Below are 288,358 nucleotides of genomic sequence, written 5' to 3'. Positions count from 1 at the left end.
ACTTCATTATGTGAGATGCATTGTGCCAGAGAGAGCTGGGTCTGAGTTTAAATGCATGCGTGCAGGGGAGAAGAGAGGATGAGGACTGGGGGGGAGGCACTTTGGGGCAGGGTCTTCAAAGAGATCAAATCAGCATTTCTTTGTGTTCAATTTCCGTTGATTTTCAAAGACCGCTCTACTGTCAGACTCATGATGGGAGATAAAGATCAAAATCGATGTAGGAGAACCAGAAATACAGACTTTTTTTACACCACACATTTTTTCTTGTCATAATCTTACACCTACGTTACCTTAGGTGCAACTTGACTCACTGTGTGAGATTTGAGTATGCTAACAGGGGACAATATAGCCTACAGCCTGCACCAGGGATGAGGAGCAGGCAGCACAGTGAGCTCACTTCATTCTAACTTCACACTTATTCAGACTGAAGCAGCACTGACTCAAGACTCAAGGTACCTCACATTTATCAGACTTCACACAAATGCCGCTGGAGACACTGAAGTCTTCATGTGACTTCTTCACACACACACGCAGTAGTGCTCCCCAACACCTGGAAGCACATCATTCTGATCCTTTTACCTGAGGTTGATAGTGCCATTCTAAATATCCTTCATGTTTTATGACAAGTATGTCATTAGCAGTTTGTACTACAAAATACTATGTTCAGTAACTGCTTCACTTTACACTACATTTCAGCTTAAATTAGGAAAATATTATATTTATGCCTACATAGCCACACATTAATGCTACAGTATAGAACTTTTAAAAACATAATTTTGTAGCAGAAAATAACTGAGGCCTGAATAAATGTGGAGAAAAGGACTTTGGGAGAAATCCTCTTTCATAAACTTAGGCTTAAGCAGTCACAAGTTTATCAAAGTGAATTTCTCCCAAAATTATCTTTAGATCCACACTTGATTGTATTTTTGCACAGTGGAAGACTATGGATGTTGCCATCACCTCCATTGTAAGGACTTCAAGAAGCAGCCTCTCTCTTTTTACGGACTAATTGCAGTAAATAAAGCCTCTTTCCGTGTTCCTATGGACACCTGACTGACACCTGACTTGAAATCTTCAAGCCTAGTCTAGTTATCCATGAGATAATGATACCATTCAGGTATTGCCAGACGGAAAATAAGCAAAGTCGAAGTCAGGCAGACAATGCAATCACATGCACACACACATTTAAACACACACACTCACTTTTGTCCAGCCATTCTTCATGATGATTGAAACTCTGAAAATAAATAAAAATTAGCTTAGTGCTTAAACCAAGTGTGATTGCACAATGATGACTCAAGTCAATTTAGTTTTAAATTGGGTCATTTCAACTTCTCAAGTTAGCAACTGAATTATCCAATGTTGGCATCTGAAACCAAACTAACAAGGTAAGAAACTGTGTCTGTGCTGAACATCTCTTTGAGATCTCAGGAGCCTCTAAATGACGTTACTATTAGCTGCTGTCATTTCCTGAGAGGCCAACAATTAGTCCGTGCCAGCGGGCTAGTCGTGCTAATGGCTTCAGTGTGAAAGATGTGAGAGCGTTGGTACCAGCGGCAGAGGAAGGCCAGTGGGTTCCTGGAAAAGAGCCACTCCTCTCTCTGGCTTAATTGCCATAGAGTAGGGTTTATGGAGTGGCAGGAGGGACCGGTGCCCTGTGAGAGGTTTTGTTAAGCTGGCCCTGGTTTATCTTGCTACCGACCCCCCCCTCAGGGCCAGAAGAGGTGGGCTGCAAAATGGACACCAGATGGAAAAAGCCTAACAGAGAAGAAGAGCAGGGGGAGGAGTGGGTTGAGCATGGAGCATGGTGGGTGACTTGGCTGGCTCCACAATCTTGTTTTCATTTGATTTGGGCATGTGTCAGAGTAATACTGAAGATGACTGTGTAGATATGACAATATGAATACAGTGTTGAAAACGTCCTGCTCAGCAACTGAGACACTTTTCTGAAGTTTTAGGAAAAATAGTTAAAGTTGAATTTCCCCAAACTTTCAGGTACAGATTTTCCAAAATATAAAGTAAAAGACAAAAAATAGATTTTGGCACTCGTGATGCACCTGCTGTGTTATTCTAACCAATTTCCTTGGCCTGCCCAGTGATGGCACAGTTAACCAAGCAAGACAAGCACTGTGCATTTGCATTACAGAGACCGCGGTGAAAATAAATGGATGGGGACTAAATTGAGAGGGAAAGGCTGACAGTGGGTCAGTCTTGTTGTGCTGTCTGTTAATCATTCCCCAAGCCCCTCTGGCTTCAATAAAGCAGAATAAAAGAATATAAAAGAACAATTTGGGCTGCCCCAGCTGTGAATAACCAACCCATCACGCCACACAATAGCCCAGTCACGCTTGCTGTAATTCAGCTTGTGATCTCAGACACGCCTCTCTCTTGCCACATCTTTGTTAAAGTCGTCCGTCAGCCATATCATTTTCCTCTCTCCACCCCTCCTGCATTGCCAGATGGTTAAAATCCATAATTTACCACCCTCCACCCAAAAAAAAAAAAAAAAAAAAAAATCCCCTCATGGACCCCTGCTTCTCCATCTCACTATGCTTTGACATTGCTCTCACTCTGGCTCATTACTGGCCAATAGTGGCCCACCCTCTTGGCTAATTAAGCTCAGCTTTGTCGAGCCGCAGTGCAATAGCTCAGCGAGCAAGGAGGAGGTCTCAGCACCTGGGGAGTCTACCTGTTACAGTGCCTGGCTTCAGCATTGTGTGTCTGTTTAACTCACTAAAATGTATTTTATTCCTGTCAGGATGAAAAAGCTGAAAACTGGTCAGCCCTCCCTCAAAAGTGATTTTATTTTTACATTCTGTGTTTAAAAGGATCATTGCAGCACAAACTATTACATAAAGAAAACTGGGAAAAAATGAAAATAAATGAAGTAAACCACTAAGTAGAGGATTAGAATGAAATGAGATTTTCATGAGACTTTAGATTCAACCATGTTGCGAAAAATGACTGCAAAGATGGACAAATCTGTCCAGGTGAGATCTAAGCTGTGACTGGTGCTCGTCATTGATTTTCTCCCAGAATGTGTGGCCTCTTTGAAGACTCCTGTCCGCCGTGCACACTACTGTGGGAAAGCAATCAAGCTCCAAAGTTTTCTCCTCCTTCAATTTCTCAGGCTGACCGATAACTCATCTGTTTGGGCACCAATCAATACGATGCAGACCTCTTCACACTTGCACCGCATTATTTTTCTCTCTTCTACACTGATTGGAATGAACTCCTGTGTTTGGAAGGTCCACGCGCTGATTGTGAGAATGTGAACCAGCCTCTTCGGATGGCGAGTCACATCAGAGCGTCGCCGCAGAGAGACACAAAGGGTCAGTCTCTAAGAAGCACTTGAAAATGTCAGCGCCGCACAGCAGGGCTGGAGGGGTCTGACCTGAGGGAGCAGACGTGGTCCAGGGGCTCACCAAAATTACCACTTTCAGTTTAGGGGAGGTGGGGCCAGTTATAATATTAATGAATATTTAAATGAGTGCTTTGCATTTATCTCCATTCATCTGAAAATAAAATAGAATGAGAATAAGAACAGATTAAAATTTTTATGAAAAGGTATGTAGAGGGGAATTCATGAGATGCAAATGTCTGAGGGTAAATGACAGGTCCATCTTTTCCTACTTAACATCCGTGGGGTTGTGGCTAATTGTGCTTTTGTTGTGCAATTACCCAGAGTTTGCTCAGGGTTTAGCTAGTCAGGATGTGGGGTGCGCCTAGTGCTTTGTTTAACTTCCTCCCCTTGTGGCCCCGAATCTAACTTAGGCCCCTGGAGATCGGATAATCCCCTGACTAAAGCATATTGGCTCTGTCACTCCCAGTTACTCTGCCTGCTGGATGATGGCAGACAAAAAGAACCAGATAGGTGTAGATGACACGCGTTCGTAAAAGGAGGACAGTTGTGCAGGTTTCAGCCATGAAAGTGGGAAGTCCACACGCTTTGAAGCTTGCTTTGAAGTTATGAGGCAATTGGAGGAAATGAGGAATGGGCCACAGGGTTTCCTGGAGAGCAGGTTTGTGAGAGGCATGATTGGACACAGCGCCCCAGAGGGAGACTGCAGCCATTTTGCTCAGCAGGCCTGTCCTTCTGGCCTGCACACTAAATGTATAGGACAGAAATGCCAATTATGACACTTTGGCATATGGGCAGTAGCGAGCACCCAGCTGTAATGATGGACCCTGCCAACTGCTCGCCGGTCTAGGTCAGTGGCACATGATATTTATTGCCAAAAATAAAATAAAAAAACATCACCAATTACTGCCACCTCTTTTAATAATGGTGGTTGTGGATGTAACAGTGCAGGAGACGAAGTCATACACCTGCAGCCTGGTTGGGAAGCTGGCTGGCTGCTTGCCTGACTTTAGACCTCCTCTATCCAGCAGGGAGAGAGGGGCAGGGGATGCATCTGGCTGTCCCAGCTCCAAGGTCCCCGAGGGGGCAAACTGCAGCAGCAGACCACAGCAGTGCACACCACCAAACCCCAGGCACAGATGTTCCACCCTGGTAGCACGCTGTGTCTAGTGGCACATTGCTACCTTTCTGCTGCCCATCTGACAGCAGTTGCTCTCAGCGCTCACGTCTCGCTGCTCAGGACAAGTCAGACATTAACCACACTTCATCTCAGCTGACACTCATCCAGAGGAATAAGACTCAGCCTGTCATTACACTGACGGGCAGAGCAACTGATGTGACGATGTGATGCTGCTGCAACGAGAGCAGAGTTTTCTTTGGGCATGACACACAGACATGGGGCCACGTAACTTGTAACAGTTGCTCCTGGACAAGACGTGAAGCTCCTCAGGCAATAGCACACAGCTTATTCTGAAGACGTTTGTAGTTTTTAGAAAGAAGTGTTCTGGAGGAAAAAACAACGAGCTTCATGAAACATGCATGGGGTGGAGTGTTGGTTCTAATTCAACTTTAATGAATCTAAAATAGTCATAGCTTTAGCATGATATGATCCAGCTCCTTCATTAGGGATGCAGCTTAAACCTTGAAATGTTAATGTCCCTGTGTGATTACATGCTTTTACAAGAGCTGATAATGAAATGTGTCTCTTATTAGCATTTAATCCATGTGGAGGTGTCCAAGTCTTTGAATACAGGAGGTGGTGGCTTAAAGGTATCAATATGTTTCTGTAAAATCTTCTCTGTGTAAGTCTGGTGCTCCTCTGAAATTGTAGAATTGTTCCATTAAAACAGTGAACTTCTGTCAGTAGATTTGATCTGAGCATCTCAGCAAATTGATAAGGAAGCAGTATATTACAATTGAACATCCTTTTGACTCTGTATGCTGTACTCTGTGATCCACTGGTTTTACCCATACTAATACTGTATTGTGAAATTGTTTAAGAACCAACAAATGAGTAAATGAATCAATCCCCAAATAAAAGCAGATATTCAAATGTACAACTCCAACCAACTTCAAGGACAAGGGAGAAAACTAATCAGGCTACTACACCAGAGAACATTATTTTCTCAACAAGTCAGGCTGACAAAAAGTTGATATTTGTGGTTTTGTGTCAAATATTGTGAGCTAGTTTGCCATGGATAGCACATGATTAATTGAAAGGGCCTAGATATGGTAAATGGTACATTGTCTGCACTTATATGCGACTGCTCGTTTTACTCGTTTAATTTGAAACCACAACGTGTTACCTGTGTGGGAATGTTAAAGCGGCTCAAACTCTAACGAGCGTCACAGTGAGACAAAGATATCCTTCCAACGGGATGCTGGCATTAATGACCCAACTGCATCCTTCTGTGCATTAACATTTGTGTGAAAGGCCAAACACTCAGTGTGACACCATTCATCCCTCTGTTTGATGGATTTGCATGAAATTTGGTTTCATGCTTCAAGCAGAGGTCCCTGCGTCCCAGACAAAAGCCGCCCAAACAAAACCAAAGGTCACCATGCAGGTACCTGCTATTCTCCATTATTGTCACACTCGGTTACAATAACACTGCTTATCAAAGAATTATTATTCAACATTGCAAACAAGTGCCATTTTAATACGATTACTGTTATTCTATTATGTTGCAGCATGCCAGAACTGTGGCTGCCTGCACATGTGAATGAAAAAAGAAATACCTTATCTGAAGAGGTGGCATTTCATGTTTTAATGCTAACATAGCAAACCCGATATTCCCTAAGACACACAGTGGTCACGATGGTAGATTAGATGTTTGAAGAGAGTCATTATAGAGAATTATGAGCGGCTGAGGAGCGAAACCGGGGAGCATGCAATCATTCACACGTCTTCGTAGTAGCACTTCACTACTGCCTCACTATGGCTTTTTTTATGACAGAAATAAAAACGGCTGTTCGGTGTCGAACATAACTGCAACAACATTATCATCACATGCTAGTTATGGTTTAAATGTTTCTTCCATCAGGTGAAGCCTGGGCTGTGGCTGTTACTGGATCATTTGAAGGACAGCACTGACTTGTGCATTATCTATACCCGTGTGTGTGTGTGTGTGTGTGTGTTTCCTGTAGAACACTGAACTCTTCTCATGCTGTGTAACCTGACTGTAAATGGGGAGACTGTGGAGCAAGGTGTTCCTTTCTTAGACTGTTAATCACCCTGCTATAGGAAGCTGGCTGTGGAGGTGGAAAGTCTGCTCTTGAGGACATTGATTGAGGAATTACAGTGAGTGTGAGAGTTTCTGAAGAAGCGCAGGGCTTCCTAAGTGCTGCGGTCATGCTGTTTTAGACACAGACAGAAACTGCTCTCCCATACTAGACATGCAATGCCTCCACATCTTCTCAGCACTTTAAAGCACCACCCATGTCAAATAGCTGGAACAGAGTAACAAGATAAAACGACTCCCACACACAGCCACCCTGTCATCAGATATCGATCTTACACACCTTCCTCTCCACCGTGCCCATATTGTACTTCCATTAGCGCCATATGGCTGTAGCTGGCACAGATACCAATAGAAGGACAAATGGAAGACCAAATGAAAAGACCCCAGAACTACGGCATGGAAGGGGGTTGTCACGGCAACTTTGTTGGCTCCCATTGTCACAGTGATGGAGCAGGAAGACAGAGTCCCGATGGGGGGACGGGCATCGTTAATAGGAGTCACACTGTGGCTGTCAGTGGGGCGTCCGGGGCGCCACATGCGACCATATTGCCATGACCACACGTGCATGTCAGAGATGATATGTAGACTACGCATTATGGGTATAGCGTGCTTGAGCATGATTGAAGGCATGTGGGTCAATTTCTTTCATGCATATGCACACACACATACATGTGAGCATGCACACACTTACGCAGTCTCCTAAGTTTACAGAAGGTTGACAGAATCCTTTACAGCAGCCCTGCAGTCACAGCAGTTTACTCCAGCTTCTGATCCATTACAGCAATTTCCCTCCTAAATGTGCAAACTCAGTGTTATGACTTTGACACCGCACAACATAATAGATGTAAAATACATTTGCTCATAAGACAAAGCTGTTCTGCAAAATTGGAAAAGTTGTAGTATGTGTGTGACAGCAGTTTTCATGCACCTTCCTCAGCTGACTGCTGCTTGCTTGTCTTTGTTTTTCTATTTTTATATGTATCTGTAACTACATACAGTGTAGCACCAAGGGTGCAAAAATTTCTCCCCTGCATACTGAGTGCTGCATGTGGAATGAATGACAATGAATTCCACCTTGAATGCGGAGTTTAAAAACCTTGTACTCTATATATTTCTGCAAGTTATCATGTTATTTTTGTAGTTACTTGCAGCGTTATCAAGATGATTTCTGCCACAAAAATAAACCCAACCTACACTTCCCCAAGCAGCAGTGAGACTAATGATGCAACCGGGAGAGTGTGGAACACTTTTCATGGAGATATTCTCAAGCATTGTATAGTGAGAAGGTGTGATGGTGAGAAAACAAACACAGTGACAAATGACGCAGCGGGAGTTTGCCTTGTCCCACGTCTGTTTGTCCAACACATACTGTATGCGTGCATATATGTATGGTTAAGACAGTGACAGTAAGTCTTTTGTCCCTTTTGTCCACGCGCCGATTCAAAGCCTCCTGGGATGATTATTAATCTAATAATTAAACATTTATTGCCAACAGCACCTGCTCTCTCTATCTCCTCCGGACCCCCGGGACCCCACCGCAGAGAGAGATTGGGAGAAAGAGAGAGAGAGTGAGAGAGAGAGTGGAGAGTGGAGAGCAGGAGAAGGAGGGAGGGACACAGGAGGAGCTAGAGGGAGGGGTTGGAGAGAGGAGAGCAGCAAATCCGAAGGGGTCATCATCACATTGCTGGATTCTTTCACACTGGCGAGAGGCAGTGTTTTTTTGTGTGGTGGCAGACAGCGTGTGAAGTTATGTGATCCCAGAACAAAAGAAACAAGGAGGAAGGAACAATCCGATGCTGGGAAGGAGCAGAAAGGAATCACAGTGAGGGCCCCCCCCCCCCCTCCCCACCCAACTCCCTCTGACATCAACACGCAATAAATCCAGAAAGCTCGGTTTCTTTTAGTCCACTTTTCCTTCAAGATTTCTCCTTTTCCCTTCAAGTTCTTCAGGACATTTTGACGTGCTCGAACTCATCTTTGGATCAAAAACACTCCATAACTGTTCTGAACACCAAGCGAGGAGACGAGGAGCACCCAGTGACAGACTCCCACATTTTTTTGAGGACACACAGTGAGTGAGAGGCAGTGAGACCTGCGGCAGGAGGGGGGCGTGGAGTGCCGGTCCCTCTGTGTGGCAAGATGCTGCGTTATCTGCTCAAGACCCTGCTGCAGATGAACCTGTTCACCGACACCATCCGAAACCCGTCCAATGGCACCGACCCGTTCTTCAACGCCTCGCTGCCCTCCTTCAACAGCTCCCTGCTGGACTGGGGAAACTTCACCGGCTTCAACGGTAAGAGTGTGGAATTCGCTTTGGCGTCCTCTCCTCCTTCCTCCCCTCTTTAACCCCCTTTCCACCCACATTGGCTCGGCTTTTTCCTTTTTATAATGTTCAGTCAGAGAGAATAAAAGGCTCGTTCTTGAAAAAGACTGGAAACACTTACAAGGATCTGTCTTTTGTGATGATAATGTTGAACTGTAGGAGGGAGTGGAAGAGAGAAAGTAACTGTCATGAGTAAATCTGATGTAAAGTGAGCAGATATGAAGCAGTATGCTGCTTAGAATTTGAATCATCATGCCAAATGTAACATCTGCTGCTCTCAGACCAGATGTAACCTGCATACTGAGAATCTAAAAAACTTCTGATGGCACTTAGTGACGACTATGTGAAGCTGATTATAGGATAAAGCTCCAGGAAACAGCTTCCTGCTTTTCAAATTAAGACACATAAATGAAATAAGTGATCTTAATCAGATCTCCCTGGACTCTGGTGAATCAAGCACAACACTGAAGCGATACTCGCCTCAGTCTTAGTCCTCGTGAAGATTTCTGTCACAAAACAGTCCCCGCGCTGATCAGCGTAACGCGCCGGGATCACACGCTTGTCAGAGTGTTTTGTGGAGTGTGAGTAAAATGTCACAGAGAGCGTGTATTAACCAGTAACACAGTCTATCTTGCAGAAGCGCGAGCGGCAGCCTGTTCATTCTGTTAAATGAAGCTGTCTGCTGTCAGGCAGGACAGACCCCGAGCTGTCACATCTCCTTAACTTTTGCCACAGGGATCCTCTCTTTCCTTCTGCTTCAGCGGTGAAGCTCGGTCTAACAGCACCGGTCGCTGTTTGGCTCCAGGAGGAATTCACAGAGAACTCGTTTTGTTATGGATGTGGAAGGAATATGTTTGTGTGTGTGTGAGTGTGTGTGTGTGTGCACAGGCTTATTAACATTGTGTAATGAGATGTTCCTGCTGTGCATTGTTGTATGTACATGTAACTAAGTGTGAGTTTGCATGTATGTACTGGAGAGGTAAGGCAGCAGATCACCTTGATGTCTCCTATAATGAGCCCCCCAGCTTTGTCTCCATGTCAGCGCATACCAATGAAAACTGCAGTCAGCTACATCTACACACACACATACACACACACACACACACACACACAGCATTGTCAGGTGTGATAGGTGTCATATTAGGCATATTCAAAATGCTGGTTTAGAAGAGAAACACTTTCTCTCCTCCTCTCTTTCTATATCACTTTCTCTCGCCTCCTTTTTCTTTCATCCCTTCCTGCTTCTGGTTTCCAAAATATGCAGCTGCTTCCCAGCTTGTGTCCATCGACTGATGGTTAAGAGCCAGTGAGGTGGTTCCAGTGTGCCCTCTTTGTGGGTGTGTGTGTGTGTGTGTATGTAGGTAATTGGTGTGTATTTTGCCACAGAGGGGAGTGAGGTTTGCCTTTTGATGAGTGGACACAGGCGATAATGTCACAGACACCCACCCCCCCCCCCCCCCCGTTCCTCCTTCCCTCCCTTTCTGTCCTGAGAACCAGTTTGAAGCAGTGTGGCGCTGGCTGTATCAATAATACTGACTTTATAGCTTCTCTTCCGTCATCCTCACACTTCTATTTCTTGCTCTCTTTTCATCTCGCTCTCATTCACAGACTCTAATGGAGTGTAGATTGAGCGTGTTCGCTCTTAGGATCTATAGCAGGCCCGATGAGAGACTGAGCATGAGAGGCGGGGAGGAACAATGAATCTATTGAGAGGAATCTATCTGGTGCAGAGCAGCACCGACTGATGGACAGATGTGGCTCATGTGCATCAGGCTTCATATTCAGTGGCATCTGACCATGGAGTTTCAGGGAGTCGGGGGGGAAGAAACTGTTCTACTAATCAGTGATCAGTGAAAACTATTCAAGGTTTGTTCTTTGGAAACTAGAGTGAATAGATATAAATTGACCACACAGAGAGAATGAAAAGGGCTTTACTGATATCTACATTTCCACCTGGAGACAAAATCAATATCTCTGTTTCACTCATCTTTGCCCCAATCTGGATTTATACCCCTCTTATTGTGAAGTTTCTGCCATAATAGAGATGTATTTCACCAGACCTCATGTGCTGATTCATTAGTAGGGGGGTTGCTCGGGGGCTGCTGGTCAAACCGTGGGTATCCAGGCGAGAAGCTCAATAGCAAGGCAGTGGGCGGACAGCTTGTGTGGGTCGACCTGGAGCTCCAAGGGAGGCTCAATGGGAAAATCAATAGAGTCCGATAACCAATTTGGGAAATAATGGACAATTCAGTCAAACACAGCTCTATAGTGGACTGCTGGGGTCCGGCAAGTTTCTCTATTAGTTCTTTCACTCGTTCACTCTCTTTGTTCCTTTATCACACCTTCTCTGTTATGTACCGACTGTTTCTTTAGGGACTATTATCTCACAATTGATGCGCAGTGGCCGGCTATCGCTTGATCTTACCTGACAGTCAAGTTATAATGCTTCAAATTAAAGGACATGCTATTGGTCTGTATTAAATATGCCTCTATTACTATATCTTTAACATACCTGTCTTGTCAAAAACTAAACGTCCGCCCAGCTTTAATTTCACCACTAGACACTGATTGAGAATCAGTTATAGAGGAAGCAGGAGTACGCAAAGTCAACATGCAAGGAAAAGTGAAAGCACATGCCTCACTCGATACTCCACTGCAAGTAAAAGTAGAACTTCAACGGCATGGAGTATTGAACTTAATCATAATGATATCATACTGTACTGTAAATATTCAGGTGTTTGTTTTTCAAAGATGAAAATTATGGCAAAAATTTTAGTAAAGTATATTAAAAAACAAGAAAAGTGATCTGTTCACTGTAAAATATAACTTTTAATTCTTATTTTAATTCTTAAGACATATTCATTTTCTGTAAGAGATCATAGAATCTCTTCTTTGGTCTAAGTGTCAGGATAACTGCTCTTTAGGGAATGGGTGCACTTGCCAAAAACAGAGCTTCAGAGGAGAGGTTGGGCTTATGAATCAATATGAAAAATTGTAATACAAGTGGATGGGAGTCATACTGCAAAGAGAAGCTTAGGTGAAGTTCCTTCCTTTTTCATGCTGCCATAAAGATAGAAGTCGTCATTAGGGTGACTGCTGTGTAATCAATAAGGCTTCAGTTCAGGTCCTACTTTATGATTATGGAAAGGCACAGTGTTTTTTTATTTCGCATCACAAGTTCATCACTGTAGCTGACAAAAACGTTGAAAACTTTATGATACCTTTATGCCCAAGTTGTGTGCATGTGTGTTAACCTTTGTGACTGTCTTTGCTACTATGGGTTTTATAATCTGCCTCAGTAGTGAGGACGTTTTGTGAACGTGAGTCTTTTGATACAGCTTCAAAGGACTGTTTGAGGATTAACATTCGGTTTTAGGGTTAAAGTTTGTATTATATTTAAGACAGGGTTTGGGAAAGGTTTGGGCATTAATTTTTAGTTTTGATGGTTGAAGTTAAGGAAAAAGGCTGGGGAATGCAATATAGCAATAGGTGTCCTCACAAAGATAGAAGTACGATGTCTGATCCTCTGTACACGTACATATCTTTGCATTTATGCAGCTGGTGAAAGGATGGCTTGCTGTGTAATCGTATGTGTGGTGAATGTATTGTAATTTATGGGTGCTAATGCAGTCAATCGTCCCTTTATGGAGGTCAAATGTTCTCCCCTTTGCTCTGTTCGCCATTAATCTGTCAGGGAGTCATTAATGCTGCATGTGTGTATGTGTGCATGTGCATATTTTCTAACTAATTACTTCTAAATATTTCAATATGCAAATCCCTTAAAAGTATAGTCCCCCTTCACAACACCCGTAACTGATTTATTTGTGCAGAAGCAGAGCTGTCTGCAGAATCTTTATCAGTGTGAATCAGCATTTCAGACAATAAAACTTATCCATTTGCACACTGCCAGAGACACAGTGAATTCAAAAAGAGAGTCTTAGAACTACAGAAGTAAAGCCCCCAGCATGGTGCCCCGAGGTCCCACCAGGAGCTCTGACAGGAAGCCTAAACTTCCTTTAGCAGGGCACTCAGTGCTGGCTGTTTGGTGCTTATGGTGCTGTCAGTCTGTAGAGGGCCCTAGATATATAGATATAGATATATGAAATAAAGTATAGTTTAAAAAAAAGGGCAATTAGAGTTTGCATTGCTTCCCACTAAAACCAACACATTCTTGCATCTGTATTCCTCATATATTCACTGGCTACCAGATATTCATTATTAATAGATTTCTGGGGGAGTATTTTGGAAGCCAGTCATCTTTATTCATAGCATGAGCCAAGTGCGCGAACCAGCAGTCGTGTCCCCTTAAACTCACCTGAACCTGCTGTTGCCAAAAGCTAAACTATTAGCCAACATGGCCGTGGCCCCTCTCAGCAACCCACAACACATTCAACTTAAGACGTGGATGCACTAAAGTGCTGAGAAGCACACAATTCAAAGTCACCAGGAATGCAGACACAAACCCTGCTTTACCTCTGGACCTCTCACTTCCTGTCAGAGCTGGTTTCAAGCTCCAGCGTGATGTCTGGATCATTAAATGTGACCTTTCTCGGAGAGCTGGTGCTGATTCTGGCAGCGCGGCCGCGGCTGGGACTTTGTAGTGGGCTAGAAAGGGAATGTGTGATGACTGGGGAGGGCTCAGTAGCGGCTGGCCACACATGCCATGATGGAGACTAGGAGGTGGAAGGATTTGAACCCCCCGCACTGATGGCATCCAGCCAAGACAAACTCATTATTCTGCTCGGGGAGGATCAGGACTTTTCACACACAAGCCTGGCAGTGCACTCTCCCATGACACCCATTGGACCCATTTTTGTTACAGTTGCTGATCATCTAGTCCACATTTATAACTCTAATTGAAGAATCAACTTGTACATGCACTTTTTATGACTGTGACTTTGATCCATGATGATTCAGTGACGCAGCAAGTCTTCGTATATGCAGCGAAAATAAAGAAGCCCTGAAGAAGTAAAAGAAAAGGAAAAAAGTCGATAGAATCATACATTAAACATACATATCCCTACATGAAGTTTGGCAGAGCTGAAAGCAAAGTGCTGACCTGTTGATTTGATGAAGTCACAGTGACGTCTGAGCACCAGTTCATCAGTGTTACAGTGCTCCGGTTGAATGTAAAATAAATTCTACAATAATAAATTAAAAGTATTTATTTGCATGAGAAATGCCAGTGAAACAACATTATGCATCTAATATGTAATAAAATAGAAATAATGACTATTCATAGCTTCAAATAGCCAAAGCAATAAATAACACCTGGTTTTAAAAACATGCTGCCAGAGACGTTGTTTGCCCCATTTTAATTGGACTTCAAACGTACAGGTAATATCATTTTATGCTTTTAGCTTAGTATTAGTTCAAGTTAGACCCGCACGACAAAAAGAAAATAAAAAAGTATGTTTCTCCAAACTATCCCTCACGTTCCCAGTCAAACAAAGAAATGACATCATTGTGTTCTCACTCAAGCCTTTCAGGAAATGGTCTCTCTCCTCTCCTGTTCTACACTCCTGTCGCTCCATCATCTATCTTGTATTGCTTCATCCTCCCTCTATCTCATGCTGTATTTTTCTTCTCTGACTGTCTGCCTCATTTTAATTTAGTTCCAGTTCACTCTGATTTCTCAGCCTGTTGCGTAAACAGCATTATGAATACATAAGTCTTATCATGAATACACAACCAAAAGGAAAAAGAAAATAAAACTAGAGCCTTTTGTGTTTGGAGCTTTGTCCATGTATATGTGGATGACACCACCTTGTTAATAAGGGATCTGAGTGTTCCTCTCCATTTGTTCGCCACCCCTTCACCTTATCCCTGCATCTGTCCCTCCCTCCTGTCTTTGCCACTAACAAACCTGCTCGGTCTCGTCCAGCATAACATGAATAATATGAGGCAGTGCATGTCTGGTCGCCTCAGCCGTTCAGCTGGGAACCTAAATACTATCACATCATCATAGTTTCTGATCATTTAGCACAGATACACTTTGGATTGAAACACCATTCAGCATCAACCAGATTCAGCATTAGAAACAGTTGTGTTTGTTCTTAAAACTAATTATATTAACTGTTCAGACAGATGTGTTCCATGCTTAGACCTGTGTTTTATGCAGTAATATTCAGAATAATACACACAACAGGGTGGGAATGGAAATTAGGCAGCATCTGCGTCAAAGATGAGCACTGAAGAGGAGAGGAGAGAGAGCGAAGGGCAAGAGATGCTACTTCGTAAGCAGGAGATAATGCAACATATGTTAATAGAATCTTGGACAACTTCCTCCATCAGGACAAGGATTTCTCCAGGTGGTGAGCACGGGCAGATTGGATGCTGAAGAAGACATGAGACAGAAGTCAGATTTGCTCATACAGGGGCCAGGGATTAGTGTGATGTATTTGAGGGTAAAAAAGAAAACGCATGAATCAAGGATGATGATAGCTGTGCAGAATTATAATTATCAGTGTGGCTCGTTTCATTTCCAGACTGTTTGTGGGAGCAGGACTCGTGATAACCCACAGAGATAAGAGCATTATAAAGCAGTTCTGTTCCTGCAGTGGGCATGCATCTGAGAGTGGATTGTGTCCTATTCTTTTTTGAAATATTAATCAGTTTCCACAAATATCATTCTTGGTTTTTGATGTCATGAGAGACACAGTGTGTACATGGAAAGCTTGCTATGTAGCACTAAATATAAAGTACAGCTGAAGGCAGCGTTCTGCTGGTAATAAACCAACGTGCTGACCTGTTGATCTGATGGTGACGAAGATGAAAACGTACATTTCACTTTAAATTAGAAATCTCCGGGTGGCACAAGAGGCAACAAGGGATTAACTACATTTGTAGAGTTCATCCTCTGGGGACCAGGAATGTATGTGCAAAATTTCATGGCAGCCAAGGGAACAGCTGTTGATTTGTCCTTTTGCAACCCCCTCAGCTATGGCGCTAACGCGGATAACAATGTTTCTGCTGCTAAGTGACGTAATCCTTTTTCTTCTATAGTACCACTGTTCACACAACACTGACATCTTTACTTATTAGCTGTGCTTTATTTAGCTGCTGTCTAGATGGCCCTGGTAAATTTATGATGTTTCTCCAAACACTTTTTTTACTTTATTTCTATTAACGATCACCAAGAGCCTGAAAAATCTTTCTTTATCATTTTAAACATCAATAAGCAAAACAAATTAAGATGCTGAAGATGAAGATGTTAAATGTTTAAATGAGTGTTAATTGTCTAACACTGCTGTAAATACACAAGAGAAAAAAAACAGCACATTGGCATCAATCCATGGCTCCATAAATCATCCACACTTTCTACTCTCAACAACTCCCGCTCCAGTATATTACAGAGGCCGGCAGCACTGTTCATCTGGGAGCTCTCGTACAAAGTGAGGTCAATCAAAATGAAGGGTTAAGTGTGCTGATAACTCAGGGGTCACCAAGAAAGGTCGTAACCCTTAACCCGTTTACAAACCCCTCACATCATTTTAACTGAGGGAGCTTTGTGGATATATGGAGAGTTATAACACAGCCCTTTTGTTCAGTACATCTGCCCTGCACCATTGTTATTCCAATCACTGCAATTAGTTATGAGTAGGCGTCAGCAGTGTCCTCTCAACAGCACATCAATGCATTAAAGGTAGACACAATGCAGTTTGAGTTGGATACGTGGAAACGTACATTTAAAAAAGTAGTGATGTACTTGATATAAAGTGCATGTCGTATCTAAAATTGCTTGCCTGAAGTCAGATGTTGCATCATGATTATGCACTAATATCTACATTTGTATGCGTGGCATTTTTCTCGTACAAAGAATGGGGTTTGGCTGGTATCGGAGATAAAATACACTGCTGGGTGAAATCACAGCAGCGGTGGATTCAAGGTAGGAAGCGCTTTTTTTTTTTTCCTGTAAATATAAATTGATTCTAGCATCCGGGTGAAATGAAAGGACTGGTGGAGTAGAAGTGATGCTAGAATAAGGCGACTTACTTATTCTATGTGTTGCACCAAATGCATAAAAATATACACATGCATGGCACACTTCAACACATCAGTGTCAATATACAAATATGCACATCCGTTTAAGTGTGACAAATATCGCCTTCACTAACCCTCATGCACTTTTACACACAAACTAATATATATCTCCAAAATCCATTTCACATCACAATTCCTCTGCCAATTACCTCCTGAATCCACTGGGTGGGACAGACAGCCCAGCAGTGTCAATCCAATTGGTCATGCATGCCCATGAATATAAATATATAAGGACAGTGTGAAGAGTGTTGATTATGGCGGCTTTGTGTCATATACCATAACATGCTTTCCTTCTGTTGTGCAGGATGTCGCCTGCATTCTTACTGTCGCTGAATATGCACAGACATGAGTGTAACGCGCATTTAATTTGCCATAAATAATTGAAATATTCAGAAAAGTTTGTGTTGCAAGCTCCTTTGCTGGACAAACTCTCTACTTTTTGTTAGGACAGTGTGAGGTCACTCCTGCTGAGCTCACACAGGGGGGAAATATAAAAAGCATGGCCGTCCACAAGACTCTGATTTATGAGATATGTGTTTGCATTTGTAAGGTCAAAACCGATATGAGTCTGCTGGAAACTGCCAAATTGCTCAGATTAATGAGATTTTTTTTCCCTTTTAGACTGTTTCCTGTTCATTTATTGCTTTTTTCCCCCTCTTTGCATCTAACTGTAGACTCTTGTCTTTGCAAAATCTCCATTGGAAATGAGAGTTCAATGGGATGAATAAATCTAAATTAAAAAGCCTAAATTAATTAAACCCATAAGCATGGCTGCTCTCTAATAGTTGTTGTACCCCTTAAAAAGAATCAATAAATGGAGTCATCCCATGCTGAATGAATACAAAACTGATTTTCAGTGCGCTAGAGCAATAACTCACCCATGCGAAGATTTGTTCATTATTATTTGATGCATGATCTGTGTTCAGGATTCAATGTATTCGTCATGCCACATGCCAATATTGATTCATTAGCTAAGACTGTATGTAAATTTGTGTCTATGCCTGCGTCTAGAGGATACTACCGATGGGCTGTAGCTGCAACAATCACTAGGCAATTACTAAGTAAACTCTGATTAATCAATACAGTCAGTCTGTGACCTACCCTGACACCGCTTCACCCACACTCGTCCGCACACAGACACACACGCTCACAGGCAAACAAAAGCCCACATGTGAATTAACTTGGGAGAATATTCACTTCTCCTCTTTGTCCATTTGCTCTCCTCCATCTGTCTCCAAATGACTAACACGGAGCGACTGAAGTCAACTTTTAATTGCCATCACATAAATGTAATTATGTGCACAGAGTAGTGTTTGCAGAAAAATTCTAATTCTGACATTTATTATAATGTTGCCTGCGTAAAGCCAAGTCACAATCAGTCAATCATACCTGAAAGACTGACTACCGGTAATTAAAGCAGCCTCAAAGTGTAAATGAAATGGCACTTTGGTTAGATTTTATTATTATATTATCAAGCACCAAAATATATTTGACAAAAGAAGATAATACAACTGTTGTCTTGTTGCTGTCTGTAGCAGAAAATCAGATGAATTTAACAGAAGCACATTAGTACATTAGTAGTCAAATTGTGTTTGACTCCCATCTAAAGACCACTAACACTAACATCATTCAATTTGACTTAATACTATTCATTACATTTTCCCCAAGTTGCTTCTGCACTGGTCACAGTGTCATTACTTAAGTCATTTAAGAAATGTGACTAAAGTAAATCTAAGTACAATATCAAGGAGTATACACGGACAGGTCTAGAATAAATGGGCGAGAGGGGGCACACACTCACTGAAGGGTGGCACATTTTAATAATATATAATATAGTATAATAAATACATTATATATTTAATATAATAAATAAATCTAAAAGTAATGTGAAAGTGTTCAGTGTTCAAATTCTCAGTGTGGCATCCAGGTGCAATGATCCCTTTGGAAAGCTGGTTCAGTGTTGTGCAGGTTAGAGTAAAGAAGACATTAGTTTTCATAGTTTGGATTTTATATTATTATATCTCCTTCTCCATCTCTATCTATTATATCTCATGTGAAATCCAATTTAGCTCTTGTGCACTGGAATGGATGCAGAGTGAGTCAAAGGTGGAAAGCCAGGAGGATGAAGAGGAAAAGATAAAAGTGGAGCGTTACAGAGGATGGAGACAGTGTGGAGTGCTCTTCAACAATGATGCCGGGTTGTATTTTACAGGAAGGGTCAGTAAACACGCACGCACAGAGAAGCAGATCACAGAAGAAAAGATATGTGGAGGGGGGGGGGGTAATGTTGGAGCTGCGATGTTGGGCGACATTGTGGATTGATACCACGTAGCAAATTTTCTCAAGGAGCAGAAACCACAATGACTCCAATTTCAAACAGCAAGATTACACTTCTCTGAGGCAAGAGCGGAGAATTTTAACAGGAAACTAAACACGGGCATGTAAGGGGGTGTAACATGGAGCAGTTTCAACCCTGCCAGTAGCTGTTATTGGAAATATTTCATCTTAAAACTCCTTTAAAGCATTCTGCGTAATCCCTGAGAAGCAATTCAGACCACTGAACAACTTTCTATTCAGCATACATTCATCTGGCTTTGTTGAACGTTGCTATTTCTTTATGGAGGTGATAGCGACACGTTCCTCCATCATAATCATGTGCACAGTAACATCCAGCATCTTGTTTCCTGATTTATATCGCTGTGGTTACACAGCTATATGCAAACAACGACAATTTAAAGAAGTGATGAAAACAATACCACTGATTTCAACAGTCAAAATATGCTCAAGCAGGAAGTTCAAACTGGATGGGCCTGGACCAGAAAAGCCCAGTGACCTGGAGCTCCATTATGATACTGAACAGGAGCAGATAATCTCCAACCGAAGGTTAAAGGAGTTCTAATGGATCTGAGTCCGTTAGGCTTCACCTGGGGCTGGACAAGAACCTCTGGTGGCCCGTTCAGACGAAGCTGAACAGAGGACAGACAGATAAACAGAAGCAGGATGAAAGACTGCAACCAGAGGACCACGAGGGGCCGAGACAGAGTGACGACCTGCACAGAGACTGAACGCTGCAGAGGGTGTAGGGGGGGACACGGGGGCAACGAGGGAGCCTGACATTCTCAGGCACTTTAATAAATGTATTAAGATTGGCAGCTCCACTCGCCGTTCACCGGCTTGATTACCATAAAGCTATTTATTAGGCTGATTTCCCAGGCTGAGAGCAACAGAGAGCGGGGAAGGTAACGGAGGGGGTCGACGCCAAGGGGGGAAGACTGGCAGAAGGTTAAGGGCAAGTCACCATGGAAACAGAGAGGTAGGTAGGGTACGGGGGGGGGGGGTGATGAGTGGGAATACTGGATGTCCATTTACAGGTGGAGGAGAGACACAGAGCGCGAGGTTAGAGGTGAGAGACGAGCGTCAGGTTGTTCTGTGCACACTCTGCAGCCACTGTGGAGAATTTCCATAATAAAATCCAGCGCCTGGGTTCATGAAAGTTAAATATGCTGCCACTCTTACAGGTGGGCAGCAGAGCTCCAACCCCCCCCGCCCCCGCCCCTGTCCACCATTCGTGCGCTCATTTCACATGCAATTAGTCTCATTACGGCAGCTTAACATGCACACAGTCGCAGTTCTAATCTATGTACACCCCCTCATATGCATGAGCACTTCACGCAGACCTTCATTAGCACTAATCAGGGTCTTGCTGCTGCCCACAGCGGGGGCCACAGACACCTCTTTGAGTGCCGGCTCGTCCACGCTGCTCTCATACTGCTGGCGTTATGCAGAGGCAAAAACAGCACACACAAGTGTGTGTGTCAGTGTGTGTGTGTGTGTGACAGACTTCAGTCATTCAGGGTGGAGCGTTACAGTAACATGTTGTTGAGCAAACGTGAAGGGCTGAAGAGCAGCAGAAAAGCTTTTCTGTCACCAGACGTTGCACTAATTACTGCGATGTAACGTCCATATAAGGTCCTTTTAAGGCAGCAGCTGATAGAAACGGTGTCCCCGTGAAATTCTGATCTCACATGAACATTAAATCAGCTGCTAGTGAGCGAGGTCAGGTGGGCGTTCTGCTCATGAGCACGGCGTTATCACCTCCTGCTGCATACGTAAACCACGCACCATTACACCCCCATTAGACAAATTCTACACTCTCACTCACTCCCGTATCTCCTCAATGCACAGATTGAACCGTCGTTTGATTACTTCTTTGTTCTGGTGCCACTTTAAATGCTGGATAGTTAATATACCTGCTGACTCCAGCTTTATAACTCAGCTATATGGTTTTATGGATAATAAGATGAATGAATGGTGCAAAAAAGATATTAAAAAGCAAAGTTAATAAGTAATATAATGAGCACAATAAATAAAACATGAAATACAGGAGCAGAGTTATGAAATGACTTGATTCAGCAACACATGCTGTTTGTTAGTAAACCTCCCAGCATAATGGCTTATAATAGGTAAATAATGGTGTTATCTATATTATATTTCTATAAGTCTGACAGCTTTTTATCAAATTAATTATTAATTATTAAGCTTAAACATCCAGCTATATGTCAACAGGTAGGTTATTATGTTTGCAATTGTCTTTCCACGGGTCCTGTCAGGCTCCCTGCTGCTACAGTTGTTAGTTCAGCACCCTGAATACATAACATAATACTCCACATAGCAGTCATTTACACGATGAAGGATGAAGTCACTGCAGTAACATGCAGTATCCAGGACGTGTGAGGCCTTCCACAATACAGCATGCATCAATCAAAGTGGCTTAAAGCTACTCACACACTTGAGTGTGATCATGGCCACTGCCTACACGTTACTTTAAGATCTAAAAGAGCATTAATGACTCAGATGTGTAGATAAATAGTTGATTCAAATCCAAATATCTAAAGACTGTCTTCTTAAGAGCATCAACGGCTCACAACATCTCCTCTATGAACTCTGTCTGTGATTGTAGATTTATTCAGCAACACAGGTGAGAGCAGCTGGTTGGTGCGAGGCTGACCTCACTGGTTTGAGGATGTCCGTACAGACGTCCTGACAGGGGGTGACATCATCTGACCTTGTTCCTTTGTTCACTTTGACACTAAGGAATGAGCAGCACAGTGGAGGGTGCAGGTGTGCAGAAAGAAGCAGGCGCTGTACGAGGTGTGAGTCAGCGCAGCGTGATGTCATCGCTGAAGCCGGACCTCTGGCTTCGGTTTGTCTAAGAACAAAGGAAGCTGAGCAGGTGGCAGCCGTTTGCTCCACTTTCCTGTCCATAGTTCCAGAGTTTATTCCTGATTTGACTCAGTTATTGGCAGAAAAATAAAGCATTTTTTCACTAGCTGTGATGCATATCAAATGATTTTTAGTGTGAATTTACATCAAACAAACAGAATAAACTGATCCATGACAGGACCCCTGAGGGCAAGAGATGAAGCTTCAGTGAATCCAAACCAAACACGAAGCGAATTGCCAAAAAAAGGCAGAAAACAAACAAGGAAAACATCATTTTTAATAGGCAGCCTTCGTTTATTTGTTCTTTTTTTAATGAATCAATCATCATATTGTTTCCCTCAGCTGCTCGGCTTCACTTCTTTTTTTTACCACAATACAGAATCAGACAAACGTCTTCTTCTTCATGATGACATCAGGACGTCAGGAGCATGTGTTGCTGCTACGAGAACGAAAATAAAGATTAAAAACGTGTAGTGAAGAGAGGAGAGGAGCAGGGAGTCACGTCGTGATCTCTCCGGAGCACCTCCTCCAGGGGGGAAGCACAATTAGGATGTGTGCCTCAGCTTTTGTGCCACCAATTAGCAGCCACCTCTCTACCTGGTGAGCAGGACGATCAGCAGAGGCCTCTCCGTCCCTCGGCGTGCCCTTCCACACTCTACACTCTCCCTTCTCTTTCTCTCTCTGTCTCTGTTCATCCAGCTCTTTTAGCTCAGTGGAGCTTTGCAATTGAAAGTCAAAAACAAGCCCCCGCACATGAAGGCAAATGCCAGGGGCAAAGGGCATCTCCGACAGAGCTTCATCAAAGAGGAGGAGCACTGGTCTGATTCTGGGGAGATGCCACAGTTGGTTGGTGCAACCCACAGGCTGTCTAACGTGGATGTTGACTGTCAGATGAAGTCGAAGCCAAGACCAAAGAAATCATGTAACTTAGCAGAATTACAGGATCCTGCTAACCATACGTGCAAGAGTGCCCCCCAGTGGATCACAGGTCAAGACAAGTCGCGACACTCTTCACTCTCAACAAGACAACAACAAAAAAAGTCATTGATTTATTGAGATAAATTAATTTTGCTCAGTCTCAAACTGCGTGTGCTCTATTCTTCCCCTTCTGTAAAGGATAAGTTCACTGTCATAGATTAAAACACCCGAGGAGGTTACACAGAAACTGATTTGTCATGCTCAGTGGAAGTGATGATTGTTGATCTGTGCAACTAGACACGCTGCTTTTACTTTCATGTAGACACATATCATCATCCTATGCCCAATAACAAAAGGTAAATAGGGAGGATAGCTTTTAGATATTAGGTGAGAAACAGACTTGAAATCATGATTTCCACACAATGCTTCTGTTTTTCAGGGAGACGTTCTACGTTAGAGCGTTCATGAGAGGTCAGTATGTGGATCTATGGTTCCCTCTAGTGGCCTGATGGACAAAGCTCAGCCTCCTCAGAGAGGCTATGAAACCCACGAGTTAGTCAGAGAGGATTCAGTCACTCATCATTCATCACATCTTTGCTCCAACTTATTCATCTGTGCAGTTATTTAATAATTAGTTCTCATTTTTAAAATCTTAATCCTGCTCATTGTACCTGATGAGATTTCTTACACCTTAATTTATGTGCACAGACTGAGCACAGGGGAAAAAGGTCCCATAAGAATTCCCTTGGGAATATCACCCTTCCAGACCCTTCTCTCCCTGCAATAACTGAATTAAACACCAGATGGCAGCAACACATCAAAACCTGTGTCCGGATGATGCTGCATGGTTCACAGCTGCTCTGGACCATAAAAGATCACAGTATACCAAGTATTACACATGAGAGATCGGGCATTACCAGCTGATCACAGGAGCCACAGACGTGCTGCCAGTCTAAAATGACGAATGCTTTCAAACAAACCCAGCGGCTACACGTCATAAATCAGCTGGTGGGGATGGGATGGAAAAACAAATGGTCAGCATCTGTAGACTGGAGGAACATTCATAGTTCTCGTTAACGTCAGACAAAATAAAACTTCATTCACTGCTCACTAAAACAAACACACGTGTGATTCTTAAGATTTAGGTGTAAAGTAAGAGAAGATGAAGATGACATGATGACATCAAGTACGTTCTGTTGAGTGGTTCCATTTTCTTTCTACTACATACTTTAATTTCACTCCTTCTGAGGAAAATATTGTACTGTATTGTACTATTGTACTTTTACTCCACATATTTTTTCATTTACTTATTACATTGCTTATTTACATTTAAAACGTTTCTTTTTCAGAATCAAATGAATCAATTCATTTTACAAATTAATACATAATACAAATTACAATATAAGTCAACAAGACTTTATTGAAGCCTAGTGTGAAATTAACAAGCTGCCCAGTTGTACAAATATTTCTTATTTATTTTTACTTAATATTTTTATGCTGTGGAAATGTTGTTATTAAAAATAATGATTGAATCATCTAGTCACAGTTCAGACAGCGTGAATGTGTTGTGCTTACTTTTGACCACCTGAGGGTGACAGAGCTCTTCGATGGTCTGATCGTTGCACCCTGTAGTAGATCTTCAGTCTACGACCTGTGAGTGACTGGTAAAAGCTGCAGTTTAGCTGTTTGACCTCAGGTTTACCTGCTGTAACTTCTCATCTTGTCTTATTATGTGAACCTGTGTCTGTTCTTCACAGCATGTCTCTCTGCTCATCACGTGTTAATTCCTCATTAATATCCCGCTGGTTTGGTTGGGTTTTGTTGGTCGGCTGTGACAGGTGAGGGGGCGTCACCGGTCTGGAGATGCCCCCCCACCCTGTTGACATACCTCCATCCATCACTCTCTCTGTGGCACGCCGGCACGCCCCCTCTCCATCTCTTATGGATATGTGCGTTTGAGTGGGTGGGCCCACTGTCCTGTCCCTGTGGAGATCTGAAGCTACACATGTATATGTATGTCCCAAGAACACTGTTGTGTGCAAAGTGAAGGATGAATTTGAAAAAAAAAAAAACTCAAACTCAGTCTCAGAGAGGCTCATGACCTGCCGCAGAGCTGCTTTCTAACTAAAGACTAAAAAGAGGGGAGGCACCATATGTTCACATGTCAGCTGAATTCCCAAGATTTACAGCGAGCTGAACAATACTAGCATCTCCAGAAACAGGCGGGAAAACCAGCAGCTGCGTGTTTTAATTGATGGCGCGGTGCTGTCTCGACATCTCAACGCGTTCTGACGCCGTGCAGATGTTTCTCTCTTTTCTGGAGAACTTTTCTTAGGGGAAGGGGTCCAGGTGGGAGGGGGGGGGGGGGGGGGGACGCGGGAAGTAGAGGCAAGGTGGCAGCTCGTTGGCTTCGCAGGAGCCCGCGTGAGCTTTGTTTTGGTAATGTGGGGCCGAGGAGCTCAGATGTGCAGGTAATTGCTGAAGGTGAGCAGCATCTGGCTTCAATGAGCACCTCGGGGAGACTGGGTGAAATCCAGATGCACCCCCCCTTGCCCCCCCTTCCTCAACCTCACTTAATCAATTAACTCCACCAACTCTCTCCTTGTGTTGTTTCCCTCTTTCGCCGTCCTCCAGCTCTCGCTCTCTGCTCTCGCGAGCCGTGAGACCCCCCCACCACCACCACCACCACCACCACCGCACCACCCATTGATTCTCCTCTGGCATTGATGTGAAGTATGTGTGTGTGTATGGGCGTGCACCTGGCTCCAGCGTGGGTGTGTGCACTGTGTGCACGTGTTCAGGTTGAGTGAATGGATTCGATGCTGCTCTCCAGCTCAGATGATCAGAACCCTGAGAGAGTCTTTAGAGCCCGACGTGCTGTGCTCTTATTTTCTTATTTTCTTATTATAACTGCGTTCCATTTTAAATACGAGCTTCCCAGAAACACTTGAAAAGAGCTGCTGGAGCCAAAACACAGTCTAATTCCATATCTCCTCCTGTTTTAATTAGAATAATGGCCGTTTTGAGCCCAGACAGGGATTCTTCCCTGTACAGTTTACCAGGATATTAAAAATTCCTCTCTACTGTTCGATGAAATAAAGAACATCTGATGCCTATCTTTCGCAGTGCACCAGCAACAACACAGTGTGTGAGTCAAGGCGCACTCTATGCACAGCTCACACCTCAGCTTTTTATGTCCTCTGCTGCAAAAAGGAGCTTGTCCTTGTGTATTTGCAGCCAGTCAACCACTGATGGATTAAAGAAGACATGGCCTGAACAAGGAAAGAACCCCCCCCCTCCACTACCCTCCCTCTGCTTGGCTAGTTGGGGGTATCAAGACAAGAAACCAAAAGCCTAAAATTCATTTTCCCCCTTTATTCCCACAATCCTCATCACAATCTTGTCTAAGAGGCGATCGATGCCCAGGCGATATTGTTCTGATACATGCCGCTGCCAATCGGGTGTGATTTATGTCTGCTGGGCTGTGGACATGCTGCATGTGCTTGTCCTCCTGCCAGACTTCCTCACAAGAAAGAATAGAGGGATTCGAGAATCAATTTAAAATGCAGATAGTTTTCTACCAGTGTAGGCTTGTGATCGATAGAGAAGGGATCTAAATCTGATGCTAACACACCCGCAGGTATTGTTTAGTGTTAGCCATGCAGTCCTCTTTCTTAAACTCCTCGGGGCGTCTCGGCACGCTCAGCGATTCAGGGCTTATTTTTCTCTCTGCAGAAGGAAACACTCTCCTGAATTCACTCTCCTCAGTCAACAACAAGGTTGTGAAAGTAAATAGATGCTGCAGAGCTGTGATGCTGCTGAGGAAGTTAAGTGTGTGAACCTTTTGGAATCTCATGGTTTTCTGCATTAATTTGTCATAAAATGTGATCTGATCTTCAACTTCAAGTCAAAAGTATTAACAAATATGAAGAATGTATATGATACACTGGGGAATTCATCTTCCTTAGAATAATCTCCACCTTTACCAGCAGGAGCATAAAAGATGTAAACACATAAATGCAGAAGTTATTATAATGAAATAACCTCATAATATTGTGCATGAGGAGTACTTTAGGTACCTTGAACCTTGAGGTTTCTACTTTTATCCATGTAAGACTTACATCTTAGCATCTCTACTCTTGAGTATAAAAATCTGATTTATTGATGGTGCAATTACTAGATGAAGATTATGTTTAAAATGTCCAATAAAATCAATGCAGAGCAGCTGCATGGCCAGAGGGGGGAGGGGGGACAGGCCACCACCAAAATCTGCCTGTCCCCCCACCCAGATTCAAAATGAGACAATTGCTTGGTTTATGATTAGAAGTGAAAGGAGAATCTTCAGTTGCAAATAGTTACAAATTAATAAAATAATGTAGGTTTAAGGTGTTTTCAGCTGAAATATTACTCCTCTGGACACAGCACACTTTCAATGGAAACCTAAATGAAAGCCTAACTCTGATGTGCCACTAATGGCTGCCAAATAAAACTCATTTAGTGCTGCAGGTCTGAACAACTCCAGAACAACAGAAAGCTGAACAGTGATTTCCTGGAGGTTGCTGTGGACATTTGGTTAATGTGGAGCGGAAGTCGTCAGCATGTGGATCCACATAGCTGTAAGTACAGTGGCGCAGGTTCTGTTTTCATCCAGTGGTAACATGTTGTTACATACTGGAATATGCAAAAATCCCCCTGCTCTGTAATCTGATTACATCCAGCTGGACTCCAAAATCTATATAACGCACAGTTGAACAATCTATTGTAAGCTGATTTACAAAGACTGTCATTTGCAGAATGCAATTATCACATAGAACCATCATCAGCCTTTGTGGAAATCACTAAAAGCTCATTAATGTTCCAGCTGAATTGTAAATCTATTTATCATCGTCTCTTCGGGCAGGTTTTTTGGTGATTACTTGATTGGCGTTTTTTGATATATCCGCAACAAATTGGACTTTTGTTTTGGGTAATTGGATTATTCCAGTTGTCAGTTTCTACATCTGACTGTTACATCATTATTTCCCACGGCCAGAAATGTGTGTAGACAGTGGTGTTGCTGTCAAACATCTCTCCTATCCCCTGTGTTCTTACATATACACAGTGTATAGATAAATACACTGTAGACATAGCACCAGTGGACCCATCAGTGTCTACTGGTAAAAATAATGTTGACAGAGATCTCTGCTGACTAAACGATTCAGGTCTGTGTCCCGTTGTCATGATCAGCCTCTCTCACATCCAGTACAGGTTGGTTAATAGGATCCTGTTGCACGTTTATCCAGATTCGATGTGGAATAACTTTTTGATTCAATCCATGTTGTTCAGTTCACTTTTAATAGATTAGTTTGTGATTTATGAAACTGGACTATATACATACGCACATTTCAGCACAGACATCAGTGAGTAAATGCACCACTGACACTGAGCATTGATTGTGCTCAGCTCAGTATTTAACAGTGCTGCTAATCCAAACTGCCCTCAAACCCCTTAGTGATATTTTTGTGCTTGTATATGATTTTTACTAGAATGTAATGTAAGGTGAATCACAGCTGACCCGGCAGCTCAGTTTAAAGCCCACTTGTTTCAACCGGACTCTACATTTAAAATTCCACCAGTTCATCTTGAGTTCTCGCTGCTGATGGACTCGTGTGAGGTTCTTCCAGTGACCTGAGCAGATGTTCTGCAGAGGATACAGGATGCAGGAAGAGTTACAGCGGCCCAGAGATATTTTAAGCCTCCTCCTCCACATCTGTGCATCCTTTGCTGCTTCCTGCCCTCCCTATCACCAAACAGGATGTCCCCAGTTTTAGCCACTGTTTTCATCCAGGCTGCTAATTTTACTCCTGCTGCGGTTATTTTTACTCCAAATACAGTTACAAGTTCTGTAGGAAACCTTTCACCTGTGTCCTGCAGCCTGGCAGCCTGATAATTGATGCCACCTCTTCTGACCACTCCTAACCAGCTCTTTTGAAAAGTATTAAATTCCATAATAGATCATCTTCCTACCACGGAGGCGGTATGTAGGGGTTGCACAGATAAATCAATACAACAAAGTGGACTGTGCAGGGAGGGGAGACAGTAGGCTGAAATATTAACCAAGCGCCACAGGAACACAAGCCAAAGCCTATGAAATAGAGAATCCATTATGGGCAAGGCTGGAATTGGATTCAGTTAAAAGGAGGGAGGAAGGGGCGGGTGCAGGTGGGGGCGGGAGGGGTGGGGTGATGCCCGTTCACTAGTTTTATTGAGAACTCATTGCACGGCAAAATTGAGAAGCCATTGGTATCGATCAGCAGCTAAACAGAAAGCAGAATGTGGCTTTGAAACAGGCTGCGTTCACTACAGTTATTTTTCTCTGTTTCCCTCAGGCGTTGGATAAAAGACACACTCACTCACACACTCTCTCTTTTTCTTTTCCTGGTTTATACAGTATATCTTTCCTTTGAATCTCCTTCACCTCACCATGCTGTAAACTTATTTTTACATCTGCTGTTGCTGACGTTCACTTTCTTCCCTGCACAGACTTTTTTCCTTCTCATCCTCTTCTTCGAGCTTCAGCCACATTTCAGTTCTCACTCTACTTGCTCACGGTGTCTGAAATCCACATTTGCATGACAAGAAGCAAGAAACCTTATAAAGGGAATTTTAAGAGGGTACAGCATCATTTAGGAGGGGCTTTGTGTGGGTCTCGCTCCACTCTAGATAGTTCCTCAGTGCTTTTTGTGCGGTTAGGAGATATTCGAGGTATATGAAGTTGTTTTGCTTCAGTTGTTTGGCTTAAATGGTTTGTGACTGAACAATGCTTAATCCTAATGAAGCGTTTTACCAAATAGAAAACTGGACAAAGAAATCAGAGAAGTCAGTCACAATGAGGAAAATAAGCAACCTTCAGTGAGTGCAGACGCGTTCAGTGTCCGACAGCATGTCCATTGCACCATTTCAGCTAATATCCCCGTTCTCTCCTCTGTCCTTGTCCTCATCCCCCATTTCCATCCCCCCGTCTTTGTCCCTCTCCAACCCACGCAGCCCCCTCGCCCCGATAATGACTTTGGAAATCCCCAGCCACAGGTAGAGAGCACCCGAATGCAGCCCGAGTTATAAAGTTAGATTGCACGCACGCCGAGATGGAAGGTGAGGGAGAAGCAGAGCGAGACAGAGATGAGATAAGATGAGATGTCGCTGGTCTCATTCACAGGAGGATGATTGTAGGGGAGTGTTGTTGCTGAGGTCAGCCCTCTGGATTTACACCCGTACAATGCTAACGCTGCAGTACAGCAGGATTTGTGACTGCACTCCTGAAATTCATTTTCTCCTCGTGTGTCTGCAAGCCTGCATGTGGACGTGGACCCAGGTTTACCTGGTGCAATTTACAGACTCTTCCTCTTAGGATGTGTCCCAGTACACATCCACATGGTCAGCTGCTGGTATCACCTGTCTAACCCAATATGAATGATGATGATTATTATCCCTTTAAGATGGTCAACAGAACAGAAGACGTGCAGATAATCTGAAATATTTACATTTCAAAAATGACAGATTCTGAAGTTTCAATCTCACTGATGGCAACAATGACATGACAGTTGTCCACACGGCTCATGGAGGACAATGCAGGATCATCCACAGTGAAGGAGCGCTTCTCATCCCCACAGACCTCATTGAACCGTTATTAAAAAAGTTCGTTTCCGATAAATCATTGGAGATTATTAAAAATACGACAGCGGTGAAGGGAGAAAGTTTCTATTTGTGCTGCTAATATAAGAGTCGCAGCGCGCCGCAGATAAAGAATGAAAATTTAAAGCCACATTCAGCCTCCAGCTACAGTTTGATGGAAACTTAATGACCATCCCCAACATTAGCCCAGCAGTGTGTACTGTGTAATTTATTCTTCATCTTGGACACACATCCAGTGTGTGGCTGTGACTTCCCTGAATCCCACTTATTTGAAATGGTCCTTGTGGTTCCTGGTTTGGATCGACGGCCGCCTGCTGTGCCAGCTGTGGTGTTTGCTGTGAACCAAGTTGAGAGGGAGAACAAAGGGATGAAAGGTCCCAGCAACTGGTCCAGTTTGAACTGCAGGCTGTGTGTGTGTGTGCGCGCACATACTGCCAGTGATTGATGTGATTCCGATTCAGTGGAATAATTTTCCTCCCATGTTTTCACAAATCTGTGGCTTTATATTGAGGTATTAAGAACTCTGCGTGCCAACAATAGCACAGCCCCCCCCCCCCCCCCCCCCCCTCGCACACACTCCATTTACCTACAGCGTGTGCTGGTCTTTGAGCCAGACTTCTCGGGGTTTGACACAGAAACAAGGATTCAGTGGACAGGAAGAATTGCGTGCTCAGAATCCAACCGAGGGGATCACTGCTGACGCACAGGAACACCGAGCTGTCCACATGAGTGCTCGGAAGGAGAGTGGATTTCTAAAGACGACGTTTAAATTCAAGGAAATTCAAGACCACAGATGAACACAGACGCTGCTGTTTGTCTGTACAATATCTGCTTGTAGCAACTACAGCGGTGTTAATAATGGTTCTGGTTATGCTTAGGACTCTTTGAGAACGCTGACATGATCTCTGCAGCTCCCACTTCCTTCAGATCATTGCTCTCCACACCAGAACTTGACCATCGTGGTTCACTCCCACCGCGCTCATCATTCTCTGCGTGTAACAGTCTCTAAAGATAAAGCTCAGCAAGTGAGCAACTGCATCAACAGTGTGCTGGGAAACGTCTCACATCGACTTAAAGGCCAGTTTGTGTTCACTAACCAGTTTCCATTGCCCCCAGGTGACATCCAGACTCATAATGTTTTTATTTTAATAGTATGTCATGTGACCAAAAGGGTTTTAGCAGCCTTTGAAGAACAACATTTCCCATGAGCCCTAGGTGTTGACTGGCTAAATTCAACAGAAGAGACGAGTCCATTAACAATAATAATAATATTTAATAATGATATACTTTATTGATGCCCTTAGGGAAAATTTTCTTTTTCAGCTAGAGCAGACAACTGTGCTACTGTAGGAGGAACGAGGAATCGAACCACTGACACTGGGAGTCTATGGGTCGCAACATGTTCGGACATGGGATAACAGGGTTAGTAGAGCATTTTTAGGCATTAGACATCACAGCTTCAGTGCTTGGATGATGGCTTTAATGGATATGGATAAAACTACTCTGCCACCCTTTTTTATTTCCATGGATCAGCAGCGTTTCAGAAGTTTAAACTACATCTTTGATTAACTATCTTGAAATCACAACGGTTTTCACATTTTACCCGTCAGTGCTGCAGTGGTTGACCATTTGTCAATTTGTATTTGTGACAGCGAGATGTAGTAGTATTACTTATTAGGCTATGTGGACATGATGAGTGTGGTCAGACACAGAGATCATCACGAATATCTAAGTGAATGCTTTTTCCACTTGTTGACTGCAGGGGATAAATAGGTTGTATTCTGACTTAAGGTACTGTAGGTCTAATCAGTGGATAGGGATTTTTATACATACACAGACTAATAATTGCCATCTTAGAGTAGAGCACAGTGCCCTGCTGCACGTCAAGTGGTAGAAGAGAGCTTCACACCTGAACCTAAACCAGTGCTTGTAACCTCTCAGCCAGGCTTCTCCTCCTCCTCTAATATTTAATAAAACCACAATCCTTCCTCAGCCTTAATTGAAGTGCTTTTGGTGGCGAAACACGACTGTATTCCCTCATCATGGACTTCAGTTTCTCTAAACACAGCTGAAGTGAGATACGATGAGGAGGACAGCTCAGAGAAAACTTAATATGAAGATGAGCGCACGTGCTCCGGTCCCCCATCGCACGGTAACAGATGATACAGTGCATGCAGAACAACGCGGCACGCGCTGCATCTGAATGACAATGCTCAGGCCATGTGTTGGTCCATCTGGCCACACAGCCCCGTGCTCTGATTTCTTTAAACTAAATGATAGCCCTCATCTGACAAGGCAGGACATGCTCTGTATGCAAACAGGGGCCACCCTCTCCACTCTCTTTTCTTCTGTGCTGTCTGGGCCCCCAGACATAGCAGGGCGGAGGTCACCTTACTTTCAGCGCCATTCATTCATGATCTCATTTTGTTTCGACTTAATCAAAGTAAAACTGGCAGTAAATCATTTTCTATCCCACATCTTTATTTAACCTTTTCATTTTGCGAGCGTTTCATGGTTCAAGTGTGATTCTCTGTGATCTCCGTGGTTTGTAGCCGTGTTAAAACCCTGGAACCACGCGCGAGCAATGAGAGGCATCGTCTTTTGCTGCTGAAGATGCGGCGAGATTGGATAGGAAGTTAATGGAACCACAGTGTGTCAGTGTCGTCTCCGCAGCATCGCGCAGGTCAAACGAGATGCAGTATTTAAAATAGTCTTTTAATAACGTGAGCCTATCTGCATGACATCCAGTTCCATAGTTATCAGATAATGAATTGCAGGAACCGCAGAAGGGCCGTGCCGCGGAGGCTTATTGTTCCGACAGTGAAGTGGTTATCATGATGACCTTTTACCATTAACATGACACAGTAACGCACTGCATGTCACACACTGTAGGACTCATAATAATGTTTCATGTTGTCAGACTGCCAGTACTGAGAACTCCTCTAGAGGGGGGGATCCACACCTGAGCCAGCTGTAGTCTCCTGTAGTACAGAAGATTCCTTAAGTCTATTATTATGATGACAATGACTTTGGGGTGACTCGCTTGTTGAGTCTTGGGACTCCTAAGAATTCCTACAGTACTTTATAGGCTCATCGCCTGTGACGCTGTAGGTGCTTCTCCTACACCCAATAACCCATCGTCTTCCTAACTAAATGTATTTATGCAGCTTTTGCACACAAACGCCAAACGACATTTAAATGAGAGGTCGATGTACAACTATACTTGCCTGATGCTGATTCTGATCACCTGCTCTCTTAACGTGTGAGAACTGATGGATTGTGCAGTATGTGATCACACAGATCGACCTCTCTTTGAGACAATCAATCAAAATCTCTCTTGCTGTCATCTGCCCACATCCTGTCACCCTCGTTGTCTGCGTCTCCTCCACTCAGAGGTTGCATCCCAGTGTGAAAGTAAAGTGAATGACGTGATGGATGGTGGCTACAGAGTTTGTGGCTTGTTGTCTCAACAAATGCACCCTACACTATTCTATTACCTCCCCTTGTCATTGCTATTAGCCAACCAGGTGCCAGGTGGTCTAAAAAGGACAAAAGTCAGGCTGGTGCATAGACAACATGGCTACGTGTGGACAACCAAACAATTGAGATTTATAGGTTGAGGGATGAGAGCAGCAGTGAAGTGGAGATTAGATAATTACAGTACAGTGGCAGATGCATTTGATCCTGTCTGGGGTTTTATGTTGCTCTAATCTAGTGTTTCATGATTGACTTGTTTTCTCTGCCTGTATGGATCGAGCCAGCTGAGCCAGGATCGATCCTGATGTTCATAGTTATATCAGATTGGCAGAGCTGAGGCTCAGACAAACTGCTAATGATAGAAATGCAGCAACATAATGGTAAATTCTAAGAGAAGTCAGAACTAACCACACACACACACACACACACACACACACACACCAGAAATTAAATCTATTTCTATATGTAACAGGTTAAGGTGCAGGCCAATGGAGAGAGGCTCAATTTAAAACATCACACTGAACAAAATCATTGTGTAAGAGCTCGCTCATTCCACACGGCGCCATTATGTGGGCAATTCTTTTACAGGCTCAAGACAGTTAGAGGTTCCATTCTGTTATTTCCGTTATCTTCATGTCTGCTTGGAGAAAAACGGGGAATGGCTCCTGCCCGGCTATCACGAGTTGACAATCAGAGCCGCATTGAATCGAAATGAGCCACAGTGCCACGCGGCCGTAAATACAGACACCGGGCTGCCTGCAGGCTTTGATTGGGGCTCGTTGGAAGGAGTTAATGCCTTTTTGCACATGATGGCCAAAGCAGAGGTAGGTGAGGAAAGGTCAGCGCTTTTTTTTGGCGGCAGCTCATCAGCTGGCCCCTGCAAGAATACACACACACACACACACACACACACATAGAGACACACACACACACATAGAGACACATAGAGACACATAGAGACACACAGTGCACAAACAGCAAACATAAGCAGAATAAAATGTGTTCAAACACTGTTACCTATCTATTATTGACTGTTGAGATTTGGACTCATGGTATTCATCAGATTTGGCTGAGCTTTGATGTTTTATACATTCTGAGGCTGAATGTTTCTGTTATTTTAGGTACGTTAAGGAAAAAAAGAGTGCAGACTGTTTGATTGGCTCCAGTTTTTACTCATTCAAGATAAATGTACTGACCAATAAAGCAAATGTAGATTAAAAAAACAGACATAAAGCAACACCAAATAAAGCATATTGTCAGAAAAGCCAGCAATTGTGTTACATTTGCTGTTTAAATTAAATTTGTATGCACACAGTGCTACCTAACTACATCTCTATGTAATATTGCAAAAGTTAAGTAACAATTTTCAATTCAAATGAAAGCGTTGATAAGTGCTCCACAGAAGACAGACTCACTTGTTGGATCTGCAGTCACCAGGTAACGGCTAATTTGTTATACATGAAAAGCCACTTGTATTAAGCCACCCTCTGCAGCAGCAGCGGCTAAATTGGCCAATTACGTTAATGGAAGGCCATCTCTTTGTTCACAGCGGCCATATTGGCGGCAGGAGAGGTGATGACGGTTGTCAGGTTTTTTGGGGGGGTTCTGCTTCGACAGATTGCCCAAACTTGAAAAAGGCCTTTGCCAGCCACATGGCAGGCAGGAGCAGGTCAGCTGCTTGTGGCTTGTTTATTGAAGTTGCCTTCAGTAAGCAACGTTCCCCACCAACGTTCAGTAAGCAGGTTCAAAACAGGTTGATAAGCACTAACGTCCTTGCAGTTAGGCACACTAATGAAGCAGTCCGTCCTTATTTCGATCAGAGCGCCACACTCTGGCACAGCGGGATCACATACGCTGCTCATGAGGTTTTTTTTTCAGGAAACTGTGCTCCCGCTGTCATTTCTACTTCCTGTCATTGTTTCTTAGCAACCATCCCTCATCTTGTCAATCAATATTACTTTCTTTACTGTTCTTATGAAATATTCTTTTACTCACCCCTTCCTAGTGCAACACTACATTTCTTCATGGTTAACTTTACAATGGTGACAAATTGAAGAAACACTACAGTGCCAGTACGACCAGAGACACACACACACACACACACACATAGCAATTTTATTGATATCTGTGTTAGAAGGAGGCCTCCATTATGCTTCAGACAGGTCTAGGCTTGGGCTAAATTACGGTTTGTGTGTTTGAAGTGGTCTGGCAGCGACGGCAATTCGGAAGGGATGCTGGGGGTTTGGATGGAGTGCAAAATGTCACCGAAGCAGCTGGAGAAGGCTAATGAAGATGGCAGGGGTTACTATCTCCATCAATGCATCTCTGGCCTGACTCAGGCAAAACTGGAGGAACTCATCTGGAATTAAAAAACAGCAGCGTTCTCTAGGTCGATATCTCACCTTCCTCCTCTATGTTTATTTTTCCACCTCCATTTCTTCCAGCCCACTTTTCGTTGCAGGCTTAAAGACCATTTCCTGCTGTCTGGTGCGTCCCTGTTTGTGTCCAAAAAAGAGTATTTTGCAGATATTAACATGGTAATGATTGGAAAAGGGGGCTCCACAGGTATCTGACCACTGGTTTTTAGCCACGCTCAAGAGGAAGCAAATGAAAAGCCTCCTGCTGTGCCTTGAAGTGAAGAACAGTGTACGTGAGGCTCTGCTGTAAGTTCTATAGGTCAGAGAGAGAGAGAGAGAGCAACAGGATCTATCTGTCAAGCCTGTCTCTTTTAAATCACATTTATACAGTCTATTAGTACATGTTTTCCCCATCATTGCTGAGGTAACAACAATAATGCTGGATTATGTTATGGCCAAGCTTCTAATGAAGGATAAAATGCTACATTGATAGTTGATAGTAGATGTGCAACACAAGAGGCAGTGTAGAGCCACGAAACCAGTGTATTCACTACACCACAGGTAGCCACAATAAAGAGGAAAAACAAGCCACAAGCCATAGTCACCACAGGCAAAACACCAAACTTGAAACTCAAAGCATCCTGCAGAATGAAGTACTGCTGCTTAGAGACAGTCCCAGACTCACTAAGGAGCTGGTCATACTTGGATTTAACATGCATGTGTGAACAAGGTTGCAGGAAAAACACATGAAAACAAAGGCTGGAGTCAGGACAGAGGTGCTGATGACAGGAATAAGCCAGCAGTGAGCAGGTCAAGGTGGGCAGCTTCAATACAACGGAGGTACGGAATCAATAAGAAACAGGCAGGTCTGTGGTTTGGTGTCTCGTGCTAATGTGGATGTTTCTTTATTCAACTAGACCAGGATCTTTACTTAAACATAACCAAATGGGTGATAATCTAAACCAAAGTGGAGGAAGACAGGAGGAAAACAAATGTCAGCATATTCTCATTTTGGTTGGGGTAGCTTCATATTTTCAGGTCTACAATACCCATAGTATCGACATGCACTTTTAATACATAATTTAGTGTAATCATTTCTCCTGCCCATATTTAATGAGGTAGTTAACTTCCAAAGTCTTCTCACTTCCCTCTTTGTCCTCCCACACAGTCTTTTCTTGCTGTAATGAAGGAAGAGAAGCACAAAGAGGTCATTTCACACTAAAACACTGTGTTTGGAAAATCTCCCACCTGATTCAGACGACAGCAGCTCTATCTTAGCTTTGGCTGAGATTTCCGATGTGTTATTGCGTGACTACTATGGATTTTGTCTTCTCCACTTGCATATGAATCACATTAGGACAAGATTCGTTTTTCACTAGAGCTTTTCTATAACTGTCTTACTGTGCTGTACTTTTAAGTACAGTGGTACTGAATGTATATAACTTTGCATCTCGTCTGACTTTTACAGACCTGATTAAAAACAATATTCATTTATTGAGTTCAACTCTGTCTCATTTTGCTGGCAACTTGTAGATCATCCCTCCATTCAGCCTCATTTCCATGCACATCCACAGTACATAGCATATGGCAGAACATAATTGCCAACATTCACTATTTGACCTATACATACATTCTGGCATTTTGATTCTGATTGCTACATGAGAGCTACAACTGTAATGAGCATGTACTACAAAGGCAGCACGTGGAATCGGTGAATTAGATGACAGGGTGGAACGTGTCGCACGGGCTGAATGTGGCAAAAAATAGAAAGAAACGTACCACTTCAAGTTCCCTTGCAATCTGCCACCCTTCATTAAGTGTCTGAATAAAGAAATTACAATTCCAGAGTAGCTTCACCATTCTCGATGATTTATAATTGGCAAGTGTACCAACGGGCCACATGTCACAACTGTTCTTCCAGCTCTTATTGATTTAATATCATCTCAGCAATCCATGCACAACCGCTGTGAAGTCCAGGCTTTTTAGTTTTATGGCTATCGCTGCATAGACTACAGAAATCCAATTAAGGCAATGAAATCAAATCAAGGCGGCTACATCTGGATATGCTAATTTTTAACTGGCTGCCTGCTAAATTTAATTATTTCCCAAAGGTCATTTTTTTACATGCATGTAGCATGTTAGCGTACATTTCTCCGGTGGCTCCCTGAGGACATCTTTGTGGGGTGTAATTTGGCAAAGCTATGGTTTTTTATTGGCAAAATTTCAATTAAATACAATTACAACCTGTTTTTGGTAATTGAATGACACAAATGGCAGCTCTGTGTATGTCAGAGTGTGGTCCCACATATGCTAGAGTTTTGCATCTGCTGATACGCATGAAGATGACGTGCTATGAAAAGACAAATACAGAACTGCAGCCAAATTTCCACATGATAATTGACATATATCAGCAAGTTGTTTGTTTCAGGTGTGCATAAAGTCTACTAAAAGTGTGGGGATCATTGACATTATGGGGCATTTTATGTAGAATTTTAAATAATTAAATTGAATGAATAAAAATAATGAGTTTAATCCATTTTGAAAAAAGTTAGTAACATAACCAAATGTGGAAAAAGTTCAGCACTGAACACTCTCTGGATGTACTGTAGCTGCCTGAATTTTGCACGCTCAGCAATATTCAAAAACCGGATAAAGTCCAAAATCTTATGCAGCTTTATTCACACTTAAAAAAGAACACTTAAAGAACAAAAACTAGAGTTGGAGCTTTTTTTTTTCATGCAACTTTACCTTCAAGGACTTCTACCTGATGCTGCTTTAAACCTCATCTGTCAGTTGCTTTGGATAAAAGCTTTTCCCAAATCACTAAATGTTATAGCAAAAGTAAAATCACCAAAATAACAAAAGCATGTCTGTATCCTGGTCAGGTCTCTGCAACTTGAGGACTTCTGTAGGCCTCAGTCACATTTCATCCTGCTACTGGGGAGACAGACAGACTGTGGACAGGAGAGGAGAAGGCTCTAAAAGAATGAAAGATTACTGCCTTCCCTCTTGGTTGCTGGCCTTACAAGGTCATCCGCTCACTTTTCATTGTAGGAAAACAGCCTGACGGCTAAGGCAATTGAAGCTGAAGAGATTTCTACCGTGTCCTCACACAAATTAAACGAAGAAAGCCGGGACTCTTTGTTGCGTGACCTCGCCACGCATTGTTACCTGCCGGGGGGACAAAGCAAGGGGAAGGAAATGGACGCGGAGTGAAAGAAGCAAAGAGAGATTTGCTTGTGAGACAGAGAGCTTTGCCTTCATTTATTGCTTGTGTGGTCGCGACATTGCTGTCAGACATGGGCGCCGCGTAAAGAGATGTGAGGTGTGTGTAAAGAAGGGAGCGAGGCATTCTGGGCGTCCGGATGTTTTATGTGAGTCGTCTCCCTCGTGTTGAAGGACAGACACAATCAATAGAAGCAATCAATGTTGCATGAAGGCTGGAAGGAAGACAGTTCCCGAGGTCCCCCTATTTTTGTCTGCTACACAGTACAGTAATGTATCTCAGCCGGTGGTGTCTCTGTACACAGACAACTGTTCTTCATTCATCTGCAGCTGCTGCTTTTCTGTGAGGAAGCTTGCATTTGCCTTCATATCCAACTACAACCATTTGCTTTCATCTCTCTCCCACAATGCCTTTCTTCTTCCATGCCTGTGTGCACTGAAAGATACCCCAAACCCAGCTGATTACAGCACAGGAAACATCACCTACTGTTGTGCTGCTTGCTGAGCTTGTTACCTTAGCATGCAGGTAACAAAAAGACAGATATTGCTGCTCTGTTTGTACTCACGGTTTAGCTACTTATGGAATACAAATCAGAATTTAGAAATAAAACTATATTAGAATAAATTTAAATCTGCTCAGTTCACATCAAGGGACATGCAAAGATGCTGTTTACACTTTCAAAGTGTCACCTTATTACTTCATTACTTCCCTGTTAGTGGTCTTCCTTGTACGAAATGTCTTTATCTGTTTATGATCAGCATAATTCCAGCTTAAGCTGCAAACACAACACACGTCATGTTTGACAAAGACTACCGTGAAGAAGAATTCCAACAGAGGGGGCTCCATGTGCTCCTAAAAGATCAGATATTGCAGCACGGGCTGAGATGGAATGAAGAAACTGCAACTGTCTCTGGTGAGCAAGAATTGTGTAAAAGTGCTGCTTTGTGCACAGTTTGCAGCCATAGTCCTACGTCTGCAGCATTCCCTTACGGATGGGCGAATTCATACTACCATCAGTTACTGGCAATAACATGCTAATAAATATGTTAACCAATTTCAACACGTTTGACAGCTGAGTAGCTGTAGATTAGTAAAACCTAACCACTGGTTTCCTTTAATAGTTTTCAAGAATATTTTGGTATCAATGTGGATCAAAGCTGTGCGCAGCCCATTTTGACCTGTGGTCTCATTTTCCACCTAATTTACCCAACTATCCACCTAAGTATCACGCTGACTTGCAAACAAACAAATGGAACCAAAAACATAATCGCCCCCGGACGACGGAAGAAAATCAGAAACTGGGGATTCTGAGGCGACTGTGAATGACATGTGCTTCTCCACCAACAGCACCACGCTGAGTCGCCATAAAACAATACCTGATGAGTGTTTCAGTCTACATCTCTTCACGGTGAGACAAACGTGAGACTCCAGTAAACAAGCACTCCCATCAGTGTGGTTCCAGCTTTCTTTTATTAATATTCTCAACCAGTTTAATTTGTCCCATTAATGTAAAATGAGTTTTAGTGTGTGTGCACACGAGAGCTGGTGTGTAAACACTCCACAATTAATAAGACACACCAACACAGAGATGAGCTGTAAGCAGCAGGGACTGACGTGAGGAGACGGATGAATTTAGACATAAAGAAAAACTTAACAGCAGACCGCTGCCTTGAATGAGGAGCCTCATTTCAAGGTTCAGAAACGAAGCTGCAGCTAGGACCATCGTCTGTGTGTGAAACATTATTCTAATCTAATATAGGATTGGGCACCTTTGCTCATCAGATTTAATAATTCACAAGTTGAGACTTTGAAATCTGTAATGGACCACAACATTGATTTCGATCAAAAGATGAAAGAGGGATCTCTCTGTAGAAAAAGCACTGCACTGTTTTGAGCCCTATTACATTTGGCACACAAAGAAACATCCTGCTTTGACTGGATAGAATAATCAACGACTTCCAGCGACGACATCCGTAAAAAAATGAGCTTTTGAGTGTCTGCCGCCGTCGCTACAGTGTGTTTCCGCGAGCGGGGAATTGAAGTGCAGATTGAGTTCATTTGGGCGAAATGAGTCATTTGAAGACAAACAGCAGCGAAAAACAAAGCTCTTGACATCACGTGAGGTGACGACTGTAACTAGTTTGCTGTCACGTCCTCGGCCTTTGATTTCGCCGCGCTCTCCAGCTTTCCACGTTTCCAGAGGACTGATACTCAAAAGCTTACTTTGCCTCCCACGTAATTTACACAGTTTTTTAAAAACCCCCAGCGTTCCAACCACTTCAGGCAACATGGATGGATGGAGGCAGCGTGGGGAAGAGCTCTGCGAGGTGGCTCCCCGATGCTGCTGCAGAGCGTTTTGCAGAGCTATATTAAATAGAGTGTACAGACTGCTTGATGAGCTTAACGTCTCTGTGCTGTCTCAACAATGAGCCACCCCCCCCATACTGTACTTGGCATGTTTTCTCTGACATTTGTTTGGATCCTGTCAATTATCTGGCATTTCTTCCTAACACTGCAACAATATTGGCTGAAAAGGGATTTGTTTGGTGACAGACACTAAAATTAGGAGACAAAGTCCCTTTCTGTTATATATGACAGCAGGAATTGAGTTTTCTCTGAGCTGCGCCCGATGAGATCAAAAGACATTTGAATTTCCTCAAAGGGAGGAATTCATGTGTATAGATAGAAAAAAGGCTTTTAAGCTGGGTGCATAAAGAATCATTTTGCTTGTGTGGTTTGATATTGATTAGAAACAAGCAACGCTGGGAGATTGCAGTGTGAGCCTTCAAAGACGTGTTTTTTAGGAAAACAGCCCCAGAGACACTGGGCTACTCATGCGTGTGTTAGAACTGGCTGACAAGCAAATTGAAAGTGGGAGAACTGCATTATCTGGCTTGTTGAAGGCATATACATGGGAATATCCATGAAGCTGTGTTAGCGGTTCATGCAATTAGACATTATTTTATTATATTATTATTATATTTTATACTCATTTCTCAAACAGGCCTAAACCTCAGAAATAAAGTATGCAATCATCACAACTGCAAACACTGCAGAGCAGGAGCCAGTCAGGATGTCGTCAAGGTCACTTCACAAGGGTGAACGTTTGCTGACGCAAGGGGTGAACAGGGGTAGTCAGGCTGAAAGGTTACTCTTTACCCACCTGAACACTCAGTTTACCTCCAATCCTGTTTCTGATTTATCATCACTGCAGCAGCTCCATGCTTCACATCGCTTCAATGCACAGCAGCCAGCGAGAATCTCCTGGAGCTCTCATAACAAACTGTTTTTTATAGGTGCCATCTCTGTTGACCAGTGGTTTACATGATGCAGATGCCTGATTTTGCACATAATGGTGGATGCTGTGATCATCAATAGGGCCTAACAGTTAGCAGAAGGATGCAAATGATCATTCAAGAAGCATTCTTACAGATTCCTATGCATTTATGAGTTAAGTGACTTAAGTATAGATGTAATATGGAACTTGGCTTGTGCTGTCTCACTGATCAGCACTGCTGGCAGGGCTGTTATTTTGTTTCTAAATGTTTTTGAGCAAATGATTATTCTACTTTGGACCCCTCCTCTTAATCTAGATTTGATTTACTTTATTGATCCTCATGAGGAAATTGTTGTTTGGCCAGCTGCACATTGATGATGCTACTACAGGGTTCCATTGAGTGTCCAAGGACACGTTGACATTGTGTCCAGGAGGTAACGTTGAATATGACATTTGGTATGAGATTCAGACTGAGATATGGAGAAAAGCTTACTGAAGATAAAACATCGTCAGGAGAAAATGATTCTAGGTTAAACTATGTGCTCAGTAAAGAGCGTGCATTGCTTCAGAGTCGCTGACTGCTGACTTTAAACCACAGGTGCACGTATGCTGTTGTCGAGTGCTGTTACTTTAAATCCACTCATTCTAATGTGCGGCGCTTTGGATGAAAGCATCCACCGCTTAGCATTTATTATGTTCATGCTAGCAGCGAGACAACACACATGAAACACTGGCAACAAAGAGGAAGATGCGGAGGTGTTGGGGAAAAAAAAAAAAAGATAATTGCACCCTTTAATTGAATTCCTGGAGCATTGAACTGCTCAAAATGGAATCAGATCACCCTCAGCCTGTGTCTGTGCCCCCGTCTTTAAAGTAGAGAGATCTGAGGTCTTGTGTAGTAAATTCAGATCCACACCTCCATCTTATTTCTGTCTCTCAGTTTCTTTCCAATCCACGGCAGAGCAACAAGTCACACTGCCTCTTCACACTCCTGTCTCTCTTTGTTTTTCCTCCTCCTTTCCTTTCTCCCTTTCCCCTGGTGTTTCCTCCACACCCCCTTCTCTCTCCTTCCTCCTCAGCTCGGGCCTAATTAGCGAGATTCCTCTCTGATCAATGGATCCTCCTCATGGGAGCTCAAGAAGCAACAGCTCAGAATGACAGCACTGTTTCGTGTATGTGTGTGTGTGTATGTGTGTGTGTGCACGCAGAGGGAGGTGTCAAAGGGTTATGTATTGTGTCAGGTCAGCAAACAGATTCTGTATGCACGCTCACACATCTTTATTCCTGGCAAATACTGTACAGTGATACAGCTCTACTCTTGAGTATACATGCACGTGCAGCATCTTTGACACAAGAGCTCTGCATCCCTTCGCCACCAGTGTCACATTGGTTTGTTATGCACACATGTGCTGACGGTGCAGTACATTCTGCCCTAATGTAATTTACCAGTGATTGCATTTAGTAGGAATTATGCTTATCGAACTTCATAGAGCATCTAGAGGAGAGAGCACTACATGATAACTCCAGACAAAGGAAGACAAATCTGCAAATACATTTTTATTTTAAGTAGGCATGATTTGTGCTTCAAATGCATTCTTGCATCTCAGAACCAGAGCCAAACAAAGCCTGCCAGTCTGACTATTTCCATAATTAAAAATACATTTTTGCTAATTTCCCTTTTGAAAGTTGACGAGGGACAGACTCTGCCTCAAGGTCACTGCAGAGGCAGTGTATTAAAATTTAATCGCAGTCGTACACAGATTTCAAGTGAGCAGCGCGGGGGAATTAGGCAGCCAAAGAAAATCATAAAAGGGAGACTGCATCTAATGAGTCAGGAGTGAATGATGGGGACGTGTTTTTGTGCCACTCATGTGAGAGCAGAGGGCCTAGGGCCGCGGCGCCCCATCTGGGGCTCCGAATATGACAATTACACTGAGCACTGTGGCCACAGGCACATTCCCTCTGCTGCTGTCAAAGAATGCGTGTGTGTGTGTGTGTGTGTTTTGTACGTGTGTGTCTCTTGTCCTCGTATTTTCATATAAAAAAAAAATCCCTCCCTAATCTTGCTGGAAAACAACAGCCAATTAAAGTAACTGCAATCTGTATGCACACGCCTGAGCCGGTCTATCCAGGGAGCCCGGTGAAAGCACACAGGTTCAGTTTGCAGCGTGAGTGCTGTTTAGGCTGTGAGTAAGCATTAGCGACGAGCGAGCGCTGGGGGAGTGAAGCAACGTTAAAAGAAACTAGCCACTGTACACGCGGCCTCCAGAGAGCTCCAATCCCAGACGACTCATTAGCTATTCTGAGAGTTGAATAAATTCAGCCCCCACTCAATTAGCGAGAGTTACACATGTCCTACTGTATATTTAGTTAGTTTGCATCAATTTTTCCAATTAGACCACTGAATATCATGCAGGCCTATTGCAGGTTTGGACAGTTATTATCTTGTTGCTCGTGAGCAGACACGCCTTCACCTGATCAAACAGTGACGGGCTTCCATTCCACTTGTAATCCAGTGATTATCATCGCGTGTACTGCGAAGGTTTATCCACTCTTATCTCCATCGCGCGAATCATTGGTGCACCCTGCTTGTCCTCGTGTGATTGTGTGCTGTTGCCTCGGCGCCCTGGCGTCTTTAGGCTGATTACTGCAATGCCTGAAGGGACTACACCATTGTTTATGTTATTTATGAGCTTCATTTAATTGGGCTGAGAGCAGCGACACTTAGTCAGACGTGTGCTCCTGATGGCTTAAGCACAGAACTCTGCCAGCACTGCAGGCTATGCTGAGCATGAGGCTGCAATTAATGGAGTTTACTGCAGTAAGTTGCAGGTGAAGTAGAAGCATGATGTGACAGTTCACGAGGGCCAGATGACTCTCACACAGATATTTTACAGTAGCTTATTTTATTAGGCCATTGCCTAGTAAATCAATTGCTCATTACCTTAGCCGGATGATTGCATGTGTGGATGTCTCTATTAAAGAAAGGGTCATGCACAAGGCTAGGAACGTGCCCTGAATCAATTCCAACGAATGAATAAATACCAGTTCATTTAGACATTCTATCAGAGCCTCGTCTCATTGCACATTCTTGCCTTGTCCTGGAACACAGGGGAAATTAATATTATAAAGCTGCTGAAGTCCCGACCGTGAAAGTAATATTTATAGTAACTAAAAGAACTTATTGACATCTTCAAATAGGTATAAAATAATTCTCATATAATTAGGGGTCCTCATTTTATGAACAACATTAGGGCTGGCGTCCATCAACAAATCCATTGGTTGATCGATAGATTATTAAATGTTAACAGTTTTGATTGTGGATTAAATCATTTATCAAACAAATACTCCCTCATTCTCTTGATTCAGCTTCTGCAGCGTGAGGTATTGGACAGTTTGACATTTAAAGGAGCACAACATCCTTGTTGAGATGTAGCAGTTTTATTCGGTCTAATCATCTGGTGTCTCCCAAATCATGACTTTAGTTATATGTTGGTGACCACACAGTAACAACCATTGTCAGAGGAGCTGATAGCGTATTATTGGTGGCACATTGATACTAAAGTGATTAATAGCAACTGATTTCTCTAGATCACCTTGTCAAACTACCTGCAGTCTTGTATCATTGCCTATCATCGCCCATCCTGTCTATGACTTGGCTGACCATTTCCATTACATCTGCATGTGAGATCTTCTTGTTAGTTAGTATCTATTAAACTGATGAATGTTTTTCTGAGTCAGTTGCATTGTTGGTTGTTTCTAAAGGTCAAACTTTCTCTGCATCTGCTGCTTCCCCCAGTTTTATGGAGCATTGTGGTGACTTTCAGTTTATTGTGTAGTGTCCGACAGCAGCCTCACTCGTAGCATTGACCTTGGCATCAGGTAGTTGTTTTCAGTGGCCAAGCTTTTAAAACCCATTGTTTACTACCTGCTCAGCACCTAACAGCCGACACAAGAAGGCATGCCTTATTTTTTATTTGCTTTCTGCAAATGAGAAATGAGTTTCTTAATTGTAGCAGATTTGCTTCTTCTCTGCTACATGATCAAACATTTTGGGACCCTTTACATTGAATCCTTAGGTGGGTGGAGACCCCAACATGTGGATCTGGGGCTTCACAAGCATTTAATTCCACTAACACTATCAGTTCCAGTATTAGAAAATCAGCCCACTGTTTGCAAACTGAAATGTCACATTCAGCACCGATGTATAGTGTAGGTTTGGATATCAAAACGGAGCCCAGCTCAGGAGACACAGCCGCCTGTTTCCTAATGAGTTGCTGGCAGGATGAGCCCAGCTTCGCCTGTCCGGAAAGAAAACACTAGCACATAATTGGCTCATTTCATTTCATAGGCACTGCGAATTAATGAGCTGACCGCCACAATATCACAGGTCAGGCCTGCAGAAACTGATGATGCCCAGCAAAAATAATTAGCAGTGGGAGCTGTTGTGTCATTCACACGACTGTGAATGACAGTTGTGCTGCATCATAAGTAAGCTGAAGTTCTTTCTGCTGCCTGAGGCACCAAATATTTGTACAAGTTTTGAAGTTAACACTTTGAGTATTTTTTTCTCCCAGTTACTTGAAGAAAATTTAATATTTCACGCCATTGTGCAGATCAACACTGGCGTTACTGTGAGTATGAAATGGCTTGTGACGGGCACTGGGCAGCTGGTGCTGTGCAGTAAACTGACTTCAGCTTGAACTGCACGGGGTCAAAGACTGTTAGAATCTTTCACCCTTGCAAGTCCCCACGGCAACGTGTTTCTATACCTTTTTGTAAGTCATTTTCAGCCACTGGATCGTCTGCAGACCAGCACAGCGAGTTACCATCAATTCACAGTGTCCATCAGCGTATTGGCTGGCGAGTTGTCAAAAGGCTGAAATCCTCCGTTTGAAAGCAGATTCAAAACATATTTTCTAAGACTACTTCTCTTCACACACAGCAACATGCAGGGAGAATATTTCTCCATCTATCCATGTTGCGCCTGCACCAGGTCAGCTTTTCATACTCCTACTACTCTGTTTCCACGCGGAGGGAAACAGCTCTCAAGATGCATCTCGAGCACACAAACAATGACGATTTATTTGTACTTGTTTGCGCCCACGCAACTTGGCCTCTGTGCAGCTAATGCTCTCATGACTTGATCGCTGCCATTTTCTTCCCATCCTGCTACAGTGAGATGTGGAAACAATAACGAGGCCTGCATTCAGTGCACGGTGGCATTGAAAACCTTGTCTTACTTTGGCTTACCCAATGCTTATCTTACATTCCACTGAATTTCTAAGAGCATTCATTTGTCTGTAGATGTACGTACTGTCTGTTGACACTGATCTTACCTATAGGTAGTAGAGATGCATTCTGACGCTTAGGATTTAATATGTGACGCTGTAAGTTTTACTTAACTTTTGGTCAATCTTGTAATCAGAAAACCCCCTCATTATGAAGCAGTTTGAGGGGATGCATGAGAATTAGATGAGATGTAATTGGAGAGTTCTCATCAGAATTCTTATCTCATTGTACATATGTCTGTCCTTCTCTGAATTTGTTTTCCTAAAGTAATCTGCTTGCTGCATTCCACTACCTTAAAAGTCCAATTTATGTGACCTACCATGTACATTTCATTAGCAAAGTTCTGCCCCATTAATGTTAACTAGATTAAATTGGGAATTAAATGTATAGGAGGTAGTGGCAGAACCTTGCAACACCCAGACTCGCTTATTTAGAGCTCTGAGCAGGCGTTTTAATTAAACTGTGACCTAGTTGTGTTTAGAATTATAAATAAGCTAAATTAAACTTTAATTTAAGCTTTATGAATGTGCGTTACTGTGGAAAGATGCAAAACGTGTGTCTTCTGCAGTGCTGAACTTCGTCTGCCCTCCAGAACACAGGCTGAATGTGTAGACGCCGTCATGACCATAGCCACTGGACTCAGGAAGAGGTAATGGAGTGGAAGTGATGTGCAACAACAGTTGCGTGAACAGCTGTAAGCATGATTCATATCAGTTGTTGGGTTTATTGAGGCCACTTCCGACACTCCACACAGCGGTTCACCTCCGTGGACTCAGACCTTTGCTCTTTAGCCTGTCCACCTGCTTTAAGCACAGTCAAAACAGGTGTGCAGACCATTTCCCCTCCAACAAGCTATTACTCACTGTCTGATAAACAACTGCAAATAGGTCATTACCTGCATTAGCTCTTTGTAGACTCCTGTCTTGACATGTGCGGCTGACTCTATGTGAGTGCTATGTGCCATTTAGTCAGAATATCAAGCATTCTCTTTATTATATAGGCAAATGAAAAAACACAATATACCCTGTTTTAATTAAGTTGTGCAATTGTGGTGCTGACTGAGGAACATCAGTGGCAGCTTACTACCTTTTTGTCACTACTTTCTGCCCTTCACATCACCAGTTTGGATTATAGGAGCATCAGACTGGCTGTTTTCCATCAAAAACACAGACAAACAGCAAGACAAAACATGTGACCCACCTCCCATGGGGACGATATTAGATGACGCCTTCAACACTCATTGTTACAATTAATGCGTTAAACCTCCCAACCCCTCATTTTCCCCCCAAATATAACCATTATTCACCCCTCATGGCCCAACCTTGCATGAGATTCGGTGATAGCCCTCATTCAACCCAAACTTCAGGCCAGCTGACTCCCTCAGAGTAATGGGCAGGGGGGCTATTGTTTTGTGATCAGTCAGAGAGCCACAGCACTTGACTGGGTCTGCCTTGGGAGTCACTGTCGCCGGTGTATTGTACGCTGCACATTCTCCCTGGGGTCACGCCGTGTCCCTGGTCATGCTGGAGATGTCATAAATAAAGAGAGACAGTGAAGAGAGAAAGAGAACAATGAATCGCCCTTTCCCCTGCTTTCAGCTCTGTCTCTCCTCCACATCAGCCATGGGGGACATTGTAAATCACAGGAGCAGGGGTGGGGAGAAATCTGAGCCAGGGCAAGGGAGTAAGGCAAGCAGACATTAAAGTGGGAACCTGGCTCTCTGGAAGCCCGGTCGTTCCTGTCATCATTATGGAGCATGGGAGACAAAGGCAGGAAGAGCTCAGGATGAAGCTTCCCAATGGAGGGAGGGAAGGAGAGGGGGACACACTCTCTCAGACAGACTCTGTATTTAATGAAAAAAGCAAACACGCGTGTAGTCCCTCTCATACCTTATGAGTCATTCGCACACTTGTGCAGGCCATAAATCCAGGTAGGTTAGGTTTAGCTCTGACAGCACTGCCACCGAGGGACAAAGCTAATCCAGCAATGATTTTCAGCGAACAAGAGATTTTGATTTCTACCCCATCAGGGAGGGGAGAAAGCTGAAATCATCGGCAGAGGGCTTTCTTCGAGGGCAATGCTGCCTAGCCTACAGCCAAGCAATGTCCTTGCATTCACAGGCATAAAGACGTCTCTGACAATAGTGAGGGAAAAAAAGGATTGCTGTTGGAGATAAAAGCGGCTGAAGAGAGGTGGTGATGAAAAGGATAAGGAAGTGTGTATGTGTGTCGGTGGTGGTGGTGGCCTCTTTGTGTTGCATCTTTCACATTGCCATACCAACAAGCAATTCCTGTTACGAATGGCGATATACGATATATTTATATGCAATCAATGAGTAAAAACACACAGTTGTAAATATTTAATGATCACGATCGGGATTTTTACATGATATATATTTGACCTCTGCAGGGGGTCACTAATAAAAACCAATAAAAAAAGACAGAAGGAAAAGGAAAATTAGAACAAATACACAATCAATACGCGCTAAAGGTTTCACATCAAAACATAACCTCACAAACGACCCCGAATCATTCCAGCCTGGCTGATATATGTCCTCCATTCTGTACTGTTTACCAATGCTGTCAAGATAGGTTACATCAGTTCTACCCCTCTCTCCCTGACATTGATCACTGTCCCTCTGGGCCCAGGTATCTCTCACTCTCAGAGGTAACTAAGCCTTGTGGAATGTTTTGTGCCTTGACCCCTGCAAGGATTTGGACTCGGCTGTTATGTATCATCTCACATTTTCCCCTTGAGGTAGTGGGGCTTAAGTCTGACAGCCTATGAAGAAGGTTGACGAGGAAAGTCAGTGCCACTTCTCACTGGACTCTTTACATTTGCACACCAGACACAGGGAGAAGAGTTTGTAGAAGAGCGCCGAGAGACATGAAATTGAGTGTGTGTAAAAAGAGAAAGCTCCTTGAGGGACCTTAAGGGCTTTTTCAGACTGGAGCTGTAGAGGAGCTTTCTTGAGGCGAAACTGTTCTCCTGTACAAAACAACCCCATAAGTCATCTGAGCAAGGAGCTTATTATGACCCAAAGCTACTTTGTATTATTTGGTGGCCTTTGGCTGTTGTAATTATGCTAAACTATCTCCCAAAATATGTTTTGACTAACCAGGAGGCGGATAGTTAGGGTGGATGGCAGGTGTTGTGCACCAGGTGTTGTGCACCTGCCATCCAACCAGATTTTTATGTGTGGTTAAGGTTAAGGACTGTCCACTCTGCAGGCCATATATACCAGCAGCAAAAACAACCAACAAAGAGAGCTGCCATTGTGTTGTATGTAACCAAAGTGGTGCTAACTAAGCAAAGGCCTGCTGCCATGGGGGCAATGTGGGCATGGACAAACTACATATATGGCTGTTTAGGTTGAATGACTTGTTAGAGTGTCCAAATGCAGGGAGAAATGAATTATGTAGTCATTAAGGTTGGCAGATGTTTTTTTTCAGCACTGGTGTTTGTTCATTTTAGATTTTGGATTTGCTGGGTGAAGGTGGACAAAGCTTAAGGTTTTTCAGGTTTCATTACAGCTAATTAGATAACAGCACTTTCTTGATTCGTTAAAGTCCAGCTCTCCACAGGTTGTACTTCAGCTGAAGGAGAACGTGATGCAATTGACAGAGACAAAAACAAAACAAAACAAAATGAAGCACAACAAAATATACGGTTTATAGGTAATTGATTGCTCACGGTTCATGGATACTCCACATTTCGTCCCTGTGCACTTGCTATGCCAGACCATGAGAAGAAAATTGTGTTTTTCTGTACTTGCACAGAAATCATGTGCTAACTTCTGCATGGATCGATTGATTTGTTCTTTTACTTTTACTACAATCATGAACACATATCATGCAAAATTATATATATATATATATATATATATATTATTATCTTGGGTAAGATGGTGCTGCTTCTTCCCTGACTGATACCAGATAATAATGATTTTATTTTAGCCTTGACGTTACAATATGCGCTGTGGTTTCATGGAGTCAAAACAAAGCTTAAAGTGACTGTCAAACTTGATACCCTCACCCCAACAGTGTGAAAGCTATTATTTCTAATGACTTTGCACTTTAGTGAAATGGATTGTGCTGAAACTTTAATGTATGGAACAAAGCCAACCTGGGCAAAACTGATACTCCACAACCACTACTACTAGATGATTTCTTCCATCAGTTAGGAATATATTTTATATTCGACACCAATAGGACTAGCTATTTGTCTTTTAGTATGAAATAGGGGTCTACAAGATGTGCTATTATACTGTTTTTCTGTATACTGTTTTTCTTTCCCTGACTTGTAGAGCCACTGCTAGGTGATCCCTTTTGAAGGCAGGAGAGGCGCATAGGAAAAAAAACATCTTTAAATGTGAAAAGTAGTTAGATAATAAGCAGGTAATGGCCTTATGTCCCACTTCTCTATAACCTCTTTAACGTAGAGATCCTGTTATGTTGCCATTAGTTGACCCTTTCTTATAACAACCTTGCTTATTTACACGAAGCCCAACAAAGCCAGCAAAATACCACCACTGTTGTTTGGCTTGAAGGAAATTTAGTCAGAGTAAGAGCTAAGACCACCAACAACTGCTGCAAACTGAGACTGCTGAAGTGAGTTGATGTACCATCCTCATTACAGCTCTGCTTAATGAATTTTACCTCTCTATATTCCACACTGGTCCTCTTCAAATTTAAGGCCTTCTATTATTTGCCTGTGGAGTCTGGCATCGGTACAATGCAAAGTTGTCTGCTTTTTACCAATTTGATGTGATATTGTATGCACTGCCCGTATCTCCCTATTTATTGCCATTGCCTATTAAAATGAGAACATCTCTGCTGAGAGTGTACTTTTGGTTTATTAGATCCATTTTCAAAACTAACAAATGAGTTGGCGCTGTAAATTCATAGCGTAATTACTTTCCCCTTCCAATTTGCCAGACACAACAGCTCTGTCCTGCAAATAAAATGGGCTATTTTGCATGAAACACAGCTGAAGTAATAACAGAATATTAGCTTGCCCCCTCTCTGCATGAGCCCAGTGAGAAGGGGTCGAATTTGATGCGGGCGACAAAGCTTCTAGCATTTTGTGTTTGCAGCGAATGCATGAAATGTCGCATTTGTCTGATCCTTGTATGTGTGTGATAATTGCTCCCTGGAAATGGGTATGATGAAACAAGGGCATGAAACAGTGAATCATATCAGGCTGCAATCTCCTTTCTGACTTCAATCTCACAGATGGAATCTCATCACATCTGGAGAAAGTGAGTAAGCTTGCTGCAGGTCCCTTGATGGGAAGACATTTGCATCCTAAATGACAAAGCTTTAGGTGAATAAACTCGGTGCATGTTGCATATGCAAATGAAATTAAACTTTCCTTCAGTTGTAAAATCTGTGCATGTTCACTGATCAGTAGCTTTTCTTTCCCTCTTGCCAGTGGCGTTGAATGTATTCTTACTGAAAATAATGCATCTCGGGCAGGGCAACTAACTGCTAGGCTTGAATGGCTCCTGTCACAAGCCATAATTGCTTGTATGAAAGGCCAAGGCTGCCTGTTAACACCAGGTGAAAGCACGAATGGAGCTGGAGGAGCTTGTCTGTGGAGCAGAGACAATTTTGTTCTGGCTCTCCGGCAGCTCCGTGTGAGAGTGTGCGCGTTTGTGTGTGTGTGTTGGAGGGAAGGTTGTAATTGCTGCCGCCACCCCTCCTCCCCTAGAGCCCCGGTGCAGACTGGGAGAATTGGAAGAGTCATTTCATCTCGGAGGAAACGAACGGCTGGGAGCTCTGTGGGGTGAGGAAGTAGAGGAGGCAAAATTACAGAGCAGCATGGTGTGGCAGTCAGTTGTATTCACTGACCTGCCGTTCTTCTCAAGCTTCGAGTGGTGTCAGAAGAAGAAGGTGCACATCTTCTGCCAGTAACTACAGAGGGTGCATTCAGTGTCCTGTCATCTTGTACAATATCATGTAATCCAATACAACAGTCAAGTAATAAATATCACTTTTAGGAGGACTGCATTGTCCAGAAATGGGACAGTGACAATTTTGTCACAGTTTATATCTACTCTGTGTGTGTTAGAATAACAACTACAACTTGTGGTCCAGGAAAATTAGAAGTCACGCACTGCTGTGGTAGCTACTGTGTGGTAGTTTAGACTCAGTTGGAGATATTTCACCCAATGCTTTATATTGTAGATCTTACCCTGTTATGTATTACTTAAATAGAGTCCTCTGAATTGTTTGTAGGGAGCCAGGCCAGTAACATGACAGAGGGTGCCAACAAATAAGCAAGCAGCTCCAGCAAGACAGCCCTGGGTCATCTAGCTGGAATGTTGAACTAGTGTACTAGACTGCACTTGACACACTGGATTGTAGCCAACCAGTCTATTTTAAATAACGTACCCCCATCAATCCAGCTCCGCTGTTTTAACAGTTTAAATTCCAGAGGTGGTCGAAGTACACAAATTCACTAATCAAGTAAAAGTATATCCCTTAAATACTCCACTACAAAGAGATTTACTGCTTCAGTTCTTTGTTCTTGTTGAAGTACTGAGTACTCTAAACATGAGGGGGGCATTTTTTCATTTGGTGGAGTAAAGGTCTTAGAAAGACTTGTGGTCACTGACTTTCAGTGGAGGGAGTTGTCTTCTGATGAGTGCTAGTGCGTCATATTTCATCAACAAACGGCTTGTTTAAAAGAAGCTCATGTAAAGAGCCATCTGTGTTATTATGGCCATTACTGTTACCAAACTCAACCCAAGTGGCCAGTTAGGGGAAACTGCAATGCACCACATTCCAGGGTACTCTGAAGCTTCTCTGGTACATTTCCAATAAAAACACATTTAGGATTCCTTCATGTCCTCATCATCCAGCAAACTCCAAAAGACAGCCAAGTCGTAAAGAGCAGAATTGTGTTCAGATATCCAAAATAACCATTTTATTGCCCGTTTCACTCCTCTATCATAACCAGTTTCATTACTGGCAACCCACTCAACTGCAGTCTGTAGGGAGAGATCGGTAGAGCTCGCGGTGTGTGTGCCAAGCCTAATCCCCACTCATTACAAAATACAATCAGCATATGAGACCAGTTGAATGGTTAAACCCCCGTAGATAGACAAGAGGTTAATGTCGCCTTTGACACTCCAATCTGCCCTTCTCATCACGACGTGTGGTGGCAAACAGACGGGGACGCTCCAGCCCACTCTGTCTTCATACGCCCATATCAATTGGTAGATTTGCAGAGAGCGTTGGGAGGGTGGAGGGGGGTCGCCTCGATTCACAGCCCCCAAAATTAATAGAGGGGCCCCCTCATCATGAGGAAAAGGGAGAGACAAAAAGGTCTCGGTGAGGACGGGGCAGCCACAGAGGTGGATTCTTAGATAATGAGAAGAGAGGAGAGCGTGTGAAGGAAAGAGAAATGTGATGAGAAGTGTGACAGCCGGTCTGAATGCAGCCCTGCTGGACTGGTCAGATCAGTTCCTACTTGTTCCGTGGGACCGAATCCAAGCTCAGAGAGGCCAGCAAAAAGAAACAGGAAATTAGTCGCCCCCTTAATCGTAGCCCTCCTTTAACCACCCCCCCCTCACCAAATCCTCCCCTCTTTTTCTCCCCTATCTCCATCCCTCAGGGAGGTTGGGTAACAGCCAGTCTCATTGAAAGGCAGATCAATAAAGAGATATATTGTCATCTCTGTGCGCCACCCTCTTAATCAATTAATCTATAATAGAATCCATTCAGTGGAACGTCTTAAAGAGCCCGGCCTCCCATTACCAGCTATGGGTCAAAGAAAAAAAGGTGCAGACTTATAGGGATCTCATTACTAGTAATGGAGGGGGAAACTGGAATAGATTCAAATTGCTGCCTATAGGTACAGGTGATGTACATAAAATGGCGTTTCACGGAAACTGTACTTACTTAAGTTTCCACCAAGAACAGGTCAAGACCACAAGCAATAGTCCTAATGAATAATTATCCGTGCTCTGCTGCTAGATCATCAGATATAGGGACAAATGCATTGGCCTCGAACTGCACAGTATGCTGCTGATTCTATCTTCATGCACTGTTATTTTCTGCTTCAAGCTTTGGTTAAGAGCTTGCAGAGGCTATAACAACATAATAAACGTTCTATCATTGTCAGCCATGCAGGGGCTGAACAAACAGCGTCTGAGGTGTAAATCGGAGCTCAAGGTTGATCCAGCTGAAAGCTATATATCGTTAGTCATTTGCACATTTTATTGAGGGCACTTAATAAATGGAATCATGGAAAGCTAATCTTTGGCATCGACAGCCGTGGGTTCACACACTCTCTGGAACTTTTTCCCCTCCCTTATCAGCTCTAATTGTAAACATGCAAAATTACCTCCTGAATACTCCCAACACTATCAGAGGAGCCAGCAATGTTGTTCATAGATCTTATGGGTGATTTATAGCCAGGAAGGAAGTGTTTGTGGTATGTTGGTCACTTCTTTGTGGGAAGAGCTCTGTCACTTTGCAACGACTAAAGAATCTGGTTCATTTTCCTCAAGTGAACAAGACGGCCATTGTTGAATTAAAGTGTAGTGAGGATTATATTTCCTTTGTATACCATAAATTTACAATCAGGGTCGCTCTGCTGATGTATATTTAGCAATATTTTTGCGCTATGCCCTGTCATTTCAGCAACTCAGCCGTGTCTTTTAATGAATTCCTGCAAGGTCACATATTGTTCAGTGTTCAGAGATGAGGAGGCGAATCACACCTTTAAGCAGCTCTGAAAAAGAAATTGCTGTTGGACAGTTCATGAATTATGGAGCTACATGTTTTCCATATGCGTGCTGCTAAAAGGAAAAGGATCAGGTAAAGTGAAATACATTTTTTCCAATAATTAATCTTATTTTCTGAGCTGCTGGAGGCTTCTTCTGAGCACCTTCTGTTTTGAAAACACATTCTAAAAAATTCACAGGTGCTCAACATGAATTTTTCTTTAAACAATGGTGCTAAAGGGAGTGGATGGAGCAGAGAGGATGTGGGTGGCACCCCCACTCCCAGCCAGTCATTCACACCTTGCCCCTTCTAGATCAGCCACTGCTGCAACATGACAACACAGTATGGTTTCTGCATAAGGACCACTACACATCAAAATGTCGATGCAGTGAGATGTGTGTAATAACTCCAAACGCCTTTGTGAGCTGCTCTTTTGATCTCCTTGGCAACTGAAGTTTGAAATTTTTGCAGGGGAAAAAGTGGACACGCGATATTGCGCTCCCTTTTTATGAAGCCATTTAATCAACTCCAAACAGTGTGGAATAATGAATTGCTTATAGATGCAGTGTCGCCTCTGCCAAAAGAAATAAGTGATCCAGAGTTCATACATCATAGTCTCAGTTCACTTTAAGTCATTAGTTGATTTATGAACTGGACGACTATGCAAAAACACGAGTTGTGCTGAAAATGATGATGAATTTGTCTTAATTTAAATGGCTTATTTGTGTTAAATTTCAGCTATTGCAGTGAGTCTGTGAAATAACAGTGGTTCAAAGGATACATTGTTAAGCATTCAAAAGCATTAAAGCTTCACATTCTCTGATGTAGGATAGGTGAGCTTGATTTGTCATTTGGAAATTCCATCCTTTAATTTCAAATATTATTATGTATAAAAGATGAATCCTGGGCTAATGTAATGAAAAATCCCTGGTCACCCGAACCTTTCCCGTTAATTAGACTCTGTAGAGTTTTTTCCCCATGCTGCCAGGAAATGTTTTAATGTTGGCATTTCCCAAAAGCTGACTCTAAAGGCCTTGCAATACATTCAACTGAACTGAAGAAATCACCTCATAAAACAAAGCTTTTGTGTGTGCGGAGGGGGAATAATTCTATGATCTATGGCTCAGCTGCAAGAGTGCAGCACAGCACCAAACCACACTGATGGGCTGTCGTTGTAATTCAGTACCTAATGTGGATAATTAGTCTAAATTCATGGAGTGCTTGATTCCACTGACAGCTCCGCCAAATGTTTGACGAAGGCCCCAAAGTAGCAGCATCCGTCACAGGCGAACGGAAATGCATTTAGTGGAGGGCCTCATCATGTTTTATTCAATCACAGAACGATGCTCAATTAATCAGTTTCTGCAATTAAATTAAACATGTACATGCATAAAACATGAAAGCAATATCAGGGGTGTTTAAGCGCTGCTTGATGCTCAGTTCCACGGTTAACCCAAAAAACGGAGGATTTCTTTTCAACCCTCTGCAACAGGCTCTGTAACTTTACTGATGTAGCATGATTTCCCTTTCACCTAATGCTGTCAGTGGTGTGTAAATTTCACCTTGGTATTCACTGCTTGATGCATACCACCATCCAATGCATTTCTATAAATGTCAAGAGCTGTGTGTTTACTAGGTCGGTCTGACCCCTAATATTTATTCAGCTCAGCAGTGCTCTACCCAATCATTCCTTATTGCTTCATTGCAGAATTGTGGCTCTTGGTATGTCAAGTCTCATTGGCTGCAGTTTGCCATATCTCCTGGCACATGTAATATTGCTTTTCACTTTCCATCAAGTGCAGGGAAAGCCTGTGCTTGGATAAACAGTGGCATTTTGCAGTGATGTGTGGGGTTTGTTTGTATCTCCTGCCTGTGTCATTTCCATTGCCTGATTTGTACACATAGCACCAAAGTCGGCATGATCAAAGGTATTTCACATGTTAGAAATTGCATTTGGATTCATACCACTAACAAAGTAATTTATGCCTCAGCTTGGAGATAAATGTTGACATTTCCACTACGCTGACTAGAGTGACTTTAATGAAGGTTGTTTCTAAATTGATTTAATCCAAGTAGGATCTGTAGGATTACAAAGAATTGTTTGATATCAGTCGTATTTTTTGGAAACTTGTTTAGCTGCAAAATAAGATGAGACATTGTAAAAATATTAATATTCACACAGCCATCTGAGTATGCATATCTATGTATGTATCTATTCAAATACAATCTTCAGAAGTCACATTTGGCATGTATGTTCCTTTGATGTACTTGCATTTTTTTTTTTAAATATATATACATATTTCTACCTGAGCAGTTTTTATAGGGGTGTCAATTAGTGGTTCCCACAGCATGTGCACTAATACTTGGTGCACTCGCCCTTTAAGAGAGTGGTCCTGGCATGGTGAAGTGAGACAGATTTAAACAGGCACACACCGGAAGTTTATAACTGTGCCTTCAACATACAATTACAGGCAGCCTGCAACATTTGTCACAACTAAAACAACAGAAAAAAAAAAAACGACCGCTGGAGATAGAACAAGAAGAAAAGAGAAATGGTGGAACAATTAGAAGAAATTCCTTAAAATGCACATTAATATAGGCGTGTAATAAATGACTCAAATGTTGGATGCTTTTAAGTGATCATTTAAATATTGAGTAACTGGTAGAACACAATATTCACGAATACTTGAATTAAATTACCTGAGCTCAATTTGAATGAATAAAAACGTCAGCAAAAGAAAGGGTTTTTTGAAATATTATGATAGTAAATAGTAAATAGTGTTACAGCCTCGCTTTAAGCCCACACTCATGTAAATGAACAGACAACATGCTATGTTAGAGGTAATAACTGTGTTATTAGACATAACTTCATATTACACAGTAAAAATGCTTTATTTAGGAGCCCCTTCGTACGCATTGGCTCGTCACCGTTTTATTTTGAAAGCTAACCGGAAGCCTTTGGCTGCACTATGGCCGCCTTCACGTCGGTGTGTCTCGGCTGCGGGACCGTGTAGTTCAGTGATGAGTCTGGAGTAAGTGGCTCGTAGTAGCGGAGCGGAGACGGCGGTCACCGTGCGGGAAGGAGGACCATAACAAAGTGGAGTTTTCCTGTCAGCGCCGTGACTTCAGGTACTTTGGCACTAGTTCACCCTCAGAGGAACCTCTTTCACTAAAGTGAAGACGGGGAGACAGACAGACAGACAGAGAGGGGGAGAGCGGGACGCACTGACCGGGCTCTGCCTGCCGCTCACGGCCGCCTCTCCTCTCACCACTCTCGGCCGCCTCTCCTCTCATCACTCTCGGCCGCCTCTCCTCTCACCACTCTCGGCCGCCTCTCCTCTCATCGCTCTCGGCCGCCTCTCCTCTCACCACTCTCGGCCGCCTCTCCTCTCATCACTCTCGGCCGCCTCTCCTCTCATCACCCGCGGGATTAGACGCACACTTTAGGAGCGTGGAAAGGGACGGAGTGACCGTGTGGATGGATGTTTGAACTTGGCACCGTGTTGTCCGGCGGCCGGGACGCTGCCCGTGGAGTTTGATGCTGTTGGCGGAGGTTCCGTCTCACGGACTGTGTGCTTGGACACGTACCGCCGAGCTGCTGCTGGACAGCCTGTCTCACTAACTGTCCGCTCTCTGAACACTGACCAGCCCCGTCCACCGATGACAAAGCCCCGCGTATGATGGAGCACCGCCCGACTGTGCTGGTCCTGCTGCTTTTATTTGCACTCACAACTTTGGCATATGGTAAGTTGAAATTGGCGTGCGGCTGCTTGTTTTGGGTTATGTTTGCACAGATGGGGCCTATGCTTCATATGAGGGGCTCCTACAACTAGGTCTCACCGACTCCCAAGGGCTCTCAAAGGGCCTCCCTCCAACCCCCAAGAAAAGAAATTCATTTTCACTCATGCAAAAGTTTCTGCTTCTCATTTTCTTTTCCTCATACATGATTTAATAGATCTTTGCAGGGAAACGTGTTCATGTCAGTAATCCTGGATGATGTCATTTAAAAGGCCACTTAAAGCTTCTGACAGCTTATGCAGCATTACTGTGTGCGTCCGGCCCATGGGATCCTGGATCCACACCAGCATCTGTTCCCCACACATATTTCTGACCTTGTTGTGATTCCAGCCGGCTCGTTTATCTCTATTATTAGGCCCATTAGGTGAAGACGTGCCCTCAGACAGATCTAACACCGCGAAGCAGGGTGCACCGTGAGTGAGGCTGTTGCATTCAGCAGGCAGAGAATCAGTGATGGGAGATAAAGATGTAGTAGAAAGTTCAGTTTCCTCGGCTTTAGCCTCCGTTACATCTCTAGATTCTTTGCTTCTGTTGTGTTATTGCATTTTAACAACGGCATATTGAGTTCTATCCACTCTGTACCTCTACTCTGGAAAATCCACCACTACTGGCACATTATCAGTCAGAGAATGACTCTCACGCTTGTAGACGGAGTCACCTCTGGGATGATGAAAACCTACATAGACTACACGCTGGATGCACAGACCCCCCTCATCAATCAGTTGTATAACTGGTGAATTGCTACCAGTAGTCTACAGGTTTTTTTTTTTTGTCAACACACCTATGTCTTTGTGTTCTGCGCAGATACACCCCCGACTGCGTTGTACAAAAGCGCTGTTTTTTTTGATGCAAGTGGGATATTATAGTTTGTGACAGCGTGGTGTGTTTGGGGCCCGGCCCTACTGCTGAGGCTCCCTTTTACAAGGCTGTAAACACTGACTATGAACCCAGAGCATATGAACTCAGCATCTGTGAAAAAGCTCCTTCAGTGACTCCAGATGCTCCTCTGGGACTACAAAGGCTGGATTAAAGCTACTTATTTTCACTTTAGCAAAACACACACTTTTAACAACAACAACAACAACGCCGACAACAAGAAGCCTGTACTGTTTTTAGCCATGTAGATTTTGTGTCGTAATTTACATTTAAATGCGCTTTTGTGTCATGTCATGACAGCCATTCAGAGGGAGATTAAAGAGATAGGAAGCTTCAAATCAATACATAAGATAAAAATGAGCATTATATGATAGGATGAGCTTAATATCATCCTGTTTGCGTGTTTCCTCTTTCCCTTTTCACATCTGAACCGTCTCTTGTGGAGCTAGATTCATGTTTCAGGCTTCTGGTTTGCAGTCTGTTTGTCCAGTAGGGCAACACTGAAGTCATCTCTGTCACCATCAGTCAACACACTGCGGTCTCTGGCAGCTATCTCCAACGACCGTCAACAGGCCATGTGTTTGCCATCCTCTTTATTAAAGCGACTGGAAGGTATCCTTGAAAACAGCTGCTTTGTTGTCTCAAGAATGTCCCCAAACAGACCAGTAACCAGATCAAACAGGCCGCACCAAACCTTGATGCCCACATTGTAATTACAGTCTGAGCATACAGCTCCATTTCCTTCAGGGAGGGGAAGTGTGGTGGGGTGTAATGTGGCTGTAATAGCACAATTACCAAAGCCTCATACTGGTCAGAGTCCTTTCTTTGGTTACTAGTGGTAATATAATAGAAGTTATTTAAGACAGGGTGTCATCTGCATACACTGGTTAATTTGACACAAGTCGGAGCTGTTGCTGTAATCCCAGCTGTTATACCCAGAGACGGTGTATTCTCTAATTATTTATATAAATCCTCACATTTAATAAGCTGCCTCTTGGACAAATAGCTGCTGATTTATTTAAGTTTTACTTTAGATGATCAAAAAAATCTCAAACCCGGTCTGTAAAGCCCTGCAAATCTCTAAACCCTAGATCTGGTTTGTTGTTTATCTCATCTACTTATTAACACATTGTGGCTGTGAATTGCTTGTAACAGTATAACTGTGGATGAGTCATAACAGCAAGGCAACACACAGTAGCTCAGGTTTGTGCTACTGGCATATTGACAACACGTCTCATTTTTTTCTGCGGAGAGAAGAAGGAGACAGAGAAAGCTTTGTAGTCAATTTTGAGAACAAACACGCACTCACTCACACTCACACACACACACAGTGAGTGTACCTTCTTCCTCCCCCACCTGCCTGCCCATCTGTTCTTTACAGATCAATTAGACCGTCAATAGCTCAACAAGCTTTGGTATGATCCATGAAAATGGGCTATATCTTCTGAAAAAAAAAATCTTTACGACACAAGCAGGATCCTAATTTACACTGACTGAGAAATAAGACTCAAAAGGCAGGAGGGCAAGGATCTAAACATCCTCTTCCTGTCATCACAGGATCAGCAAATCACAAGCTGAAGATGCTTTTTCCAGCTTTCTTTTTTTTTTTTACTTGTAATTCTTTTCGCAGCTGCTGCTCTGCTAAATTTAGAAGTAAGAAATATGTTATCATATGTGTACATTGAGCTGTAGATTTGTCACTGAGCAGCCACTCATTATGTATACCCTTGATAATAGAAAATCACAGTCCCAGATTTTCATTACACAACAGTTTGATGACAACTCATGATGCATTATTAACAAGTTATTTGTGTATTCAAGTGTAAGAAATGGGGAGGAAAAACATGCTCTGTCACTTTCCCTGTCCAAATATAATCATAGGCTGTTTTCACAGTGTATAACTCCATCTGCAAACCCAGGGTTAGAGTCTCTCTCTCTCAATGCTAATGATTAATATCACACTTTCCTGCATTTGAGGGACTCGATAAAGCACGGATGGGGCAGCATGGACGTCTCAAATGGCGCATTAACGATACTCTACTTAGCAGTGGGTGCTGACAGGAAGAGTCAACTATCCCCACTCTTTAAAGGTCTCAAGTTCGACCGCCTGAGGAGCCCGACACAATACTGCCTGAGCGCCTTGCCTCAGGGTGTAGACAGATGAATGCCCCCCCCCTTCCTCTCTAATATTAGTTCCAGTGGTTTTTCGAAGGGACGACCTATCCAATGGAGGTCGTAAGGCTGAAGCAGACGTGGAGTGAGGTGAACCACGGGCCACTGGTGTCTTGGCTTTAATGAAGTGCTAGTGAAGGCTATTTTGTGCCATGTAACAGCGTGGGATGACGCAGCTACTAATTGGACAATATAGGTGCTAGAGGTGTTTGTTTTGTGCTGTGTGCTCTATATCAAGAAACTCCAAGTGCAGGAATTTTCCTGGCTCACAGCGGCGGATGATTAAAGCATTCAAAATAAAGACATAAATAAAAGTGATGTACATACATTTTCACGCCGTGTCAAAACGTTCCCATCAAATATCTGCCAGCTTCATCTCCAGAGAGGCGTCTTCCTTTCCCTGCTTACGTCTTTTCCCCGCAAAAATGGGACACATCGGTAATGTCTTCAAAGGCGCATTTTGTGTTTGTGTAAGGAGAGATTGTGTGTGTGTCATGTTATAGTTAATATCACCCAAGGGAGCTGGTATGCACACATTTCCACAGTATACCATGTATTCAGTTTATACCGAGGTGAATTGGTGAAACATGTAGAAATAGTAATAGATGAATGTTTCACCTCACTTGAATTAAAATCCATGAACAGAGGTTTGTAAAAGTAATTAATTGCAGTTAAATAGTAAATCTCCATTTAGTAATCCAGATGTTTAACCAGATGGGTTTCCCCTTCCACACAGTATAAACTTACAGAACATCATAAGTAGTAATACAGCTAATAGAGCTATAGTGTGAGTTTGAAAGTGTTATCTGCTGTTTCTAACCTTTTGGTGTCTGGTTATGTTTTTCATTCTAGAGAGTGAAACTCTGGAAGTGAATGCAGTCATTGCCAACCAGAATAACTTACTGTACTGTAATGGAATATCCTGAGTATTTACCAGCACTGTTTTTACACGCGTTCGTATGTCTCTTCTGTGTCTGAGAGCCCATCTAACAGGAGTGTGGTTCTCATCAAGTTCCACTGGCGAGACAGTCAGTAAAATCTTGATGTTTACCCACTTTTTATTGTCCGCGGACTTTTCTGGAATGCACTTTGAAGCACGACTAAAACACTGCAGCAGCAGAGTCAAATGGAAAAGCTGTGGGAATCGGTGCACCTGTCACTGCTGTGACTTTATCTGCCAGTTGGATATATTTGTGAGAGCCAAGCACTTGAAAGCTCAGTGTGAGGAAAGAGCAAACTGATAATGGATCATTTTCAGCACCAGTGTATCAAGGTGATGCTGTGTTGGGGAGGGGTGGGGTTGACAGCCACTGTCGATGATTTAATGGCTGGGTTTGGAACTGACAGGGATAGCTCTTTTTGAAAAGTGACAGTCGCTGGGTACCTGTTATTTTGTGATGGGATTGTTGAAACACAAAAAGTGACTAGGGGATAGGAGGCAGTAAGAGTGTCTCTTTTGCTATTTGCTGTCTGTAGGAGGTCTGTTTGATGACCGGTGGGTTATGCATGATGTCCTAAAGGGAATTACTGACAATGCAATTAGAGTGCCTCTTCTACTTGTGCACTGTGTGACTCATTCACCTTACACCAAATTTCCCCATTTCTTAATTATACATAATAGCCACCTTCTTGTCCTTGAAATCTCTTCAGCAATATGCAAAGGCTGCATTCATCCACATTCGTTTTCTATAGTAATGCTGTGAGACTGATAAATAACTAATCGTTCCCTGCTGTGGTTACACATTCTGAGTGTTTCATATATGAATAAAGCTCATTCATATTATGGTATCATAATCTAGTCTCCTTACACTACCAGCAATTTGTCATCATGAAAAGCAAGATCAATGATACTTTAAAGTCAGGACAAGCACACTGTAGTGAATAACTGGGCTCAAATAGAAGGACTAAGAAGCACATCAGTTAGACAAATAATTTACTATAGGTCCTTTGAAATAGCAAGGGTGGCCTTTTGCCCTTGTGTTGACCCTTTTTTAATACAGCTTTTGTTTTTTACGCTAAACTCTAACAGGCAAGTAAAATGCTGCTTGAATGTTTTTACACAGATACCTGGTCCTGGCATTAGAGATATGACGCCTACGTCACATCCACCATAACCTGCTGTGTATTTACACCAGCAAACTGCAGGTGATGAGGTATCTTTGGCACTTTGTTAAACTTTTTTGCCACTGTGTTAAATTATTTCAGTGTACTACAAGCAATGGTGACTTTACCTGAGCAGGTCATGTTTGAGTCGCAGCTAATAGATGTTAAACAGCAGTTAATTATACTGAAATCACTGCATCGCCAAAAAGAAAGAACGATTTTTGAAGGCATGTTGTGTACAATAAATGGAATTCTACGTTGGCATAGATTCGCCACTGAAGCATAAATCAAGTTTATCACATACATCAGAAATACAGTGCACATCATTTTCCAGCAGTAATGGTGGAGGTGCTGAATATTGTTTTTTTCTTTCTAGTTTTGCTCATTGACAATTTAATTTGAAAGTCGTTATGTGTTGAGCGCAAAATTAACATTAATGATACGCTTTTGCCTTCATGTGAGCAATGTACTACAATGTAAGGCCTTGAAAGACAGTCAGTGAGACTGTTCACTATGACTACAACAAAATCACTACCTCTCATTGCGGCTTAAAAAAGGGTCAACAATGACCTCCCATGCTGGTAGCATACTTCGGACATACATACAGGACACGGTGGGGTAAAATTGCCATAATATGGGCCTGTATCTCAGGGCTACTTCAACCCAAATTATTAGTTTCTTCATGTACATGACTTCGCGTTTTTGTTAAAACCACACATCAGTCTGTGTTTTATGCTACTTTTTGGAAATTCAGATGTAGGTTGTTAACTATAATTATCCCCCAGTTACTGCAAGATTTAACAACAGATCAGCGCAGTAGTTTTTCATATATTTTTTCATAGCACCGTGATTATTTTTCTTTTTAAGTTATGGACTCATAACAGGCATTCAGGAAGACCCCTGAACCCTTTCATTTTTCCTTCAGAGTGGCATGTATGATCTATGTGGTGAGCAGATATGAATCTAACAGCTAATCTTGAAATATGCTGATGTGGGACAGGAAACCAATGGTATTCCCCTGCAGCTGTGTTAGCCCACCCGCAACCAGTTGTCCTGCAGCCCCATGAGGATTTCCTCCCTGACTTTTGGGTACCCCTAATGGACTGATCATTAGTGATAAGAATGAATCCAGTCATTAACATATGGCCTCTAATTAAAAGGTTTTCCATCTCAGTGTTTTACCTAGGCTTGCTCTCCTGTGAAGAATCAATGCTGCAGTATTTTCCCCTGTATTTCTTATTGTCACTTCTTGCTCTCATCACAGACTGAGAGTCTAGTTGCCATTTACAGTTGCTGCTATCTTGCACTTTCACGGTCTATCCAGCCTCCAAACCCCCCTCCCCCACTTGGTGGAGTCAGTGGAGAAAATCGATGCTTGTTACTGGCAGGCTACTGAAACTCAAACTGACAACTCTTGGCAAGATTTCTGATAACTTGGTTGTTGGAGTGGTTGTATTTAAATCTTCAGGACTGCTTTTTGCGAATGCTTCTCTGAGTTGCCTAGTGTTCTCTGAATGTCTTATTGTGAGAAGAGTTTGACTGTACTGTCTTCCGTCTTATTGATGCTGATAGTTTTACAGAGGCCTGAATATTCCACTGCAGAAACTTGCAGAAAGTCAAAGTAAACAGTTGAAATCTCTATGTAGAAGGATTTTTCGCTGCCCCTTCATACTGGTTTTTGTATTTGAAACTAAATCAAAGCTTAATCCCAAGACTCTCAAGCATGTTTTACCATGAGAAACATTTTTTTCTGTGTAAAACTCCTCTATTGGGCTCAACTGTTCCTGTTGGACCAGAACAGGCGCCACTGTTTGCTCTATCTTCAGAAAACTACTTCTGCCTTGTCAGCTTGCCCAACATCTAGCCAGAACTAATTTCAGCCGTTTTGCCAGCGCAAGAGGCCATGCTCCGAGGGAGTGTAAAACAGAGTTGTTAGTGTAAAGGGCTTTTAAAAAAATGTTTGGTGCAGCTGTAGGAGTTGGATCTTTTTGCTCTCAATTTCCAAGATTCCTGCTTTTTGAAGAAAAGAGCAGGAAAAATCCAGTCCCTAGTGATGAAGCTGGTGGTTGCCCAGAGGAGGAATGATAAAAACACACAGTTTCCTTTTGCAAAGTTGATCCTTGCCATTTAGAAGCTTAGCATCATCACGTGCTAAGTTAAGGAGGTTGTCTCTTTATGGCTGGCAGTCCATATTCTTATGCGAGTGCCTCATTTTGTTGTCCCCACAGGGTCAAGGAGTAGGAGGCTGCAGAGAAAGCACTCCAGCATGCCTCCTCCACCGCTGCCAATTTAACTTTGAATGCACAAAGCACATTTGCAAATCAATTCCTGTGGCTTTGGTGAAAATGGAGAGAAGGGAGGAGGCAGTAACAAAGCTGTAAAACAACAAATTCCGTAAGAGGGGAGCCAGCCTCCTAAAAAAGAATTGCAGATGAGGGAGAAATAGGAATAGAAAAGTTGTTGGATTTTCTTTTGATCGTTAACCCCCCTCCCCTCCCCCCACCTATCCCTGCTTTAAAGATTATAAAGCTCTTTCTGTTCAACAGTGGCAGGTACTTTTGTTGCTGTTGCACTAGAATTCGGGCTTGACTTTTCTTTGCCATTAATAGCTACAGTATGTCTGTTTAAGTAGAATTTGGTGTGGAGGGTGGTTATCTTAAATTTAGTGTGAAGGTTAGCTCAGCTTAGCCTTAATTTTAGTTGCTAAGCCTGAAGATGGCTTAGTTTTTAGTAGCACAACTGACCACAGAGTGATAAGGACTGCAGTGTAGGATTCTGATTTATTTTCAGGCCCTTTATGCTGAAATGAAATGCATTTGTCACCCTGTCTAGGTGGAAGACATGATGTGGCTGAAGTGCCATCCGTGTTTTATGTCCTTTTCCCTGTAGGGCTGTGGTGAACTGAATATTTTGATGCAATGTGTGATGACACATATACCTTCTGGGAGCTGGTAGTGTTAGCTCGGGGGTGGGTAGTATGCTGAATCTTCAGCTGTGAGACAGTTGGTAAGTAGGTGTGGGGATCTGTGTTGACCTCAAGATTGAGCCTTGTACAAATATCAGACTAAATGAGTACCCCTTTCTGGATTTATTGTATGAGTCATACCATCATCGGAGCATTAAACCATCTGCGTTTTGAAAATAGTGTCTGGGCAGTCTGGGAATGATACAGGGCTCGCTGCATATTTACATCCAGTGTGGCACAGGTGCAGAAAAAAGGTTTAAAAGCCTGTCACCCCAAAGGTAAATAGCTTGTCAAGTAAAATTATGTTGAAATGATCTTTTCAGCACCATCCATATTCTAAACCTACGCAGATGCAATATCAGTCTCTGCTCTCCTCTCTGCTTTTTCTTAAATTGCTTTTCTTTTTGTCTTAGCTTCAGTTTTTCCTTTTTAACGATAAGCTGTCAGTGCATGTTGTCTCCAGCAGCAGCAGGAGCATCAGCTCGAGAACATTACATGCTTGAAACAAGTTGACAGTCATTTATTTGACCTGTGACTTCTTAGCAGGGGATTATCTGTGGATAATTGAACCTGAACTATTTCCATGTCAGAAGAAGCTAATACATCATCAGGTTGTCAGTCAAAATCACTTTTAATGTACTTCTAAATTGGCGTGAACATAGAAAAAAAAAATGGTCAAGATGCATTTTTTTTCTAATTTCTCTATTTTATTGCTGTCAGACATTGAAAAGTTGGCTTCACACTCACATTTGCTTTATTTCTTTGATAACAACCTGATCCCCAAATGCAAATACAGTATATCGTCAACCCCCATTCGTATACAAGTTGAGTACTGGACAGATGCGTGTGCAAATTACTGGCTGTTGTTATGATGTTTGTGCCTTTTCAGAGGGAGTAAATCTGCTTAAGGATGAAAGTCCACTTGTGTTTGTGGTGGAATAAAGCTAGGGAGTTGGCACGTGGGGGCTGGGAAGCCACTGTAGATCCTTGGCAGTGGCCCTCTGTACTTGTTTTATATCAGCAGGACACACCGAGCCCCTTGTTCTTGTACTAGATGAGAAAAAGTTCTGCCTCAGCACTTCACCACTCTCCATTATAGAAAAGGACATTGCAGAAGGAGTTTGTGCTCCCTGTGGCTGTTTTCTTCCAGTTTCTGTCGTTCGCTCTTGTGCACTTTTGCCATACACACACAATTTCACTGTGTCAGGCTTTATTATCTCTTATCTCATTTTTTTCCCAGACTTTGAAGAAGTTTGACAGCAATTCACCATGTGTATGCATTTGTCCCAGTGTTTAAATATAATCTAAACACAGAGTCCTCCACATGAGCCTTGTTAATTTCAAGTCTGTCAGTCTGGACTCATCAGGTCGCCGAAGAAAGTTCATGCTGAGTGGAATTAATTAAAATAAATAATGTTCTGTTTTCTCTGCTGGATTAATCAGCCTGATAATTACACTATGAGTTTAAAGTGAAATTCAGATGTGTAGCATTTTGTATGTCCAACTTTCAAATTGAAGCAAGAGCCCTCCCTAATGGGTTGAAAAGAGTTAGTTACCATGAAGATAAAGATAGCTGAAAGGGATATTCATAGTGACCACTGAAACAAACTTCAAAAAAAAGATCTGGAACAATGCCTCATTGTATTAGGTTATGTTGATTTGTGATGCACCAAACCTAACACCAATTATGGCTGCTCCTAATTTGAGAGATGCTCAAGGTCTTCACTCCAAAAAGCCTAAACACAGTGAAAGTGTGGCATTCTTTAGAAAAACACTTTGTAAAACTGAAATGGCCTAAAGTTTCCACAGCAGCACAATCATAATGCACAAGCATCTAAAAGCAAAATATCATTGGGCTCTCCAAAGACAGCAGCTCCCATATCCATAACAGACAAAGTTCTGTGTGAGCATATGACTAGCATGGCAACAAACACTTTTTAGCACATTTGCAATTTGTAAGCAGTTTGTTTATGCATGGTGTAGATTTCCAATAATGTTAAACTGTAAACCCCCTGTTCAGATGAATAATAAATGCCGGTTAGTTGTAGCCCTAATAAAAAGACATCTGCAGCAAAACAGCACACTGCAAAAACATTAGTGCTGAGATATAGGTGATGGTGTGCGATTTACCAGTGAAGTGTATGTGCTAGTTCTTCAGCTCATTCTTGAATCAATGGCCCTATCAAACATGGGTTCAGGATGTGTTAGACCTCAGCCTTTGGAACACCCGTGAGACAAACTCTGAAGTCACTGAGATCAGAGAGCTGTAAAGGCCATAGTACATGATAAATGCATTCAAACCATCCAGTGATTATGGTTTCCTGACGAATTCTGTAAATGTGCATCATAAATGCAGACTGGGCTTTTAAAGTCAACAAATAACACATCACCAACACTTACTGATGAGTGGCAGTTATCAGTTCTACAAGGTACAGGAAATCACACATCAATCTTTTATGTAGTACAGCTCTCTTTTGGTATGGCAGTGTAGAGTAATTAATCTTTTCCGAGTGTTCTCATTAAACAGATTCTGCTTCTCGCAAGCTGGATTCTTACAGCATCCTTGTGGCTTCATTAGCTCACATGTAGCTTTGAGAGTTACTGCCATCCAACTGTAGTACACCATGGGCAGGAGCTAATAGGCCCTTAGAGGGCCCAGGCCTTCCTATTAGAAACCCTTCTCGAGAAGGCACGTTGTATTCTCCAGACTCCAGTCGTCAATTTAACCCGATTTGAGTTAATTTTTTCCATCCTCACCCATATTTGTTACATACATCTACCCTCACTAGCTGGGGAATACTCCTCAGCTCAGAAATTCAAATATCCTTCAGTTGTGTGGCAGCACAGTCACACTCTATCAACATGCAGATTTGTACTGTTGTGTTAATGTACAGCCTGCAGCTGCACAAAATAGCCTGAGCAAAGATCACGGTCATTACAGTGATAACAGATTCAAAAAATGTAAATGCCTCACATGTATATAAATAGTCTCAGATGTATTCCCAGTTCCATTCCTCCAACCTGAGCTGTGGGTCTGTGCGACATGACAGATTAAGGTGGCAGATCATTTCCACTTGTAGCAGACAGTAGCTGAGAGATCATTTCATCAACTTTAGATTGGATGGTTGGCATATCATCTTTTAGTGGTTTCCGCTTGGACTCGCTCATGATAATATTGAGCTCAGTCTCACACGGTGGTCTCTTCTCCTTTAAAAGCTTTTACATTTCCACATGACTTGTTCCAGCTCGGACTGTAAAATTTATGAGTCAGCTCTTAAAGTCTCTGTCCTGCTGAACTCCCACAACAAACACCCCCGTCTCCCCCAGCCAGCCAGCCAGCCAGCCAGCAAACCTGCCAGATTCAAGCTCTTAGATGAATGGTCTCTATCTACTGCTCAGAGACCTTGAGGTAGGACAGGCACTAAACATAGTAATGGCCATTTTTTCTTCCACGTGATCAGCCCTATAAAAATGTTGCTATGTAGTCATTGTTAGATAGGTGGTTGTCTATACTATTCCATAACATATCACAGAGATTAGGGATGGCACAGACACAATTAAACATCCATAGGCCAGAGATGGCACTTTGAAAGAAAGAGGTACAAAATGTTTTTTGCATATGTGCATATCTGTTCACATTCCACTGTGCTTTCAGTGCTTGAAGGTAGACAGACGCCAAGCTGCTATTCGACTCTAACTAGAAGCAACTTAAAAACCTTAATACAATTTCCTTCTATTCAGAGCATCTTATTTCTTCGTTTTTGTAAATGTAATTGCATTGAGAGCAGGGCCATCAGACAGTATTCTATATTTCCATCGGCAAATAGCACTCTAGTGTGGCTCTTAATCCCCCAAAACTGTTTGGAGGACTTGTCACTTTGAGGGCAGGAATTTTGACAGACTTTCTTATCAGGAGAGCCTGAACCTTTGCACGGTTTCTCCTTCATGGACCTGTGGAAAAAGCTATTACAGCACTCATTCTTTTGCTAGATACTCATGAAACTGTCCGCAACACTGTACCTATAGGTGTACCTGGTTTAATGTAGAGGTAGGTTATAGTTGCTAACAACACACAGCACCAAACCCCCAAACTGGCTTATATTTAATTACTATTCAAGCATAACTTGTTTAAACTTTAACTGAACAACACATTTTTACACAGGAATAGCATCACTGCAGTGAAATAAATCTAGGAAGGCAATACAAATCAGATGTACACTGCTGCAAAGTCATGAATGCTGCAGCGGCCATTGCTGGAACAAAACCTGAGAATTTGGGAGCAAACGCTGGCCAGACGCACCTCCTGTTGTCAGTCATTCAAATGCTTTCTAGGGGGAAATTTCTCCTATGGCTTGTGGTGCTTGAGTTTGTGTTATTGCTTTTCATATGTAATTGTACCACCAACATGTTGTCATTCAAATTGACTGTGGAAGAGGGAAGATAGAGGGTGGGAGGAGAAAGCAATTTCAAAGCTTTGCAGCGAACCTGTGGGAATTACCTCTCTTCCATCTCCATATGCTTCTGTCTCTGTCTTCATTTATATTCTTTCAGTCAGGCTTTTAAAAGAAAAGCTTGACTGTCAGCAGACTGCATAAACACTGACCACAAACACAGTAGACTATTCTATTGATAAGTCATTTACAGAAACTTGCACCCTGCAGGTCTATGCAAATGAACTGTCAGTTGAAAACCATATGGAAAACATGCAGTATGTAGTTTTGTGTATATGTTAAACATCTTAATAATTCAGAAGCTCAGTCAGCCTACTTTTCTGTGAGCTTCTACTGCTGGAGAAGGTTGCTTTGGTTTGATAGATGCAGAATTTAGAGCATGTAATTTCACACATCCTGTTGATTTACACTTTGAATGTAACCGTTGAGTAATTACATTACATGCTCATTTCACGCAGCCATGGTGTCAATAATAAAACTGTGTATGTGTGTGTGTGTTTTTTCTGAAGCTGTTCATGGACTCAGCTCAAGAGGTTTGGAGAGAGTGTGCTGCTGAGTATGTATTTATAAGTTGTGCCGCCCACTGGCCTCTTGTGTGCAGTGGCCAGAATGTTAAAAAATACAACTAAATAAATAAATAAGTAAGGGTGAGGAGTTTTATATTCTGGGCTCATTATAGTCCCTACCCTTTCCACACTAGTGCAAAAACAAGCTTTACATTCTAAATCATTCAGCTGTATTATGTTGTCACAGGATTTAAATATATTTTGAAGAATTAGTGACTGAGCATATGTTCCTTTGAATATCTTTAATAACTCTAAATACACAATATACATGGTTAGTATTTTGCGATTATACCCTAAAATTTCAGTCCTATTGCCAATAATGTCAATTCAAAAACTGTGGTAGCACCATCATAATAGATGGAATGATCACAAATGCCTGTTATTACCACAATCCTAAATCCTTTTTCCAATGCCTTTTCTACAGGATCTCGACCCAGGTTAGAGGATGCTCCTCCTCGAATTGTAGAGCATCCATCCGATCTCATAGTGTCCAAGGGCGAGCCAGCCACCCTCAACTGTAAGGCTGAAGGACGGCCAACCCCAATGGTGGAATGGTACAAAGATGGAGAACGTGTCGAGACCGATCGCGAGGACCCTCGATCCCACCGGATGCTCCTGCCCAGCGGCTCCCTCTTCTTCCTGCGAATTGTACACGGAAGGCGAAGCAAACCTGACGAAGGTGTCTATGTATGCGTGGCGCGCAACTACCTGGGCGAGGCGGTCAGTCGCAATGCATCATTGGAAGTGGCAAGTAAGTGTGTGGGTTTTTTTTTTTTTTTGTTTGCCATTTGGGTTTGAGTGCTCGGCTGTGCGTGGATGCAAGGATATGACTGAATCGAAGACTGGAGCTAAATACGCAGAAAACAAAATGAACAGTGTGCAGTGCAGTACAAGTCTGTGTACAGGCAGGAAGAGAAAGTGGTGATAGCCCAGTGCTTGTCCACATATCAGGTGTCAAGCATCGTGTAATGTATTATGTAGTTCTAGTAATAAGAATTGGATTAAATCATAGATAGATCCTAGGAGTAATAATGTTAGGTGTGCTATGTCAGCAAAGGAGTGCAGAGGCAGCTTCAAAGGACTATCTGGTCTCTTATCATTGCCATTGCTCGGCTGAGTAAATTTAAAATGCCACCCTTGACCTTGGTGTCAGATCTCCTGGCAGCTTGCACTGTGAGCCCCCCACCCCCTCCCCTCTTACTCACGTTCATTCTCCTGCCCAGCCTCCGACATGGCATCCTATCTTGTTGAGCTCCAGAGATCCCGGCCTCTGTCGTTTTGTGACCATGCTTCTGTGACCAGGCCTGTTAATGTAGATGGATGACAGCTAACTCCAGCAAAAAAAAAAAAAAAAAAAAAAAAAAAAAAGATAACAGTTGTCACCACTGAACAGGAAAGCTGAAACTTTCTTGCAGAGGCGGGAGGGAAGGCCAGTGTTAGTTGGCAGCTTCTCTGTAGCAGATGTTAGTTCCTTAAAATACAGCAAACTATTAGTTCGTACACAACTTATGCCTCAATTATGCTCTTCCATTATATAAATGAGCCTTGACAGATTGCTTCTAGCAGCTTTTGCAGAAACACTGCTGAAGATTTAAGCATTTCCTCAAATCCCTTCGCTCTTGCTTCTGAAACTAAAACCATCTCAGGAATTTCTTATCGCACCAGCATGAACCAGCCGGAAGTGGTAATAATTAACTCCATCCCCAGTTAAAATCTGAAACTCTACACTCCTGTCAAACACCTTTATGGCTGTGCATCCTATTTTCCTGAAAGGCTCCAGCAACCAACTTAATAATCAGACTGACTCTTGCCTGAACAGAAAACCAGCTCATGAATCATTCTCTGTCCTTTGTCCACAGCTGATATCTGTGCAGTGTGTCTGTCACCTTAACTCAAAGCATTCCTCAAGCAGCATGGAGAATTACCACTTTGCTTTTGCCCTGTTTCGGTATCAACTTCGCAAGCTGCAGGGTATTTATGATATAAGTCATGTGAGGAAACCAGGCATGTAGAATAGATGGAGGTGTTTTACAAATAGGAAAAAGCAAAGACACAGTGACGGTTGCAAGGGATATCTTACTCCCTATGAATAATCCCTAATGTTTTTGTCTGTACTTTCTTTTCACTGTGCTACTTTTGAGCCTTTTTTCAGCTCCAAAGACACTGTCTTTGCTTTTTGTATTTCATGACATTAGGATAATACCAAAACCAAGGACACATAATATTTTTGTTAACATCCTTGAGATATTTCTGGCAGCTGCAGAAAGTAACAAGAGTAGTACAGAATTTTAAGGCTCTTGGCTCTGGTGTGTTTCCGTCTGCAAGGAAATGCATCTGATCACTTCTTTAATGTTTCTATATGTGCTGTTTCTTCTCCTAATGCTGTGGTCCTTCGGGAGGTGACATTCTCTGCAGCACATGTGCAGGGACACAATCTGGTGCATAGCAGTTGCACTCACAGATAAGAGTCCCTAATCCGCAGTGGCATAGGAAAAACTACAAGTCTCCTTGTGTGTGCCTGCACACAAGCCCGCAAACACATTTTTGGAATACTGAATACGATAGACAGGAAGCGAGAGGTTGTATAGAACGGTTGCCAGTGCCAGCACCTGCCAACTTCCTTCTGCGTGGCACAAGCAGGGCCAGAAGTGAGGCCCCAGACACATAAGCCAGCCTGGAGTTGCCAGGAGTCTCAGCAAGGCATCAGAGAAGGCTCAAGATGGCACGCTGTGGTATGGTGTCACTCTGTTCCCCAGCCTGTGACTTGGAAGCACTGAGGGGCAAACTGAGATGTAGCTGCACTGTGTATTGGTGTGTATATTTGGCATCAGGATTTGAGCCAGCACAATGGGAAGAAATGGGAAGGTTCAGAAGGTGTAACCCCTCACAGTCCATCTGCTGGAGGCTGAGAGGCAGGCAGACTGATGAAGTCTACCAAGCTGCAGTACGGATTAAAAAGGAGTTCTAGCTGTCAAACATTCCTGATTTGAAATGGTTCATTTTGTAGTGTTTTATATATTTTGTGTATGCACCAAAGTGAACAGAAGCACAGATTGTCTGAAAGTAGAGATATTACTACAGATGGCTTGTCTAGACATTATCTCATGTAGAACTGAAACAGTTGATAAATGAGTTCCTAAAAGTCAAATAAATGCAACACTAGATACGCCATCATTTTAGCTGTATGTTTGAATGTGCACAGTTGTGGATTTCAGCTTTCAAGTGACACTCCACCCAAAATCTATCTTTTGAAGATCAGACATCCTGCGCCGGCTTAAAGCGTGTCTGGGAAATGTTTATAGATTCGTCACTGACAGAGAACATCTGTTCCAGTCAGCTTGGAATCAGTTTGCTGTAGTTTTATATTTCCCAGTGTTTCAGAAAGTATTGCACACAGGTCCCGCAGCATAATCAACATAAAATCATTTCTCACACTCCCCAATGCAATTGCTGTTGTCCTTAGAGTGCAGTGGTGCAACATGGACACAGGTTCTGTGCCTTGTAATAAAATTCGCTGTTTGCCAGTGGGGGATTTTGACCTGAAGGTGATGCTCGCTAGAAGATCCAAGAGTTAACCAAATTAGGAATCATTCTCCAGGGACTAGGGGTATCTGCACTGAAATTCATAGCGATCTATTTAACCCTTTCATGCATAGTGGTCATTGAAAATAATTTTATTAACATCATTGCAAGGTTTTCAAAAATTATAAAAAAAAAAGAAAAAAGATGTAGCAATATAGTAGGTTTCTTTTTGTTGGACCTACTAATACATGTAAAGTACAGTAGTGATGACAGAAAATCCTGTTGTATTGAATCTGCTTTTCTGGATAGGTACAATGATTCTTGCTCATTATTTCGCAAGTGTGTGTAGACCATTTTTCCTTTGCAAGCATTCATACGTTGACAATTAAGCACTCAATAACTCATTAGGGAAGGTTCTGCTTAGTTACCTCAGTAACAGTTAACACTTATTATTAATGAGGTTTGATGCATAAACTGTGAGAGTCTTTTCAAGCTCACAAGGTGTAACGTTACCTCAGATATGATCTAGTTGGCAGGTCAGAGAGGTTTAGGATTTTTAAATGAACATCACACAGATTTTTTTAGATAGTACTAAATATTAAATATAAGGGAGCACATTGTCGATTTGGATTCACTGTAAAAATAATTTCCTAAATTTAGGATCAGTAGAAAACTCCACTTAGGTTTTCACTTAAGTTAGTTATTATTAGTTATTTTTTATATATTATTTGTATATATATTTATATATTTTATTTACACTGGAAGTGTAGCTGTGCAATAAGCGATAAGAAATACATCTTTATAAATAATCTTTTGTGTTTTGTCAGCCCATACATTCAATTACCTTTTACGTTTTAAGAACACATCCTGCACCACTTTACTGAATGTGCAGTTTCCCACCTCAGTGCTATTCGATTTCACACAAAAAATGTATTCTAAAAATGTGGCCTACAAAGTTATGTGCCAGGACCAGAGGCCAATGTATATCAGATACACAAAAGTCAGTCAAGCACAATAAAACTAACAGGCCAGACACCCCTGGGTGGGGATTTGACATATAGAATGGCTTGCCTGAGCTCCTGCCGGTGGTTTCTTTGAATGTTTTATACCTCTGACGTTTTTATTATGCCTGCTACATTTTCACTGCCTAGCTTATGAATATTCACACAATCAGGGTGTTTTTTCCAAGGTGCTGGGGGTGGAATCAGAGGAATTTCAAATAAAACGGACGCGGGTAACAACGCAACACCAACCCCCATCTCACTTTTTCAAAGGTTGTTTAGAGGTCAAGCCTTTAAGGTTCAAGATGGCAGCTGCCCTGTGGAATTTGGAGAGTGAACAGGTGATGGGATGACACTCCTGTCTTCCTCTGCCTGTGTGTGAATTCAGTTTGTGTGTGTGTGTGTTAACACATCTGTTAAGTGTTGGTGGTGGTACTCTCAGCCAACTTTCTCACCCAAAGTAATCCTAGACGCAGTGTGGGAGAAACAGCTGAACAGTGCTGTCCAGCACCAGTTGGATCGTGCTTTCTCCTTTTGTTTCTGTCTCTTACTCTCTCTCTCTGTGCTTACATGGACTCAAGTAACCAGGTTACAGTTGGCTTTCTCAAGAAAACTGTTTCCTTAAGTGTCATGTAAATGGGAAACCTGGAGAACGCAGATTACTCTGCCATGTAATCAGCTTTCTGCAAAAGTGCATGTGCATAACAAAGGCAGCCGCCACTTGCCACTCTACTACTATCAGCTGAGAAGTGCAGGTGGATGAAATGACACAGACTTTTTGAATCAAGTCTGCCCAAAATTAAAATATAACTGAAACCACCACAAAGCCCCCCAGTAGAAATCTAAATAAGTCACTTTTATTGTGCATTACTTTAATTCATCCACTTGGTGTTGTGACTGTCTATCTCTGTGTCTCTCTGTGTTACAGTGCAGTTAGTCACTTACTTGACATATATCAAATTAAAAAAGAGACAGTGAGCGAGAACAAGAGAAAATGCAAACGGAAAGTGTCTTTTTTGTTTTTATACAGTTAAAAATGGCAGAGGAGAAATCAGGTTACTCTTTTGCTGCATTTATGCTCGGATTTCCAGTAACCAGGTTCTTGAGTGCATGTAAACGTGTTCCCCAATTACCCAAGAAACCTGGTTTCTCTCAGTAACCTGGTTACTTGAGTTCATCTGTCTCTGTCTCTCCCTTTCACACATGCACACACACCTGTTGTACTGTTTTGATCACTTGGCCCGTAGCAGAAAAATTTTATTTTAGGGTCTATGGATTTGTACATCCGGGAAATGATTTGGGGGTTTAAGAAGAGTGTTATGGTAGTTCCCCTACCCCCACTCCCACCCCACATGCAACTTTCTGCCCCTCACCCTCTGCAGACTGCATTGTTAAGCATCCCTCAAATCATTATTTGTATTTGTGCACTTTATCAGCTGTGGCAGGGAAGGGAAACATTTTGTAATGATTATTCTCTCAATATAGTATTCCTACAGTGAACAACATCATAATCAGAATTGGCATTGCTAAAACATTGACAGGCTGGAAAAAAGGGTTTCAGATTCTCACTGCACAACCACAGTAGCTTGACAATGTTTTCCACCAGCTGTCTGCAGCACTTTGTCCATTCAACCCTATCTGTCAAGACATCTAATGTCATATTTTTTAATTATCTCTTGCTTATTTTTGTTCAAATCTGCTTTTTACCATTTTAAATAAGTATCATGTAGACTTCAAAATATATGCGCCATTATACTTTATCATGCTTCTTTAATTGGATTCAACGAATGGTGCAGTAACACCATCACCGCTCATACTGAAGCCTTCAGCAGTGATTTTCTCAGCTGCTTGACAATAACAAGCTTTTCAGTGTTTGTGTGTATGCGTGTGTATGTGTCTGAGCTCTGAGGTGTGTTCATGCTTCACTAATGGGATTGCAGGTCCCTGCCTTGTGGAGGACAGAGCCGCCGGCCATTCTGGTCTTTAAAGAAGGGGATCAGATGGCCGGAGTGAGGCCATGGGCCTCTGGCTTAACCCCCTCTGTATGATCCGACCGTCTGCCAGTCAATGAACCAGACCCACCAGCCTAAACCCTCCTCCAGAAGATAGCCATGAATTAATAATACCATACTAAAGGCAAGTGTGACCAGCATTTGTGCGTGTGTATGTGCACGCGTATGTATTTGCTTTGCGTCATAAAGAGTTGGTGGAACAAAAGCAGAAGGATAGGGGGTTGAAAACAGGGGGAGCAACTGACAACAGGTGGTGTGAGGAAGAGCTTTAAACTCCCCACCCCCTATTAATGACAGTGTAGCGTAAGGCCCACAGGGGGCTGTGGAGAACAATGAAGGACTCTTGCTCCAACTATTGTGTCCAATCACGCCCCATTATCTCTTTAAGCTGCACTGCCGCTGTGCTTACTGACTCGTCTTGTTGGTTATTTCCACCTTGTGCATGTGAAGGTTCTGTATATAGCTCCAAAGTCTCAAATAAAAGTTGTGTTGAATAGATTTTTTTCTGAGTGCCAGTCAGAGAGCACAACAAGTTGATGTCAATGAAGACGAAAACCCCATTGCAAATACTAATAAAAAGGGCCTGTATTCACCCTACTATAAGGGAAAGCAGGAGATCTAGGACTGCAGAAAGAAATTAGCATTTGCTAATCATTTTTACAGAAGAGCCTTCCAAGTGTGCCTTCTCGATTGCATTGTTTGCTTGCTTTTGCCACCTTTCTTTCTCTTTATACACAGTGGTTTGTTAAGCTGAACAGACAATTAGGACCTCTCTCACCAATGGGTGGGTCAATTCAGCTGAATTGACAGAAAAGCTGTTGACGAGGGACTGACTAGTGCCAACATGGCTGGACACACCACAAAAACTAGGGCAACAGACACTGGCGAAGGCTAAACTTTGGCTTGGTGTGAGCCTAAGGCCATTTTGGGACTGCATTGTGTGTTACTGTATCGGATTGTGTTCATTTTCAGGTAGTCCTCTTCCATAGAAGAAAATATACGGCTGTGCCATCTGTTTCAAAAGCTTCTGCTCACTACTAATATTAAATACTGGAATTAAATAGATTTTTTACTGATTTTATTGTAATAATTAAACATAGAGTGTTTTTCTATTGACAATAAGCCTAGATGTGTTTTATGAATGTGACTTTTAATGACTGTGTGCTGGGTATGTTGCTTCAAGGTAGAGATTATGAAAAAGAAATGTGAGCAAGACTTTCCTTGGAAGCCTTATCAGACACACTAATACGGTGCTGCAGTTTATACCCAATTTAGGCAGAATCGTAGAATTCTGCCTAAATGGGAAAAGAATTTGCTCCTTTAGTTTAGCACTTGACAAGTAAATAATGACATGACTTAATGCTAGAAGGTATTCCACCTGTAACTTGCAATTACATGTAACCGATTGGGCATTACTACATTGCCAGATGTTGCACTACACAGAATCAAAAAGTTGAATAAACCTTGATAAACCTTTTCCTAAAACTCCTGCTGAATCACTACATCAGCCGCACTGAAATTAACGAGGGGCCTGTGTTTTTTTAATGTGCCTGCTAATGTCGGCTTAAATGCGCCTGCAGAGGGCACGAAGGGGCATCATGATAAAACTGAGTGTGGTGAAACAGCAGAGAAAGTAGAACAAACAACAACTATAATGAGATGCGACAGGGAAGTAGACTGAACATAACACGAATAATAGACAGCGACATTGACGGCAAATGACAGACGGTTGGGCATTAGCAGCACAAACATGCAAAGAGGAAAGCTTGACATGAATCCATCAATTAATCACAACACAAGAAGCAGAATACATTTCACGCATCATTCATGACAGACAGTAAGCACAAGAGGCTAACACGATCAATAAATGGTTCTCACAGATCAATCGAGCACAATCAGAGCATCATTACACATTGGATAAAAAGGAGGGGCATTAAAGCAACAAAGGGAAATGTATCTAGTTGCCAGCTTTGTTGCTAAGCAGAAAAAATAGCAGATAGATGCTACCAAGAGTTAAGATGATCTTCACTCAAATTGCTGTGGCACATTGTAGTCAAATCAGCAGAAATACTGTATTGGAAACACCATATTTGAGACTAATTCTGTTCACTAGCTGCAGGACATTTCAATTTCAATTTCAATAATTTCTGGGCAACTTTTTGTGGTAATGACAGTGGAAAACTTCGTTGTCAGGAACAAATTCTGTATTCTAGATTTTTCGAGCTCATTTCAATTATTGGATATTGTGTTAGAGTCACTTGATGAGTGAAAATGTACTATTATTATTAATAATATAATAATAATACTAGGTTGGAAACTCATTCTGGTTATTTAGCAATTCATTCCAGGAACTGGACAACTCAGTCCAGTAATTGGACATCTACTTCCTTCTGCCACCCTCAAGCTAAATTGAAGGTGTGCATTTTAAGTTAATGAAAAATATGGTGTCCGTTGTCGGAGAATCTAAACATTATTTCCAACTTTTTAACATTTATATTTGAGTGGCAAACAATGTCTCTCTTTTCCAAATCACTGAAGTTAAGTGTTAATTTAGCATTACGTTACTGACTCAAGTCTCTCTGTGCACATAAATAGAGGACTGTTCCTCTCTTGTATGTAAAAAACTACTTGCTGTTAGTAAAAACTGTACAATAGAAGTAGAGCATCTCCTTGAGAGCACGATTAACAGTTGTTGTTGGGTGCAGCTTTACTATATATGTTTCAGTATCTATCAGCACCTTGTGGTAAAAAATTGGGTTTAGGTATATTTGACCTGTCTGTAGATGGTAAATACGAGGGAAACTGCTATGGAAAAAGCTTATTGATTTGTACTTGTGTGTATTTGCACAAGATTCATTTCTCTTTTAGACACACTCCCACCTCGCCTCTAGAAAAGGTCAGCGAATGAGGGCTTAAGTCATTTAAGCGGAGCTAAATAGATTTCTGCTCCAAGATCCATCTGTTTTTGGAGTTTGTTGACAGGGTGGAAAATTGGAACTGTTGCTTTTCCCTCCCTCAATCACACTGCCAGCCCCCCTCACCACCTCCTCCTCCTCTCCTTTCAGTGCAGGGGTATGATCGGCATGGCACACCATGAGGGTGAGAAGTGTGCTGGGCACGAGGCAGGATACAGGTCTTGACCATCTGCTCCAGCTATGTGAACACATTTGTGTCCGTTTGACAGGAACAACTGCCACATGGATTTGGCTCAGGCCATAACTTGTGTTAGCGGACAGAGACTGACAGAGGTCAGCTGACACGGGCGGACTAGCTCTCCTCCAAACACAAAGATGCTGATGTCTGAGAGGCGATTCGCCTTCTTCGCGTCTCGGGCACAGCCAGGGAGCCAGGGAAAGCGGACAGTGAAACCACACACGCAGAAAATGAAAGGGTTGTGTATGAATGTGTGTGCAAACAGTAAGATACACTGCTGAAAAAATTGGCAGAGCTTACAGCATAAGGTGAGACAGCATAGAATCCTGCTCACAGTCTAGAAGGCAAGTGTCCTGATATTTCCTGCTCTATAGTTTCCTCATGTAGACTCTCATCTCCAGCAAAGACATCTGGTAGATGATTAAACAAGTAAAGGTAGCTGATACATTTGGTGATAAATCCAGACCAAATAAGATAACACTTCATTCATCAATTCATATGTCACAAGCACCACAGCCAAACCAAGGCAGCAGGGCAGCATGGCCTTGTTTGCATGTTCATTCTGCCTGTCTGGTCCACGATCAATGCAGATGACTCCTCCCAGCGGCTTTACCTAGCATTTCTCCTGCTCCACACCGCCACATCCTCTGCTCCTGGTGGTTTCAAGTCTTCTTCCTGGGATCACACCTGTATTCTGCAGGGCCCATAGCTAGTAGCTAATAGCAGGCTAGCTGTACACACACACACACACGTTGGATGGCAACAACAAAAACTCAACAAAACTAACAAAAACAACACACAAACAGAAGAGCTGCTGTAGGAGATGCTCTACTTCTCCCACCCAACAGGCGCCATTCTAAAACTCAGTGTTCAAATTATATTGGTAATGTGCACCCACAAATGTGAATTTGTATTTTTTGTGTTTATTTTGTTGCCTGTATTTTTATGCAATGATCTCATTGAACTGAACAAAGAGGTTGTGTGCAACACCCCTACGTCGCCATCATAAAATGTCTTTTGAATAGCCTTATTGTTGGAGGGGAATTCTTCAAGGTGCTTGTTGCCACCATCCCACTGCAATGGTCAATAATTAATGGGCTGCAAGTCAGTGTTTGCGGTTGGGGCATCCATTGTTTGTAGGTGGCTCTGTCCACCCTCTTCCCGTTGAGGTTGAGTTAAAGAGTGTTTCTGGCTTTCCAGATGGGAGAACTACAGTAGCCTTGTTTGGGCTGATAGGTCAGCTGAGGGCAGTATGGGGCAGGAGGACTGTGGCTTAGGGGGGTGCTTCAGTTGCTTTACAATGGGCTTCTTAGCAATTGTCAGTGACCCTTTTACCCTGCTGCTATAGCCCACACGACATCAGCCATTACTAGATTAAAGTAATCCTCTTTCAGGGGCAGACAATTCCTTTATTAGCTGACCACACACAGGATCTGAGACCACCCCTTGTATTGGTTTCTTGAGGGGTATTGTACAGACGGGGCGTGGATTTGCAGGGTTGTTGTTGCTACTCTCCTTAGCAATGCCATGCATAAATTACTTCTGTATTGGTTTTCCTTGTTTAACCCCTCACACTATTCATATTAGCCCCATCTTCTAAGAGCAGTGGAGCAGCTCTTTCTTTTCTTGGTGCTACACACCCACACCACCCCCACACCTCATGATCTATATCACATATTTGTGGACATGTAGCTTGAATTACAATGAGATTAGGTTTGTGTATGGACGTGAGTGTTTGCAAATCCCCTTCGTCCTCCTGCTACCTTCCTTCTCTCATCAAAATGCTGTTTCATCTCCTCTTCCCCTCTGTTTCTAAAGGCAGTGGCAAAGTTCCAACTAAAGCAAAAGAAATTTCCTTTAAAATCCACTCCAAAATGTCGGTGTGTTTCTGTTGGCAGATTATTTTGTTGTCAAAAGGCCATAAGCTGCGTTTGTGAGCCTGTCAATCAATCATGAACAGCTCCACCAGATAGTTTATTAAGCTTTGTGAGGAGTGGAGAACCACTCTAGATGAAGTAAATAATTGTCAAACAGTTTGTATATTTCATGAATATTTTGTAGAATGTGGAGTGGCCTTGCTCCATCTCTGTCATTTACAACATGAATGAAATGAAAAAAAAAAACACACCTGCGTCTATGCGCGCTGCCATGTTATCGCAAATAACGACAGCAACATAGTATCTGCAATAAAAGCATATTCTTATATCCACAAGTTGCAAGGCTTTGGGATGCATCTTTGCACACCCTCTAAGAAAAAAAAAAAAAAAAAAAAAAAAATATATATATATATAAATAAATATATAAATAATTTGAATTAAAGATAAGACTCACATAGTCCAATTTCATATACTATGCATCATGGTATTTATCATTACTGTTAAAAGTAACAATATTATTAGGTCATTGTTTTTTTAACTGAAATCCTCCAAGCTAAGACACATATTTCACAGTGTAATTAAGTTGATAAATCTGATGTTGACTAGCCATTGAAAAGCCATTCACCTTGACTGTACTCCATCTAGTGCATCTTTCCTCCTCAGAGGTTAAGAGCCTGCACTGTTTATTATCAATTCATATAAAGAGTCTATGTAGAGAGAAATACATCTCAAAAACAGCTTTTTAATTGTATGATATCATTGATTCGAGCCAGAGAAGTGTTTTTGTGGCTTGCCAGAAGTCAGGGTTAGCTACATGACAACATCCTTTAAATGAATGATTGTGTTGTCCAAGGGCGCTGCAGAAGGGTGGATGCTTGTGGCGTTTACCTGGGTTCTCTCTATGAAGGATGTCTCTTTTTCCTCTGGTTGGCCCTGTGGGGATCCTTCCACACTCGTGGAGGAAAATCCAACTGCCAGGGATCCACAGCGTGACTCTTAATCCCAGAGAATTACAGAGTCCACACTCTACTGAGTTTGGTCTGGTTTGTCAGGGGCGGAGGAGTCCCAATGGTATAGCAGAGATAAAACACATAGATGGAAAATTAACAGAAAAGAAACATGGACACACACACACACACACACACAAGCCAACATGCCATGCCAGGGAGGGTTTGCGGTGGATTAACCTCAAGGTTGCTGGGTGGGTGAGCACAGTCGGAACAGCGACTCTACCTCCGAATTGGGATGGGAACCTGCTGTCGAGTCACATGTAGGTGAACACTCCTCATGCCAGGAAATTGAAGGGATTTACACTCAAATAAGAAGAAGTTTCTTGTTGTTGTTGCTGTGAGTGTACAGACATGTTTGTGTTTACAGCAGGCTGACTTTTTCTATTTTCTGCAGTACCAGGTGGATGGGAGGGTTTGGGCTGGGCACTGGGTAGGGGTCTTCAATGTGAGAAGATTTTTGCCTGCCAAGTAGTACTTTAATACTGCCCCCCTCTTGACTTGAAATATGGCTATTTCAATAAAATGTCTCTGGCATGCCTCAGGCTTGTTCTGCTCTGTTTCAGTGTGTTGGGGGCTGACAGTAGGGGATCCAGCAGGAGGGTTGGAAGGTTAGCCAAGGCCTTTAATAGCTCTCTAGACACACACACCTACAGTATATGCACAATATAGTGTGATGCTCATTGCTCAAAAGTCATGCACTCCTAATAGAACATTAATCATTGCAATAGTACTGTTGATATTTCATTTTTAACTATGTGTTTCTTTATCTCAGTTTCAACTGAACTATGTGAATCAGAGAATTTTCCTGCCTCTTTTCTTTTACTATCAAAAAGTGAAATCGTTTTATGAGAAAATCTGGTGTGCAGCCCAGCATTCTTAGCAATTCTCTTTTTATTAAGCAGTTCTTCAAGACATGATATACATCTAGAGCTAAACATTCTTACCCCCATGTAAGCAGTAATTTGGTATCCCCTTTAGATAGCTGGATTGATGCTTGACGCAAAGATTCAATAGGAGTCCCACTGTTTTGATATATACCTAAGGGACGATTGTCGTCACCCAATGCCAATGAGCCAAATGACCTTGAAAGAAATAGTTACTGCTTTAAAGTCATTTTTTTATGGCAGGGTTGGTTTATTTGGTTTTAGAATTTAGGTTAGAATATTAGGTTGGGGGTTAGGGTTAGCTATAAACCAACTATGTGAATGAGAGTGGTGTGAAAATAGTAAGAAAATTCTGCCAAGTGCTGCTTTGTTTACTGTTTGTATATCTGCAGCCCCAGGTCTTCTTTTGCTTTCCCCTTTTAAATGACAAATACAGACACCTGCTGGTACAGAAAGTTATTTCCTAGTGACACTTTTCTGGCTTAAAAGAAAGTGATGCGAAGCAATGCAACATTCATTCTAAGGTGCCTCTAGATTTTTTGATTCAGGCTTGGTATTTCATGGCCCATAGTGTAGTTACAACACTTTGGACATTTTGTACGTGGTCCAGCTGCATCATGCTATAATTTATGTTTTTTATATATTCTACACAACTCACACTTGTTTATGCGCTTTTTAATGGAACATCCTCACAGTTGCTTATATTACGAAGTACTATGGGCAGATTCACTGTGAAAAAATAAAACAGTAGATAGAAGAGCCTGTGGTGTGGTGTTTATTAGCCATGTGCTTCAGTATAATACACATACACATACACAGGACTGTCCCCCCTCCACACCACCACCACAACAAGCACTTTTTTCCTGTCTGTTCCCTCCTCATCCTCCTTTACCCTAACCTGTTTCCAATCAACAGGGTGCGACAAGGCACTGTGGAGGGCCATGGTCCCAAGAATTTATGAGCACTTAAAAAGCCTGTACCTGGACAGATAACCCCATCTAATTTTTTCTGCAGCACTGAGGGTGGAGGTGTGATGGCTGTTTTTCATATTTGATAACTTAATTCAGTTTTACAGTATTTTACATGGAGTGATGCTGATAAGACATTTTAAACTATCAAAGTGTCATGTCATGTCATGGCTACTAAACTAAGTGTAATTTTCTTAGGTTTGCCTGATGATTGTGCTGTAAGAGCTTCATCTATGATAATAACAGCATTATAATCTGCTTGTAATGTATCACAGTTACCTGTGGATTTAATGTTACATTTAGCTGAGCCCAGTGGCTAATAATTGGTTTTCCCAAGGTTTGCAGTGAGAAATACCATGGCTTTTACACAATAGTAATTTGTACTGCAAGTTTTCTATCAACATCTGTTTAGGATTAATTTTGCAAATATTAATTTGGTGCTCTACCAGCTTTCAATTGTTTTTCTTTTATCGCTTGATCTTGCCACTGATATGAAAAATATATTTTTTTGAACCTCAACCTGTAAGGTCTGTTTTTTCTTTTCTTTTTTTGCAGCTAAGTATGCAAATCGTTTTCATGTTTATGTTATCATGGCTTCTTTTCAACCATCAGCCCAAGTTTGGTGGCAGGTTGGGTGGGAGGGATGATGGGTGGGGTCAGGGCAGCTGTTGTGGCTGCTAAATGGACTCAGCTGACAGGACTAAACAGCAATGAAGGTGGCCTAAATGGCTATGCCAGCTGACACACTAAGGGACAAAAGAAAGTGGAGGGAGTAAATTTGTGGGTAAAATGCTTCGGACATTGATGAAAAGTATATGTGTGTGTGTGTGCATGCGTGTGCTCGAGTGTATGTCTATGATTGTGTGTCGAAGGATGGAACAAGCTGTAGTGCTTTGGAAGAGAAGGTGAACCTTCTGGACTCATGGACAGAGTAATTGAAGTGCCCTGTGATTCCCATTCATTTAGCTCTAGTGCAGACTCAATTTTGCTATTGGCCATATGAGCATTTCTAGAGAGCTAAACCATGTTATGCCCTTACTCAACGCTGTAAAAGACTCTCAGCCAAATGACAGCACTTGGAAAAAATGGAATTACACTTTAAACTAAGTCGTTTTTTATAGTGGTAGCGTTTCAGGTCAGCCATCAGGAAGAGTTGATAAAGAAATGGTTAAGAGTCTGTGTTTGTCCATGTTTTATGACTGTGTGGACAAGCTTTTGTTGGTCCTCGCACATTCAAATGCAGGTTTGGTTTTATGGTTTAGGTTGAAATCTGACGTTGGTGTGGGTTGGGGTTAAGCATTTACTTGTGATGGGTAAGTCTGTGGCAAAGCAGACTCTTAGCTAATGTTGGATCATCAGTGAATGTCTGTCAGCCTTATTTTTGCAGTGTGTCCTGCAGAGTTGGTGCTGTTTGGACCCAATAGCCAGCCTTTCAGCTGATTCAGCATGTCAGAGGTCTTTTTCTACTTTTCTTTTTATGCCACCTCCTGCTGATAAAGAAAGTTATTTATTAGTGCCACTTTTTTGCTCAGACAAAGGTAAGTGCTCTAGTTCTTTGATTGGTATGTCATGGCAGGGACTAGTGAATGCATGTCCAATCAGCCTGTATTGGACGGAGCCAGTCATGTTGCACACAGACAGTGTTCTTCTGTATTTGCTGTTACAGCTGCTGTGTAGCATGAGTGTGTTTGTATTGGACAGAGTGAATAGGCGATTGGTGCTTAGTGGCAAAACAGACATCTGTCTCCAACTGTGAGACCCCCAACACCCCTCCAGACGGTCACCACTGAAAACACACACACACCAATATCCTGCGCAGACTGTTTCATCTTGGTGTAATCGTTGATAGGGATCCAGAGGGAGGAGGGGGGGGGGGGGTCCTCTCTGGATAATGAGAGTGGTGTATGGAAGGTGGCTTCTGATGGAGGCCTCCTGTTGGGACAGAGGGCCTGGACAGATATTGCCTTGGGGAACAAGCTACACCTATAGAGAGAACAGAGAAGTCATTTATGTGCATGTCTAACCAGGATTGATAAAGGGATAAGGAGAGTGTGTGTACTTTAGTGAAAGAGCAAGTGCAAGTGTGTTTGTATGTGTGTTTGTTCACAAGAGCAGATTGCTTCATGTTGTGACAAGATGTAAGCTGACGGATTGACAGATGACCAGCTCAATCCCCCACAACAGAGCTTGAGCCAGGAGATGCTTTTCTTGATTCTCCTCCCTTCGTCCCTCTTTGTGCTATGCCAGCCAAGGGACTATCTGTCATTCTCTCTCTGCCATCTGAATATTTATTCTTGAGGGGGTTCTCTCTCTCACACAGACACCCACACACACGCACACACACCCACAGTCCCTGTGAACATTAACAACAGCGAAGGCCATTTAATTAAAAGTGAGCATGAGCTTGCCCCAAAGGTGTTTTTTATGTCCAATTAAATGCTCAAATGGTGCCCTGATATACAGCAGGGGCCTGATTCTTTGTACGCATAGTAAATCACAGAAGTCTAGTAGTCACAAATAAATATTACTTCTATAAAATAACACCCTTGGTTTGGCTTTGAATAGATTAGCTTCTGGTGGTTTAGAATTTTTGTAATGACTCAGTGGCATTTGCAATTCGTGTATTCACTAATGTGCATCACAAATCGAAAATTGCTAGTTGGGTGTCATCTGTTTTGTTTGACTAATGCATTTGTCATTGTGTAAAGATACAGACTGACAGCAGTCTGACACAGACAGTGGAACTAAAGGCTTCAGAGACTTGACTTTGATTATTGTTATATAAGAGATAAAATCTCCCCCGTGATATATTAATTTGGTGAAATAGATTACACGGTTGTCAGATAGAGCCAAATAATGTGTAAAATGATTAAAATGCAGCTAACGCAATGAATTAAGTAATCTAATTAAGCAACTCAATTAAATTCATGCAGAAATTCTGTAAATCTTTAAAATCTGTAAAACATTGCTCAAAGCAAGAGTTTGAAAGATTTACGTTATCATAATAGCTATGACAAAATGTTATTGTCATATGATAGATATGGTCACATCGTGGTTTTAAGAAGATTAGAATAGATCACCTTTGAAGTTTAGATTTGTTTCCAGGGTTTCACTTGCAATTGCAAAGGTGTCTACTGTATATTTAAATATACAGTACACACTTGTACTATCTTCACTTGTGTGTGTGTGTGTGTTACTGTGAGTCTGTGCTAAGATGAAAGCACACTCTACAGGCCCAGTGGTGGGGATTACTCTGGCTTTGTTGAAGGGCTTTAAAGAAAGGGTCAAAGTGCATCCACTTAATATGGGCCTCCAAGGGCCTCATGGTTAATTGCTGGTGTCTAATAAACTTCTAGAGAGCTTCTTTTTGCTTGGATCTGGTGAATATAGAGGGAGAATGGGAAAGATCAGGGGCCCCTGGAGCCATAATCTCACAATGGTGTGTGACAGGTCATCACTGCAGTCCTTTAACCCTACGGCATGGTAATTCCGACCTCGGGTGCAGCAAACTGTCCTATTTCCCTCCTCAATTTGCGTGACAGGACAGGTTCCTGAACTACTTAGTCAGGCTGCTGTGAATGGCGATTGGGGAAAAAGTTGGCAGCATGTACAGATAAGGTCAGGGGTGTGGTTTGGCATATTATTCCAGGCTTGGAGGGGCCAATGGGATTTGGAGTGCCCCACATGCTCTGTGACCAAATAATTGGCCATCAGGATATGGGTCTGACTAGAGCAATAAGTGGCAATTTCATCTCTCTATGAGACACAGATAAAAAGACAGAAACATAATGGGTCAAGAGCCAACGAGGAATTGTATGGACAGGTATTTTATCAGTGCAAAGGTAAGCAAGGGCTCTGCTAGCTAACGAGGAAATGAAAAATATCCTCTTATTTCCTTAAACACAGATGTGTCTGTGTTCCATGACCTTGATTACAAACAAAGCAGGCTGATTTATCTCCTCACATACGCACCCACAATCACCCTCATTCAAAGGGGATGCTACGCTATCTTGACAGGGAGAGAAATGAGCCTTTGCTGCATACAGCCTGACACTGAGATACGATGAGTTTCCCACCAAAGCCCAGGTGTATGAGATAAAGAAATGTCCTCAGGAGCCTGAGAGGAAACCAGTTCATACGGCTGGATGGATGGACAGATATGAATGGTGTTGAAAATGGTAATGTCCCGGGCCTTTGTTGGCCCATTGGTGCTGTCATTAGTGGAGGTGTACCATTAATCAGATGAGGCAGTGACCCTCCCAAGCTGGGCTGTGACATTACAGCGACATTGTTGCAGTTTCTCACATACATGAACAAACACATGCTCCCTTATGTGCAAACCCTCCCATGTACAGAGACATAACTGCCTAGAGACTTAGACTTTTCATATAGTCATTGCATAACTGAGTAAAGTGTAGGGATATTTCTAACAGAGCTTTTAAAATGATGTAATATTTTTTGAAATCTCTAGGCAAATATCAACAAACATTGGTTTATACCACTGAAGACACAACATTGAATCAAATACATAAACAATAAGTTACCGAGATAAAACCCTTTTCTGTCAGGGTTGAATGGATTAGGATGGAAAAGGAAGACTAATAGAACAACTGCCAACTAGAAGTACGGTTACATCACATATTGCTCATATACATCACAAATGATTTCATTTCTACATAAGTGCACAGTGACTGCAGTCACAGGAGAATACAGCCAAGCACTTGGAAATGCTGCTCAATCATGTAAAAAAACATACATAAAGGGCTAATTTGCACTCCTGGTTGTGAATGTGTAAATGCTGCTGTTAACACATTTAATCTCAACCTGAAACGGGAGAAGTAATGCAAAATACATGAATCAGAAAATTAGTAATTATGGAAGAGTTGTACGGTCATAGAGTGTTTCATTTAATTGTCTTATTATTAAGTCAGTTCTATCAAGCTTCACATATTATTTAATGTTAAGACAACACTTTGAAATGTATTTTTCCCTGCGCATGACAACCATATCTGTCACTTCTGGATTCAGGGCATTTGAAAGAAGCTAGGGCTTTGACAGAGAGGTGGTATTCTTGACAGCTTTTTAGCAGCGATGTTCAAAAGTCTTTGAATAGCTGTCTGTGTAAATTAGGATGCCACTTTCTGACATGACTTGAACTTTTAAGGTGAAATAGCAGAATTCTCTTTGCTCCTCGTTGTGACAGTCTCAACAGCCCAGCACTTCTGTGCTGATCCAGGAGTGACATAAGTCAGGACATAAATTGAATGCTATTTTCTTGATAGGACTTATTGATATCATCAGTGCAATTGCTAAAATGCAAATCAGCCATGCTCACTCAACTCCCTGATGTCCAAATCTCATACCCACCCCTTGCTTTAAATGTTATTGTGTAAAATGTGATACTTTTGAAACAATTGCTGTTTACCTTTGGAAGTTTCTTTATAAATGCCTAGAAGAGATTGTGATGTCAGAGCGATTTTTGTGAAGATCCCCTTTTCAGATCCAGGGGGGAATATTCAGGCCAGAAACAACAGGAATGCCTTTGAAATCACCTTTGTACCGTAAATCCCTGAAGTGGTTAAGGACAGACTAGCCTGTCGACCTACATGGATTAGGCCTTTTCCTGGCAGACTGAAGTTGTCAGCACATCATCCTAAACTACCCAACCATCCTCCACAGCTGTAACCTGATAGGCCACAGAGCTTTACAGTCTGGAATGGGAAAGAAAAAGCACAATGCCTTGAGGTATCATTCATAAGATGTTGACTACAGAGGCATATATTTGGTGAAGAGAAATCACAAGAACACACATTTTCTGAAATATGTATACAGTGTCCTACAGTTGATATAGTTGATTTATCTATGTACTTGTTTTAGTGGTGACTTGTTTTCTTGACCACATATCGAAGTAAATTAATGCATGTGCATTTGCCAAGGGGTGTATGTATGTGTGTGTGCTGGGGGGACTGGGTCAGAAGATGAATAATTTATCTACTTTGTGTGTGTGTCAGCTTCAAGAGCCTCCATTATTGATGTGCTGTGATGCCACATGCAACACTGAGTCAATGAAGGCTTTGGGGACATCTATACCAACTTAAATTCACAGCCACAACGTAACAGCAGCAATATCCTGTCATGCATTGTGTTATTGAGGTTTGTCAATTAGTGAGAGAGCCTCCTCAGTTTTGATTGCATCTCTTTCAGAGGCCAAATGTCAGCACAAAATGAATATGAGTCCAACATGCATAGTCACATAAAATATAACATCATCCACATAGAGGTTTACAATCACTCTAACCATGTCTCTGCACCTTCTCCCTTTTCTCCAGTTCTGAGAGATGACTTCCGTCAAACACCCAGTGATGTAGTGGTAGCAGCAGGTGAGCCCGCTGTCATGGAGTGTATCCCGCCTAGAGGCCATCCTGAGCCCACCATCTCTTGGAAGAGAAACAATATCCGGGTGAATGACCGAGACGAGAGAATAACTGTAAGTTGGCTCATTCAGCTCAAATCTTGTTGTGTGCTCATAATAGCCCACACCACAATTCAAGTTATTTGCACCTTACTGAGTTTGTGCATCATTGCAATCTAGTCAGCTGTCTTTCAATTATTAAGTAAACATCCAATTATTTTATATGGACATCTACTGCCTGGTTAATTTAAATTACCACTGATGACAGTGAGACACTGAGTTTTGATTATTGATGAGGAGACTTGATTAAGAATCAGTTCCAGTTCCACTGTAGTTGATAATTGAAAAGCAACAGTGTTATTGAACATCATTGATTGTTGTTTAATTTAATCCTTGAACGGTATTCTTCAGAACAACCTTCCAGAAATAATTATAGCAGCTATTTGGAGGCATACACATATGTGCGTGTGTGTGTGTGTACTGTATGCCATCATCAAATAACAAATCACTGCGACTACGTATAAACTGAGCAGTTTAAGATGCCTCTGTGGTGATTGGCCTGGAGCTAGACCTGTGTAAGAAAAAGCAAATGGGCCATCTGTCATGATCTGCACTGAAAATGATGGAGTGCCTTCTCTCTAGACTAACATGCCTCAATATCCTGTTCCAACCTTTTTCCATTTGTCTTCTTACTTTCCCCAACCTCCACCACCAACCTTTCCTCTCCTCCTCCTCCACTTATGTTTTCTTCCATTCCCTCTTTTTCCCCTCCCTGTGCCTCTCATTTTCAGATCCGAGGAGGCAAGTTGATGATTTCCAACACGAGAAAAAGTGATGCTGGCATGTATGTGTGTGTTGGAACCAACATGGTTGGAGAGAAAGACAGTGATCCTGCTGAACTAGTGGTGTTTGGTGAGTCCTTATTACAGTGTCTCATATGGTTCACTTTATATAGTGTGTGCAATGAAATAGTCACAGAAACAGAATTTGTAAGAATCTAACATCAATAACAATGGATGAGATTCTACAGTAAACTAAACTATATGTATGTATGATAAACTATAGTAATGTTTCATCTGTTGGACTTTGTACATTAATGTGCCTAGAAGGTTTTCTACTTTTTCTGAATTTGTTTCCTGCAGGCTGCTCGTTCTTTCTTTCCTTAGTTGTGATTGGAGCAGAAGATGAATGATTCTCTCCCAAGTTGACCTTTGCTCTCTTGATCTCTTCTTTCCTCCTCTGTAAATCCCTGCTTTGGTCCCAGCAGCACCAAGTGTCCTCAAAGTGTATATTGATCCCAGGAAACAGATAAAAAAAAATGGATATTTTCTTTTTCAGTCCCACCAACCCCCTCCACCTTGCCTCCTTCCCACCACCACAACCCAGATGCTGTTCCTTGTGCACAATTGGTGCAACAGGAAATTTATACCCAGCATGTAAAACCTAATTAGTCAATTTATGGTTCATGAAAATGCATGACCGGGACCTTTTCTTTTAAAATAACTGCCATCTGTGAAACATCTGCACTAATTTCTCTAGGAAACCTGCAATTGTTAAAACTGATTATGATCGTAAGAAGAGATTCCAGTGCATATTCATGTCTCTGGATATACTCTGTCACATGTGTATTCAGTCTCCTGCCAGTGTAACCTAATGCTGTTGTGCATGTAAATCTGTCAAAGATATTATCTTCTGTTTGATATTTTGCTGATTTGATGTTATCTTTCATGGACTGTTACTTCAATAATTATTGTAATAATATAATAAGATATCTCGCTCAGCCTCAGTTGAAGCCAGATCAAATATTCAGGCTCAAAGTGAACTCTGGTGCAATGCAGTGGAGTTTTCCACCCCATGTCTAATACCACCAAAGATAGACTTTTACATCAATGGTTATATCTGAATTTAGCCCAAGTAAATTTGTCCACTCCTAAGTTACATGAAAGGTGGTGTTAAAAATTGCTGACAAGTTTATAAAGTCTAAAACTCTAATTAGTAAGTAGCGCCATAAGCAGTTTTTAATCCTTTCTCTTCATTCATTGTCGCTGTCTAATTCCAGAGAGGCCGGTGTTCACCAAACAGCCGGTGAACCAGGTGGTGCTGGCAGATGATACAGTGGACTTCTTCTGCGAGGTGCACGGAGACCCAACTCCGACTGTCCGCTGGAAGAGAGAGGAGGGGGAGTTGCCCCGGGGCAGGTAAGATGGAACAAACACTTATGTACTTGTCCAACAATACATGCTGGGTGCTATGTGTTGCTTAGCAACATACTACCTCACTAATAAGACAGCTTAGTGACCAACTGTTAGCTTGCAGTACTTGTCATTCCTCAGATAAATAATCAAAATATATTACTCATATGTCACAGCAGCTTGTGTTAGTAACAGAATAAAAAACATCTAAATACAAACATTTGTTGGCAGTTTGTGCTGAACCATGGTGATGCGTGATAGCAGTCATGATAAGATACACTGTGACTGTGTTGCTGCGAGTCACTCCCTCACTCAGTCCCTCGCAAACCTTGTGGATTTGATTCAATGAAACCTTAATGATCCATCAGGGGAAACGAGGTAAAATGTTCCCTTGTTGTCACCAGGATACAGATCAGCACAGGGACACTTGCATAGATTTTTTGTCTCCTGCCTAAAACCTTACAGGGACTCTCACTCTGTCTCCACATGGATCCATGGCCATCTGTAGTAGACACATGACTACATCTCATGTGTAGTCTATACAGACTGCTTGTTTAAAAACTCAGACTTTTTCTGGAGCTTCTGTTTTAAGGTATCATGCTTTGTGCTATATCGTGCTTGTATTTGCAGATTTGAGATCCGCAGCGACAACAGCCTGCGTCTGACACAAGTGAGAGCTGAGGATGAGGGAACGTACACCTGCGTTTCAGAGAACAGTGTGGGCAAGGCCGAGGCATCGGGTACCCTTCAAGTGCATGGTAAGACACCATCAGCTGCTGATATTTGACTTCTTATAAATATCATTTAACAAATTAAACTTCAAAGGTGGCAGTTCTGCACTGGCTCACTGGTTCACTCTTTCTCTAGAAATAAAAAATGGATTTTTAGCACTGAATACATGAGTAAATTATTTGCACAGATAGACAGTTTTGTTGAGATGCAACACAAAATGCCCACATTTCACCTACCAGCATTTAATTGTCTTTCTCTCCGACGAATTCAATTTGGTTGCTTTTGTTGAAAATCTGCCATCAAGCCATTTTTCTCTCGGTTTCCTCAGGCAGTGAAAATACAGGACTTTAAAAAGTGCCAACGGTATCACACAATGTCCAAATTGTTTATACGGGGATGATATAACTCATAAGAAGTCAGACAAATAAGTGAGCAGAGTGCCAGACAGACACTTCAGCTGCTTTTGACTCTTCGTATTATACCACTGATAACATGCTGTTAACTGAAACTATAAGAGGGGGGAAAAGTGAAAAATGGATTTTAAGCCTCGGCTCGTCATCCCTCTGGAGAGAGAGCTGAGATCAAAAAGCAGTGAAATTGCATTAGAATAAAGTCAGTCCCTTGAAAAAGAGGCACTCGGATGGGAAATCTGTCTTTTGTAATGATAAAAGGGAATATTTAAAGTTTTCTTCAGTAACAGTTGATTCTGTGAGCGGGCCCTCTGGTCTCTGCTGACACTTCTGACATGTGTCAACACATGTAGGCTTACATACTGTATCCACATGCACTGAAAAAAAAAACACACACACAGGGTATTTGTCTGCATAAGAGAAAACACACACTGTATTTACAAATCTTGCACACACATAAACATGCTTTGCTAATAGAATTTTGCAACACAATGAAGAAGTCATTCCCGGCAGCAGCTGTTAGGCAAATGGAAATTGATTGTGTGTTAGTGCATGGAGCTGCAGTATTAAGGCTAATAGAAATTACGCACACATACATGCACACACACACGCGATTGAAAACTGCAGATCAATCAGGACACAACCTCTCATCCTCACCTGTAATCCACAGTCACTCCATCACTCCTCCTGGTCTCCCACTGCTCTTATCTTTTGGGGCCACTTCATTTAAATGGCAGCCACTTTCACTTTAGTCCATTCACATTCTAATTCATGTGATTATCCGTTTTACACAAACCTGTGAGGCTGTGCCGCTCCCAAGTTTCACACTTTTTCGTTCAAATATAATCACTGTTCATCATGAGCTCATCATCTCATTCTCATTCATCTCTTACTTTATTTTTTTTTCTTTTCCACCACTCTCCTGCGTCACTCCATCGCAGTCGGCCCATCCAGTAAGTATTCCATTTCATCCCATCTTTGCATGCATTTACATTGTGCACGCGTGTGTGTGTGAGTGACTTAACACAAGTGAGAGGGAGATGAAGACTTTAAGAAGGTTGCCATGTTGGAGGGATAACCCCCACTACCACGGCTGCTTTTCTGCCAGTTTGAATAGAGGATAGCCAATTAGTATTTAAGTACCTCTGCTGGGAGTACGCTTTTGATTTTCCACAACTGCACTCCAGACATGTTTTAGCTTATCTAGGTGGAGCTTCCATTACTACAAAAGAAATGCCTTCCATTATTACCACAGAGTTTTAATTTAGCATGCAAATGAACCCACTGGGAAACTGCTTCTGTATTGTGAAAAATTAGTTTTAGTTTTGTTTTTCTTCGGCAGAAGCTAATAAACTCATCATACAACTACCGAACTGCTTAGCCATGATATCGTTTCCACAAGTATTAATGTGCTGCTGGTGATGAAATAAGAAGCTGAGTTTGAAAAGGCAGCAAAAGATCCAACTTTTGTGTTGTGAAATTGAAAAATACCAAAGCCACAGAAATGAGCCTTTTGGTTCTTCAATGCTATCTGCTACAGCATATGAGCATTTTCACTGGCATTCCTTGAAGACAAACAGGCAATTGAGAAAAAGAGGCTGCAGTTTCTCACAGGACTATTCATAGTATGTATATCTTCCATTGGTGCTTCAAAGGTCAATTTCATTGTAACAATTTTTATACATCTTTTTAGCCTTTCGGTCATTTCTCAGCATGCGTAGGCAGGCCCAATAAAGAGAGATGAAATAAGCCTTTTAAGACGTGACACACACTGGTAGTGGGCAGCTACAGTTTTCTGCCCATTAGAGAAACAGTTCTCTGAGGCAGCGGGTGGAGTAGAAATGGGCAAAACCTATGAACAGGCCAATTCCTCATTGGTCCACGTGACTTGAAATGAACCCACTTGAACTAGCCGATGCTGTTAGTGATGAATCCTAAATCCATATTTTGCACAACAAGCAAGCAATCAGGGTTTTCTGTGCTCTTTTTTGTATACCTTTATCTTAGTCGATATCAAGGAAATTCAAACAGTCTTTGTCCTTGTGTGAAGCATCAGGGAGCATACGTTATTTTTAGAGTTATTTTCTTTCAGTTAAAAGGACAATCTTGAATAAATTGGATGTGGAGGTGTGGAAGACATAATCACTGAAAGTAAATGATTAAATTCTTGGTTTGGAAAAAGAAGTTACTGTAACTGAAGTGGTTGACTGTAACTGAGCCACAGGAATCCAGCATGTTTGAAGGCCAACAGAATCCCAGCTATTTTATTTGCCTTTTATTGCTCCCACTAAAAGATCTGTGAGTAACACTCTGTCTAAAGAACATTAGGCTGGGTACTTTCTAAAAGGCTCTTTTTGTGCCAAAACAACATATAACCACACCATGCTTTATATATTGTTAACTACATTCACCTCCCTTCACATCATTTTGTATTACTTCATCTAAGAACAAGCACAGAACAGTATTGGGGAACAGCCTAATCCTAATCAAACGTCTTTTGTTCATCCAGATGAAGACGTTTACAGTCTTCAGAGTTTCCATGAAATTATTAAAATTTCCATGATTCCTCTGTGTGGAAAGACTGGACAAACAAAATGGAGTGAAAAATAAGGGGAGTATAGATTTACCCATCTTAATGTAGACATGGTCCAACAGAGTACCAAGCATGCTTGATAATGAGCAGGACATCCTGGAAAGGTGCTGAAGCAAGGGGGTGCAATTAAACTGATTACACAGCAATTGTTTCACAGCAGGGGGTCCACAGTAGCTGATGTGATGACCCCTCTCACTGGATCTAGTTTGCACTATTAGAAGCCTAATTCCCTCTTATAATGTTCCAACATAGTGTTCAGTTACCAGTGTGATTGATGGCACAGCAGTAGTCCCAGTGCAGGAGGAGTTTAGGACACAGATTATGAAGCATGCAAAATATGTCAGTGTACTGTGCTTGTTATGAGATCATTTGTTTGAGGCTTTATATCTCTATTTCCCCCCACATGTGATGGAAGTGATTGCTTTTTTTCTTCTGTGACAGACTGGCTCTTAGACTTTGATAATAACAGGAGGCATGCTAACATAATAATAATAATAATTTATTTACAATTAATTCTCAGAAAAAACATAGAAGAAGAAATAAGTAGGAATAATCTGTAAAGTGGGTAGTATAGACCATGGAGGAGAAAAGTGAAAGCCAAAGGCTGCCTGCTGCTCTGGTTTATACACACAGGGCACTGAGCCCAGGTATATTCCATCCTGCTTGATTGCAGTCCTGAGGGAGACAAAAGCAAAGAAATAGCGAGAGAGGTGGTGGTGCATTATTTGTTCCATATTTTATTGGAATTGCTTGAAAATTAAAAGTACCATGAACAGGACTTTGGACTTGATGTGCATCTTTGACTCTGCCAGCCAGCTGCGGGGCTTGAAGCAGCAGGGACAGAGAAGACATAAAACGAAGAAAATCTTTGAGGGAGTTTAGCAGACATTTTACAACAAATGAGTTAGATTCATATTTCATGTACAGACAGGAAGCAATATGACCGTACTGAGCTTTTCCTGTGACTTATTGTAATTTTTTAAAAGCTGTACCAGCCCCTCACTTCATATATTGATGTTGGATAAGTAGGTGAGAGTTCTGGGCACAAAGGTCCAAATCCAGATTCAATAAAAGCAAAGATGAATTATTATCCAGCTTTAATACATTATTCTTATTCAATAACCACCTCCTCAATCATCTTTGCAGAATGGAAACAGTCTCAGAAAAAATAGTGTGTATGTGACAGAGGGAAGGGGGAGGTGTGTGTGTGTGTTTAGGGTGGGGGGTATGAAATGAAAGGATGAAGCAGCAGTAGCAGCAGCAGCAGCGTGAGAGTGTGTTTACTCAAGCGGATGTGTGTGAAACACGCTGTCTGCATCAACGTGGGGCTGTGACAGCTGCCTGTCACATCCAGGCCCCTGAGGAACTCCTGGTGTGTGTTTGTGTGCGTGTTCTCTGGTGTGTGATAGCTTCAGTTTCGGTGCAAATCACACGTCAAATGCGCGGGCGGTGCGGGGGGGCGGGGGGTGGGTAGTAAGACGCTTTGGTTGTAAGCACTTTGTCTGCGTTTGCTGTGTGTTTGAGCAACACGGCGTGTTCATACAACAGCGGTGGAACAGATCGCACGCTGATGTGTCTGAGTGGGAGCGCAGTATGTGGTGAACAGCTGAGCAGCTGAAATGTTTGCCTGCCTTAGTTTGTTTATGAAGATGATGTTTCTCCCTAAACTGACTAAAGCTGGGATCAGCATTCCTACCGCCAGACAAGAATGTCGACACTGGAAATACCCCAGATTATGTCGTAACAAATCCAAATCCAGAGTCGTTAGGGTCAGGGAAGGATCATATTTACATCAAATTAAGTTTGTTTAAGTTGTAGGCTTCCACAACACTTTAAGTTAGGGGAAAGACTGTAGTTATAGTTATTATAAAGGTGACTATTAATGATAAGCAACTATCTCAGCATGAGGTCACTACATAACCACCTACAACACTTAGAGCTCATTATTTTCTTACATAAAAGTCCAAAATAAAATTTAATTACAGACTACATGACATCATTCCATCCTGACTCTGAACTTTGGTGCTCGTTACACAGCAGCACCTTCAGAGACCAGACTCTTCAGACTCCCCCTTCCTCAGACTGACACGTCTTATCGCAAAAGCCGTGGAAATTTAACTCTCAGGCTGTCTATTTTTGCCTCCCTCTTGGCGTGTTAGCCTCGTTATGTGTTCTCCATCTCTAGCGATATGCAGCATATAAAAGTAGTCTTTGAATTCCGATCTCAAGTGTTTCATTCTTTATTTAGACATTCTCCAGTTTACTTCCCTGACACTGCTTTCTGCAGTTGTCGCCTGATGCGCCATCACTGTCTTATAGGTTTAATACTAAACTGCAAAATACCGTGATGTTTGGATAAGCTGAGACGCTTTTTGGATTTTTAAGGGTACAAACTCTGCCATGTCTAAAAAACAGCAACCCAGAAGACTAAATATCTGTACAAGCAACCTGCTGTTTCAGTGACATGCCGGCATTGTTTGCTGATGTTTTTTCATGTATATTTTAGCTGCTCTGTTAGATTCCATCTCATGTTAGGTTGATAATGTTTCCCTGTGCCCTAAATCTAAAGCTCAGTGTCGCACCGAGTGCACCCATTATTGCTAATTATTTATTACAGCCTCAGGCGATGTGCTGGCTTGCCTCCTCAAATCAAACATTGTTATTCTCTAGACGGCTGCGTAGCGTACCAAAAACGTCATTTTAATAGCCTGAATATTCCTGGCTGTCACTGTATTTGGGTCAAAGTTGCAGCGGCTCGTCATGCAGGGGTGGGAGAGGCTGGAAATGTTCAGGTGTTGACAAGTTTATGTCGAAGGGCTTGCTTAGCATGGTGTTGTGGCACAGCGTCTTTTCTCCTGTGTGTTCATCTCGTGTGTGTGCACAAAACTGAAATGGCGTTACATAAGAACGGAGTATTACGCTGCATTTCTTTCAGATTACTGGACTTGCATCAGCCACGACAGAAAGCTTGTCTTTAAGGAGGCTGGGAAGTGAAAGGGGAGCTTCAGTGCCACTGGCCCCAAGTCATCTCTCTGGGGGGGGGGCATGTTTGCACTTTGACCTTTAGGGTTAACGGCGGACGAGATGTTTGATCCCTGGACGTTATCTTGCCCACATTGGTTAAAGACCGCTTAGCTGTGATTTCTGCTGCTGCTGACATGCGGATCCCCTCCTGCAGTGGGAAAGGGCTCGTGGTGGAAGCACTCTTCAAGACAGGAAAGAGCTGAGTAACTCCTAGGCGAGGTTTACAGTGTGGACGCAGGGCATGAAATTAGACTGGCATTCTCATGTCAGGTAACAGGGAGCAGGCAAGTCGGTGCTAGAAATGTGGCAGTCGGGAATTCTCAATCCATCGCCAGACTGGGCGCCAACATTTAACATGTTGAGAAAATGTCAGTGCTTCACAACAATCAGCTGTTGTACTAGATGTCCAGGCTGGTTTTTCTTCCACTGTCCTATTTCCAAGCTCTTTTCTTCTCATTTAAGCAGCAAGTCCAACTCTAAACCGCTTGAAATAACACAAGAGAAACAGGCCTCCTCTGAGGTTACTAATGTCAGCGGGTGTTTCTCAGAGCGTAATTGCCTTGAATGGATTGACAAATTGAAACAAAGTTATGTTGTATTTTATCCCTGGAACAGAGGAAAGTGCCCAGACTTAAAGAGACAGCATTTTCACAAATATGGACCCTATTAGTATTGGGATTGTTTTATTTTTTCCTGTACTTTGTATTTAGTACGTGTCTTTTCTTTATAACCGAATATCTTTCCATCATTGGATTTTTAAATTGGAACTCCAAACTCAATGAACTGACAATATATTGCAAGCAGAGCACATTACAGATAGATTTTTAAAGTTGCCAGCTTTTATATGTCACAACTTTACTTTCTGTTGGTGTCTTTATTCAGGATTTGCTGTCTCCAAGTTACACAGCAGAGTGGAAACTTTCCTGTTTGTTCCTTCTCTTCACTTCGACTGTGACTTCTTGCTTAGTGGTTCTGTATGAAGGTTCTCGTCCTCTTACTCTTCTAGTTTCTCTCCGTGCTAATTGAAACACAGAATGAAAGAGAAGCAGGAGATCAGGTGGGAAGACGGGAAATCAATTAGGAGTGGTGTAGGGCATCATTATGCATTCACACCCCCACCCCCACTCTGTCACATGCTCCAGAATCAATAGAAGTCACAGGAGTGACATGTAACAGGAGAGAGAGTGAGACAGCATGCTATTCCCCGCCCCACCTCCCATCTGTGTTCAAAGATATCTGATTAGACCGAGGCTCAGGATCATAAAGGTGACCCACAAACCTGAAATTAGCCTCCTCTGGGTTCTGGGCCGACCTTTTTGTTAGTCTCTACAGCCAAATATAGGAAATTCATCATCATGTACCACTGCTTAACCAATAAGCATCTGTAACAGGCGCAATCTATCATATCCAAAGGAATCAAGGTCACAGGGTATCAGTTTTGTCACTCTGGCCTGGAAGAGAAAATTAGCTCACATTGCAGGTACTGAGGAACCACAGGTATTAAACTAGAAACTTTGTGTATACATTTGTTTGCATCCCAACTTTAGAGACATGGCAACTAATTAAAATATTATAGTAATCAATAACACGTTAATGCACTTTGCCTAAGTCTGAATCATGATGTCTAAAACCTAAAGCATCATCTCCCATGAATAAAAAGCTGTGAATCACATTTCAAGTCGTGCACAAAGAATTGACTTTTTCAGCAATGAGTGGGATTTTCTCTTTTCTGAGTGACTTAATCACATAATAGTTGTCTGCTGTATACTGTGTGTAGAAATCAAAAAATCAATTAACTTGGCACAGCGTGTCACCACTAGATGGCTAGTGACTAGATGGCGTGTCACACTACCACGATGTTAAAAATGTTTCATCACGGCTAATTGGTTTGTAACCTTGAGTGAATATTTGAACATAGTTAACTGAGGCTTGAAAGCAAGTAGCAGCTGATAATAAAAGAGCATTTGTGTGATTTATCAGGAGTTATCAGCTGCTACAAGGCTGCCAACATCTCCTCACTGAACCATGTTCATTAAGTACGCTATTTGCGAAACGCTAATTCACCTGTGTTTGGAACAAAAGGCTCTGTTTATAGTTTTATTTTTGCCGTGTCCTTGAAGCTGTTACAATTAGCGATGAAAGCAGCAGGGATTTGTGCTATTGCGCTTTATGCTTACAGTCAGAAGAGGTGTGTGTGTACATGTAATTGTGTGCTTCTGAATGCATTTAAGTCTGTGTGCAAGTATGTATGTGTGTGTGTGTAAACAGAAAGGGAGAATTTAAGTGAGACAGCTGTTAGTTGTGACTCGCTGTCATCACTCTTGTCCAGTCGCTGTAGGAGCGTTCTCTGTATGCAGCACACTGACCACACAGACTGACACAAAGACTTTATTTCTGCTTCAGCCCGCTAACCTTGCATCTCTATTCTGTGTGTGCCAGTGCCCCCTCAGATTGTGGTTCGGCCGCGAGACCAGATCACAGCGCCGGGTCGCACAGTAACCTTCCTCTGTGGCACCAAAGGAAATCCTCCACCAGCCGTCTTCTGGCAAAAAGAAGGCAGCCAGGTAAGAATCGTCCTGTGACATGTATTGAATTGACAACTTCTGCCGTCTGAAGCATCCATCAGTCAGTTTGTATCTCACAGTAAAAGCATTAAAGCTCAGTGTCTGCTGAGCTTTAATATTGTTATAATATGTTATTTTACAAATGGACACAGGATTGGAAGGTGGTGATACATATTTATTTTTTGTTTCAGTTTAGCCCTTTGATTCCTGTGATACTGCATAATCTAAAGCATAAATGTAATAAAAAAAAATACAGGAAAATGAAAGCTGCTGGTGTTAATGTTGTGGCCACTCTAAAACATGCTTTTAAACGGAGCCTGCATCTCTTCTCACTGTCATGTTCTTTACTCTCATCCTCTTATCACTTTGTGCTGTAGTTCAGAGCCAGGGTGACTCACACATACACACATTCACACACCTCACTTTCCATCATCCACACAGAGTGTTATTCACCAAAGTGTGAGCCTACACAGGCCAGCGTGTCTATAGTGTGTGTGTGTGTGTGAGACAGGCGAATGTATGATAAGCGTTGCAGCCTGTTGGAATGTGCTGAAAGGCCTGATGAGAGTGCGTGGGAGCCTGTAGCGTGGCTCCCAGGTACAGATTAGAGGTGGGGGGGAGGCCTGGAGAATGTGTGTGGGAGAGGGAGAACAAGAGTGGAGGAGAGAGATAAAGAGGAGAAAGCATGGAGGAAGAGGAGGAGAGGAAGTGTGTGGGTAGCATGTCAGGAACACGTTCCCTTTCAGGAAGGATACTCTTATATCACGATGATATAGAATTTTGAAATCTAACTGCATATTAAATAAAAACCAGCAACTGTCGTGTGTAAAATAGCAATAAACCACATTTCTGTCTGAACCTGACATGAACCCGAGAGAATGGTGGCAGGACCCGACACATTCAGGTCCTCGGGTACCAACCGGTCCCGTCAGGCTCAGTTTATGCGTCTATCCCCTGAGTTCCAGTGAACAACGATAGCTAACAGGTTGATTACAGCAATTCAGCAGTGGTAGGAGAAGGTCGACAGAAGGTTATGGGTTGGAATAACATCCTGAGCCCTCAAGGAAGATGATGAAACCTTATGTTCTCACTTGGTGGAGAAAAACTGCTGAGGGTCCTCATAATGAAGATGTGATGAAATAGATTAGTTACAGACACAGCTCAACATTTGTTTTCTCTGTTGATTTTTACACTGACAACACACAGAGCACTGACAGAAAATTAGGTTCTGAACATAATCAGTTGTTGAAGTGTTTAATACAAGTCATCTGTAGCCAGATGATTTTAAAATGTTTTCTGTTGTTTTTATTTGCACATTTTTTCAGTTTGGATACACACACAGACACATACAAAGTTTTTTTAAGAAGTCAAGTTGAACTAACTTTTGGTATTTTAATGACTGACCTTAGTTCGTCTACAGCACATCTCTTAATGGTTATCCAAACAACTGTTGTCTGGCTCTCCTCAAAATAAAGACACTAAAAGCCCCAAGCTTGGATGCATGAAGAGAGAGATTTAAAGAGCTATATTTCTGAACTGATGTGCGTGGCTGCAAAATTCAAATTCTCAAGGCTGCAAGCGGAACAGCTTTTATCTGGCACTGTCATTGCTGGTTATACAATGAGCTCTGCTGAGTAAAAGCAAATAAATAAATGTCTGCATTTTCCTACTTAGGAAATAACACCCACGAACAAACTTAAATCACAATAGTGGAGTGGATAACAAATTGATTACAGCAAATGAATCAATTAATGTCTAATAATGTATAATATGAGAAACTGATCTTGAACCACATACACACAAACACATAATGTTTTTACTTCTCCAGATCTTGCTGTTTCCCATCCAGGAGCCATCTCAGTCGGGCCGTTTCTCTGTGTCGCTGAGCGGCGAGCTGACTATCGCTGATGTCCGAGTCGAAGACTCAGGCTACTACATCTGTCAGGCCATCAGCGTGGCCGGCAGCATCCTCACTAAAGCCCTGCTTGAGGTGGAGAGTGGTGAGTGTAAACACACGGACAAACAGGGAGGCAGGGTGTGGAGTTACAGACTGAGAGAGCAGTAAACAGTTTCAGTTTTATTTATGGAGATTAAATATCAACTTGGCTGTTTTAATATTTAATGTCTGCATCTTCCTGTTTGTTCTTTAGACCCAGCGTGGCTGTTGCTCAGCTTTTGGTTTCCACTGGTGCCCTGCCGGCTGGGGACTTTCATTGCATGTTGTACCCTCTGTCACTGTCTTTAAATATTTTCTGTCCTCCTCTCCACAGCTTACAGCTAATACGGACACAAATGCCAAGAGAATCATGTTTGAAACTAAAGAAAAGAAACGTTCTGGGCATTCATGGCATATGTGTGAGAAATATTTCTGCGACGACCTGATTGTGCATCACTAGATGATTTGAGATGATTGTGCATCATTAGCATTTCCCTCTGTGTATCCTCAGATTGCAGCTAGCTTTACCCACCAGTTTAATAATTAATGCTAATGAGGCTATAGAAACAATTCCCCTGCTACTTCCTCTTGTGAACCAGCTGAAGAAAAAAGCCTTGAGACAATAAGTTGTGAAATTTACACTGTGTGTTTGCTGGTAGATGAGGAAGCCTATGCTTTCCTATCTTACTGCGCCACCTTTGAACTGCGACATCTTTGAACTTTTTTCAGGCTCATATTTTTTTTTCTCACGATCTGCTGACTTAACACCCCCCCCACTCCTTGCGTGCACCCCTATGAATTCAAAAAGCCTTCAAATCTGTCTCAAATTAAAATATCCTTCCTGCAAACGAGCAAACAGCGGGAGTCTTTATCTGATGTAATCAAAAGAGACAACTGGTGATAGTTCTATGCAAATAACCCCGATGCAACATATGCTCCCCTCCCTGCATCAGTCCCATCCAGGGAGTAAACAGAGATTTGGATCAGCCCTGTCTGCTCTAAATTCTGTGTCGACTTTTCACATTTTCAGTTAGCGTCAGTTATCTGATGATATCAGAGCTTTTCAACAGCACAGAATGCAAATGTGAGTGTGCCCCGTGTCTATAGGAAAATGTTTTACACTAGGGTGAGTGAAATGTTCACTCAGTCATTGAGTGTCGAGGGCTTTGTTCACCACCACAGAGGAAGCTTTCTGCTGTTTTCACAACCATTTATGACTGTGCAGGAATTCTTTTGACTTGGCTAAACTGAGCGTAAGTCTGTGTGTTGGCAGCGTTCATACCGTGGTGTTTACATTTAGGATTCAGCCTACAGACATACAGCACAGAAATGGAGCAAAGCCATATAAGTCTATGCATTACTTGTTGGTGACTGACTGTGGAGGGCTGTGGGCGTCATGTTGGCCAAACATAATTCTACTAATTGCTTTTATTTATCAATTGCCTACATATTCAGTGCAACAAAGAGGAAAAGAAAGTAGATCACAACTACATTTCTTACAGCTGGTTGCATTTAAAACTGCACTAACTCTCGTCCTGTAAAGGTACTGGGCAGGTATGTTGTTGTAGGCACCTAGGAGCACAGTTGTTCTGTGGAGTCAGGCTGTCTCAGTGTCTGTGCATTTATGTAATCCCAGACTGACTTGTGATATTGAGATTGAGGCTCAGTAGGGGCCACACCATCTGTTGCCAGGACTTCTAGTTCTTTTCTTCGAACATAGTTCTTTATGACTTCTGCTGGATGTTTGGGTTTTTCTGCAGAACGAATTTGGCATTAATCACGTCTCCCTGATGGGACTGAGTGATGGATAACAGTCTAAGCCTTTTGCACAGAGCTGCTAAGGTAGACCAAAGACCAAAATTACTCTGGATTAGTCACTCAGAGATCTAGTGTTTGTTGGAAAGATATTTTCAAGTGTAATAAATAATACATATTCAAGCCATGTAGTCCGTTAATCTTACGTGGCTGTATCAACATATTCCTGCCTGAGGAAAATCTATGCTATCGATTTGCATGTTAAACTGAGGCAGGACCAGAGAGATATGGACCTGACAGCCTTTGGGAGTGGATGTTCTCTTCTAGTGATATTTTACATGTGACAGGACATGATGCAGTTTTTACAGGGTAATGTGAAGATTTTGCAACCTGAAGGAAAAACTGCTGTCTTCAGTGAGTTGGAAATGTGGCATTCCGCAGTGTAAGAATTATTGTGCTGGAGGGAAGATGTTTTTGGTGCTGGTCTTTTGCAATGTATCACTATATGGTACTAAATACTGTGAGAATTTAATGAACCTAATGCTAATGTAAAGAAATAATCACTTTTTTCCCCCATTTTCTCCTCTCTCCCTCCAGCACCTTCAGACCGCGTCCCTCCCATCATCCGTCAGGGACCTGCCAATCACACTTTAGCTCCAGGTTCTACTGCTCAGCTGCACTGCCACATCATGGGAAACCCAATCCCCAGCATCCAGTGGGAGAAGGACGGCCAGAGGATCCTGGGAAACGACGGTCGAATCAGCTTGATGGACAACGGCACCTTCCAAATCACCAACCTCCAGGTATTTGAATAAAAGTCTTTTGTATAATTTTGTACTGTATCTTCATAATTGTCTTTTAAATTCACACATTTCTGTGATTACCCCTTTTTATTCTATTACACCACATCCTCCAGTGAACTCATTAAAATGTTCTCATGATTCACTGTACATGTACGACTATTTACACATCAAAGGTGATACATTTCACACAGAATAAACATATTCCTCATCAGAAAACATGACAGTTTTAATTACCAGAAAAGTGTGAGCCACTTGAACAGAGGACATTTTTATGGTTGACTCAAATGATGAGTTTTTATGAGAGGAGGAGAGGTGGGGAATGTAGCACAACAGCATCACCGAGGCGTGATCGCCATGACAATGAGCATGCAAGGCCATTAGCAGTCGTTAGCGCCGTCTTGCTCCATGCTAATGAAATCCATTCTACCCAGAATTCTCTTCTGGGTATGAAGCAGCACCTGAGGTCACCGAAGCCTCAGAAAGACTCGATGAGGCCCACACATTAATTGATTGTGGGTTCTCAATGATTAACGATCGCTGAGACTTGTAATTAAATCCTTAATACATCAATGAGAGTGAGGAGTGGATGACAGAGAGAGTTAGAGTGAGAGAGAGAGAGGAGAGAATATGAAGGGGGAAGAGTCCAGGAAGGGTATTTTATGCTACTTTCTTTTAATGTGGGAATAAAAAGCAATGAGTTGACAGCTAAGAGCACCAAGTTGAAAGTGCTCATGCTTTGGAACGTATTTGAAGCTGTCTCTAAAGCTGTGATCAGATAGCTCGCTGTGATTTTATTGTTTTACAGTTAACACTAAAAACACTACAAAAAGCATTGGATTTTACAAATAACTTACTTACACTAAATTACTTTTAAACATTGTTTCTTACTGCAGTCACATTGCATTTTAGGCAGATTATTGATCCACTTTCTGTTGTTTAGTAGCTAAAACCATCCAACAAGCAAGTTCAGCAGACAAAATGTAGTTTCTGATTCAGAGCCAGTGCCTAATATCAAATCAGTGTTTAGTATTAGTTTTGTTTTACTGCAAAATGATGCATATCAGAGTAGTTGATGCCAATTGGCTAACTAAAGACTAAGGCTAACATTTGACATGTACAAGTGTTAATATTGTGTTAGGTAATTATTGTTGATCAAACATAATCTGGCTTTGTAGGCAAGTTTAGACAGTTTTATTACATCTGATGAGGAACCACAGAATCAAACTTTGTCTTTTCAACTCAAAAGAGAAGCATACAAGCTGGTGAGATGCATGATTCTCACATATTGGTTTGATTATCTTCAGTAATCTAGTGATTTCACTCAGTCTGGCTATTTCCAGTCTCGATCTCGAAACAATGCTTTAGTGTCAGTGATGCATGCAGTAGATTAATGTGTGATCTGCTATGAATTAACAGTCAAAACACAGTATGAAACACGTTGCACACAAAACACTGAGCTCAGCTTTGCTTTTGCACGATAAGAAATAAATGAAATCAGTGCTCATAAAACACATTTAACCCTGAAATAATTAGTATAAATAAGTCAATCTCATCTGGGCCCCTGGAGGGGGACAGATGGTCTGTTTGTTCCTCGTACCCTGGCAGTGGGGAAATGCCATTACCCTGGGATCTCTGCCAGACACACACTACAGCCGTTCCTCACCGGTGCCAAGACGTCCTGGACAGACGGGAAGTGCCTGTGTGTGTGTGTGTGTGTGTGTTTGTGGTGCTGGTGATGGGGGGTTAAAGAGAGGCTTGCTCTGCCATTCTGCTAAATGATTGATGTGGGTGTGGGTAAGGCCTATGTGTGGGCAAAGAAGACGGCGTAGAGACAGTTGGGAAACCGCAAACAAAGCCACATGAGTGTGAGTAGGACAACGCAGACATGGAAGAAAACAGATTACTCATGTAATCAGGTTAAAGCGGGAAATCGAGTTCATGCGCTGACTTTAAATCCCAGTGTACTTGGGTTATAGTCTGTAATCACATTTCCCTTCTGCACCTGCATCCAAAAAAGGGATCTGACATCATTAGCAACCTTCTGTGTGCGACAGTGCAGAAGGCTGGTACCCATGCTAACTGGGTAGTTAGCAGGTGGTGGGCTAATAACAGGGGAAAAATAGATGCGGCATCACTCCTTGACTGGCAGGTGATTTCTAGGAAGCACAGAGCAGAAATAGCCCCAGTGTTAAAGATGTAATCCAAGTATGATAAATAAATAAATATCCACCAATTCCCTCTTTACGTTTGGAGCCCTTCTCTCCTTCCTCTTATCTTCTCTTCCTCTAACCTCATCCATTTTTCAGTAATCTGTTCCATGCAGCACCCAGAGCTGCCCACCTTGATTAATACTCAGGTGTGCCGGCTGTTTAGGCTACTTGCCCTACATGCTGATTCCCCATCCACCGATCAAACATAAGTATGAGGGTCTTTTTACCCCCTTAGCCACCCCCACAAGTCAACATAAGGTCATGGCCCATAGAAAGAGATGGGAGTAGCCAGGGATGTCGTGTAGGCCGGAGAATCACCTGTCCCCTGTCCTGCAGGACACTCTGACAACCCACTTAGGCTTGAGTAATTCCTCTGTCAGCGTTAGCGATGAGCCGGCCCTCACATGTAGGAGAGGAGGACGGCCAAGCACTCGGCGAGGCATCGGTCATGATAGGCTGTGCTGTGCACATCCTCTGCATAATGTATAAGCTTTTCAGTGGTCTGTGCTCACAGAATAAGTGAATAAGAAGAGGCTGATGGTGTTGTATCTGCATGGAAACCGATTAACTTAAGAAGACAAAAGGCTAATTAAAATTAAAATCACACTTGTGCAAACACATGCACACAATGTCTAGCAAGACTCAGCAGGGTCAGGAGCCTTTACAGATGCAGTTAACATCAAAATGCAAACAGTTGGTGCCTTTGCCCTCACTATGTACTGTAAACAGAGCTGAAGTTTGGGCTCATGACAAAATAATCTCATTCTAATCCTACAATATGGAGTTTATATTGTAAACTACTCTCTTACTAACACGTTTCATGTGTTCTTAAGACCCAAGAAAACTTGTGAAATCAATTTCGAACCAAGCAAAACTTTAGCAAAAGCCATTATTTGTAAATGCCACAGGTTTGTGCAGATTCGTGCACTGGTATGCATGTGATGGTAGAAAACCCTCATACAAATAATAAGAAGTTCTCTTGCTCTACAACTTTTCTTTTGTTGTGTGCATTGCTGCTTTTCTTGGAGCTGGCATCCAGACCAAAAAAAGGAAGCTGTATTGGAGGGCTCGTGCTGTTTTTGCATACCAGCGGGACAATGAAATCTGATCAGATCCAGTCCCATTGTAGTGACGGATGTGTAAATTTGTGAATGTTTATCAGACAAAAATCCTGCACAGCCGGTTTTCATTTGATAAACATGGCTGTGGTTTGAAATTAATGGCTGTTTTGTTAACTCTGTGAAGCAATGGACAAGCTGTTGCCATTCTCCCTCACAAACCTCCATTATCAGTGTATCAGAGCCACTGGGCTGAATATTACTTGAATTATTTTATTCCCATTCATGTGTGCGGGTAACCAACAAGAAGTCAGCAACCTCAGGCAACATTTGAATAAAGTGGAAGCCATTTTCAGTTTTTCTTTTTTTATATATTCTTTATACATTTGTATCACGGCATTGATTCAATACAAACAGTAGAACTACAATATCAGTTGCAGCATTATTAACCACAAATCACTCGATAACTTTCCAGCGGCTTATGCCTTCTAATCCAATATTTACTGAGTGTTCATCTGGTTTTGATTCTGAGAAGAAATGGAAACTGGAACTGAAAAAGAAATTAAGAAAGAAACTTGGAGCCATGAAGCTAAATAAACATGTTTACAGGCGGCTGCTCCTGCGTGTTTTTACTACCTCAGTATCACATTGAAGGACTCCCCAGTGTAGAGAACCCCCCTCCCCAAACATCTCCCTCTGTTGTAAGCAATTTCACAGCCCGTCTATCTTTTGGCTCGCCTTCCAAAAAATTTAATAGCCAGCATTCACATGCACGCACACACACACACAGAGGCACATTTATCACACAACTCTTAATTACAACTGCTCATAGCCTGTCCAGAATGCTAAGTAGCTGTTGAGTATAAGGACTAGGCGCCTCAGAAATTTCTAGACCTCTAGCCGGTCATTAAAATTCTGTCCTTTGATCCTTCCTTTAACGGCTCCTCCTTTGCCGTGAAGGAATCAGACGAGGAACATAAAAGCCACCAGCTTGACTTCAGCTCTGACTTCAAATAAGTCCACTGAGAATTTCATTTATTAAAAAAATATGTGAGATAACGACAATTGACAAAATGTCCTAAGTAGAAGCAGTTAATTAAAGCACATGTTGTGTGGAGGCATGTATAATGAGAATGAATATCCATATTCAGTCATGTGAAATGAACAGTAATTGATTCCTGAGAGAAGCCGTTATAGTAAAGGCAGCCATATACACCTATACTCCCATGTTATTGCCTGAATTCAGCATTTTGTTAGAAAATTGTAGCTGATTTAAATTAAAATTGTTATTTCCCACTTACTGAAATACTGTAAAACCAATCTCTATGTTAAATCTATCTGCATTTCCATGACGACCCATGTGCCTTTAAAATTCACCTGTCGAAGAACCAGAAACTTCCTCTTTATGTCATTATAACTGTCTACGCTTCAGTAGTTCTGCCTCTTTTGTCAGCGTTACGTGCTGTGGATACATCTCACACGCATTTCTGTGACACCTGCGATTTTGAGATGTTGCTTTCACAGGCCCATCATGACTCTATAAGATGAAAGGCGGTGGCTCCTGATAGCATTTTGGATGCACCTTTTTTTTTTTCTAGCACAGTGGCACCAATGGGGTGCTACAAGCTGCTATGCACTGATATAAAAAGCCAATCTTACTTAGATATGAAAGTGAAAAGCATCAACCAGTCGGCAGCTTTGTGTGAATTGCAGCTCTCTGTTCTTGCCAACTTCCCTCTGCTTAGTATTCTGACCACAAACATTCTGCTTTGAGAGATATGACATTTAGTCTCAATCATTGGTAACGGGTGCATTAACATAGTAGCGCACACTTACACGCACTGAACTAATGATACACTTTTTACTGTTGCCAGGAAACGGACTCTGGGGTTTACACCTGTTTGGCTTCCAGCTCCAGTGGAGAGACAAGTTGGAGCGGAGTGCTCACAGTCAAAGGTAAATTATCTCTGTGTGATTTAAATACATGCAAATCACCATTCTATGAAGTAGATATTATTAAAATAAAAAAACAACATTCTAATTATTACTTGTGTTTCTGTTCTGTTGTAAAACTTTCACTTTCTCCATTTTAATTAACAGGAATGAAATTATCAGGTACAGGCTGAAATGTGATTGCAGATAAGAAAACAGTCCACAAAACAAGGTTGTGCGGCTTGTAATTATTTAATTTAACAGATGAAACACGTTGCACAGTCTAATTAAAGCACTTAACCCCCGCTGGTCCCGGGGCTGTTGATGGGCAAGCTGCAAATGTAACTAATATAAGTGTGTGTAAAGTTTGTGTCAGTGTGGAGCATGAGGTTAAATAAGAGCGTTCAGACATTGTGCTGTCGCTCAGTCGAAACACAGTGCTCCACGAGGTTGTGCCTTTTTTATTTTCTCCTCAACCCATCAGACACATGATATTTCAAGCTGTAGCGGTTTCATTAGTGGAGTTAAATGAAGGAGTAACGATTTAACAAGCTGCTTTGATGACACTTCAGTTTGTTATTTGACTATTAGCGCTGTAATGGTTAGTTAGCATCTAATAGTCGGCGTGAAAAGCTCAAGAGTGAAGTCAGTTAGAAGTGAGGAGCTCAGCCTGCAGCTACTGTGATGCAAACGTTGAGGAAACATTAGTAGGATTACACAGAGGACGTTATGAAATGCTGAAGGCAGACGATGCAGCGTAATTAAATGTACAGTACACCCTCCCCATCCTTATCTTGCTCGTCTCTCTTCTTTTTGCCTCCACCCTCCGTCCAGAGAGTGCCGACACGTCAGAGGCTCAGGCCACCGAGCCCTTCCAGCTGCCAGGTCCACCGCACAAACCCATAGTCACAGACGTGTCCAAGAACAGCGTCTCTCTGACCTGGCAGCCCAATGCCCATGAGGGAGGAGCCGCCGTCACCTCCTACATCATCGAGGCTTTCAGGTTAGTTGCTCAAATCAAAAGACAATGAGCACATACACATTTTCATGGTCATCAAGGACAAATTGGATTTTTTTTAGTGAGGCACCCTTCTGTCCCCTCTACATGTTAATTTTTTCTCAGTTCTGTCACAAATGTGTCTTCTCCTCCAAGCAGTCAAGGCCGTCTTCTTTTCTACTGAATCTTTAGCTTTTGACATTTTACTACAAAAGCATTGAGCCTTTTCATTTCAGGATACTCAAACAACCTTTAAACCAACCCAGACTACTGACATTTGTTCGACTGAGTGGTGCTTCTGCTTGTAATTATTACTGTTAGACCTTGGGTAGGACGACTCAATTCACAAAAAAAACAAATTACAGAGGAAAATGCACAAAACATTTAACCATTTGAACCAATTTAATTAGAATCCTTGAATAGATGACAACAAGCCAAAACATGCCAAAAACCTTGACTGTCTTTTTTTTTTTTTTTGTCCTCTGCGGCTACGCAAAAAACTCCTGAGCCTGAATGCACCTCAGCAGGAACCTTTTGGTACATGAACCATCACCTGAGAAGTTCACCTTGGATTAATTAAGGGGAGAGCAGGTTGAGCAGGGCAGGATGGGTGGCTCGGCGGATGAGAGTCCGCCTCAAGATGGAGCAGCTTCATGGGAAACGTGTCCTTCCGTTTCGATAAAGACTTGAACACCGGCAGAGCTTAATCAGATCCAGATGTAGACGTGGCCCGTGGCAGCAGCCGAGCGTTTCCCAGTAACGCAAACTGACTCTTTGTAAAGCAGCTGGGGGGGACCGTCGGGATATTTACATAAACATTTGCTTGCCTGAGGTGCTAAGGTTTATTTGTAGGAGGGAAGAGAGAGGGTTGGGGTTGTGTGTGTATGTGTAGATATGCAATAGTGTTTATTTAAACAGACAAAGGCAGACTCTCCATTCTACTGGTGAGGCTGCATTCATTTTCAACGTATTGTGTGTGAGTGTGGAGCATCTACTCCACAAAGTTACCTTGAATCTAGCAATTCGAAAAGGAACCCGGCGCACACACACACACACACACACACAAAAGATGAGTATTCATGAGACCTCTTTGGTCTAATTGTGCAGTTCAGCGCTGAAGCTGGTTTACCACAAACCCGCACACAGAAGCCTTGGGGAAAATCTAAAAGTGTCAAACAAATGGGGAGGCCTTTTAATTATTGTGCTGCCAAGGTGACAATAAATTCATAGAGAAAATGGGAAGCAGAAGAAAGAGGGAATGGGGGTGAGGAGTGGTGGGATGATTCATCTGTGGGAGTGCCACAAGGCCAAGAACGTGCCCTCATTTCCTGTTGGCAGCTGTGCCTTGTGCAAGCCTCATTACATTATTTATCAGGACAGCAAGTTGTATCTTTTGGAGGACCCTCTCTGAACTGAGCAACTTTGCCCACATCTTCTATTGTTTACTACATAAAGATTATTAGAGAAGCCAAAAATAGACTCAGCTACTGCCTGGAGATGTACTCTTGCATTGGTTAATTGTGTAGCCGCACATCAAATCAGCATTGCAAAGCACTTGTGAATTCAGTAAGAAACTGGTGCAGTCACACAGTCTTTGTACTCTTGTCTGTCAGTGGTAGAATTTAACTGATAACATCTGTGTACTCTACTGAAACACCAATTTGAGGTACCTGTACTTTCTTGTCACGGCACATTATACTACACACTGTAAATATTTGACAGCTGTGGCTACTAGTTTACAAATTAAAAACACAAAAATATGAATGAAATATGACACTATCCAACAGTATATACAGATAATGTGTTAACCATGGACAGGCCCTTCATTGCTGTGCCTACCCACTCCCAGACTTTTTGTTGCTATAAAAAGGACGACTGATGAAAGTGCTGATCCAACTACATTATCCCTCTTATAAAACTGAACAAAACCATATAAGTTTGAAACTCAGCACAAGATGAAGTAAAGAAATATGCTCATCAGCTGTAATTACCCAGTCGGACCCACATTTACAGAGCCAGGGCTATACACGACCACATGAGCCGTAGCGAAGAATGGATGGAGTAGCTGATGAAACAAGTTGATTGTAGAAAGCTGTGTGACTATTGGTTCAAGCTTTTTATCATGCAAAAAAGACAAACATTTAACGGTTCCCAATTTTCACACAAGGATTTGATTCTTATTTTCCAATTATATGTTTTCTCTTCTTTTTTGTGGCTTCATTTTGAACTCTGGTTAATGGTGATGGGTATCTCTCACACATAAAATAAAGTACTTACTTGTATACTACATATTGAAAGTGAAGAACTGGACTGTTGTTGTGACAAAAGGGATCAAATCTGTTTGATTCTTCAACTCTCCAGTGAATTGGAAAATCAAAACACTCAACTCCTCAACGTCAAAATCTTGTCAGTGTAACAGTGAGCACTCGCTGTCAAATCCCATGTAAAGCACATTGAATGTTTTGATGACACTAGTACCACGGTCATCTCGGATTAGAGATCATAATTTAACTCCAACTGATTTCTTCCTTCTATCTTTTTTACAGCCAATCAGCAGGCAGCACGTGGCAGACTGTAGCTGACATGGTCAAGATGGAAACTCACACAATCACCGGCCTTCTCCCCAACACAGTCTACCTGTTCATTGTCCGAGCCGTCAATGCTTACGGCCTGAGCGATCCGAGCCCCATCTCTGAGCCAGTCAGGACACAAGGTCAGTCTGCAAACGACTCAAATCCACCACAGTGAGTTGTATAGCGTTGGCAACAGCACTCTAAAGTGAAGTGAATGCATGTGTTTCTTTCAGATGTGAGTCCTACAGGTCAGGGTGTGGACCACAGGCAGGTGCAGCGGGAGCTGGGAGAGGTGGCTGTCCAGCTTCAAGAGCCTGTCACGCTAACGCCAGCCTCCATCAGAGTATCCTGGACTGTGAGTGGCTCAATCCTCTGTTTTATTTAGAGAAGAAGCATTAGAGGCTCCAAAGAGGAACAAATGTATTCTTTGCATCGGTCTCATAATCTCACCTCTCCCTCCTCATATCTTTTCTCCCCAATGTCGGTCTTGTTTTTTTTTTTTTTTTTTTAAGGTTGACCGCCAGTCTCAGTACATCCAGGGCTACCGTCTCTTCTACCGACCCAGTGGGACAAGCTGGCTCCTCCAGGACATCCACTCCCCTTCAGAACGCAGCACCGTCCTCACCAGCCTTCTCAAGGGAACTGAATACGAAATAAAGATCCGTCCCTATTTTGATGAATTTCAGGGCAAGGACAGTCGAACACTGCTGGTTCGAACCCCAGAAGAAGGTAATTTCTGAAACATGTGTCAGAGATGGATTCAGAAGAAAATATCTTTAAGTAAACTAGGTCAGCTCTTCTTTGACATTGTGAGGTCTTGGACATGGCTGTACATTAGCCTGTATGAATCTCAGCAATGTTATCTTATTCCGGGTTGACTTTTCTGTCCTTGAGTCGAGTTCATTTACACTGATCCCTATTTCCATTAAAGTCAGTCAAACTCAGCCTGAGGTCCTCAGAAGGTTTATATTGCCTGATCCTAACTCAAGATTAAAAACAAAGACTTGACTTTCTCTTTTTTTGCCATCAGCTACCCCAGACTTTGGATCAACTTGCCTGAGTAGCTCATTCTGGCAAAAGAAAACGATTAACTTTTTAAAGCACTGGACAAAACTTCATTTCCCTTCCTGCTCCAGCTCACTTTCATGTTCTTGACCCTTTTTCTTTTTTTGATGTCATCACATTTATTGCCTGTAGCCAGTTAGCTTCAAATGTTTTTACCTCCATTCAGTGTGCCATGTATCAGCATGAGTATGTTGATGGAAGGACTGTATGAATTCTGTCCCCTTCCTTTCTCTTACAGTCCCCAGTGCCCCGCCTCGAGCTGTTACAGTGACAACAGTGAAGCTAGGCAACAGCTCCAGCATCAGCGTCTCCTGGGAGCCTCCACCCAGTGAGATGCACAACGGCATCATCCAGGAGTACAGGGTAAATCCACCTGGGCTGGGTCGCAGCGTGTTTGAAACATAAGCGGTTGTTTTTTTGTAGAAAAGCAGCACACTCTTTACGCCAACATAGTTAAAAACTGAAAAAAATCACTATAGACACCACATATGGTGATGAGACATAGAAGCGTTGTCAAAAGTGCTCTCAGAAAAACACACTTGAGGAAAGAAAGCAGGATTTAACTCTGTATCCAAACAGGTTTGGTGTGTGGGCAGCAGCGGAGACAACCACACGCGCTACCACATCAACAAGACCGTGGATGGAAACACGTTGTCCACCGTGCTGAAAGGCCTGATGCCCAGCGTGCTCTACCAGGTGGAGGTAGCAGCAGTGACCAGCGCCGGCGTTGGCGCTCGCAGTCAACCGGTGTCGGTCCTCATGAGTAAGTCCCTAATAATAAGACATACCAAGATGCCAAGATGCATAGTTATTAAAGACAAACATTTTTTCCTACGAGAAAGTTGGTAGAGGATGATTATTTGTATATGGGTATAATAATATCTTTAGTCAAGCTAGCAGACTGGAGCAATGGATGGCATCGTTTGTTTGTAGGTCTGTCAGTCCACCACTTTTGTCCAGACAGCAGCTAGAGGATGTCATGAAACTTTGTCAGTTAGCTCCTGTAGTGCAGGACAGCCTTTTTACTGGTAATGGGTATTTTTACTGTGCATAAAGGTTTCTATTGATTGTTCACACTGCTTTTTAAAGCATTAAATATTAAATACAATGAATGGATAAAACATCAAAGAAATTATTTAAATGGTCTCTCAGTTCTTCCTTCTCATCTTCATTTGCCCTCCACCCGTTCCGGTTTCTTCCCTCCAGAGCTGCCAGCTGATCAGCCCCCGGCGCCAGGCGGCGGTGCCACCAGCAACAGCGGCGAGGAGAGCAGCGTGAGTCTGGCTGAGCAGATTACGGACGTGGTCAAGCAGCCAGCGTTCATCGCGGGCATCGGCGGAGCCTGCTGGGTCATCCTCATGGGCTTCAGCGTCTGGATCTACTGCAGGCGCAAAAAGAGGAAGGAACTGAGCCACTACACAGCCTCCTTCGCCTACACGCCAGCAGGTCAGGAAGGATTATGATGTGAAATGATTTAGTGTTTCTGACCTGAGGGTCTCTGTGTCTGCTGTCTGGAATTATACTTTGCATTGATGGTGGAAGTCATAAAAATATCCCCAAGTTGAAGATTTCTTTGAAAATGTTGGCAGTACTTTTTGGGCTTCTTCTTTTGTGTGACTACATATTGTACACAAGTTCCTATTGTAGATTACAGTGAATGTTTTAGAGTGAAAGCAACGAAAGCTAAGTAGGCCATGAAATGTAACATGCATGAGTAACCCCCCCCCACCCCGACTTTCTCTTTGTCTTCTGCAGTTGGGTTCCCTCATGGAGAAGGATCAGGACTCAACGGACGGTAAATAAATGATGTCCTACGATTATATTCTGTTTTGTGTTGGTCTTCTGTCGTCTTTTAAAACTTCCTGTCAGCAGCAGATGCATCTCGTCTACACATGCAGCTTTTTCTTTGCTGTTCTTTGTGTGTGTCCATTTGGGCAATGGTCAGTATTGTGCTGCGGCCCAATTAATGCCAGAATGTCTCCGTAGGCCTGGTGTGCTGGGAGGCAGCATGGGCAACTACCCGTGGCTGGCAGACTCTTGGCCCACCACCAACCTGGTCCACAGCGGCAAAGAGGCCGTCAACTGCTGCACCGCCAACCACGACACCGCTGAGAGATACTATAACGGTAGGATGCTGCTTAGACAGAAACGTCTGCTAGGTTTTTGGGTTGTTGTGCTGCAGCAGATTTAAATTTTAAGCTGATGCATCACTAAGTAAGTAGAGGCAGTCATCGTTAGAAAACAAAGCTAACAGTCTCGACACTCAGAAACTATGCTAACTGTAACCTCCACCCCTGTGTAGAAGCCGGTATCTCCAACTACCTGAACCAAACAGAAAAGTACAGCATGGGTGGCTCCACTGAAGGCCCCATCTACAGCACCATAGATGCCACCAGCGAAGACCTGCACAGCTACACCTACACCCAACACAACTCCACCACCCCCTACGCTTCCACCTCCATCATGCCTTTTAGCAACCAGACTCAGGTGCCGCCCCACAGCTGCGAGCAGCAGGACGACGGACATTGGATCACCCAGCCAGGTCCCTCTGGAGCTCAGTACGCTCAGCCCGACCGCTGTAATGGTGAGGAGGCACCACAAACTTCATCTTTCCTCAGTCTACAACAACAACAACATCTACACAGATGTAGATGTTGTTGCAGCTTACCAATAGGACTAGATCATTTGATTTAGGACCAGTGGAGGGGTAGGGCAAAGCCGGTAACACTACAGAGCCCTTTATAATGAGGGTCTTCATTCAGTAATTAGTTTTAAATGTATGCTAACCATACATTTAAAACTAATTACTAATACAACTTTCTTAGTTTAAGGTTGTTTAAATCAAGTTTCTACCTTTACTACACTAGAACTATAACAAAAGAAATCACAAAGCCCAAGGATTAAAAGTTTCTCCAACAATTTGTCATATTTTTCCACCCATCACCATCATCTAAAGATTGAGGTCTTTAAAGGATGCATCATTTCTAGAAATATTTCAAAAACTACCCCTTGTAATGTGTTTTGCACATAAGAGAGCACTTGAAAAACATTGGGGCTTAGCATTAGCTGTCATACCGGAAAGCTTCCAGCTAGGTCAAATGAAAAAAGCTCCTCTAGAAATCTAATTTTGCCCTACAAGCACAGCCTTATCCATATCTTTCAGCCCCGGGCGTGCTGGAATATGTGTCAAATTATACTCATGATGAATCAGCTCAACTTCAAGTGAATCATTGTTTTGCTCTCTGTGTGTTTTATAGGAAAGCCGAAGCAGAAAGCGATGGGTAAGGCTGTCAAGACCCCGTCTCTGACCTGGATGGAGGCATTACCCCCACCTCCTCCTATTGGAGAGCTGGAACAGTGTGAGCAGGACAACCAGCCCCCAGAGCAAGAAGACATGGACATGGGGTGAGTCAGACTCCCGCTCCTTCCCCTTCACTCACATCCCTGCAAATTAGTATTACACAGCTACATCATCATTTAGAACAACTGTCACCTCTAACAGGCACATTAAGTATCAAGGCCAGCGTGCTTCTTAGGCCTTTGGCTTTAACAACTCAATTATCTTGGCCTTGGTCAATAGCTTTAGTGATTTAGCTGTTTTTCCCCAACACTTTAAACACAATTAACCGTGTTCCACCTCACCAGTTGCTCTGTGCAAGCTCAGAGCAAAACTGTCATCGAGTATCACACAATTCCACCCAAGTAGAAGCTTAGCCTCTTGCAGTTTTGCCAATGGCAAGGCCCTCTAACTTGACTTGAGCCTGAAAGAGCAGCATTAATGTTCAAGTAGCCTCCTAGGTAGCTGCATTTGAAAGCGCTGGTGAGCAAACAGGCAGCCTGCAGTAATATCTTCGAAGAACACATTCACACGTGTGTCTTTGCTCTGCGCAGCTCGGATGAGGAGTGGTGTCCTCCCCTCCCAGAGAGGACCTACCTGATGGAGGGCTGCGAGGACGGGCCCTCTCCCCCGCAGAGGAACAACGCATCCTCTCCCGCCACCTCGTACAGTCACCAGTCAACTGCCACGCTCACACCGTCACCCCACGAGGAGACCCGGGCCCCCCATGACCTCCCCCGCCTCAACCAACTAGACGCACAGCAGTTGTCGCGGTATGTGAATGGTCACGGCACAAAATGTATACCGTTAATACATCCACTAGCTCATCATCCCTGACACCAAAGTTGTATCTCTTATACATATTTACTGCAGGCCTTTTTTAAGAGAATCACAAAATACGTCTTTGGCTCATGTCACATGAACAGAATAGATGTTTGGCTTCCTTATCTTGAGTAACTAGAGTAAATCATTTGCTTCTATTCTATTAAACTGACACTGCTGCAGATTTTCCCCTCTATTGTAGTTGTTAAACACTTGTCTAATCACATGGCCAGGCGTAAACATAAATCTCACTCTAAACTAGAGCTTTAGCTTCACATTCTGCTGATTTGTTTTCTCCAGTAACATGTTGCCTTTATTTCCCATAGCAGAAGGTTAGCCTGCGGTCCAGTGCCAGTTCCCCAGGCGCCGAGCCCGCCACTCGCCCAGTCCAACCCCAACCTCTCTGGCCAACAGCATCACGGCTCATCAGAGGTTGGCACGCTGCAGTGCCAAAGTCCTGCCCATCGCTGCCTCAAAAGCCAGGGGCCAGCTTTGAATGAAGACAACGGCAGCGCGACAACACCCGGTAAAGTGATTTTGTGCTCATGCGTACAAGCCTGCGTGTAACACATCATGTAGGCTGAACATACATCAAATGCTCCATGTCTGTGCAAAAACACTTTGTAATGTTTGTGGTTCTTCCTTTTTTCCCTCGTACAGTTCACACTCGCTCTTCCCCAGCAGACGCGTGCACCCCTCCCAACCAGAAATCACGAGTGAAAAAAAAAGTGTCCAAGAGTTCAGGATACAGAAGAGATATGCAAGGAGGTGAGTGGAGGGCGAGTGTGTGCAGTAGTGTTTTTATACTGTTGATGGTTTATAATAATAGCATGATACCATGACAGTGACATTGACTAGAGGACATTGTCGTGTATCAGATGTTCTCAGTAGCTGAACATGCAGCTTCACTGCAGCAGAGACCATTCATTGCTTTTTGTCAGCAAGTGAATAAACATGCGTCACGTTAATCATGTGATTGAACGTTCACCCCGATTATACACATAACTTTGACGTTTAGTTGTAGCTCGCACACTGTTTTTCCTGCAAACACCATATGTTTCACAGATACAGTGGCAGAAGTATGTGAACCTTCTGGAATTTCATGGTTTTCTGCATTTATTTGTCATCAAATGTGATCTGATCTATATCTGAGTCAAGAGTATAAATAAATACAATGTGTCTAATTAATTCCAAGGGTTCACAAATTTTTTTTTAGGTCAGAAAAAGAACATCATCAAAACATCTTTTTCTATTTTTACATAGTATATTTGCAACAAAAAGTTTCCCCGTTTTCTAAACTCACACATTCCTGATTGTTCCTCCATGTCTGTCTCTCTAGACTTGCCCCCACCTCCGGAGCCTCCCCCAGAAGAGGACAGGTTGCACAGTTCCCAGGGGTGCGTGGACGGCAACAGTGTGGCAAACGGCGCTCTGTCCTCCCTGGAGAGGAGCGAATACAGCAGCAGTAGCCACCAACGAAAAGGCTCGGGACAAAGACACGCCGACAGTAAGGCCGGGTTCTCGTGTTTCAGACGCGTGCTTGGTTTAAGGTTTGCAGAATGTAATTAAGGACAGAACGTGTGTTTAACTTCCTGTGGTATGAGATGACTGGACTGAATTTAAATAAAAGATTTGGAGTTGGTTATGGAGTTGTGTATACCATCATAACCACTGTTATAACTGCTGCTGCTGCTGCTGCACTGCAGTACGTCCTCCTCCTGTGTTACTCAGTAAAGAGTAAAATAGAATTGGCCGGTGTCTGGCTGCCACATAGTGTCTTATGCATTCATTTGTGATAATGTGCAGCTGCTGCGTAGCAAACACACACATCAAAAGTTAGTAGAAGCTAATGAAAATGGTGAAAGCTGAAAACCGCACGTCTGCATTATGTCCTTCCATTCGGAGAACAGCTACAGCTAATGACCTTCCTTAATTCCATACTTCCACAATATTAATATATTAATTAAGCATTTCAACAAATGCTTATTGTGCCATTCAATTCCCTGTCAGCACAGGAAGTGGCCGTGTTCTGCTGCATATAATGATAATGTGAATAAATAACCAGCATCATCATATTCATGAGCTACTGCTGCTACAAAGTAAGCCAGTTGAGCATAATGTCCTCAGAAATGAGGACGTGTTGCCAGCTTTCACCAGCAAACTGGTAATTAAAGCTAAAATATGCGACTTTTAGGAATCAAGCTAGGGGTAGCATTGGACTTTAGATCAAGCTCAGCCCTCCCTGCTCCTGTCCAGGTTCCACTGTGCTCTGCTACAGTATGCTGCACCCAGCCCTTTAGGTACGAGCAGCTGTAAAGTTATAACAAATAGGAAGAGAATATCTCTGCACTGCAGGCTGCTTAATGAGTTTGAGTCACAGCAACTAAAAAAATAAACCCCCACACGATTATAGTGACACTGTAGCTTTAAGAGTCAAAACTAAAACTAAATAAAACATAACACTCCATCTTCTTTCTTTCCTGCTTGCCTCGTCAGATGAAGAGATGATGCTGTATGGCAGTAAAGCCGGTTACCTCTCCAGGAGTCAGATGTCCAGTAACTGCTCGACCACAGGAAGCTCCTCATCCAGAGGCTCCACAGGGTCCCGGGGTCTCAACTCAGCCAGGAAACACGAGGTAGAATACAGTAACACTGATGAGATTAGATTTACTGTGCAGTTTAATATTAAAAATGATCTGTTGTCAAATAGTTTAATAATTAGTGCTCCTGATATTCCTGAGCATGGGAACAAAGACTTTAGCTGCCATGCAGGGGTTCATGTGCTGTCATATATTACTTACACTCCATAAAACACACAAAAACATGTTTAGTAGACGTGGGCACGTGAACAGATCTGCTACTGTACATTCCCTTGTTGCCCACACACACACACACTCGTTCTCCAGCTCATGCACAAATAGATCTACTGAGGATAGGAGTTTACAGTAAGAAACGTTCCGCGTGCAAGCACACCGCGCTCTCTGGAGCGCACTTCTGAGGCCTCGCTTCTCTGTGGGAGCGCTCCTTTAAATGCGCTCCCCGCAGACTCCCTCGCGATCGGGCCGGTGTCTCTTATGCAGAACAAGCTGTGCTGGCTGAATGGAAAGCTCTGCAGGGAGTTTGTGCTAGTGAGGCAGCACAGAGTGTTTGACATGTCCCTCAACATGACTGCAGGTAGAGATAGAGGGAGAGGTAGTAGCTGATAAGAAGCACAGAAGAGGCGCAGTTGAAGTCAGAATCGTCAGGTGCTGGATGTCAGATTAACGCATTCAACACAGCAGCCAAGTTTAAACAAGTTATAAACGAAACTTTTCAAGTATAACTAGGAAAAGTTACTGGAAATAGTGTTTATATAGTGTTTCATTTACACTAGAATGGGAAAATGAGTAACTGCAGCTACAGATAAATATAATAGTGTATAATGTACAATATTGTTCTCTGAAATGTGTTCAAGTAGAAATATGATGATACATAAAAAGTACCTTGGTATTGGTCCTAATTGCATTACGTATGATGTACTATGTTACTTTCTACCACAGTGAAGTAGCTGAGCCAACGTTTGTAGCCATGGATTTATGTGAAATGGAGAGTGCAGCAGCTTTAACGAGTTTTTTTACTGTTGTAGCCTGAAGTGTCACCATAGCAACCCAGAAATTACATTTCTATACAACTGCAGTCACAAATGTTTTTGTGGTGAATCCAGTTATGTTTTCTGCCAACATAATGACCGTATGTTCACAGTGAGCACAAATGACAAGTTACACGTGTTGATGTTTAACATATCAATTAAATGAACACAGGCTACATCCTGTCTTCATCCAGTCGATCTGTCGTGACTCCAGTCAATTTATTTTTGGCTGGGTTCAGGCATCACAGCACTGGGTTTAAATCAGGGAAAGACTGAGGCCTGGGTTAATAGACAAAAACATGTCTAAAGATGATGTTGTAGCAGACAGAGCTGACGGCCCTGTGTCAGGTCAGTCTACGCTGACCTCCACACACATCTGACATGGCAACTTAGCAGAGCACCGTAAGAAAGAGACACAGGAGCACAAAGGCTTCTTTCACTTGCCACCCCCTTCATCTCCCCTTCCCATCACACACACACACACACAGGCTCCCTTGTATCTCGTGCCTCTCAGGTCACCCCCCGTGGAGCAGTAAACCCTCCCCAAATGACCCTTACCAGCCTTTTCACGCCTTCATGGTGACATTAAAGCACGTCCGCCTTGACTATAAAGTTAGTGGTGTTTCCACAGGAAGCCTGGATTAGGATTAGGTTACCCCGTCTTCCTGTGGTGATGCTGACCACTATCTCTGACCTCTGACCCAGGCCGTCAGTCTTGGACGGGAGGTGTTGCTATGCTAAGTCTGTTACATCTGTTTTGAGGCTAAGAACACAATACTCATCTTGTGCAGATGTAGGACATCTGATACGGGTCCTGTTTGTTAAAAGCACTGTGTGACCTTTTAAAGGAAGCAAAGATAAATGAACAAGTAAAGTTTTATTACCCTCTTTATGTGTTCAGGTTCGGAATCTGCTCTTCTCTTTAGATATATCTCCACTTATAGTGGATCTGATGCTGAAATATGATGTTCAAAAATAGATCATGTGCATATTCATGAAACGACAGCTGCTTTCTTTAAAGTTTAATATGTACTTAAGAGTAAAGTCTGTGTGTAGCAGCCCCTAAACTGATCAAAGGTCTTTTTTTCTTCCTCCCAGTAAGTGGGATTGTAACAGGCAGACAGCTAAAAGCTGCACATTAAGGCTTTTAGGCTCGTTTCATATTGAATGATTCCAAGTATAAAACATTTTTCTCTCGTTTACAACATTCAAAACTGTGTAATTCACGTGTTTTTGATATGTAGCATGACAGAAACACAGCATGTAACCTGAAAGCGCTCCAGCAGGCTCCAGTGTGCGATTGCTCTGTAAGTGCTGCTTTGGGAAATAGACTGGATGTGAGATAAGTCACTACTGGGAGCCAGTACAGTAAGAGGAAAAGCCTGTACACACGACGAGCAGAGCGATGCTGACAAAACACACTGAGTCTTGACAAAAATCAACCCGCAATAATAGAACGGTCTGCTGCCGCCCGCTCTCAGCTTATTGCTTTATTATCTGATCAGTTTTCATTTTGTCTCAGTCCAGTCAAAGTCTTTATCAGCTGGACTGACTGTTCAGGATCACAGAGTCCGTGGGTTAACATATTTCCTCTGTCTTTCCAGGAAATGAGATAAGGACACTAGGGACTTGATGCCTCCATCATCCACCATCTCTCCACTGTGGACACAATGAACTGAACAAGAGGAAAAGTTTCAGGTTTCAGGAAACCAGACTCTTATCGTTGCTGTGAAAGAAAGAACAAAGAACTTTATATCATGTTTTTGGTATTACTATGATTATTTATGAGCTATCGAGTTCATTCCTCTCCCTTGATTTGTAAATACCTGTGTCTGTACTGTTCTTTTGTCGGCTCTGGATACAGGGAAAGAGACATATATTGTATTTATGAGGTTAAAAAGAAAAACTCAAATGTTAAAGAAAAAAAAAACGTCTGTTATAAAAAAAACTCATGTCTTCTTGAATGTGCCAACTTTTTTCAAACGTCTCCTTTTTGGAAAAGCATTAACTACTGTTGCACTCTCTTGTTGTGATGGCAAAACAACAGAAATTCTGAAGCACAAAGTGTGTTTTGCTGGTTGAGACAGACAGAGGGCCGGCGAGAAAAGCCAAAAACGAGCGGGTCCTCGCTCTCGGAAGGACGCCTCTGCCCGAGCGCTTCCCCCCCCGCCCCGCTGGGATCCCTGCACCTGTGTAGTCCACTAAGAATGTCACTCTTTTCTATGTTTGCTTTGGTTTCTCTGCAGCAGTTCCAGTGTGCCAGCAGACAGACAGGCTTTATGAAAGTTTGATTGTAACGTCCACCCCCGCGTCCCTGTTTGTTAATCTGAGGAACCGTTTGCTGCAGTTGTGAGATTTGCATATACTCCCAAAACAAAAAAAAAACTGTCTGTGGGCTGACTTTTTTTTGTACTCTTGTTGTTTTGTAAATGTACAATAAAATACATTTGCTGATCCGTGCTGTTGGTTCTTTGTGGACAAGCACTCAGGAAATGTACTGTACATGTAAACTGAATGCTAAAACCTAAATCAGAAACCTTTCAGAGCTGTTTATGCAGCACTCACATGCTCAAGCTGCCATTTAAAGGTTTGGAGTTACTAGGACATCGCCAAGAAACCGGAGATGTTACACAACACTAACTGGAACTGAAGGATGTGGGACACCCCAGTGTCCAACTGAGCAAGAGGACAAATACATTAGGGTGGTAGTTTGAGAAACGGACTCCCCCCACAGGTTCTCAACTGGCAGCTTCACTGAATTGTATCCGGTTTCAATGACGAAGAAAAACAAGCGACTGTGAAACTGAGTGAAGATGGAAAACAGAAACATTTTGTTTGCCAATTTAAAAAAAGATGCAACTAAACTGTAGCGGGAAGAGAGTAACCACTAAAAACAAAACTGAGAGAGGCTGCAGTGAAACTCAAAAGAAGCATGCAAAGGTTTCGTGATGTCAATGGGTCACAGGTTTGATGCAAGAGTGCAACACACACACACACACACACACACACACACACACACACTGTCCTGCTGTCCACCTGAGTCGAAGCATGCGTTGCCCTCCAGTGCTCTACAGATGACACAGACACATCAGTAGCCTTTCCATCCACAGTAGTGATCCTACTGAACATCACGTCATCTTCATCATGCAGAGGCTAGAACGTCCTGTAAGGCAGGTCCGCTGCAGTGGGACAACTGTCATCACCGGATTGTCTCCTCAGTCTCTTCACTACGATCACTAATAATGTAGAGAACATTTCTGCACATCTTCGCTCCTTATCAACCATTTGACATGAATGTTAGTGGATTAGTGAAATCTAGAATAAAAGCAGTTTATTTCATTCATTCCTGGTAAAGTAAAGGAACTTAATTTATCACTTTAACTCCAGAGAATGGATTTGACACATTAACAATACTCACTGAAATGATTTGTGGTCTATTGAGACATTTCATGTTGTATTCAAAGGGGAAATGGTTTCACTTGACACTAGAACACTAAAAAGAAATGAAGTAGCTCAGGCAGCAGGAAAAAAAAGGTGACATTTATTTAAAAAAATGTAACTTAACAGAGGCAAAAGAAAAGAACTCCCAAAGAAATGAACCCGAGAGTAAAAGCTACCACCTCCTTACTCTAGAAATGTAACTGTGAGGCATCAAGACGACATACTGAGCAGGCTCAGTATGTCGTCTATATATATATATGTGTGTGTATATATATGTGTGTGTGTGTGAGAGAGAGTTAAGAAAAGTTGGCTAAATGTTTTAAATGAGTTTGTGAAGGAGGATGCGTGATAACAGGAAGACAGTAACAGCTGTTGTTCTGTGGCCTGTGTGGATGATACTCGCCTTCCTGTGGAATTCTAAAACCAAACAAGCAGATCAGATAAGACCATCAGAAGATTTACGTCGCTGACCTTCTTCAGCGCGACCCAACACCTCTTACCCTTTCCACGCTCCCTCCCAAACCCCCCCTCAACTTCCCTCTATCCCTCCATCCCTTCTTTTCATTCTCCCTTAGCTATAAATCACCGCGCTCATTCATTAGGCCAGTGTCAGGGCCGAAACACCCACAGGGACCCAAGTGGTGTTGGTGTGTGTGTGTGTGTGTGTGTGGGGGGGGGGGGGGTGCCTGGAGGCCTGAGAGGAGCAGAAAGAGACAGAGACAGAGAAGGAGGGATGAAAAGGGAAAGCACGGTATCATTTAAAGCCCTGTTCCTCATTCCAAAATGCAACACACCAATTTCCATGTTAATTCGCCCGGTGACAGCGGAGATGGATGCTCGGGACTGTTTGGCCGATGCGATGCACACAAAGAGAAGACAAAATGGAGCCATTACGTAGGCAGCGAGGTCGGCCCGGGCTGGAGAAGGTGAGTGATTTAGTGGCGTGTAGGGTAACAAAACATGTGCGTGTTCTAAAATGATCAATGCAGTATTTCACCGTCTAATCTTTATTAACACAGACAGCGTGCTCTCTGCACAGGATACAGACAAACACAACACTGCTCAGCACAGACACTGACCGCTGGTCATCAAGAAACGCCAAACCCAAACTCTTAAAGTGGTGACTTTCAAACAACAAATACTAATGTTCACTAAAAACCTTTTTTTTTTCTCCACAGGACAAGAACGATATGCTGGAAACTCCAAATTAAACACAGTTAAACATGATGTCTCTGACCAAAAAGCAGCTGATGTGCACGACTTGTGCATGTTTAAGTGTCTCTATGTGAGTCCGACAAACCGGCGGTGAGACAGATCAGTCGTGTCATTGATCTGCAGTTCATTGAATGATCACCACTTTAGCGTGCGACACTGCCGCTGTCAATCAGTGCGACCTGTGCAAGTCGCTGCCACCTGAAACACACTGACTGCAGTGACTGGCATCGAACAAGTTATGGAATCAATAGGCAGTTTACGCACTGTGCACACTTCTCACACACGTCTGGAACAACAGACATTTGACTAACCGCTTCACCGATAACGTTGCTGTTTCTATTTTCTATTCTTTTTGTGGCTGTAACACCAGCCTGACTTCCCACAGATCAATAAAGGCCCATTGTTCTCTATCAGAAATAATTGAATTGGAAGCTAACTGTGACAGCCCATGGATTGAAACCTAACTCTAAAGGATTTAACATATAGATAGCTTCATTTAAACACAAACAAGTTGCATACATGTTATATGAAGAGACAAAAACAGTCTAGTTTCCTGACCGGGCTCGTATCGTGATGCTGGATTGACAGGTCCACAACATGCTGCTAATAATACTCCCACACTGCCGCCTATGTTTTTACATATGGTAATTATCCACTTAGTAAAACAGCAGACTGCAGGAAAATCCACGCAGTAAATCTACGTGTGTCTGTGTCTGTGCGTCTCCACGTGTGTGGTTTCAGGCCTCGACTAATGCGGGTCATCGCTTTGCTGAAATGCTATATAAAGCTGGTATTTTGGCATCGGCCAAAATATGTGATGCACAAATCCCAAGGGCAGTGTGTGTGTGTGTGTGTGTACAGTAAGTGAGACTATGTGCATATGAACCACTAAGACAAGCAGACTGACAGTGGTGCTCGGTTTATTACTGCTTAAGCCTGTGTAGTGTGTGTGGTCCAGCCTGTCAGGGAGTGTGTGTGGTGCTCGGTGGGGCTGGGGGCTTCGTGTAGAAACATATGGCCTTAAGTGAAGGAGACAGATGAAGGATAATCCCTTTCTCAGTCTAGTGTACACACACACACACACACACACACACACACACACACACACACACACACACACACGCGCTAATCCACCACTTGCTGTGCTGCACATACTGTAGAGCGTACATGTGACAGTTCAACACTTCAACACACTTTAAAACTGGATTCTTGTACTAGAAACTTATTTAGTCACGTTTTTGCTTTGACGTCAATCTCGACCGCAGGTTTGCATGAGTTGAACAATAGCTGGAAATGAGGTTGATGCTCATTTATGATTACGTTTCATTCTCTGCCCGCACCCTGAAATGGAAAAAAAAAAAAAAAAAAACCCTAAACAAAAAATACTGACAATAAATTACAGTGTTTTTCCTGCTCTAGAAATTCTGAATTACTTGTGGCTCTTGACGACCGAGCACAGAAATTCTAAATTCTCATGTGCAGCTTCTAAAATGGAACAGACTAAGCACTTCTTAGGTCAACATTCTCATTTGACCCCGACGACCCAGATACAAGACGCGGATTACTTTGAAAGAGGCCATGCTGCGACAAACACTCGAGCTGAACACAAGGTCGTTGAGGAAATCATTTTAGTCTTACTGTACATGCATCTGCTGATCTGCACTGCTTTTTTTTTTTTTCATGTAACTGAAATATAAAAGCAGCAAATTTGACAAATAATGAGCTTTTCGCTCACCAACGCCTCAAATTGACACTTTTTTTCTGTTTTTTTCGGAGACAGACACAGACGAAGGTTTAATTATTCTCTCCAGTGGGTTTGTAATTAGACGCCATTATCAGGTAGTGCAGCATTGTTTGCCTTGTTTAGCCAAGCTCGACAGATGAGCTCGAAACATCACCTTCCTGCCCTGCACAGCCATTACAAACAGCAGGGGTCAATTAAAACCCAGCCCCCAGGACGAGGAGGAACAGTGTGTTATGTAAAGACGCTGCACTTCTTCAAAGTCACTTCTCAAGTAGTTCAACACACTGCAAACGTCAAACTTGATTTGACTCAGTACACATTTTATTCCGAACTATAAAAACACATCTGTAATATCAGGTGTACAAAACATGCACATTCAGTAGAAAATGTAAATGTCTGATGCTCCTACAGGTGGTGACTTATATAAAAACATAGTATCTATTCAAACATCAATATTACTGTAAATACGTTTGTGTTAAAATTCAAAACCTAAGTTAGTTCATTGAAACGTGAATAAAAAGACTCTTTCTACTTGTGCTAGTTTGAACTACAGCATGTTGTGCTTAATGCAAACGTAGTGGGACATTTAAAAAGTGGACAGTGTGCATAAAGACAAACGATGTAAAGGAAACAGGAAGATAGATGTGAAATATGTATAAAACTCTTTAAATAACATTTGTTGAATACTGTATGATTCATATTTACATGTGATCAGTGAACTGCTCTGTACAAAAACCACTACTCTACACTGTGTTTGGTAGGAATCCACTGTTTCTTAATGGCTGCTTTCAAATGGTCTCACTTCCTGTATTTTATGTCTTTCTGGCCTTTTCTTAGCCCACTGGGTGAGAACATCCCAGGGGAAGTGTCTTGTTATCCACTTTTCTTATGAGAGAGGAAAGGATAGGGAGGGAGGGGGGGACTTCAGCAACTCTATGGAAGTCATTTAAATGCAGAATAATAACCGGACTGCCCTGAGGAGAACCAACACGCTACAACAAACAACAGCAGATGTGCATCTAGCATCACGGAGCGAGCTCCAATTAGATTTCAAATCTTCATTCACATCAGAATTATTCAGCCCTCAAACCTGTTTCTCTGCCCTCTTCTCGTCTTGCTGTTCTAACATTGCTGTGATGTGTTTCCAAACTTCTCAAAATGAGCTTTTGCTGTTTGTGTCGCCGTGCTGGCAGAGTCATCAAGTGTCAAAAGGTCTGGTGTTCCTGCCGGGATAGCGGGCCCTGTACTGAGCCTCCATTTCCTCCATCCAGGCCATGCTCCAGTCCCACGCAGGAACAGGCTCCAGCTCCCCGGGCGATTCGACTTCACTGCGGAATGATGGATACAGGGCGCTGAGAGGGGAGGCTGGAGGAGAGAAGTCTACAAACAGAGAAGGGGGACGGACACGTTGACACGCATTTTAATATGGAGCGAGTGAATTATACTGAGACACAGACCCTTTTTGCCTTTGGAGACAGAGTGAGTAAACATTTGAAGACCTCTGCGGAGCACCTTTCACGCTGATTCTCCGGGGAAAAGTACATTTTAGTAGCTTCTTTGAAGCAGCTGTCTGTCATTGAAAATAAAACTATTCTCACATGTCTGAAGCACAAGCTGTGCTATCTCACATCAGCCACTCTCTGCATTCTAAAAAAGGTACTGGCACATTTCAAAGACCTCGAATATGGAGCTGTCCGCGAATAATAATAGTTTATTTGAAGTTGCACGGTTCAAGCTATATGGAGTCCTTTCCAATTAATATGAGAGTGGGAATGGAAATATTACACTGTGCCCCAGTCTGAAACAAACCAGTCCCTGCTGCTGTCTGCACTTATCAAACTTTAATGTCAGCTATTGTGAGACTGCATTATCAGCTACAGAGAAAACACTTTAGGGGGTTTTCACACGCTGTATGGCTCGAAAAAAAAAAAAAAAAAACAGCTAAAAGTGAGAGTTTGGAAAACATAATCAAGCTGAATGGTGCCTGCAGAGGGAGAGCAGAGTGACTGATGAGGTGACACACAGGGAGCGGGTGACTCATCTGGAGGCTAAATTTGCTGAAAGGTTTTAAGTAATTGCACGGTGCCACCTTAGATATTAGACTGAATGAATGTTACTTTCTTAAAGTAACACACATGCACGGATGCTCACTGATTGAAAAGAACCTACTCGTGAAAGTACATCCACATATCTAGACAAACGTGCAGGAGAGAAGCACAAACTCCCAGACAGCACGAAGAACGTGAACATGATGAGAACCCTCTGGAGTAGCTAGTGTATGTCAGTCAGTCTGCCTGCAGGACTACCTGTTACCAGCAGGGATCTTTCATGGGTAGAGTGCCCCATCTAGTGGGGGAACATTGTAAACACAGTCAACACTTTAATCATTAATTGTAATTATCTAATGCAGGTTAAGGGTCTGAAATTAAAAAGAAGTAAATGAATTAATTCTATAATAAATAATAAGAAATAATCACATACAAATTTTGCTTCTAGATCAGTGATTTAGATGAACAACAGCTGGACCAACGTCTGCTTCACCCACTCAAACATTTCTACTGTCACCGAAATATTCTAAATTCTAGCCAGAAGCACTGCTTTGTAAATATGATCGTATCTGACTTTGCTGCTCAGTCAGCAATCAACAGCGTTTCCCCTGCACCTACCTGACAAAGAGGCTCCACTCATGGTCTCTGCTGCCACAGCCAGCAGCCGGGCAAAGTTAGTGCTGTCGGTGGTGTAACAGCTGTCCACTGAGCTGATGAGGCTGGTGCGGGCGCTGGCCAAGTTTCCGTCTGTGACTGAGCTCCAGGTGTTCCACAGTGAGCTGTCCCACTCGCTGTAGCAGGAGGAAGGTGAGCTCTGGAGGCGGGCGTGTCGCAAGCCAATTGGTGGAGCCTCGGGCTCATCAGTGTCAGGGTCATCCTCCAGCTGAGTGGAGCGTAGTGTCCCGCGCATATAGCTCAGAGGGGGGGAGAAGGAGTGGGACAGGGAAGGACGCGGCTCAGGTAGGACACTGTTGGCAGAAAGCAGGGGCATGGTCAACTAGCTGCTGTTACTATGGTCTGAACTAAACATATTCTACAGATGGTAACTATCTGTCCTAAAACAAAAACATGTTTAGATCTTTGCATTCAACATCCACCTCCACCACGGCTTCACCTGCATCTCTCCGGCTTAGGGCTGAGTTCCAAGTACTGCGTGGCCTCCTCTGCTGTCAGCGTGCCATCCTGTTCTTCATCCAGTGACTTGGAATATGCCGCAGTGGACAGGTGGCTGTAGGAGGGGAAGCTGTTGTTGTTGTTGTTGTTGCCGTTAGTGGGCCCTGGTTGCCCACGGTGGCTTGATGCAGCACACACCGACTGGAGAGAGCCCACGTCCTCTGTTAGCTTAGTGGAATGACTTGAGCTGAGGAAAAAGCAAGACATGCGTGCGTCTTATTTTTTGGCCAACATCGTATTAAATGATTCATATCTGTAAATATAAAACCAGATTTTAGCTTCTTCATCTGTGCCATAAAACGTCACTGTGACAAAAACACATTAGTGAGTCACAACACTGCACTGAGTGACATGTTACTTACTCATGAAAAAATATAGTTTGTATTTGTTTCAAAAAAGATTGAAAAAAACGTCTAAAACTACTATTCACTTCAATTTATTTAAATTTTTTTGTATAGCGCCAAATCACAACAGAAGTCATCTGAAAGGACTTTACAGTGTAAGGTTTAGTCCTTACAATTACTAGAGGAGCTGAACTTTAGCAAAGACACCCTGAAGTATCTGTGAACTGTATCAGAACAATTCTAGAGGGCTGCTGCCCTACCTTTCATTACTACCTTTCATTATTAATTTTGGATTCTGAGCTGAGGATGCATCTCCCAACTTTACTCACTCGGTTGAGAATGTGGACTGATCACTACGTTTGGAAAATTACAAAAATACAGAAAATCACAGACCTCATTGTCTAGATATGAAGCAAAACTAGCGGTTGTTTAGCTTAGATAACATAAAGACTGTCATCTCCAATAGGTCTGAAAGTAAAGGCAGAGTTTTCTGTATTCCACAACATTTTTAGAAATGTCAAAACAATACTTAAACAATGACAAAATGAAGTCCCAAAGCTAAATAAGTAAGTAACTTTAGGTTAGAGCACCGTGTAAGACAGTACTGTGAAGTAACTCAATATTTTCACAGATAGTTTTATATTTCAGTTTCATTCATTTTTTATTTTTTTCGGTTTTTGGGTTGGTGTAGTACATTTTAAAATTCTCATTGATGCAGCATATTTGGTATGTATTTCTATAGTAATATCATTCTCCCTTCCCACTTTGGAAACACAAACTAGTCTTCCATCCTGCTACTTAAGTGTAGCCATTACTTTGGCCTTTCAACAGTACAACAACATAGGCAGAGGAAGGAAGTTTAGGTCCTCTGTGATCACTAAAACACTGAGGAGCATATATAAAAGGATGTACAGCAGAAACAAAATGTGCATAATAAGTTTAGTTTGGAAAAACAGAACTAAGTGTGATTTTATAGATATTGATGTGCAGCCTCTGTTGTTATCTCAAAGGAAACAGGTGTATCCCAGCTGCACTCAATGTGTAGTGTGAGTCATACAGGATACTGCATGTGAATGGCTTGTAGAGGATGTTAACACCTGGCAGGCTTACTGGAGTAACAGTGTCTAGAAACCCGTCCATTTCCATCTGGTCACTTGAGGGTCCTAGTGCAAAGTCTGCGTAATGTCTGAATCAGCTCATGTCGGAACACAACAGGTAACAGCATTGAGTGTTCCCAGTGAGTGAGGGAGAGTTTCCTTTCAGCCAATCTACTCAGCACAACACCTGAAAGTTTAGGAATTAAAAACCAGCTGTCTGTTATTAAATTACGCTTATTTCCTTGAGGAAACCGAAGTTATAAACATAAACCCTAACCCTGATCTACTGATGCGCTGTAAACAAATACAATTGATTTCTGCAGTGTACTGTTTGTGTCACATCATTCCCCCTGCACCCCAAAATCAAATGGACTATTTCCCAGAGTGAGAACTTAAGTTTCTCCTGCTGTGTGCTGCATTATGTGTATGAGTAGGAGACCGTGCAATGTCCAGACCTGATACTCTGGATATAGTCTGTAGTGCATTTGTAAAAACGGTTTGAGTCTGAGCTGTGTGTTTATCCTACCCTTCATCTGAGGTGAGGCTGTGCGTTTCCATAGCGTTGTCTCTGGGTATCGCTGGTGGTGGGGGTAACATGTCCACTAGGTGTACTGATGCAGAGTAATGCAGCAGACGTGGACAGCCGGTAATTTTACCATACTCTGGATATCCACCTGCACAGAAATAATGACACAATTATTATTATTCCAAGTGAGCGTTATGGTACATATTAGCTTAACTTTAAATGTCAGTTAGAGTTGTTTTTATACCATGTCGGCTTGATGGTATGTGACTGAGTCTCTGTTTGTTGGCAGGAGATAAACAAGCCTGGTTTCTGATAGGCACTATGGGGACACTGTTGACTGCATGCAACTCTGAGGGTAAACAACAAACAAATTATAACACACATTATCTAACACACATCCTACATTCTCTAATAGTTAAACATTCACATGATTTCACACTACAGTGGCACTAACATTGCATTCTTGAACTATCTTCCACTATGCACCTTGCTTACTGTGGTTCTTCTCCCATGACTCTCTCAGCACACCCATTTTAGGCTGGGGGCGTATGGCCTGTTTCCATGGCAGTGCTTCATGGCTTCCAAGTGGTGAGGTCTTGGAAATGGGCTGACTGAATATCTTGATGGTCTCAGCTCCTTGCTGAAGCGGCAAACCATGGGGCATTTTAGGCTGACGCCCTGGACTGTTGAAGGTCTTAAGGCCATTACCCATTAGATCCACATAGAAAGTGCCGTAAACGCCACAGGTGTCGGTCACAATGGGGACAGCTGAGTCCAGACAGCTGGGGTCATTCTTGGATGAGATTTGGAGGCCTAAGGAAATACAGACAAGTTAAGTACAGACACTAAATCGACCTAAAGTATATTCATGAATTATGCCTATGCCAATCTGCAATCAGGACTCACTGGTGCTCCTAATCCCTGGATGCTTCTGCCCTTGGGCCCATAAGTCCTGATACTTCTGGTTGAAGGCAGGTCTCCAGCCGCCTGAGATCCATGGGGAGTCAGGAGCCACCATCCTTTAGAGGACAGCACAGATCAAGACAAAACAAACTAAAAGGTATAATTGTGCAAAAGTATTTAAGAACTTCATTATGCCTCAATATTGTCTTAAGTAAATTTAACCTGATTTTCAATACGTGTAGCTAAATGTAATCATCAGGCTTTACCTGTGTTTTATAACAAGATCTTCATTTGCCAGTCTATGCAAACCTAAGTAACAAATCAAACAAAAAACAACATGAAACACAACAAAACATGTAACAGCAGCTCTTTTGTACTTTTGACATGTTTAAGTCACTTGACATACAATATTTTCAATTACATTTCTAGTAATGAGGATCTTCTAATATAGTATAATAATAATACTTGTCACTGTTTCCATACATACCTTTCGCCCTGCAATGTCCTAGTATCGAGTGGCCTCCCTTACTGCGACGCCTAAAGAGACAGACAGCTGCAACCATCAGAATACACCACAGGAGGGCACCGATACTACCGATCAACACTGGGTCCTGAAACATGGCCAAAACCTGAGACAGATCCCGTCTTTGGGTGGCTGAGTCAGGGGGGCCACCTATCTGTGGGTCTGGGAAGCAAACAGGAAGTAGATTAAATCAGCTATGAGGTGATAATGACTTCTCTTCTTCAGTGTTCAGCTGATAACTAACTAACAGTTATATTTTCTTGAAGTGTGCTTTTGCTCACTGATAACAAATCCATGAGGATCACTGAGAGCTCCTACTCCAGCTCCGTTGATAGCTGCTATGGTGACCCAGTATCGTCTGCCTGGTTTTAGAGTGGAGATCTCGAGGTCGTGCTGACCACTGTTCACTGTCCAGTTTTGGTGCTGCTGCTCCATAGAGTCCACACACCACACCTGAGTGAAGAAACAGACTTATTAATGTCTTTTAATCAAATACTTAAATTTGGGGATATATTATAAAGAGTTCTGTTTTTTGTTTGGATAATGCAGTATGCAGCAGTGTCCACTCTGTTCAGGGGATGATACTACATGTCATTTTCAAAAGATGTCTAAAGCAGGTTATCCCAGGTTGTTACCTTGTAACCCTGGATGATCCCATTGTGGGTTTCATGAGGAGGAGGCTCCCAGCTCAGGTTGATGGTGTTATTCTGCTCATGGCTCACTGATATGGACACAGCCAGTGGAGGAGCACTGGGCACTGCACGTGGTAAAAGTTAGTGTTTACTATTTTCTCCTAAACATGGCTGTAATGTATAAATTACCATCAGACACAAAGGCTCTCAAATGAAATCATTTCTCACCTGTCTCTGGAACTCTCAGGTGTCGAGTGTTGCTCTCTCTCCCATATAAGTTGCTGCCATAGGGACGAACTTTGAACTCGTACTTGTAGCCTCTCTTTAAGGGGCCCAAATGAGTCTGGAAGCTGGGCATCGTCACCTTCTTTGCTGCCCAGTCCGAGCTGGCAGGCAGCAGAGAGCGATAAAGAACCTCAAAGCCATCGAGGTAATGAGGTTGGGCTGGGAGGGACTGCAGCTGGTCAGAGAGGAAACACACACATCACAGATTAAACACCTGAAATATTCATGCTGTCTGTGAAACTTATGAAAAATATATATATATGTATACCTTCCACTGTACTTGGGAGACGTTGGACCCAGAGGCTATGATAGTGACATTTTCCAGAGCCACTCGCAGGGCTGACAGCTCTTTGTGAAGGTCCTTCTGTATAGTGCTGGCAGCTTCTGCAAACAGAAGAGTTAGATTTCAATGTATTTTTTAAACATTTTTGAAAGGACAACTTTATTATATTATTGGTTTCACACATGCACTGACACTCTGAACTTCTCCAGACTTTACCTGTGAGCTGCATGTGTGAACCCAGGTGTAAATTCAGCAGATAACAGTCCAGAATATTCACAGTGAGTGAGGGGGTGTTTTCTTACAGCCGAGCTGCTTAGCACAACATCAGAACGTTTAAGACTGAAAAACCAGCTTTCTGTTGTTGGATAGTGCTTCTTTTCTTCAGGAAGTTATATATATATTTAGAGGGCCTGCATAATGTCTGGACCTTATCCTCCAGAGTGTCTGTCTGTGTCTGTAGTGCAAATCACTGACCAGAAAAGGTTATAAGTCAAAGTTTTTGATCTTGTTGGATAAGCAACTCCTAAGGTTTAAAAAGGATGAAGCTGTTACTCCCTAACACTGGAGGACCTGTTTGAGGTGATTCAGGCACATTGCCTTAAGGGTTCAGCCCTGTGAGACCTGAACAGGCTCTGTTCTTTCTTCCTCTTGCCTATCTGGGACGGCCGGGATAGGCTGAGATGTATGAATGGCCCTGTTGGGTTTTAGCTCCAACAATCAACGATTTGCAACTGCTTTTGACAGTGTAAATATTAACCTTAATCCAGCCTCCGTGGCAGTTTTAAGCAAAATAACCACAAACATAGAGATGAAGCCTATTTCAGCTCTAATGGATAGGGCCTGTGTGTTATGATCTAGGCTCCATTTCCTGTCCGGTGTTTTTATATGGATCACCTTTCTGTCTCCCACCTTGTTTTCATGCCTCTAGCTTCACTCAATCAGCCATGATTAGTTTCACCTGTGTTCCCCTGTCCCTACTTAAGTCCCACTCAGTTCATTGTTCCCTTGTCAGATTGTCAAGTTTTCTTGCTGCTCTCCCACCTAATCTACATTGCCTTGTTTCTCATCCTGTGTGTTTTTTGACTGTGTTTTGACCTGGTCCTGGACCTTCCCATTGCCTTAGCCCTTGTTAACCTGTGAGTTTTGCTTCTTGTTTCCATCTCCTAGTTCTCCCTCTTGGATGATCCCTGACATCCCTGTTTACCTGGCTCGTTGATCCTGGACCCTTCACCAGGATCCTGTACCATTGTCATGAATTTAGCATGAGTTTTTGCCTGACTGTTTGGCAGTGATTTTGTTTTTTTATTGTTGTTACTATTTTGGTTAACACAGTGTCCTCTTTATTCACGTTAATTGACTTTTGAGTTTTGTTTTGCACCTTTTTGCCACATGTTTTTATACCAAGCATTCTGACACGCCAACTTGGCAACCACCATTTTGTATTCCTAGACTTCAACTCTGAGTTCTCTGCTTACCTTGTCTTTTTCCTGCATCACCCTACAAATTATTCTTGTGACAAACTTTTTTTTTTTAATCTAATCATGTCTGGAATTATAATGGGTCCTCCAACACTAGAACATCAGTGTTTTCATTACAGGTCCCAGTGTGGCCACAACCATTGAGTGTCATTTCCTATTTCTCTCTTCATTTTCTGTCACTTACTGCATACACATTAAAGAAATCTAATAAACATAAAACAATAATACAGGAATAAGGCTAAGGAGGGCTGGCTTAGTTCTGGGGGTGGAGCTGGACCCTCTACATGTTATAATTAAGTGGAGGATGCTGTCCAAACTCCACTCAATCCTGGGCAATCCCTCCCACCCACTACACAGTGTGCCAGGTGGACAGAGGGGCACATTCAGCCAGAGACTGATCAATATCAAGTTCTCCACTGAGCACCCCAGGAGATCTTTTCTACCTGTGACCATCAAACTGTACAACTCCCCCTCCCTTTGTAAGGAGATGGGGAACTGACTATCATCAGTATAATTTTTTATGTTGTCATTCCAGTCGGGTGTATTATTATTGACCCATTTCATCCATCTTTAGATATTCTGTGTATGTATTGATGTTATTCTGTATTTGTGTTTGTGTGGATCTTTTTAGGTTGTGTTTTTTTCCTTTTGTCTAAATTGAGAGCAACTGTAACACGGCAAAACAATTTCTCTCTGGGAATAATAAAGTGTTTTAAATCTTAAAGACCGACAAATGGTCTTTGGTGGTAAAAATGTTTCTGCATCACTGCTTTCTCAGACTTTATCGTACCTTCAACCAGTAGCTGTGCGCTGGCAGTGACCACACCTACGTCATTGGCAGCAGTGCAGGTGTACTTCCCAGCATCCTGGGTTGTCACATAATGGATCTGGAGAGTCTGGTCAGGGTTTACAAGATACCTGTGCACACATGTTTGATTCTTAATTTTCTTACATTTCTGTTTCTCAGAAGGTGTCCACAAAAGACTGGGGTGTGTAATATATTTTTTCATTCAAGTACCTGCCATTGGGCAGTGGCCCTTGATCTCTGCTCCACACCACAGCAGGTGGAGGGTCACCTTTAGCTTGGCAGTAGAACTGGGCAGACTCCCCCATTCTCACAGACACATTTTCTGGCTTCAGCACCAACACTGGCTTGGCTACAGCAGAAGAGAAGAACCAAGTATTTTATATTATTGGTATGTGGGTGTATGCATGTCTGTACAGGGGTATTTTTAAGTTACATAAGACATAACTCAGAATATGATTGTTACAGCAGCAATAATTATGAGAATGTTGTCTCACCCAGCACAGATAGCCGAGCCGCTCTGCTCTCCCTCACTCCCACAGTGTTGCTGGCCACACACACATAGGCACCAGAGTGGTTCTTCTCCGCAGGAGCGATGAAAAGCTTCCCACTGAACTCCTACAGCACAAGCAGAGTGCAGACAGGAAGAGGAAACACATCGGATGGCTTATAGTAGCAATATACAATGCAACAACTCACTTTCATTTACTATTGACATATCATTTAAACATGTCAAGTGACTGTGTGCAAAATATTAATGATTACAGATACATTCAGCTTAGTTTCAGCAATAGGTGGAGGAGAAACGAGGAGACTCACAAAGGAATGCTACAATGTTCAAGCAGTTGGATAAAAGCAGCCAAAGACGGTGCTCTGTGTTTGGTGACAAAGTCTATTGTCAGCAAGTTACCTCTGTCTTCTCCTGAGATGCATGTCACAGTGGTCTTTGAAAGCATTCCTGTTTAAGTAACTGTAATCACATATTGTCATGTTCTACTTGATGCTCAACAGGTGTGTCTAAATCATGGCGTAACTGTATCACAAGCACTACTTGATTCAACCACCATTATTGTTTTGAAAGTGTTGTGTGTTTATCCAATGTATGTGTAACTTTTGTGAATTAAAAAAAATAAATAGTTTGGTTCGTGTATTAATTTATGGTACACTCTCCTCATGTCTACATAGATAGCTGCTATTTCTGTTCTATACGTTATACATTTTAAGCATTTTGTAATTGTGTGTGTGTTTTCCAAAATCCAGTGTGTAATATTATCACCACATTTACACAATAAAATGTATGTCTGAAAGATGTTTATAAAGGCTTACAGTGTAGTGATGGTCAGTGTTGCTGATAGGCAAGCCATCTTTCTTCCAGATGATGTTAGGTTCAGGGTGTCCCAAAGGAGGACCACAGTTTAAGACAGCCACGTCCCCCTCTGCCACCTCCACATCACTCGGCTGCACAACGAAGTCCTCCTGCAACACTACAACAACACAGATTTTGGTTTAACCTCACACAATTACAGGGTTGCCTGAAAGCAAGAGCCAGGAACACACTGAACTTTCTGAGGAATTCTGTAATAAACACTTAAGACTGCACGCTGTCAGCTGTGCAGTCTTGTTTGGACCAGTAATTCCAAATCAATACATCCTAAAACTAAAGAACTGCAGATTTATTTCTGTGACTCAGCTGTTTCTGCTCTATTTAAAATAACTGTTTCCTACAAACTCATATATATATATATATATATATATATATATATATATATATATATATATATATATATGTTACTGCACTTCCTGTTAACTTTCCTATTTCTTCTTGTCCTTTGCAGCTTTTGGTTCTGTGTCTTTTAAAGGCTCAAAAACAAGCAGCAGAGGCTGCATGTCGACAGCCTGACTCATGTAAGTAATCAGTGAGCATCACAGTTTGACCCCCCTCCTGTTCAACAAACAATGACATTGGACCCCATGTGTCTTCATCAGTTCTCTGCGTGTGTGTGTGCATATGTGTGACTGAGTGTGTGGAGGATAAAAGAGTTAGAAGGACTCAACTTTTCTCTAATCCTGTTTTCTGACACAAGTCCATTTTGTTTGGTTCAGTGGTGCCAGAGAGACTGACTTTTAACTGACTTTTAATTTCTAATATGGACTTTTTAAAAAAGGCATTCATGTAATTTGCTCATGTCTGGGAGTTTTACATCGGTGATCATAGGAGGTGGGTGCTTCTGAACCCCACACATAAAAATGAGACTACACCTCAGTACTGTCTATAAGATGAGCAGGGCTTGTTAGTGCAGCTTCATCTTAATGGATCAGGAAAGATGCCTCACTGATGTTTGGTACAATACTATAGTTAATGTTGAACAGTGCAGAGCAATGATCATTAACAGTCCTCAGAGATTAACATTCATCTCCACAGTGAAATTTCAAGTCTATCAGATTGTCTTTCTCATCCCTGAAAATGTTTAGTGGCAGAAAACATTCAGTATATAGTAAACACATACATGCCACAGTCTTACCTGCAATATACAGTGAAGCATTACGGCTGGTGGCCTTCCCCATACTGTTACTGGCCACACAGGTGTAGACTCCCTCATGTGACTGACCTCGCCTGCCGCCTCCCACACTCAAGAAGAAGAGGCTACCTTCTGACAGAACCATGGGTTGCAACTGGCCATCTGCTTTTGCCGTCTCCAGCGGTTGGCCGTTGCGCAGCCACTCGATGGTCGGCTTCGGGTTGCCATCCGTCCGGCAAGAGAGTGTCGCAGGATTGCCAACTTTCACCACAACGTCAGATGGGTGGTGGACGATGCGGGGCGCTGACTCCTCTGCCCGAACTCTGGGACCTAAATATACAAAGATGTTGAAGAGACTGCAGTAAATCAGTAAGCTGACTCGAAGAAAATAAAACTATCACCGTGTTTAGGTTCAATTTATTTTCCTTACATTCTGCCTTAAGCAAAAAAAATATTTTTTGATCACAGAAGTGCACTAAGGCATTACGTTTTGCATTGCACTATGGTTTTACTACAGATCATTTTGATAAAGTACTTGAGGAATTTGAAATTATTCTTCTCTGGATAAGAGCCTGAAATGTGGGGGAACACCCAAACAGTAGCCCTTATCACATTGCATCAACTCCTACAACTCCTCCTGTGCTACAGAACACACACAACAAACAAGTTTGAGCCCTGCTACCGACAAATAATGTCTATTTGCAGCCAGCAGACTCGGAATGCCATTGTTTGAACTTCCCATGGAGCTTGACAGTCACACTAAAGGAAACTGAGAGACTGTGATCAGTTTCCTGATAGAAAAGGAAGCTCCAGGGTCAGGAACAAAACAAAAGCAGACTGGAACTCCATCAACAGCATATCCGGAACAGAACAAAGACACTCTTTCAAGATGTATTTTAAGTGAGAAATGAGAAACATCCCATTTAAATTTAATATAATCCTAAACTGACTAAATATTTTGGATTGGGGCTTTCAAAAAATGGCTTGTACTTCTTGAGCTGGTCTTTCACTCACTATGGCCGGAAATAACTTCAAATTACAGCTAACAATAGCCTGTTTAGCCTCATTGTCATTGTGTCTCTTTACATTCTGGGCTGCAGCCAAAACATCAGTGCATGGTCAAAATTTTCACACGACTCACTCGGTTCCTAAAAGAATTTCTCAGGAGGAGCTCAAGGAAATATAACTGTTTCTAAAAGGGAAGTCCATGCAAGTAGTGCAACCACACTACACACCTGTGCTATGGGTTGGACAGGTGAAGAACCTGCTGAAGTGTCCTGTAGCAAGACACTGACACTGTGAGAGCTGAACACAAAAGAAATAGTCAAAAGATTTGATAATTAAATTCTTTTTTAAGTGGCTTTAGATCCTGGAGTGAACATTAAGTGATCCAAAGAATCCAAATGTTGACACTTTTTGAGCCAAAAATAAAATCAATAAATAAAATATTGACAATAAACCAACAGAATAATCAACAGGCAGCCTGAGAAGTAGCAGTAGTAGTGTTACTAGTAGTAGTACTGCTAATAGTAAAACCTGAGTTCACCCATTAGGGCTCGATTAAGTAACATTGAGGGGACTATGATGTGAAATATTTGCAGTAAGTAGAAATTTCAGTGTCTGCTTTAGAATTTAGGATTTCTGGTGGTGAATCATTTGAACTCGGTGGTTAATTAATTGGGAAACGTAAATAGAGCATGTTTTAACCATACTAGAGGACCACATAGTATTTAACGCGTTGTACTAGTTTAGTATTAAATAATATTAAGTTTAGTGTAATTAACATGAATAATTCGGATGCCATGTTAAAGTGTGTTTAATAAAGAAAGTGAAAAGTAACTCACCTGACAGCAGAACTCCCAGCAGCGACAACAGTAATGTTAAAAAACCACCTTTCGTTAACAGCATCATTAACTGCGACGACAACAGCAGTGTGCGGGCTAGCTAAGTTAATGAATCATTTGTATTAGGCTAACTTAGGCAGCTAAACGTTTCGGGCGCAATTTAGCCGAACTTTTCACATTTAAATCCGTGTTAAGCTACAACATTTTCCTTGATTAAAAGCCGCTTCATAGTCAGCTTCCAGCGCCAATTACGTTCTCCGCTGAGCGCACCGCTGTGACATCCAGCTTCCTGTCGGGCGGGTTTTCAAAACAACACTCATGTTCAGGAGTGGTTTACACTTTGAGAAATTCTTCGTATAGTTTTACGAATAAATCCAATCATTATACCTTTAACCTAGCGTTTTATATGACTTCCCACGCTCCATAGCTCCATATCTTACAGTTTTCCTATCAATCTGTATTTTGCAAAACCGCTATATGATTTTAATTTAAAGACTATACCGCCTACTTCCGGCAGCATTCTAGTTTTCTACAGGACACTTGACAGATACGGAGGAAAATAACATGCACAGCATTAATCTATTTATCTATCTAACTATCTATTTATCTATCTAACTATCTATCTATCTATCTACTGTATCTATCTATTTATCTATCTAACTATCTAATCTCATTCTTTACAAAGATTAAGTCTATTTTTATTTCTATGTTTATAGGACGTTGAGTGCTCTGCAGGATTGAACTCTATAACTCTGCCCCTGTTTAGTTCTTCATTTGAAACATGTTAGAGAAAAGTAACTTTCATCAGTGCAATCCTTCTTCCTACTGTTCAACTTTTTTTTATTTATTTCTGTTCTGGGGACCACAGCCAATTCATCTGATAAATATTAACAAAGTCTGCTTATACTGACTGGGTGTGGTGACTCGTTAGAATATTGTGTTTCCAGTGTAGTCAAAGCTCTATAGAAGCAGTGGAGGTGACAGTAGACCATTCATTTTAACTATCTAAACATGCTGTCCCACCTTGACAGTGTTTCCATCTGTTTCTGACGCTCTTGTAAGACAGGAAGTTCAGAATCCCCCCTTATTTCCAGACAATAGAAGGAAATTATGCATCTCTCACTCATGCAGTGACTTCACAATCAGTTGTTTGGTCTCTGTATGTCTCTGTCTAACAGCTTAGTATATTTTACACGAGCTGAACGATATAAAGGTATTTTAACTCAGCTGATTTACCATGATTATCAAAAAACACTTAATTGAACTACTACTAATTCAAAAGCAAGGATGTGGTGTACTTCTGAACCAAGTTACTTCTAAGTTCACTGCAAAGAGAGGAGCCACCCAGAAACAAGTGAACTACCACTAGTTCATTCCTTCCAATGGCTCACATAAATAAAGCATTGTTTAGCAAACTGCTCATTGTGGGGCTCAGAAAGGCCCCGGGTGAAGTGATGGATGTTTATATTGATCCAACAACTTGGGCTCGATGGCCCCGGCATCGGCCAGCTTTCAGCCGGCAACAAAAGGTTTTAGAGGGGGGATGAAGGATGAGTCCCCAACCAAACACAGCCCATGGGAATGGTGCTGGGCTGAGACGGGAACAGAGAAGGGACCTCTTTCAGGCTGCGCTACCAGAGGTCAGGAGAAGTGTTGGAATGGTCAAAGAGGGCGGAATAGAGTGAGAAAAAAAAAAAGAATGTGTCAGCTTTAGTGAGGAATGTGATAAAAAGTGACTTCTGAGTAAATTCAGAGAGAGTAACTCAGAGTGTTTTGTAGTGGAATCAACAATCACTGTCAGCATGAATGACTGCCTGAACAGAGATGTGCTCTGTGTTCTAACACGCTCGGCTCCACTGAAATAATTACACAGCAGAATGTTTATCCTCAGACGTGGCGTCGTCGCACCCCATCACGTTTGCATGTTCCCAATTCGGATTCATTTGTCGAATCTCCAGAGAATAAAACGTTATACGCACACAGGGCTGCACGTTGCTTCGTCGTTCGCAAATAAACCTTGAGGCGTGAGCGGTGTTGTGTTGTGTTAACACTTTTTCATTTTACAGCTGGAGGATGAGCGTGATTGTCACTGCAGCTTCGAGCAGATGGTGACTCTGCAGGAGGACAATTGGAATATTCTGACAAATCTTGTACATTTTTTTCTTCTATCCTTGACAACTGCACAATCCCAGTGTGATTGCTATTTAGAAAAATAGAACTTGCAATGTGTTTTTTTTTTCACCTTGAAACTTCATAATGCTTTGGAATTCATTATGAGCTGTTTAAGGATGCTGCTACACATTAAAGCTCTCTGTGAGACCTTAGAGACCCGAGCTGCAAAACACTGACAAACACAAATGATGTTCATGGTTTTGATGCCTGAACCTCAAACCAGTCATGAAAAGTAAATAGGTGCATTTATTTAACTACTATTTATACTTTTTCTACTTGACTCATTTTTACATTGCTTTGACCTAACTGCATTTCTGGGGTAAATGCTAATACTTTTACCACAGTGCATTCATGTGATAACTTAAGTTACTAGTTAATTATTAGATTCAGATTAGTAATACAATATACAGTATAATAATAACTTTATTGATGCCTGGTATGAAATTGACAAACCACTCAGCAGCATGTAAAGTTATTCAGACTCTAAACATATGATCAACAGCTCCATCATTTCCAACCACAACATAAAAATGATGAACACTGTAATGCATCAAACATTATAATCCAATAATATCATATTTATTATTGATACTTTTAATTTGCTAAATCTTATGCACTTCTACTTCTGCAACATTTTGAATGTAGTGCTATTATTACATACTGTGATAATGATACTTGGTTGATGTGAGTGCTTCTTACAGTAAAGTCACTATGTGAAATAACATATTGTTCATTGCTTTGTCTCTGAATTACAAAAGAATATTTATATCTTCATACATGTTCCATATAACATATAGACATTTTATTTGGTGTGTATATGATCATGACTCAATTTTCTGCCCATAGAAAAACTAAAAATAAATGTTTTAAAGGGGAAAGACATCATTTTACACTTACAGCACCATATTTATCATCATCAACCATATTTGGAGCTGCAGACGTGTTGGTGTACCGTAGGCACCTTTAAACATGTTAATAGATCAGCTGATGTGCAGCAGGTTGCAGCACGTCACTGATGCGTGCCTACAGTGTGAAAAGATGCATGGGCTCACCTTTTCTGCGGTGTGGCCTGCTCCTGTGAGACGTGTGATGGTTCCTGGCACCGTGGTGAGCATGCTCTTTGACCCGGATCTTTGACCTTTTGTCCTGCCCCTGCTCCTTGCTTATTTCTTGGCACCTGCACATCTGCGAGTACTCTGCCCAGGTGTAGAACCAGGTCACGCAGAAGAGCCACACTCCGAGCTGCATCTTCAGTCTGCACGTCAACGCTTCCTGAACGCAAGAGCCCCAACCCTCAGCGCAGCTCAACTGTAGCATCCATCATCTGCCAGTGTGGAGCTCTACAAACATTCAACATGTGACCTATCCTGTCTGCCACTTGTTCTTTGGAGACTTAAATAGTATGTTTTCTTCATATTCCTCAAACATGGCTGTGAGCTCCTCTTCCCTCCCTCTTTAATTTGGCTGCTCCTGCTCTTCCCATCTCCCTCCTCTTTGCGTCCTTTTTTTTTTCCTCCCGAGGTGGGAAAAGTTTAGGGGGGGGACAATGATCAAAAAAACAAGTTTCAGACCTCATGCTGAGCGAATAGTGAGGGGAAGGGGACCAAGGGGTACTGTCTTGTCCAACAACATCTGTGCCATTCATTCTGCATGGGATGAAGGGGGGAGGCAGAAAACAAGGCTCAGTTGAGGGGAGGTGGGAGGTGAAAAGAAGTTGAAATAAGGGGGAGGTTACACAGTGAGGCCTGTTTTCCCAAGTTAGATCACTTTAATTAATCAAATGTCTGCCATAAGGTTTATGCAAAATATAAAACAAAATGAAGTCAGAATTTTCAAATGCTGGAAGAACATTTATGCCCGTTGCACAGAGGACAAGTTGCAATTTTCTTTTTGTCTTAGCTCATTCTCAGAAGTAAATCATCAGACCAGAAGTTTCAGACAAAAATGAGTACAAAGGCTTCCCCTTTCTTTCTTTCACTGCTTTACTCTAATGTGACGACTCAAGCCTAGCCCTCCACCCCCCCCACCGCCCCTCTGCCCCCCCAATCACTACCCAACCTCCCACCAGTCAACTAGCCGAGCAAATTTGTAGCTGCCTGTCTTCACAGTATGAGTCTCATACATCATGTTGGCTCGCAAATAACAAGCATACAAAAAGTAGCAAGTCAACCTTGTCCGAATATTCAGATTTAATTTTAAGCACAGGCGGTTCATTGTAAACAAACAAACAAATGGGGCTCCTTAAAAGGACTGCAGATGCCTTCACCAAGTTTACTATGGACACCAAAAAATGTTACCAGGAGAACTGTATCAGACTGCAACAACACACTTTATCTTCCTAATGTAACCTAAAAAGATATTTTATATAGTATATTAAGTAATAAATGCATATGTTGCATTCCCCACTGTAATTAATGTAAGATTCACGACAATATATCATGACTAATTGTGCTCACAATATCTATACCTGCACCACATCAGTATATAACACAGTATATAACGGCTGCAAATGTTGAATCTAATCTAATGTAGGCTTCATTATCAGTTGTTTGTAGTCTATTCAAAATGCATTGCTACAGAGAGATGATTTACGCCACGAGGTGGAGGATATGCCTCTACTGGTGCTGATAATCCACCACGCAACTTTTCCACTGTTCACTGTTTGCAGCAGAGCAGCTATAAAAGCAGGTGTAACTTCAAACAATAATGGCTCTTACATATGCATTTGCTGTAGGCCTGTGCATTTACTAGATTCTGTAGCACACTATATTAGCTGTAATTTTAATCTCTGACTTTGAAATGTATACACAATATAATGTTTTCAAAACAAAAGGATAATAGAACTCATGGTACACACACAACTTTCCGCTATACTGTCTCTTATCAAGGAAGTACTAAATGTGTACTAGGGCCTATGATCACTACAAGACCTGGTACACATTTGGTTAATCTCTATGTGTGACAGTAGTGAGAACAGTAAAATCGGATGCCAGAAAAAACAACTGATATGAAAAGCACTGAAGGACAGTGCATTTAAAATAGATATTAGAATGAAGCTTGTGTTTTTGTAATTAACTTCATATGAGACAGGTTTTCAAGAATTAAAACATGTTCTGCTGAGTATCAAAGGGGTGAACATAAAAGCTCTGAGTTTTAAAAGCCTATCTTAAATCAGGATGCATGCTCTCATAAGATCTACATTAACTTTTATTTTGATTTATTAGTCTTTTAACTTTTTTTATATATTTAAAATCATGTTGTTTACTGATGCTGCGCCCTGCACAAAACGTTAATCTCTTCCAAAGTGAACAATATTTCATCATGGCTCAGCTCAGTAATGTGGTGGAGGAAAAAAAAACACAAACATACTGACTGAGGAAACACAAGGAGGGAAATTTGGTTGCACACTGATGTTAATATATCATTGATATTGCAATCAGATAAACTTAGTATCTAATATATCTTTACATGACATTGTTACTGGTTGCTGTCCCATATTACAGGTCAATCCACATGATGAAGTATTAAAACCCAGTCACAGCCCATGAAACAACTGAGCATGCTCTGAGCACCACTGTGGCCACCCATGTTCAACTATTATGACCATGGTCTTTGATCAGTGCAGCCACTGGCTTTCTAAGCCTGGCCTGTATTAAATCATGTCTTCAACAGTGTCAAAACAGAACCCCCACAGGGCAAGGCTTCAGCCCGCGATGGGGTGTCATGTCCAAGCAGCAGAGGGCTATTGGGGGGCAACCTGACCTCTAATCTGGGTCTTCGTCATCCCTCTGAGAGGCAGAGCTTTGGGGTAAATCCTTCCTGAGAGAGAGGTAAGACGCCAAGACAACATCAGAATCTCACTTTGGGGATTTTGCCCTCCTAGTGTGTTGCAATGATAACTTCTCCTGGTTATATACAAATGTGCATAATAGAACACAGTCAGGCAGCGGTGAGAAAAAAAACCCTTTATCGCTCTATTGACAAGTCCCCAGTTCATCTCCATGTTCTGTCACTAACTCTTGCACAGTTTAGTGAAATACCCACTTGTTAGCCAACAAATCTACTCCAGAGGAAGGTAATTTAACATCTTCACATAGGCCCGCTATGTGAAGATGTTAAATTACCTTCCTCGTTGTAGTTTTACCCCTTGGAGCACTCATCTAGTTTTATTTACCAAACTTTTTGAAAGGACGGCAAACATTGCCATCTGCTTGATTTAACACAAATTGAATCACATTCTTTTAGGATAAGTGCACCAACTTTGCCCCAAAATCCTCAATGGATTTTCCATGTGGTGGGAGCTGGGTGGGGCGGTGACGGTATCCATATCACAAACGGAGGGCAAGATGACTGAGTATGTGAACGGCGAGCCAGAAGTTCTGCTTGACTGCACCTAAATGCAGAATCTACCAGAGAGGAGCACACCCCATCCCCTCCGCAGCCTCAAAAAATCCGAGCACCCTGAGCTTTCTGCTCACACCTCTTTGCCCTTGCATTGCTCACTCTTTCTCTGTCTCTCCCGCCCCCATCTCTTTATATGCCCAGCTGGCTGCGCCACAAAGACTCCCGGCTCTCAGTTCCAAATGATCCTCAAACCCCCACATGCTTTGTTCTACTCATTTTCCCACTCCCCAGAGACAGAGTTTAGCAGCAAAAATAAAAATGAAGAAAAGGATAGAGGGGGAGAGAAGGATGGGACAGGGGCGAGAGAGAAAGATTAAAAAGGTGAGGCAGTGTGAGAACGAAAGAGTAAGCCAAGGACTACTGTCACATCTTCTAGATCTAGACTTCAGGGAATGCAAAGACCTTGAGTTTTCAGACTTCGAGACAGAGAGGGGTTGGTATAAACATCTTTTGTGCGTGGTGACCTTGAAATATAAATTGCAGCATAATGTTCTCAAAAAGGCCGTTTTCATGATGAATCCATGTAAAAAAAAAAACAACAACAACAAAACAGTCTGCGTTGAAAGAAAAGTGATTCTTTGCCAGGTCAACCCTCGTCTTCACTTTCACTGCTCTCACAGCCACTCGATTCTCAGCGCCACTTTTCAGTGGGGGCTAAGATCATGTTTTGCGGTAATCATGCGGTCAATTACAGGCAGCAAGTCCCTCCAGGTTGAAAGGTTTCATATCCCCTAACCCACCCTGTTGAAATCCCCCCCAGTTCCCCAGCTTGTGTGAAATCATGCAGTGGATTGTTGTGCAGAAAAAGGACCACAGTATGGAGATGTGGGCTGGAACTAATAGGATTGGTTTTGATTCATTAGATTCTCTTTCATCGTCCTGGTTGGAATTCCACTCCATGTCTCCTCGGGCTTCTCACTTTTAAAATGGAGGTGGGAGGGGGGCAAGTGTTTATAATTGGGTCTCTAGACTGCAAAAGCTCATTACTCTCTATGGAATCATCTGCTTATTTATACCCCATGGAATCAGCATCAGAGGCATGTGAATGTTGCATGTGTTTGTCAAAATAGGGCCAACATAGAGCTTGATATGATTCAATGGTTGTCAAAACGTGGAATCACTAATTATTGCTATGCACAATAGCAAAACACAGGATGTAGCTTCTAAATGCCTTTTCATGAAAAGACTAACTTTTGGTTACATATATAAGGTCTGTTCCATGATGTAAACACTTGAGTTTTAGCTGCATGTTTGATTCTAATTAATCTAATTCTAACAAATCACTTTCTCAATCTTCACTTAAAAATACAACCACAATGTTTTTACAAAGTATTTCCACAAGTAAGAGGTCAGCCTTGTTTTCTTTTTAATACTATCTCACAGGTCACAAACTCATTATTGTTTTAATCTTTTTATGGAATTTATTGACAACAACAAAATAAAAAATAAATCATTGCCACATTTTAAACTTTAGGTGATTACACAGTGATCCACCTTTTTACCCAGAGTTGCTAATTACCTTAAAGACTAGAAGGAAGGTGAAATAGCCACCCTGGGTCTGTCTGAAAGTACCGGCAGCTCTAAAGCTCACATAACCTCATCTGAAAAACTACAAAGCAAAACAATTTGCTTTTATATTTACTACAAAAACAAGTAACTGTTTCAATTAGGGAGCTTTAATGGTGCTGGTAAATGGCTTTTTGTAATATTTGGACACAGCCAGGCCCGATGTTAACCTGTTTCCTATTTGTCCTTTATACTAAGCTAAGTTAGCACCTAGCTAGCTTTACATGCAGTGTACAGATCTGTGGCAGTTAACAATTAAGACAAAAGCAAAGAAAAGAAAAAACTGTCAAATGACACTATAAACCACAGCAACAGCTCCAACTTTGTCCAATACAATTAAGAGCTGAATCACAGGTGCAAAGACATCTGTTAAAACACAGTAATGCCTTAAGCAAACAGCTACATCTAAAGAAAGTTGCAAATTGTCTCAAAATGTAAAGTGGCAAGAAAAAGTATGTGAACCTTTTATTCGTATTATTCTTCTGCAGAGCAAACTCAGAAAAGTTTTGTCAGTCAAAGTAGCTGTACTCCACACCTCTATACTAATATCTTTAAGTTATGGTAACACCTGATGATGAATGACACAATATTATTATATTTTTTTTTGTGTTAAGGCACATATATTTGTTAATACCCTTCACTTAGATAAAGATCACATTTTATGACAAATTAATGTAGAAAACCCTGAAGTCCCGAAGGTTCACATACTTTTTCTTGCCACTCTAGGTTTTACAGACACTTTAAAAAGTGTTTCCATTGGTGAGATACTTCATAACACTATCTGTTCTTTCCATGACAAAGCTACTGTCATTACCTGCTGTCAAACTGAATTAAAGCAGATAAAATGTGCCATGTACCATCACTAACACCATAACGCTGTTACCTCACTTTCACAGTTCTTAAGCATGCAACATATTGTATATGGAGTAAAGTAATAAAGATAAGGCCCTTCAGTTTGACATGGATTTAATGATATAAAGTAAAAAACTGTCACTGCTGGATATCTCATATCTGCTGGTGCATAAACAGGCGCAGCCACCAAACGGTTGGCAATGTACACAACACTAGCTGTCCTGCTGTTTCACCTTATATACATTCTGCAGTCAGCTCTGTCTGCTTGCCTTACGTTGTGTACATCAGTGATGCAATTCGGGTGCCAACTCTGACCCTGGCAGCTTTAGTGTGTTCTTAAGGCCTTGGCGTAGACTGGTTCCAAGTAATGAAAGGGGAGCAGCATAAAGAATGCCACCAGAAAGACCGCGCTCACCACCGCCAGCAGCACATACCGCCCGATGAACAAAGTGTCCACTATCTGTAGAGTAAAGAAAGAATGATACTGTTCAGTGTTAGATGTTCTTCTGAATTACTTACTTCAGAGTAGTTAACAGTAGCTAGTGCAGGAAACACACAGCTATTCAGAAATTCTGCATTTCCACCTTTGGGCACTAGATGTCATGAGAGAGCTTTCATAAAGGAAAGCCTCTGTATGGATGAACAGGGCAATACTGTGACAAGAGGAACTTAATGGTGAAGTAAATGCTGGTCTTAGTTTAACATTAGTTTGAGGTATTATCAACATTTCATTTGAGACGTGTTTCCTTGTCCACTTGTTGTCTGTTTCAAGCAGCAATGTGACAATCAGAGGGAACTGAAAAAGAAGAGGCAGGGGCAAAAATATCAAATGGGATTAGATCTTAGTACTTCACTCTAATAAATAATATAAAAAGTAAAGTACTTATAAGTACATATTGTGTATACATTTGTTTGTGTATTTCTGCCATCTCTGAAAGTGTGACTTGGAGTTTATTTATCAGAAGCAGTATGATGAGAAAAGACTTGAAGCAGTACACCTGTACACACTGGACTTATCAGACTGAAATTCACACCTTCCCCAGTTAACCTAACTTGCGTACCTTTGGATTGGACTGTGGAAGACAATGAGGAGGTGTAGAAAGGCCCCATCTCTGTGCTGTTGCACTCTTCTTCATTTAGAGTTTAGACAGATAATCAGAAAGCTGTGTTGTTCCTGCCGTCTTGTCATTTTGAGGTTGAGAACCCCAGGATGTTTTGTTGTGGGATGCACGTGCATAGCAGTTGTTGTGCTGTGCAGCAGCATTTTATCAGGGCTCTGTACCACACTGTGTCGCTTCGACACATTCCACACAAACAGACACATTTACATCGACATGCTGTTCCAGCCCTAGAATTTAGTTTTAAACACATGTCAACTTGTGATAGATATTCACTTCATGTGACTAATTTAGAAGGCTGAAGCCGTGTATACTTTTATGATGCTGGAGGAGGTTATCTTCTGGATGATCTCTTAAAGGCTTGTATTAACAGGAGCCCTATTCATGCATCTCTGTTAATGTTTGAAGACACACTTGTGAAAATGTGAACTCATCCTATAAGTTAGGGCAGGTTTGGAGTTTATAACGATTTAACTAACACTTCACTGATAGCTAGTTCATTTTTAGATCATGAGTCACCGATGACTACATAAATACAAACTGTGAAAACGTCCTTAAGCCACATAATACTCCAGCCCTACCACTGACTAAAGAGAGATTTCACATGGACTCTTATGGGATTAGATTTGGTCTGTGAGAGTGCATGTGTGTGTGTAATAAATTTGCTGGTCTCTAGGTGGGGTGGGGATGATGTATGCCGTCTCTGATGGACGCATTTAACACATCTCACTTTTTAATTTGCCAATTACGCAGCAAGCAGGAACCCAAAGTGTGGGCCATGTTTTATTAATGTGCCATTGAGCGCACAGGTGGGAGCAGGCAGGCTGGCGTGGGGGGGCAGAGGACTGGGAGTGGGGGGTCTGGGACTGGCCTAATTGGCACTATGATATTTTACTTTTGTTTAACAGCAAGAGGTTAGACATTTCTACACAGTCTGCACATGCACACTTACAGCACACACACACACACACACACACACACACACACACACACACACACACACACACACACACACACACACACACACACACACACACACACAGCAAGTCACATTAGCCCTCTGCCTGTAACTACATTTTCAGGCTTTTCTATGTGTTCACTGAAAAACAGTAGACAAGAAATTATGTTGCACATGCACACTTACAGCACACACACACACACACACACACACACACACACACACACACACACACACACACACACACACACACACACACACACACACAGCAAGTCACATTAGCCCTCTGCCTGTAACTACATTTTCAGGCTTTTCTATGTGTTCACTGAAAAACAGTAGACAAGAAATTATGTTGCACATGCACACTTACAGCACACACACACACACACACACACACACACACCCACACACACACACACACACACACACACACACACACACACACACACAGCAAGTCACATTAGCCCTCTGCCTGTAACTACATTTTCAGGCTTTTCTATGTGTTCACTGAAAAACAGTAGACAAGAAATTATGTTGATGATAAATATATGATTATGAATCCACAATGTACCTTTGTTTAAATACTTTTTTGGAACATATAGTACACAGTATAACCAAGTATATCCAGATGTAATCTTTTTTCTATTTTTTTGTTTTGAATTTTATTTATTGAAGTACAAAACCAATACTTCACTATAAGTACTCCACTACAAAATACATGCTCTAAAATTTACTTTAAGTATAAAAGTAACAACACAAAACAAAACACTGCATTTTAAACACACTTGAATTTGATATGGCACATGAAGTTATAGTAATAAATAAAGAAAATTGTGTTACCTAGCAACTTGGCATAGAGCTGAAACAGTAGTTGGTAAAAAAACTGCCAGGTGATTAATACATAATCATTTATTAGTTGATTACACTGTATTATGTATTGAGAATCTGTAAAGTAACTGAAGCTGACAGTTAAATGTAGTGGAGTAAAAATCAGTGATGTAAAAGACAATGCATATTTAATTAACTATTCAACCTATTTACAGTTAGAATAACTAATAACCTGATAATTAAAATCTGATTAACAATATAAAACATAGTATAATCTTAAGATTTTACTGATCCACGATGTGAAATTCATAAGCTACTGTACACAGCATTATATTTAAGGGGTTCAAGTAAGAGCCACTGTTACCAATGGCAACATTAAAGTGAACACATTAATCAATAATTAAAATCCAATAATATCATATTCATTATAGTCAAATGAACAATTCTGTATATTTTTACCTTTACTATTTCAAGTGGTTTTCCAGATAATACTTTTGTGATTTTACTTTTGAATGCATATATTTCGAACGCAGGACTTGTTCTTTTATTATTCTACACTGCGGTAATGTGGTACTTTTATTTAAATTATCTCTGTACTTCTTACACCACTGTTAAAAATTATCCAATCCTAAATTGCTCTGAGTTGTAGTAAAAAGTAGTAGTTAAAACACCAAATTAAAAAAAAACTAGTCAAGTACAAGTAACTCAGTACTTGTATAAATAATAGACTACCAATTTAGAAAGATTTTCAACGAGAAAACATAAAATCCCTCTAGTCAAATAATAATGTACAGTATCCTACATTGAATTTTTATTTCTAGTCTCTTTTAAACACTGGAGTATTATTCTAATAGGAGCGAGTTAAATGTACTTGTCAGCCTTGTACAGAAATCCAGAAAGTCACATTCTGCTCTCTGTTGCTGGTCTGGTATCTGCCATTGCACAGAGGCTATAAAACATGAGCTGGCCAGGATGGGGTTCTGCTCTGCTATTTCTATGGGGTGGCAGCTTGCTTGGCAGATCTGGCCGGCTTATTGGCACGACCCGGAGGCAACATGGGGGAGTGTTTGTTCTGTGTTGCTGTTGGACTAAGATAAAGCAGAGCAGGCTTTTTACGACAAGCATGTACTCAGAAGCGCGCACACAATGGCACACACTATTTACAGGCCTACGGTTCTGTGAATTTGGGCTTTTATTAGAATTAAGGTTATACTTGGGAAAGGCTGTTTACGTGCACTTAACTCAAACTTATGTATGAATAAATACTTCAGCTCTAACTTACAACAGAACATGATCTGAGCTTCTCCTTTTGAGATTTTGCCCACACACACACACACACACATTTGTTTCATGTATTGTTTGTATGTTTTATATTTAATATATTATTTTATACTGTATATTAAAGAATGAATGTTACATATTTGTGATTAAAAATGTTTTTGGCAGCACAAATGATCATGAGATAACCGCTCAGCAGTTTATTCAGAGGCTGTGAATCCTTATTTTCCACTCTTTGTTTTGTACCCAAACATTTGCTGGTAATTAAAGCCAAATGGCCTCACAACAAGACTGAAAACATCCCAGGCCTGCTTTTTTCAACTGACGCGCATTACATAGTGATTATCCACCAGCCACAATTAACAGATGATAATAACACAAGTCTCTGTGTGTTTATGCAGTAAATGGTGTGAAATCATAATGAAGGAAGCTTTCTTTACTTTACTGTGGTTTATCCACTTTCTTTGTGTATTGCAATGTCAGATCATTATTTTAACACCTTACAAAAAAAAGTTGTTCACATTTCCAAAAGTAAAAATATTTCTATGCTTTTTAATAGTAAAACTTACTCATTCATCCTCTACACAGGACACTAATCATGCATTTAACTGTAATGTGCTGACAATGTAAACGGAGCCTATATGTAATTGACATAATACATAATAAATAAAGCACTTATGTTGTGACATTGTGGGATCAGTGAATGGGGCTCACCTCTATTTGTTTGAAAGGTGAAGTTGTCTCCGGGCTTCGAGGAAAAAACACCAATGCCAGAGTGATGGTGAGAGCCACAAGGAAAATGGGGATAACTCCTAACCTGGTGGGAGTAGCAGGAGGTAGAACAGTTAAAACAAAGAGGGTATTACGGCAACGGCATTCTTTGCTGTTGTTTTAACAAGGCGTTAACTTCTCAATCAAGTAAATAGCAGCATGTTTCACCTCATTTTCACTTTACTGTATCTACAAATAACAGAAGTGCACCGTGTTTGTCACTGTGCATTTTGTGCAAAAGACAGTTGGTTTCTGGTAGCAGAAGCCAATTGGTATAATTTAAGATATTTTAACTCAGGAAAGGTTGCTATTGCTAAGAACTATGATGACATAGACATAGAACGGTCTACACACCAGTTTGAGACTTTAATTGACTGTATTCCAGTTGTTAGTTTCTCTATACTTCTACATTTCCCATCCCTAAAACACACAGCTCAGATCAAAAGTGACATGTGAGCATATGTGGTGTATTACTGTGGAAGAAAAGATACCTGATGAAGCAATATTTTGCCGAAAGTAACACTAAAACTCAATACTGCCGTTCATTTAGTTGTTAGTGTTCCAGAAAATATATGGTGCGAACAACATGCAAGACAGCGTTAAAAGTGGCCGTAATTTCTAAGGAATACGGCAGTGACCAAGTCACATGAGAACAATTGCCTTGATCGGGGCTATTCGTCTATATCAACAACTATTTTCTAATCGTGTGTGACTAAGGAGTGTGTATAGCTGCTGGAGTCTCTGTTCTCACTCACTTTGCTGGTCCAGATGCTCTCAGCAGCACCAACCCAAACACGAGTGCCGCAATCCAAACAACAGCTATAACGAAAACGCCTGTACCGACCTCCAACACGGTATTTGCCATTTTCCCAAAACAAGTTAAATAGAGTTTTGTCGGCAGACAGAGCAGTTAATCAACTAGGTCAATAATATAACATTTTACGACCCACGCCCGTGACATTATTAGGCAGTACTTTAGTTAAACTAGTCAGACTGTAGCTTCAACAGCTAGCGTTAGCGGTAACTAAGCCGCCGTTGTGTGGGTACGTTAGCTGGTGCTGCTGTGCATGCGCTGGTATGCTTAAACCAACCGTCGGGTAGTTATTAGAAAATATTAAATTCATAGTTTTGTTGCCGTAGAAATGTCTCGTTGCGCCATTTATCTACCAGCTCACTGGGAGTAGCTAATTACTGCCATGGGTTAGGTTAGCCCTCTCTCTCTCTCTCTCTCGCTCTCGCATCTTGTGCTTCCTGGTAACAGCAAACTACAGCGTCATTGGATGGACGATTTGGAGACTAGCCAATCAAAATGGACGTTACTGAGAAGCATTTCGTTCTGTTTTGTTGAGCATGGAAACGTGTATTCAGCGCTACACATGTTTTTATCATCTTCTAACGAATATGATGCATTTCTTATAACCTTTTGGTCCTGTTAGGCTGCTCCAACATCATAGCTATGTCTGAACTGTTGTTAGTGTGATAGTATTAGTTTAATGTGAACCACTGACTACTGGACTGTACAGTATAAAGTTGTTAAAACCTAATGCTATATACTTGCTAATATACGAAATATTGTAGTTAGCTACAAGTAAGCTAGTTTGACTTGATCTACGTATGCAATACATACATGTAATATTTATACCTCTGCAACCTAAAGTATACAAGAGAATGACTTTTCTTGCTTTCTGTCCTCTTGCACTTATTAATGCAGACCGACAGAGGGCTGGCCTGATCTGAAATTCAAAGGTATGTGTGAGTGTGTGCTGGTGCACCGGTGGTGCCTCTGCGGGTTTACTGGAAGAAGACATGCTGCCTTTAAGGGAGCTTCGTAAGATCCAAACACCAAGTGTTCGTTAATGACTCGGATGCTGTGAAAACAGACTTTATTTATGAGATATTTAGAGCACTGACTGCAAAGAATTAAAAAGAAACATAGGTAGCACACCAACTGTGTGATAATTTTATCTGATCCTTATTAACACTAATTGAGTGGATAAAATCAGCACTGGCTAAATAAAGAAATGTCACATCTGAGATTATACTTATACTTTCATATAGGAAATTGTTGTTCTGGTGACTGATAGACTGGAAAGTTAGTATAACTGGAAAAAAAAAAAAAGAAAGCTAAAATTACCAGGGGGTTTAATGGATTTCCTTTGAACAGATTAGGCTAAACCTGAAGCGTCATCTTCTTCACAGACTGAAGTAACTGTCACAACCTTTGTCACCCAGCAGGGATGCTGTTGCCATTTCTAATCACACAAGTTAATTTTTGTTTGCTTGTCATGTTAAACAGTGTCCGTGTTCAAGCCAACATATAACATAATGGATGGCGATTGCTTGTGCCTGTGTGGGTGATTGTTGCTTATGAGTTCCTTTCGGTGTATAAACTGACAGTGTTGTGCATCTGATCAGGAACAACCAGAAAGGGTTCCATCACTTCCTGTGCTTTCAGGTGTTGCCATAACGGGAAGCCTGGACGCAAACATCCTTTCACACGCGCGCGGGCCCACGCAGGATTGTCGTATTTCCCACGGACACGGGAAGGCATCAGCAGCCCGGTGTTGGGAGAACGGGGAGCAAGAGATGGAGATGGAGGTGGGAGGGGCCTGGCACGGCTGACGTCACCGGCTGTGTGGAGGAGTATAGGCTGTGCTGTCAGCCCAGTGTCAGTCTGATGAAGATTGGCATGCAGGTAAGCTGTCATTCATTTTCAATGTCAGTGCATGGGAGCAGGGCTTTACCACTCCAGCGTCCTTTTCTCCCCTTTCCCCCCCTTCATTTCAAAAGGCAGGACATTATTCATACAGTCAGACAGCCAGCCAGCCAGGCCAGAGTGAGGGAGAGTGAGGGAGGGGGGGGGGGAGAGAGAGAGAGAGTGAGAGTGAGAGAGAGAGAGAGAGCATGAGGGAGGGGTGAAGTAGAGGAGGGGGTGAAGAAAGAGAGAGGAAAGGAGAGGAGATGCATTTTTGTGCTGGACTGAAAGACTAGTGGATTTTTTTTTTTTTCTGTTTGTTTCTTGAGCTTGATGCGTTTGGATTTATTTAAAAAAAAAAAAATGTGTCGGTAATGTTTCTAATGCATTTTGTCTGGGATGTGTTGTATTTTGCAGAGGATTCTTTTGTTAGGGGGGAAAAAAAAAAAAAAGGTTGCAATGTGAGGAAATACTAATAATTTAGTGAGCGGCTCGGTCCGAATAAGCGCAGAGCTGCAGGGGAGCTGGCGTTTTTATTTGTGCGCCTTTGTTAATTAGCGCGGAAACGCACATGGCATTGAGACTGTGAAATTAACAGTGAATATGTGATGATGTGACTCTTCCGCGTTGTGTTGTCTCCTCTTTTCGCCACTACTGCGATTCTCCTTAAGTTGTGAGGTGGGTTTAATTTGAATAAAAATAAAAAAAAAAAAAAGAAAAGATGAATAAATATATGTATGCTTTTATTTTGAATGGAAAGTTGATGTTGGTGAAAATGGATTTTCAGCGTAAAATAACTAATTGAAAGTCAATTCGGCTTTTTTTTAAATTTTCCTACAATAAATGTTCTTATGGTAGTGTCTGTGTGTGCTGTGTCTGTGGTTTGTGACACAACACAAATAAACGCAACATTTTACTAAACTGGAAAGGAAAAAGCTGGAGTTGGAAATTAAGCTTTTTTATTTTTATTATGATTAAATATGAATGTAATGGCTTTTGTGTCCATTTGCACTTCATCTACAACAGTTTTTCAAAGTAGAACTGAGTCAACTAAGTTGTTTTTTGTGCAACACTACTCTCTTGTATTTACTTCATAGAAAATTAGATTTTAAAGGTCAAACAGGAAGTTTACTCCTGTCTTCATTAAATATCTATTTTGATTCCTTGTTCAAACTGTCTGCATGTCAGTGAGGTCTAATGTTTACTCCCAGCCTGCCCGGCGCGCAGAAACTCTCTAGACCGAACACTGGCCTTCTTTGTGTGCCACTCACCGCTCTCTATTTCAGATGACTGGTTTATTCCACATTTGCTTGGATGACTGTTTCACTCGCAGGAGACGTTTGACTGGCACAAAATGCCGTTAGTGTGATTTAGTGTCGCTCTGTGTCTGTCCAACAGCTTGTCTCTTGCACTTTGCAAGCCTGCACTATTTGATTGGAATGATCTTGTCATTGAAAATGCTCAGATTTGCAGGTCGTTAGCTGTGTTTTGGCAGCTCTGCAAGTCAAACTGAGTCATATTGTCTGTTCAGTCACTGTCAAGCTCTGCTCTGAGACCCTCATATATCACGTAACTATATACAGATTTGACATTTACATTAAAAAGAAATGCTGGTTGATAAAATGTAAAGTTCAGGCAAACTTCACTGTCACTTTTGTGTCACAGTTTCATTGTGGTATTGCAAAATGAAGGCCCCCCTTTGCAGCAGAGCGCTGGGAGTACATTAGCTTCATTAAATATGCCGGAACCATTTGTTTACTAATCATCTGCTTCCCTGAGAAATCACAATGGCGATTTAGACCACTTTAGCTCCCTCCGTCAGGCACATTCGGCAGGTGCAGAGTGCTGAGCGTCAAATCCCATGAGGAGCCCTAACACGCACCCCCTCTGTGAAAGTAAATGCTTTCAAAGACACTGTTGTTGTTGTTGTCGTTACTGTGAGTCGCTGCTGAAAAACCAAAAAAAAAAAAAAAAGAAGGGTCTGTTACCTTTTACACTATTCAAATGATTGTGTACCTTTGTCAGCATGTCAAAGTGGATGATTCAGCTGGGAATAAACTACACACACACACACACGTACACAATCACATCACCCTCAGTGATGTTTGTTCTTTGTTGTCATGTACCCCACACGGCTCTACATATTGTCAGATCGGGATAATGCCAATTTAGTTTATCTCCAAAAACCCCGCTGAGATCTTAATTGATGATTTGTGTCATTGGACAAGCAGCCCCGGGGCAAATTCACTGCTGCAAAAAATACTGTGACGCTATTTGCATATTCCCGTTCCTGCTATATGGGTAAATGACATCATGAGGTGTGATGCTGTGCATTCCAGCAGCTTTTGGGGTGATAATCACAAATAAAGCGATTCAGTCACACTAAATGAAGGAAGTAAACAGAGCGAGGAAAGCATATGTTACAAACCAATTTAAGCATTTATGTATGGCCATAAAGCAATTGAGGAAATTAAACCACAAGCAAATGTCTAGTCATTTTGCTATGCCTTTGCTTCTAATTCCACTCTGCATGGTGCCACTGGAATCAATTCATCATTTTTTCAGAAGGTCTTTTTTTTTCTTCTGTTGAGGATCTTGTAAGACTAATAGGCCTGACTTTTCAGCATGTTTTTATCTTAGCATGAGATTTTGAGATATCTAATTGTTTTTAAGGGGCCTCACTTTTTTTAAAATCAGACTGGAAAATAAAAGAGAGAGGATGTTCAGAATTATTTATAAGGCCTAAATCTGCTGGGAATCCTCAGCGGAGTGCATCTAGGTTCTGTTCCGGGGCCGTGAGCAATGTGATGTAGGCTACTTTTCTCATGTTCAATAGCGCAGCGATCCTTAAGACAGTTGTGTTGTGTTGCATGTTTTGGCCCCTCTGTCTGGGCCCTTGCAGGTCATGCCTACTAAGCCTGCTTGATCCCTATTGCTCTCAAGAGGAGGCAGAGGCCTGTTTATACCGTCAGACAGCTCGGCTTAAGGACAGCCCTTGCATGCTTACCCTTGCTCATTCCACAGCCAGTGCTGCGTTGGCATGGCTCTAAGTAAGCCACCAGGGAGCGGGTGGGGTGGGGTGGTGGGGTTCGAAGAGAGATGGATTGGCTTGATTTATGCTCCAAGAGAAGCAGCAGGCAAATTTAATGATCCTCCATACTCTCAACATCACGAAGCTTTGTTTCTGGAAGGACATAGAGATGTGATTAAAATACTCGCTTTATGGGGCTGTGGCGTGGTTAACAAGTTCAGAAGCTGCAGTCAGTAGTGTCAGTGGACTAACTTTTATTTGAAATAGAACCAACCTAGAAAACTGTGTGCGGAATACATTCCAAACTATGTATCCAGGTGAGATTATGAATATGTTTAGTAACAAGCACAGAAACTTGCAGTTTGGGATAAATCCCATCTTGTACTGCTTTACTGCACAATGTGTAGTTACAGCAGCATGTTATCTCAATATTGCAGGGGCCATTTGTCATCAGAACATCCTCTGCTAAAAAAGAAAAAAGAAAAGAAAGAAAGGCTGCATGTAAAAAATCCATAGTCTCCACAATGTGAATTGGTGATTGATTAGACCTGAGCACATTTGAATCAATTGGCCTTGCAGACCTCAAACAAACTTTTAGAAATGCTCCTCTCTGCACAATTATATGAGATGTGTGCTTGAAACAGTGAATGTCACAGCATGGAAGAAGTCATACAAAGACTTTAGTCATTAGGTAATGATTTTAGCATCAGTACTCTGATTGAATTCCTTTTTTTACAGACAGAGGAAATAAAAACCCAGCGGGGACGCATTCCATAAACTAAGTCGAAGTTATGGCATAGACTGGAGGAGCCCAATACGCTTAGGTTTTTCACCAGCAGGATGAGAGAGTGTTTACTGTGGGTGAAATGTATTTCAAAGATGCATCAGTAGGCTTTTTCCTAACTCTGTCTTCAGTGTTCTTTCTAGTTTGTATAAATTGCTTTTGATTTCATTATTTTTGCACTGAAAACAATTAAAACATAGTATTTTTAGACATCTGTGCTTATTATTCAAAGATCAAGCACAAAATCAAATTAGCAGCAGCTTATTATATATTCAGAATCTAAATACATTTAAAAAGACTCTGAAGCTCATTGTGCCTTTGGTTCTTATCTCTGGTAGAATGTCGATAATCCTAATAAATGAGTAGAGCTTCACACAGAGAAATATGAAGCCTGCCAGTAAATCCTGAATTTATTATATTCGAGAGTCCCGGTAACAGCTGAGCTGGGTGAGGTTCAAAATATTTGATTTGAATTCAACAGCAGATCATAGCAGAGAAAATCCCTGCAAGCGCTGTGCGCCTGCATATTTGTGCTCCCCTCAGAAAAATGAATAAAATGCACAGGCCAGACTGGTGTCGTCGCCGTTGGAAAAAAAGAAATCTCCCACTGTGTGGTACTCTTTAAAACTTTTCAACGTGAAATGTCATCAGCGCTGCTCTTCCGCGCCCCTGCACACCTTCAGTGGCAGCAGCAGCTTTTCTGTTGCCAGCCGCAGATGTACGTTTGCGACTTGGCGCCATTAGCAAGAGCGCCGTTGCACTAACGTGTTCCTTGTTTTGCTGAAGCGTCAGCCTTACCCGCACTGCAGGTACAGTTTAGCACTAGCTGTTTTTCAGCACTGCTGTACTGCTGCCAGCAGGAAAAGTTGCTCCTCCTTTGTGAGTCACAGTATGTTTTGTTACAAAGTTTTTACAGCCAAGTACACATCAACAGAAAATGTACTAAGGTAACTTTTATCAGCATTGTGAAGTGCTTTTGCATCCCTGATTGCCAATCTTTCCTGTGTTCACATCCGTGTTAACACACAGAGGAGCTTGGGGAAATGACAGGTTAGGCACCCGAGACGCAACATGGGCAAAGTGTGCACAAGAGATGAAAAAAAATGGCCTCTTTCAAAGTGTGGTAGACGGCCTTCTAAAGTCATCCTGCTTTGATCACTTGGCACGGCAGCTCATTGAAGTCCGCTGCCGCACTTTGAATAGAAATGCAACAACGGTTAAGTTGTGACCTCCAAACGCTATTTACTGGAGCACGGTTCCATTTTTCCGAATCCTCTCCAAAGATATTATTCAAGTGTGTTGCTCTTTCTGCCACTCACATCTCATCTGAATGCTTCAGCCTATTGCACTCTAGGACACCACTGATCAGAAGGACAATATTTTCACTCAGTCTATAGCTGCTCCTTTATATTGACATTAGACTTTAACAAAAGCGGCTTTCTCTTCAAATCCATTTGTATACCTTACTGTTAATCTCTATGCGATCTTTGCAGATGCCTGATGGAACACTTGTTAGTGTGTAAGCTCTTAGGTGAAACAGTGGCTTATCAACAGACTTTGGGAAAAGCATTATGCAGTGGCAAGGACAGAATAATTTGCTCTAATGCGTTTTAGTGATCGCTCTTATTAGCTGTAAATGACTTCCTTTATGTAGTCCTGTCCCCAGCTATAAAAGTGCCAAGATTTTATGACAGCACAGGCTTCAGCTGAAGTGCATTTCATTTTCCTGGGGAAGGCTATGTCTTTTACAGGTTTCATAAGACTTGTCGCTCTGAAAATATTAAAGGAAGACTGCACTATTTCATTCCTGCATTATGTTTCATTAAAGCATTTTGATCTCCTGGAGTGATTCTGGATTCAAATGAGTTTATATCAGTGAAGAAAAGATCTAAGTGTCTCTGATGCTGTCATACAGTGTCATGAGTTAAACTGTTTAGCTGCTGTCTTAAACTTAAAATGCAGCTGATGCTACAAAATGTGAAAATATGAAGAATAACCAACTGCAGATACTGGGACAAGTGACAGCTCGTACAGCCAGTCCCATAAACCCCTTGTAGACGTGAATCTGACAGCATCTGAATGTGTGAACTTCATGTCTGAATTAGAGCTCATGTCACTTTTCTGTAAAAAGTCAGTCTTACTAGGTTTTTTATGTATCCCTTGCAACAATACAGACATTATTATCAAGCCAACAAATTCTTTTACACTTCAACTGGCCCTAAACGTTGATACCATATAGTGCTCCTTTATGCTGGTTTGTTATTATAATAACTGTTGAAAGATGGACTTGTATATTGTAGCTTTAAGCAAACTGCAGTTCCATGACTCCATTTATAGATACACCATAAATATGTTCAATGCCAGACGTCACCGTGAAACACTGTTTTTCATTTGCACTCACTTTAAAGACATACTGAATTTTCAAAATCATTGGAAATCTCCAGCTAAAACGTTTCTGCCTGTCAGTGCAATGTGCGTTGGATATGGTAAACTTTTGTTTTAGGGAGAGAACGAAAGAGTTTTACAAGTGAAGGTAATTAGCTCCGAGTGTTTCTTTGTCAGTAATGTGTGGGGGCAGTGGGTAATGTCCAAATAAAGACGTCTGGGAAAGAGTCATTTTTGTCCAATCATACAGTACCTTGATTATTCTGAACATCAGCTGTCTGTACGAGCCACGTGGAACTCGGTGATTGCTGTCTTGGCCGTATTCATCGTCCTTGATTTCTCGTCTCCTCACTCCATTACATTCAGAACATTATGCCTTTGCTGAGAGTGTAAAGCGACATGAGCACCAGTGACATTAACCTCGAGTTGGAATCTGTAGAGCACATGAAGAGCTGATAGTTGCTTTAGTGTTTTTCCTCCCATTTATATTCTTATCTGTTTTGTTTTCCGACACCTACATGAAGACATCTCTTCCAAGAAAATGTTCCCTCCTATTGTGCTGGTGTTTGGTGTGAATTAGAAAACCTGGCATTCCTGTCGAAAGTGATTTGTACTGTATTGTTTGCGAGTCTGTTTTCTGGACAACTCTGAGCTTTGTTGACTGCTCTCCGAGTATCATGTTTGGCCTGAAGCTTTAGACTCTGCAAGTAATCATGAGTCAACTGAGGCAGTCCATGGAGACTTGGACTGGTTAATGGGTGACAGTGGGTTCCGCATGAGTGTGAAGATGACGTGTATACTCCTGAGTCACTTAAATGTGGTTTTAGTTAGAGGTCAGTGAGACAGCCCTGCTTCAGAGAATGTCTGTTTATCCTCTACAAATCTTCATTTGTACCTTTTTCTTTATAGGTGCCTATATTTCCCCCCACTTAGCTGTTTATTAATTGTATTACATTTTCCTGTGCCCTTTTACCGTCTGCGGCGGCAGTGACTCAGTCATCAAGTTTGCATCTCCTCCAGAGTATCCAAGCGAAGCTGTGATACATTTCCTTCCTTCCGCTACGAGCAGAATGAGTGCCGACATATTAACCAGTTAAACTCAGTTTCCAGGCTGTCACTTCCTATCACAGAAACGGTTTATACCAAAATTCAAGGGGAAAAAAAAACTGATTACTGTGGAGTCTCTGTTTCCTGTGATTTGCGGTGGCAGGCACAAAATTTGTCAAAGAAAACAGTGCTGTGTTCAGTATAGTTTAGACAGTGTTGCTGGCTAACCGCACCACAGCTCTGACTTCAGAAGTGGTAATATTTAATGACTCTGCACCACGCGTCTCAATATGTGAGCGCTTGACTCGTTGCGCCGCTCTTCCTGTTTTGCAGCGTCTTTTCTGATTCGCTGCTGCCGGAGAGACCCCAAGGCTCCCGAGCCGTGTCGCCTTTCAAGTTATAATGTAAGCATGTCAGATTTTGTGGAGTGTGTGAAGAGGCTCCGGCACAATTATCACAACAGACACATTGCTGTAAATGAATGTAAGCAGAAAGCAGTTTATTTCCAGCAGCTGTTCCTTAGCACGTTCTGTGTTCTGTTATTGATTTATTCTCACAAATTGTCAGAAATAATGCTCTGACAAAACCCTTAAAACATGTATTTGTGTTAGTTTTAATCAAGAAAATATTCCTTAAAATCATATCAGGGTGAGCAGACATGATTTCACATGTTAATTGCAGCACTGTGAACTAAAACTGAGAGAGAGAGAAGTGACTGAACCCCCTTTTTCTAAAGCAAGACTTCTTTTCCACTACAAAGAATAATTACTTTCTTCAACTCCCGCTCCATAATTGGTTACTACTCTTTTATCTTATCTATGTGTGCATAATTATCACAGTCATCATATTAGATTATTTCATGCATAATAAATGAACTCAAACTGTGTGTGGGGTAATTAGCATGTTAGGATATGTGGCTCGATAAGAGGTTTTGCTCCCTCACAGATCGCATTGTACAAGACATTCCTGAAAAGTGAGAATTGCCTAAAGAATGGGGGCTCTCAGACTTACATTGCTATACGTTAGTCATGTAATGTATCTTGTAATGCATTTTACTTTTGATTTAGGATCCAGAGCAGACAGTAGTTTATATGCAGAAGACATAACAAGACGTAGGAACATAATGGAGACTATTGTGAAAGACAGACCAGTATGCTACTTGACTTTGGCAGATGTCTGCTGTGGAGATCGTTTCCAGTCCGAATGACAGATGTAGCATCAATTGAGTTGAGATTTCACAATAAGCAGATTGTAATGGTAGATATGTACTGTCAGTTGTCAGAGGTAGTAGGAGTACACTAACTCGATACTCATGGAAAGGTGTATCAAAAGTACTTTAAAACAAGTACTAACACTGCAAATTGTTTTTTCAAGGCATGTTCTAACATTTGCATAAGTATAATTATTACTCGATGCTGTTGAGAAGATACTGTAAATGTAAAAGTATGGCCACGATTTATTCCACATAAACCAGGTGACCAGCAAAAATCTAAAGTGTTCAGGTTGTTAAGTTTAATTTGTGAACAGATTCCAGGAGAGAACGACCTCAAAAATCAGATTCCTGAGAATCTCTTTATTTCTTTTCTTCAGTTCACAAATTAAACCCCTTATTTTTAAAACATTCAAAGTTGACACCCTTCGAGTAATTAATAAAGGGGTCAAAGCTCTGTGTCACTGTGGAGACTTGGCTGATTTTACCCTACTTTCTCTACTAAAAGCTAATTAATCTGTAACACACACATACATTTATTAGTTCATTACATATTTGCTGGCTGTAAATGAACTAAAGCTGTCAAATAAATGTGGAGTTAAATTATGATATTTCCTCCTATATATTAATTACAGTAATGTAAGTAAGTAGCTTTTACTAATGTACAGTACCTCTATTAAAAGTATACATACTGCCTCTGTGTTTTATGCATTTACAGGTTTAAAATTTCAGATGAGAAACCCAAATAAAGCATTTTATTTTGAAATGCTACAAGTAACTATGATTTGCAGAAGGATTTGAACTGTTACACTGCAGTGAAAGCAGAGCAGTCCTAATAACACTGTTTCTTGTATGAACCCACACCAGCAAGTTTACCTCTTCAAATACTGCTGCTGGATGCATTTCCCCGGTTGGAAACAGTTCAGTTGTTATTTGCTGTGTGGAGCCAATCAGGACCAAGTCCAGTTATGTTACCTTGCCTGGAGTTAATCTGAACTGCCTATAAAGGCATAGGGAGTTTTGAAAATGCAATAACTTTAAATTTTACAACCCAATTAAAGTCTGATTTCCACAGCATCTTTATTAAACACCAGTGAAAAGTGATGCATATAATTAGAAGAACTATGAACCCTAAACTTTTAATATCTTAGTTGTTTTAAACATTTGTGTATCACTGCCATAGATCTTATAATATAGTATATAGTTTGGTCAAATTGTAGAATCATGCATCAGAGACAGAGAGTTTAAAGCTCTGTGCAGCTCTCAGATGCTTGCTTTTTGTTCTTCTACACTAAATGGCAAGAACAACTTATCTGACACCAAATGTTTCAGTTGCAGTCTTTTAGTCCTGCAGCATTTTTGGCAGTGACGCCTTTTCTCTAACCTGTGCCAAAAGCCTGTGAAACACGGTGAGCTATTTTCAGCATTGAGATTTCTTATTTTTTTTCATTGAATGAGAAGGTAAAAAAAAAAAGAAAGAAACAACAGCCATTAGTTATTTTAAAAAAGATGGTAAGTGTGATTGGTTTTTAATAAAGGTCGCTGGTGCAGCACCTGTAGTCACTGCAGTGTAAGACAGAGAGGTTGTGCTGGGTTTTATGGTTTACACACGTTTTACACTTTAAAATACCTCTATTCATATAACCCATGCTTTTTTAAACTAAAAATATCAACACAATCTGAAATTGATCAAAACCCCATTTAGACTCCTCTACATACAAAAGTTTGCAGCCAGAAAGGTGACAAGTCATTTCTGAGGAATTCATAACAAAGTTTAGAGTACTTTTAATTATCTCAGAGAGAAAGAAGGAAAGAAAGAAGAAAATAATAAAAAGTGACACACGGTCATGCACCCACACACGTCTCCCACTCTTTGTGTAACTTCATAAAGGTTCCTCTCCAAAGAGTGATGGTGGCTCTGTGCTAAATGTGAGTTCTAAACAGCTGCCGAAGACGGCGTGCGGGTAAATACAGCAGCTTGGAGGTTGCGCGGTGTCATGGCTGCCGCTATGTGACGAGGCTCCTCATCGAGAGAGCAGGGGAAGCTTTCCAACTGGCCCTCCACTCAGCCGCTTTTCCTCCGGTCAAGGTCTCCTTACCCATGTGGTATGTCAGCGCCCCGTCTCCCTGCTGGCACTGCTTTGGCATTGCTGCAGTGTCAGTGTGGTGTAAATGAGAGTTGGAAATGTGATAGTGCTGATTGTGGCTCCCATTTATTTGCTTTTGGTAAGAGAACATTTTTGTAGGGTTAAACCGTCTCCTAAGGGAAGTCATGTTTGTGCCTCGAAATAAACGGAGTCTGTTTACTTTAATCCTGCACTCGAATACAAATACATGTCATCGTCTAGAACTGCATCAACTAGTAAAATGTCAAGTGGTTAGGTTAGTCTGGGTACAATATACATTTAGAAATATTTCTGTGAAGGTATGTTAGTTGGTGGCTCACATTGTCTCCAAAGTTTCTAATTGTTAAATGAAACTGTTGATCATTTCATTCCATAACATTGTTGGTTGGCAAAAGAAATAAATAAATAAAAATTGGCAGGAGAGCGCTGTGAAAAGTGGAATAGTTCAGCTGGGGATGTTTCAGTAGCAGGTGGCGATGGGAAGGATAGAAACTTTTTGAGGCACCAAGTCTGAAAAGCGCCCGAGCGACTGTATACCACTAATACTTTTTACTTTTTAAAATACTTTACTGCTGTATTTCTGGCAAGTTAGGCACACTTGTGCATTGTCGCCTGCAACTGTTGTGACATCATTGCCTCCCTTGTTGCTATTGGAGTTAGCAAGTTGGCTTAAAACCATCCTATTAACATGAAAAGTAAGAAGTTAATATACCATGCGTGCATATGTTAGGACAGCTACTGGAACGTGTAGTATTGCAGCAGAATATTTCTACACTGTGCCACTGCTAGTTTTATGCCAATGATCTGAGTTCTTCTTCCAGGATTGCGAGGTAGAGAGCTAAAGTGACCCATTGGCATGCACCACATCTACTAACTTAAAGGCCAATTTCTTAGCTTTTAATTAGACCTCATGCCAGTTAATTAGCATCCATTCATCCACTGGGATTTTGGTGTCTATGTTTTCATCTCCGTTAATTGACAAAAAGAGCAGTCGTCCTAAAACTTGTTTTTCACGTTTAATGAAATAAATAAAGGTCAACACTCTGCGAGGGTAGTGGACTGCGGACTGCTGCCTGTCAGGCTGTGAAGGAGACATGTACGATGACAAGAGAAGGATGACGTGCACCTGAATTCTTGACGCCCACTTCTTAAACAAGCAGACTTAGGTTGATTGAGAATATGTTGAGTCCTGTGTGAACTGGTATGCTGCTGTCCATCTCCGAGAGTAGTTTTTACACACGGTGGACATTTAATACATAGCAACTTAAATTGAATGCCACAACTTTTTATCATGGGAAATAGACAGAAGAGCAGACAATAGATAACATGACAGAAAATTCTCTGCAGGCTCAAACCAGAGGAATCTAATGCCTTATTGTAGGGAACTGTACACACTGAGCAAACAACTGAGGCAACCGCCTGTGAAAGAGTTAACTCTCTTCCTCTGGACTCTCACCAGGAGGGAAGAGTTTGAAAGAAGCAGAAAAAAAAACAGGGTGAGCTCACTTCAGACACTGATGGGGAATTCCTCACTGTCTGTTCTGCTTTTGGCTGTCTCTGCCAAGTCCATTGTGTTTCCATCTTCACTGCCTACCCTGTTTCATGGCCAGACGATGAAAAGCAAAAGGAAAAGAAAAGAGACGAGAAACTGCTACATCGCATTCTTACACCTAACTATAAATAATGAGACCTTAGTGGAGATGAACGGTTGTTCAAATTTCCAAAGAGGGTCATGGTGCTTTAGCTGAAGCTTTCTGTGTCTAGAAGAAGAAACAACAGCCCTTATCGCTTTAATGTTAGTAGCACCTTAAATTAGACTAAAGAAGAGGCATTGAAAAAAACAACATGTAACTAACATCTACTAAAACCATTCGTTCTTCAAATGAAAACTTCTACTATTTGAAATGTTGACTTCTCCACAGCTGTCGTTCTTAACCTTTTTCCCCCACAAATACACTACACATATCAGAAGAGCCACAGCTGGATCCTGCCTGTCATGTCAGTCATGGCAGGTAAAGAATCAGAGCTTCTGTTCTTAAGTCACAAATCCAGCGGGTCCGGCAGGACAGCCAGCCGCCCTCCTGGACCAACGCAGCGTGTTTACTCAGTAGCCAGAGAAGAGATTGTGTTTCTGCCAGAGTCTGTTTAATCTACTTCTGTTGAAACACACTTGCTGTGCACTTGGTGGATTCTACTGCAAAAATATGTCTGAGCTCATTTGGTCTAGTGCTTACATAGAACACATATGATAAAGCCAGTCCCTGTTAGCACATGCTGTGCTATGCATGTATACATATATGTATAAAATAACAGATAAAGATCACAAGAGTTTATCATTTTCTATGTTCATCACAGTTATTGAAGTAACAAATGCTTTGTGTTTGTTCTGTGCAAGTCTGCAAAGTGCAAGAGCCAAGAGTCAGAGAAGAGCGTGGGTCAGATGCAGATGAATTTTTTTTTTTTTTTTATAAATTCTTAGCTAAACAGTAACAACAGTGCAATGTTTCGACCACTCTACACACTGTATTTGTAAAATGGATAAATCCCTGTAAAGTGAGTGTAACTGAACACTCCAAACACCTCAGTACAAAACATTTTGATGTTCCTGCACCTTTATTCTTCAGATCTTCTTTTTCACATCATTAGCCTCCGTTTTGATCATCTCGTTTTACCTCTCAAGTCTACAGATGATTTTTTTTCTTCTTCTTGACACAGCTCAATTAATTAAATAGAGAAACCCAATGGTGGCACTGAGGATTGGAACTTCTTTTCCAGAAGCCCAGACTGGAGGAAATTCGACTTGTCCCTTTTTGTTTGCTCAATCCATCCTGAGTCATCATGACATGGATATTTTTAGCAGTAGATTCCTGTTTGGCTTTTCCCCCACAAGGGGCTATCATTTTCTATAAGACATGGAGGAATAATCAATGTTAAATAGCAGCTAGTATAAATAGTGTCTATTAGTGGCATAGACACAAAGTTAGAGAACCATGCTAAAAGTTAGATAGAGTGTGTGCAGCAGCTGGACGCAGTGCTCATGGTGGTGTATTTAGATATGTGTGTGTGTGTGTGTGTGAGGTGTTTTGTCTGGTGCAGCTGCCTGTATCAGCTGCATGCTCGTTAAATGTTGAGCTTAAACCCGTGGTGACGCCGCACCAGCTCTGGTTACTCCTGTGGGAATACCTGCCACTGTCATCGTGAGACCCAGATATTTCCTTGGAATTAGCCTCAGATGTTTGAAGTTCGACTGACGGGCAAAAAGTTGCAAGAACTGAGCAACTGAGAACTGATTATTATTATTATTTAATTTTATTTTAATTTATAGTTTCAATATTAGCGAGCGCTCCATAAGGAGACTTCACTTTTCCTTCACTATATCTGAGGATTCAGCTTGTGAAGCACTACCTGCGGTTCTATTGTCCCACATGTGTGAACCTCACATACAGCTGAGGTGGGTTCTTCACAGCCCTGTACAATAGTGTAACCCCCCCCACCCCATACTGTCTGATTCCTCACTGTTAAGATGGCCGAGTGACCCGATATCCTGTTTGTCAGAGGAACAGAAATCTTTGTGATTGTTGCACATCCTGCCGGTCGGTGATCTGTGCCACACACAGCTGCCGGGCATGAAGACTTATTTAGCCTCTATTGTGCTGCTTGGAAACAATCACACTCTGTGCTGAGTTAATCTTCAGTGCCAGGGAATGATTTTGAAGTGTGTGGTTGCTGGGTTGGTTGTCAGTATGCGTGGGAGATTCCTGCTAGTGTTGGGTGCGCGAGCCACTCGCATTATCATGCAAAATTAATTATTTGCCTCTTTTTTTATGTCCTCCTGAATCTCAGTGCAGTAAAAAACCTGCCTGTGTTTTATTGAAATGAAATTACGGCATAATGTCACTTTCGCTATTAGCACCTAGGGTCTGTGCATGCCAATTGATCCTGCTGTTGTCATAGCAACGTAGACCACTAAACCTCTGCACAGCTGTTGTTATGGAAGCCCTTTAACAGCTGGGAGGCTATAGCTGCAGAGGGATTGTGGGAAACGGGTCCTTTGGTTCTCCCTTCACACCTTGACCCCAAAACTCCTGCTAGCGTAAAGAGGAATATTTGGGAATCTTAAAGGTGCCCATCTGGAGTTTGCTCGCCACTCTGCAGAGCCTCCATATGATCAGAAAGAAAGTTTAGAAGTTGTGAATATTCAATCACTCCCTGTGTCTCCTCTCTCAACCTGCTTTGCCGCAAATGCGAGCAGTGAAATCAAATGAGTCAAATGAGGCCAGATTACCTCCCAGGGTTAGCCTGATGCATTGGAGCATATCCCATTATTGATATGAGCAAATGTTGTACACAGTGCAACAATAAAATAATGATTTGACAACCTGTCCAGGGAGGACTGCTCTCCGAGTCCAATGCCTTCAGCCAGATTAAAGCCAAAACGTAAATCAAGACCCAGGTCTCATGGTCTTCCTGAACAGTTTTTTCAATTGTATCTGGATTATATAATATAAATAAATAAATATATAAATATATTTCCATTATTATGTTGTTAGACTGTAGATGCTAATATAAAATATTTTATTATGCTTGTGATGTAAACTGTCAGTAGCTGGTTTGTTGTTGTTGTTTCATTTCTTACAAGTGTACATCTTTGTACACGTGTACATTTTTTTCAGAACATAAAGTCATTATATTGTATTTTTTCCAATTGTTCTCATCCCCAACTCCTCAAAATACAAAACAGAGAAAAGCAGCTAATCCTCACAAAAGCAAAATAAATCATTTATTTTCTGGGGCATTAAAAATCTGAGCTAACAGATGTAAAGAAAATATTTATTTGCATGTTGAATGGAGTAAAAAGTACAGTGTTCCCTTCTTTAAAGTAGTAGAGCTAGCTGAAACATTTTCTACATATATACAGTTTGTGTACCTGTGTACACATACAGAGTCTGTAGTGTGAGTGATAGTGGGCAGACTCAGGAATGCTAATGTTTCCTCTGTGGCTTTCATGAGGAACGCCACGGTGATTAGACCTCCAGTCCCCTGGGTGGAGCCCCTTGCTGTACCGACTCTTGCTCTGATTTACTTTGACGTCAACAGGAAGGTCATCTGGGTCCCGGAGGGGTCATGGAGAGATGGTGAATGGTGTGTGTTTTTGTGTGTGAGGCAGAGCTCTTGGTCTACGGAGACTCTCCTCTAGGATCCTAGACTGGGGCCAGAGGGATGACCAAGGCAAGGGAGGAAGGGCCCTTGGAGCTTAGGGAGGGCTTCAGGAAGGATTACTGAGAGGCTAAAATGTTTTCTTTGTGGCTGAAAGAAACCTTAGAAATGCTCTCACCCAAATCTCCCATGGTTTGAGGGGGATGTTTGGGATAGAAACTCGAGCTACATCCTCAAGAGTTCTTCATTTTCTTTTCCTTCTTTTTTCACAGTTTGCACTGTTTTACGAAAGATCCTGATAAATCCAGGTTGAACCAATGTTATAGCTGAGTTTCCTTCCAAATAAAGAATATTTATCTAATAGTGAAATCTGAAGGTAATGAAGAGAAACAAGAAGGAAAGTAATGGTTTATTGGTAATAAACAAACTACAAGATAGATCACTAAACCACAATTTTAAACTTAGTCCTTCTCCATTACACCCTGTACATTTCATATTTTCTAGCTTTCACGAATGAATGTTTCAAAATGACTGTATCAGAACATCATCAGGCAGACTTTTTGTTATCATTAAAAAAAAAAGGGTGAAAACCAAATCGCAATAACAACTTATACCCTACAATGTACAAAGAGTATACAGACACACCGAAATCACGACTGGTTCAAGATGGTGTAGGTTTGTTGTTATTTATAACATGTTAACTCTTTTTAAACATAATTTTTTTTTTGTATCTATACAAAAGACAACATTGGCATATTAAACATTTTTTATGTGATATAGGCTCTAAAGGATTGAAGATTCTGCAACGTTCTGAATGTACAGAACTTCCTGATGATTATCCAGTGAACTGCTTTTTTTGCTGCACCTTAAATGACACTTTTAACTGAGTTTTCTCAACATCTGCATGATGGTGGGATAAAATATTACCTTCTTATCAAAAAACACTTGAGCGTTTCTTGCTAAATCTCGTTTTTAACCCCCAATTGATTAGGGGCCCCTGGTAGTACCTACCTACGAGGCACACTAGCCCCCACTGAGCTGTGCAGGCCTGGTTAAATACCATCCCTTCAGAGGCTGTGTGTTGCAGCAGATTGCTGAAAGTATAGGTGGCCTGCTGTGAGGCCTGACCACACTCCCACTGTTCTGGAGGAGCTTTAAGCGAAAGATCAGGTGTCTAGCCCTGAATGCTTGATTGAACTTAAATCTTTTGCATGTGCGGCACTGTCTTTGCTGCGCCCTGCGCCTCCTTGCTCAGACATTAGCAGCCAGTCGGTTGCTCGAAGGAATGTAGGTTATACAGCTCTCTGACCTTCCTGTTTTCACCTTAGTCACTGAAATCTATAACCAGATGTAATTTAATTGCATGAATAGAGAACTGCATAAAAACTGCACATTACCTGTGAATCAAGTTGGAAAACAACAACATAACTTGGACCAAACATCCAGAAGTTGAAGCTGAAATTTAATTTGACTTGCCTAAATGTTCTTTCCTAACATTAGAGGTTGTTTTTTAAAAATCTTAAATTCTACTTAGTCACTAATTTTAGTCGTCAGCCTCAGATTTACTTCTGTCTTTATTTCCTCAGATGGACACAATAGAACATAACATGAAATTCTATTATCATGACTAAAATCTGAGTACCCCTGAGGAATGTGTTAAATTGAGTTTACCCAACTCGTTTTTTTTTTTCTGTTAGCTTAAAATGAAATTAAGTAAAATCTGTGTGTTTTGTCCACTTTCAGGCCATATTTGGCCCAAAGGGGGCTGAGTGGTTAGTATTACCATTTCACAATTTAATCATCAATAAAACTTGATTGACTACTGTGTTTTGAAGAACTTCCCTGCTGAAGGTTGGTGAAGGGTAAAATACAGTCCAGCATCTACCAAAGTTAGCAGCATTCTGTCAGACACATTGATTACTGACACTATATCTCATTACCTTCAGTTCCTAATAAACAGTATGTGATGGCTGCAGACACCACTAATTAACTTACATCCAGTCCATCCAGTCCATCCAGTCCATCCAGTCTAGCAGTCCAGATCCAGACCCAAAGAGGCATCTATCTGAACAGTGGAGATTCACATCAAATAATAAACCTTATTTTAACAAGCTTGATCATCTTGGCAGAGGTGTGAAGGTCCTTGTGTCTCTTATCCAATAGGATAAGATCTTAGATCCCCTGTTTTTGCCAGCAGGCAGAGGTAACTGGTTAAATTCAGATTAAGGCAAGGGGAAATGTACAGTAAATCTATAGTATACTGTGTCACACCTCACTTACACCAGATGTTGAGCCTCAGGATCTAACAACATGTCTATTCAAAAAGAGCAGCATGAGCTGCAGATTAGCAGAGCAACCGTAGCAGCGTCTGTGCTACAGAGGAATGTTAAACACAAATAGTCATGCAGCAAGCAAGAGAAATAGGCGGCTTGTTCTAAAGTCAGATAAGTAGACACACAATCATGCCTCTCTTCATTCTACAATGAACACAGGTGGATAGGGTGAAATTTTTTATCATTGTTTCATCATTTTGTCATTACAAAAAGAAAATACTTAAAAAAACAAACACTTATTTTATAGTACAGCAATCCCTAGTATAACTTAAAATATCATCCTTCTTGCATGTAAACATCACTAAGAAATATTCTTAATACTAGAGACATTTTTCTTTAAAATGTGTCTTAATATTAGAGAGAAATGATTATGATTACTTATATACAGTTTTTTTTTTTGCTTCTGTCATAGATACAAGTGGTTCTACCTTTACTTAAGGATTTCATACATTATTACCTTTTGTAGCTGAGAGCTGAAAATATTAGAGAGGATTATGATTGCTTGGTTTCCAGTTGATATGGTTATAAAATAAAAAATAGGAGAATTTGTGAAGAATTTAATTCAGTATTAACAAATATAATGTCCCTAAGAAAATAACACTAAAACAATTCTGATCGTTCATGTCTTTATTGAGAACAACCACTAAAACCTCATAGGGACAGTGGCAAAAGTATGCAACCCCCCAGCCTTTTGATTGGGTTGAGGTCTGGGCTCTGACTTGTCCACTCCAAATGGCAGATTTTGTTTTTCTGAAGCCATTCTGTTGGGTGTTTTGGGTCATTGTCCTGTAACATCACCCAACATCTACAGAGTTTCAGCTGACGTACAAACATTCTCACATTATCCTGAAGAATTTTTTGATGCACTTGTGAATTCACCTTCCTCCAAATCACTGCAAGCTGGCCAGGCCTTACTGCGGCAAAGCAGGCCCAAATCATGATGTTTTCTTCGTATTAGCATTCAGTTTCCAATACTACTACAAACATCTTCCACAGAGCAGAGGATGTTTTTATAATTGCCAACACAACCCACAGAAAGACCCAAATCAACATCGGATGTGTCCTTTTAACATGTTGTTTGTGTCCAACGACTCATGTATCTTGTTCCTCTGTGCCATGGAGCTCTATTGTTGTCCAAAAACTATTAAAAACACATTAATGAGTCACTGCTGTACTTTTAACGTGTTCCGTCATTACCATGAGCACACACTCAACTTTATTTTGATCAGCCTCCTGTATGTACTGTACACTGCTGTCCCCTCCTGCTGCTGGAAACTCTCTAGAACATGAAATGGGAATTTATTTACAATTAACAAGCCCCCTATTGCAAATGCAATATTACCTTAATTAAAACTACAGTTGTTCATTTTTTGTTGGGTCAGAACGTATTGAGACGGACTAATGCATGCTAGTTTGGCCTTTTTGTTGGATTTGTTGACAGTATAGTATAAGGTCAACTGATGCAGATTCTGGCAGCGTTTAATGAGTCAGGCTGCTTTTCATACCCCTGATGCTGATGCTTCTACTGCATCCCTGTGGCATTTAGTTGCTGATCTTTTGCATGCCACCATTTTTAATGTCCTTGCCAGTAATACTGACTTAATTGAGCTACATTTCTAAAACATTGTCATCTATTGACAGGCTTTGTGTGAAGTGTTGGATACTGGGCAACCGAGCAGACGACAACACTGAAAGCTGCTGCGTTGCTGTGGGCAAGCTAACTGTAAGTTTTCACTTGCCTTCTTGTAAACCAATATGATATATCTCAGTTGTTTCTGTTAATACATGTCATTAACAAAGCTGTGTGCTGTTTAAAGTATGTGTTATATGAACAGAATGTTCATTTAGTGTTGACAGACTTTCACTGACAACAGATGTGGCTGAGCTAATCTGTTATCCTCAGATGCCAGCACCACTCTGGACAATGGATTTCAAATGAAACAATCAAGATGTGCTTTAAGTATAGACTGGCAGATTTCATTTTAGAGTTTGAAACCAAAATATGGGATGAATCTAGTTGGAATTACCACATTTTTATGCTGTGGCTGGAGGCATTGTGGTTTGAGGTTGCCCATCTATTTGCAATATGTTGAAGGAATGTTCTCAAATTTGACTTGAATGTCTGCTTGGACTGGATGAACTGATTAGACTTTAGTAGTCTAAGGACAAGGTCACTGTCACTTTAACTCTGTCCCCTTCTTGTCAGCACAATATTTTAGGAATGACTGGTGGGATTTTTATTACATTTAGCACAATCGTCCACCTGGACTGAATATGACTCTGGACAGACATACATGGAAGCTGCACATTGACTGGTTGGTGGGGGTTTACAAGCACAATGTGGTAATTATACAGTATTTTATTAGTCTGTATTTGGTCAGTCGCCTCACCTGAATTCTTATAAGCTGCATTAGACTAGGACAAAATGCCCCAAAATAAACAGGAAGTGAAGACAGCTGCGGTAAAGTAGTAGTACAGAGTCTCAGCATCTGGTGATGTCTGTGGGTTCCAGACTTCATGCAGTCACTGACCTCTGTAGGATTTGCAGCCAGACTAACAGTTTGGTTATATAGATACAACAGTAGATTTTCGTTTATAATTATGTTGATTTGTCTGAATACAACTCACTAAGGTTGAGTGTCTGAGAATAAAAATGGCTGTAATGTGCTGTTTGTCCAGTATTTTTGACCAGACTACATTTTAAACACTTTAAAATTACCTGTGGTGTTGTACAGAGCCAAAATAATGAAATTAAACTGTCCAAATATATATATAAATAAAGACATAACTGTGTAAGCATGATTTGATTTCTGACATTTGCAATTTAGACCCATCCCAACAAATGTGCCTTTAGATTTTAAGTGATTTGATTGAATAAACATTTATATCCATAAGACCAGACTATGGGAAGAAAAGACCACCGACACTCAACATATGTCTGCCTGTTTTCGGTCGTATAGTTTTAAATGAAAGATAATTACAGTTCCTTTCTAATGGCACCTGCTGCAGGAGAGAGTAGAGCAGTGTACTGGTTTCTGACAAGCACTTATGTAGCTGCTCAGTGTTGCTTTGGAGTAGATGTAGGTACTATACTATATTGCTGTGATGGAGTGGGCTAATAATGTCTTTGAATGGTTTATGAATGCCCATGACTGGAACTTTAATCATTCCCACCAAAACACAGTCAGTGATTCACACGCAAAATCTACCTGATGCAGCAATGTAGCCAAGTGGGCCCCAAGTACCCATCAGTGCAGATACACAGTAGTTTTGTCAAATGAAGATTTACTGATCTGTATTCAGGTTGTACATATGTATATATGACACATGTTTTAGCTCTAAGAGTATTTGGAAGGCAACATACAGCAGCTGTAGTGTAGTTATGTCTCAATCCATGCTCTGCTTTGAAGCATTTTACTATTGAACAAAACAGTTCTGAATACAATATACAAAATGGGTTAAGTGACTCTAGAGATCACAACCAGTTCCTATTACTAAATTACAAAAAAGGTGATGCAAGGCTAAGATCATATTCAAACAAGTTATTGCTTGTAGACTTGTCTCATTGTTTGTTGTTGGTGTCTACCTTCGCCTGAGCTTTTCCTTAGACAGTGATAATAGAAATTAGGTAGAAATTGCTGTCCTGGACTATTTGAATATTACAGCCTGTCCCTGTGGTTCAGATAGAAATGAGCCAAAGGACTTTTATGTCCTCCACTCCACTATATTTCAAACTAATGTGAAGAATTAAAAAAAGTTGTGGTTGTTATGATTAAACTTTTTTCCCAAGGTGTACCTTTTAATTCTCATTACTCAAAGTTCGAGCTTGAATCATGGCTCTCTTGGTAAAACATATACTGGTATTTGAGTTAACATCATTTCTCCTACACACTAGAGGTCATCACAGCTCATTGTGGAGTGTAATAATTGAGATTTGGCCTGTAGGCTGAATCAGGCAATGTTAATTTGTTTATTTTCTGTCATTATGGGACATGGGAATGTGTTTCAGCACATCTAATAGCTGGGGTATGTATACATTTTTCTATGTAGGGCATCTTGCTGCATTTAGTGTCGGCGTTTGGGTCTGTTTCAGTAGGACTCAGTACTGGTCCAGCTATCATTGGGTAAGGTCTACCAGTCAATTTGGTCTTAACCACATTGTCACCATATTACCCAGTCTTAACCATATATTTCCTACACATATATAATGAATAGAGGCGGCTGTGATTCAGTAGGTAGAGCTGGTTGTAACTGTGGGTAAGATGCTGAACCCTAAGTTGCTCCTTGTGGGGTTCCTTGCTTGTAAGTTGCTTTGGATAAAATATCTGCCCATTGACTAAATGGAGAAAAAAAATTAAATGGTGTTGGTACATAATTTAGAGTTTTAAAGAATAGTTCATTGATGTTTTGATTTAGTTTGGTAAAAGGGTTTTTTAACAGCAAGAGCACCAACATTTTTCTTACTTTTTCTTCTGCCATTCACCTTTGTAACACTGACCCCTTCATGTAAAGTGATATTTTTGTTTTGATTTGATCTTTATTTAGTATTTGTTGTTACAATTTGTGAATTCCGCTGTATTGGGAGGGAATCACAGAAAATATAAGAGCAAGAACAATGGAGGATCTGTAGACACATAGCAGCCTGTAGTAGACTGCCAGAGGAGTACTAAGACATGGGTCTCTTTTTACACAGGCTAATCGCTGCCGGTCTCCGTTTCCTCTTAAGTGTTCCCCACTTCTGCCCTCCCTCCACCCACCCGAAACCTCCACCACGATTCCCCACGAAGGATTGTTTTACGCTTAATTTTGTTAGACTTAATGAGATTTCACTAATTAAATCTCCTCCTGGTTGGAAACCCATTCACTACCACTGCCATACATTGCCCCCCCCTTTCGCTAACAATCACCCCAGCCCATGGAGTGATTGTTTGTAGAGCCATCTTAGACAAATAAACTTTTTCAGGGCCTGTGGGTGCAGCAATGACACCCCTATAATACTCTTTGAATTTCTAATTTTGCGCCAAGGTGCTCCACTGCACATGGGATAGCCAATAGATTTCCAGATCTGATGTGGTATGTAAGAAGAGGAATTAGTTCAACTAGATGCTAAAATGGAAAAAAGTTATTAGTATCTTATTCACAGTTTTGTTGACAGGTTTGTTTGAACTTCCCCCCTAAAAAAATCCGATGTCTTGTAATGTATATTACTACAAATGTATGGTAGTACAGTAGCCAGGGCTCAAATGCAGATCTATGTGGCAGGACTTCACTGACAAAAGGCACACATGTTCCAGATTCTGGTCCCTAATAATAATCCCTGCATTAGCTGTATAGCACTGCTAAAAGGGAAGTGCTGAAGGGTGGGACTACGCAGTTCAAGCTGTGAGGCATTGGAGGTCATTGTTAACAGCAGCCGCTTGCCCTGCTATTGTGGATTGTCCTCTGGGACTCTTCCATGGACTATTGTGGGAGCCAGCCTGCCGTTTTCCTGCTTGAGCCCTGGACACCCAGTGCCAACTCCACCGCATGGTTCTTCAGCCAAAAAGTCCATTATACCCCTCACCCCCTGTCCCTCACATGCCCCTGTGTCCATTGTAGCCCAGCTCCCCCATGCTTTGAGTCATTATGCAGACACACATACACACACACACACAAACAGCCTTGGACACACCAATGCTGTGGCCCTCGGGTGGGCGAGTGGGCAGTGCGCCCCTTTCAGAGGGGAGTGCTTTCTTGATGAAGGCCCATGCTGATCAGGTTTCTGCCACCTGTCATTCAGCTTAGGAGGCAGGAAAGGGAGTAAGAGTGGTTGTGGGTGGTGGGAGTGAGGGGGCGGAGCACACTTGGCGGGGTACACAAGATGCCATGGCAATCTGGCACCAAGCCTAAAGCTCGCTGTTGTTGCACTATAACCTCCAAGACTTTTCACAAGTCTATTTAGTTTAGTTTAGGGAATGGTGAATCCCCGATTGAGTCTAATAATAAAACGATGTCTTTATATCTTCTTAAAGGTGCAGTGTGTAAGATTATGTGACATCTAGCGCTAATGCTATTGTAGCTGTCTGGTTTCATGATGTTGCCTGTGGCCGCTACTATTGCTACTGTGGAGTATTAATCTGTGATGTGATAAGGTTACTTTGATACTTACATTCTTCCTTGATTTCTTCATCATTGAAACCAATTTCAAGCTTGAATTTCAACATGACAAGGCTTATTCTAAGCTAAAGAAACTGCAACGTACTTTCAGGTGATTGCACACTGAAAGCATGAAAACATATTTAGGAAAACTTTGTCATTTCTGCAAACCGATCCCTTTAAATCTTACATGCGGCATCTTCAACATTACTCAATAATACAGTACAAGTTTTACATGAAATGCCTTTTGAGATAGTTCGGTTAAATCTATGATTACAACCTTTTGTTTTAATGATGTTTCCTTCATAATACAAATCAAGGCCAAAAAGCTCAGATTTTATTAACCTTAATTTTATTGATGCATGTCAGATTATATCTTTCCCCACTTAAACAGTATATGTCAGCTCTGTATCATTATTTTATTGACAAAGAAGCTGAAAGGGCACATAATAGATCTGTCAAGACTGCACAATCTTTAATAAGAGACAGATTTGAATCTGCACCTGGGCATGAATTTACTTCAAAATATTGATAGACAGGCTGCTCTTATACTGTATAAGTCAGGGTAATACTAGTATTTCGAGTGAGTAAATATCAAGTGTGTCAAGCCATTAAATGTTGCATAATGGCTGTGTGTGTGTATTAAAATCCTTCATGTCCACAAGAATGTATCCCTGAATTTATTATGAAAAAAAGGCTTTGCTTGTAAGAAAGAAAGGAAATAGTTGCAATGTCATTGCAACATGAAATTGGACAGGGAGACTGAAGTAGGTTTAGGCAAAACAATCAAGAAAATGGTGTGAACTCTAGCTCAGTGGCAAAGCAAATATGGATCACTACCTGATAGACTAAAGTCTCAGATAGTCTGAAAAGCACAGAAAAAGCATATGTGCTGTACAGTTAAGGGGTTCTAACAAGTAAAAATCAAGTGAAACCTCAAAAATACATGTGAAGATGCTGCCATTTCATTGGCATCGCCCATCAATCTACTAAATGTGATTAAAATCAATCTAGAAATTGTAAAGTAAATAAGTACGATGACGTGAATGAACTTCATTGTTGTTTTAGAAATTCTTATAATAAAATATGAAAGGGGTTTAACTGAAGGGACAAACATTTTCAAGACAAACACTCTGGAGTAGGAAGCTCCTTGCCGTGGTAACAAAACAATATAACCTGCTGCAATTCATCACAGGAATTAATCTCTCAAACACAGCATGTTATTACAAATGAGATACTGGTGGAATGCTGGCAGTAAAGTGTTTAGGGTCCCATTTAGCCCTGCTCATGGAGAGAAATTCATTTGCCTCTCCTCCTGAGTTAGACTAGCAGGCTTCCTCAGCTGTGATCTCTGCCCTGCCAGGCTTTTGTGCTCACTTTGCCACATCTTAGTTAATTCAAGATGCCTGGATCATCATACCTTGAACTCTTGGGAACTGAGTTCAATGATGTTGCTAGTAATATACATTTTGTTGAGAAATTCAGTATCTCCTTTAGTTATAGCATTCTCGTGGTTTATGGTTTAAAGCTGACATTTGAGATTCCTCAAAGGGCAGTAGCACGTATTGAGGAACACCTTTCGCCTCTTCTGTCTAGGTAAATATCACACCATCTTCAGCAAAGAGTTTGTCAGATTCTATCGTCTGCACTCTGGCCTCAGATTAGGACGTAATGAAATAAGTTTAGGCTCTATTCTGGCTATAGTGGAGAAAAATCTCCCTTTAATCAAGGAAAGTCGGAAGGCAAACTACTGTGGGCTGACATACTCTCTCTGACCTTTCTGTTGCACAAATTTTGGGTCACGCTTGTGCTCTTCATTATTAACTTCACTGTGTGATCCCACATTTCCCTCCATTACACTCACTACCACTATGCTTAACCATCCTCCAATCCATCCATATCCATTTCTCCCTCACCCGGGCTCTTTACCCTACCAACCCTAATTGTAATTATGTTGATTTAACTTAGACACATGCGGCTCCCCTCCCTGCCATCTGAATGGAAGCTTATTAGTTGGAATATTTTTTTTTAAATTTATTTATTCCCATTTCTCAGGGTCCCTGTCGGCATTTCCAATTACTCTTGTCGTGCGGCTGTAATTGCCTCCATGCTAATGGCCGCCAGACAATCGTGCTAAATGAGGTGAGGCCGAGAGGCTAGGAGCCCGACTTCATTAAGAGCTAATGGGATTTTATAAGGGGGACTGAAGACCCAGCTCATCAAAAAGAGGGAGATGGAAGGAAAACAAAACAGATGGAGGGGGAGAGCCAAATCACAACTTAGCCTGCTCCCTTTCCTGGCACTCTGATAAAAAAAAAAAAAAGAGGTTACTCTTCGTCTAGAAGACCGCTATCTAATTATAGAGAACGACAATACTATTGAAAGACTCTGCAGTGATAGTGTAAAAATATACACACTGATAAATGGATACGTGCTCATAATTCCACTGGCTGTCCAGCCGAACATGAAAAGCAGCTATTTTTATACACCTCAGGCTCTTGGACACTGTCTCAAGGCAACTTTTTCTTTTCTTTTTTTTTTTTTTTTTTGGCAAAGAAATTGCAATAGATGTGTATAAATTATATATTTTAGAAGTGAGTGAACAGTCCTGTCCAAGTCCTCCCACGCTTTTCACACTTCATTTAGACAGGGAGAGACTTAGATTGGCGCAAACATGGATGGATGAGATGGATGCTTGAACACAACAGGACAAAACAATAAAACATAAATCTGCGTATAGGTTAAAGGCCAATACCAGGTCATAAAAATTATTCCAAGCTGTTATTCCTGCTTCCTGATGCTGAATTCTACCAAAATTACAATGCAAATATATGTTTTGCATGTGTGTTTTATTGATAATGTGGCTTCAAGGAAACAGGAACAGAAAGAAGTGAGTGAATATAATTGGAATAGAAAAGAAAAAGTCTCTGTTCAGGCCACTAAACCAGCTCCTCACAGAAGTAATGATCCTGTACTGATCCGTCTGCCCTTGAAATGTGTTGAAAGGCAGCCATCCATCTTTGTGAAATCGTTCTGTTCCTCAATGGAATACAGTTACATTGTGCGCTCTGCAGTTGCAAGAGCAGTTGCTCTGTACTTTAATTTGCCGCGCCATCTCCAAGCTGACACACTCTGTCCGCCATTGGTTTCACCTCAACGGCCGTTTCCACTCCTGTAGATGAGGGCCCTGCCAAATTCTATTACACGCTGAATAAACCAACGTGTTCACCTATGAGCGCCAAGCATTATAGAGTTAGTGGGGGTAATGGATACTGTAAAGTGACTGTACTACCACACTTATGTTCATTCTCTGGCTTTTAGGTGTCTCCAGGTTTGTACAGGGGAGCATGGAAGAGAATCAGTCTAGGCCAGTTTTATGGGTGTCAGCTATTGGCTATCAGGGCAAATGATAGAGCTGAACAAAATCATTCATTACTACACTACATTTGAGTTCAGATATGTTCACAAATTACATATAATGCAATTTGTTTGAAAACTAAAATCGTAATATAGTGGCCCTTTAAACTATGTCTAAACATGCTTGAATTGAAACTGAAGGCCACAACTCTACTAACTGTACTGGTAATAAAATACAAGATTTCTCCAGCTTTGGTATGAGCTGCTGTCAGAGGCTCATTGAATTGAATAGCACTGTGCAGAGATGCTCACTTCTGCAGGCTTTTGAGCATAGCTCCTAAATCTAACCAGTCATAGCAGATTATTTATTTCTGCTTGACTGATAAGTTTTGGAACTGGTCATTTTATAAGACTGATACCTGAACGGCTGGTAGAGTGCAGGCAGAACAGGGAGAGGGAGAGCTGGGCAGAGTGGAGTGGATTGTGTTCAAGTGTCATGCTAGAGGTCGCTTGACTCCCTAAAGTTATATATTGTAGCTTTAAATATGCCTGTGCCCCCATTAACATAGCTGAGCTACATTAAGTTGGGTAACTCTGAGTTACTAAATAATATCTACATGATTTAAGCAGCTTATTTGCTGGTATTGAACTGAAATCATGTTGAAGTTTTCTAACTTCTTGCTAAGTACTACACTCTACAAAATGTTCCGCCTGCCTCTCCCCCCGGAGACTTTCCTGAAGAATCTACTAAGTAAGGCAGATGTATCTAATCATTTGGGCTGTCGGGTGTTCGTGTCCTCTAAAATGCCATTTCAGGCTGTGCTGACGGTGGGATGGTGGTTGTGGTTTTAAGGCTCTGGGCCTGGAAGGAACAGCTGTCCTACAGCTGCCATCTTCTGCTTGTAGAAGGGAGGGGGGTGGCTGGTGGCGGGTGGAGGGGTCGGAACAGTCTCCTGGGTCAGAGCCCTGGTATGGCAGTCTCCCTGGCAACTGGAGTTGAGACTGTAGTGGTGGTCGCGTGTGTGTGTGTGTGTGTGTGTCCCTGTGTGTACAGTATGTGTATGTGTGTGTGTGTGATTTTAGGGGGTGGGGGAGAACAATCTGGCTACTGAGATCTGGAAAACTGGGGGTCGATCCTTATTTTATCTGTATCCCTTTTCGATTCTAAGACTGGCATTGACCAAGATACTATGGGACATGGCCAAAGTGTCATTCCTTTCTCAACAACCACATTCAAACCGCACGGAGAAGATTAATATTCTGTCTCTCCCTCTTTTCCACTTACTACTCTCTAAACTCAACACAAGGGAATGTGAAGCTCCCCCGAACAGGGCAAGACGTTGAGAAAGGGTAAAAAAAAAAAAAAAAAAAAAAAAAAGAGAGAAAAGGGAAGGGGTCGGGGGGGACCAGTGAAAAGAGGAGAACGTGAGTTTAGGAAGAAAGACGAGAGAGAGCAATGGTGAGAATGAGAAAGAAGATGGGGGATAGAGAAGAGAGGACAGGGGAGGGCTCTAGAGATGGAAAAGCTGAGGGGTTGGGGGGTGGGGGTCAGGGGATGAATAGAAGAGAGAAAGTGGATATGTGGAGATACTTGGCTTTGGCCCCATCAAAATAACGGTTGTCATGCTAACTCAACCTTCCTTTCTCTCCCTCACACACACACACACACACACACACACACACACACACACACACACACACACACACACACGTACAGTTTGTTTTAAAGAATAAAATCGATTTCTTCCTTAGTACAATGTCATGTTTTGTAGTGACTTAAAAATCCATTCAAATTGCACAAACTCAACAACAACAGGTCGTTTTAAAGTTTTAATCTTTTTTTTTTTTTTAAACTTTGATTTATATCCAAGCTGCATTTGCCTACTCTTTCCAGCCAGTGTATATAGTTACAGTGGCTTGGTACAGTGGTACAGCAATTATCGTATACAGTTGATTCTCACACTTTAACTTGAAATTATTGCGCCCACCAACCTTCTGTGCAAACACATTTGATAAAACAGCCCGAGTTTGTCTTGTACTTGGTGAGAAGCTCTGCACAGCACAGTCTATTACAATAAGCTTGCAAGACAAAAGCACAGTAACAGGTGTTAGCTGTGACACATGAACAGTGTGCATTGGCTTATCAAGGTGTGAGGGAGGAGTGTGCGTTTGAATGCGCGTGCGTCTGTATTTATTGTACAGAGAAAATTGACATCATCTGCATTTAATGGGTAAGAAGTGAATTTAAATTCGCTCTCATGTGTTTTTTTTTTTTTTGTTTCGTAGCTCAGTGAGCTTGGTGAGCTATGAAACTATTTAAAAAGTTAGGCATTTAAGATCTAAATTGGCTTTATGCTCATATTAATATGCAAATGTATGCAGTGGCTAAGAGAAACACTTTTTCAAACATTCATTAACACTACATAAACCTTATTGCACCTAATGGTATTTTTAAAACGTCCATGGAATCCAATTTAAGGATAATGTGTGTAATGCTGTAATACAGTCTTATCATGAGGTTTACTAACTTAACATGAGCTTTAGAGGAATATATCAATATTCAAAACTACTACATCAAGCAAATCTTCAGTAGTTCACACTACAGTGGCTACATATTAATGATTCGCCTCAAGAAGAACTTTTTATTTGTTGACCTTTCAAAATAAAAGCTAGTAACCACTATTACACCAATGTTGCTGTGACAGACACAGATATTCCAGATATGTACACATACATGACGCATTACTTATGAGGTGTTCTTGCCTCCATCAGGCTCACATTATGTTAAGACACAAGATCTATATAGGAGGTGTAGCGTAAGCTATCTGTCAGCTTCGGCTCTGGTGAGGCATTGAGGTACAGTACAGAATGTAGATCTTCTGTGTTTTGAATGCAGTTAGACTCCATAAGTGTTTAGTGTTCAATTCAATCCAATTTTATTTGTATAGCACCAAATCACAACGGAAGTAATTGCAAGGTACAGTGTAAGCTTTAAGACCTTACAAAATACTACTATATACTGAATTATATGGAAAAACCAACAATCCCACTTGAGCAAGCACTACGTGAAAGTGGGGAGGAAAAACTCCCTTTAGAGGAAGAAACCTCCAGCAGAACTAGGCTCAGGCTGGGCGGCCATCTGCCTCGACCGGTTGGGTTGAGTGGAAAGAGGAGAGAGAAAAAAACCCAGCAGGGCCAACCTGTTGCCAGTCTGCAGGAGTGAGGGAGACAAGAGAGGAGGAAGCAAAGTTACGAGAAAGAGAAAAGACATGCACTTGAAAAGACAAGTTAATGATATGCAATGGTGGCATTTGAATTGGATAGACAAGAGGATAGGAGAGGAGAGGAAAGAAGAGTCACCTGATCCATCTCTAACTATAAGCTTTATAAAAAAGGAAAGTTTTAAGTCTAGTCTTAAATGTAGAGAGGGTGTCTGCCTTCCGAACCTGAACTGGGAGCTGGTTCCACAGGAGAGGGGCTTGATAGCTAAAGGCTCTGCCTCCCATTCTACATTTGGAAACTCTAGGAACCACAAGTAAACCTGCAGTCCGAGAACAAAGTGTTCTGTTTGGAAAATATGGAACTATGAGGTTTTTAATATATGATGGAGCTTAATTTTTAAGTTAAACTATTTTCTGGATTTTACAGGGAGCCAATGGAGAGAAGCTAACGTTGGAGAAATATGATCTCTCTTACTAATTCCAGTCAGAACTCTGGCTGCAGCATTTTGGATTAACTGGAGGCTTTTTAAGGAGTTATTAGGACATCATATTAATAGTGAATTATAGTCCAGTCTGGAAGTAACGAATGCATGGACTAGTAGTCAGCATCACTTTGAGACAGGATTTTCAAATTTGCAAATAATACCAATATTCCTCAGGTGGAAAAAGGCAGTTCTAGAGATTTCTTTTATGTATGAAGTAAAGGAGATATCCTGGTCAAAGGTAACTCCAACACCTCACAGTATTACTTGAAGTTATGTCATCTAGGGTAAGAATCTTATTAGTTAAGCTGACTGCCCTCCTCTGTGTTTGTACATGGCTCTGAAATAAAAGAGCGAATCATTTCCTTAATTTTGTCAACAGAGTTTAAGATCAATTTCAACACTGTGTGTCAAAACAAGATCAAGGGTGTGATTAAAATAGTGAGTGGGTTTCTTTACATTTTAAGTAAAGCAAATGGAGTCTAATAGTGAATTAAATGCAGTGTTGAGGCAGTTTTTATCAACATCTACATGGATGTTTAAGTCACCCACCATAAAGACTTTATCTGCACTAAGAACTAAATCAGAAAGTCTGAGAATTCAGTTAAAAACTCAGAGCTAGTGACAGGACTGGTTTTTGACTTGGACTCTAAATTATTGGTGAGTTATTGGTGAATTGTTACATCCTAGTCAATTCTACAATAACCTAACATATCAGGTGAAGCAAATTACTTTATATTCTTATAAAAATAATTAGCTGTGTCAGATGATGTTAGTAAAAAGCCACTTTAGTTGGTTTAAAGCATTTGTTATGCTGTTTGATAGCACTAATATAGCATACCTACTGTAACCTACAGTATATGAAACATCTGCAGTGAAATTATTATTATGAACATGAAGTGATTCAGTTGGGATAACTCACTTTAAAGGTATTTCATAAATTTCAAGAGAAAGGTAACAAACCTGCACAACCAAATGTATAAATGCACAATTCGCATACATTTTAAGCACTGTTGAAAGGTGAGGTTATGAATATAACACCTGTGTACAGAGCTTGAAAACATTTAGCCAAATCAATTAAATCAAATCAAACTAACCAATCATTTATTAATTATTAATAATATATGAAGTGGTAAATGAAATAACTTTACGGGTTCCTGATTCCTGCTTGTCAAATAGTTTCTGGTTTGAAATCTTTCAGTTGTGGAGCTTAAAAATGTCAGCCAGCCTGTCAGCGTGAGTGGAAAAATGAAAGACGAACAGGCAAATCTACATGTGATATGTTCTTCCTCTTAGTTACAAGTGGGCCAGCTCTGGCCGCCTGATGACAGGAAAACACCAAACATAGAAGGGCTGGACAGTGTTTCCATAGAAACAGACCTCATGCTAAAAGGTCACTGTCAGAGGTTTTCCTCAGAAAAAGGCAGGAGGATTATAGGAGGTGGGAGTCAGACAAGAACAAAAAAAAAAAAAAAAATCTGTCAGCTTATTTTATCCCTCCATTTTTATACGTTTCCTCCCCCCCCCAACGAATATTCTCAAAATTATAAAAAATGTAGGATTTAAATAGCGCAATTACATGGCTGTGGATGGTGAGAGCCCCCTCTCTTTTTTTCATATTATTATTTCTTTATTCTCTTTTGAAGTCGGGAATTGAAAAGGCAGAGTGGTCGACAGCCCGCGCGACGCCTGAGCTTTGTGTTTCAGTGCAGATACGTCGCCTGCCTGCCCCCTCAATCACTGGCAGCTCCTTTCTCTGTCCCCTCCCTCTCAAGTCATTTTAATTAAGTCAGTCTCACTGGCATGGTAGGCAAAGATAATTGGAGAGGGTTTTTGGATGCCATTTACTCTAAATGATGCCTGTTTCTTCCCATTCTCTCGCCTTTTCTCCACTCCCACAGCTTCTGCCGCCACCCCTCCCCACCCACTCCCCATCTCCTGGCAAAGAGTTACCTATCTTCCCTCTCCTTCCCTTTTTTCTCCTCTTCCATCTTATATTCAAACGTAAAATATGGATTAACCTCTTCTGTGTGGCTGAGGGGACGACTTCCTGTGAATTGCAAATTTTGGCCAACACTGCAATTTATTTGAAATGGCAAATCAGGCAAAGCAATTTACTGGAATTGAGGAGGTTCTTTGAACTTTTCTCCTTTGAAAAAAGTTTGTGTTTTCTCGTCACACAGGGAGCATCTGCTCAACATAATCTTATAGAAATGTCTGTGCTGTGCTTTAATGAGAAAGTACAATTCGGAGAAACAAGATGGGCTTTGATTCGCGACTTTATTTCTGTGAAGGAGGTGTTGGGGAATGCTTGGAATATCTTTGCGCACTGAGGAAATTGCATGTTGTCAGTGAAGTTCAGAGCTGCATTCATGTCCCCATATTACTTCCACATGCCAGAAGCTGTTACTTACATTAGGAGCACTTTATGTTTACTGATTGCTAACTAAGATACATTTCAACATCCTACATGGGCTAACAGAAGTGTGCAGCACATAAGGCGTATCAAGTACCCAAGACATGATTGATAGGCCAAACCGCACACAGAAAAAGGTGGAAGTACATATGTCCATACTGATCCTATGTTAGCAGCACCAGCACTGCTTCAGTGGTCCATGCAATATGGCAACCGTGTTAGATTTGTCAATGTGTGTGAGTGTTAAGTATGTGTGTGGGGCTCCCTCTATCAATCAGGTGTAGCTGGGCCCAACTGCTGAAAGGCGGCTACAGTGGGCCACCCATCCAGTCAGGCGCTCTGGGGAGATCCAATGTCCTTAGTGCTTTAATGCACTCCAGATGTCCCTTTAGCCATGAGAGAGCGAGAGAGCTGGAGAAAGAGGAGTGGGTGGCAGAGAGGTAGAATGTGAGGCTGGACTACCTTGAAGCAAACCTCAATCCTGCTCAGGAAGCTCTGATTTGTTGTTCGCCTCAGGGGGGTTGTTGTTAATGCACCTGCAGTTGTGCTTTTCTTTACAAAAGCTGAAGAGACTTCTTTCCCCATTTAAACCATGACAGATAGCTTTGTGTGTGTGTGTGTGTGTGTGTGTGTGGGTGCGTGTGTGTTCGTGTATTACTTGCAGTCTGCTGTGACTTTGTCTTCCTCTCTTCCTTTGAAAGAACGGCTACACGCACAATCGTTTTTTTAACAGCAAACTTCTATTTATTACTTGTCTCACTTGCTGTAGAATAAAACAACACTTGTCACTTTCTCAGCAGTATGTGCTGGATGGATTTATTTAGATAAGCTCAGGCTCAATGCACCACCTAAAGGACAAAACAAGTAGAGGCCATCAATTTAAAAATAAATACTGACCTCATGCAGCCCATCTTTTTTTACAGTCCTGTTTTAGGTTCTCTTGTCATTGTCAGCTTTAGTAAACCAATCTCAGACACGTTTGCTAAGGTAATAACCTAATAAAATGTTTTGGTTCCAAGTTAATCGCAGTGAGAACGTATATCTAGTTTAGCTGTCTTATTGTGTGATGCAGCAGGAAACTACATTAATGTTATGGTGGAAAGTTGTCTTCTCCTTGTCCTCCCTACAGCCTGATGTCCTAGATATCCTGTCCCGTCTCTTTTTCTTTCCTTTTTGTTCCACTGTGCCTCCGACCTCTTTCTCCTGCTCCAGTCTTTTTACTCTATAGATCACCACTCTATTCGTGCTCCCCACTCCACCCCTTCCACGCATGCTTCATGCCTCTCCCCATGGCATTTCAGGGGAAATTTAATATGAGTTTGTTTGGTGTTTCCAAGAATTCCATTCAGCTGCCAGCCCTCTTTGCCCCCCAACACTAAGACAAACAGTGGCTGTCCAGCCAAGAGCAGCAAACACCGTTGGTGTTGGCCTCATTATTTGGTCTTCACATTTCAGATGACTCCCGCTTCACTTCACTTTTGTTTGTTCCCTTCTCCCTGGGTTCTGAGATAGCTTTAGCTTCTACTGCACCTCCATATTTAATGTAAAAACATTGCTCTGTAATAGCTTTCTGATGCCATATTGTATCAAACTGTATATTAATTGAACTGAGACCATTTACCTATGTACACAAATATAAGTACATCATCTGTATACAAGCAGATAATGAGCTCTCACTAGATGCAAACGTTACTATAGCTATTACAAGAAAAAGAATCATAATTTGATATACTCTGCATTAGTGTGCTCTGCAAAACAGTTTAGATTCCCAGACTTCCAAATAGTAAAAAATCCAAGTGAAATATTTGTACGATGTTCAACAAAGTAACTTTTTACTTTCTAGTAATCCAGACAAAAAAATTATTTGTAGCCATATAACCTCGTTTGAAGATTTACATCAAACAGATGCTAATAAACATCAACATGAAATTTAGGCAGACCCACTAATCAAAAACAAGTGTGTAGGGGAACAGGGTGAGGGACAGCCAGACTGGTTAGATTGCTTAAGAAGGAACAATTTCATCTAAACATCTTACACCAAGAATGAGCAACAGGCACGAGACAATGTAGTCAACCTCCATCAACAAACTCTCACAGGCATTAGTTTTGCAATGGACATGTGTTTTAAGATGTTTCCAGATGTGCTCTTCTGCACAATCACAACAAAATGGCGATGCTAGTAGTAGTTAGCGAGTAGTTCAGCAGATGAAAGACACATTTTTGAGTCGGAAGACGTGCAGCACCACCACCCGCCCAGAGCTAACAGAAACCAGTGGGATGCTGGTATTACTGTCCATAGTGTGGGTAAGTCTGCTTGGAAGTGGTCTTTATGGAAGACTTGCAACCACAGAGTCATTCCTCAGATGTGGAATAAAAAGCCAAGTGACTCACTTATGAACAGAAACACAAGAACTGGCATGCAGAAAAATGGCAGCAGGTGTTCTGAACTGATGAGAAATATTTGGCTCTGTCACAAGGCAGTTAGTTTCCAAAGGGCTGAACAACAACAAGGATGAGTGTCTTCAGGCAACAGTGCAGAATGATGAAGGTTCCTTGCAGGTGTGGGGCTACATTTCCATTTGCTAATGGAATTGGGGATTTGGTCAGAATTAGAGAAGTACAGGTAGACTGTTATTGCGCAAAAGGATCATCTGCGATTCATTGAGCAGCATGACAATAAACAGTGACGTTCATCCTCAGCTTTTCATCAGGTTTCATCAGATTTGTTGTGCATTATGGACATATGTTGCTTAGTTATTTTTACTACATGATCTGATATTGATATCTGGCACAATTTACATTAGAACCCCATCCAACTACCCTGTCCTCCTCCTTACTTGAAATTTATGGTTTAATGTACTATGTTGTTGCTCTAGTGTGGTTTTATTGTACTCGGCTGACATGCCTGTGCATCTCACACCAACAAAAAGTCTCATCAGCTCTATGACACCCTGAAAATGAGAAAGGACTACATTAATATAGTCACAATGTTCAGTTTTTATACAAACACAGTGCAACATTGCTCAGTGAGATGTAGAATATTGTATTTTCCCATTATTAAAATACTTTAACAATAACAATTTTACATCAGAATTAATAATTATTAAATACCAGTTAATCAGTATAATAGTACACAAACAGTATACTGTAGCTTTTAATGTTTGCTATGACCTTAAAGAGCTTTTGCTCTAAACAAAATAACCATACCTAAACCAGCACAAGTTGGCAGATTACTCCCTACTTTGCATGCTCAAAGAGTCTGACCTGTCATTACTCTGGCTGGGCTCCTCATCGCAGACTTGTTGTACATGCCAGTCTGCTCCGTCATCCTCTGGTTCTGTCTGACCTGCAGCTAGTCTTTTGAACACAGACTTCTGCCTGTCACATCACACTAAGACTAACTCACCAACACTCTCTCCCAAACCAGAACTCTACTGACATTACAGACACCCACAAACATGCACGACCACACACACACACACACACACACACACACACACCTGCTAATCCCCTTCTCATTAATCCCCCACTACCCTCTTCAAATATTCCCTTCTGCTGAACCCATTGTGAAGGAGTATGTGTGTGTGTTTGTGTATGTGTGTGTACTGTATGTGTTTGGAGTTGTGGTGGTGGAGGGTTGTGCAACAGGACTTTCTGCAGATGCCTGGGAACATGTAAAGTGATATTTCATTTTCACATTTCCAGCATATGCACACCTTCACGGGAGTTCAGGAGAATCCAACCTCAAACATGAGCCGAACAGCTCAGAGTGATGTGCTGGCATCACACATCAGCACTGTTCAGAATTTTCTCCCCGGCTCTATCGATAATTGCAAACATGTCAGACAACCTGTTTAAACACCAGATCCACAACAAACAGAAGACATGATGATTTTCTGATACTTTATTTTTAACTGTGCAGATGTCTAATATTTTTAAACCTAAGATTTTAGGAATATAACCAAAAGCAAACACTAATGTGGGATTGCAGGCGCTGCAGATCAGTCCTACAGAAGGATATGCATAACATCTGTGGATGTTATCTTGAGTAGTGTGTTAATTTAAAAATGTTAATCCAGTCTATTATAGTTTACACTTCGTACTGTGAACACTGAATTCAATCTAGAAATTTAATTTGCGGCATCATTCCCTCAGACATGTGTACACCTGAACCCAATGACTGCCTTTCATACTGTGCATTAGCTGTGTTCCCATAGTAACATTCTATTAATACAGTAAATTCATGATTTGCATACAACGACCATGTGAAGAAGTGATTTTCTGGGTTGAGATTTCTTGCTCATGCCACTCTTGGTTTGCTTTTACACAAACATGCTGAACCTCACAAATTAAGCAATAAAGATGTTTTCGTTGACTCAATACAAACCTTACAGAAGTTGCTGCAGCTGTTGTTGAGCAAAATCTTGCACAGTGCATTGTTTCTTAGACATTATATTTATAAAACTGTTTTGCAGTACAGGATAGAATTTAAAAGACATTTTGACCATCATTTTGGGAAAATGCTTAAATGCTGTTAACAAACAAATGCCAGTTAACAAACAGCTAACTGGCAGCGTACAGTATTTCATTTCTAACATTGCAGTTAGATTTGTGCACATACTGTCCTCAAAGACAACTTTGATCAAAACTTTTTCATTTGTGCTTTTTTAACAAATAAGTGCAACAAATCTTGCACTTTTACTTGGGTACTGCATTTGTGTACTAGTACCACTGCCGCAAAGTTGGAGGATATGTTGTAAGTTAATTCACATAAATGGCAAGTCATATGCTGACATTGAAGTATCTAATCTTGCAGCACAACATCACATTTTTGTCCAGCCACTGATTTTGTTCCTTAATCACAATTGCACTTTAGTCACATATTTACTGAGAAATCTCATGCAAGCATGGCCACTGAACATAATACAAGCAGCGATTACACTTGCTGGAAAAACGTATTTGCAAAATAAAATGAAGAGTAAGGATATAAACAGAATTTCTAGCAGACAGGGTAGGACATAGAGCTTTAGCCTGATGAGCTATGGCACCACCCTTAGGCCAAACTTTACAGTCTTTATCCAAAAAATAGTGAGGATTGTGGAACAGGTAATGAGCAGCAAATAAATCGTACTGCCGTGTGCAGGCATGGTGGCGTGAAGTCAGATTAAACTAAAGAAGCTGTTTAGTGGGCATACACAAACACACGCTGATGATAAATTGCTGCCTCGAATAACCAACACCTCACCGACTAAGTTAAAAGTGTATAATTTGGATTTATTTATACCAGGACTGTATGTATTAGTGGATTCTATTTTCTTTGCAATAATTGGAAACCACACTGCAGCCTGGCCTGGATTCTTTAGGAAATCTACAGCTCTACAGCAACTAGCTTGAGGAACACCAGCTGGTGATGTGCTTACATTGTTCTCTATTTGTGTACCACTCAGTGCTTCCTTTAAAACAGTCTGCAGACTTCAGATGAAACAGTGATGTATTCTTCCACAAAAACGTCAATGCACTTCATCACATCACTTCAGCAAAATGCATTGGCATTGATGGAATAATGCCAGGGGAGAGTGAATTACTGACTCTTTTAGTTCAAATGCTGTTATCTTTGAGTTGTCAGCTACATTTTTGTTTTGTAAAGTGTTAAAATATTAATGAGCCATGCTGCATCATGCGTCATTCACTCGTTAGTCACGTGTCCTCACCACTAGGTGAAGTTGTTCTGGAGTAATGCAGATGACACTCACTCAGCGTGATAAGGCGGTATCCATTAAAAAAGGCACTTCGCAGATAGAACTGCAGATAAGCTGCATGTTTGATGTGCTGGCAAACATGACAACAACAACGGCGCAGGAAAGGACGACCTGGAGTGTTGGGCATGGGGGGGGGGGGAGGGGGGGTTTGGGGTAGTGATGGAAAGAGAAACAGAGCAAAGTGTCTGGAAAGGATTCAGCGGGGAAACTCTTGTAGATTACATTTCCTCTCTGTGAGCTCGGCCGTTCCAATTTCAGCCTGAATTTTTCTACCTTCAGTGTTCTGATGGTTATCAGCTTAGCAGAGGAAATGCTTCTCCTTTGTGTGTGTGTGTGTGTGTGTGTGTGTGTGTGTGTGTGTGTGTGTGTGTGTGTGTGTGTGTGTGTGTGTGTGTGTGTGTGTGTGTGTGTGTGTGTGTGCGTGTGTCGGAAGATGCAGAAAGTGGGCCCAGCACCACCTTTCAACATCAAAATGACTTAGGTGCTACTTTTGTGGTTGGTTGAACACAGCTGAATGGATCACAAGACTACATGCTTACATGTACATATCTCACACTAAAACTCTGGCAAATCTGTCTGACAGAGAAAAGAGGGTGACTTCACTTCTTTTTTGGGCTGCTAATCTTCACGTTAAACATGTTTGATTTCAGTTCATCCTGTTAATTAGGGCATAATTAAAATGGAAGTGTACAACCCAAATGTGTTGATGAAGATGTGAAGGAGAGCTACTCGGTCATCTCCTATAATCAGCACTCCTACAGCATTTAGTCCAACCTACACACAGTTCTAAGCTCATTGGTTCTTAGAAAAAACTGGCATGAATATCCAATTTCTTTTTTGCACTGTTGGTCAGTTGGTCCAGACTGAAACTCTTGGATACATTACACAAAACATAAAGCAGTTCCAACTAGTGCTCCAGCCTTCTAGGTCATTTGTCACTACCCTCCCATATGACCCATGTGAGCTCTCACATATGGAGGTAGGCGTCTGTTGAAAGTGCAGTTGCAAGTGCAGGTTGGCGTCGGGCACCAAAATGGGTGCTGCCGTCTCATGCAGTGGCACCAGAATGGTTGACCAGTGCATCCACCTTCCCGACACATGTTCAGGGGTTTAAATAGGTGGCCGCGTAGTGTTCATTGCAGCCAGTACACAGAGCACGTAAGCACACAGATGCAGATGTAGCTGTAGATGGTGTACGTGAAATTGACTCGATAGAAACTGCAGTGCCAGTGTTCATTCTACTAACTGCACATTTTACTCAGTGCACCAGTTTGGTGGTTGATGAGTTTTTGGACAACACTGGAGCTCCATGGTACATTGGAATAGCCTTATTAGCATCTGTTCACTGTTGGCTTTGGTCTTTTCATTGGATTTTTCTTTGTCAAGGAAAGAGATTACCAGACGTAGCTCTTCAGATCCACATTCTACTGAACCTTGTTTCATCCTTGGTTCTCTGAGCCTTTTGCACCATACAGAAGCTGTTGCAGTGCTATTTTTGTTTGGTGAAGGGGAGCGCAATGTTGGCACACTCCACCCACCCCATCCACCCTCCTCTTCCCAGGAGCATGTGCCTGTATGTGTTTGTGCTTGTGTGTGTGTGTGTGTGTGTGTGTGTGTTTGTTTTAGGAAATGATGCAGCACCAGTTTGTATAAATTTATCTTCGACAGAGCTGAAGCAAAAATAAGTTCTCTGAAGCAGGTCTGACAATCATTTGGTCGCCATGCACCATGTTTGCCATGTGTCTGCTGTACCGTGGGCTATACTGTATGTACCAGAGCATGTCCATGTTCTTATTCCTTTTTTTTTTTTTATGCAGGATGACTGTAAAGTGTGCTGCAGCCTACTGGGAGGGGACAAACCTCCATGCTGGCATATTTAAACTGTAGCCAATACTTCTGGTTACTAGTTTCACATAAATGAGGGCTCACTCTGATGTTTTGGCACTGCTAAAATGCTAATTTCTTTGATTGTTGTGTCACATCGTTCACTATAATCAATCAGAAACCACTCTTTCATGAATATGCATTGATTAGATTTTTGGGCCTAAACTCCAGTCCAGTATTGTTATGTATGCAAACACATCTTCAGTTGCTCTGCTGTCTGTCATAAATGATCCAGTCCAAGCTACACATTTAATTTGAATTTCTACTGAAGAGAAAATATTTAAAAGCTGTATGAAAATGAAAACAGTTCAAAATGAAGCACATTTTGGTGGATCTGATCATTTTAGATCACACTTTGCCTTTTAACTGGAAAAGCATCACTAGCGTAGAGACACGAATACTTTTTCAAGGTTTCCATATGTACCAAGTAAACAAAAAGTTTAGAAATCAGGCACCTCTTGATACAGATGATTAAAGAGGGTACATTAATTTACCTGCAGTCTGGGTAGTCTTTTCATCTTGGTCTTATATGTTTAGCCTCTTCAAAAAAAAAAAAAGAAGAAGAAGAAGAAGAAGAAGAAAAAAAACCCTCATTATAATAAGGGCTTTTAGCTATGCTAATAAGGTTATTTGCATGCAAACCTCCTGTCCTTGGGGAATTACAAAAATCTTCCACTGTACTGTAGTCTTACTACTATCCATTTTTACTTGAGACTTTAATTTTTTAAAGCAGGAAGGAAGACAATCAAACCGGAATGTGTAATATCCAAACAAACATTTGCATAAATACAAAGAAAACAAGAATTGCAGTCAGATTGGAGCGCTGACGCCATTGTCAGCAGTTAGAAAGAAAGCAGTGAATCTTGCAAATTGCCATACCCGAGGGAAATCCTCGTGTCTTCATTACTGCTGTGGGGCATATTTGAATATGTGAAGGACATTCATTAAGAAGTTCAGTAGGAAAGAATAAACTGGAAAGGTTATACATTTACATTCAAGTATAAAATGTCATTGGAAATTGATAAGAACAAGTCAGAGGAACCTTTGGAATGAAAAGAGGAAAATTCTGGAATGAAGGAGATTTTTGTCAACAGTGATGATGTTGTTTTATTACAGTATGAAATACCTAGGTACAAATGTATCCCAGTTTATTTTTGCTAAGCTCCTGAATGGTGAATTTAACTTGATAAAGACAAATCAAGAACACTGCAATTTGTTTGTAACTGACTCTAGCTTGTGATCACTTAATTAACTGGTTCCTGTTCAGTGGTCAATGCAGTAATCAAGATTCGTGAGTAGCAGTGACACAAGATTTGAATAGGTAAATGTATTATATTGCATGCTTTCTGCTTTTTTGGAATGACCACCAAGCCACGTGAACACCCCCACTGTTATTATACCAACAGAGCACGTTACTCTCTATCACCAGCTGCAATATTTGCAATAAGGTAACACTGAGCAACTTGTAGCACACTGTAGAGATATGAAACCACATACAAATCTCTCCACTTTGACCCCTTGAGATAAGATCATTTAAACAATGGCCTACATAAGTCAAACACACCTACAACTTTTACTGAGATCTCACTGAACCCTGAACTAACAATGTCCACGACAAGGTTCCAGTGTCCTTCACCCAGCTTCAGATCTGCGCCTTATTCTATCTCTTGTGCGAGGATGAGTCCAATCAACAAGAGCAGATGAATAAATGATACTGGTGTGAATTGTAAAGTGTGTGCTGGTGAGAAGCACAGTATTGCGAAGCCGGATGGAGGGAGGGCTGCTGGCTCAGGTTAATGAGGTGGTCTGGGAGTGTGGACTGGGTCCTGACTGTAATATGTGTGGAGCTCTTTTTAGCCTAGGGGGTGGATTTGTAGCCCTATAAGACCACTGGTGAGACTGTCTTCGCCTCCGGCTGTGTATGCACTCATGCATTTAAGTGGGGGCACAGATGTTTGTTTTCTTGTGCGTTGGGGCTGAGGACAGTGTGCGCGTTATGTTGCCTTCAGGATGACACTGGTTGAAGCTTTTCTGCTACCGTGTTCAGTGTTGGCATTTGTGCATTAATGTACAGTACCTGCTTGTGTTTGCATGGATGCCCGTTCCTGAATGTGTGTGTGAATGGGGGGCGGGGGAAATGTTTGCACCCTGTTATGCGTTTTCTGATTTCTGCGTTGAGTCCGACCACAAATGTGTACACATCCACCCGCGTCCACCCCCCTCTCCTGCCCCAATCTTATTACCATTCCACCCTTCCCTCCACCATTTTCCTCAACGCCATCAAGGCCTCGCCTCCTGGTGTTTGCATTGTAAATCAGTCCTGACAATAAGGCGATGATTAGATCCTACTCATATTCAAAAACACCTGATTTATTTATTCATCTTTCCCTCTTGCAGGGCATCAAGATGCATAATATTTGACCAAGGTGACATACCCACTTCTAAATGTTATTCATTGCACCAGCAGGTCAAGCTCTTTACCAACAAACTCAAACAGAACATAGTAAATGAGATTTTGATGGCAGGAGAAGCAAATAACAGAACGTCCACAGAAAGGAAGTTCTGATTCTTTTTCCCCTTCATGCATGGACGTACAAAAAAAATGTACAGCTTTTGGAGTGTGGATTTGAATTTACTGTAAATACTGTTACTTTTTCATTAATCTGCGCAAGATATTATAAATGCCCAGGACTTTAGGACTGAGAAGTGGATCCAGTTGATCAGTAATTTTTTACTTGGAAAAAAATATTTAAATCGTTTTAACAAGTAATTCAGTGTAAAGCAAATGGTTGGTCGTGGATGGGATTTTGACTTGGCTTCTACTGGTTTGTTGAAAATATAATGCTTTGAGAAGAGCTTGGTTGGTACTTGTTAAATATTCAACAATAGGGCGATGATTAAATCCTGTTTCTAGTAGACACAATATGTTTCTCTACTCATCCAAGTAGAATCTTCAGTCTGAGGAAAGGTAGTACCTTAAATTTATCCTCCAAGGTGCATTCGCTCTTCATCTGACCCAAATATGCTTGTTGAGTGGACAACAGATTAGATGCAAGTAAGGGTGTGAGGGTTATTGGGATCTAATGGACACAACTCCTGCAACACTTGCAATGATCCAAAAATGGGTTACTCTATCTGTGCTGGGTCATGTTGTCTCCTGTTTTTCTTAGGTGCTGTTGCCTAATGTTAGGTTTAGTGGTTTCAGTGAAACCATAACAAGATCAAATAAAAGATGAAACTGAAAGACCTGGAAACTACTTGAGCATGTCCCAGATCTTAAACACTTGACATGGGTCAGTGGATGGTAATGTCAGTTGTTGTTTGGTTCTGTTTGTTTGTTGATCTACCACTTGTCCAGACTAAAAAAACAGCTACAGGGTGGACTCATCATTGATGCAACAGATTTGTTCATTGCACCTGAAAAACCATGGTTGGATAGAGGTTTCTGGCAGAGGGCCTTGAGAGGTCAAGGAGCCTTTCGGCCAGAATAAAAGCAACAGACCTTAGTGAAAAAAAAAGCTAAATGCCAACACACGCACACGAGAGAGAAAAAAGGAGGCAAAAATGACTTAAAACCAGACACAAAATTACTACAGATAAGGCTGTAACATGGTTTGCAGGTGGGGAGCCCAGGGGCCCATTTTCTCATAACCTGTCCATGTGCATAATTATTAATTGTAATAAATAATTGTAGATAATTCTACAAGAGGGAGGACAGTGACATGTTTTTTCACCAGACGTCTGCTTTTAATGATCTAGGTACATTGAAAGAATTGTTCTGCATGATGCTGCTGACTGTGTTTGAGTCACAAGGATCCGGTTTGGCTTGTAGCAAGAAGCATTTCACATTTAATCAAAATTCAACAATGTACATTGAATTCTACCCCAAACCAAAGCAAACAAGAAGAAAAATCCTTTTGACATGGTCGAAGTGTGGCGACCAGAGGTAGTGATCACATCATATGTGACCAGATATGGAGTTTCATTTCATTGCTGGTGGTAAAACTGCTGCTATGCGCCGCTCACTAACCTTAAAGCAGAGGCCAGAGCCTGAGAATTGTTGGAAAATTGAATGCTGAATAGAAGCGCTTCTTCCTGCACAGAATCCGATTAAAGAGTACGAGTGCCTCCAATCCACATTTTCAAACCCCTTTGATGTTTGTTGGAATAATTTTATGCCTACTTCTCATTTTCTATTTTATGCTTGCTTTTGAATTTTGATTGCGACTACAGGCACTTTTCAATTGATATGCATTATGAACACTGTAATAATTCAAAGGCCTTTGTTGAGGAACAAACATGTCATTTGTCCCCAAAATGAATTTTATGACTTATTGTGTAACTGTGTACCTTTGGTGAGTTCAGTGAAAGCGGTTGCGAGACAGTTATTGTCTCATTTTTCAAGAGGAGATTTGTATTTTTCATTCTATTTTTAACGTGTACAATGCCTTGTTTGTTGGTGTTTTTGCAGGGTTCTTGCCTGTAGATTCATGCTACATCTGCCGTGGTTTGTCGTGTGTTTGTGGCTCGTGTTACATGTCTATGTATGTTTATGTATGGATGCGCGATTGCCTGCTCGAATTTGGCGTTTGTTGGCTCGTTCCTTCGAGGGACAGCAAAACTTAAGAGGCTGCCTAAAATACTGTGCAGTAATTGGAATTGCTTTATCTCCAGTCTCATCAATTAATGTGCAATTTTCCATTTAATCACTAACACGCTCGCTGCATTTGCAATTAAAATGAGGACTGATAACAGAGGAGATGCCTTTCAGCTGATACCAGTTGGAATGAGAGCAGAAACCAGAAGACGCAATCAGTACACAAATGACTTGCAGAGACATGCACATGGCACACAAACAAGTGTGAACACACATAGTGCAAACAATCATGCTCATACAGTACAGTGCTGGACCGAATACACGCGTGCACACATGCACAGCACAGCCTGATAAAACATGCAGATTTTCTGCTAAAACCCTAAATTAGAAATTAAACCAGCATTTAACATCAGAGTGTTGGCAGCGGCGGCGGTGGGTTCAGATGCCGCTTACTCTGAGTACAGTCTCAGCCCGCTTGTCTTGTCTTGGACTTTTCCAGTCACAGACATTGCCAGGGTCTGGGTCTCAAGACAATACATGACAGGCATTCTCCAAGAGTGAGCTCATTCCCCACTGATTCTGAAGAGAGAGACGGAGAGAGAAGGAGAGCGATGAGATTTTCACATCACTTCCTGTTTGGCAGCAGGAACTTGAAAACTACCCAAAGACCGTCTTTTTTCTTCGTGGAGCACATGGCCCAACACTGGGCCATGTGTCACTACAGGCGGAGCATAGAGCACTGAAAGCAGGAGGCTGCATAATACTGCTGTGCTGTTCGTTTTTAGCAGAATGAACCACATAATGACATTAACATAGTATTCATATGTATACTGTGTACTTGATAATATATTCTTTTACTCAAGTACTGTAGTAAAGTACAATTTTTGCTTTACTCAGTACTGTCTAAAACACTTTCTTTGGTTACTTTAGGTATAATCTAATACTCTGAATGACATGTTAGCAGAGTAACAAGGTGTTACATTAGTACAAATGTATTAGCTTAATTATTGATGAGTTATCATGTTCATCACATTCATTAATGTTGCAGCTGGTCAAAATGGAGCCAATTGTATCTGCTTAACAGTTGTCAATCCAAAAAGTAACTAACAACTAGAATAAAAATCGATTTGCCTGATGATGAATGTTAGGAAGTCAAAGTATGAGGTAGCAGAACGTAGACATACTCAAGTGAATATCTAATTCTACTCATTCTAAGTAATTGAAAATGTATTTAGTGAAGAATTTAAAGTACTACCTCAACTTGCAGTAGAGTATTCTTTCACACCTCTACTTCAGGATTGAACTTATGTACTTCTACTACCTCTACCCTGGTTTTTCACTTAGTATCTCATATGATATTTTCCAAAATCGTCCTGCCATTCTTGTAAAACTTATGACATTATATTTTCTTTTCATCAGGCCTTAATCTCGCAGCTCACACTTTCACACTACAAATCCTTGGCTTGACGGTCAGGCTGATTTACAGAACATTTTTCTTTCCTGAGGCGTGTAAAATCTCAACCAGTGCAGAGATTTTCTTCAGATGTTCCAGTTCCATTTCACCAGCTTATAATCAAGCACATTTTCCTCCAGGTCAATACCATTCAGCCCAAGTGCACCCGTACCCTGTAGCTGCTGCCTGCCTTTCATGACCACACAAGGCTTTATGTTGCATTATGTGGCATTTTTCCAATAAGTCCAGTGACTCAAGGTATCTAGAGAGCATTTGGACTTGAGTATTTATTTGACAACCTGTTTTGTGTTTGAAACACCAACCTGAACTTATACTATAATGGTGTTGATGAATCTGATCAGATTTAAGATTTATCTTTGATATTAGTAAAAAAGTAAAATACACATATATTTCACAAGACACTTTGTTGCAGACCAGCATACTGTAGGTTATGTGTCACTTCAGGATGGACCGCCTACTGTGCTTGCCTATAGTAAGTTGGGGCAATGGTAGGGGGTCTGTGTGTGTGTGTGTGTGAGTGTTTGTGTGTGTAAAATGTACCCCTGAACCAATTATCTCCTTTAGTACGGGTGGGGGTGATGGTTACAACGGCATTCCACAGGGTACAGCCCCCAGCCCTGTGGGGTCCCGGCCAGTAGCAATTAGCCTGCCAACAAGAGTCCTAATTAGCCCCTTGATTGGCTTGGTAGCAGCGCAACAACAACACCAGCAGCCAACACAAAGAAGACGACCAAGGTGACTCCGCCACGAGGCGTCGCGTTAAAGCCAGCTGTAATAAGTAAACAAGCATAGCTGTCTGTAATTGGTAAACAAGTAGTCGGGTTTGTTTGTGGTGTCATTATGAACCTGCTGGTATGTAGAGGAGTTGTGTAAAGGGCCCCGTGATTGACTTTGTGCTGCTTTGTTTTCTTTCTGCTTGGTACCACTGTTAGATCACTCAGTATTAATGCATCATCTCTTTCAGCTTTAGGCAACACAGGCAGAGGGAGACTGAGGCAGCGATACAGCAATAAATAAAGAAATAAATTAGTAAAAGCAGACGGAGAGGGAAGAGCAGGAGATGTTCCCATCTTCTATTATTTAATCATAGCAGCACCTGGTGGCTGCTGCTGTAATAGAATTTACAATCACTGCTGGCACTGAATTCATGTTTTCTCCTCTGTTTCTCTCCCAGTCTCAATGTGAAGCTATCCCACAATGCAACATGTGTCCCCAGCACCTGCAGTGACAATGATGGCCACCCAGAGCGTTCCTCCACCATCATACCAGGAGAGCCAACAGGTCAGAGGTTTCACCGTGATTTACCTCAGTGCTTGAAGCACCATCCCAACACATGGTAGAAATGTGAGAACGGTTGATTCATTGAAGCAGATTAAGATTGTTTTAGTTTCGATTCATATAATTGAAATTCTAGCAAATCTTGAATAATTCTAGTTTTTCAAAATCTAAAGTCATGTTTCCAGGTGATTAACATACCCATTAATTGTTAGAGCAAACCATGAAGTTGATCAATTCTGCTCTAACCAGTGATCATTGGCACTATAAGCAAATATCATTGTGAAGTCTAGAATATTTTTATGGAAATAATAAATGACATGTAAGCTAAAAGGCCCAGTAAAATAGTATTACAACGATACCAATGCAAAGAAGAGTAAAACGTAATAAGAAGTCATTCACTGACTGATGAACCACCATTGAATTTTAAATAAGAATGAGAATAAATGCAGAGAATTTACAATTTTTATGTAGGTCTCTAATAGGAATGTTACCATGATTTTTTTATGAGGCTGAATTGCGTGTTCTAATGAATGTATAAGTGCAGGAAAGATCCAGCCCCAGCCTGCCACCAACAGGTCAATTTAATTAATGTAGTGTAGCTTAACCGTGTACGGACCCAGCCTGTGTGTAACACTGCAGACCATCCCATTGAGGTGAAGTGGCTCAGGTTCATCTGACCACCTCGCCCTCCTCCTCCTCCTCGTCCACACCAGCTCTGTCGACTTTCGCCCAGAGGATTAGTGCCAGGGGACAGCTCCCGAGCTGGAAGTCTGCGTGCTCGGCAAATGCAAATGAGAGCTAGTTAAGTGTGAAGAAGCTAATTTATTTCCCATTTGGTGCTGGGATTAAGACTTGAAGCTTGCTCCCACCTCAACTCATAAAATAAAGGGGGTGAGGGGTGGGGAGTCGGGGGGGGGATGGGCTTGGTAGACTCATGAGAGAAAGGAAAGTGGGGTAGAGGATAAGGAAGACAATGGATCATGTTTGTCCCCACATCATAAATAACACACCCAAAAAAAAACAGCTTCTATGATTCTAAATTGACCCATCATTAGTCACGTAGTTAAGAAAAACTGTGTGAACGTTAAAACAACAGCAATAAAGTCAAATTGTCACATTTGAGTTCCTTTTTGAGATCGACAGATTAGCAGTAGATGTATGTACAGAAAAGACCAATTACCTGCAGATTGTAGATTCTGGAAGAAAACATTCAAATCTAAAACATTAGATTTTAAATATATATGAAGATTAAGATCAGAAACAAATTCTAAGCGACATCTTTTACACCAGCATAGATCTGGAAGGAGTCAGACCACACACACACATACACACACAAGCACAAACACACAGTATACAAAACCCAAATACAGCATCAAGTACAAGCTGGCCAGTTGTGAACCCACTCATTGAAGTGCTAAATACAAAGTGAATATTTATCATTTAACAGGAATCTAGACAGAATATGACCTGAGTGTGTCTGGTTCAATTACTGAATCTATCCTCTTATTCATTATGCTTAACAGCTTCATTACAAGGCTAGTGACCTGTCAAGGCACAATGATTCATTACAGCTCCGTCCTTATTTGTAGTCTGTCAGCATCACAGGCATGCTGCACCTTACTGCTTTTGAAGCATAAAAAACAACAACAACAACTTAGGCCTTACTAACAGGTGCATGCTGATGACAAGTATCGTTGGTAACCCTGTTTTAATTATGCAAAATGAACATTTGAGAGAAATAAAAAGGAAATTCACCATTGGCCTTGAACTAGTTTTGATTTAAACAATCAGTATGTTACTCAACATAATGAGTTTTATTTTATTATTTAACCAATCTTAGTATGTACTAGTGGCTCATTGTGTTCACCGGTCTTGTTGAGTTTAACAAATTTAATCAATCAATCTTACTTTAAATTGTCAATTTTGTTTCCTGTTATGTTAAAGTTCAGTAAATAGCAACTTAGTTTAAATGGCGTTTTCAAGCTGCTTGATAAAAATGAGTCAATTGATTTCCTGACTTTTTTTTAAAAGTAAATTCAACATGTTGATTTTTACAGTGTATAAAGTCATTTATTTAAAGTCGCACCTTTCTGTGTGTGTGTTTTCAGATGACGGGCACCACTCAGCAGAACAACAAGACCCCACAGGTCCATATCCCAGCAGCCACTGCAGCAGGAAATACCTCCGTCAGTGTGACCCTTGACCCTCAGGCCCAGCTTGAGTCTGACAAGAGGGCTGTTTACAGGTTGGTTCAATCGCCCGTGTTATCGTAGGGTCTGTACTGGGTGCACAATGCACAGGTCTGAACTCCACACCAGTCACAAGAATCATCTCATCTTACACGAAGCCCTGATTCAACCAGCACTGTCGCCACTGTGTTTGTCAGGTTGTTAAATAAATGCGACTATATGGCCCAATATTTGTTGAGGTAGCTTTGGCAACATGCCCTGTTCAGCCCTCGAGCTTCCCGTCACTTCAGCTATAATTATTGCATTTTCTCTGTAACACCACGCTGTGTAGGAGAAATTGTGCTAAATTGACTTGATGTTCTACATGTAGATGAAGGCCATGAGAGCTAGCGCTGCTTTTTAATTTGTTTTCTTGAACTAGCCGTGACATAGAAGCTTTAGAAAATTGTACTTGAAGGGGGCCTCCTTCAATTTTCACTTAGTGTAGTGCTGTTTATAAGCCACAGAGGCAGCGTCAGTAAATACTTTGACTCACCCATTAAAAGTGAGCAGACACAGCCTCGATTTCCTCTTCTTTGAATTTGGCAAACTGTAAGTAAGCATTTGATATGACAGCAAAAGTCAAATCAAATGTCCGTCCAGACTGTTTCTCGGACTCTGGCACAGTGTATACACTGATAGTAGAAGTTTCAGATAAGTAGGCTGAGACAGTAAATGAATGGACAACTGAAAGGCCATCAAATGCTTTCCACATATTCAACCTAACTAACACCAGACACATACCTAAATAACACCTGTAATTCCACTGGGAAACAGTTTTCTGTAATGTTTCTGCATGGCTCCAGACTTTAATTGTAAAACATCCTCTATTTCTCTTTCACGCCAACAGTCATTTCCAAAGGTAAGCCTCACTCTTCAAGTGACAGAACCCTCGTCCTAGTATCAGACTGCTAGTTTGCAAATCAAGGTTGAGGGAGACGACACATTTCGTGACAACAGATGTGTTAAATGAATACATCACACGTGCTGCTTTCGATAAGCGGCCACGGTTCATTTTTGAAGCCTTTTTCATGCACAGGGAAATATTACACTCTTTAAATCAACTTTTATATTAATTTGGAGAAATTTCTGAGTAAAATCTTTGTGAAATGTTGTCTGACAGTTGCCGCACTGAACTGCAGAGAAGCCTTTTTTCCATTTTTACCTTTTTTTTGTCTTATTTTAGTATGTTTACAAATCACCCTACAGACATTTGTTCCCATTTTTATGTTTTTTATTTACCACTCAGAAGCCCTCCAAGGCACCACCTTGTTAGGTGAAGGAAATAAGAAAAAACAAAAAGTCACTGCTGGGTTGAACCCAAAACCAGTAAAAAATAAAATAAAAAACACCTCACTTCTCTCTCAGCTTATCACTAGAATATTGATGCGCCCTTATTATGAGCTTGTATTATCTATTTATGAAGTAAATTATTCAAAATACAGAATTTTTTAATTGAGCTGGGTGATCTCCCGACGTAGGCTGCACAACAACTGACTACTGTAGGTTTGTTGACACAGTCCTGTAATGATCACACTGTAGACTGCAGGACAAGGGCCGTTCCAGCTCCTCCCATCCGCCACTCATGTCTGAGGAGGTGTAAGCCCCTGCGCTCAGGCCTGAGGCGGCTGCTGTAAAGTCCTTAGCGACTCCTCTGAGAGAGAAAAGGCAGCCTTTGATGTGAGCAGGCATGTTTGGAGCAGCTTCGGGTGATGGTGGTGGTGGTGGTGATGGAAAGGAGGGGGGTTAGTCCAAATCAGCCCCTCTTCCACATCTTTCTTTTTGGATCTCTACTTTCTACACTGCAAGTAGGGGAGAGTTGGAAGCTCACTATGGCAAGTGTATTTATGTATGTGATCTCCAGTTCACTTATCTTCTACATCATGTGTATGATGCTAAGATACAGTTGCTTGGTTGGTGAACATCTTTAGCATTTGTGATCCTGTGTATCCGTCCTCGAGTGTGTTAATGAATGTAGCACAGTTTCACATGCACAGTAATAGAGCCATCTCAGTGTGCTTTGTTTCTCAGCGTGTAATAACAGCACATCTTGTCGATATGAGAGACCTACTAGCTGAGTCAGGATCAGATTTACTGGTCAAAGATGTTTGCGCATACAAAGAATTGCTCAGTTTCTAGTGTATTTATGTATTTACACACAGTAATGAGGAAGACACATATAAGCATATGGAAGGCTGGACAAAGACAAAGAAGTGAGATGAGACGTCTGTGGGTTTACTGTGGATCTAGAGTCAGAACTTAGTTTAGCACAATAACTGAAATTTGTGAAACACTGATACCTTGATATAACTACCTGACACATCTCATTTGTGTGTCTGTGCACAACAGCAGCCCCCATATTAAGCAAATATCCAAATACAAAGGTACTGTGATTATAACCTAAGCCATCTTATTTCTGTTATTCAATGATTGATGGTACATGCTGTACTTTTTATGGAAATGAAACATACCGCCCCTTCAAGTCATGGAATTCAAGACACCAACAGGTTTGCTCAGAAATGTATTTCTCACTAACTCACATATTGAATGTCTAAAGGTGTACATGTCTACCATGTTTAGAAAATGGTCCCTACAGGACAAGGCAAGATGAACCATGGTTAGACTAAACTGATAACTCTTACTATCTACATATCAAAATCCAAATTGCTCCTGATGGTTACAGTATATTACTTGTAGGGGTGTATGAATGTGGCCTGTCAGATTTATAGCTGGACTGGAAACTGTGTGCAACTCAAACTCCTGTTGTTACTTTTTTTCTGTGTGTGCAAGTTATACCTGATGAACCAATAAACACAATGCTTCTTATTTATTTTTTACCCAAATGACACATCATCAGCCTACATCATCAGGCTAGCAGTTTCCCACTGTGTGCTTCCCATTGAGCTGCTTCCAACGTTGGTACAGAAATGCTTAACATGCTGGGAACATAATAAAAACATGTTAAATTACTAGTGTGCATGAACTGAACTTCAGTTGTAAAAATGGTGGAGTGCCCCTTTAACTAAACCTGTACTTTACTGCTCTTCACTTTATGGAGGGAGGTTTTAAATACAGCATCTCTACAATAAGCATGCAGGTAAATACAGCTGTGTACTCTCAGTATCTTTAAGAGACAACAGGGCTGAAGGGTGGACTAGGGACCTGAGTTATTTTCCAGTTAAGTGATGAATATAGAAACAACTGAGTCTTTAAATATGTGTGATGCCCAATTACAGCGTTGTGATTAACAGTGTCAGAGGCAGAAACGAGCTCTGGGAGCAACAGGAGCCGAGAGTTCACTAGCATGTGCTGTTAAATATGATGATTTGGAGCTCTTAAGTGAAATCCTCGCTGTTCTGTTTTCAGAAGACGCAGAAGAACAGATTCAAATTTTGGAATATTTTTGTCCATGCAAGGGTCTAATGACTAAACACACCTTGTTACCTTGTTAGAAACGCAATTAAATCTGACTTCACAAGTCACTGTCTCCCACAGTGAGTCAAATTATGCAAAAAGACACAAAAAGCCCTCTTATTTTTATAGATCTGCCTGTGTTGCCGCCTCTACAGAGTGCTCATATGGGGGCTCTGCGTAGAGAAAGAGCACAGAGAATCACAATCTCTGCCATTTTCTTTAATTATTTTGCTCAGGAAGTCTGTGTGGGCTTTAATGTTTCTTTTCGCTAATTGCTAGAATGCCAACTTTATGAGGAGATGTGTGGTTTCCTCTCTCCCGCTCTCTGTCTACTTTGTTATTAGCAGCAGAGTAAATGTGTGATAGGGTAATTAGCATAATGAGTTGTGGCATTTACTATTAAGATCCTTCTGGATTCTCTGCATCTTATTAAAAAAAGCCTCTAACGCTTTTGTTTCTCCAGGTTGCGGATGTAGCGTTTCGAGGCTGATTCGGCTCAGGGATGGAAACATGCACTTAATTGAAAGAGACATCATAATAGAGCGTTAGGTTTTTTTTTTTTTTTTTTTTTTTAAACAGAAGAGTCCTTGTGAAACGACTTGTGTGGAAGAGCTGTGTTTACAGAGACAAGCTGCTTTTAAGGTCACACTTTTATGAGTTTGCTCGAGTTTAACAGCTCGCTTGCATTACACGTAGAGAACGTAGGGAATCGGCGATAAACTGGAAGATGAGCATGGGTTCTTTTCCCCACAGGCAGTATTACACGTGTGTTGCGTACAGTGAAAGCCGTGTGTACTACACTCCCATGGATCTGCGCACTGTTCCTGAGAGCTGTCACCTTAAGTCTGTTTTTAGATTTGTTTCTTGCAAGAGCCTATTTATCAATATAAGAAAGTGTTTGCCATATGTAACACATTTTTATTTGCATCAGAAAGTAGCAGGAAAAACCAGGAAGCAAAAGAGGATTTATTCTGACAGTGCTGGGATGTTTTTACACAGATACCAGGGATGCATTGCAAAGCCCTGTGTGGTGCATATTGTCATTCACTGCCTTCCATAGTGGGTATTTGCTGAAAGCCTGTCTCATGCTGGTCAGCCTGGGTATTCTGCATTGAGGCTGGATTTCGGGTTTTGTGTGTAGTATTTGTGGGAAGGTTAACATGCCGTCATGCTGACAAGCTACAAGAGCTACAGGAATTTATTCATCCTCGGGTGTGTTTATGCTTGTATATGCACTTTTTTGTTAATAGCATAAAAAGAAGTGAAGATTTGAAGACCCTCTGGGGTTGTGCTCAATAGGAGGGAGGACTTTTAATTTGATGCGTCCAAGGACAGCATTGGCCACATTTGGGCGCGCCTGTTTGTGTTTCCTCCCCCCCCCTGTAATGCACCATAAAGTCTGTTTATCCTCACTGCCACAATGCATCAACGCATCCTCAACCACCGGGCCGCCTTTCCAGTGGTGCAAAGACTCTTGCTGTCTGACGGGCTTAAAACAGAGCATGCCTCCTCCATTTAGCAGGTCAGCGTGTGTTGGTGCTCAGCCACAGCTGAAGCCAGGAAACTGTGTCAAAGCTCAAGTGGTTTTATTGGCTGTTTCTTTCAGATATTCGCTTTTATGAGTTTCCTCACTGCTTGCCTTCGGATGAGAAAGGAAGTCTACATTTTTCTTATTTTGTTTGTTTTTTGTTTTTTTCTACCGTGGCCTACAGAAAACGTAGAGGAGAAGAGGAGATCATTTGCACTTCACAGTTACAGTAGTAATAGTAGGAATTCCCCCTGGAACAGCAGTGATCCATTCAGACTGAAAACGAATGTCTTTGTTTCACCAATAGAAATAACTTTACAGAAACAAATGATTTATTTAGATTTCAAAGTCTCTTTTTATAACTTTGGGTTTATGCTAATGTTTAATTTCCACAGAGAGAAGTAATACAGTATAATAGAGAGAAAATCATCCCCTTATTGCTTCAGGTTAATGTTTCTCTGGAAATATCTGACTTTATATCCTCTGTATGTATCACTCACCTTTAGTTTCTACCATTTACATGTGTGGTATGGACTTGTTACTGGTACTGTTACATATACGCTGCATTTGCTAATTGGTCAGCCTTGTTATTCTCTACCAATAGATTTCTATCTTTGATCAAAAGTTGGGTCTTTATACAGCCATAAAAGAAAATTATTGCAATGGTTCCAAGGGTCATCTAAGGGTGGTCAGGATGTCGGGACATCGGAAACAACTTTCTGTCTCTGTACTATTGGCACAGGTTGGACCGCCACATGCAGGCAGTGTACCCTGTCAGTGAGAGAGTGCACACTGATTAGTAAAGAAAAGCAAGTCTGGGCTGGTGAAGGGCGTATAATGTGCAGGACTGATAAACTGTAAACCCCAGTTTCAAGTCCAGATTCCTGTGTGAAGTCAGGTTTAGGTTTGAAACAGGTTGTAGTGTGCTTTAAATTATAATAGAGGCATTCTGTTTGTGATTAATTTTTCTCTATTAAGCCAGAGTGAAATTCTCTCCCTGACCTTAACCAAGTACTGCCAGTGCCTGAATGCAACCATAATATTATTTTGAGAACTTTGGACCAAACTGGATATTGTAGTGATGTTGATCATGTAGATGACAATTTCAATACAAAAATACGTTGTCTACGTTGAATTGATATGTTAATTTGTGTACAGTATTTGCAACTTGTCATTTACTGTATATAAGATCTTCATGTTAACATAAACTTAATTTTGGTTGCAGTTATGTTTTTTATGTACTTTGTAATTTTCTGATTGCAGTCCAGTTGCATTGGAACATAATTTTCAGGAGACTGATTCTTCTTCTTCTTCTTCTTCCCCTTTCTGAATGACAAATCCATACTGCCATCACCTGCTGGTGTTGAGAGTCACTTCCTAGTGCCATTTTTTGGCCCAGACGAAGACGATGTGAGGCGATCCCTTGTTCTTTGATGTCGGCTTGATGTGCCACTGCCCTAAGGCATACCTGCAAACACTAGTCCAGCCTGAAAATAATAATACGAAATGATGTCCTGAAACACACCCAGACAGCTCAATCTGCATTGAACGAGAGATGTTGTACAAACCAAAGACTGGGTGGACATTATTCAGGAGGCCTCAGAGAAACAAAACCCTAAGTGAAGCTCAGCACCAGACATGAGAATGAAAAGGGGGAGTTTTAGAAGTAGAGAAAAGGAGACATTTATTCAAATTGTGCCAGGGGTTCTTACCGTGTGTGTGTGCACATGTGTACAGTAGGTGTGTGTGTGAACCCCAAACCCCTCTCTGCACTCACGCTAACACAGGGTACGCTTCAGACATGTAGCCTGGGGAAACGGGGGCCTTGTTGGGAGCAAACGCAGCAGGACTCCACCACAAACTGGCTTCTAATGTGCAGGGGTACAGCAGGCCTGATTAGACAGGCAAACAGTGGGGAGCAGTGAGAGCGGGAGGGGCTTGAGTAGGGTGTGTTGGTGGTGCTGGTGGTGGGACTCCATCTCTCTCTCAAACTCACTCACATTTTCACATAAACACATACCTTTAAACCCCACCCCCACTTTTATTTCTGCAAACCCTCGGTGGCCTGCCAGATTATTGCGAAAGCAGGCAAACACGACTTGTTCCTCAGATGAGTGCGTTGCTTTGATTTGGGCTTGTTTTCATGCGCATTTCTGCATCTGCAGGTTCATCAATGTGTGTCGCTGACAGAAAACTAGATAAGTTAAATTATAGGGATAAAAGTCAAGACTTTAAGATGCCATCTTGTTTAGGATATTGTTGCACGTTTAATGGGGATGTAGTGTGTGTGTGCAGAGAGAGAGGCTTTAGGTAAGTCTTCATGCAGTACCTCTGACCCTGTTGCACACAAAAAACACTGCACAACATACCAATCACTGCAGCAAGTCTGGAAACTTCTAACATGCTACCATACTGCTAACACGAGCTTGCAGACTTGACCGGTAATGCACCTCGGTTTCTGCATAGACAATGGTTGCGCATATGACTGATGGTGGTATTTCTTGGAAGAGTCCAAAGGAAGCATTGGGGACTCTAAAGAAAGACTCAAGACGAAGTGGACAAGGCAGACAGAGACACAAGATTTAGATAATGTGGTCCCTTTTAATTAAGGTGACTAGAATCAATGTAATAATGTATCAAATAAAATGAAAATACTGTAACAGTGTGAGACAAGTCTCTGATCACAATGAAGCCGCAATTACCACATGAATCTGAAGCATCAAAGCAAGTTTCAGCTCATTCTTTAGCTGTCCTTAATCCCCCTGCATTTACAGTTAGCATAGTTTGGCCACAGCAGGTAGTGACTTTCAGTAAAAACGCTCCAGAAAGAAAAAGCACAGTGTCTAAGAAAGAGGTCACCAGTCCATCCATTGCAATCTACCTGTCCATCTTAGCGGGACAAATAATAACAATAATTTAGCTTTTTATCCTCCCAGTGTGGAAGTGTTAGGACATAATGCTGTCTGGTCTGAGTGGCTGGGTACTGTCGTTACATGTTCACATAACCCCTCGTGCTTCATGTTGCTCTACATGTCAGCAGCATGTAGCACGAACAGCAAACGCAGCTGTGTGTGTGTGCAGTATGCCCACATTCTCAGCTATACTCCGTCCTCCATGCACTACGCATGTTAATAACTTACTTTGCTCCTCTACTACATATGTAAAAAACTATCTCACCCTAAGTCTTTTATAGGTTTTGAGCATTGGATCTAATGGAGAGTGATCAGATCAGTCATTCTGTCACATGTCATATGTATGTATGAATGTAATACATGTTATATGATAATTGACAGTGTGATAGATCAATTTCATTATGATCGGCTTTATGCCATATTGGCTTGAGTTTGAGCTTCATTCTTCACCTAGTGTGCAGGATTTACCAAAAACAATCTTCTTATAGAAGTCCATTTGAGCTCTAGAAAAGCTATTTTAGCAGCTAATCCTGCAAACAGCTTGTTTTTAAGAGTGACAATGGGTTTCTGCCTTTAAGGCATGTCGTGTTTTATGTTGTTGAAGTGTAGCACTCTAATCAAATATTTATTTACTTATACTTATTTTTTAATACTTATTTTTCTCCTCAGCCTCTGTCTCAGCAACTATAAAGGAGATGCCACTAGAGCTGCCACGTCCCTCACCTTCATGTTTAAGTCATCACGTTCCCCGCTGGCCTCTGATTCTGCATTTTGGGCTTTTCGTTGGTGACCCAGCACGGTGCAGTGCTGGAGGGTGGGGGACCGTGCTGACTCCACTCACTGGCCGTCCTGTAAATCGCTCTTTTATGGCCCTTGTAATGATCCCCCAGCCGGCAATCTCCACTCTGCCGCACTGCAGATAGAACCTGCCGCTTCTGGCAGCCAACGTGGGGGGGCTCAGGATGGTTGGAGGAGGTAGTGGGAGACTGGAAAACACACATTGCATGACCATGCACTCACATACACACACAGGCAGACCCATGCAGCTATGTTCCCGTTCATAAAAATGCATGCCTTTTCACACCCCATCTACCTTAATCCCAACTTCCTGTGTAAAGGTCGTAGAAAACGCCGAAGGGTAGTGTTCTTACCTCGCTCTAAGTTGGCGAGATCCAACTGAGCGCAATGGTATGTTATCAAGGACAGACGTTTCCTATGCAAACCTTGATTGTCTTGATAGTCATTTATTCCGACTTGGCTGCTAGCCACAGATCTCTAGTGGTAAAGTAGAGCTTACAATTCCCATAGAACATCAACTCTATGCTAATCCCATAATGTTCTTACACATGTTCTCACCTTAAAGCTTCTAAGAAAGGTGAAAACACATCACCACAAAATCAAAAACACGTTGGGAGATCTTGAAGAAAGCATTTCCTCTAATAGATGTAATGAATTTTTGTTTTAATAGCTCCACATGAACCTGGTTTTGAAATAGTTGTTCAAAATTAAATATAATATATGATATGCAAACTGCGTGGGGGAGGTTATGACTCAGCTGGAAAACCAGTTGTCCATGAACTTCAGGGTCAGTGGTTCTATTCACAGTGGCCACATGTTAGAGTATTCTTGAGCAGGACACTGATCCCCAAGTTGTTCTTCATGTGTTTGAATGTGTGTAAATGTAAATTTGGATAGAAGTGTTTGCCAATACGTAGAACAAATGCAGTTCAATGTTCAGTGCTATGTACTAGTTTCTCAATGTTGATTAGACTCAGGTTCATTAAATAACATGCTGTATTGAGCCAGTTTGAGGATAGGAGCAGCAGAAAGTCAAACTGGCTCCGTAGCTGGACTGGTAGCTGTAAAAGCTGTAAATAAAAGAATTTATCCAGAGCTAAAGATGAATAACGTAAAGTATAACTACAAACTTGGCAGCCTGTATTCTGTGGTAAGCTAAAACTACAAACAGCTAATGCAGAACACATTAGCATACAAGTCTGTAATTACAATAAAACAAATTCAGGTTTCCCTTGATTACCTCTCATGTAAATGCCACATGAAATTATAGTAAATAACAATGAACATCAGAACAAATTAAAAACAAAGAGCGCGTACATCTTGGCTCTACCAACTGCACTTACGCTGGACCATGCTTGAGATTTTGAGGAAGTCATGCTGTATAACTTCTGTCATGATTTAAAATACAATGTCTTGTTCAACACTTTCTATTTATTCTGGTTTTAATGTGTCATTTTTCAGATTTCTACTAGTCACTGTAACCAGTCAGTTATTAAAAAACATGGGGGAATGCGTCCTTCATTTGAGGGGTGTAGTGGTACAATAGTGACAGACCTAAAACACGATTTGCCTATAGTCTGTATGGTCCTTGAACCCCTCCCCTTACGCTGCAGCTTCTGATACTTTTGAATGTAAGATCAGCACACTAAGTCAAGTGACACGATGGCTACAACCATTGTTCATTCTCAGCCAGTGTGGACTATTGTGTCTTCTCAAGACAAGCTAGAGGGATTTGATGTTTACATACATTTTATTTTAGAAAATGTCATGTTGTGACACGATATGACAATGATTTTGTTTAAGGACATTTCTTATTTCTTTCTTATTTAAGGACAAAGATTTTATTTTAAAAATCTTCCAATGTATGTTTCTAATCTATGTTAAAGTTTAAATGTCTTAACAACAGTGTGAGGCAAACCTTGATTCATTGTGCTGACATTGACACGAGACTTTTGTTGATTGGAGCCATACTGTAAGCCTTTATAGCGTCTTCCTGAAGGTTGGAATTGGTTTTTATTATAGTGAGTATAGTGACTTGTCTGTGGACCTAAATTATGACTGGGTTTGTCAAAATGCACAAAATGCACTACTTATTATAATGACAGACTTTGCCAGCAGCAGGTCATTTCATCTGCCATGAACAATAATCTATGGGAAATTTAAGCCAGTGTGTGTGTGTGTGTGTAGCCAAAGATTGTTTGTGAGAGAAGATGCACCACTCTGTAACACAGCTGCATAACCTCATGTAAACTGAATGGTACTGTAGTTCCAGGAACACTGCATTCTAGTTTCAAACAAAGGGGAACTTGGATTGGAGTGTGGGCCAAAAAAACGTTGATTCAGGCATCCCTAGTGTTTCGTAACATACACATGAACATCCATGTATTTATTATCCATAACAGTGTTATAGACTCTGTAATTCTACCCATAATGCCCCTGGGTGTTAAGTCAAGTGATGTCACATCATCTTGTCAGCAGATGTGTGAATAGATGGTTTAGTGCATGTTTCTGTCCGTTTGATGTTTATGTAGCCAATGAACTTGTTCCATGTCTCAAACAAAGGTGTCAGTTTGTTGACACTAGTAGACAGACATTGTGTTGTTGTCTTATTCTTTCTTTAGAGATATTAACAATCGGAAGAAAAAAAAAATAGACATTTCTGTGATAAAACTAACACTAAGCCTGGCTGTGAGAGTAAATAACTTGTTAAGACACCATCTGCAGTGCTGAGAGTCACCCTGTTTGCTCTCAGTTATAGGCCCCCTTCCCTTCACCCCCACCACCCAGATTCTCCTCCGCCCCACCACAAGCACACATTAGAGAGACAAGGCAGAGGCTCTCCACTCTGCACGTGTCCCCACCCCCCCTCTACCCCCACCTCCTGTTTAGTATTCCTGCCACGTCTGGCTGAGAGAGCGGCATTAAATTGGGATCAGGCAGATTAGAGTATAATATAGACGACTATTAAAGGCTGCAAATGAGAGCTATGGGTTAGAGCCTGAGCAGGGGCCTAGCCTGCATCCATGCCCAATGCAGTCCCCAAGGAATATGCACTCACACACATGCAGACATGTGTGTGAGTGCATACATGTTATCACACATTATCTTTGTGGTTCTGAAGTGGAATCTTGTTGGTTTGTTTGATTCAATTTGTAGTAGAGATTGAATAAGACCTGAAAATGAATATGTGGAAAAAAAGGTAAAACTTCAATCAGCTGTCAAAGAAAATGATCATGTTATAAATAAATTAGCTCCACATGTAGTGCCCTCTCAGCCACCAGAATTTGAGTTGCCAGTGTTATGCCAGCCACTGTGTCATTTTGGTGCCATTGTGAGGTTGCAATAGCAAAAAACGCCTGCTGTCATAGGGGCGCTGTTTCAACAAAAGTGTCTGTGTGTCATTGGCACAGGGGACACTGACATTAATTTGCTTAAAGTAACACACAGAAAGAGAGACGAACAAATTTTCAACAGACAGATATGAACAATCTGAATCATTAGAACGTCACTATAACATTACAATTCTACATTTAGTTGCCACTGAATGTGAAAATGTTGAAATATACCACTAGTAACCAGCTTACATGGGTTATATAATATACTGACAAAGTCCTTGTCATAGTATATAATAATATAATATATAATATAATTCATTCATTCATCACAGGGATAGATTAAGTTCCTCACAGAAGTTAAAGGCAACAAAAAGGGCAGTGCACTGTTAGAGGATGAAAGGGACATAGTATAGAGAATAGTCAAGGAGGGAGTGGAACTATGAAAAGCTGTTGTCTGGGGGCACAGAGATTATATGTTCTCTCCTTCACTCTTCTGTCCAGTTTCTTCGATTTTATTGCCTTCACCCTGGCCATTAGGACTGCAGCTTTATTCCAACTGGGAATGCTCAATAATTTTGGCCTGTACTACATACAGTAGCACAGTATGGACCATTGCACAGTGTATCTGGGGGATCTTATGTGAATGTCATTCCCTATAAAAAGGCAGATGGTAACAATGTAGGTGACACTGTGAAGCCTAGTGCTGCCACTGGACCATATCATATCCACTTAAAGATCTTTTTTTTTTTTTTTGATCTCCTGCTGAAGCTTGTGCATATGCTCAGCAACCCCTTTAGGTAATGTCATGGAGCTGCCATGTTATTTAAAGTAAGGGATGGAGAGGAGCTGTGGATATGTCTTGAATTCTAAATTGACAGCCCCTAAATGTGTCTTTGCAGATGTATGATGGGACATATGTGTAAATGTATGTGTATGCTAAATGTTTGTGACTTATAGTCCTGTCCCAAGCTCATGTATTGAAATCTTTACATTCCTTTCACTTTACTGCATGTACTGTTAGCTCAGCAGATAGACTGCCATCTCTAGGGCAGCACTGCCAAAAGGTTTTGTAGCAAATAGCCAACTACAACAGCTTGGTGAATGGAAATAATGTATAAATGTCAACTGTGACTTCAGAAAGGGGGAAAAAACACTCATCGCAGAAAGCAAAATGTAAAGTCTGTGTAAAAGAAACAAAAGAAGCTAGACACTGTGTTGTAACAGACAGATGTGATTAAGATAAATCTCTCTGATGAGCTGATGCATCTTACGTCTTTGTGGATAAATCCTGGGAGCGAGAAAGAACCTGAAACACACAGTGCTACTGAAAATAGCTCGGAATTGTGGATTAACATTAGTTAACATTTCTTCAAATGTCAAGGATTAAAAAGCAAAGACAGCTGCATCAGGATGCGGTCACCCATGGTTACTGATTTTGAATTTGTCTTCTTCTTGGACAACTTGATCCATCACTTCACAGAAGCCTATAGAAAGGGGTAGAACATCTTATGACTGCTGTTGTGTAGCTGTGTTGTTATGACGGGGGCTCAGCACCCCATTGGATTCTCATTTGGGCTTTCTGATTTATAATGCACACTGTCCATGTGTGCATGAAGCAAAAGGACTAATGTTAATCCTATTACAAATGTATTAACTGTGGTAAATGTTGTACTTCAGATATGATTTGTAAAGTTATGTCTTGTGATGGGTCATTAGAAAGTCAACATTTACTAATACCCAACCTGCTGTAGCATATAATACTTAATAACACCAATCCAAACTGTGCTTTCTGTCTCCCTAGACATCCGTTGTTCCCCCTGCTGGCTTTGCTGTTTGAGAAGTGTGAGCAGGCCACACAGGGATCTGAATGCATCACATCCGCCAGCTTTGATGTGGACATCGAAAACTTTGTACACCAACAGGAGCGAGAGCACAAGCCGTTCTTCAGCGAGGATCCAGAGCTCGACAACTTAGTAAGTCAGCTCAGGACTGACAAATAACACATGGGAATCGTTGAACACTTCAGTTTAAGAACAAATAAAAACTGCTGTAGCATATAATCATTAATAACACCAATACAAGAACATACTCCAGCTGTATTAAATGTTTGTCTCTTTGCAGTTCATCCCATCATTCCTCCTCCTAATCATTCCCTCCTTTTAAATGTAACCTTCCCCATCCTAGCCCACTTCTCTTTGCACAACAGCTAGCAGTAATTACAAATCAAGAATAGGAGGATGCTGATCATGTTCACAGAGAAAACAATGTGAGGACCTAAAGCCCAACAAAGATTGCTCTTGCCGTTACAGTACGTGGAATGGCAGGCCTACAAGTGCTGAACAGTCAATTAACCCTGCATCTGTGTATTTTATGAGGCACTGGGTACAGGCATCTTTCCCTGAGGGCACTAACTCTTCCACAGGGCAGTAATGTAACACTGGGTCTGACTGGCTGTGATGGTCGCGAGAGTTATCGGTCCCTTGATTAAGTGAGCGCAGGTTAATTTGCTGATTTATCTCCTCCTCGCCAAGCACTTTTCTGTCCATGCTGTTGACCTTGAGCCGTGACTTTGTGGGAGTGCACCCCAGAGTGCCGCACAGTGTTGGGTGATGGTCAGACATGGAGAAAAAGATTTCATTTCATCTCATTTTTCTCCTGGTTTGTCTCTACAGGTCACTGTTCACAATCTGGATGATGCTGTGAATGTTGCCTCGAACTCTTCTGTTGTTGTTTTGTGAATGAGATCATTCTGATTACTTTCAGATGGTAAAGGCCATCCAGGTGTTGAGGATCCACCTGCTGGAGTTAGAGAAAGTCAGCGAGCTCTGTAAGGATTTCTGCAACCGTTACATCACCTGTCTGAAGACCAAGATGCACAGCGACAACCTCCTCCGCAATGACCTGGGAGGACCCTACTCTCCAACACACACCAGTCTCAGCATGCAGCAGGTATCCCATTAGTAGAACTAAGTCTGTAAAGATCCTCAGTCGTCCAGGTGAAGTTATCTGGAAGTTGAGTCATGGCAACTGGACTTCCTTCTTGTTAGGTCGAAACGTTTCACTACTCACTGAAGAAGGAAGTCCAGTTGCCATGACTCAACTTCCAGAGAGGTAGTACTAAGATACACCTTGTCATTAGTCATCAGGTAGATTTGGCTGTTGGGAGCCCCCCCCCCCCCTCAGTACTCAAACAGTAGATCCACCTTCTTACATTTGCTCATTAGTGTCTCTCTGTGATCCCCCAGGAACTAATTCAGACCTCCTCTCCATCCATGACCTCTGTCTCCAGCTCTGTTAACCCTTCAGGGATTGTGGTGCCTGCCGGGGGTCTGCAACAGGGCAATGTCGCCATGACTACCATCAACTCTCAAGTGGTGTCGGGTAAGCACAAGATTGCACATACAAACAATGAAAACACCTTCACCCATTTGATCAGTAGTTGAACTCTGAACTTCTTCCTCATTAAAGTGTCTGTAGCTACAGTAGTGTCACAGCTCTTCAGTATTCACTGTACATGCTGAATACTACCGCTGGATCACATTTTACAGAGATCTGACACCAAACTCCACCTCCACGATGGTGACAACTGTGTACTAACATCACAAAAGGCTTTAAACTTTGACTAAATGTCTACTTGAGATCCTCCTATCCATATCTGTACTGCCTATATCGTTCACCACGCCTTCCCAGTCACAGCTTTCATCCAAAATTAAGCACAGTGCACACACATTTTGAGAAAATAGTTCTCTCTTGCATCTGTTCTTGTTTAGATTGCCACAGTCCCCTCTGTTAAGCTATTATAAAAATACTGATACCTTTTACCAAGTACTTATTGTACTTTATTATTAATCATTTTAGCAGATTCAGCAGATTTAGCAGGTGCCATGTAAAGGAACTGAGGAGCTGTTGTCTATAGATCCTAACATTGACACGAGGTGTGAGGCACTGAAATAAATATTTACTTTAACACTATGACATGAATTAGAGTATTTATTGCAATTATGCAATAATAAAGTGCATTGTGAAATAAAGTGTATCATGAGATCAGCACGTTGTTGATTGGAACCGTATCACTCACACAGCACACCACATTATGACTTGCATGCTATTACATTTTAATCGTCTCTATTCAGCCGCAGTGACTGATTTTTCTGTGCATGTGTATTTCAGAGCCGTGGCATGTATCCTTCACAGTGCTTGGCTCAAAAGGTTCTTATAATGTGAAGACTGTACAGTGAAAAATGTTAATCCTGCCCTCTGGAAATCCCTTTTAACCTAAAATAAATCAATGTGTCTGCCTTTGATCACTACACATTGAAGAGCTCAAACAGACTGTGATAAGAGTGTCTTGATCAAGGCTAATTAAGCCAGCAGCAAAAACACACTCCTTTTTTTTCTCCTCTTCTGGGTTGAAGGACAATAATGCACCTTGAATTTAATCATTATGTCTCTTGTTTGCATCGTTTTGTTTGGGGGCTGACAGGAAGTTAATAAGGCTCTGGTGGTGGTGCTGCAAGATGTGGCTGCCAATAGCTGCTGAAGCCACTTGATACTTATGACGGCAAATTATCCCCTCAGGTGGGACCCTGTACCAGCCGGTTGCCATGGTGACATCGCAAGGGCAAGTGTTAACGCAGGCGCTGCCGCCAGGAACCATACAGATCCAGAACTCACAGGTAAATCAGTCGGGCTGACGCCTGTGGCCGACATGTTCGCTCCCTTCCCGCGCCCTCACCACCCACCGTCTGCATTTGTTATTAATAAAAGGGCGTCTTTATGTATCCCTCCAGGGGTGCCTTTTCATTGTCTCTGTCTGAACACAACCCCCCCCGCTGAGACTAAATAGAAATAGTTGAGTCCCAGGATGTTTATTCCCTTACACGATCCTGTCAGGTTCAACTGCAGATTAAAGTCGTGAAGGACACGCACTTAACACTGAACGTCATTAAAACAGCAGACATCTTTCATGTGATACACACAGGTGTCAGAACAGCACACACCCACGCAGAAAGAAAGAAGAGTCAAGTATTGCAGAATTATTATGGGCAGGTAATATGAAAAGTTATATCTCCTCTCCATGAAGTAGTCACCCCCACATGAAGGCCTGGATTTGGATTTTATATGACACAGAGACGCAACGGTGCTTTATTCTAGTGCAGGTCTCACATCCACATTATTATTATTACTACAGGAAATACACAGATGAATGCATCTACAGAGCCTTGTACAACCTGTACAACTTGATATTTTACTGGACACACATCCTCTAGTAGGAAGGAGGCCTTAGAGCGAAATAGATAAGTACATAAAGATAAGAGAACATAAAGCAAATGAACATTTGTTGGGTCAGATCTCTTTGTCAAGGCGTCTTTGTTTTGCTGCAAACAACACAAGCACAAACAATGTGACAAGGATCGTGTGTGGTGACTTATCAGAGACAGAAACAACCCAAGACTGAGACGTTGCAACAACAACAACAAAAAAAAAAAAAAACAGGCCAACAAATAGAGAACAGACAGAACACTGTGTCAAAGTCGGTCGAATGTGAAAGAAGATAGAAGGTGTAGTCAGTCACTCACAGGCAGAGGAGTGAATTATTTACTGAAACACAGTGTGATTTACTTGGGCGAATGTCCGCATGCAGGTTCTGTGGTGGAAAGTTAAGGGCATCCAGTTCTTACTCAGCCACACTGGAGGATGTCTGTGGACCGTTCAAGTATGCAGCCGAAGATAATGAAAAGTTAAAACCAATTTTCCTTTTAAATTCAATTTGGCTCTTCTGAGTGGGAGTCGGAGAGATAGAAAATTAACTTGTAACTAGTTTTTGAACCACAAAAGGAATGTCAAAATTAGAATTCAGAGGAACAGACGCAACTTATTCAGAATTGTAACTTTTAACTAAAGATTTATTTTTACTATCACTCTGAAAAAACGCCAGGCACTGGTGTCACTGGTGAGGCCGGTCTTTGTCTGGCCTGCACAATACTCTAGATCTAAATAAAGAAGTGGGAGCAGGGGAGTATCAACAGGCCTCCATGTGTGGCAGTGGCGGCCTTAGGAGCCGCTCACTTCCACGTGGGTAATTCTGTGCTCGACAGTCAGAAGCGGCCTCAGTGAATAGACGTGACCCAGCCGAGGCAGAGAGCTACACGTGGGCTGGGAATTGAACGCAGCCCCGTCGCTACTTTGCAGAGTAATCACACTCGCGAGCTCAGTGCTGCCAATTAAATCAACCTCGCTTTCCCCTGGAACATGCGTGCTCCTCAGGCTGAGGGGGTGGGGGTGTTGGGGATAAGCGGAGGGTTATCCGCGTGACAGCCAGCTGCAACTGTAACGAGTCGTGTTTTGTGTGGGGAGTGCGAGTCGGGATGTGCATGTGTGTGGGTTAAGGTGACTCTATATGTCTCAGTGCATGGGGTCTTGCTTGTTATTTATCTTGTAGAGAGCTGGGATTCTTCTTTCTACTGCTACGTCGTGCATAAAATGAATCACTGTGATATTGTTTAGCAGGCTGGATTTTTTTACTTGTATGTTTTCATGCATTTCGTACCTCATTCACTTTAAAAAAAATCATTCTATATGTGTATATAGACTCGTAGACCACTTTATTAGGCACGCACTGCTAGTACTGTGTCGGGCCCCCTTTTGCCTTTAGAGCTGCCTCATAGCAAAGAGTCAACATGGAGCTGGAAACACACATCACACAGTTGCTGCCAGCTTGTTGACTCCACATCCATGGATCTCCCATTCCACCACATTCCAAAGGTCGTCTGTTGGATTGAGATCTGGATGTGGAGTACACACAGAGACATGAACACACTTGTTTTCTTCTGTTTCAGAGGGCAGCGCATTGATTTATCTGACTGAACTAACCAGTAAACCTAAGTTTAAGTAATACATACATGGATCAACCCTCGCCTTAAGAATGTGGGTTACTCTGGTGCTACTGGTGCACTGTCTGTCCTACACAGAGCTAAGTCTGAAGCTATTGGGCTCAGTTTGGTAGAAAATTGTAACCAGACCAATGTGGTGCAAAGACCAAGGTTCCCTGTGCTCTTGCTACATCTGTCTTTTTTAAGACAAAAGACAGAGGTCTCAACAAAGTTGGCAAAGAGCCCGGCAGGACATGATCAGTGGAGGGAATAAGACATGTCACTAAGCTGATCCTCAAAGAGCTCTTCATGTTAGTGGACTAAAATACAACACACTGCCTCTGAAATGGACACAAAGATGTTTGGATTTGTTAAAACAATGAAACAAAGTTGGAGAAATTATACAGTTTTGTGATTTTTATTTTCCTGTGCCATCAGCAAATAACACAAACAAATACGTCCAATTTGGAATAGTTTTTAACTTCCCTGAGTTTAGCACAAAAAAACAAACATACTTTGATTAAACAGTTAAATATTTTCCTACAGCTGGCCACTGTGGTTTCTTACATAGAAGGACATATTTAGTGTGTTGGAGACTATTTCCAGCACTGGATTAATACACATTCGATGCACTAGTGATTATTTCTGGCAGCGGGATGCTCTATGTGGGAGTGGGTAAAAATAAACTACACTGTGTATGTAATAAAGGAAAATGCCACCTGGTGCAACAGTGTGACACACTGTTGATGTGCTTTAATAGTTTTTGGCCAACAGTGGAGCTCAGTGACACAGAGGAATAAGATATAGCAGGTTATTAATGTTAACAGGACACATTCATTGTTGGTCTGAGCCTTGGGAAAACTTATCTTTTCACTCTTTGCAGCTGTACGCGGACTTAATAAGTATCCTAGAACATGCAAACCCTCTCCCAGCACAACACCCACTGTAATCACACAACCTTCATTAAATGTCCTCATATGAATAGTGGACTAATACGAGTCAGTCCTCGCAAGCATGGCTCTGCCAGACCAGAAACATGGAGCCACATGTACACATAAACGCCCTGGACTAGACACTGAACCTTAAGTGAATATTCCCCTGTGGATTAAATAAAGGATGTAAAGTATGTACGCTGCAGCACCTCGTCCTTCTGCACACTCCAAACAATAACATGTGAATAATGATTTCTCTCTGACCACAGAGACGGGCTTAGGTCAGCACAAATAAACCAAACCAAACACAGTGCCACTTTGCAGCAGCTGCCCGCTAGAGGCTGGGCCGGCCCTCCACTGTCAAGTAAAACAGGCTCCTGACCCTCTTGTGTTTCCACATAGTCAAAGGGCCTTTTTTTATATTTTAAGTATCATTACTCAAACTCAGTTACCATGGTGACACTTGAGGAGGTATTTCTGCCCTTGCCACTGAAGAAAAAAAAAAAAAAAAAACATAGGTAATTGGTAGTCTCCCTTTGTTTCCGTGGCAACAATAACTAAGCCCTACCATCCCCTCCGTTTTCCTTTTCTTCTCTTATTTCCTCTTCTCTTCCTGGTGTCTGTTTTAAAGGTAAACGTGGACCTGTCGTCCCTGTTGGACAGCGAAGACAAGAAGTCCAAGAATAAGAGGGGGGTCCTGCCCAAACATGCCACCAACATCATGCGCTCTTGGCTCTTTCAGCATCTCATGGTAGGAGGCAGGAAGCGTGAATGTGTTACGAAGTGTCAGCCACAGAAGCCGAGAGGGAAAAAGTGTAATGCATGTGTTTAACGTGAGAAGGCAGAATCAATAAGGGAGTAGCACGCCATCTATTCAATCTACTATTCACAGAAAAGCACTGGAAAACTGAGACGCTGCTTTCTTGCTCTTTCTTCCAGCACCCGTACCCAACAGAAGATGAGAAAAGGCAGATTGCAGCACAAACAAGTCTAACACTTTTACAAGTGAACAACTGGTAAGATAAAAGAATTCCTACGTCTAAATGATCTAAATCGCCGTCAACACAAAGTGCGGACATTTCGACAGAACAAGCTGCCTTCTTAAACTGCACATGAACGCGCTGCAACTCTTCAGAGCATTGCTGGCAATGTGGCGCCATCTCCTGGCCGTGTATATCAAGTACAATGGAGATCGAATTGTGTCTCCCTTAATGATGATGAGCAGTCACTCCTCTTTTAGAATAGTGTTTTTTTAATGGAAGATGTTAGAGTGTATTTTTGAACAGAGGTGAAAGAGCAGAATTTGCAACACCACAACTAACTTGTTAGTTTTTGTAAGAATTCTACTTATCACCTAAATGAATGAAAAGTTGAATGTTACACCATTTTTGCAAGTTAACTTGGATCAAATTGTATATGAACTTAAAACAACATGATGAAGATGATGAAATTTAAGTCACATGACCAATAGAAACCAAATCTAACCAGAATCAGAGTCCCCCCTGATGATGGCACGATGTCCAAATGAATTGGTGATTACCAACATCTCCATCTCTATCCTCTACACCATTTCACACCCTCTCACCTCTTGTCCTTGTTTTTTTTAACTAATGTGTTCTGCCAGGTTCATCAATGCACGTCGGCGTATCCTCCAGCCGATGTTGGATGCCAGCAACCCAGATCCAGCTCCGAAAGCAAAGAAGATGAAGTCGCAGCACCGTCCTACACAGCGCTTCTGGCCGGACTCCATCGTGGCTGGAGTTCTGCATACGCACAGATCTCAAACAGGAAACAACTCAGACAGTATGCCCACACTATATCCACTACCCCTCAAAACACACACACACACACACACACACACACACACACACACACACACACACACACACACACATAAAAGAGAAACAACAACAAACCAAAAAACACAGCAACAAACCTGGATTTCTTTTCTTAGGGTCTTCTTCGGACATTAAATCCAAGCACAGCAGTTTAGAGTTGAATTGAATTTTGACCACTTGGTGTCGCTGTTGACACTTCTCTTTTCACAAAGTGAAATAAAATTTTAAACTGTGTGAAATCTGACTCCAGTGTTAAAAAAGAGTTAATATTATTAATCTAAGACAAAATTCACAACTTCACACATTCGGATATGATATAACATCATTATCAGGTTCTGACAGCTCCCATGATGAATCTGCCTTAAGTGACGGAACAAATTAGTACAGGAAAATGAAGTGCATACAGTAAAGGATATTTATATTTTTTATTTATATTGTAGCTTTAATGTATACATTTAAATGTTATCAAAATCCCACTAATAGTTTTGTCTTTTAATTCTCATTTATTTCAACAGTAGTTGTGATTCATGTTCCATAACCCTTCTTTCCAGATAAGTTTTGCTCACATCTAAAAAGTATTTTTCTCAAATGTAGTAAAAACTGTTCACTTCACTTGAGCCTTTGTCTTGAAGAAAAGACTGTCAGTGTTTTCAGTGATCGACTAAATTGTCTTTTATAGCTAATTTAGAGTTTGATGCTTGAAGACACTCCAAAACAGTTTAGACAGAGGCAAAAGTGTATAACACAATCAAGTTCCATCATTCTAGAGGATTCCAAAATGAGCAGTTTAACTGGTAACAGGTGAGAGGATCATGATTGGGATTAAAAGCAGCATTCACGAACGACTCAGTCTCAATCCAAAGATGGGTGGTGACTCGTCACTTTGTGAGAGACTTGATTCAGTTCAAACTAATTATTTCTTAATGCAAGGCTGCAAATTATTCAGGTCTTTCTCCATCTACGGTTCATATTAATGTAATAAAGACTCACGGCCTCTGGGACAGTCTCGCTTTATAAAGGCCAATTGTTGAATTGTTTTCACATGAACCCCAACCCTATGGCTAAGGGGTCCTGTGGTAAACCTGTAACTGTAAGGCGGAGGCCAAACATCAGTTCTGTGCAGAAACGCCGCCAACTCCTCTGGACCTGAACCCATATCAGATGGACTGAAAGACCATCCAGACTGGTGTCAGGGAAAGGTGCAAAACCCAGTATCTGTGATGTCACTGGCCACAAGTGATGATTTGCGTGTGTGTGCAGGTTCCACTGAAGTAGAGCTGATGAATGCTGCCATCAAGGCAGCAGGAAGTCAGTGGAGATCTCACTGTGCACATGCTTCATGCAGTGTGTGTGTCTGGCTGTTCTGCCTGCAGTTGTACATGTGGAGTGAGGAGATTCGCACAACAGCAACATAATTAAAAAGTGGAGTGAAGAGGGACAGCATCAAACTCTACTTTAAAAAATGCAATGACAAGTTGATCAGTGGACACACCGAAAAAAAACCAAACAAACGTTTGTGCTCGAGTCAGATAAATAAAGGTTAAAACAAGTATATTTAGTTTTTTACAGTCTAGAATTATGTACCACATGCTAACCCCTCCTCTGTTTCCCTGCCTGCCCTCAGACCCGCTGAGCATGGACAGCCTCCATTCGCTGTCCTCGGACTCGGCCACCCTGGCCATGCAGCAAGCCATGCTGGGAGCCGACGACTCCATAGACGGCACAGAGGAGGACGACGAAGAGGAGGAGGAGGAGGAAGAGGAGGAAGGAATGGAGGAGGAAGACGAGGAGGAGGACGGGGAGGAGGAAAACCACAGGGGGAGGCAAATGTCCAGCGGAGGAGGGGGGAGGCGAGATCTGAGCATGGAGCACAGAGAGGAAGTGGAGTAGTGGACAGGGGGAAGACTACAATATATGAACTTTGACCTCAGTCGTCCACTTAATACGTCCTAATTGAAACTCAGAAACGACGCCGCGAACACGAGAGCGTTTCAGGACGTATGAGGGTCATCAGAGACTCTCCTGCTGAGCCTCATCACACACTACCATCCCGATTATGGAGAATGAACAATGTATGTGTTGTTTCATTTTACTACAGTATATTCTCACGCAGCGAGCTCCACGAATATTTGGATGGAAGCACTTTGTTATTTTATGGAGAGAAGTGGCACAGAAACTAAAAGAGTCGGAAAAGACTGTGGAACCTATCGTGAAGAAGCTGGATCGAGGCCGTGACAGTTCAAGTCCGTCGCGTTCAAGCTGCTGCATGAAGACGAGTGGAGTAAGGAGTTGCACATGCATTTAAAAAAAATAAATAAAAAAACAACGTCCAAATATGTTGGCACCTTGATATGAGTTCCAAAAAAAGGGCTGCAGCTTATTACTGAAACTCTTCACATCGTAAACCTGCAAGTACTAAAGCGTTCTAGTCGATGTGTAATTTCGCTTCCTAAAATAAAAGTGAGTACAGACAAACAACAACAGATAAGGTGTAAAAGCTGTCCAAATAGTCTGCAGAGGCGACTGCGTGCGTCGGCTTCCTTCCTCTGCTGGGACGTGATTCGCGCCTGTTTAAATGACTCATAGGTTCTCAGGTTGAACGGCGCTCTCACCCGACATGTTTCTTCCTCATGAGCGACGCACTTGACTCGTTGCTGCAGCAAATCCTTTTTTTTTTTTTTTTTTTTTTTTTTTTCCAGCATGACCTTTTTGAAACAATGTTTAGTTTTTTCTTTTTCTCCCATGAGCAGAAAAACTAAAAAACATAAAAAAAAAAAAGAAAAGAAAAAAACAAAAGAAAAGAAAAAACTAACTGTAGTGAACCAGTGTACACTGACTGCACATATAGTATGTATATTGGATTTTCCATATGTTTGCATTCTGGTGTTGAAGGGTTGCGTATTTATTCTGTTATTTTATATTCTTTTCTTCCTTTTTTTTTTTTTTTGCATGGCCTCAGAAGGTAGCTTCTGCATCCTCTTTATAGGTTTGGCTGGCTTTCTGAGTAAGGCTGATGAACCAGCTGGTGGCCGTGCACACACTCTGTACTTGACTTGACTTCTATTCTTTGGTGACCTCGGATTATTGAGTCACACACATCTGTGCAAAGACCGCCAGCGACTTTGGGATCCCTGACCGTCAGTTACTGACAAACTTTTTCGCGAAAGGAGACAGTTTTTGTGGAAAACGGGGAAAGAGAAAGGAAACAAAACAAAAAGAACTGCGTATTAATGTCTCTTTCAATTTGATGTGAAGGCTTTTGAGGAAACTGTGAAAACGTTTTCAGCTCTCTGTTTTGTACTAAACACACACACACACACACACACACAAATGGAGTCACTCGTTTCTAATGTGAAGACGTCTAGAAAAAGATGAACCATGTTATATTGAATGTTCTGATTGTTCATCGTGAAGTTCGTTGCTCATTAATATTCTTTTCTCGATTGCCTTTTCTTTCTTTTTCTTTTTTTTTTTTTTTAAACAGATCTTCCAGAGCAAGTGACAGACGATAGGAACTATTTCTATTTCATTTGTACACTTTGTTGTCATGATCTATTGTGTTTCAATAGATGGATTTTAATAATTAAAACATGTGAAGGTACTGATTTTGACTTGAGGTTCTACCTATGTGAGACAGTCCTCCTGGTAACAGCAAAAATCTATGTGACACATTTTGGTGGTCACCTAGTGGAGACGTCTGGAGACAGTCTGCCTCTGCACAACAAACGCTCATACGAGTCTTGTGTGAGAGAGTTGGGTCTAACAATCTGTGTGGGCGTTAAAGTTGGAGGACTTTAGTTTCAGCTGAATAAAAGCATCTCAGAGTCATAACCTCAGTAACAGGAAGCAGGTGGTTTGATTAGTGCTAATATTTAGTGACGGAAGAACTCAGAACATAACGGTATTAGTATTAGAACAGAGCAAGGTGTGTGTGTGTGTGTGTGTGTGTGTGTATGTGTGTGTGTGTGACACTCCTGAACCCTCTCAAGCTCGGCCTCATTGGAACATATTTCCAAATTGCATAGTTAGCAGTCTAAATATTGGTTTCACATCCCACGTGTTCCTGTCACATGGTCAGCCTCCCTCCCACTGGTTAGCGCTCTAGTCTGTGATTTAACTCGCTGCGAGATGCCCACACAAAACGCTCTCCCACCTTTTGAGATGACACCCACAAAAGAACCCAACAGGGCGTTTAGACCACGGGGGGGGGGGTTCAACTTTTCACATGTGCATTCTTCTCTGTCAGAGTAAATGGTAATTACTGCTGGGGGTGTTTGCTGCACAAGCCGCAGTGCATTGTTGTTATTTTTTTACACGCTCAAACATAATTGCTTCCCTGCATTGTTTTCTGCCCTGCTAAAAAAAAAAAGGTCAAACTTTAATTGCAGCAACACTTATTGAATATCTGTGTTTTGTGTTCCACTGCTACTTTTCTTCTCCTTCAGTCGTCTTTTTTTCTCTGGGAGGAGGAATTTGAATTAAAGTGGCCGTGCAGGGCTTTAAATTATTATATTAAGCGTAGGCCACATGTGATGAGGTGACTAGGCACTTGATATTACCATGCGGAAGCTTGGCTCCAAAGTTCTCATACGTGGGAGGGAAGCCTTCAATATTTACAAAAGTGGTCTAATAATAATAATAAAAAAAATAGTTTGAGACTACGGGCATCACAGTCTATGTCTAATTATTCCACACAGGCCTTTCTGTGGAGCAGGTCAGCTGGGCGCAGTAGCCGGTGGCTCTGTCTGAACTGTACGAGCGCCAATTGGAGAGCAAGTGGAATAAAAGGTACATATAATAAACCGCCCCACAAAGTAGCTCATGTGGGCGTTTGAATCTATCACGGGAGCATTAGCTACAGCGGGAGCAGTGGTCGTAAATCATTTAACAGCGTCATTTCTTATTCATGTAAAGCCAGCTTATTGTTGTATACAGTGGTGCAAGGTTTAATGAATACTTACTACTGCGTGAATGGGTCATTATGTTCAGATATGTGAAAACATTACATCTGGTAAATGTTGATGTAACTACTGGTCAGAAGTGTTGGGTCCTTCTTGGAAAAACATGTTTTCAGCTGTGCCAACACAACGGATCACTTTAAAATGAATCAACCTGCATTAGCAAATGCAAACAGCTTATGATCAACTTGATGTTAGAAGATCTGCTTTTCCTTCAGAAACATAGATATTTCTAAGTAACTCCAGACTTTTCAATGATAGTCAACAAAACTGCTCAGTTATTTGAATTGACTGTTGATACAGCAAAGATGGCAAAGTACAGGCCAACAACAACTACAACAACAAAATGTTCCACCCCTCAACAGAGTGCAACATCATTCAGGTACAGCAGATGCTGTGTTTCCCAGTCAAACCTCTCTGTACCTCAGTGGTAGATCGTATCGTATCTCATTTTGTCATCACTCCGACATCATCAGTTTACCACAGGGTTGAATGTCCACTGAGTTATACTCAAATCCTAAATGACAGACCTGCCCCTTCCATGATTTAAACTCTAATAGACAATATTATTCTATTATCGATTTAGTGTTAATACTGATGATGAAATACTTTGTTATACCTTAATAATGAACTGCTCCTTAACACTTGTTGCCAAGCGCCATGAAATAAAAAAAACAACATGAAGATATTGACCAAAAAAGACAAAAGTTAAAGATGAATTTGACTGATACACGACTGTCGCCTGACTCTGCAGTTCCTCTCTCATCTACAACTGCAACAACTTGCAGCTCACTGCTTTACAGTGTTTGGTTGAGTCTCACCTCTGTGATCAACACTGTTTCCACACGCAGCAGCAGCAGTTTTCAACCAAAACCCAGAGAATTTGCTGAGCAAATAGCAGACAGACAGTTAGCGAGCATGTGCAGCTGGATATTTCCCTGAGGAGCCGGGAAAAGCAGAAACAGTGGAACCAAAGTGAATAGTGCACAAAGATTCATCAGATGGACACTGATTCTCTCTAAATGAATATTATACTCCTCTGTGTACGCTGGACGTGCAAGCAGCAACTGCTAGATAACAAGTTTGCCATCATAATAAAAGATGACAATGTAAGTTTCCACTGTCCCCGAGTGACCAGGATCGGACGTTGAAGGTTTCGATATTTTTAGCCAACTAAAAACCGTGCCAGTCACAGGAGAGGCCTGCAGTCAGCAGCTCCTCCCAGAGAAGCTCCAGCAGTCAGAGCACTCCATTTGTGCGCAGCCATAAGAGGCTGCTCGTCAGGGAGATGCAATTTGAAGCATTTGAACAAACACCCGGTGATCTAATTTTCTTGATGAAAGCTGGGGTCAGTGCAGAATCCCAGCTGAACATGGCTAACACCACCAAATGCAGTGACATCCGGAACGTATAGGATGAAGTACATGTTCTGCATTTGAATGTTTTCAGACCCCACAGTGCAGTCGGACTGGATATTTCACATCCACTTAAAAAAATAGGACTTTTTCATGCTGCTAGTTCTTCCCTCAAACACACGTCCTGCAAAGGTCAGGAGCACGACCGCCTCTTTGTACGGCGCAGTATTTAGCAGTAAGTCTGAGGCTGAAATGAAGTAAAAATAGTCTCGGAATAACAGAGGCTGAAAAAGCCACTGGCGATGGCTGGCTTTATTTTTTTTTTTTTTGAAGTGGGCCACAGTGACCATGCTTCACAGCATGAACACGCCAGAGCAACACACACACACACACACATATACACACACAAAGCCACAATTGCACGGCCTAGTGTTGAGCACTGGAGGTCTGCTGCAGTCGGTGCCATCTGGGCGTCGACGTGCTCCCAGATGTAGTCTCTGTAATTAGAGTCAGACCCGGCTCGGCCTGGTCCAGCCCTGGTCCAACCTCTCATTTTCAGACGCCCTCCCTGAATACTTATGGAGCTTCCCAACACTGCGCGGGCCTTTAGAGGAACTCATTGGATCTGCAAGCGTACTTTCAAATTGGATCATCAGAGAGAAGTGGATGACTTAAGGTAGGTGCTTTACTGGGAATAACACTTTATAATTTCACACATAGCGAACTGACAGAAATAGATAAAGAGAAAGGCGAGAAGTGACTTGAGGTCATGAGTCTGATTTGTATTTCCAGCATAGAGAGTACACGATATCTTCCGTTCATACTTGACTGTGTCCTAAAAAAAATAAGCCTTTTTTCTTATCACTTCAAAAGTGTTCAAGATGTCCATCGCACAGTCAGCGGCCAAGGCCATGCTATCTGATGCCCTGCTGCAGGACAGCTCTGGGATAAACCGTATCAACCACCTGGAGCTGGAGCTTCCTCTGGACAAGGTCATCAAGTTTGTGTCTGTCGGCCTTCCACTGATGCTGGTGTGCATGGCCTTCGCCCGAGAGATCTCCCTGGGTGAGCATCTGTCTGCCTCCAGCCTTTTTTAAACTCTATCTTAGGCCCTGTGTTTTATATTCCGCTTGCTTCTGCCCCTAATTATACCCTATATTCATGAGTGCTCTTTTTTTCCCTATGCTTGTGTTTTGGCTTTGTGGTCTACAACATCACTGTTATGCAGAAACATGTCTCCTGTATTGTAAACGTGTCCTTGAATGGCTTATTATTTACCTGTTGAACTGCATTTAGTAGAACTTAGAGCGATAAGGAAGAATATCATCCATACTAATATAAACATGCTTCTTTTTCCCGTGGACCTTGGTAGTTAATTCAAAGTCAACGCAAAGATGTAGACACAAATCAAAAGTTTACATGTTCCAAAGAAGTGAAACTGCAGTAACAGTTAAAGCTACTGCAGATAAAACTTAAAAAACTTACTTGAGGAAGTGGAATATGAACAATGAGAGCTGTCCTTAACAGAATTAGGGTTCCATTTAGCGAGAGGAAGACAACACTTAAACAGCACCTACCCTGGCTGGAAAGCATTGACTAGTGGCTCCATTAACACCCCTTCAGCACAATCGCTGCCACAGTGGTAACGACGATATGACAACGGAGAATTACTGGAAACACTAAATCCATTGTGCAGTTTACTGACTGTGCTTTTAACTTTTGCGTCCGGACTGATTCAGACCGCAGAGGATTTGGTGTTTTCTGCACATCGCGCAACACATCCCACATCGTCTTGTCCGTTGTCATTCACACCACAGAAAAAGCACAACCGACAACCCAAAAGATATGTGGCAAGTCCACAGCACGAGTCTTTTGCTGAGGCGGCTGACTCCCTTGACTTTGAACTAAGCGTCGTTTCTCCAGAGCTGGTCTGCAATCAGCCTGATGCTCCTGATTCTAATTGCCATGGGGAATGATTGAGAGCCGCGTTCACTAACACTGGCACGCTGTAATTACAAGGCAAAGTTCCTCTGTGGCAGCTCCCCTCTATTTGAGTCAAATAAGAGGATATGTTGATTAAACAGGGGGGGAGGGGTGTACAACATGACATGGTGCTGGGGGTAGGCGGCTCAACGGATGGCTCCTGGCTGCCTATGTGCCGGGTTGTCAATTTCACAACAGTGCTTGATTGCGCTCGTGTCTGGAGTCGGCTCGACTTGCACCTGCACTCTCTGCCAAGAATTCTTGTACTAAGCACAAATGTGGGGATGATGTGCCAATGTTAATTGGGGAGTGGGAGTAGGAGATAGGAGCAGTGGCAGAAGTGTAGGTACCCGCGTTTTGCCAAATGGCTCGCCGGGATGGGCGAGCTGAGGGAGAGAATATTTCACAAGAGTCGATGAAAAGGCATGTGCTGTTGTTTTCAATGCAACAGTAGGAATTTATTTTTCCTTTAGAATGACTCGTCGATGCATGTGCCCACATATGCTCCTACATGCAAACTGCAAAAAGATAGATTCCCACAGTAAGCTGCATTAAAACAAACTGTGGTGGCACATATGGTGTAATTTAAAGGATAGTTTTACCATTTTCAATGAACACACACTGAGACAGGTTGTTGCCCGCTGTCACTATTTGTCCTGTTAATGCAGGTGTTTTAATCCAAAGTCCTCTCTCTGTGCAGAAATGTAAATAAAATGTTTATCTGAAGACAACAGAAGGCTTCAGCCTTACAAACAAGTCACATATCTTTAAAAACACAATCACAACGATTGAATTTTATACTAAAAAGATTTTGGCAGACATCAACGTGATTTAATAAACTCACACTGCTTCAGCCTCATATTAGTTGGAGATCCACATTTTTTTTACACATAACAAGACTTTAGGTTTTAGGAATCTGTCTTTTAAACCTAAACAGCAAGTAGCATAATATAAGGTTACATAGGACGACCATACGAACACAAAACGCTTAGTAAGAATATTTTTCTCTTGGCTCATTTAACATTACAATAGTTACTAATCAGGGTGAAGATCTCTTTTCACTGTTTTCAGTGTTGTGGTGACTGTTGACGTGTTCTCAGGACTGGAAGCTAATCATATGAAATGCTCCACCTTGATGCTTTTTAACTTTATAAAATGAAAAGAACATGAAAACAGATTCAGAGGACCTTTTTAGAAATTATATTTGCTTGTTACGTTATTTCTTTATGTGGCTGATGTTTTAATAATGAATTAATTACAATAAAGTGACTAATTAATTTCACATACACATATGGACCATGTAACAGCTGCTTATAATAAGGTGGACTGGAACGAGAAGCCCTGTCATTATAGTAAATTAGTGGCAGCATGTTTCTACTTACAGGGAGCTGGGTAAATGTGGAAGGTGCTTGTAATAAGTAGAAGCTCTGTGTTTCTCTTGTAGGGCTCTGTGGTAGTTGGGGCACACCCTCGGTCTGTTCCCTCCTAAGCTCTCTGTTTAAGGGTGGGGCACCCTTGAGAAATGACAGATGGGCATAGAGCATAGATTCAAGTGGCTGGGCTGTAAGTGGTAATATCAAGGTGAAGTAAATATAGGCTGGAGAAGCCCATTTTGGAATCAAGTCACCCTGGGTTTTTAAATGCCAGGTTGCCATTTGGAAACATATGATTTCTCCAGTGAAAATTTGTAGCACTGAAAGGAAAAGGGCACGCAAGCTCACATGTACATATCTCAGAGTGAACCTCCAGCACTGAGCACTGAGTGTGTGTGTGTGTGTGTGTGTGTGTGTGTGTGATATATCAAGAGCTTAGAGGTTGCTTACAGGCAAATTGATAAAGCAGGATCAAAGGAGGCTGCGGAAACCAATTCCCTATATTAGCACTGATGTTACAGATCAACATTTGTTTATTCTGCAGGGCCTCAGATCAGCTGTTTCCCTCCCAGCAATTTCACCATCAAGCAGGCCGGCTACGTAGACACGTACTGCTGGGACTCTCTCATGCATCATGAGTTTGACAGGGACGGCAACTTCGAGGAGCGCTCTCTCTGGGTTCACAAAGTAAGTCGAGAGATTCTGATCGGGGCCTGCCTGGCTTGTTATGCCCGCCTGGGGTTACAAATCGTGAGAAAGTGCTGACGAACAAACTCTTTACTGTGACTTGCAAAAGTGTTGGAAATGTCAGTGTAACCCTTTAATAAGAAGCAGGGAACCTGATTTGTTGACAAAACCTTTAGCAAAGTAGTCAGACCCAGTGCTGTTGACATTTAAGGGCCAGTCACAAACAGAAAAGCAATTTTATATCCTGACTTGTGCTTTTTTTCTTGCTTATTCTTTTTTTTTTTACTGAATTGTGAGGTGATTGTTTATGTGGCTCATCACTGCTCGTCTGTCCTCCTCTACTACTTTATCTTTCTTCTTCCTTCTCCACTCTGTCGCCCTTTTCGGTCATTATCTGTCCAGATGTTCCCTTACTCTCTTCTGGCCATGGCAACGTTGATGTACCTGCCCGCCCTGATCTGGCGCCAGCTCGTCATGCCCACACTGGGCTCGGACCTGCTCTTCATAATTGAAGAACTAGACAAGTCGTACAACCGCTCCATCCGCATGGCCCAGAGCATTCTGGATATGCGCCAAAACACCAAGAACCCACTCACATTTCAGGCCGAGCTGCAGAGGTAAGGGTCCAGTGGCGCTTGCCCTGCAGCATAAATATTCAGAGCTCTTCTGTGTATATCTGTTGTGAATATAACACGTATATTTTCCAATTTTTGATGTTTGTGTTACTTTAGAAATACTAATTTGCCCCCAGTTTACACTACACCATGTTAAATGAAACTTTAATGATTCCCATAGAGAAACTGAGTAATTGGAGAAGCAAATTCAGGTCACAGAAGTGATCCCATGCTGTCAGTTTGAGTCTCTTCATAAACTGGGGAAATGTGGTTAATTATGTTTTCCTGTCCTTCAGCAACTACTGTTTGTATGTTATAAAGCAAGATTTTAAAATCCAGGAGTCTGTGAAAATCTCTTTTGGCTGTCGTAGGTTAGAGATGCTAGTAGCCAAAAGCGGTTGGATTGGGAGGCCACCTGGCTCCCTGTAAGGACGTGTGCAGTTTCATGAACATGTTTTCTCTCCTCCATTTTCATTGCAGGGCCAAGAAGAAGCGATACTTCGAGTACCCTCTACTGGAGAGATACATGCAATGTAAACAAAACTCCTACTTCCTTGTTAGCATGCTGTTCTTGCGTGGCTTCCTCCTCCTGACCTTTATGAGTGCTGCCTGTCTCTACCTGGCCTACTTCCACCTGTCAGCCTTCCTGCAGGACGAGTTCAGCTGCTTTGTCCGAACGGGGATGCTGCGTGATCAGAACTGGGTTCCTGAGTTGGTTCAGTGCAAAATGATTGGCCAATTAGTCTTTCAGGTGATAAGCGTGGCCAATGGTGCCATCTACGTCCTGTTGGCTCCCATCGTTCTCTTCAGCCTGATTCGCCTCTTTGTTTGGGACACTACATTCATCTCCGTCTATGATGTCCTCCCAGCTCTGGATCTTATCAACCGTCACAAGTTAGGCTGCCCACTGAATGACCTTAATGTCCTCCTGCTGTTCCTGCGTGCAAACGTAGCGCACTTGAAGTCCTACGGAAAGGTGAGGGCTTTGTGCTCGCTGGCGCCACCCCAGGTGGGCAACGGTGCCGCGGGGCAGGGCCTAAATGCAATGCTGACCCAAGAAGAGATAGAGGAGCGTGAAGAGGCTGCGAGGGAGCTGGCTGAGGAGGTGGAGGAGGCCAAGGAGGAAGGGAAGCTCAACTTAGTGGACATCATGACTATTCTGGGAGCGGCACAGGGAAGAGTGGTGAACTGCAGCGAGAAGAGGCCTTTGGTGGAGGAGAATATGAGCCTGGGTACCGTAACACTTATCTACTCACTCAAACGCATTCTTCTAGTGGCTATTTTTGTCTACATCATTTGGGATGTACAGAAAATTATTAAGTGACCTCCAGACTACAGATACAGAGAATGAATATCAAGTTTAAATATAAGATAGAAAAAACAGTCCTCACTGAATACAGACTAAGGTCATATTCAAGTGGACCTTAAGATGTGCAACTGTGGGCAGTGAATCCAAATAAAGGATTTGTTAAATATAGTCTCTCTCTGTTGTTTATGACTGTGTTGCTTTTGTTTTTCACTTTTAAATGATCCACAATTGGCCACATTTCTAAAAGGGTTGTTTAAAGCACTGGCTGATGTAGAAGAGATAGATCTGTGGTACTTTCTGGCCCTAACTGCCCTCTCTGTCTCTTCACAGAGCCAAACCACCAGGGGTACCATGAGTTGAAGGAGACTGCAACCTTTAGTCATTACTAGGCCTCCTATGGACTGAATCAGTATGATAAGGGGGTGAGGGGACTGTACCCACAAAGACTGTGGATGACAATTTAAGGTTTCTGTGGTCAGTCAACCAAAAAAAAAAAAAAAAAGTTTTTGTATTACTATAAATTGCTCTGGCTGAAAATGTCAAAGGTTTTTGTACTGTAATCGTGTATGATGCAAGAACACAGAAAAAATATTTGCACTTGGTTTCAAAATGTGTTTTAGAAGTCATCGGATCTCAAGTGTACGAGACAGCTTCTGATCTGATCACTCAAAGCTGAGGTGATCTGGGGTGCACGCATCTTTTGTAGTGCATCTAATGTTTTCTGATGAATGCCTGACAAGGAAATTACAGACAAATACATCACCATAGTGGGAGATGGCTGTTGATGTTAGCGGAGGTGTTGCGGCAGTATTGACATCTGAACACACGTGGTCTGCTGGACACCTTAGAGATGCATACATATGGACAGGTGTGAATCGTGATGTGTCTCAGGCGTCCGCTCGTGATCCAAACGTCCAAGATGCCTTTTAAAACCAAGTGTAAAGAGGGTGTAAGTCTCCACAAAGAGTACTTTATGCCTATTTGTCATCTTTCATTGATTTCATTGTGTATTTGTAAGGAGTTCTAGAAGTATTTAGTATACTGTATGTTATTTGAGAGAACTATGGTTTCCAGCATCATTGTCTCTAACTTGCATTTTATGAACGTAATTAAAAGTAAAGTACTAAATATTGTAATTTATGTATTCTTTTTTTTTTTTTTTTTTTGCTTTTTCTAATGTTATTTACTGCATTGGCAAATAAAAGGACCTCTGTTGTTTTCTGTGAATTCCGAAACGTGTATTGTATGTCGTTCTGAATAAATGAAGTTTTTGTAACAAACCTTGTTTATGTCGTCATTAAATGCCACTGGATCCTGCAGATAAGCCATTCACATTTGTAAAATTGAATTTTTGACAAACAAGCTTCCAGTGTAACATATCGGAAGGTCAAAACGAACCATCCATTTAAGGACAGCAGAGAGCCTCTTGTCTTTTCAGTGCTTTTATTTTTAGCACATGTAATTTCAGAGCTAGAGGTGCTAAGCGTTGTTCCCGTGCACAAATGTCAGATACTTGTCTACAAAAGGCAGACGCTGAATGGGCAAAACACTCTCATTAAGGTCATAGTTAATTACTTTAAAAGGCTCGACATTTTGTTAGTTGGTAGGTCATTGTATTCTGTTTTCATGCTTTTAGAAGTGGGCTTCACAGTTGTATTCACAAGCTTGGAATGTCTTTGTTAAAGCTTTTGATAGTTTTCTAAGATCACAATTAACAGAATGAGGAATGCACAAGGTGCGGAAAAAGCGCCAACTAACTTCCAGCATTTTGACACACCTAATAGATGTTGCTCTTGGTCAAAGTGCTTGTAATTAAAATTTAACTGCTAATTAACCAGCAGGCAAACAAGTGGTAATATAACTATTGCCTATGCAAGTGAAGGGAGGCCTTGCTGGACCCTGCGCACCCCTTTACCCTGACATGCTCATGAATGAGAATTCTACAAAATGAGCTCCGGGTTTGCTGCTTTTCAGCCACAGTGTGGCGTAAAGCATACAATTATTTTGACGGACAGTTAGGCAGGTAAGTTTCCTGGTGGGTAATAGGGGCCATTGGTGTACAGCAGGAAGTCCAGTTACAAATAGCGTGTGTGTGCGTGTGTGTGTGTGTGTGTGTGTGTGTGCAGAATTCTATGTCACTGCAAAAAAAAAAAAAACTTCATGAAGAGTATTTTATTTGAAACTTTGAAATTGCAGGTAATGGAGCACTTTAAGCTAAATGCTTTTTCAACTTTCAGATATTATCTGTGTTAAAATTATGGTTAGGCTTTCACGGCTTTCTGCTCGACTGTAAGGCTTTATAAAATATCTGTTTTTAGTTATTTATTTATTTATGCCACCAACACTCATGCATGTCAGATCCGTCCTCCATTATCCATCTGGTGCAAAGCAAGCAAAAAGAAAGACAGATGGTGATAATAAATGTTCTCCGAATGGGAGAAAACTCAGATCAGAGATGAACACAAAGGCGAATCTCAGTATCTACTGTGTGTGATAGTGTTGCGTTGTCTGCAGCTGGCTGGTTCAGCCCACTTGGGGGCATCATTGAGTCACGCTGAAACTCTCCAGTCCACATTGTTTTGACAGCAATATATTAATTTAGGACTGCATCACAAGTGGGGTCACTCTTGATATTCATAATTCCTGTAATCAAAACAAACGCGAGTGCAGCCTCATTCGAATCAGTCGTATCAGGCGTCCACCAGGTCCAGACTCCTCTGCCAGAGTCTGTAAAAGCTTTTGTGCTGCAGCCAATTTCCCAGAGTCAGAATGTGTGAGGAGGCTGGTGTTGCTGTGATTGGAGCCCTGCCTTTTAGAATCAACAAACTACTGGCAATATTCATTGAGTTCAGCTATGTCAGCAGGATGGACCCCACTGCTTGCCCTCAGTGTTTCCCAACAGGGCATAATGCTTCCATTTTAAAGCAGGATTTGATTGAGTGAAATGAGATATCAAAGGCGTCTTCCGCCTTCTTCACACTGCCATTGCTGTCTGCTTGGATAATGGTGATGACTCAGTTATTTCTAAACAATGCTGAGGCCTTATCATAACAGGGCTTATATGACTTCTAATGCAGCTTGCAGCACAGCAGCGATGCAAGATCTGAGCGATTGACTTTGTTACATTATAGGTTTTGACAGCTCTCAGTGCCCTAACCTTCTCCATCAACTGTGCATGAGAAATCTGCTAATGGGAATTGATAGAAACGTCCAATTACTTTGCTCTCATCCTGTTTGTTTCCACCGAGTATGTGAAGTTAATGTCAGAGGAGTGTCATGAGTGTAGAGGATTGAATTCCTTCAAGACCGTCCACACTGTTTTTGTTGTGATGATACATGCAGCTAGCTCTGATGCAGCTAGTCTTTTCCTTGTTATGGTTTTACAAAAATGCTGTTTTGCCATTAAGAGTGCTGACTGTAAAGTCAAGGTCAGATGCCTATAGATCAGTGTCAGGAGGAATTTAAAGTGAGTCTCAAAGTGGTGGCAGAATACTAAGAAGGAGCTGTTAGTAAACCCGTAAACGCAGCTGAGGCGACCTCAGGTTCACGACACTATTGATCTACTTCCACTAACCGTCTCGTTACAATGGCCGTGTAATGAAGACAGCACGTTAAGGTACAAGTGATGGCCACGCTGTGCAGAAACACACTCAGTCAGTTCTGTATTGTTGTGCAGTAATTACAGAGGTCCTTAAAACAGGGGTGAGGCTAGAAGGGGGGACAGGGGTGGCACAGCCGCTCCCTAATACCTGGTGACCGCTGCCCCCTTACAAGACTGAGAAACTGGTTAATACTTAGATATTAATTATAATAATTACACACTTTATTGATCCCCTTGGGGAAATTGTAGTTGGACAGCTGCCAGACAGTTCGTATCTGCACTACTACTGTGTTTCGGTGTCTTGTTTAAGGACACCTCAAGAGGTAACTAGAAGGAACTGGAAGTTAGTCCAGTTCATTCATTTCTTCTTCTTCTTCTTCCCCTGATGCTCCCATCACTGTGGAACAGGGTAAATCTGGACTCATCAGACCACATGAACTTCTTCCATTGCTCCAGAGTCCAACCTTTATGCTCCCTAGCAAAGTAAAGTCTTTTTTTTTGATTAGCCTCACCGACAAGTTATTTGGTAAAGGCTACACAACTATTTAGTTCCAATCCCTTGAGTTCTCTTTGCATTGTGCATGTGGAAATGCTCATACTTTCACTTTTAAACACAGCCGTGAGTTCTACTGTTGTTTTTCTACAATTTGATTTCACCAAACAGTTAAATCATCAATAATCATGATCATTTCCAGTTTTTAATAATATTAGTAGTTTCATCAATCTCCTTAGATGGTTTCTTTGCTTGATTCATGTCAATAATTTGACCCTTCACCCTTAACATCTTTTCTACGACCACAGGATGAGTCTTCAGAGACAGTTGTTTAAGAAATGAGAAGCTACTCACTGCATCAGTTAGAGTTAAATAACTTGTTGAAAAATGATCATCCATGCAGTAATAATGCAGCCCCAGCAGTGGGAGGCTCTTACCTATTCGCTTAGTTAAATCCAGGTGGTGTATGTATTTTTGGGACGGTGTCTTAGGTAGAGCTGCCGCATACATAAAATAATCTTGAGCAAAACCCGTCCACCTAAAATCTTTGCAACAAAAGCACAATACAAAAGTCTCATTTTGATCAAATTTGGCAACATCCCAGATACATTTTAAGCCGTTATTCCTTCAGTGTTTTTTACACAGCATCCTCAGCAATTAAGTGACTCACTGCAGACCGCTAATTAGAAGAACTTGTCCAAAACAGAAGTAGAGCCAAATCTGCAGCAGTCCTCGTTGACCCCTCTCGGTTTGAAGAGCTCCTCATCTTCGGAGGGCGTTGCGAAATGCTCGCTCTACATTTGACTCACATGTTTGCTTTTAAGTGTCTTCCCATCTTCTGAGTGACTAATATGTTTTTTTATTTATGTTTTTTTTTTTCTATTCATTGGGTTTGAATGTGGCCTTCTTCTCTGTGTTTAGTGATGTTAGCTAACGCCGTCAATGCGAAGTACTTTCCTTCTCGAACAAATCGTCAATACTGTTGGGACTGTAGAACATGAAAACGCCTGCTTGACCCCCGTCATGTGTCTTTCACCAACTTGCTACTGAATTGCCTTTGTATGTACATCTGCAAAGGAAATCAAATCAGCCGTTAAAGATTGTAAAATTCTTCCAAATGCTTCCACCCCAAGTAGATAAACTTTACTTGTAGAGCCAGCAGTGGTGTCTGAGGCTGAATGAATTAAGACAGCCTATCAAGCAAAGATGGATAATCTTGATTACAGAGTGTTTTGAAGCTTGGTGTAGCTCATCAAACAGGAGTAGAAGATGATAATATAATAATCCAGAGGTTTATTGCTAGCAGATGTCCACAAGGCTCAATCTGTTTTACAAGCAGCAGGTAAAACTCACATTTAGAAAATATTTTATTAATCAAGACTGTTTGCCTTAAAACTACGTGAGGTAGAACTAATTAAATTAATAGGCCAGATGTCTGTATGCATACAAAGGCCAGGCAATTGGATGGGGAATCACTGGAGGACAGATGGACCCACAGCAGATCTGTCTCCGAGGATCATTCTCCCCTGGTCACCTGGAAAGCTGCTTATTTGACTGTGAATTGTTGAAGGATCTAAACAACCATACACGCTTCACATACAACTCTTTAATATCAAGGGCACAGTTTCCACTGGGGTGGGGGGTGGGTGGTGTGTGTGTGTGTGTGTGTGTGTGTGTGTGTCTGTGTCTGTGTGTGTGTGTGTGTGTGGTGTCCTCCTAACAAGTTCTACTAACATGCCAAGTCGACAGCTGACCATCAGCCAGATCAAACACTTGCAGATTGAAGATGGGGATAGAGTCAGTAACGACTAAATGAGAATGAGAATGTGACCCTTGCCATGAGTGGGGACCTCAACATCCTCCAGGTTTAAGCTGTCCAGAAGTTGTAAGAACTCTCAGTCAGGTCTCAGGTCTCAGTCAGACTGATGACATCAATCCCCTTCTCTCAAATGTGATGATATGATTAGTTAGAGTTTGACTTTAGTGTTTTAGTGTAGTCTTACTTATAGCCAGAGGAGAAAGAACGCTGAGGTCCACTCCAGGCTGAGCTGTGTTTTCAGTTTCCATGGTGAAGGTGCTCGGATGACGTAATCGAGCTGCTGCAGAGCGAGTTACTGACCAAAGTGATGGAATGGAGCTCTCGATCTTGTTGGAACCAAACTATCGGCCAGAACCTCTATGGATGCAGAGAGTTTGATGTAGGAGACCCAGTTGTTTAATGACTCTGATGTTACCTGTATATTGGAGGCTGTGGTTACTGAGCTCCAGCAGCTGTGATGGTGCATACTGACTGGTTTCAGGTGGATAGGATGTGGTCCCTGTGTAGAAAAGTTAGCTGTTGTCCATGTGTCCATGCAGTCCCACACAAGCACTAGCGTTGTGTTCAACGAAAGATGCATTTACAGAACACCAAGTCAACTCTGACCTCCAGTTGTGATTTCAGTCCACCCTTCACTCCTCACTCACAGCACACTGGCAAGCTGTTTACCTCAGGTGTCAGAGTCAAGTACAGCTGTCAGCAGGCAAGGATGTGGGATGACACACGAGAAAACGGGGGGAGGGGGTGCTACATTGTATTTCAGTCAGTGCTGTCAGCTTCTGACAATGATAATGTCCTGAAAGGTGCAGCTATACCTTCTCTTTCCACCGCTGCACAGCACTGAGTGAGTGGTGTGTCTTTGCAGCTTATTTAGTCATTTAGACATTTACATGACACGTTCCAAAATAAAAGGCTGCTGGCTGGGTGATTGTTATACTGTAGATCATCCTGGTTCATAAAAAAAAACGAATATTAATCCATCTGGACGAAATTCAGTTTGAGCGGAAAACATTAACAGATCAAACCTCTGCCAAAAGCGAGCGACTCTCCGAATTCCAGGAGCACTCAAACCCTTCATTCTCATTAATCATCTTTTAACTTGGCTGATGCAAAACATATTTTTTGGATTTGTCGAGCACGAGACAGGGGGCCAGAAAATGGAAATGGTCTAAATGGTGGAAATCCAGCATCCAGATGACGACCAAAATCGAATCAATCAGCCCAATCTGTGCGCCAGATTTCACTGGAAAACTGTTCTTACGCTCTTACGTTTCCTGCCAACACAGAGACCAAAAAAACCCCAACAGAGGGAGGAAAACACAACATTTTTGGCATCAGGAACACAATTAATTTGTGTAAGTAACTTGCAGTGTTTTCACCAGAACCTTCACCTGTTGACCTGGGAATGAACATTGATTGGGCTGTGCAGTAGTAGTGAAGTGCAAAAAACTAAAACCTGTGTGTACTGTGTGCAAGATGCTGTATGTAGGTGTGATGCATTATGCATACAGAACAAGACTGTACAAGGTTTAACACCACAGCCAATTTTTCAATCAGTCCTGTCCACTTTCTACACGCTGATGGTGGAAATATTCATGCTGAATCAGGTATCATGGGTTTGCAGCTCGGTGTCAGATCCGTTTAGTTTGGTGACAGATGATTTTCAAACGCCTAAACTCATCTGGATAAGTGGAACAGTTGGAAACAGTTTGACCTCTGCCTTGTAACTGCAAATTCAATTAGCGCTGGTGTCCAGCAGTGTCTGTGGAAGAGAGAGCATAGCCAGTTTATCAAAAAGCTTACACACAGAGAATATGCGGAGAACTGTTTCTAAGGTTGAAAACAATAAAAGATTTCTAAAAAAGAAATTCTTGTTGTTGCTGTTTTGCAGTAATAAGGAAGGCTTTGGCAACCAATAGGAAGCTCATCAAGGATTCTTAGGGAAATGGTTGCTAAGATTTAGTGTCTGATGCTGAGATGAGCTCTGGAAACTTATGAGCTAATGGCAACAAAGTCAGGCTCTGTCCATGGTGCTGATCCTACCTTCCACAATCAGCATCAGATGGGTCTGAAGAGTGCGCAGGGAAGAAATAAGACTTTATTTATTTATTACCTTAATAATAGTAGTAGTATAATTCTTTCTTCTAACACAACTAAATTATACTTTGACTGGAGTGCCCTGGTGGCCTCATGGTTTGTGCTCATGCCGTGTTACCGTAACATTTTGCTGCTGCTGCTACTTGTCATTTGTGTTGCCAACATGGCGACTTTCTCGCTAAATCCTGTCAACTGATTATGGGTTTCACCACAACACAGTGCCACGTCTGACGGCGTATGTTGTCTGAGCCATGACATCACTGTCATCACACACATCAGACTGCATAAAAGACACTTGTGTTGTGAACTGACATCCTGTTTTTCAAGTTGAAGGCTTCAAGTATTTTTTCACCTTAGTTTATTTCTGCTTAAATAAAGTCATTTACATTGAAAAGGCTGTTTGATCTTCTTTTTACTTCTCCCTTTTTTTTCACCTGTCTCTAAAGGCAAAAGCGGTGCTTTATGAATTTTTATCTGCGTTTCCCATAGATGCTGTAAAAACCATAATGAAGGGCACTTTTTGATGTTAATGATAAATATTTGTTCTCATTACTGAGAGCGTGGTTTCCTGATTCCCAGGTTGCCAGGTGTCCAATCTCTTGGCAGTGCCTAAAGATCATCCATCTTGTTTCAATGTTTCCAGCGCTCATCCAGAAGCCCCACTGGCATACAGTGTACAATAAAAGAGCTTAATAGCCTCACAGGCGTTATTGTGCTGGAAGCCCAGGGTGTCTTCTTTGTGATCTAAAATGACTACAAGGGTTTGTTTTTAAAGGAAACAATAAGGCATTTATCAGTTTTAATTTTGAGCATATATAGTTTTCCCTAAGCCACAATGAGGAACGCTTACATGAAAAGCTCTCCACCTGTTCTGCTTGGCCCTGTGGGAGCAGGTGACGTGGTGTGGATTTTATTGGCATGCCAGGTTCAGCTGGTTTAAATGAGGTGTGTATGGGTGGGGGTGATGTTAGCGTGTGTATTGTCTCCACATAATAAATATCATGGCTGTCGACTTGACAGCTGAGCGAAGGCTCCGTGTTGAGTGATGACTTGCTTAAGAGAGGGATAGAAATGGATGGAGGAGACCGATATAAAAGTGCCAAGTGCTGGTCCATCTGCATCTATTTCATCTGTCAGCCATCCTGATGCATCACACGCCAGTTAGGTGTGTGTGTGTGTGTGTTTGTGCAAGTGTGTTCATGCAGGGATGTATAAGTGTATATTTGCAAGTGGTAGACAACTGCCCTGAAGTACAAAGTATTCATCTGCTCTGAATGATGTCCTTGTATTCAAAGCACATCTCAGTGCATCAATAGGCTGAATGGCCATTAAAGGCTTCGGTGAGGCTGTATGTTGAGCCCGTTTAAGATTTTCAAGCGTACTTTGGAATGTATATTATGTTTTCAAAGGTGAAGGTGATGGTATGGTTGCCTTTATATTTGAAAGAGTCAGTGTTATTCTCCAGATAATTCAGAATCTCATCCAGTGTGTGTATCCGTCGTCAGACTTTTACTTATTTTGTGACTGTATTCAAGGCTTGAGGGATGAAGTCCATTCCTGCCACAGTGAAAAGCCATGCCCTGACCCTTATCCTGCACCCTTGGTGTTAGAACTATGAATATTAATAGTGTGGTGGCTGTAAGGTTTGTGGAATTAAGCATGCTCGTACTCGTGCTGCCATTACAGGTGATGCTTATTGCCTCTGTCATGTGTGCTTAGCACATTCTCCTCTGTTGATAACATGCCCTTGGCCTCCAGTCAATCCAGCTATTTATCAAGTGACTCTGAAGAGCAAAAGACTGGCTCTGCTTTTGAGAAGAGGTTTGGTGTTTTGTTTGTTGGTCTGCAAACCTCAAAGTAACGCCACGTGGCACTTCCTCATACAGCTTCTGTTTGTATAGATATGTGTGCACATCTGGGTCATCCTTTATGAATATTTGTGAGTGTTGCGGCGCTGTTCTCTGTGCTCTTCCAACAATCTGTTCATTTGCCTTTTTCTTGCTGTTTTGCCTAAAACATGGCTGTTTTATCTAGAAAATTACCTATGAAGAGAATATGTTTGCCAAATATTGATAATATGTACAGTAAACTTGAAAGCTGTAAAGACATTGTGTTGGTTCATTGACTTGTAATAAAGAAGATGGCATCTCTGCCATTGCCTCTGTGAACCTGGTTTGTCTGTTACTGCACTATGTAACTTTGGATCATCATCCTGGTGACATCTCATGAGAGCTGTGCAAAGCTTTATGGTGCGACGGCGCACACGTTTACAGCTAGCGCAGCCCAACATGACAGAGATTGTATTATTTTCTGCTTTAGAGGTGTTGAAAGGTGTAGGTCTAGTGTATATTTGCAGCTTGTATGGAGCTAGAGCTGTTTTCCTCTTACTTTATACTATACTGAATTTAATGACACTCTGAAATCATTGCAGCACCTCAAAATGGCCACTTGTATGCATGTCTGACAATGTCAGTGCTCCTAATGAGACAATGGATGCTGTCCTGTTGTATCTCCCAGATCTGGGCCAGGCCCTAACCCTAACCCTAACCCAAAGAAGCAGTTATTGGTCCTGCTAATGGGTTAAGAGCCCGTCTGTAGCTCTGTCCAGCTCTTTTAGAATAACTGTCTGTTTCCTGGAATCGCCTTCATGCTCTTGAGACTGTGCTGTGGACACACCAAAACATTCCGGCAATGGTACGTATCAATGTGACATCCTGAAGGAGCTGGAAATGCCTGTCCAACCTCTGTAGGGTCCAGGTATCACCCTGTCCTACCAGTAGTGACACCGACTCTATTTTACTGCGAACAAAGTGAAAAAACAGTCAAAAATATGAGGAGGGAAAACCTGTAAAACTCCCTCAGACAGACTGAGTGAATAAATATTAAAACATTTTAAAACATTAAAGATTTGAGAACAAATGACATTTAATTATAAAATTAGTTCTGAGATGTAGGGTACATAATGTTCATTATTTCTCAATTACATTGAATTAAAAACAAGTTGAAGTGCCAATCAGGCTGGTTTACAAAAATTATTAGTAACACAAATAATATTTACATTGCACGATTCTAATTATCTCTATAATATCTATAACAAGAGCATTTCAATGAACCTGAGAGTATTTGATTAGAAAATATTCAAGACTTAACATAACATGCTTAATGAGGTAATATAGAAAAGTATGAAAATAATGAAAAAACTTATGTTATTGACATTTAGATGTGCAGTTTGAAACAAGAAACAACTTAAATATCGCCATAGAAACTGATGATGGAGGTGGAAACTGCTAACGAGCGTTCATATTTGAATAAAAGAACAAATTTGTGTCTGTCATTATATCTAAAAGTGTAACAGTTATAACTATAAATAGTTATAAATAATCTATATTTTAAAATGTAAAATATTTTTCTTCTCTGTTCCCAGAGTCGTTCTGGTCATTTTGACCTGAACGTTCTTTTGTTAAACGACAAGTTGCGACAAGTGCTTGAGTTGAGCTGTTTTGAGAGTCAGCACCTCAAACTTAGCCAGGGAATCAGTCTGGATGTCAGTTGCTACATTAAGTACCAACACATGGTTCTCAGAACACACTGTAGTCTGGTGAAGTTGTTGTCAAGCGCTATTGGCAAGACTTGTTTCTCTCTGCTGCTCAGTCTGCTCTGTCCTTCACGTCAGTCTCAGCTCACTCTGTGCCACAGAAGGAAACTGACAAACCCTCGTTGCCCACACACGCTGACGCACACACACAGTGGCATGACAGCAGCAAGTACAAAACCACGAGATTTGACTGGTGTTGTGGTGTTGCAGTAGCTCGCAGTTCAACTACATCCATCGCTGCATAGTAATGGGAGCAGCTGAATGACTTTCATTAGCTATTTTTCTTGTATTTGACTATTGAAAGAGAGGTTCAGGTCTCAGCTGTTTTCCAGAAAGCTGGATTTTCAGCTCACCTGTGAAAATTATTTGGCTATAGTTTTTAATGTTTTTATTCTTAATTTGTAAAACTAACATGTTTAGGTAATGTTCCTAGACATTGAATGCTAAGAGAGTGGCGTTTTCTGCTGGCATGTGACTTTTTTATGTAATATTTTCTTATCATTTATAAATACATGTTTCATCATACATCTTCATTGTCATTTTTTACTTTTTCCAAGCAGTTCTAGAAGAAACTAGATTTCTCTGTTGCTTACTGTCATTCCAGTTCAACCTCTTTACGTGTGACATATTTAGTAAGTGAACAGTAGCTTGCAAGGTTAACAATATTAATGTCAGGGTGTATACTACCTCCCAGAAGGCCATTATATATATTGTTATTAATACATGTGGTAATTTGTTAATTTGTTGTAACTTTACCGATCCATGTTCCATCATCCAGTCGGCGTTGCTCTTCCTATTACTGCTATGCTGATGACACACAGCTCTTTCTGGGGTGAGTGGAAAGAAGAGAGTGAAAAGAACAGCAGGCAATAAGACAACAACAAGCAGGAAAAAAAATGGGCAGGTCAACGGGGTTCTGGAGATGTTCAGCTCCAGGGGCCTGGGATACCTGCAGAGGAGTAACTATGGGAGAGAGAAAAGATAATGGTAATGCAATGATAGTATGGGAATAGATAGACAGGAGGATGGGAGGGGAGAGGAGAGAAGAGGAGCTCAGTGCATCAGTAGAGGTCCCCCAGGAGAATAACCTATAGCAGCAGAACTAAAAGATGGTTTAGAGTCACCTGATCCATCTCTAACTATAAGCTTTATAAAAAAGGAAAGTTTTAAGTCCAGTCTTAAATGTAGAGAGGGTGTCTGCCTCCCGAACCTGAACTGGGAGCTGGTTCCACAGGAGAGGGGCTTGATAGCGCCATTCCATGTCTGGAAAATCTAGGAAACACAAATAGACCTGCTGTTCTGTTCGGAAAGTATGAAAAATAGGAATAACTATGAGGTCTTTAAGAAATCATGGTCCCTGATTATTAAGTGCTTTATATGTAAGTATTTTATTATGTGTTTTATAATTTTACAGGGAGCCAGTGGAGAGATGCTAATGTAGGAGAAATATGATCTCTCTTGCTAATTCCAGTCAGAACTCTGGCTGCAGCATTTTGGATTAACTGGAGGCTTTTTAAGGAGTTATTAGGACATCATATAAATAGTGAATTATAGTCCAGTCTGGAAGTAACAAATACCTGGACTAGTTTTTCCTATTTTTTAATAATATATAAACAGAATTTTTCTCTGTTATTTTATTTATCAACCCCACAAGCAGCAGGAAAGGAATTTTGGTTAGTTATAATTAATTTAATTTCAGCCAGTTATTAGTTACGTTTGACATGGAGTCTCTGCTTGTTTATACGTGTCACGCCTGCTTGCAGAATTCAAAAGCCCTGTGTGTGCCTGCAGAGTGAGTTACCATCCAGGATATACTGATGTCTCTGCCTGCAGAAATCTGAGAAATCCCAGCCTGGCTCCTGCCAAACAAGTCCACTTAAAACAGCACACTCCTTGGCTGGACCCTGGCTATCCCTGACTCTCCTCTTCCCTTTGTAAGCTAGCTTTGTGAGGAGTCACGATACAAATCAGGAGCAACAAAACATGCAGTGCAATCTTTGAACTTTTGAACTCAGTTCATCATCAACATGCAGGGTCTAAAATGATTGAGTTTTTTATGGCAGTGTAATATCACTGGCTGGGTCATCAGCATGTTTTCCAGCACCCTCTAAGGATGTGCCCCACATTTGAAATTTGATCACTGCCTTGAGAACACAAAATCTAGGCAAGTTTAATTTGCAGCAAGAACAGCCAGACACTAGACATGTCATCCATGTCGATCACACAATATTTTGGTCCTAGCCTTTGACCAAACATGATTGTGTTATAGGTTTCTTTCACTCTGACACTGATTGAAATTATGAATGGCACCAGTAGAACTATTATGCCATAATTAATGTTAAGTTCATAGTGTCTTAAATATATATCCTGTAGAGCCTAATCAAGAAGAACAATGCAAATATATGGTCATTAATAAAAGTAATCAGTCTTGTAAGTGGAATCATGCTGTACCTAACTACTGTATTAATTGTGAATCCACTAGTGCACATAATGGCAATATCCATGTCTTATACATGAGACAAGAAAAACTGGGTGTGATGGATGACACTTGAGGAGAAACTGCTGGAAAAGTCAAATGCTTTTTGTAACAGGTCAGCTAGAGATTTTCCTCTTATTGCACTTCAACTTCTTGACAAAATGCCAACCAGTTTGCCAACCATTTTATAAATCATCCACACAAACGTCCTGCCCGGAGAAAGAGTTGCTATAGATTTTTCAAATGATCAATTACCCACTGTAATGGGTTATTGTTTTAGAGCTCATTCCCATGAGCATGGGCATTAATCTCAATCAATAGTCTATAACCATGACTTACAGAATTTCTGTACTTTTTTTTTTTACATGAGAATATGCTAACTTTTCTTTGCCAGTATGTCCAGCTGGGCGAATGTGAATATTATAGGATGGAAAATTACTTGGCAGTACCATTTCCAGGCTGTTCCTTGTGTTAGATATTTTAATATGCATCCAAGATGACTGCCTACTCAAACATTCGAGAGATACAAAGAGATTGCTGTCCTCATTCCCTGTCAGTGAAAATCCTGGTCCATGTTTAAGATGCAGTTCTGGGTTGTACAATCATTTTTTTTCTTGTAAATATTGTGCTAAGTGGCATATCACGTTAGGTAAACACAATGTAAGCCAGGATGATTGCACATATTAATTTGCTAGAAAGCTAATTGGCTGTGTTTGCTTTTGTGTGGTCTTTGTAAATCCACAGCAGCTGACAGAGGCTTTTATTTAGCTGACGGTGAATGAAAGGCATTTACATATGCATATGTTTAACTGAAAGGCTTATCCTCTCTCAAAGTAAAGTATATGAGGAATCATAAAAATATTGATTGTGTTATCAATTCTATGGCTATATTCTCAAAGGCTTAAATAATATTAAATAACGTTTGTTGATTCCTTCACTTTTAGTAATAGGAGTATTATGGACGGAACAATCTCTACCTTTTTATCAAATCTGCTCACATCATACTGTAATTTACAAGTCGAAAAGACAGATTAGACTGAAATTTATAAAGACTGATCACGGCCTTTAGATGTGTCTGAAATTCAATATATCCCCAAGTCTAAATGACAGAATAGATCTTTTGCCATTGCTGTAGAAAATGACTTAGTGTTTTCAGTTTTGACTGTTAAAGGCCTCCTCTGTAGTCAAAGTTTGCACATTTAGTCACAAAAACTACTTGGTTAACATTATGGGAAAACCGAAATCTTGGTTAAAAGACAAACCATATCATATCATATAGACTAAATGGTTCAATAAACATATGTTGATTTCTATTAATCTACTCATTCAATTTTATTTGTACAGCACCAAAGCACATGCGAAGACATCTCAAGGCACTTTGCAGTGCACTTTCCACAAAATATAACTGTATACAGATTTTTTATAAAAAAACCCAACAACCCCACTTAAGCAAGCACTAGACAACAGCGGAGAGCAAAAACTCCCTTTAGAGGAACGAAGCTTCCAGCAGAACCAGACTAAGGGTGGGTCATCTTTAAGATAAGATGGAGCTTAATTTTTAAGTCCTTCATATATGAGGAGATGTGTTTTAAACTCTTTTCTGGATTTCACAGGGAGCCAATAGAGAAAAGCTAGAACTAGTTTTTCAGCGACATTTTGAGGATTCTCCTAATCCTAACTCCTCAGGTGGAAAAAGGCAGTTCTGGATCTGGATTTCTTTTATGTATGACGTAAAGGAGAGATCCTAGTTAAAGATAACTCCAAGATTCTTCATAGTATTATTTGAGGTCAATGTTATGTCATCTAGGGTAAGAAGATGATTAGACATCATGTCTCTAAGATTTTTAGGACCAATCAAAATAACATGAGTAATAGGAGTAGGAAATTAAAGAACATCCAGGCCTTTATGTCTTTCAAGCACATTTAATTAATTGATTGGCTTTATCTGGTTTCATAATACATATAGATGGATATCATCTGCACAGCAATGTAAATTTATAGTGTTTCCTCATAATATTCTTCATATATAGAGTGAAAGGTATTGGCCCCAGCGCAGAACCCTGTGGAACTTCTGTGAGTATAGAAGACTCATCATTAACATGCACAAACTGGAATCTATCTGACAGATAAGATTTAAACCACTCTAGTGCTGTTCCTTTGATCCCGATGACATGTTCCAGTCTGTGTAATAAAATGTTGTTCTATAGTGTCCAATGCGGCACCAAGATCTAAGAAAACGAGTATAGAGAGAATTCCTTTGTCTGACGTTAAGAGAAGATCGTTAGTAACGTTTACCAGTGCTGTTTCTTACTATGATGTACTCTAAATCCTGACTAAAAATCTTCATACAGGTTAGTCTTGCACCAGTCCTCGCATAATTGCTTTGAAACTACCTTTTCAAAAAGTTTCAGAGATAAAGGGCAGATTGGTCTATAATTAGCTAAAACCAGTCTAGAGTAGGCTTTTTTAATCAATGCTGAACAAGCGATATTTTCTCTGTCGGACTAGCTACTGTAGCACGGCAGAATGTGTGAGGATGCCAGACACTTTGATTTGCAGACACATTCTGCCCAAACCATTAATTGGTGGCCTCTGAGCATTTTTGAAAGCTTTTATTAAAAGAAGTGTCTGTGTGGCGAACGGAAAGTGTCTGGTGGTCTTCTAGGAGCAGAAAACTATTTACAAACTATATACTTTCTATAATAAATCATCTAAAATCATCTTGGATATGCTGGTGATAATATTGGTCCACACTATGACTAGGAAATTATGGTTCCCAGTGTGTTTCTGCCACGTTGCGACCTGTATTGACAGTAATGACGATAATATCTGGGGATTAAGAAAATATATATATAACTACATTGTGATGCAAATCTTTATGTAGGACAGGTATCATTTGTTCCTTTTTATTGACCTGAAATTAAAGGTTCTCCATGTGCTCTTACTGTGTTTGCTTTATTAGCTAGGGGATAGAAAATATGATTTGTTGCTTCATCTCATTAAATCTACAAAACACAACATTCATATTAGCATAGCTAATTAAATAATTCTACTGCTTGATGATGTTGAAGTGGTGTGTTTCCCCTGCTCTTGATGTGTGTACTTAACATCTGTCTGTGTAGTCAAGTAGAGTCAGATTTTTCTAGTATTTTTTGAGCATTCAATAAAAAGATTCTTATATATGTGTTTCACCAAGCCATATTTCTTCTCTCTTAGGGAAAGTCAGACAAATAGACAGACTCATTTGTGACCAGCAAGGTTTTCATATGTTCATTCATATATTCATGCATCCAGCATTAGCTTATCCAGGTAAATCAGTCCGTGAGCACATTTTCTCATTAGTATGGAGTAAGTGTTAGAAGGGGGTGACCAGAGAGTAATATTTTCACATACCAAACATGCATTTTAAATTCTGCATAGAACATAAAGCATATGCTAGGGATAAACATGGTGGATCTGATGGAGTCATTGTACTGTACTACACATAGATGTTTGTTTTGGTGCCTACGAAATCATATTCCACCCTGTTGGTGGAATATGATTTCATGCAGAAGAAATGTCTAAAGACTACACAGAAACATTGCACAAGTGCACAGATTGCACATTTGCACACACATATATTTCCAGAACCATATCAAAAACTGAAGTAAGTGAAGACATGTCCTATCCATTTTATCAACAATAACTAATGAGTTTTGTTTGCATTGTTTAGTGTTTCACATACAGAACTCTAGGCTGCCTTAGCGGGACAATTCTGAACACCTAGTTTTAGAAATGCTGGGCTTTTTTTAGACTCAGTTCATAGCATGTGGATGTTCAGCCAAAAACACAGCCACTAAAATTTCATCTGGGCATAGCTAGAGGCTTATAATAAATGTGGCCTTTAAAGAGTCCACAGAAATTAGTGCTCAGTTCCTGATAGAATTACAGGCAAGAGCTACAGACTGTGAGATAAATGGTGGGAGTGATGAAAACGTCATCCAAATGCCAAATGGCAGAAACTACTTTCACTCGGAGATATGCTTGTTCTTCTGTGTCCTTTGATGTCATTCATCCCTCTCCTGACTATGAAAAATACCATAGCTACAAAATAATAATATGATGCGACAGATATTACAGCACAGTTAGAGCTTTTATAGAGTAGTTTATAAACTCTTCTGCTTCCACTTTACATTGCTGTCCACCTATATGTAATATGCCCTGGGTGAAGATAATTTGATATACATAAGAGGGACCATCTTACTGAGCTCAAAAGACTAAAAAATTGCTTTACAACTGCTAATTAATATTAACATTCCATAGTATCAGGTAGGAATAGTTACTCAAAACTGTATCCACATTCTCTATTCTGCTTACTATTCAATATGAAGGACACTTGGATGAAAAGCCCAACAGATAATAACCAAATATTTCAGAATAGTTTTATCAACACGTGTGACTTACAAACTCCGGTGCAAGAGAGTGTTTGAAAATAAAGGTCTCATTACCTGTACATCAACCAGTGTGTGAGATGCCGATGTCCTTGTGATCTGCCTATGCAGTTAAAACCTGCAGATGTTTCAAGACCGGGATCAGTGAACATGGCGGCAGCATTTGCTCAGGGGAGTGAAAGAACTTTGCTGCAACGAACTTTCACATTTCAAGGTGTGTGTGTGTGTGTGTGTGTGTATGTGTGTGTGTGAAATGGTATTTGTTACCTACTTAGTTTTCTGCTAACAAATGCAAATGAGGACAATTTCCTGATCCTAATAAAGATAAAGGGCTGTTTGAGGGTTACGACTAGGTTTTAGGTTACAATTAGATTTTGGTCAGGATTAGGTTTAGCCTGTCAGAAATGCTTTGAGAAAGTATGACTCAGCATATCAGAGCCCATCTCCCTTCCAGCTTTGACCGTCCTAAGTTTGCGTATAAGTCAAACTGATACCAATGATGCCATCAGTACCGCCCTCCACACTGCACTAAGCCACTTGGACCTACGTGAGAATGCTCTTTATAGATTACAGCTTCACATTCAACACAACCATCCCAAGAATCCTGGTGCACATGCTGTACTGCCCAGATTTTCCCAAAACAACCTAAGCCTAGATAGGGAATTTGCTCACTAACCAGCCACAAATGGTCCAAATCAGCCCCCACTGCTATTCCACCATCACACTCAGCACAGGCTCCCCACAGACCTGTGTGTTGAGCCCACCCCTCTTTACCCTGTATACACATGACTGCCTTCCAATCCACTCCTCCAAGACCATCAGCACATTTTCAGACAACACCACTGTCGTCGGGTTCATAACTAAAAAAGGGGAGAAATAATAACCTGGTGCTTAACACCAGTAAAACCAAAGAGATTGTACTAGAATTTCGGAGGCACAGAGTGGAACCAGCACCTGCCTTCATATAATGGGGTGAGGTGAAGTTGTGCAGTACTTTTCTGGCACGTGCTTCTACTTTTACTGGAGTATTGATTACACTTGTTCTACCTTTGCTGAGCACACATCTAGCATATGTACAGTGTTGTGTCTTTTATAGAGCTGTGAGCTGAGAGTGGCTTACAGTTTCTCTTCTTTGATGTGGAACTTTATCTCAGCTTCTGCAGATTTTTAAAAATACCACTGCAAGTACAACTGAACAAAAAAAAAAAAAACTTTGACAACTTTCATACTTAAGGATTTGTATCGTAAGTCTCAAGATGACAGCCAAAGCACTTAAGGCAAAATTTCTTCAAATTGAACAAAGCTTCAGCATTTGATCATTCTATTATTCGACTCCCACAGAAGTTAAGTTACTGCTGGAGCTTCTACTGTAGCGATATTCATGACTGACAGGGTGGATGTCTTACACCACAAAGATGATGTCTGGACAAACTGGATGTGAGTGCTACAGTATCGGTCTGCACCAAGATATTAAAACTGACATGAACCCTGAAAGACAGACAGAGAGAGCGAGAGCGAGAGAGAAAAAAAAGAGGGAGTAACTGATGCAGACAGCCTGCTGTCTGCTCAGCATCTCTTGCCGTGTCTTGCATGCACAGTGAGAGAATGCAATGTGACCGCATTACGCTCAAAAACGTTTGGATATTATTTCATAGTTTAAAAGAGAGGTTGATCATTTTTCCATTTTTATGTTTTACCTTGGTTCCTTTATACACAAATGATCACCTTTTCACATTTTCTCCAAAACTAGGCACCACAATAGAACAAAAACACCAATTATTCTGTGTGCCAACTAATTAGACACTAGTTTTGAGAAGCAGCTGATAGATGCCACATGAAAGTTCAGTTATTTTTCACAAAGGCCCGTCTATACTCTTGATTGTACCCCTTGCATGTTGGCACTTTGTCCGCCCACAGCAGGCGCATGACTGCCTTCCCACAATGCCGAGCACTCAGTCACAGGGCTGCTTGGCTACCTACTGTTATTTTCTCTCATCTGTCACTATTTGGGTGCTTCAGACACCAGTGAATCACACTGATGTTGAGCGGCTGCAGATGTTTTGTACAAATGGGCCACATCCCAACAATCTCCCCTAATTAGACCACTGTTGTGCAAAGGGGCAGTTGTGCTTATTATTAACAAACCATTACAGTGAGTGCCTTTCATCCATCATAAAAGCCAGCTCTAATTGGGTTTGTAGGCTTTTGTTTATCTGATGGGCCAGAACGGTCACAATTTTTCCTTCAAAGCAAATAGATCTTATTAGAATGTTTTGTCCATGTGCTAGTCTGGTAATTTGGAGTTGTGCCCTGGTTCATTTGCTGATAGCGAGGTGTGGCCCTTTGATATTGCAGTCCAAATAACCTTTCATTCAATGCACCTGTGGGTTGACACATTTGTCAATGGAGTTTTTGTGTATCTGGCTACTGTAAAGGACTTTGTAGAGTCCATTCATCTTGCTTTTACACTTTGCTGCTGCTGCTTTCCTCAGTGTTGATTCCAGTCCTAGAACTACTCATGCAGGACACGTTACTAATGCATTATTCCGAGCCTGCCTATCAGCATAAATGCGTAGGAGACTACCAATAAAAGGAGTATGGCCTTTAAACTGATAAGATCCATCCTCAAATGAGTTGTGAACACATTTAAAGCTGAATAATACAGTATAATGTAACATTCAGCCATTTAGAGCAGTTGTATAATATCATTAGATTTCTCTCATAAACAATTTATGTGCATAATATGTTTAGTGGTGTTACCTGAAAGACGTAGCTTTAGCAAACTTTAAGGTAAAGTGCTCCGAAAGAGCTGTTTCAGTTTCATGGGTTATAAGTGCAAGATTTTATTTTATTTTATTTGCAGAGAAAGATTTGAGTGCAGATAAAGATTCAGAAGATTTCTGTTTTCAACAAGTTTTTGAAAGTTGAGAGTGAGGCAGCTGAGCGTGCAGAGGTGGGTAGGTTGTTCCCCCATCATGGAACCACAGAGCTGAAAGGGGACCACAATAAGTTAGTTTGCTTGCAGAGTGCAGTGAGCGAGAGAGATTGTAGAACAGGATGAGGGAGTTCAAGTAAGCTGGTGCTGTTGAGTTGACCATCTTGTAGACAAGGGTCAGGGCTTTGAACCTGATGCTGGCAGCTACAGGAAGCCAGTGCAGAGATGTAAAAAGTGGTATAACGTGTGTCCTTTTTAGATAATCCAGAGACATGCTGCTGGATTTTGGATTATCTAAATAGGTTTGATGGTGCATGTAACCCTGTCAAAAAGACATTGCAGTAGTCAAGCCGAGATATGACCTGTGTTGATGCTGATGTTGTGTTTTATTGAAGGTATGTCTGGGGAGACAAGAACGTTTTAAGGAGAGGTTGAGCTGAAGATGCCTATTTCTCACACAGGCAGTGATGTCAGTGAGGCATGCAGAGATGCATAGTGAGACAGTGAAGTCATCTGGTGGAAATGACAGAAAGAGCTGTGTGTCATCAGAATAGCAATAATAGGAAAAACCATGCCACTGCATGATGGAACCTAGAGATGTGGTATAGATGGAAAAGAATAGAGGATCAAAAACTGAGCCCTGTGGCATACCAGTGGAGAGGCAGGGAGAGTTAGAAACCTGCCTCTGCCAAGATACCTTGAAGGTACTACCAGACAAGTAGGACTTAAGCCAGGTCAGAGCTGTCCCAGTTATACCCAAATCAGAAAGTGTAGAAAGAGAACAGGTGGTAGGATGGTTTAAGAGAAGGGTGGATGCACCGTTCTCAGTCAGAGTAGTACTAAGTAGTTGAATCAACAGCAGTATCTGGGTGTAATTATATTGAGTAGTATTGTTTGTATCAAACTCTTGTCCTTGGTTCAGTAGGTTCACTTGATCATAATAGTCAGTGGAGAGAAATGGATTGTTAAAAAAAACAAAACAAAACAGACCAATAACTTAAAGTACTTTCATAGATCTTAAGTCTTATGTGATATAAATTCAGCAGTGAGCACCTCCTCAGTTACTGACTACTGAAGGTTCCTCAGAGCGATGTTGGAAAACGTTTAGCATACAGAAGTTTAACGTGACTGGGTCCTGAATATTAAATCAGGATTCTCTGCTGTTTTGCGATGCCTTATGCCCACTTTATGTTTTCCTGACAAAACACTGTCCTGCTGAAGTGAGTAAAGACAGGCTGTGTGGTGGGAAATATTAAGTGAAAGACATAATGTAGAGAAAAAAATATGATAGGAAATAAGTGTTGAGTAACTACATGTTAGAATTATTATTTTTTGCCAATTATTCATTACAGTTAAAGTTGCATTACTCTTACAAAGTGTTCCCATCAACTATGATTAGCTCTAACATGAAGTAATATTATTAAGCCTCAGTTTACAAAAAAACATTCACTACAAATACTACTCTGTATACTACAGTATATACTGTATATGCCTTCATGCAGATTATGTATAAGGCATATCTATCTATCTATCTATCTATCTATCTATCTATCTATCTATCTATCTATCTATCTATCTATCTATCTATCTATCTATCTATAATGCAGCATTGCTGCAGATATGGTGAAAACCAGATAAGATTTATTGCCTATGGGATAAACTCACATTGTAATTCCTGTCTGTTCAGAGACTCTTTACAATTACCCGCTCCATCTGCCTCTTCTTCTGTGTCAAAATTAATAACCGTCAGTTTGGGATTTTGTATAGCATTTTCACTGGTTACAGAGCCTTATTCAGTCGTATAAGGACCCCCTCAAATACAGCAGCACGCGTTCAGCATAAAGGCTGGTCCCAAACTTCATTGAGGAGGGGAGGTCAATTACATGGTGCAGTGATTCAGATGTTGTAGACACAGCACAACAGTGTCAACAAGTGTTATTTTTAATGTACAACTAGTAGAGTTTGTTTTTATTTAACTTTTCACCTTGGCAATTTTCTTCTTGAACACTATTATAAAATTGGAATGGAATACCATTCATGCTTAACTTTAAGAGGCATGCAATGAATGAAATTTTAAGCTAATCTAATAAATCAAACTATTGTTTACAATATTCTTCTAGCATATAAATGTACTGAAATACTATGTATATAAGTATTTCAACATATAATGTGTGTAACTGTTATCCTGAGTTGAATGAACAACACTGACTTCACACCAGAAAATTAAATACTGTCACAAGGAATTCAGTTGCATTAAACTTGCTAAGAGGCTGTGGTGGTTTGTTTTTAACAAGCTTGGGCTTCAGACGAGCTGAGATGTCAGTCTGAGTCCCAATTTACCATCTAGTAGGAGTTGCATTGTTCACCTAGTGTGACAGTGAAAGTACAGACATATGAATCATTAGTTACAAGGTTAAGGGAGTAAGGAATTTATTAGAAGGCCTCTGAACCAGCCCCTTGGCTAGTCAATCAATACAGTCAGTCTGCGTCGAGGGAGCTTCAGCACAGTCTTATCTGCAGATGCACAAGTTGAAAGCAGTGCATGAATACTCCATATGAACTGCTTGCACACGCACCATCAAAATATTTCTCTAAATAAACATGCAGCTGAAATGCCCATTTAATACTGAGTTCTTCGTTTAGAACATTCCTTTTTACAATATGAAAACTGGAACAACAGGAGAAAGCATTAAGCACAGATAAGCACAGCCTATCACTGACTTTGAAGTGGATTCATTGTGTGGTTGTGGGTGGGTGGGGAGTGGGTCTTAACGCTCGAGTCCTGAGAAATACATGATATTGTTTTCAGGGATTACCACTGGCACAGATACGAAAAGAAAAAAAAAAAAATGTCAAATGCTTCAAAGTGACTAGGGTTGGAATGAAGCTAAATCCTCAGGTGAATATAACAGCAGTGGTTGGAAAATTGCTGTGACCTCCAAATGCACTTTCTTTGTCAAGTCTGCCGTTGTCTCCAATCAAAGCTCTTGCAGCTTTTGAGCATCATCGCTTAGAACCGTAGCACACCTTAATCAGTTATCCTGTGAATAAATGGTTAGAATCTCTGCAGTCAGTTCTCGGCTGGATTGTTAACTGACCTGTACAAGGCAAAGTAAAGAATGTAGATGTATCAGTGAAAAGAATAGGTGAGGCTAACAAAAACCAATGTCTGAGATTGACCACGTCTTATGACACAAAAAAACTAAATGTCTGAATAAATCCTCAAAATCACAAAATATGTCTCATAAAACTCATTGACTACAGGAAACATGGCTCATTTGTGGAAGCCAAAGGGTACGCCTGTGTCTCTGCAGCAATGTGTTTACAACGTTACCACCTCTGCAAGAAGTGAAAACTTTTTCAATGCCCCAACATTTTACTGGGGCTTCAGTAATATGATTTGCATGTACATATTATTGTTATAGCATAGTCTATATTAGTCCTTACGGCAGTTTTGTGTTTGGAGAAGTTCAGAGTTTTTAAAGGTGTGTTTGTCCAATATAAACAAAGCCACGGGCACACTCCTCCTCCAAAATATCTCTGCTGATTGGACGGAGGGGTTTGAGGTGGTTCTCCCCCTATTCATTTTGTATTACACAGCTTTCTGCCTTTTTTTTATTTTTCTTATTTCCTTCTTTATTAATTTTCCTGAAGCTACTGGGCAGCTTGTGCCTATTTGAAAGACTGCTTAATTACCATATTTGAAAGCCATGAATTAGGCTTTGGTTTCGATTAAAGTCACGGCTATGGCTTGGCCATTTTGAGTAGAATATCCCTCACACAGATGGACTGGCTATCAGCAAAGCTCAGAGCACCATGACATGATAGATCCACTCTTAACTGCAGCCTGTATTTGCTTCCACTCCCGCTAATCAACGTCCTCCCTTGGAGGCGTTCCCATCGGTGAGGATGAATCTGCCATGTCAAAGGTGACAGAGAAAGGCAAGTAGTCTCTCTGTGCCTTCTTCCCTAACGCCTACAATTTCCCTTCTTCATCTGGTCATCCTCCAGCCTCCCATTTCTTGGCCAAATGGAGAGTGAAGTGCACACAACCATCTGTGCAGTGGGGTAGAGGGGAGCTAATGGGTCCACACGAGGGATCAAAATCTCATCACTCCTAAACCTCTGAGGAAAGCCAAGTTGTAAACGGCCTTCTCAGTTGGACAAACCATTTCGTTCTAATGTGCTGCTGGCAAGAGAATGAGGAAGAGGGATGGACACAGCCTTGCTCTCCTAGAGTAAATTCAATAGCAATATATTTCTGGAAAAGTTCCATTAGTATCCAGGCTCTTAGCATTGTGTCTGAAGCAGAAAAAATGAATGACACTTTCTTTAAAAGCTGACATCAGTCTCTCGTAGTCACAGATGCTTTCGCTTCAGTCTTTGTGTTAACATTACAACTAATGTAGTATATGTTCCCAGTGGATTTGACTTTTTGTGGTGTGGCAACACGCTGTCATTCTACCACAGTAAAGTGCATCTCAGCAGGTCTTTTTATGGTGGCATTATGACCGTGGTCAAGTCTGACCGACTTTGGCTTGTGACTATGTTGTGAGGATGAAAGAAAAAACGAGTGCACTTTCCGTTTTTTTAAAGGCTCCATATAAATTCCTTCTCTTTATTGAAATCTGATGTTCAAGATCAGGAGGTTTTTTTTTATGCTCTTGAACTAATGTGACCTTGTTATTTTGACAAGTAGCTTTCACACCAATTCAATAAAAACTAAAGCAGCACATGGCTTTTTGTGCCTGCTTTAATTAATTTCAATAACTATAACTTTTTAGGATGGGAATTTAAATATATATTTATATTTTTCTTCTAATATTATACATTTTAGCAATGTGTTGACATACCTTTGTACTTATAAACACAAAAATGAAACAGCCTCTGAAACTTTTGAACACCAAAATCAGTACACTGGTCACGGAAGCTGCCATTCAGTCTATGAAAAATAAAGTATAACCTGGAAATTGTATATATTTTTTGCTCATTCTAAAAATCATAGAAAAAACATTTCAAGGTTTGATATAACATTTTGTTGTTAAGATGAAATCTAATTAATGAATGAGCCCATAACTATTACTACTATGTGAACCAGAATAAATTCATCACCAGCTACTTGTATTTAATCTAGTGAGATTTAATCAAATGGGTGTTTTATGGAAATGCATTAATCATAAACCAGGGTTCAACTAAGGCCTCAAACACCTTGTCCTCGTTAGGTTCTGCAAATGCGAAATGAATATCAATTAGATTTTTGCAAATTGCCTGACATGGTCTAGTGCAACATGAGATTAATCTTACTGACTTTGGCGATCCCTTGACGTTTCACCTAACGCCACTGGCAGGTAAAAAAATGTATTTGCCTATTACTTTCTTATCCAGCCTCAGCTGCATTTCACTTAGCATAATAGCATTGTTAGCATATGTGTGTAGCAGAGCTGAAGACGTCGAGATTTTTGTTTTGAGACAAGGTGAGAGACACATGACTTAGATAGTTTGCAGGGCATGTGCAGGGGAGGAATGCAAAGTATATCAAATGAGATGAGAGACATGCTGAGGATAGAGCTGCCAGACAGGAGGAGAAGCGGAAGACCAAAGAGGAGTGCCACGGACGTGGTGAAGGCGAACGTGCAAGAGGTTGGTTTCACAGAGAGCCGAGACTGAGGTGAAAATGGATGAGCCACTGTGGTAAGAGAGAGCTGCAAGAAGAAGAAGCTAATGCAAGCACGTGAATGCAGTAAACGTAGGTGATTATAATGGTACATTCCTGCTAAACGTGAGTATGTTAACAGCAAATTACATGATGCATATTACCATATTCTTGCAATTTGCTCCTACTTTTCTGTGTGAGGTACGTTCAAGTGTTCCACTCAATCCTCAGGTGTGTACTGCTTCGCTGTCAAGGACAGGACAGTGTGAATTGTCCACTCTTTGAAAGTCTACTACTTAACACTGCCTCTTCAACGCTGTATAAAACATACCAAGCTGGTGTGTCAGTGGCGGGGCAAGTTTGCCCTACACCTGAGGAGGGATGCGATGTTTAAGATAAGGGGTGTAAAATTTTGGTGACAATTATGTGTGATATACAACAGGGTAACTATGATGCATGTAGACATACACAAAGTATGTCAGAAGTGCGCTTCCTACCCTTTTTCTGGCTTTGTAGAAACCAGTTCCTGAGTGGTCCATTCAAGGTTCCCACTTGAACCCATAACCTTCAGTGAAATATTCAGTCTGAGGGACAAAATCCGTGCTCAGGCTCGGCCCAAACATCGCCCACGTTGACGTCAGCTGAACACTCACAGTGTGACATTAGTTTTTCAGGCTACTGCAAACTCACTCTGGAAACAGCAAAACAGCAGCAGCAGAGCACAAAAAACTGACACCGCTCACCTTTTGGATACATGAATAATTAGAGAACTTCTTCACTTCTTCCTCCCACAAAACGACTGCAAAACTGATTTTGAGTGGATCTGTTTACACACATTTTCAGACTTGCCACTCACTGTAATTTACACAATTTTTCTGCATGACAGTGTGCAGGCACATTTAATGGACTTCAGGGACCCCTTTTTTTTTTTAAAAAAAGGGCATACTATGGGTCCCTAAATTAATTTCCAGGTTACCAAGGTAAATGGCTGAAAAACAGACATAAAATAATCTGCTATTATAAAATGTACATTTACATAACATGAGTAAACTGCATTTTACTGTCTGTCTTTTTAATTTATTTCTTGTGTGTTGTTTGTTGTATAATTGAAGTGCTATTGGTTGCTCTGCTGATGAAGGACTCAAAGCATCAAGTGTTTCCCAGTAGAATCGTTTCCATTTTCACATCCTAAAACCTTAACACCTCCCACATGGATACAGGAACTGCATGGTGTGACTGGGAAGACATAAAACTGTGTTTTCGTCTTGGCTTCACTACTCATAGTGTACTTTCTTCAGACCCCCCACAGCTTTCATTGTTTGTTCTTTTTTTTGATGACACAATTAACTTGTATTTCTTTTAGGTTCCTCATTTCTCTGCATGGTATACTATGCCTAGATTTTTATAGGCATGAAATAATTAGTAATTTTACATCACAATAATAGATATTTGCATGAGACTGTCACACATCATCGTCTTCTCATTATCTGTAGATTAATCCCATAATTTACTTGGAGGGCACTGAAAGATTCCCATCAATGTACTTAGTACCTATTCTATAAGGTCACATTTAAAATTTGATTGTTATTGAAAAATGTTGCTTTATAACATATATTTTGAATTTGATTCCAGGAAAATTCCAAACTTTAGGTCAGGTTTATGTTCATCTCTTTGTTTAATCAGCTCTTTTTTTAAACAACACTCAGGTTCAGGTGGGAACACTACGTAAGACTTTTAAACAGATCACAGATTTCTAGTCTTTGACAATCTGAAATCAGCACACACCAGATAACTTAGTAGAGTGTGGACAACGCACTTTAAGACTGGTCAGTAACAAATGAGGGTACACTTTAATTCTCTTAATTGATTGATCCTAGGTTGTTGTTGTTTGTTGTTGTTTTGTTATTTGTTGCTATTATATCTTTAGTGGGAGAGACTAAGATTTAAATGGTAAATGGTCCGCACTTATATAGCGCTTTTCTACCTAGCAGGCACTCAAAGTGCTTTACACTGCATCTCATTCACCCATTCACCCATTCACACGCACAAACACACACACACCGATGGCAGAGCTGCTATGCAGCTGACCTGACTCACCGGGGGCAACTAGGGTCTGAGTATCTTACCCAAGGACACTTTGGCATGTGACGTGGCAGCTGGGAATCGAACCACCAATCCTATGATTGGCAGACAACTGCTCTACCTATTGAGCCACAGCCACCCCAAGTGATGATTTTAGTGAGGGAAACGTGGATGCTAGTAAAAGAACTGGGATCCACCTTGAGTGTTTGCCAATAAAGAAAACTTACACATATTCATGTGGCAAAACTAAAATGCATGCCAACCAGCTCCTTCTCCTAAACAGCACACCTTAAATATTTAGGAACTGATGAAAAAAACATATACTTTTGTGAGTCAACAGTTCAGGATCTTCTCTCTCACTTCACATTGCACCAAATGTTTTCACTAGGGGACAGGTCTGGACTGCAGGTTGGGTCTTTTACTACTGAGCCATGTTGTTTTCATTATTGTACATGCAAAATGCTGTTCGCCATTGCCTTTCTGGAAAGGGATAAAAGAAAGAAAGAAAAAAAAAAAAGAAAAACAAAAAACTTACAGAGTAAGTGGGTATATGTTGATGTCAGACAGGTGGATCAATTGCTTTGGGAGTCTACTATTGACATTGAGTGGGTTAATATGGGGGTTATCTGAAAACTTTTTTCTTTTCCTAAGAGATGATTATAGACAGGACAAAATGTTTCACTTTCACACTTTTTACTTTGATTAAGTGTTGCTGCTGTCATTTTGGTATATTTGCACTAAGATTGCAAAAAAAAAAAAAGAAAATAAAATCTCTGCTGAAGAATTACTGTATATGCCAGCATAACCTCTCTCTGAAAGGCTCTTTAAACCTTGAGGTTTTCCACACTCCACATTGCAATAAAGTCATGATGTTTGTGATGATTGATGTTTGTGTCAGGAGCTGTGTGAATGAGTATGTGCTGGGCAGAAAATGCTACCCTCATCAGCATCCAATGGAAAATCAACCTTTTTCCAACACCCACAAAAAAACTCTAAATCAAAAATTGAACGAATTACACTGGTGTGTGTGTGTGTGTGTGTGTGTGTGAATGTGTGTCCTTGCGAAAGGAATAGAGAAGGCAGTGGGGAAACTCTGCTCAGCTGCAATTGACAGTTCAAAGGGTTCAATTTGAAATTGAGCTTGTAATTATCTTGTAGGCTTGACAGGCTATCTTAGAAGGCCAACTCCTTCTTTCTCATCCTGCATCTCCCACCTTCATTAGTACTGCTGCACATCTACAGTAAGAATTCTGCTCACTTAATTATCTGGCAGCCATGCGTTTTATTAAAACCTACAATATCTGCTATTACTGTATGTTCACACATAGTAAGTTCCCCAATGCAAAATTATGCAAGATCAAAATGAAGCAGCTGGTAGACTTTTCTCCACTGTCGCCTAGTACTGCTCAAGTGGGGTTTTTAGGTTTTCTATATATTTCTGTATACAGCAATATTTCGTTAAGTCCTAAACCTTAAACACTGTGAAGTGCTTCTGTTGTTGATTTGGCACTATACAAATAAAATTGAATTGAATTGAATAGACTTGAAGTTTTAAAAAATATCTTCTTATTGCTGTAAAAGATATTAAAATGTTGCAATTAGTCTGTAAGAATAAACACTATATTCATATGATCAGTTATTAACAATTTCAGTTTCATACATGGTTAGTATAGTTTTGGTAAGTAAACATGTTTAATGCACATTAACTAATGACAAAAAATGTTTAACATAAAATGAGTAATTGAAATTTGAAAGAAATTGGCAAGAGGTGCTGTAGACATACAGCAGGAAATTACAGGTGAGCACTAATTCCAGGTTCAAATGGCCAAATATAGTGGGCTAGGTGACGAATATAATAGTGGTGGATATGAACTTGACAGACTTTATATGGATACATCTGTGTACAGCCCAAAAACCTAGCACTGTTCTGGATCATTCCACAATTAGCAGGTTAATTGGTTACAGGTAATTGTGATTGGGTAGTGAAGGAGCGTCCACAAAAAGATGCAGTCTTTGCAAGCAAAGACGGGTCATGGATTGTAACTGTGTGTGAAACTTCATGAAAGAAGATGGGTCTTTCATCATCAGTACATCCTACTGTGGGACTCCAAGGACATCTCAGTGTGTAACATACAAATGTGGAAACCACTGTTGGAAGTCTGTGACCTTTAAGCCATCAGAATGCATTTCGTGTGAGACCATCATGGTGCAGTGATAAATGGAACTATATTGGCTCGGATGTACCTTAAAAACCGTTGTCACTTAACACAGAAGGAACATGCATCATTTCTGTGCAGAAACACCATTGAATTCTCTGGGTCTGAGCTTGTGTCAGAAGGACCAATAGAAAGCGGAAGTGTTCTGCGGTCAAACATCCAGTAACCATGGACCGATTTCTACAAGGATGGCTAACACATGTATGACAAAATATACTGGAGCAAATTCATGTTTTTCGAAAGATAAATGAGTTTGATGAATATAGCAGTGAAATGTGCAAAACCCCAGACCTCTTATAGGCTTGTTGATGAGGCGTAAAAATGGTTATTGTCTTAAGATGAGCGCAAGACAAAATTATCTTCTATATTTTGAATTTGATGGGAGGCCCAAAGTGAGATTGAAGGATCTACATGATTCAGCAGAGCTCGTATGCCACCAGGAGCAACTTGGTCTTCGGTATCTTGCCGATGAACGCTGAAATCAAACTGCCAACCCTGCAATTAATGGAGGAACTGCTTTACCTCCCGACTCCTCTAATAATTATGTCAGAGATGTTGAAAATGTGTTTTGCCCAACCATGGGCCAACTCTGGAATTAAAACTGGCCTTCTAACAAAACCTGCCTGCACTCTCCTCTTCACCTCTTTTCCACACTCTCCATCACACTGAACTGTTGACCCCAAGTACTTAAACTCCTGCACCTTCTTCACCTCAGCCCCCTGTAACCTAACGCTTCTACCTTGATCCCTCTCGTTCAGACACATGTATTCTGTCTTACTACGACTGACCTTCATGCCTCTTCTTTCCAGAGCAAACCTCCACCTCTCCAGCTGTTCCTCCACCTGCTCTCTACTCTCACTGCAAATCACAATGTCATCCGCAAACATCATTGTCCAGGGAGATTCCTGTCTGACCTTATCTGTCAACCTGTCCATCAACATAGCAAACAAGAAGGGACTCAAAGCTGATCCTTGGTGTAGTCCCACCTCCACCTTGAACTCCTCTGTCTGACCTACAGCACATCTCACCACCGTCATACTTCTCTCATACATGTCCTGAACTAGTCTGACGTACTTCTCTGCCACTCCCGACGACCTCATACAGTACCACAGCTCCTCCCTCGGCACCCTGTCATACGCCTTCTCTAAATCCACAAAGACACAATGCAGCTCCTTCTGACCATCTCTGTTCTTTTCCATCAACATTCTCAAAGCAAAAACAGCATCAGTGGTGCTCTTACGGGGCATGAAACCATACTGCTGCTCACAAATCTCCACCTTCTTCCTAAGCCTGGCTTCCACTACTCTTTCCCACAGCTTCATTGTGTGGCTCATCAGCTTTATTCCTCTATAGTTGCTGCAGTTCTGCGTGTCACCCTTGTTCTTAAAGATCGGAACCAGAACGCTTCTCCTCCAGTCCTCAGGCATCTTCTCACTCTCTAGGATCCTATTGAACAAACTGGTTAGAAACTCCACTGCTGTCTCTCCTAAGCACTTCCACACCTCCACAGGTACGTCATCAGGACCAACAGCCTTTCCACTCTTCATCCTTTTCAGGGCCTTCCTAACCTCATCCTTTCCAATCTCTGCTATTTCCTGCTCCACAACATCCACATCTTCCTCCCTTCTTTCCCTGTCATTTTCCTCGTTCATCAGCTCCTCAAAATACTCCTTCCATCTTTTCTGCACACTCTCCTGGGTTGTTAGCACCTTTCCATCTCTGTCCTTAATCACCCTTACCTGTTGCACATCCTTCCCATCTCTATCTCTCTGTCTGGCTAGCCTGTACAAGTCCTTCTCTCCTTCCTTTGTGTCTAACCTGTCATACAGCTCATTGTAAGCTTTCTGTTTGGCCTTTGCCACCTCCCTCTTCACTCTACGCTGCGCTTCCTTGTACTCCTGTCTACTTTCCTCAGTCCTTTCTACATCCCACTTCCTTCTAGCCAACCTCTTCCTCTGGACGCATTCCTGTACTTCCTCATTCCACCACCAAGTGTCTTTACCTTCTTTCCTCTTTCCAGATGACACACCTAGCACCTTCCTACCTGTTTCCCTGATAACCTTTGCTGTAGTTTCCCAGTCATCTGGAAGCTCATCCTGACCACCCAGAACCTGTCTCAACTTCTGTCTTAATTCCTCACAAGTTTCTTCATTCTTTAGCTTCCACCACTTGGTCTTCTTTTCTGTCTTCCCTCTCTTCTTCTTCCTGACCTCCAGAGTCATCTTACACACCACCATGCGGTGCTGTCTGGCTACACTCTCTCCTACCACCACTTTGCAGTCACTAACCTCTCTCAAATGACCTCGTCTACATAGGATGTAGTCCACCTGTGTACTCCTACCTCCACTTCTGTATGTCACTCTATGTTCCTCTCGCTTCTGGAAGTAGGTGTTGACTACAGCCATTTCCATCCTCTTAGCAAAGTCCACCACCATCTGTCCTTCCAGATTCCTTTCCTTCACACCAAACCTGCCCATCACCTCCTCATCACCTCTGTTGCCCTCACCAACATGCCCATTGAAGTCTGCTCCAACAACAACTCTCTCTCCTCTGGGGATACTCTCTATGACCTCATCAAACTCACTCCAGAATCTCTCCTTCTCTTCTAACTCACAGCCAACCTGTGGCGCATACCCACTGACTACATTCATCATCAGCCCTTCAATTTCTAGCTTTATGCTCATCACCCTGTCTGAGACTCTTTTCACCTCTAGAACATTGTTCACAAACTCCGCCTTCAGGATCACTCCTACCCGGTTTCTCTTCCTATCCACACCATGGTAGAACAGTTTGTATCCTCCTCCAATGCTACGTGCCTTGCTGCCCTTCCACCTTGTCTCCTGCACACACAGAACATCTACCTTTCTTCTCTCCATCATGTCTGCCAGCTCTCTGCCTTTCCCTGTCATCGTGCCAACGTTAAGAGTCCCTATTCTCAAACCTATGTTCCTGCCTTTTCCCTTCTCTCTCTGACCACGAACCCTTCTGCCTCCCCTCTTTCTTCGACCAACAGTAGTCAAATTTCCACCGGCACCCTGTAGGTTAACAGCACCGGTGGCGGTCGTTGTTAACCCGGGCCTCGACCGATCCGGTATGAAAGTGTTATTGATGATTCGCATGGTTATTTTGGCAATTTTTACGCCGGATGCCCTTCCTGACGCAACCCTCTCTATTTATCCGGGCTTGGGACCGGCACAGAAGTAACTGGCTTGCAACCCCTGTGGCTAGATTTCTAGATTACAACAGTAACGTCTAATATAAGGTTCGGTAAAAAACATGAGTGCTCTTCAGATGTGAAGTTGGGTGCCATAGAGTTGAGTTGATGTAATTTGCCTTTGTCTACAGCTGTGTCTTTGATTTAAGTTTTGATTGCTCTGGTCAGAATAAGCAGAAAGGATTCTTTTCTCTTACTGACCCAGTTCCTTATTTCTCTTTATTTTCTCTGCAATAATAACCTCAGATTTACCCATTATACTCCACACTGCTTCCACTAATGCTAATCTATGCTCAGGCCAAAATACAGCTATCACCACAGTTTTTCAAATGTCCAGAAGTCATCATATTACAGGACACGAGGTTCTTTAAACTGTTCACTGACAAATGAAAAATAGTAGCAGTTTCTCTGCTGTCTCTCTGTTTTAGATTCTTTCTCTCATACCTCTGCTGCTGCAGATGCTAATACTTACTTTCTTTCCCATTAGCTGTAGTTTTGTCCTCTCTTAAACCCTTTATTCGTTGTCTCTGTTGTCATCATGTCAGACATGATTACTGAGCATGTTAATTCAATTCAATTGAATTTAGTGGTATTTGTATAGCATCAAATCACAACTTATATCATCTTCACACTATACAGTGTTTGTGACCTCAAAAAATATAACTATACACAGAAGTTTAGTAGAAAACCCAACAACCTCACTTAAGCCAACACTAGGCAACAGTGGAGAAGAAAAACTCCCTTTAGAGGAAGAAACATCAAGCAGAACCAGACTCAGGGTGGGTGGCCATCTGCCTCGACCGGAGTGGAGAGAGGGGAGTGAAAAGTACAGCAGGCAACAAAAAACAACATTGGGCAGGTTGTTAGGGCCAGTAACTTAACATGTTAATAAACTAAATTGAAGCAGACATACTATATTTAACTCAGTGACCCCAGTCTGCTACTTGCTAATAATGGAGTGGGAACAGATTCTTGCTCTCAATTAAAAAAAAAAAAAAAAAGATCTGTATCACTGGCTTGATGTGTGTCCTAGAAGAAACATGATTACCTAGCTGAAAAATGTGTCCAACTCTTAGTTGGAGTTTTATTAGAGTTATTCTTTCTTAAAATGCAGAGAGAATTAAAAATAAAGTACAGAACAGCCTGGAAGTCAGTTGCTGAGGAAGACCTTATCACATCTGTATGGACGGAGGAGATCTACAGTGTAGAGCATGTTAGGATGTCTAGGCAATCGGTAGAAAACAGATCCAATTCAGGATTCATCACCTCAAAATTGGTGTCCTAAAAATGACATTCTTATACTCCTAAACTGCATAACCATATGTATACTGTATATGTTGTGAATCCAGTGCCATAAAACATTGTTTTATGAAACATTGCTATTTTGCCTCAAATATGTAAGTTAATTTAAGTAAATTTTCAGTGGGGCTGCGGTGAACATGGAGAAATCATGTGGTGGCAGGAAGAACATATGTGGACAATGGTGATGTTAAAGGTGTACAGTACATGGCAGAACTCTCATTATATCCTTGTCAAGTATCGTTGTTTAAAGACAGTCGATAGTCATACATTAGCAGTCAGTCTCTGTGCCTGCAACACACTTAAGTTTTATTTAAACTGAAATGTTTAATTATTGTGCCTCTAGCTATATGTCACAAGCATTTTTAGATCACGATTCAATTACTACCAGGAACCTGGCGTGTCACACCAGGCAGAGACAAAGGCTCAGCAGTTATTGTATTTCAAAACTATTTTGCATATCACCGCATTTGTTCTCTTGTTCTAAACAGATTTTGCCCTGCTTCTTTGCACTTTGCTCAAAACTGAATTATTATGCTGGTGTGAAGTTTCACAGATGCAGAGACGAACCACATATTGGGCTCGTAAGTAGCTGTGATGCAATTCATCCATCTTTCATACATGAATGAGGTGCAGCCATTTTGCTCCATGGCATGTTTGACATTTTCAAATTTGAGGAACATTTATGTGTAAAGAGCAGAGTATCTAATTCTAATTCCATTTCAGCTTTACATTTCCAGCTACAAGAGCCATTTTTCCTTTGCATTAGTAATGAGGCTCTCAATGGGAAATTAAAGAGGAGGATAAGGCAACTGTCTAACTACACTGTTGCAGATCAATTGCACAACTGAATGTGGATGATTTAGTTGGAAGTAAACAAAGCATTTGCAAGGCCGATGCTGAAACACGAGTCCCCATTATCAAACATCATTATGATAGAAGATGATGCCATTTTAATAACTGCCATGATTAGGCACAGTTACTTGATCACACTCTCCTCCCCTCTCCTCAAGCTTCCTCCACTCTCTCCTGTCAGCTAAAAAAAAAAAAAACACAAAGGACCCATAAGTAGATGTGGTACTTGTAGGTATTTTACAGTGTACAGCAAAATCAAACATAGATTGACATTTCACAGATAGTTTGAGATAAAGTAAGATAGAAATCATAATTTAGCTAATGATTCAAGCTGAACTGTAAATGTAAATGATTTTACAGAACTATTTCTATTTTTCATAATTCTAATATTAAGTCAAATTATAATAAATAGTAAAATGTCTTGTTTACTAAAAAGAAAGTGAATAGAAAAGACTCAAGGATAAGATCTAACTGGTTAATCTGTGTTTTTTTCATGTATAGTAAAGAGTAAGAATGAGGTCTCTTGAAAAATGAGTGGATTTATAGATTTCTAAACACTGAGTAAAGAAAACTTGTGTCTTGTTTTTCTTGACATTTAATGACACATCTGTAGTGTGTAGTGGGCAATTTCATTGAATCACAGATCAACTCTTTGACTTTACCCAGAATAGCAGCAGTGAGTATCTGAGGGAGACTCTCATCGCTCATAGTGTGTCACCTCCTAATGTTGTGT

The 288,358-nt window shown here is 41.5% G+C and overlaps 5 protein-coding genes across 10 annotated transcripts; 3 read left to right on the top strand and 2 right to left on the bottom strand.

Annotated features, from left to right (window-relative positions):
- Positions 1–60,176: 60,176 nt before the first annotated feature.
- Positions 60,177–130,232, top strand: robo3 (roundabout, axon guidance receptor, homolog 3 (Drosophila)). Of its 4 annotated transcripts, none has more exons than XM_026372380.1 (28): positions 60,177–60,889; positions 74,501–74,827; positions 94,833–94,990; positions 95,707–95,827; positions 96,975–97,113; positions 97,738–97,865; positions 99,191–99,202; positions 106,306–106,430; positions 108,259–108,430; positions 110,719–110,924; positions 116,067–116,148; positions 116,959–117,127; positions 119,668–119,834; positions 119,928–120,049; positions 120,207–120,423; positions 120,998–121,122; positions 121,339–121,522; positions 121,966–122,205; positions 122,515–122,554; positions 122,746–122,885; positions 123,062–123,343; positions 124,017–124,164; positions 124,651–124,869; positions 125,248–125,444; positions 125,579–125,686; positions 126,258–126,425; positions 127,415–127,554; positions 130,151–130,232. In XM_026372380.1, the coding sequence occupies exons 1-28, from the start codon at positions 60,823–60,825 to the stop codon at positions 130,160–130,162; spliced, it is 4,215 nt and encodes a 1,404-aa protein (XP_026228165.1). In that variant the 5' UTR covers positions 60,177–60,822; the 3' UTR covers positions 130,163–130,232. The 4 variants fall into 4 exon arrangements, with proteins under 4 accessions (XP_026228165.1, XP_026228164.1, XP_026228167.1 ...); XM_026372379.1 differs by having other exon boundaries at positions 125,245–125,444; XM_026372382.1 differs by lacking the exon at positions 99,191–99,202.
- A 5,027-nt stretch (positions 130,233–135,259) lies between these two features.
- Positions 135,260–149,662, bottom strand: robo4 (roundabout, axon guidance receptor, homolog 4 (Drosophila)). 2 transcript variants are annotated; one of them, XM_026373382.1, is made up of 19 exons: positions 149,407–149,662; positions 147,566–147,892; positions 146,370–146,527; positions 145,541–145,661; positions 145,257–145,395; positions 145,029–145,156; positions 142,746–142,861; positions 142,421–142,652; positions 142,196–142,317; positions 141,842–142,013; positions 141,525–141,722; positions 141,304–141,346; positions 141,041–141,153; positions 140,621–140,947; positions 140,379–140,483; positions 140,135–140,282; positions 138,109–138,354; positions 137,613–137,962; positions 135,260–136,326 (listed from the first exon to the last, which is right to left on the bottom strand). In XM_026373382.1, the coding sequence occupies exons 1-19, from the start codon at positions 149,471–149,473 to the stop codon at positions 136,145–136,147; spliced, it is 3,294 nt and encodes a 1,097-aa protein (XP_026229167.1). In that variant the 5' UTR covers positions 149,474–149,662; the 3' UTR covers positions 135,260–136,144. The 2 variants fall into 2 exon arrangements, with proteins under 2 accessions (XP_026229167.1, XP_026229168.1); XM_026373383.1 differs by having other exon boundaries at positions 140,630–140,947.
- Positions 149,663–157,324: 7,662 nt separating this feature from the next.
- On the bottom strand, positions 157,325–164,583 carry tmem218 (transmembrane protein 218). The gene is made up of 3 exons (XM_026373440.2): positions 164,109–164,583; positions 163,297–163,399; positions 157,325–158,860 (listed from the first exon to the last, which is right to left on the bottom strand). The coding sequence occupies exons 1-3, from the start codon at positions 164,216–164,218 to the stop codon at positions 158,726–158,728; spliced, it is 348 nt and encodes a 115-aa protein (XP_026229225.1). The 5' UTR covers positions 164,219–164,583; the 3' UTR covers positions 157,325–158,725.
- A 1,330-nt stretch (positions 164,584–165,913) lies between these two features.
- Positions 165,914–241,245, top strand: pknox2 (pbx/knotted 1 homeobox 2). 2 transcript variants are annotated; one of them, XM_026370334.1, is made up of 12 exons: positions 165,914–166,048; positions 185,763–185,844; positions 214,621–214,727; positions 216,833–216,969; positions 230,741–230,912; positions 231,703–231,888; positions 232,185–232,320; positions 233,518–233,615; positions 237,375–237,494; positions 237,683–237,759; positions 238,368–238,546; positions 240,206–241,245. In XM_026370334.1, the coding sequence occupies exons 3-12, from the start codon at positions 214,644–214,646 to the stop codon at positions 240,469–240,471; spliced, it is 1,455 nt and encodes a 484-aa protein (XP_026226119.1). In that variant the 5' UTR covers positions 165,914–166,048; positions 185,763–185,844; positions 214,621–214,643; the 3' UTR covers positions 240,472–241,245. The 2 variants fall into 2 exon arrangements, with proteins under 2 accessions (XP_026226119.1, XP_026226120.1); XM_026370335.1 differs by lacking the exons at positions 165,914–166,048; positions 185,763–185,844 and having other exon boundaries at positions 214,710–214,790.
- Positions 241,246–245,520: 4,275 nt separating this feature from the next.
- Positions 245,521–251,270, top strand: panx3 (pannexin 3). Its single transcript, XM_026372713.2, has 6 exons — positions 245,521–245,570; positions 245,768–245,959; positions 248,795–248,937; positions 249,340–249,554; positions 250,032–250,783; positions 251,191–251,270. Exons 2-6 carry the CDS (start codon positions 245,776–245,778, stop codon positions 251,247–251,249), a joined length of 1,353 nt encoding a protein of 450 aa, XP_026228498.1. The 5' UTR covers positions 245,521–245,570; positions 245,768–245,775; the 3' UTR covers positions 251,250–251,270.
- The last annotated feature ends 37,088 nt before the right edge of the window (positions 251,271–288,358 follow it).

Source organism: Anabas testudineus, chromosome 14 (assembly GCF_900324465.2).
Source record: "Anabas testudineus chromosome 14, fAnaTes1.2, whole genome shotgun sequence".
Taxonomy (NCBI): Eukaryota; Metazoa; Chordata; class Actinopteri; order Anabantiformes; family Anabantidae; genus Anabas; species Anabas testudineus.
The sequence above is the reverse complement of the archived record's forward strand: the minus strand, read 5'-3'. Positions and strand labels throughout refer to the sequence as shown.

Coding starts and splice junctions, on each gene's coding strand:
- tmem218 (XM_026373440.2), bottom strand. CDS start 164,218: ATGGCAAATACCGTGTTGGAGGTCGGTACAGGCGTTTTCGTTATAGCT. Junction 163,400..164,108: donor AGAGCATCTGGACCAGCAAA/GTGAGTGAGAAC, acceptor TACTCCCACCAG/GTTAGGAGTTATCCCCATTT. Junction 158,861..163,296: donor CACCTTTCAAACAAATAGAG/GTGAGCCCCATT, acceptor TTTACTCTACAG/ATAGTGGACACTTTGTTCAT.
- robo3 (XM_026372379.1), top strand. CDS start 60,823: ATGATGGAGCACCGCCCGACTGTGCTGGTCCTGCTGCTTTTATTTGCA. Junction 97,114..97,737: donor GGGGAGTTGCCCCGGGGCAG/GTAAGATGGAAC, acceptor TTGTATTTGCAG/ATTTGAGATCCGCAGCGACA. Junction 122,886..123,061: donor CGCTGAGAGATACTATAACG/GTAGGATGCTGC, acceptor ACCCCTGTGTAG/AAGCCGGTATCTCCAACTAC.
- panx3 (XM_026372713.2), top strand. CDS start 245,776: ATGTCCATCGCACAGTCAGCGGCCAAGGCCATGCTATCTGATGCCCTG. Junction 245,960..248,794: donor CGCCCGAGAGATCTCCCTGG/GTGAGCATCTGT, acceptor TTTATTCTGCAG/GGCCTCAGATCAGCTGTTTC. Junction 250,784..251,190: donor GGAGGAGAATATGAGCCTGG/GTACCGTAACAC, acceptor GTCTCTTCACAG/AGCCAAACCACCAGGGGTAC.
- pknox2 (XM_026370334.1), top strand. CDS start 214,644: ATGCAACATGTGTCCCCAGCACCTGCAGTGACAATGATGGCCACCCAG. Junction 233,616..237,374: donor TACAGATCCAGAACTCACAG/GTAAATCAGTCG, acceptor TCTGTTTTAAAG/GTAAACGTGGACCTGTCGTC. Junction 237,760..238,367: donor CTTTTACAAGTGAACAACTG/GTAAGATAAAAG, acceptor GTGTTCTGCCAG/GTTCATCAATGCACGTCGGC.
- robo4 (XM_026373382.1), bottom strand. CDS start 149,473: ATGATGCTGTTAACGAAAGGTGGTTTTTTAACATTACTGTTGTCGCTG. Junction 141,154..141,303: donor GATCTTGTTATAAAACACAG/GTAAAGCCTGAT, acceptor TGTCCTCTAAAG/GATGGTGGCTCCTGACTCCC. Junction 140,484..140,620: donor GAAGAACCACAGTAAGCAAG/GTGCATAGTGGA, acceptor GTTTACCCTCAG/AGTTGCATGCAGTCAACAGT.